The sequence below is a fragment of the Myotis nattereri genome, assembly GCF_964212035.1.
Source record: "Myotis nattereri genome assembly, chromosome: 6".
In the NCBI taxonomy this organism is placed as follows: Eukaryota; Metazoa; Chordata; class Mammalia; order Chiroptera; family Vespertilionidae; genus Myotis; species Myotis nattereri.
In genome coordinates, this window is record NC_138081.1 from 91,004,652 (window position 1) to 91,242,395 (window position 237,744).

Here is a 237,744-nt window from a genome sequence, read left to right on the forward strand (position 1 = left end):
CCTTTATAAAAATAGTCTGTCTTCCTGAAGACTCCGGTCGGTGCACAGCAGCGTTTCTCAGCAGCAGCCTGTGCGTTCTCCTCTTAAGCAGTTTTACATCCCGTGGTCCCGCCCCCACCCTGTTTTCATTTTAATAAAAGACAGTATGTGTAGGGCACGGGCTGCTGGCTTTTCATTTGAAGGTGAACAATGATATTGATTTGAATCAGTGACATCTTATCCTAATTCTTTTCCCCTTTTTAAGTCCTATGCCTCTTTTTCTGAACTGGAAAACGTAAAATGTGACCATCATTATTGTATAAACAGGTACCTAAGGCATTCATTTTTCTTTTTAAATAACAAAAGGTAACCCAAGTTTTTTGCTTCTCTATACTGTTCTTGCTGCTTATAGCTTATAACACAAAGTCCATACTAAATGGCATGGTTCTGGAAACATTTCTTCTTTCCATTCCTTTCTTTAAACGTGATACAAGTTTCCGAGATTAGCATGATCAGAAAAGACAAGCACTGTAAGAAGGCAGGTTCTTAGACCTGCTCGAGGTATTTGTAAGAGCAAAACAAAGTTACCTGACTCTGCTGGTCCCAAGAATGCAGCCTCGCAGGTTTGCCTTTTCATGCCTATGACCCTGATTCTGTCGTGTCGGTGTTACTGGGGTGTCTTACTCTCGGAACTGATTGATTTTAACACCAGTGTCTCGTTGACAGCTTTGGTGTCACCTAGAGGAACACACCCCACTGCAAGATGAACATGTCTTACTGTAGAACATGCCTCTGTGGGCATCTTTAGGTTCTAGGGCGTCTCTAGCTTTAGAGATCACTTCTGTCGGCCAGGATGCGGATTTTGAGAGCTGTGTGTGTGTATATATATAAAAAAAATCATGTTCATATTGTTCCTCAGTTGTCAATTAAGTGCTTTTGCTTAAAATAGTTTCCTTTGGAGATGGGGTGAGGATGTACATAATTGAGGGAGAAGAGGTTTGCGTACGTTTTTATGCGGTCTCTGTACTGAAGGTTCCATTTTTTTATCAGTTGACTTTTCCCCTACTCTATTATTTGTGCAAAAAAAATGTATCTAGGAAAACATCGTTTAAATATTGTATATAGGTTAATAAAAGTTAGTAATGCTCATTATTTAATAAAGTTTATAAAGTACAAAGTGAATTATAGTGTGAATCAATGTGTTTATTCTAGAAAGGTCATGCTTTTTCCAAATTACATTTAATTAAAACACTTTGTCTTACCTTATGATCTGTGCAGAAAATGGTTCAGGGTAATGATGGTGTACCCTATTTCTTTATTTTTTGATGTTTGTTTTTTATGCCCTATTTCAACAACAGACCATTTTCTGTGTCTTAGGTTTACTTTTGAAATATTGAATTTGCTATCTTGTATGGTATTTGTTTTCTTCACAGGTGGCTAAGTTAGATCTATTACTAGATTATCTTTTTTTTTTTTTTGTAGTTTGTAGTAACAAGACACCCTTTTAACTATTTCATTATGGAATCAAAATATTAATGTATACATTTTTGCACAATAATTAAGGCTTATTTCATATAATTTCATGTTCTGAATTTTTTTGGTACACAAAAATTTAGAGAAGAAAAGCATGTTGATATAAATTGATAATTATGGATACTTTCTAAAGCAGTTCTATTTCCAAATGTAAGCAACACCCTACTCCAGTATAATTAAAATATATGTTGAACTTTCCTCATACAAAGGAAAATGGCTTTAAAATTGTTTTTTAGAATGTTTTCGAGTGAAAAGTTCTGAACTCCACACTAAGGATACATCAGACTTACCATATCTTCCTCTTCCACCTTGAAGTTGAAAATAGATAGGGACTTTCTAAAAATACATCATAAGAATTCAATTTAGAGAAGCAAATGACAGTAGGAAAAAACATACCCTGTGTAAATTCTATACATAAATTGTAATTCTAGGGCAAAGAAAAAAATTTTTGAAAAACAACAGGAGGGAGATGAGCTATAACTATAGCTGTTCAGCATGATTATTTAATAATATTTGTCAAAGTTTTCTTTGTAAAATCATTTCTTAAATTTCTATTTGGAAAGCAAATACTAATAAGACTTCACGAGCTCTTGCAGCCTTTATTGCATCACTTCCTCTATCTGGACAGTGGTAATAACCACACTCAATTCTATCTGCCAAAAGGCATTACAATAAAAGAAACTGCTTCAACTTTTTTGCTAATACATATATCTATGTTTTTCACTTAAACCTTGTCCTTTGGACAAGACCTGGACTTTCTAATGCATGCTTTTGCAGTGTTTTTTGTTTTTTTTAAAAATATATTTGAAAGCATAAACGTTCTCTCACATTTTATCTCACATTTTTCTTTCTTTGCAAGTAGTTTAGAGCATGGAACACCAAGATAAGGTTGAGTTATGCTGCAATTAAAATGCCAAATAATATTGAAACCAGACAACCAATAAGTCCAGGCTGCTTGACACTACTTGAACCAATTAAGCAGAAACAGGGTTGAATCATATATGAGCATTTATTTCAACACTGCTGGCAGTATGGGAGAGCAGCAGGTCATCCACAAAAATCTGCTCACTAGCCCCCCACCCCATTCCGGGTAAGCCAGCTGCTTATATTGGGTAGGACAAAGATTACATGGGGAAGTAGGCAAGGTGGGCTGGGAGAAGCTGGGGCACGACTCCATTGTTTGGCAACAAGGTAGTAAATCTTTCTATATAGGCAGCTCTTGAATGGGTGTGGACTGCATTCCAAGGTTGATTCCCAGGGGCAAGGTTGACTCCCAGGTCCCGGGGGCATGCAACTCCCAGCCAGGTTAGAAAGTGCTTTCTTTAATCAGAACAAAGCAATCACAGTTAACAGAGCATGATTGATATTTCTTATTGTATTCTAGTGACTCGGTGCACAGATTCGTGCACATTAAAAGGAAATTAATTAGAAGGTGGCCAGCGGGGCGGGACTGTGAGAGATGGGCTGGACAGGCCCTGGAGGCAACCTCCCGTGGTCCCTCCCAGGTGTTTGTGGAGTGAGTGAGCAGGGTCCCTGGGGCTGGCCTGTGGGCTGGCCTGTGGGGATCAGGCCAAACTGGCTCTCCAACATCCCCTGAGGGATCCTGGAGTGCGAGAGGGCACTCTGCAAAGTTGCTGTCATACAGGGTGTGGAACACAAACGCAAGTGTGCAGTAAACCAGATTCTGCCCGACAGTGCCCCAGCAACAACATAACCCACGGCCAAAGGTGGAATCCCAGGGCCCCACAAGGAGTCTGGCTCCCTCCTCTCTGGTTTTGAGGTGCATCACCTGAGAACTGTCGCTGCCAAGTCACTGCAGCTCAGCAGCTCCTGCGTTGAGCATCTGCCCCCGTGGTGGTCAGTGCACATCATAGCGACCAGTCTGACGGTGGGACACTTAGCATATTAGCCCTTTATATATATAGATAACGAATAGCTAGTCCCTATTGTTCTATTTCTGCCCCTAACATTATTGCACAATCAATGCATATCACTGTAAATTAATAAAGGTTGGGATATTTGGTTTATAGCATATTTGAAAACTCTTAGGAGGCCAAATGTTTCTTTTCTAAGAATGTCCTAAAATTTAGCATGTGTCTCATTTGACCCCCTGAGGTGGAAATGTTTGCACCATCTCTGCACAGCATTTGACAATTCGTAGGTGTTCATTCAATACAATGAATACTTAATAATTGGCTAGATAGAGTGAAAAACTTGTTTGAGCCCAAAGCAGGAGGACAACACACTCAAATCAGAGACACAAAGGAGGGATATAAGAACAACAGCCATTAAGTTGCTTTTCAAAATTCACAGCACCCACCCTCCGAAGTCCAATGTCATTGACTATTGAACTATTTTAGAATTCCTTTGTGGCAGGTCAGGGAGAAGGCACTATGCCCCTTTGGTTGACAGAATTCCAAAGAAATTTACTGAGTGAAGTTTCAGTAAATTTTGAAGCTAAGAATTCACATGGTCATATGAGAACTTTTCTGAAAGCTTGTTTAAACCAAATGCCTTTTCCAATCATTGGGTTTGATGATATGAGGAGGACATAGAGCAACCCCGTGTGCGGCTGTGGAGTTGAAGTCAAGTGAGGTGGGGGCAAGGGCCCAGAATGCCGAGATTTTTGGGGGCCAAAAGACAAACTTGCCTACATTACCATGGTGGTCCATGTCCGTGGGCAAAGCCCACCTATGTCTACATGGACAACAACAAAGCTTGGTTTTCCTGACAGCGGTGTATTCACAATAGGCGAGTCAGATTCTACAGACCAGTTAAATCAGATGCTGAAGATGTGTGGCCCGGAAGCTGAATCTGGCTTGCCCCATTTTAAAAAGGTCAACAATAAAAATCCAAATTTCCGACTTCTTTAAAAGAAAAATTAGACCGGGACTGTTTGGGCCTGGGGCCCTGGGGAGGCGACTGTGAGATCCGAGGAGAGAATCTAAAGGTGAAGATCGCCCTGAAAGGTGATGACTTGCCTTAACCTTTGAGGAGACTGTTCCTTAGTTCTCCATCATAGACTTTGTCAGCGAATTAAAAGCTACTATGAAGCACGTGAATGGAAACATTTTAGATAGCAAGTAAAGGCTCTCCTCTTAACATAAAAGCAGCATATGTCATAGAAAGTCTGCAGGAACTACGATTGCTTCTTGGGGGAAATTTGACACTGGGTCCACTTCACCAGTTTATGTTATCTGCCTGGCCTCCATAAGCTTCAGGTTTGTGAGATCAAATGTCCTCCACTCTGTTCCCTAATATGAACTCACCAAGGCTCAAACTAACATGTTTATCGGCTAAGACACTGTCTCTCGCTTAGACTTCCCACCTGAGTGCGAAGATAATTTTTCCTAAAGGACATCTCCACCTGAGTTGTCACGTTCCCCAATCTGTACAAGAAGCTTCTTCTCTAGCATGTACTCCTTTTTTTGGCCGATAACCACAGCTTCCTAGTAGCTTGTCTTGCCACTGTCTTCCCCACTTCCTGCCTTGCTCACCTCTGCCCTCCTAATCTTAGCCAACAAAGCATTCGTCAACACAAGGAAAATCAAACTCTCTACAAAGCCCTCCCAAATCTGTCTCTGCCTTTATAGGAGCTGTTCCCTTTGCCTGCACGGTCTTTCCATTGCCATCCCGGAGAAAACCTGCGTGGACCTCAACATTCAGCTCAAAAATTACTGTCGAGAACTGGGAAGGGTCTGGGATTGCACTCAGCTTGTGCCGGGAGCCGGTCCATCCTTGCTGTTTCAAGGGACCTGGCATATATGGCATACTGTTCTTAATATGTTTGCTCACCTTCTTGGCACTATGTGTTTTAACCAAGGTCACCTCTCTGAGAAAGGTTGTTTCCCTGGGTAGGGATTTTCCCCTGAAGTTAGGGAGGGAATAAAACCTCTTAACTAAGTGCCAGGCGGGTGATTAATCACTTTAACTACGAACAATCATGCTTAAGCTACATAATCTTTACTCCCTGGAATGGAAATAAGAAACGCCCTAACCTTTGGAATAGAGATCGATAGGATTGGAATCAACTGGTATAAATACAGATGTAACAAGACAACAGGACACAGAACCTAGACACAGAACCTACACAGAACCTAGATACAGAAGAACTTCGCTGGAGAGAACATGGCAAAAGATCCTGGACAGAAACTGGAGACAGAACCTAGAGACAGAACCTGGCTGAAGAACCTAGAGACAGAACCTGGCTACAGAACCTGGATAGAACATGGCAAGAGAACCTGACTACAACCTGGTGACTGAACCTGGCTGGAGAACCTAGCGAGAGAACATGGCAGGAGAACCTGGGTAGAACCTGGCTAGAGAACCTAGACACAGAACTTGGCTGGAGGTCCTAACCAGAACTTCGCTGGAGATCCAGACCAGAACTTGGCTGGAGATCCTGGCTAGAGATCCTGGCTAGGCTGCTGATCAACTGAACGCTGTCTCCGTGTCATTCCTTCTCCGCCGACTCCGTCCACACCTTTGGGGACCCCTGGACCTGCTGGGGTTGGACCCCAGCAAGCTTGCAAGCTAACATGTTAGCCTGCTTCAGTGTCACGGATGCTGGCAGAAGACATGAGATTCCCAGGTCAGAGATAAAGGACCTAAATCAACCAAAGGACTTCTATGCATGCATATAAGCCTAACCAATGGACACAGACACCAGGGAGGTGAGGGCATGAGGGGGGGGTGGTGGTAATGGTGAGATAAGGACACATATGTAATACCTTAATCAATAAAAAAAGGGGGGGGGGGAATAAAGGACCTTATTACTCCCAGCACAGCTTGAGCTTCACATCTGTGTTGGTTCTCCTTGCTCCTCGAGGCCCACCGGGTGGGGGAGGGTCATACAGAGCACCCCAGGTACCTACTGCACACACAGGAGGTTTGAATCCCAGCTGAGGAATCCTGATCTTAGGGATCCCCAGTCTTACAGGGCTGCTAGCAAACCTGCCTGCTCTTTGTTAAATGAATGGTCCCCAATTTATAATGAGACAAATCAGCCTCCACGGGTTTTATGACTTGTCCAAGGTTATCACCGCAGTAGATGAAGGAGCCATTTCGACTCCTTTCCCATATTTATATGCCTGTGCAAGCACTACTTCCTGTCACTGTTTCCTCCTGTGCAGAACGGGGTTAACCCTCCTTCACAGGGTTTTGGAAATTCCTAAACCCAAAAGAGCCACTGCGTGTCAGATGTGGCAATCATCCGACAGTGAAAAATGCAGACAATAGTGTAAGATTAAGCACATGATCGCTGAGGTCAGGCAAGCTCTCAGCTCTGCCAAAAAACCAATGACCTCTCTGGACCGGTTTCCCAAGGTTGAAAACCAGGACAGTACTCAACTCATCACATTTTTTTTAGGACTAAATGAAGGTTTCTCTCTAGCACCTAGTACAGTACCCATGTTCATCCTTTCAACTAGTTTTATTACCCCTTTACTTGGGAATTATAATCCTGGTAAGATTATGAACAAAGCATCATTTTTAAAAATTTTTCCTTTATTTTTATTTTTAATCCTCATCCGGGGTATTTTCCCATTGATTTTTAGAGAGAGTGGAAGAGAGAGGGAAGACAGAGAGAAATATCGATGTGAGAGAAACACATCAATTGGTTGCCTCCTCCACGAGCCCGGACCAGGAGGAGCTGCTGCAACTCAGGTACATGCGTGCCCTTGACCCTAATCGAACCCAGGACCCTGCCACCGCTCTATCCACTGAGCCAAACCGGCTAGGGGCCAAAGCCTCATTTTTTCTTTTTTTAATATATATATTTTATTGATTTTTTACAGAGAGGGAGAGGAATAGAGAGTTAGAAACATCGATGAGAGAGAAACATCGACCAGCTGCCTCCTGCACACCCCCTACTGGGGATGTGCCCGCAACCAAGGTACATGCCCTTGACCGGAATCGAACCTGGAACCTTTCAGTCCGCAGGCCGACGCTCTATCCGCTGAGCCAAACCGGCTAGGGCCAAAGCATCATTTTCATCGAGGCGGCTGATATCCACAGAGGGTAAGTCACTTGCCTAAGGCTAAGCTGGCATTTGAACCGCGGGGCTCTGCGTTCGCGCTCTTTACGGTTAGGGCGCCTCAGGCCTAATCCAAGCCCTGGTGCCCAAGCCCGATCCGAGGAGCCCCACTGCGGCGGGAGGCCGGGTGGCATCGCGATGCATCCCGGGCGGGCAGGGCAGGAGGAGCCCCGCCCTGGTGGTGACTGCCAGCCAAATCGGGAGCCGCTATGAAAGCGCCAGAAGCCTTGCCCTTGGCAGCCGGGCGCCTCCATCCCGCAGCCCGGCGTCCCCCCGGCCCCCGCCCGCCCCACCTGGCCGCCGCGAGGTGCAGTGCCCCCTAGGGGCCCCGGCGCCCGCGGAGCAAGAGAGGTCCTTCCGGCCGCTGGCGGGCCCCGGTGCTCCCGCCTGGCGCCCGCCCCGGGGAGGAACTTGCCGCCACGCCTCCGTGCTCTGCGGCCGCATCTCCGAGTGGCGGGAGGACCGGCCGCCCTCGGCTCCCGCCGCCCCGCCGCCTCCCTCCGCGCCGCGCCGCCCGCGCCATGAGCGCGCGCCTGCCGCTCCTCCTGCGCCAGCTCCGCCGCCCGCCGCCGCCCGCCGGCCCCCCGAGCCGCCTCCGGGTGCCCCGGCGCGCCAGCAGCGGCGGCGGCGGCGGGTGTGGCGGCGGCGAGGGCCTGCTGGGGCAGCGGCGGCGGCGGAGCACCCAGGCGGGCTGCAGCCACGGCCCGGGCAGCCGCGCGCCCCCGGCGTGGAACTTGATCGTCCGGTGAGTGGCGCGCGCTCGGCGGCGGCGGGGGACCCAGAAGGTGCGGCGGCGGGCGCGCTCAGGCCTCCGCACTGCCCCGGGGGGGTGGGGGACCTTCGAGGGGGGTGTAGGAGTCGCAGGACGCGGGGCAGCGAGTGCTTAGTGCCAATGTGTTCGGGCGCCGGCGGGGGAGGGGCGCGGGCGCCAGGAGGGCGTGCCAGGCGCGCGGGAGCCGACGGGGCCCCCCTGCGCCAGCGATCGGGCGGGCGCGGGCATCCCCGGCGGCCGGGCGGGAGCTGCGCAGTTCGGTCCGCACGCCGCTCGGCACGTGCGCCGGGGCCGCCGGCTCTGATGCAACCGCGCGGGGCGCGGCCGGGCCAGGAAAGGGCGGTGCGGCCGGGGAGGGGGAGGAGCGGGCAGGGGGAGGGGGTGGGGCCTGCCGGCGGGTCGGGATCGGGATCGGGATCGGGATCGGGATCGGGGCCGGGACGTGGACTCCGGAGGGGCGGCCCGGCCCAGCCCCGTGGCCTGTCCGCGCAGGGCTCCGCGTCCGGGCCGGCGGCCCGCGGCTGTCCCCTCCCGCCAGGGAGCCAGCGTGTTCGGGGTTACATCATCTTTCCTGGGCAGGTGAAGGTGGAGCCGGCCCACCCGGTAGTCAGCGGGACTCGGCTGGAGAAGGGGAGGCTGACCCGTTCCGGGCATCGCTGCCTGGTGGGCAGGGAATCCCCTGCGTGGCTGTCACTCAGAAGCTCTCTCCCGCCCCAGAGGCGAACTGGGAGCCCGGGGCCCCCGCCAGGGATGCCACGTGCGCCAGCCCCCCCCCCCGCCCCCCTCCCCCGCTCCCACACACCCCCTTCCGCTCCCACGCCAGTCATCTGCCCTGCAGTCACCTCGGAGCGGGGGCGGGGGGGAAGGGGAAGGGGAGGAGCCTTGTCTGGCCTTGGAGAAGTGTGTGAACTGGTTGCCTTCCTCCCCACCTCACTACGATTCCAGCTCCATCCATTCACATCTTTCTTTTCCCTTCTATCCTTCATTCTAAAAGTAATTGTCAATCGCCCCTCCCCCTTCCCCGGTCTCCAAGGCTCTTTACAACGTGAAAGACGACTCTCAGGGGCCCTTTGTTTAACTTACCGGGTCATCTTTCTGAATGTCGCTGTTACTTCAGGCCTCCTCGGGTCATTAGATGGTAACCACCGGACAGCTCAGCTCACCTTCATGGTGAGGGTCTGAAGACAGTATGGGAGGCAAAACCACCACTCCGCCTTCCTGTTTTATTCTCTGGGCAGCTCTGACCACTGTTCGAAACTTTCTTGTTCATCTGCCTCTGCCTGGAATGAAAGCTCTGAGGAGTCAGGGGCCCGTCTCTCGTGGTAACTTGCTAGATCCTTCCTCCTGGAGAGTGCCTGGTAGAAGGTAGGCACTTACGCACACTTGGCGAATGAACGGCTCAATAGTTGGGACCCTTTGTGGGTTTTATTCCTGCATTCTTTCCTTGGAAGCCTTGACTGACTTAGAGGCGAGTAGAGTGCCTGGGTAGGATCCTGCTGCACTGGACTGGCCAGCCTCCAATCCCTCACTACAATGGAAGAAATGATAGTGTCTACCGCAGAGGGTTATGAAAAGGGTTACAAAAGAGAATGTAAACCAAATACACAGTTCAGGCCTCAACAGAGGTTGGCTTTTATTTTTATTTTGACAGCAATAAGCCAAGGTTTGGCAAACTAGATAGATAGCAAATACGGTAGGTTCTGCAGGCCAGGAGGCAAAATAGAAGGTATTATGTAGGTACTTTTTTATGAGAGAGAAAAAACACACATCTTCACAATTTTTATTGGTGAAATTCGAAATTTTAATTACGGACACTGACATTTGAATTTCCCGTAATATTCACATGCCAAAAATACTATTATTTCGATATTTTTTAAAAAACCACTTAAAATGGAAAAGCCGTTCTTAGCTGGTGGATTGTAGGTTGCCAGCCCTCCTTCTAAACTTAGAGAAGGTGTGCAATGAATTACTGCTTCACAGGATTATGGTTAAGAGACAGGTACCTTGCTTTGCAGTATGATTTAAACACCCAATAGCTGTGAGAGTTTGGGCAAGCTGTTTGGTCTCAGTTCTTTGTGTACAAAATTGAAACCCAAATATCACTTGCTTTATTTTTAAAAATATATCTTATTGATTTTTTACAGAGAGGAAAGGAGAAGGATAGAGAGTTAGAAACATCAATGAGGATCAGCTGCCTTCTGCACACCTCCTACTGGAGATGTGCCTGCAACCAAGGCACATGCCCTTGACCAGAATTGAACCTGGGACCTTTCAGTCTGCAGGGTGGCGCTCTATCCACTGAGCCAAACCGGTTAGGTCTCACCTGCTTTATAAGGTTGTTGTGGATATTACTATACTCTAGTGATTCTATGAAGCACGTTTTTAAAATCTCCAAAACTGGTATTTATCTTTTCATTGATTGTGGTTTTTACTCATTGTTGGCCAGGTGTCAGTCATTGCCTGTACCTGTGGGAACTTGGCCAGAGCTATGCACACTGTTGTGCCTTTTTGACTTATATGCATCATCTAACAAAACTTTTCTCGAAGAGCTTTCCCCAGGACTTGGAGGAAAAGGGGAGGTGAGCCTATCTTAGAAGTCACCTATTGGAATATACGTCCAGGAACCTATGTATCAGAAAATTCAAAAGAATAAACTCCCTCAAAAGCATAGTGATCTGTCATTGGTCCAGCAGCTGTCACATAATCCCCACTGTTTGCATCAACAAGTCATGGAAGGACCATTTTAGGAAATAATGGGATTTCTGGTTCTTGTCTGACAACTTTCCACTGACATCTGATAGAATCAAGAAAGCGCCAGCATCAGAACATGCAGACTGGTGTCAGGAACTTAACGGAAGCCCTGGGGACAAAAATGATGTTATCTTTCAAGAAATGTCTCACCAACACCCTTGCTAGCACTGAGGGTGATATGTGTGTTTGGGGGCGGGGAGGGGGGATGGAAGTGGCCGCGCTGATATCAAGGATTCTGAGTCCCAAAAGTCCCTCAGGAAAGTCCGATCCTGAATGTGAAGAAGTTTTAGAAATACCTCAGTCAGTTTTCTGGGTAACTTTTCTTCTCTGTGTAGTGTAGGAGTAGTTTATGACAAAAGAAAATCTGTCTAAATTTAAGTCTAAAAAATGCTTTTAATACTTTCAACATAAACACAATGTTAAGCTCAGTGGTTGAGCATCAACCTATGAACCCGAAGGTCACTGTTTGATTTCTGGTCAGAACACATGCCCGGGTTTCAGGCTCAATACCCAGTAAGGGGAGTGCAGGAGGCAGCGATCAGTGATTCTCATCTTTGATGTTTCTCTCTCCCCTTCCCTTCTTCTCTGAAATCAATAACAATATATTTAAAAAGAAAAAAAGATTGCAACAGGTTAACTGGCAATATTTTTTTCTTTCTTAGTGGTTTATAAAACAGTGGTATCTTTCGTTCTGTATTTTCAATTGGATGTAAATAAGATTAAAGCTCCTAGATCAGACCTGTGCATTAAGTAGGATGTAGGCTAGACTGCTTTAACAAAATACCCCAATATAACTGTAGACTTGACCATCCAGAGGGAAGCAGTCCAGGAAAGGTAGGATGACCCCATGATACCTCCTCACTGCGCCCATCCAGCAAGTGGGAAACGAGGCCAGGTTGCTGGTATACCTTTCTGCCAGCTGCACAGTCCTCCTTTCCTGGCCAATGTTCACCTCCTGGCCAGAGGTTAGTCACATAACCCTATCAAAGTGTGAGCAAGACTGGGGAAAGTGCTCTTTGGCTAGGTAGCCATGTGGAGCCTAAACTCAGAAATCTGTTATTAAAAATGGAAGAAAATGCATGGAAGTAGTCATAGGACCCAGTAATGTCAGCCATCATTAGCAGCTTATCGTTACTGTTGTTGCTGTTACGTATGCTAGTATAGAATGTATCCACTCATTGCCAGTGCAGTGGTTTATCAAATATTCTTTCCTCCCAACCTACACTATTTCTTGAAATACTGATGGCTGTTTTTAGAAGAGACTGTTTGGGAAATCTTTATTATATTTATTCACAGGTACCTCTTTCACCTTTGAAAAAGTTGAAATATAGAATGCTATTAGTAGGCTCAGCATTCAGGGATGCACTTAAATTGGAAGTATTTTTTTAAAAATATATTTTATTGATTTTTTTACAGAGAGGAAGGGAGAGGGATAGAGAGTTAGAAACATCGATGAGAGAGAAACATCGACCAGCTGCTTCCTGCACACCCCCCACTGGGGATGTGCCCGCAACCAAGGTACACGCCCTTGACTGGAATCGAACCCTGGACCCTTCAGTCCGCAGGCCAACACTATCCACTGAGCCAAATCAATCAAGGCTGGAAGTATTTTTTTAAATATTTTTTAAATTGATTTCAGAGAGGAAGAGGGGGAGAGAGATCGAAACATCAATGATGAGAGAGAATCATTGATCAAGCCGCCTTCTGGGGATCAAGCCCAAAACCTGGGCATGTGCCCTGACCAGGAATCAAACCACGACCTCCTCATTCGTAGGTCAACCACTAAGCCACACTGGCCGGGCTAAATCGATAGTTTAATTTTATTATGATTTTTTTTAAAAATTCTTTATTGTTGGAAGTATTACATATTACAGTTTTAGAACATTATCAGCGACGGCCTCCCAGACTCTTTGGCATGGCCACAGCTAGCTGCAAGGGAGGCTGAGGATTGTGGTCATTATTCTGGCAGCTTTGTGCCCAGCGAACACACATTACAGATGACTCCCTACTTAACAGTGCCGGTCAGAACTAGACAGAAATGAGGGCTCAAATTGGCAGTCCTGGAGGGAGGGACACAGAGCAGCACATGGCCCCCAGGCACAAATGATTGGACAGGAGATTTTGGTGCTCATTTATAAGGTGATTTGTAAATTTTTACAGATAGTCTGGTTTACTCAACACAATAATATAGTTATTTCACTGGGAATTACATTGCTTTATCCCAAGTGTCTAAAAACAAGTCTTCGCAGGTCACATAGAGTTGCATGCTCACCTATTCTGTTGCTTCTAGCCAAGTTGATGCAGAAAGGCTCATCTTGGTTAAGGTTTGAAGCTCTTAAAACTTTTCTGAGCCCCCTCTCTCCTAGGCCACCTTCTGGAGGGCAGTACCTTCCGGTTAAATTCATCACCTTCCTCTCTGAAAACCCAGAGGAGCTGACTCAAGTCTCTTTGCCCTTGGCGATTTAGTGCTCATGCTATCTGACTGAAACTTCACCTTGCTTTCTTTTAAAGCTTTTATATGAGTGCAAGAACATGCCAAACAAAAACAAACAAACCAAATTTAAAGAAACACCGGAAGTGTGAGCACTTCCTTGGCTGGGCCAGCGGGGAAGCCAACCTCATATGCAAGTGAGGAATATTTCCTAGGGATGGTGGTTAAGGTGGTCTCTGAAATTGCTCATTCCAGAAAGTTGCAGAAAGAGACTTGCACCACCTTATCTAGGCCTGCCAGGCTCAGGCACCCCAGTGCTAAGTTGCAGGTGGCCCCTGCTGGGACTTTTAGGAGGTCCAAATGCATGGGGGGTGGGGGGGGGGGGGACCAGGGGACTGAGTTCTCTCTCCCTAAGAGGCCTCAGGAGAGTGTCAGATTCTGATGTATCTCCAGTGTGTTTCTGCAGTATTCCTTCCCCTCCCTTCCCTCTGCTCCCTTCCCATTCCTTCTTTAAACTCTGGGACCTGGAATTTGTCCTGGACACCCCCCCCCCCCACACACACACACACACACCTCCAACAGCAAGCCCCTTCCCAATCCCCTGTCCTCACTACCCTCCCTCCACCACCATTTGCTTTCCCTCTGGTTCCCAGTCTCCTTTTCTGGATGGTGAAGGGGCTATGGTGCAGGAAGGGGATTTTTTTTCACAAAGAAACACAAACGTTTCATTACAGTGATCTTGGCAAATACAAGGGGAAAATTCACCCCTAGAAAATTACTGTTAACATCTCGTGTGTTTATCTCTGCTTATTTTCAAAATTAGCCTGTCACGCTTCGCCTTGGGTTAGCATTTCGTGAATTCATTGTTCTCCTGCCCTTCCCCTCCATACTTCCACACGTGAAGCACATCCTTACGTGGCCGAGTTGTTTTCACTTACAGTAAAAAACACGCTAAGGGGAATGTGCTGTGTCTGTCCTGCTTAGTCACTAACAAAGACACGGTATGTTGTGGTTTTTCTCACTGTAGGGAAGTCATTCAGAATTCAAAGGAAGTTCTTCGTTTATTGCAAGAAAAAAACCCTGCCTTTAAGCCGGTTCTTGCCATTATCCAGGTAAGCTGAGAACGTGGCTTTGTCCTCCTATTTTAGGGTGCCTCTCAATTTTGAAAATAACTGGACACAAAAGGCCAGCTGTATTCGTTGTCACAGAAGTGTCATTCGAGCTTAATGGAGGGAAGAGAGGGCTCCGCTGAAACTGCTCTCATTTTCCCTTTCTCTGGTCATTTTGCTTCCAGGGGGCTCCAGGTTAGGGACTGCTCTGCTTGAGCGAGTCTTCTGTGGGTCTTTCTCCTTTGGTGTGGGTAGCTTCCGGAGGCCAGGAGGTAGGCGCTCACCTAGGTGCCATCACACAGGGTGTGGTGGTCCACTCATAAATGCTCATCACATGTGACTCCAAGGTGGTCGGGGGAAAAGTTCTCCTTTGATTCTGTGGAAGACAGATGGCTTGCCGAGTCATGGTCCTGGGGAATCTTACTTCTAAGGGCCAACAGTCACTGCATGTCACAGGCCCTTCCTCATCCCATGTGTATTCCATGTGCCGCGCACGGCCCCTTCATGCCCAACTGCAGTTGGCACTGTTTGCCATCCTTTTTGGCACACCCGGGCTGACAGGTGCAGGGAAAGAATGAGGTGAGCCAAGCCTGTAAACTAACACAGCACAGCAGTTGGACGGCTACTGTCGTTTTTGGCATGCACTTAATATGTCAAAATAACAGTGTCTCGTTCCATCAGCACTGTCAATGTCAAGGCTGTAGCGTATGCTCAGGTCACTGCTATTCCCGGGGGTCTGTCTCCACATCCCCCGCAAAGATAGACCAGCGAGGAGCGTAGAAAGGAAAGTGGGTCGGGAGCCTGGGCCTCCTGGGACGGCTGCTTTCCACTTACAGGCACGTCATCTAAGCCCTGTCTCTGGTGTCCTAGAAAGAGATGCTGGCTGTGTGGCTATAAATGCCTCCCGAGGACGATCATTTAGAAGAAAGTGACACAATTGGAAGCTGATGTGTGAATGCCGGCCATTAGTTCCCTTTTAGAAGCAAGGAGTCTCTCTGCATTTTCCTTATTTTCTTTGTAATTAGGTCACTTGTCATCACAAAATCAGTCCGTTTTGTTTGATGCCTTTTCAAGATGTTACATTCTCCTTCTTCCTCCCCTCTCCTAAGGCAAGTGATGATAACTTGATGCAAGAAGTGAACCAGAATTTGGCGGAGGAGGTGAGGATTGTTGCTTTTCAAAATAATGTTTTTTGATGATGCACTCTCTCACAGTGACAGAGTAACCTCGCGTTCTCTTTCCAGGCTGGCCTGAACATCACTCACATCTGTCTTCCTCCAGAGAGCGGTGAGGACGAGGTAATTCCCGCAGCGAACTTGAACCCTCGTGTTGCTTTCCACTTTAGACCTAATACACCTGTCAGCATCTCTCAGTTGTGGTTGGAACATCTGGAACCTTTTCTTGTGGCTGGACTTTTAGAGGGAAGAGTTTATTTTCCCCTCTAGCGTAAACGCTCCTTGATCCATTTGTCCGTTATTGCACGTTTCTATTGAAGATATAGACTAGGACAGGGTGACTTTTTGGTTGTTTCTCTTCAGGATAGCAGCATGGTCATCTAGTCGAAACTGTCTGAGCACTAATTCTGGTTTTGCTCTGTCCTGACAAATTGTTTGCCCTAGAGCCATTCCTTTGGCTTCTCTGGGTCGCAGTTGCCTTATCTATATATATATAAAAGCCTAAGCAACCGGCTGGCCCAATGGCCAGTAGCTATGACACGCACTGACCACCAGGGGGCAGATGCTCAACACAAGCTGCCAAGCTGCCGTGACTTGGCAGCTGCGGTTCTTGGGTGACGCACCCGGAACCAGAGGAGAAGGGAGCCCAATTCTGGGGTGTGTCACCCAAGAACTGCCCTCTCACAATCAGGAACTCCTCGGGGGATGTCGGAGAGCCGGTTTCGGCCCAATCCCCGCAGGCCAGGCCAAGGGACCCCACCAGTGCACGAGTCTGTGCACTGGGCCTCTAGTTAATAATAAAGGACCAGCACGAGGTCATCTTCAGGGTCCTTTTCTGGCTAACAATCCATAAATTCTTCAGTGGCAGCGAAGAAACCCCTCCCTAGGATCCTTCGGCTACTGTTGCGTGTGATTTAGTGGTTCCTGCCAGCAGGGAGGGACAGCCTTCACGAGTGTCCTCTCAAGTGTGGGAGGAGCAGCCACCCCCCTAAGTCGCAGTGAGGGAGCTGTATCTCGGGCAGCTTTCCTTCATGCTGTGGCAGTCATGGCGGTCAGGATTTGGTTTGACTTCTGGTGCTGCAAAGCCTCAAACAGCTGAGTCTGAGAAAATGCAGAAGTTCATTTTTCTTGTACGTGAATGAAGTTGAGAAGCAGGTAGGCCCTGGCTGGTGTGCTGGCAGTGCGACGTCGTTAGACACTCGCTCCTTCCATCTCGCTGCTCAGCCACCTTTGTTGAGATATGTCATATCCAAGATGGCAGACTTGGCGCTGCACATCACATCCCAGGTCACGGCCACGTCACGCCCCACGTCCACCTGCGCCAAATCAAAAAATGAAATCCGGACTTAGGGCGGAGTGACCTAATCTGAACGCACCATTGTAATGTGGGGGAAAGGCTATTGGCAATAGGCAGAGCTCTCCGACTGTAAGATCTGCATGCCTCTGAGAAAGGGTTTTCTTTCTTTCTGTATTTTTTTTCAACCACAGTTTACATTTAATACTATTCTGCACACGTTTCGGATGTATGGCCACGTAGACAGACAGACAGAAGACGTGCACTCTACAGAGTGGTGGTGTGTCCCCCCTCCTCATGCTCCCCCATCTGCCCCAAACACCCAGTTGGCCCCATACCCCATGATTTTGAGATTACTGACTATATTTTTCATGCTTCAATCCGCATCTCTGGCTATTCTGCAACTACGAAGTATCCAAAATTTTGTAAAGAGCTCAGACAACTTAACACCAGAAAAACAGCCCAGTGAAAAGGTGGCCAGAGACCTGAATAGACACTTTTCCAAGGAAGACATTCGGATGGCCAACAGACATACGAAAAGTTGGTCAACATCACTAATCATTAGAGAAATTAAAAGGGTTTCTTGTATAGGGAAGGGTAGAGAAGTCTAGAATGAACCCCATGGGAGAAGGTGGGGTGAAAGGGCGGCTTAATGAGATAACAGATCAGAGAATGTTTTACCCTGAGTTCCAGCCTGTTTTCAGGAGGGGCTGTCTGCTAGCCTAGGGTCGGCCAAAGTTTAGGAACCTGGGGGAGGGAGGGAGAGACGCTTGCCCAGAGTTCGGCCAGCAAGCATTTTGTTCTGATTGATCAGTGGGGACCACATAGTTCTGCTAACTTTTTATGAGTCAAAAATGGGAATTTGTAGAGTCTCTGTCTGCCTTGTCCTAGAAAGATAAGTATCAGTGAGACTTACTCTTTGCAGTGCACAGGGGGTGGAGTGATTCCTTAACTGTCCCTGTTTTCCAGGATCATGGGACTCAGCTCAACAATATCTTATCACCAGCAAGTAAAAGGAAGGCCACAGGTCAAAGACAGGCCCCTCCATCTCTTCCCTTCAGGGACCTTTCCTGAAAGTCACAATTCTGCTTTCATTCCATTGGCCTGAACCTAATTGCTCGGCCATGATGCAGGGAGACTGGGAAATGTAGCCTTCACACCGGGTGGCCTTAGGTCATTTATTATCACGGCTGAAAATCAAGAGTTTATTCTAAGTAAGAAAGGAAACCGGATATTGGGCAGGCAGGTTTTGCCACACTTGCCAATGTGATATTACAACTGTTGACACCTATCAAGAGAGTATTAACAAAAGGCAGACAATTGTGTTGTCTGTTTGTTGAGGGACACCCAGTGTCTGTAGTAGAATCTGCATTTCTTTAGGTTGTTTTGCACTGATATTGATAGCCCTTGACTTTTATTTTTTTCCCTTGACTTATTTTTTTTTTACAAGGAGTCGTTTATGCCCTATTTTTCTTTGAAATTCTGATAAATACGATTTTGTGTGGTGGTGTTAGGATGTTGGGAAAGAGTAAAGATCTTAATTTATTAAGATTTTGTCGTTGCTTCTATCACATCCTAGTTACAGGAGATTATCGTGCCCTCACTTCATTCTGGACTGTATTTAGATGTTACCCCCTCTGACCAACCCCACCTGATATCACTGTATTAGCCCTTTACCCTGCTTAACCTGCTCTATTTTTCTTTACATCATTTACCACTTCCAGATATTATAGTGTTGTTGTTATTATTGGTCTCATCTTCCCCACTAGAATATAAGCTCCATGAGGACAGGAATTTTGATTACAAATCGATTTCCTTTACTTAGGACTGGTCAAAGTAGGTGCTGAAAACACTCAACAGTTATTGAATAAATGAAAGAATGATGAATGAAGGAGAAAATTTTCTTTCTGACTTTTGTATATCAAATAGCTTTTTCTTTTCTTACCATCAGTGATTTCTGCTAGATAGGGAAACAAAAATGGTAAACCAACACTTCGTAGTAAGATCCAAATCCATGGGCTAGTATTTCTCTTACTTACGAACAAATAGTGTATTAAGTGAAATGAATCATTTCTGGCATACAATAAAAAACAATAGAGAGGATAGACTATTGCTTACAGTCATACCTAGCCATTCATTAGCTATTACATCAGCTTCCCAAACTGTACTTTTTCATAAATAGTGAATTATTTTAGTGTTTCCACAAAAAAGGGAGATATCTCAGTTTATCTATCATAAGCCTTTGGAAATGCTTTCTGTGTGCCGTTCAGGTCCAGAGAACATGAGAACCAGAGTGATGACTTCTTGGATGTCATGAATAGTAAGCGTTTGTTGAACACACTGTGTTTTGAAACAGGCTTGGCTGGGCCAGGTGGAATGCTTGATTCATGCTTTCTGGCTTCCCTGGAAGTTGGCCGTCTGCTGGCGTACCTATGATTGTTGACAGCAGCTTGTCTTTTGCCTATCTAAACTGTACTAACTGTTGAGCTTTGGTTTTGTTCTGTTCTGTCCTCTTCCGTTCTGGCTGAGAGCAGAGTGATAACAAAGGCTGAGAAGTCACTAAAATATTCAGCCAGCTTTTTCTGAGCATTGATAAACATGCTGGAAAGAGGAAATGGACTTCATTGTGCTTTACACCAAGTCGTCAACAGGGAATACAAAATAAACTACAAGAGATGTATTTTTATGAATATGTGTCTTATACAGAGTTTCTTTTGGTGGGTCTTATTTTTGCAAAAACAGATTTTAGTTGTTTTCTCTCTTTAGATTATAGATGAAATCTTGAAGATTAACGAAGACACCAGAGTACATGGCCTTGCCCTTCAGATCTCTGAGAACTCGTTTAGCAACAAAGTCCTCAATGCCCTGAAGCCAGAAAAAGATGTGGATGGGTGAGGAAATAGAAAACAACTCATTGCTAAATGGGTTTTTCTACTATGAATTTTTTATTCCACTGTTTCAGCTATGTCCATAATTAAGAGAGAAAAAGAAATCCTTTTAATATTTAACATCATTTAAACATTAGTATCATTTAAATATTATAGTATTTTGAGAGTTTGAGGGCTTCTTAAATTCTGTGTAAGAAAGTTACATACAGTGGGGCCTTGACTTACGAGTTTAATTTGTTCCATGACCGAGCTCGTAACTCAAAATTACTCGTATGTCAAATCATTAAAGTGAACGAGTGAGACAAGTGATGCTGGGCTGATGTTGTGGCGTTCACTGTGACGTTCGCTGCGCCAACTAGCGGTGGGGTATCTGAAGCTGGCTCATAACCTGAATTTTAGCTCGCAACTCAAAGCAAAAAATCGGCCGAGAGACGGCTCCTATCTCGAAAAACTCGTTAGTAGGGACACTCGTAAGTCAAGGCCCCACTGTACTTTAGAAAACATACTTGTCCTTTTGTAGGGCAGAATCAGAACACCCAAGGTCATCCCGACTCATAGGGACCAATAGCCTGAGGGGCTACTCTAAGAAGCTGGTGGCTTTTATTCCTCCCATTCTTTAATTTACATTTAACTACTTAATATATCTACTTATTCATTACTGACTTGGGTGTTATTGTGGATTCATCCCTGCAAGTTACAGATGAGTGAGTTTTGACTGCTGGTTGCCTTATTTTTGGTTTCAGAGTAACAGACGTAAACCTGGGGAAGTTGGTACGTGGGGATGCCCATGAATGTTTTATTTCACCTGTGGCCAGAGCTGTAATTGAACTTCTTGAAAAATCAGGTATGATGCGCCTGAAGAAATGCTGCTGTTTTCTATTTATTGGTATTTATAAGCCTTATTTTTTAGTAAGGATTTGTTTCTAGAATGTCAAGATCCTAATCGAAAAATGGAAGTGTGATAATTCACTGCCAGCTTATTTATATCATCTTTTGAGAGATATGAGTGACTACAGAAGATTTTTCTGATACGATTGTGTTGCAATTTAAAAGAGAAATCAGTAAAAATAACCAGTTTTAAACAAATTCTCAACTTCTCTCATGAAAACAATCAAAATAACCATAATGAAAAATGTCTCAAGTTTTATCTTCTTAAGTCTGTCAGTATGAATTTCTATATAAGACTTATATATAAAACTTAAATGAGAAAGCTGTTAGATATAGTTTAGGATATAAAACCTAGATTGGGACTTATCAGTGAGCAATATCTCTGAGTAATCAGTATTTAATTTCCATGATTCTCCCCTTGGTCTGGCACTTTTATGTCAGTGACATAGAAATGAATAATTTCTTTTTCTCGGTTATTAAATTTAATGAGTAAATTATTGCTGGTGTTTCGTATATTTAAGGACTTGCTAACTGAGTACATAAAAATTCAACTAAAATTTTCTCTAATACAACTTGAGTGAAAAAAAGAGGCACATGTCCCTCCCTCTCACCTGAACAATCAACAATCAAACAAAAATTCCAAAGTAAATAACAAAGTTCAATTAGAAGAATAACTTTCAAGATACACCCCAGACACAGCTGATTCTCACAGCCAGTTGGCCTGGAGGTCAAATCCCCCCCAGTATCACCTACAACAATCAAGGCCTAACTACAACAAGACTGCAAACAAAGACCACAAGGGGGAGCACCAAGAAAGCATAAAAAATGTGGAGACAAAGAAACAGGACAAAAATGACAGAAATGGAGGATATAGAGTTCAAAACCACACTTTTAAGGTCTCTCAAGAACTGTCTAGAAGCCGCCGATAAACTTAGTAAGGCCTTCGAAAAGACTGGTAAGACTGCTGATAAATATAGTGAGATCCTCAAGAAGTCTAATGAGACCCTCGATGTTGTGATAAAGAACCAACTAGAAATTAGCATACACTGACTGAAATAAAGAATATTATACAGACTCCCAACAGCAGACCAGAGGAGCACAAGAATCAAGTCAAAGATTTGAAATGCGAAGAAGCAAAAAACACCCAACCGGAAAAGCAAAATGAAAAAAGAACCCGAAAATATGAAGATAGTGTAAGGAGCCTCTGGGACAGCTTCAAGCATACCAACATCCGAATTATAGGGGTGCCAGAAGATGAGAGAGAGCAAGATATTGAAAACCTATTTGAAGAAATAATGACAGAAAACTTCCCCTACCTGCTGAAAGAAATATACTTACAGGTCCAGGATGCGCAGAGAACCCCAAACAAAAGGAATCCAAAGAGGACCACACCGAGACACATCATAATTAAAATGCCAAGAGCAAAAGACAAAGAGAGAATCTTAAAAGCAGCAAGAGAAAGAAACTCAGTTACCTACAAGGGAATACCCATACGACTGTCAGCTGATTTCTCAACAGAAACTTTGCAGGCCAGAAGGGAGTGGCAAGAAATATTCAAAGTGATGAATGCCAAGAACCTACAACCAAGATTACTTTATCCAGCAAAGCTATCGTTCAGAATTGAAGGTCAGATAAAGTGCTTCACAGATAAGGAAAAGCTAAAGGAGTTCATCACCACCAAACCAGTATTATATGAAATGCTGAAAGGTATCCTTTAAGAAGAGGAAGAAGAAGAAAAGGATAAAGATACAAATTATGAACAACAAATATGCATCTATCAACAAGTGAATCTAAGAAGCAAATGAATAAATAATCTGATGAACAGAATGAACTGGTGATTATAATAGAATAAGGGACATAGAAAGGGAATGGACTGACTATTCTTGGGGGGGAAAGGGGTGAGGGAGATGCGGGAAGAGACTGGACAAAAATCGTGCACCTATGGATGAGGACAGTGGGTGGGGAGTGAGGGCGGAGGGTGGGGTGGGAACTGGGAGGAGGGGAGTTATGGGGGGAAAAAAGAGGAACAAATGTAATGATCTGAACAATAAAGATTTAATTTAAAAATAAAAATAAAAAAAGATACACCTCTAGCAGCAGTTGCCAACCAGTGGTCCATGAGGTACAAAAGGTTGGCGACCGCTGGTTTAAGGAAACCTTTGGAGCAGCGATCGCCAACTGGTGGTCCGTGGACCACTGGTGGTCCGTGAGGTCTGAAAGGTTGGTGACCTTTGACCTGTAGGACATTAGTCATTAAGCTCAAATCTCTGAGATAATTCATACAGACAGTGGTTTTTCAACCTTTGGATTATCAGGGTGATGATTCATGGCCACTCTACCATCGAATTTGCAAAGAAAGAGTAAATTACGGCTTTGTCATTGTAGGCTGGTGCTCAGAGGAGCTAGTTAAAACTAACATGTTGTGCCTCATGTTAAAGCTGTATGGTGGGAAGGCTCTGATGTTTGGGTTGTAAGACTGATTTCCATTTCTTGGGCAGGTGTCAGCTTAGATGGAAAGAAGATCTTGGTAGTAGGAGCCCATGGGTCTCTGGAAGCCACCCTACAATGCCTGTTCCAGAGAAAAGGGTCCATGACGATGAGCTCCCAGTGGAAAACACCTCAGCTTCAAAGCAAGGTAAGCATCAGACCTGTTAGAAACATAACTTTAAATGCTTGTATTGGAAAAGCAGAGGGGCCGAGAATGTACAGGCTACGTATTTAAGAAGTTGGAGAAGGAACAGCAGAAAATCTCAAAGAATGAAAACAGTAAAGAGCATAGATTAATGAAACAGAAAACAAATATATATGAGAGATTATCAACAGAGCCAAAAGTTGGTTCTTGGAAAAGTCTAGAAAAAATAGATTCACCATTAGCCAAAATAACCAAAACAAAAAGAGAGAGAGAACTGGAGCAATGTTAGGAACGAACAAAGGGTCATTTAACATTAGAAAATCTATTACTGTAATTCACTACATCATCAGATTAAAAACTAATCTCACCATAGTAAGTGAAGAAAAGTCATTTGATAAAATCTAGTATCCTTTATGAAATTTTTCTAGAGAACCTTTTAGGCTAGGAATGTAAAGGAATTCCTTAATTCATTAAAACATCTATAAAAAGTTAGAGCAAGTACCTCATTTCATAGTGAAATATTAGAGACTATTTCTTTTAAAAGTAGGAAAGACAAAGGGTACCTGTTATCAGTATTCCTAATTAACAGTATATAGGAATTCCTAGACAAGTTGTAATATAAAGAAAGGAAGAAAATTTTTAATGATTGGAAAGGAAGATACTCAGCTGTCTTTAGTCCTAGATGATATGGTTATCTACTGTTAAAAACTATGAGAATTAATAAGTTCAGCTGGGTTCTTGGATTTAAAATGAACTTGCAAAACGCAATTGCATTTCTAAATAGTACACCCAGTTAGAAAATTATAAAAAAATACAATTTCTAATAGTAATGAGAATATAAGGTACTTGGGAATATATTTAACAAAACTTATTTCTGACCTTTTGAAATAAATCATATAATTTTGATGAGATTCATTAAGAAGACCCAAATAAAAGCATGGATAAGAAGATTCACTATCTTCAAAATACTAATTCTCCCCAAATTAATTTATAAAGTTGAATCAAAATCCTGACATAATATTGTTTTGTGGAATTTGACAAGCTGATTCTAAAATGTATATGGAAGCACAAGGACCAAAATGACGATTTTGAAAGAATATCAAAATGGAAGAACTTTTAAAAACAGCATTCACTAAAAAATAAGCAAGAAAGATCTATTCATTTCATGAACGCCACTTATGTAAGGTCTGAAAGCAATGTTACCTAGTATATATTTTTAGGACCACATACTTAGAGAGTAAAAGTGTGAAGAAATGGATGGGAAGTATGAACCCAATTAGGAAAACCATTTTTAAGGGACAAAAATGTGGCTGTGGATGGAAAGGAGACCTGGGAACCTTCGCTTGTATTGGTCGCGTCTTTTTTCTTAAACTGGGCAATGGGTGGGGTGTCCAGGTGTGTAATATTATTATTATCATTTCAGTTTCATGTCTCAAATAGTTAACACATTTTTTAATTTTAAAAAATGACAGTGCATTTCACAGATATCAAGCAAATTCAAGTTAAAAGCTCATTAAGTACAATAAATTAGCACAGAACAAAGTCTAAAAGTACAGGGTCCTCATGTTGCTCTATGAGAATGAAAACAAGCAAGTCGTAGTCCCGCCCAGGGACTGCTGGTGTCTCGTCTGAGACTGACCATATTTGAGTAGCAAGTGGATCAAATCCGTTGAATTCTTGTTTTAAGACGGCTCAGGAATTGGATCTTGTAATGAAACTCAAACCAAGGTGTCTTTCTAGTGGTCACCACATGATGGCGGCCTATTCAAGAAAATTCAAAGGCAGTGTTTTGTAACTGAGAGCCCCGAATTTTTGATTTGGAAGCTCAGTGGAAGAGGAAAGTAAACCTTGCCCTGAACTGAACAGCTGCGGCGAGAGGGAGAAAAATGCCTTCATTGGCAATTGAATGTTTTCACAGCTGTCACAGATACTTTTGCTAGTTGTATCTGTATTGTTGAAAAACAAAGACATCTTTTAAAGTACTTTTTTTATTATGGAAATAAATCACCCGACTTCTGTGGGATAAATCTCATTCTAACTTTGAGAACGATTAAGTAGCTTTACTCTCTAGAGAATCTAGAAATTGGGTTACATTTCTGTTTTCATAAATCTAAGAAGGTTCTCTCTGTTAGCTCATGTCGCACACACATGTTGTTTTGTAAGTCCTTGGTACTTATAACAGCACCACCGTAATCTGAGAGCCTGTCAACTGTCACTCTTTTTATTGCTTCATCTTTGTAGTGAAAAAGATGTAAAGAAAGGTTCATGGCTCCCCAGCTTGTCTTTGAAGGGTATTTGGTGTCGGGTGTTTGGCCCCCTCTACCTGGCTACTTACTTGTGACAGGCTCCCATTCTGCTGCAAGATAAAGCCTGTGTCTTCCCATTTTTCATGCTGGTGCTTAGCACGTCACCAGCCACTTACCTGCCCACCGCTGTGTCTCCGTGCTTCTGCCTGACCTTTGACTTTTCACCGCTCCTATACATTGCTGGGCCTTGTTTCAGAGGGTCAGTGGGCCCTGTACCGACCATAGTCAAAGGGTGGCAGTTACTGTGGTACAAAGAACAGTGAGGCACGGGTTAGCGTCCTGGTGGGACAGGTTGTGTCCAGTCTTGCCACATCCTTGGAAAAACATCACGGTGAAAAAAATCGAAGTCGTAAATGTAACAACAGGTTGGGAGTTTTGTCTTCTAAGTTCATCAACAATGAATAATGGTGCATTTTAAGATTCTTGTCCATTTAGCTTCTCAGTATCAGCCGTGATGTGTTAGGGAAAGAAAAGGCTTATGGCGGTTAGATCGAAGGAGATTATCTTTGAAAAGCATTTCTTACCTGCTTACCTGGCATGGAACAAGAATCCCTATCGGCTGTCTGGTTGGGGATTTCCAATGCCAAGGGCATGGGGGGGTTCTGGCTCGGGGTGGTGGTGTAACACTGCAGTCCTATCTACCACCTCCTAAGCGCCATATAGCCTTTCCAGTGTGGGATGACCTTCGAGTAATCAGCCCGCTCTAACCATGTCATGTAGATGTAATTGCTCCTCAAAACTGTAGGACCTTCGAAGGTTTGGAGTCCGGCACAGCATGCGTGTCCTCGGTAAGCAGTAGAACACGGGCATTGGAAGCAGACAGTTCTGGGTTCACGCCTTAGCTGTTGCTAGACTTCGGTGAACTCGTCTCCCCGTGTGTAGAACGGGGACCTTGACACTCCCTACCTCATAGGGCTGCTGGGATAACTCAGGAATTGTGTAAGCTTGCTCAGCACAGCCCTTGGCACCGACTCACACTCACATCAGCAGCTTGGCTGCTGTGACGGTGAGTCAGGAAAGCCACTGGCAAGTTTCACCATGCAGATGTGTAATTGATCCGCGACGTAGAAAGGCAGGTGGGTCCATCAAATCCTACGGAGATAAACCCCAGCGGGATCCAGGACCCCTCCCTCCTTGGAAGGGATACCCGTGCTTCCACTGTGTGGCTGGGGGAAGGAGAGAGGTGCTCTGTCTGTGAGGTTTCCCACAGTCTGTGGAAGCCAAGGGAACGAAACCAAAGCAAAACTAAGAGAGAGAGAGAGAGAGAGAGAGAGAGAGAGAGAGAGAGAGAGAGAGCTCAGCTTCGGCCAGGCCCAGCTTCCCCTCTGGTCCCTCTGCCTTCCCAAGATTCCTCTGCTCCTCGCAAACCACTTATTTCAGATCATGTCTGCTGGGGGTTTCTGTTTCCTTCCAGGTCCTACCGTTTTGAGGGACAATTACATCGCGTTAGTTATATAGAAGCGGATCCTTTGTCTACCAGCCTGCCTAAATCTGAGGCTATTCTTTGGATACCAATTACACGTAAAATCTTCATGGAGCATGAGTGTGAGGAATCGAAAATTGTCTTTAAGAGTTCTACAGAAAACAGTAGATTTCTGTATTTGGTAGCTTTAGAGCTTATGCCTATCTGAGTGTATCCTTGAAAATTAAGACTGTTTCCTGATTTGCGACTGAGCTGTGAGGTGCGTTGTGCGTTTATGGTCGGGGAGGGGAAGAACGTCGAGGCTTTGGTCCACATGAGCCCCACGCTGTGGATTATCAGGTGTCAGTGAGCAGAGCAGCGGGCGTGGTGCCTTTGCAGAGGCCTAAGGAGTAACCTCTGTCCTCCAGCCCCACACCCAGCTTCCCAGGCCCTGCAGTGGAGTGCCCCCAGTGTGAGGGCGGGACAGCGCCACCGCTCAGGGAGAACCGTCCTAGATTTGCAGATATCCTCTTTCTCAGCTGTTCACCCTGATGCCAAAAGCAACCCGAGGTGAGAGACTGTTCCACATTTAGTCCTTCGGAGGCAGAGTGGTCCCCTCTCCAGGGAAGAGGGTGTCAGGGACTCAGGCTCTGTGTGAGCAGGGCCTGCTCGCGCCCCTGACTGAGAGCCGCTTCTGCATCTGTGTTAGACACAGCTGGACCACGATGCGAAGGCCTCCAGCGGTGACGAGTCCCGTCACTTCCAGCTGCGTGTATAAGAAATAATCTAGAAATAAGAGAATAGTCTTGTTTTTCTCTGAGGCTCTCGTTTCTCCTCTTTCTGAGCACAGAGACCCTCAAAACTAGAACTAACAGAAGAAAGAGAAAGTACAGATCTTTCACATTTGAAGAGTCCGAGTGTCTTTTTTTTTTTTTTTGAGCAAAGCTAAATTATCACAAAGTCATTCCCAGTTTAAATTCAGAACATAGCATAGCTTAAAAAAGACTTTAGAATGAATTGGAAAATTCTAAATATATTTGTATTATACATAGGAAATCTTGTAAAAAGAATAACTGCTTTTTCAAGATAGGAAAGAAAGCCCTAGCTGGTTTGGCTCAGTGGATAGAGTGTTAGCCTGGGGACCGAAGGGTGCCGGGTTTGATTCTGGTCAAGGGCACATGCCTGGGTTGTGGGCTCCATCCCCAGTAGGGGGCATGCAGGAGACAGCCCATCAGTCATTCTCTCTTATCATTGATGTTTCTATCTCTCTCCTCCTCCCTTCCTCTCTGAAATCAATAAAAATATATTTAAAAAAAAAAAAAAGATAGGAAAGAAAAAAACCCTAGGTATTAAACTGGACTAGATTAGTGAGTTACATGACAAATCTTTTTTTAAAATATGTTTATAATTGTTAATGCATTTGTCTTTTAAATCCTGTAGGTAATAAAAAGTGTAATTATAAACCAAAAATACTATAATACTGGCTTTCCTGGAGATCTCTTTTTCTTCATATGGCTTGGAGTTACTATCTAGTGTCCTTTCATTTCAAGCTGAAGGAATCCAGTTCACACTTCTTATAGGGCAAGTCTAGTGATAGTGCACTCCCTTCGCTTTTATTAATATGCAAATGGATTAATTTCTTCCTTGTATATTTGAAGTACCGTTTCGCTGGATATAGAATTCTCAGTTGACAGATTTTTTTCCTTCCAGCACTACGTCATTCCACTGTCTTCTGGCCTTTCAGGTTTCTGATGAGCAGGATAACTTTTTTAACAGGAGAGGTTACACCTACTATTAAGCTAGTAACATATTGTAAGGGCAACAGTGGTGGCTAACATTAATCAGGTGAGTGGTTACTGTGAACCACGTACTATCCTTTCCGTAAATTTTCTCACTGATTCTCAACAGTCATCCTGTTAGGCAGGAGTCTCATTCTCCCCGTATCACAGGTTAGAAAACCAAGGCTCCGAGAAGTAAAGAGACTCTAAATATCTACCAATTGAAACTGATGGAGGTGGCACTGTCACCTGTGTTTCTAGTCACTGCCCCATGTCAGCTCTTATTCCAGGTCATTGCATGAGGTCTAATCACTAATGTTTAAAACCCTGAAGTCCCTGACAGCTTGGATAGGGAATATCAGAGAGACCAAGACCCAAGACATTAGACTTGTGTTGAGTTTGCCGTTGTTTTATGCCAACAGTTAATAATCCCACAGACACCCCTTTAAGAGAAGGAAGCTGAACTAGGCTGAGGCCTGGGTTTGTCACCACCCCTCCAGGCTCACTCCTCAGGGAAAGCGGCCACCTTACTGGGGCAGGGTGGGGAAGGGGGTGCCCCCTGGTCAGGACAGCCTCATTGCTGTTGGCCTGGGGGGAATAGCCCCTGACCCCGGGACCCCACGGATCTTGTGCCGAGTCAATACCAAGGTTCCTCCGTGTTGTGTGACCAGGTGACCTGAGTCATGTAGGCCCTGCGCTCTCTTTGATGAGTTTTGAATAGTATTCAAGGCCTTTGGTGCCTTTGGTGTCAGCTCTTGTCCTTTCCACTGCTGCTCCTGCCTGAGCAGTGCCTGACTTATTCACACCACCACTTGTCAGAGAAGCCAACGGAGGCCGCAAGAGCTACAGGACGTGGAATGCAGAAATCTCAATGTGGGATCCAAGGTTCAGAGTCGGAGAGCATAAATGTGTCGGGAAATGCCAAGCTAACTTCCCACAGCCACCTCGGTTTGCATTAACTTCAGGGGTCGTAGACATTGAAGCCCGTAGTTAGTGGCATAAATGTAAATCGCGAGGGCTGTCTGCCTCTGACACGTGGCTTGCTGCTTGTTGCTCTGGGAACTGTCACGTGGGCAGTTCTTCATTGTTGTGCTCCATGGTTCTGAGTCTTTGTCTGATGAGGTTCCCCCTCAAAATACATGCACACATAGGGTCTTTGTCTCTCAGCCTGGCTTTTTTATGCCCTAGGGTGTGAGGAAGGGAATTATTTTTGATGCATGATTCAGAGTATATCCGTTACTAGATGGGAGGTTGCATTTCCCTTTTATCATCTGTTATAACTTAGGTGAGTGTGAAGGTCACTGGAAGAGGGATTAGCTGTCTTTCCTATCATTTTAGACACCAGAGAATATCTCTGATAGTCTCTTCTCAGACACTGAGCAGTAAATATGTTGAATGGTGATGTAAGAGGTGAATTTAGGAACATTTAGAAAAAGGAAGGTCATTTATTAGCCTTGGGGGGGAAATTTGGTAGATAAGTGCTGTAATCATAATCCCTCGCTGTCCGCTTGGCTTGTCGTCCTTCTGATTTATGAAATAACCATAAGGTAGGTCTTAATTTTAGAGGCCAGTAATCTGTTCTACTGATCACGGAGGAGAGTGGAAAAAAGAAACATACCCAATTCCTGAAAGGAAAATTCTCCCAGGGTGAGATCACTTGCTGAGCATGAGTTGGGGGAATTAGCTTTTGCTGAAATTGTCATTCTCGTATCTTGCCAAACTATTGCAACATCTGAATGAAGTGGTTTGACATTCCTATTTTAAAATATTTCCGCAGCTATTTTAACATTTTTTTGATAGTGTGCTTAAATTTCAGGGAATTGTGGCTAAGGGTCCATAGGTACAAAGCAATAATCCTCTAATAGAAGTTCATTTAACTCAAATAAAGAATTAAACATTCTAAGTGAGAATAATTTATGTAGAAACAGAGTCTCTGCTCATGGAAACTCTGCCCGAATGAGTTTGCGGGGAACACAGTCCACTCAAATGGCAACGGTTTCCCCGGCGTGGTTGCCAGTGCCCATTTCTGTCGTGCAGTCACTGACGAATTCCTAATGGTCAGAAATGGGTTTTTGTGCTTTTAGCTTGCTTGGCCATTGGGCATCTCTCAGACCTGTCAACCACACCCTTTCCTCCGAGCCTGGGCCAAACCACAGCCATCATTTGTGCCTCTTCACTTACCATTGAAGGGGAGTCCTCCCCAGGATGTCCTTTAACCCCCTTTCTTCCATCCTTCCTGTGTCCCTCGGAGCTCTTACCCAAGCTGCTGGTTTTCACTGTGTCTGTATGTTGAGGGACCCCAACCTGTGTCCCCCTCCTCCTGACCATCCCCAGCTCCAGTCCGTCTCCTCTTTCATATTTCAGTATCGCGCTTCCCCAACCTCCCCCCCACCTCCCCAAACCCATTCCCCACCCGGCTTCCAGAGCAATCTTCCTAAAACATGTCTGATGGTGTAAGGGCAACCGTCTTAGACTGCTACTTGTCTGTTACCAAGAAAAGGGCAGCAAATTTGGAAATTTGGCACTTACTGCGGAAAAAGTGACATTTCATTAAAAAAGAAAAACACCTAATTTTTTAGGACTCTGCCACAAGATAGGAAGGAACCCTAAAGGGGCTCACGCAAACCACCCTGTGTCGCGGTTCATTGAAAGTGAAAGAACAATTGAGGGGAACCTCCCTCCCGTGGGAGCCCCCCAGCCGTCACGCAGGGCCTGATCCAGAACGCCGGTGTCTGCCCAGACCTTAAATCCCAGCGAGACGGGCTTTCCAGTCTGTGTGGGCAAGAGAAGTGGGAACTGAGCGTTCTTTCGTTTCTTTTCCTGACCAGAGGTTTGCCCTGCCCGCTCCGTCTTAAAGCTGCAGCTCTGACCGCTGAGGCAGGACTTTATTTTTAAGTCCTCGGCGGCCTCAGTGTCTGCCCAAGTGGCCCTCGAGAATGGCAGTGAAGGAGTGTGTCCACTGAAGAAGCCTGAGTCTGCACCTTCCTGAGTGAGTGGTTGTAGAACCCAGTCTTGGCTGGAGAGAGCACCTGCTGTTGATTTTTTTTTAAGTGCTGGCCTTCATTTTGAACTTTATTTACTGAACTCTGCTGATAACTTGGGAAGAGTATAGAGACAGCTTTCCTAGTCCCAGGCACTGTAAACCACAATTCTTCAAAAATATCTCTCATCCCTTTTTTTTTTTTTTAAACCCATCCCAGGTTCTGGTATACAGTATGTGCAATCCTCACACCATAGGTTTTCAAATGCACCCTTTTGAAACACATCGATAGCAGAAGGCTAATTCTGTCTTCTAGCCGAGGAGGGTGAGGCTGTAATTTCTATAGTTTAAATTCTAAAATGCATTTTGTTGGCTAATTGCAAAATTATGATGTTCCTTATAACTGCAAATCACATCTTTCCTCCCTATCCATGTTCTGACACTCACCCCTCCACCCCCTTTCAAAATCAGTGAGTTAAAGAAAAACATATTTCATGTTATCTAAATCCTCCGGCCCGCCCCTAGGCTCCCATATGCTCCGCGTTAAATGTCTGCATAGCTGCGTCTTGCTATTGTTTTAACATTTGGTCTAATGCCTGGGGAGTGGGCGTTCTCTTTAAGCTGCTTCTACTCAATTCTCAGCAGAGAAAGCAATATTTTGTTATGAGGTAAAGTTTCAAGCCAGGCCCTGGCCAGGGTCTTCCCCACGGGGGAGGAGGAAAGTAGGAACTGCCAGCGCGACGATAATTCTCCTTGAATTTTAGCTCATTAAAATCTCCCCTGGTCCTTGGGGGGGTTATTTATTGATGTAAGCATCTAGCACTTGTCCCTTCCAGAAAGAATTAGCAGCTATGATGTGATCATTGCTAAGGGAGGGGGTTTTGTCCTGTCTCTGTGGGACCGGGTGTCCCCAGCTGCTGCTTAGCACAGCCCATGGCAGCGCTGAGTTTGGGTCCGGAGTCCAGGGGTCGGATGAGATTGCCGAGATTTATAGGTAATGAAAAGAACAGGTTGTATCGAAGACACCACGTGTAGGAAACGAAGTGTTCTTAGGGGACTTGTGTGAACCTGTGATCCTTGGCCTTTTCCAAAACGAACATTTCAGTCTTGTACATGTTAACTGTTTAGAGATGTTTTAACGTGTTCTGTTTTTGCTGCTATTGTGCATGAAAATAGAGCAAAAATGGTGTTTCTTATCTGCGGGTCCTTTTCAACAGCGTGGAACCTTTGTGTTTCTCTTGAGACTCACTGTAGTTAAAGGTCTGCCCTGGTGCAGGTAAAGGAAGAGGCGCATTTTCTTACTCAGATGTGACATCCTCCTTCTGTAAGAACACCTTTTCCCCGAAATATAACATCGCCCGAAAGTCTGGCTGTTTTTCAGATCTATCTGTAGAGAGCGCGTGTGGCATTAACACACCAGATTGTTGGTAGTGTTGGCTTTAAACATCTTGATTTCGTCTTGCAGCGTTGTGGCCACGGAGCATGAGGAGAGAATGGTTGTTTCAGCAGGGACTTGTCTTTTTAATGTGATTCATGCACTCAATTCGCCGAGAACCATTTCAGTGAATTCATTCTTCTTCCTGTGCCTTAATGAAGTACGAGACTGGAAAGCACAAGCACTGTTTGCCTCATTAGTGTTGCTCAGTGAATGTTAATTCACTTGGTCCTATTTGCATGATCAAACTGATCTGGGCTTTATTGGCTCTTTGAAAAGACATGCGTTTACGTTGTTACTGTGCTTCTCCTGTGTCGGGAGCTGGGAGCTGCCCTGGATCTTGGCCATTTTGTTCATAAGCCAAGTAGGACTGTCATGGTTTGCTTCCCCTCGCTGCCGCCTCTGGTCCCAAGAGGCCAAAGAGACTTCAGCTGACAAGGTCTCTTGCCCAGAAGGTGTTACAGACTCTCAGGTTGAGGAGCTGGCTTAGTTCTCCGTCGAGATTGTCAGGGATCAGCCTGTCCAAGCTGAGAGTGGAGGAGGGTGAGTGGAGCACGGTTGTTGACCGGGTGGTTGGGGGATGGTGGTGGCAGGGCATTGAGTCTGGAAAGCAGAGGGCAGGCAGCTGCCCTCTCTTTCTACCTCACAGAGGACTCTAAACAAGACGTATAGTAGGGATACCTACACTTGCTGAGCCTCCGTTAGCTTATCTACTAAATGGGTATAGGCACGCCGCCTTCACATATTTGGGGTATTCAGTGAGATATTGGCAGCACCGAGGGGACATGTGCAGGCGCAGCCATTTCCCCCCAAGAATCTAAGATTCCTTCTTCTCTGTCCCTCCACATACAGATCCAGTTTCAGATCCTCGGTTGCTTCCTTGGTGCGGGGGCAGGTGGTCACTCTTTGGTTGAGCTCAGAGCTGCCCGCTTACCCTACCTCTAGACATGACCTTCCTACCAGACACATTCCCCCAGCACTGTGTTGGCAGAATTCAAACAGAACCGACATCCTAAATGTGTTTTGTAGTAGTGGTTTCATTCTTTCCTTTTTCTTTAAAAAAAAAACAACAAAAGTTTTTCACGAGACTAACCAAGGCCTCAAGGAAAAGGAGATCCTTTCTCGAGCTTTTGAACACCCTTCCATACATCTAGTACAAGCTCCACGTGGCTCTCGTTTTGATGGTTCAATTGTACAGGCCGGAGGCCCCCTGCTCTGGTCGCATCTTCAAGTGGCCTCAGTACAGCAACCCCAATGATCCTCCTAAGCCGCTGTGTGACTCAGGGTGCCACCCACCCCGGCGCCCCTTCCGTCTCCGCCTTCCATCGTAGTTTTCTTTGGCCTCGCCCTTTCTTGATGTTGCAGTGAGCTGTGAAAACACGTAAATGACAATAAAATGCTACATACACTGGAGTGACGACCCTGGAGAAAGTGCTGGCCTCCCTTTCCTTCAGGGTATGATAAACACATTCTCAGTACTAACCAGCATGAGCTGCGTTAGTCAGTCAGTCCATGATTCTGTCCGGGTCGTCATTGTGGAGCAAAACTCGGGAACTGCGGTGGCCTGTTACGTTCAAAGCATTTGACATTGATCGCTCGGCATGTCTTTATTCAACAGATTGAACCCTGTGTGGTGTTTTTCTTTTTCCAGCTTCAAGAGGCTAACATTGTGGTCTTAGGCTCGCCCAAGCCAGAAGAGGTTCCCCTTTCTTGGATACAACCAGAAACGATTGTTCTCAACTGTTCCCATGACTTGCTATCAGGTAAGTGTGTTAAAATAGGCGCCGGGCTGCTGATAAAAAATAGGTGTGATTGTTACAAAGCAGGTTAACCTTATTCAAAAGAGTATGTTCCCGAGATGTTTGCTGGTCATTGTCAGTCTGCGTGCACAGGGGAGGAAACTGAGTGTTGACGTGCCCACCTTTTGGGTTACTGACACGGGAACCACATTGTCCGCCAAAGAGAAGCCAGGAGGCCAAGTGCAGTGGCTGCCTCCGCCTCCTCCCCTGCCGGCCTCCAGCATCAAGCAGCCAAGTCAGCTGTGGCCTAACGCAGATCATTTGTACGTGTGTGAGGTCAGCTAGAGAGCGTGGTTTCCGCGGTCTCTTAAAAAGCACCAGAATCCTTCCTTCCAAACAAATCTCAGCCAAACCTCAACATGCAAACAGTGGCCAGGAGGGATGGAAAATGGAGACCAGCCCTCGTGTCTCCCAGGTTTCCCTGCAATGAACCCCCTAGAGGCGCCTCAGAGCAGTGTGAAAGTCCCCATTACAGACGGGTGGTGTCAGGATTGATATTTGATGGTGTTTCACCAAGGCATCTGGGAATGCCGGGTCACCCCAGGCCCACGGTTAGGGCAGCTCAAGCTGTGCCAGCACCAGGGCACCCAGCCAGGCGGCGGTAGGTGCAGGCCCACAGGAGGGACCCTTCTCTCACTCAGAGAAATAAAAGCTCTGGGCCACGCTCAGCCCGCCTCAAGTCCCTGAGTGGCATGTAGATGCAGAGATACTGGCAAAGGGAGGCGAAGGAACCCTCCTTCCTTGCTACCTGTGGCCTCCAAATCTCAGCATGAAGCGAGGGAGTCTCCTGAGGGCCTGGAGGACAGCGCTGTTTTTCCCCAGAGCTGGTCGGAACTTGGGCCAAAGTCTCCTCTCCCATCTTGCCAGTACCACACTGGGGTTGAAGCCTTAGAGAATGGTATCCAGGAGAAAATAAAAATAACTTCTGACCCAGTCACCTCGACAACCATTTTACATATTGTCATTCAAAAAGCATTCAACATAATTTTATGGGACATATAGAATGAAAAGAAAATATATGATATGAAAAGCATTATTGACATTCATATAACTCTTTCTTCAAAGAGAAATATTGGATCTTCCCCTCCAGGAAATGTGGCTCCTCTCAGAATTAAGCACTCAGATTAAAAACCCCTTAGGCCCGTGCGGCTCTTTGGCCCCTTGAGTGTGGCTCTTCCTAAGCCTTAGGAGGACCCTAATTAAGTAAATAACAATGTACCTACCTATATAGTTTAAGTTTAAAAAATTTGGCTCTCAAAAGAAATTTCAATCGTTGTACTGTTGATAGTTGGCTCTGTTGACTAATGAGTTTGCTGACCACTGCCTTAGGCTGAAGGGGGTGAGGTGGATTGGGGAGGGCAAGGGAAATCGATGCTCAGGAATTTCCCAGAATGCTTGTGTACTCAGCTCTTGGGTGAAGAGCACATAGATGAAGGCAGCTATTAGGTGCACTACAATGTGAATTGGGATTTACGGCTTTTTTTTTTTTTTTTAGCAAACAGAAGGCATCTTCTAAATAACTTCTTTGAAATAACTGTAGTCTCTGGATATAACTTTTTTCCCCTGAAAAAATAAATACCTAGCCCATAAAATGGTAGATGGAGCAGATCTGCCCCTCTCCTCAGAATCCTTGTTGGAAAGTCAGTTATGACATTACTTGTTAGAATGAATGTTACTTTGTATAATATTTACTTGAAGTTTTTTATTAGAGCTTATATATTTAGGGCAATATTTTCATAATTCTGGCTGAATTATGGGATATACCGAATGAAAAGAAAATAATATGATTTGAAAAGCATTGAAGGAGAGTCTACTTCCATATTCTCTCTCCCTTTTTTAAAAATATACTTTTATTGATTTCAGAAAGGAAGGGAGAGGGAGCGAGAGATAGAAACATCAAGGATGAGAAAGAATCATTGATTGGCTGCCTCTTGCATGCCCCACACTGGGGATCTAGCCTACAACCCAATTCCCAGTCATGTACGCTGACTGGGAATCGAACCATGATCTCTTGGTTCATAGGTCGATGCTCAACCACTGAGCAACACTGGCCAGGCTCCCTCCATGTTCTTTTGTAATCCCTTTGAGACCCATGATTTTATGCAGGTGACATATTTTATTAGTGAAACTTTGTCTTATTAATAAATTTCTTTTTACGACCTTCACTTATCTGGTTCAGTAGTAGTTTTCTTGTTGTTTTTGCATGCCCAGAGTCCAGAATAGTGCCTGACACATTGTAAGTGCTCAGTTAATACTGAGTGCTGGATGAGTGAATAAATGTGGGCTCAGCTCAGAATTGCACTTCGATTGCAGTTTTAAGTTAGCTGTAGATGTAGAGACATTTCCTTGAATTTGTCTCCCACCTAGAAGCAGGACTGGCAGGGCCGAGTCAAAGATGAAAAACACTGTGCAGATGAAATGGATGAGCATTTTCCAGTCTGTACTGTTTACAATTATCATGCATTCCTCGGTAGTCAAAGTTTTCATTTTAACAACTTTGAGTAGTATGAAAATTTAATCTATGAGTAGTAAATTGGTGGAAGACCCCCTTTTATATAATCTTTCCCCTTTGAAAAAATGAATAGACTTTTTCAATTATTATTAAAAGGAGAAATGCTTTTATTTAAACTCAAGAACAAAAGAATTTTTAATAAACTTGTGATTGACTGAAGTCAGGGTTTTTTAATGAAGTTTTTATGCTTATCTTAATGGTACAGGGTTTCCCTACTCTCTCCCTCCCTGTAAAATTAGTTGGGGTATGGTGATTTACGATGAGGTGATTCAGTAGAGGCATTTTATTGAATATGTGATCTCTGGAGATGTTTTCCTGATGGTTGATATCCTAGAAGCAGTGTTCAGAAAACAATTGCACCTACTTTGTTGGATCTGTTCGCTCTTCTATGGCTTGACTCTGTTTAGATTTAAAACAGGGTCCAGCCGGCATGGCTCAATGGTTGAGCATCGACCTATGAACCAGGAGGTCACAGTTCCTGGTCAGGGCACATGCCCAGGTTGCAGGCTCGGCTCCTGGTGGGGGTGTGCAGGAGGCAGTTGATCAATGATTCTCTTTCATCCTTGATGTTTCTGTCTCTCTCTCTCCCTCTCCCTTCCTCTCTGAAATCGATCAAAATTTATTTTTATAAAGAAAAAAAACAACAACAGGGACATGGCAATGTTCAGTTTCCTAGTTATAAGGTATATTTTTATTAAAGAAAATTATTTCAGATTATGAAAGAAGTGGGCTGTGATTTTGTAGTGCTATGCTTGCTAAAGCAAGACCATTTGTACCCCAATATTAGGGCTTGTTTCCTGATGTACCAAACGAGACAAAGAAGAAACGGGTGTATGTCTTGGGCCCAGAGAACAGTATGAAAACCGCAACTTTGTGTTTTCATAAAGTTGGGTCAGAATAGTTTATGGCATCATGTTAAGCAAACATAACTGTTAGTGTGGAGTAGGGGAGGAATGAATGAGATGCCTCCTCATGTGCCAGGCTCTTTCATGGGAGCTGCCAATAGACGGCCCACTTTCTCACTCCATTTCATTGTTGTCACACCAGCACACAAAATAACTCATATCAGCGGAATGAAAGTTTACATGTGAGAAATCAAGCACAAGGAAGGAAGAGTTCCAATGAGGTTCTGAGGATGTAAGAACCCAGCTTTAGAGAAATAGGGCATGTGTGTATTTTAATCATTATCCTATTAGAGTTGGAATGTGTGCTTATGACTTTTGAACTTTAATTCTAAAATCCATTGTATCTATTACCATTTTCCTTAATTTTTTTTTCTTTCTTTTTTTTTTTTTTAGGAAATTCTAGATGTTTTGGATCTATCCCTGAGATATATTTTTGCCAGTTGTTTTTTTATTTCAAAATTTAATTAGTTCTCAATACAATATATTATTTAATGCTTTCCTTTTATTCTTTTTTTAAAGTCTCAGCCATTTAGAATAAACAAGTCTGTATCAATTTTTTCTTAATTTGGTTTCAGTGATTTCAAAAGGGCTGATATATAATTAATACTAATTTTTTAACCCTTTCTTTGAAGATTCTTACATTGTATTCTTTTTAAAAATAGTAACACAAGTTATTTGATAGAGTAGTTCAGGTGTTTTAAGTGAGAAATTCTTGAGCATAGTCACAAAAATTGTACTGAAATTTTATTTATTGCCTTTTACTGTTAATGTATTTAACTTAATACATTAACTTAAGTTGATATCTTTCACTTAAAAGCTAATCATTTTTTTGAACAGTTCATCTTTACTAATTTGTAATTTTTAGCTCTTTCTATTGTAAAACTTTCACATAATTTTTTGGTGACTTGTTCTCCTGGGAGGAGGAGAAAATATTTAGAATTCAGTCTGTGGGTTTATGCAGCGCATGTTTTATAAGAAGGGTGCCCTCGGCCAGATTGCAAAATAAGCTGAAGCGTTTCCATGTGACCGAGATGGCAGGGAGACTGCAGAATGCCCATGCCCCTCCCACTCATTTATTATGGCAACATTCCCAAGTGGCCTCAAAATAGCTCCTGTCAGAAAAGGCCTGTTCTGATTTCCAGGGAAAGTACTGTAACACTTTAGCCTTAAATTTTCTTATCGTGGAAAGTTTGGTTATTATAATACAAACTAGAGGCCGGTGCATGAAATTCATGCAATGGGGGGGGGGGGGTCCCGGGGGTCCCCTCAGCCCGGCCAGCACCCTCTCACAATACGGGAAATCCCTCTTGCAATCCGGGACCTCTGGCTCCCAACCGCTCGCCTGCCTGCCTGCCTGATTGCCCCTAACCACTCTGCCTGCCTGCCTGATTGCCCCTAACCACTCTGCCTGCCTGCCTGGTCACCCCTAACTGCTCGCCTGCCTGCATGATCACCCCTAACTGCCTCTGTCTGCCTGCCTGATCGCCCCTAACTGCTCGCCTGTCTGCCTGATCGCCCCTAACAGCCTCTGACTCATCCCCCACACTTGGGATCCAGGCTTTCCTCCTCCGGGCGGCCACAGGCAACCGAGACCTGGGCTTCCCTCCCTCTGGCCAGTCTCAGGCAACCAGGACCTGTGCTGGCTTTGCCCGGCCGGCCGCAGGCACCTGGGACCCAGGCGGCTTCGCCCGGGCCCCGGCTTTGTCAGGGAGGACCTCCGGAATGATGTCTGGAAGACATCTGGTCTATCCAGTCTAATTAGCATATTACCCTTTTATTAGTATAGATTATAAATTAAAGGCTGTCTTTTAAAGTGAGTCATTGACTTGTCCCTGGAGGAGCCATGAGTGAATGGGGAGTGTTTAGTGGAAGTGAAAAGACCCATTTGGTTTGGGATGAACACTGGCTGGACTCACAGGCCAGTGTAGACAGCCCTCTGGGTGGGGCCGCCCTCCGTACAGGCAGGAGTTGAGATAATTTTCCTTTCCCCGTTCTTTTCAGATGAAATTTATTAAGGATGTATTCCTAATTTGTCAAGTTACCATCTTAATTGCTTCGAATTCTCTGGATTCAGAATTTTTAAGTTAGTTTTAAGATGCATCGATCGTACTACAAAAGGAAGTTGTTCGTGTTAGAAATTTTGTGAAGTAACAAGTAGCACAGAAGAAAGCGACAGTAACTTTTGATCTTGTCACCTTGAGATAACCATCTTGTATTTTTCCACTAAAAAAGCATTACACTTAATTTTATTGGAATGACTATAGTAGTAGGAGGGAAAGAAAACAGTATGATATAAAAGCATTACTGAAACTCAGATAACTTCCTTCAAAAAGAGAAATACTGGTTCCTATGAGATTCTCCTAAGATTTAAAATACATGTATGTTTTGTGTTGTTTTAACATCCTTTTTATGTTAGCCAGTTCTGTTGCATGGAAGGCAGTGGTTGAGATTACGGGAGGAATTATTCACTTGTAATTCCATAGGCAAAATGTTCTTTATTGACAGGGGTATTTGTGATTCTGTTCCGGGAACATACATTTCTAAATTGATACCAGTTCCTAGAATCTAGCTTTTTCCCTGTGTTTCCATCATTTAAGGATAGAGGTAAGAATGAGGAAAGCATAATTCTTTTCTGTAGTGGTTGGACAAGACCTTCCGATCAGATCTCTAGTGATGCAAACAAAGCAAAACAAATCTCTCTCATTCTCTAGACTCTTGGCTTTTGCCTGAACATGACTTATAAAACTGAAGTGTTGCTAATCCTTAAACCATACCTTAGGGACATGATTTTCCAACACCCTGAACACATCTGACAATAGGACATCACAGAACACTTACCCTGAAGTGTTTGGTGCTCTCTCTTGTGAAGTTCTGTCAGCAAAATGGATAATTTCAAAGTGTAGTGGCCAAAAAAGAGAGGAAGCATTTCTTAGTTCAGAAGAGTTGCTATTAGAAACGCGTCTCTTTAAGGGAGGATGTAGCTAAAGCATTTTTACATGTGTGTTTGCTTTTTATAATCTTTCAAGTGCCAATCACAGGAGGGAAAAGTAGAATTCTTATAAGTGCCTTTCTATTTTGAAAACCAGGTAATCCCCCAAATGAATATTCTAAAATGTCTCAGTTTCGATGGGAAATTGGTCACATCACTGTTAGGACAGGGAATTTTGTAATAATCAGAGAAAGCCTGATCTTTCACATAACCCTCTGGCTGGCTTTATCCTGTGGGAGTTCAGTCCCCCTACTTATACTTTGTATTCAATGTGTGAAATTGCTTTTATTTTATACGTATTGTTTAAACATACACACCATATGCCAAGCACTGTACCTACCATATCACACGCAGTTCTCACAAAATTCTATGAGGTCGATATTACCCACATCAATGAACAGGGTCAAAGTCACAGTTGCTGGTAGGAGGTAGAGGCAAGTTTTAATCCAGTCCAACTCTAGAGTCTGTGGCCCAATCAGGAGCCCCGGGATGGTGCCAGGGACTGGTGACCTACCTAGAGTCGTACCTGCCATGGCGCTCTAACTTGGGTGAAGATGAGAGCGTCACTCACTGTGCCGGCTTTTTACAAGGAGCCCTCGGATATAAATGACCATATGCTGAAAGTCTTTTTCCCCCCCTAACATGTTTTGCAGGGAAGCTTGGCTCTGGCTCTCCGGGTGTACCCTTCAGTGGTCCCATTGCGGAAAATGACGTGAGTCTCCTTGCTGCAGCTCTGCGGATTCAGGTGTGTTTGACACAGCTAAAGCATTTTTCCATGTGTGTTTGCTTTTTATAATCTTTCAAGTGCCAACCACAGGAGGGAAAAGTAGAATTTTGAGTTTGGAGCTTTGATTAATAGTGACTAATATTTTACTATTTTTTTGTGTGTGTGTGTGTGTGTGAAAAGATGAAGTATTAAGCACTTTGTACACCTGCGTCCTTTAATTTTATTTCTCTGTGTGTGTTACTATTTAATAATTTGATAATTTGCTTACTCTTATATCAACTGTAGAAGTGTTATACTTGAAATGTTGCAAATTTTTTTATATATTTTTAGTGATAGTAGAGAGGAAGAGAGAGGGAGAGAAACATCAACGATGAGAGAGAATCATCGATTGGCTGCCTCCTGCACACCCCCTACTGGGGATCTAGCCTGCAACCCAGGCATGTGCCCTTGACTGGAATTGAACCTGGGACTCTTCAGTCCGCAGGCTGATGCTCTATCCACCGGCCAAACCAAGGGTGCTCTTGCAAATTTTGGAAGCTAGGCATCCAGCCTGATGGTGCATATATTCTCTTGTTTTCCTCATTTTTTTCACTTCTAATGGAGATGAAGAAGCCACTCTATAAATTTAATCTGTGCACTTGATGCCTTAGTGAACACTTAAACTATTTTAGTAGTACATATATCTTATATTTTCCTTTTTAAGAAAAACCTACAAATTTAATTGCTTGAGAATGAAAGTATTCCTGATAGTCACTCGAGTCGCTGTGCCACTTGGTAATCATTTCCTGGCATGCCACCCCGGCACAGTGTTTGCACAGTTCACACCCTGCCCCGTCAGCATTTACGTTTCTAACATGCTTTCCTTCCCGTCCCTTCTGAAGAACATGGTTAGCAGTGGAAGGAGATGGCTTCGTGAGCAGCAGTACACGCGCTGGAGACTTCACTGCTTGAAACTTCAGCCGCTCTCCCCAGTACCCAGGTACCCGGTGATTTGTTTTTACTGATGTCAGCTCGTCAGAGTGCCTTAGGTCTCCGCAGTGACCCACTGAGGGGGCCTGCCTGGTGGTGTCATGCCCTCAACGGGAGATCATTTTCTCTAGTCAAATCGCCACGCTATTTTTTCCTATCGTTTAAGTGCTCCCAAATTAAATAATAATGAACATGTTTACCATATCCTATCATTTCTAATATATGGGGGTTTTTTTTCCATTTCTGAAATCAGTATGTACCTTACTGTCACTAATGTATATCCTGAATTAAATGGCAGTGGGGGTTTTTCTTCATTATCTATAAAATAATGGTGCCTTAGATTTGACCATACACAGTGATGTAATAATTGGAATATTCTTTTAATGTTAGAAATACCCAACACACGTCGTCTAGTTTTGAGGGCCGTGTAGGTTTCCACTCGGGGGGTAAATGGTCAGCCCTGCCAAACACCAGTCCGGTGGGAGTGTCCAGCGTATGTGGGAGGATCCACTGTCCCACAGGTCGCTCTCGGCTGGCCCCGGCAGATGTTTCCTTCGGAGTGGGCTTTGACAAAGTGTAAGCTGCATACTCTCTATAAATTTGGAAATACGAGCTGGAGAACAGTCTCAGCATTGTTAGCATAGTTAGATAAGGTGTCTGAGCCAGAGGAGTGCTCTCTCCAGCCTCATAGCGCTTCCTCTGTGGCTGCCCCCCACTCAGTGAGTTGGCCCCGCCCCTTTCATCAGAGGCCGACACAATGCCAGCGCTTGCCCAGGTGATCCCATCGCTTCCCCAGGTGGTCCCATCGTCACTGTTGGGAAACAGTGTCAGTGGTTATTGACTGAGTTTTCACTGGGTAACCAGTTGCGTTGTAGAGTTGACCTGTTTCCCAGGGCCTTTCCTGAACACTGGTTCGTTCGATTACGCCCCTGTTTCAGGCTGGTGAAACCCTCCAGGCCAGGCTTCCACCCCTGAAATAGACTAAACATCTTAGTCATCTTCTGTGTTCATTAATACATAAATCCCAAGGAATGTTGTTTTTCATAATATTATCCCTGTAGTTCTGGAATCTGTTTCATAAAATACTTTTCAAGTTACTTACGTCATTATAGGACCTTACTTTTTAAGAGTAAATGAGTAAATATTTGAGATGGGCTCCACCAAATTCTGTGCCACAATCTTTGCTTACATCAAAATAAATTGTCCTTGAGGGGAAAAGTGCTTTAATTGCTTAACCGAATTTGACTTCTAGCGCCACTGGGGAAAGAAAGGCAGGCTGACTAGTTTATAAATCACTAAGAAAATCAAAATGATGTCACTACCACTCTTTAGCTAGGGAAAAGAGAAAACCTTGGACATTTTCCAAGAGAGGGCTCTTCGATTTAGGATATTGTGGCAGGAAAGAGAGAGAGAGTAAAAGTGGGGAAAGAGAGAGGGGATAGCCTGGGAAGAATAATGAAGCAGGAGCATGGCAGTGAGGGGGAGGAAAACCTAAGGGCGTGGGAGAACCTGCCTGGAGGCACAGAGCTGAACCCTCATCTGCTGAGGTGCCCTGTCCCCTCTCTGAGCTGCCCTTGGGAGAAGTGGGCATTGCAGGTCGCTTTACTGTTAACTCGTGCACCGGAGTCAGCCCCTGTGGGGTCATGGAGAAGAATGGAGTCCTGTGGCAGCTGAGAACAGATGTTAGCAGTAGAAACAGACCAGAGCAGGGAGCGACCCACTGCCAGGGGGGAGGGTGATCTGCCCCCCAACGCAGACTGTCGTGCCCCAAAATAGTGCCCCCGGGCCAGTCCGGGAACTGGCTCCTGTCTTCTGAGTCCCTGATGCCTGCTCTCCCACAGTCTGGCCCAGGCCTGCTGGGTCTCTCAAACTGATGGCCTGCCAGACATTTGGATGGCCTGAACCCCCGTAAAAACATGGCCGAGCTTAGGGGCCCTAGGGGCGCTCTCTGCGGAATTCAGCAGACGCTGGTTTTCACAGCACTCCTGAGAGATGCGCAGCGCTGTTCCCATCTTGCCGGGTGAGAAAACAGAACCAAGTGTTTGCCCCTCGGAAGCTCCCAAGTTTCCTGTCCCTGAGGTTGAGCTTCGGACATGGGTCCATTACAGTTATGTAATTAATGAAATATTTTGAAGTATGATTTTGAACTTGAAATAGGAAAGAGAGAGGGAACGTATGGACGCAGATAAAACGAAGTCACATTTGCACATTTTGAAGAGTGGCTCCCCCAGGGAGAGCAGTGTGCGGTACCTGTCTGTTCCTGGTTAACGGACACAGCGATGGCCCGTAGCACTGTGCTCTGTAATAGATTTACACTGAGACGGGCACAGTGTGATCTGTAGCCTCCTCTCCTACGATGTAGGTGTTTTCCTTGTGCCCGGGCAGAATCCTAGGATCTTTTCCAGTGTTTCTAAAGCGATGCACCATTTTCTCACGTACGTTAATTGTTAGCAGTTGTGCGTACCGCTGCGTGGGGGAAAGGATCACGAAGCCTTCCGCGTTGATTTAATTGTTGGCGTGTGTGCGGCCATTTTCACTCCAGCAGCGACCACCTAAGCTGAGAAGACTCTGGCCTCTCATGTGTTTCCCCCGCAGTGATATCGAGATTTCAAGAGCACAGACGCCAAAAGCTGTGGATGTCCTTGCCAAGGAGATAGGATTGCTTGCAGATGAAATTGAAATCTATGGCAAAAGCAAAGCCAAAGTCTGCTTGTCCCTGCTGGAAAGGCTAAAGGATCAAGCAGATGGAAAATACGTCTTAGTTGCTGGGTAAGACGACTTTCCCACTCTTTTACTAAGACGACCTGTTTACCCAACTCTCTTCCCCATGTACCTCCATCGTCACACCCCTCACATCCATCCAGTTCTCGCCTTTGACATTATCTTGTCCATTTCACTTGGCCTGCCTTCCTTTGACGAGCAGTGAGTTTTTCCTTCCGGTGCAAAAGAAATTAGTCTCCACAAAATATAAAGTGTAACAAGTCGCTAATTCAGTACTTCATTTTTTTGTTTCTCATATTGTGTTTTGATCACCCTTGCTCTCCACTTCGGATTTTTTGCTTTTTTTTTTTTTCAGGATAAAATAACAATTGAAAGTAAGATATTTTGTGCTGAGCAGAGCATTTTTAAAAAATATTTCTTTATTGATTTCAGAGAGGAGGGGAAAGAAATATATCAATGATGAGAGAGAATCATTGACCAGCTGCCTCCTGAGGATTGAGCATGCAGGCCAGGCACGGACGGAATCAAACCGTGACCTTTGGGTTCATAAGCCTGATGCTCAACCACTGAACCACACTGGCCGGGCTGAGCAGGGCATTTTTTGTGTTCAACTTAGATTTTCCTATTCATGTCTTTACTATTTCTTATAGATGTATTTGAATTATAAAAACTCACTATTTGTCTTTCTTTCATGTCAGAATTAATGTTGGGCCATGCACAGTATTTATGAAAAGGAGCTTTTGCTTTTATTTTCCCTCTTAAAAAAAGAAATGCATTCCCTAGCTGAAAAATATGATAGAAAACAAAGGATTTCAAATATTTACTCAGTGTGACCTGAGGGAACATAGAGAGACCATATAAATTCCTCTGTTGTTTTAAATTTTCATTGCACGGGCTTGCTAATGATCTAGAGGCCAAAGCTGGAGGCACAAAAACCTCTTAACACTCAGAGATGTTTCTGATCATTGGACTTGACTCATCGTTAACTTTCTTTTCACATATTTAATTGCGGATGTTAGTGCCTTATTCCTTTTTCTGATTATAAAAATCATGCATACTCATTGTGAAAATATCCCAGAAAGTATAAACAAGAGAGTGAGACATCCCAGCTCCTAGCACCCAGAGGGAACAACTGTTAACATCTGAGACCATCTTGACACCGATAGTCACTCATAAATGAGGTCACTGGCACGGCTCTTCTGGGGGTGGCGGACTGTTCAACAGTGTGCTGTGCCCTGTCAGTCATTGCGGAGCCGCGTTATCGTTGTTCATGACTACATACCATTGCACCCTTAATAGCCCAGATTCTTCAAGTGCTGGGAAGGGGGGTCCCCGGCGGAGCGGGTGGTAGAAATGCCTGGGATGAGGGTGGGCTCCATTTTCCACATCTTCCCGGCACCGAGAAGCACTGCTGTGGCCCAGCCACTGAGGGACCAGCATGTGTCTACTGCTCCGAGTACGGAGGCGGGAAAATGACCGGAGAACATCTTAGGGATGTCGCAACATTCATTTAGTCAATTCTCTATTGCTGGGCACTTAAATTGTTTCCCGTTTTTGGCCATTATAAACTGCAAAAATCACCAACCTTGGGCATGCATATTTGTGCATTGATCCAATATCTTCTTAGGAAAGGTCCCTAGAGGTGAATTCAGTGTTGCAAAACTACAAATAAATATAAAACTACCAAAAAATCAAGATATCATCCATCATGTCACCTCTCCAAGGGTATCCTGATTGCTTCATATCTCCTCCCTCCATCCTCTTCCCCCTTCTCACCCTTCCTTGTCTCCAGCTCCTGTTACTGTTTTTGAAAGAGGAGTGGGCAGCCAGGGTCTGTCAGAGTCACTGTGGTTTTAAGGAATCCATACCTCCTTGCAGCATCTCAGGTGCCTGTGGCTTAAACCTCCTTCAGGCTGCCCGGCTCACTTATAGTTGGACTCCCCACCCTAATGGGGTTCTTTCCAAGCTAGGCCTCCCCCGCCCCTTCCTCCCCAATGTCACCTAGCTGAACTGCAGAAGAGCTCCATGCTGAGGGATGCTGGTCTGTCTGCAGGCCCCTGGGGCCAGGCTGTGAAGGAGCCAGCTGCCTGGGGGGCTCCTGGGTTCCTGAGTTGTCACTGCACATCTAGTTGGTTTTGCTTTACGCTTTTAATGCTTGATGCAAGTTTGTTGATAGTGAATAAGCAAACGGGTGTGGAGAACTTCCAAATTCAGCGTCTTATCCACGGATTTGCTTTCCTTCTCCCAGGCCTTGGGTCATCTTGGTGGTGGGTTTGCTGGCTGTCTCCCCCCGTTTAGGGTAGGAGGACTTAAAGGAAAACGCAGAGGACGTGTTCTCAGTTTTACAAAGGAGGAAAAGTCTGCAGGATTTTCTCATGTGGAGTGGCCGTGGTTTATCTGCTCTGGGCGCCTGAATATTGGAAATGAAAACACAAGCGTAGACATGACCCTTCTTAGCCAGGAACACAGAATCGATATTTCTAAAGCGAAAGCTCTGCCGGTGTTGTTACCGGGTTCCGAACTGGAAGCCCTTCTGCCAAAGCCTGGCCTCCGGCCACGCACCGGAGCATGGCCACCGGCCTGGCCGGCCGGGGTTACAGCCCCGGGGCCGCCCCCAGGAGGACTCTGCCCTGCGCCTCTCTGTGTCTTCCTCGTGTGCAGCTGAGCTGAGGAAGCCAGGCTGCCGTGTTGTGGAGAGGAACGGAAATTATACCTGGATTCTCAAGTACAGCTCTGACCCCAAGAGATGGGTTCTTTTTCTGAAATTGTGGTATAAGTTCCCTGCTGAACAAAGGGCCCCCAGGAAGCAACAAAAATTAAACTGTTCCTTTCAGCCGCGTTGGGAAAGAACAAAAGCTGCCAGGGTGGGGTTTTGAGATGGAAGTGCATCTGTAGAGTGGCATGAAGGTGCTTGGTAACATACACCCGCTGTGTTCTGTAGCAGGAACAGACCTCCCCTGTCGGCACAGCACATGATGCCGAAGTGAGTAAACTGCCTTTGTTGTCTAATCGTTTAATAGCCGGGTGCTTATGATTAGTTTAAAGCATCGACATTTTACTTATAATCTAAAATGAGTTCATTTGAAGTAAAAATCACCTCTATATTTTTACTTTTGATCAAGTTAGTGATGGGAAAGTGACATTATCAAACCATTGTACACGTCTTTAGAAATATAATTTTTCCATTAAATGGAAACTTTTTCTGAAAGGCTTTTTTATTCTGAAAATAATTTTGGCTCATTGTATAAGAATCTAATGTAAAGAAAGAAGAAAAAGAAGGAGAAAACAAAATTTCTCATTACCCAGAAGTGTTAAAATTGGTTAGATTTCCTCCCAGGGTTTTGTCCATGCATTCGTCCTTTTTGCACATTGAGATCATGCCGTAAATACCACTTCATGTCCTGCCTCTTTGTCTGAATACTGTAACATAAAGCTTTTCCCATGCTTTAGAGTTCAAACGCCCACGTAATGTTTAAGTAAACTTAAAAAATAACAATATATTTGTTATTGTACATTTCAGTTTATGTGTAAATGCGATTTCAATATATCAACAGCAGGATAACTATAAAACAGTGGATTAACATTTTTTTCTACTAGTAATAACCCAAATGCAGAACAGATTAATTCGCTTTAAAAAGCTATTCTTCAAACTTTAGAATTTCTTACTCTGTCAGAATCATCTGTATTTCATCAGCTACACATCGCATGGTATTTACACCTACACATCACTTTATTTGCTTTGCCTGACAAAATGAAAAGTATTGGGAATTGTTCAGGGAAATATGCCAAAAGAATCTTAGGGGCTCTTGAGTTTTACATATTTTCCCAGTTACACTAATGAAAAGGAATTTGTTTGAGAACTTGACTCGGAGTGCAGCTGTAGGGCATTGGATATGTGTGCAGGAGCAGTCTCCATTGGCCCTTTACTGATTTCTGTGCAGAAGTTTCTAGAACTTCTCTGAATTGCTTGGACAGAACAGTTAAAAGAGAAACCCAAATCGGTCTGTGAAGAGACTGAGTTTCACATTAAAGAAAAGTTAAAATCTTTTACATCACTTTTTTTTTTCTGTAGAGTGCCAAATACCTGATTGGATTTTTTTCTTTTTTCTTTTTCCTTTTTTTTTTTTTTTTTTCTATTTCAACTCCTTATTTTAGTCTGTGTAAAAATAACCTTTATTGGCTTTTCTGAGATGATGCTTTTCTGCCTTGGATAAGGATTTAAATATCTGTGAGTTTTCCTTTTATTTGCGTTATTTGCGCAATAAAACAAAGGTATTTAGAAGAAACCACGACAGGACCTTTGAACTCTTTACCTCAGTCACAGGCAATGAAACAGCCCAATGGTCCGTGGAGTGTATCGTTAGGTAGTAAAAGGCTTGTAGAAACCCTTCCCCGTCGGGAGGATGCCTGGGATGAGTGATATATATTCGCATGCTGTTTGAGCATATAGTTGGCAATTTGTGGGTAGATCCATGGCAAATGGCAATAATGCTGTTTAACAAGATTCTAGAGTTTGTGACCAGTTCAAAGTTTTACCACTGCATAAGCCATGTCTTTGATCTTTGAGTAAGTGGTAAACTTCTTTCAGATCATGTCCAAGTTGCCACCGAGCACTTCAATAAATTTTTACTCTTGTTAACAGTAAACATTTATCTCAGAAAAAGCGTTGAAATTCCTTCGTCTACCATTTTGTGCTCATCTGCACCTTAGGTGACTGGAATGCGATGAGAATGGGCATAATCCCTCCCCTGAGCAAGCTCATGGCCTGGCAAGAGAGACAGACATGTCAGGAAGCTTATAAAAATGCCCTCTGGAAAGTTCTAGAATAAACACATACTAAATGGTGTGGGGTATTAGAGGGAGCGGACCAGTCAGCTGGGGGAATTGAGGAAAATACTGAACGAAAAATCACAGTTCTGTCTCCATAAACCCTTAGCTCCTATAGGAAAAGAAAGTAGGTTGACATGGTGCTTCTTTTCTATGTCAGCCTGATAACTTGGAATCTGAGCTAAGGACATGGGACAATAGTTAAACCACATTTTGATGCCATATGCAGCAATGAGGTGACATAGTTTTATTGTAGCTCTCCTTTTATTGCCCCCAATAAATACTTCCTACTTTCCTATTCTCCTGACTTGTAATCGTTGGCAGAAAGCTAAGCAGTCCTGTGTTTCTAATTAAGAGTTGGATGGGGAGCTGGAGTTTGGAGGAGGTCATCTCTGGGCGGGTCTGCTCTTGGCTGTCTCCAGCAGCTCTGTTAGCATATCCTTGGAACGGAAAATGTAATCCTTCGTGTGAAGTTTAAGTAAACCACCGATCCCTTTGCAAACAGTAAGTGCTCAGTTAAACAGAAAGTTCACTCAGAGCATAAACACCTTCCTGACTTTGAGTCTCCGTGTCGACCAGGTCTCATGTGGCAGGGAGAGTCTGAGGGGGACTTCACCAGGCTCCTCTCAGGTTGGCTCACCCGCTCGCTGCCAGCGACCTCCTTGATGCTAAATCCAGTGACCTACTTCTCGGTCCTCACTGGGCTTCAGACCTCTTCAAACTCGACACTGCCTTGGTTTCTTTCCAAGACTCCCTGTTGCTCCCCTGCTGCTCCTCAAGGTTTCTTCCACTGCTCCTCCTTAGCTTCCTTTCGCTCTCTCTTCTGACTATTCCTTAGGAGAAAAAACCTTCTTAACAATTTTGTTCTTATCTTTTTTCTTACTCTGTTCACACTCGCTGACTGATCTTACCCATTCCTATCCATAAAAATAACCATGTGATAAACAGCCTGTGTAGCTTGGTGGTTGAGGGTTGACCTCTGAACCAGGAGGTCATGGTTCGATTCCCGGTCAGGGCACATGCCCGAGTTGTGGGCTCGATCCCCAGTGTGGGGCATGAAGGAGGCAGCCCATCAATGATCCTCTCTCATCCTTGGTGTTTCTGTCTCTCCCTCTCCCTTCTTTTCTGAAATCAATAAAATACATTTAAAAAATAATAATAATAACCTTGTGAGGTAAGAATATTTGACTGGGTTTGATTTCCAGTTCTAATTGTGTGACCTTGGGCAAGTTCCTTAAATGCCTTGTGCCTCCATTTCCTCATTTTTCAAATGGGACTAAAAATGATGAACCCAATGACTATAACACAGAGCCTAGCATATTAACCACCCCAAACCCACCCTCCATTGTGTCTGGCTGTACTTAGTCATTTGTCAGGTCTCAGTTTAGATATTACTTCCTCCAGGAAACCTTCCCTGATGTTCCAAATCTAGTTAGATCCTCCTTCCGTGGGCTCTCATAATGCAATGTAACTGCCCTATTTCCCATTCATTGTAATTGCTGATTTATCTGTCCATGTGTCTCATTCATCATGAGCTCTGTGAGGGCAGTGATGGAATCCAGCTTGGACATCAGTGTATCCCCAGGGACTAGGAGCCTGGCACATAGTAATACTTAATACATACTTGCTGAATGAATGGTTGATTGCATGGCTCTGGTGGTCTGAGATAGTTGGGGATGATGTCTCTAAGGGTATTACTTCTTCGTGGTCACATGACTGGATTTTGCAAGTCAGAAAACCCGATCATCAGTTTTGTTGTGGTCGAGTATCCTAGGCAGCCTGACTCACGCCATCTGACTCATAGAAGACAATATTGCAAGCCCAAATGATGGTTTTAAAAACTTGTCACAATGGTTAGAATAGGCTAAAGAACAGGTTTATGGAGCCTCACATGGGAATATAATGCACGCCTGTCCTATCACTTAATACTGTGATGTGATGTATGAACGTGTGATGTGCTGTTTGGTGTCGGGTGTTGTAGCCAACAATCCGCTCCCCAGTGCACAGGTGGTCTTAGCGCACCGGGGAGCTTTGGACTTACTCTTTTTAACTATTTGAGGGGCTGTTGTAGGGGAGGGATGGGGCTCCGTGTGTCTGACTCCAGGAGAGAGGAGGCTACACGAAGCAGACATCTCTTCCCGAGGGCACAGAACTTCCTCACTGTGAAAGCTGTCAGTCCAGAAGTGATGAGCCGCCTTAGGGCAATGAGCGCCCATTGCTGCTTGTTTTCAGACTCGATGGGGACAACCCTGGTCACTGATTTCTAAAAAGGGAGGATGAGTGGGGACATAGGATCCCTTCTAATCTAGGGGGTTAAGCCATGCCCCACTCACTCACAGACCACTGAGGTAGCCCCTGTGCCCACATCATGTCCCCAGTCAATGGCCCTGGAAGAACAAATGCCAAGTTACCCATCAGCAAGAAGTGACATGAGCTTAATTTTTGAAACCATTTGACGTAGGTTCTATGTGGCTTCTTGAAGTTGATGTTATTAGCACCACTGCCAAATAGCTTCTCTCTCTCTCTTTTTTTTTTTTTTTTTTTGGTCTCTTGGTAAAGTTGTGTCTGTATCTTGACTAACTTAAGCATGGCCTGTGTGGCGTGGGTATACCATAATGGTTCAAGAAAACTGATTAAGTGACTTTAGAATGGTATGTTCTCTCCTCTGATTTGGCTTTGGTACCTTAAGTTTATTTTATAGGATGTCTAGGAAATATTATTAAATTTCACTATTATTTTTCCCCCTCCCAAATCAGGATCACGCCCACCCCTCTTGGAGAAGGGAAAAGTACAGTTACCATCGGGCTTGTGCAGGCCCTGACCGCACACTTGAACATCAACTCCTTTGCCTGTCTAAGGCAGCCTTCGCAAGGGCCAACTTTCGGCGTTAAAGGTACTTGATTTAAACAACTAGCGTATTTTTCAGAGCAAAATTGGGGGTAGGAATTTTCTTAAAGAAAAGTCTATGAAGAACATCATCAACGGATGTGGAGTTAAAACTTGTCGGAGGAACTAGTGCGTTTTATCCCTACATGCACCCCCTCCTCCATGCTCTGTAGGTGGAGGTCGCCCCGAGTTGGTCCTGCAGAGGGCGCTGTGAGGGGGGGGGTTTAGTGGCGCCCCCAGCCCAAGAAGCTGACCCCCTTGGTTTCCGTGGACAGTGGTCAGGCTCTTGCTCAGGAGTCCAACGTTCAGTGGAAGTCTTCTGTTTCACCAGAAACTTCTTTGCCAAGCGACTTTGAAATTCTGCTATTTATATTGGTGTTTTATCATCCGACCATGGTGAAAGGTCTTTCCATTCATGCGGCTAGAGACCCTTCCCATGGGAGCCCAAGCCTCACCCTTTTCGGAGTTGCTGTGTGGGGCCTGAGCAGCTCTGGAGCTGGCTGTGGACGGAGATGTGATGGAATTCCTCTTTGGACGTGGTTGGGCTGATATTTGGCACCATCCCATTCACTACTCTTTCTTCACTGATTTATCATGAAATTGTTCTCCAGCTCACTTTACGATAGCATCTATTGCTTTAATTACCGTTTGTTCTTGGCGCTTTGTCGTTTTTAGCAGTATTATATTTATATTACTCTTGTAAATATTAATAACTAGTAATTCATTAAGTACTGATAACTCATAGAATGTCATGCAGTGGAATGAACACTAGACTTGGAGCAAGAAGGCCGAGATTTTATTCATGGCTGCCTCTTACCACTGTGTGACCTTCAGCCAGTTATATCCTCTCTGAGCTGTGGCTGTAGAAGTGTAAAAAGTCATAAGCTAGGCTTACCAGGTTATTGTGAGGACCAAATGAGACAGTATAGAAAAAACAGGATAAACTATAAAATGGTATGGACGTGGAAGGTATCATTATCATTTTAGGAAAAATTAGTCTTTAATGTAATGGCTTTACAATTTTGAGGGATAAAGAGGATGGCAGATCTTATATATTATCATCTAAGATAAATTAAGTTTATAATGTGTTAGTCTGAGTTTATCAGACGGATCTTTTTTAGCCAAATTTTTTGATACTTCAGTGCATGTGCAGCTTAAATGAAGCATAACCCCAAAGATATAATAAATTAAGAAAACCGCATGTTTGCTGCAATAACATTCGCAATATTATTTTTACCCTTTTTTAAAATGAGGAAAATGAAAGTCTTAAATTGCAGAGTTGGACATGGTGTGAGCTTTCCCCCCTCCTGTCCTACTTTGATAAATGGTTCATGTTTCCCACTGGCTGTTATTTCATCTTGGGGGTACGTGACTCCCCGTTGGGTGTGAGGAGCCGTGTCCCTGGGGCTCTGTTCATCTGTGTAGCTGCCCTTGGTGACTCCTTTTAAACGGTGCCCGCTCTGTTGTTTAGGAGGCGCTGCAGGTGGCGGGTATGCCCAGGTCATCCCCATGGAGGAGGTAAGATCTCAAAGGAACACGTGTCGTGTGCCACTTTTTTTTCTGTGCTCCCATAAACACAGGCCCACAGTCCTCAACTCCAGCATCCTGAAGGCCCTGGAAACCAAAACCCAGCCTTGATTGTTATGGTCTGTTTATGGATTTTGTCTGTGCAGTTGGTATAAACCTTCTTATATTTTGCTGTAGAAATATTGTTTTTGATGAACCGATGTTGACCAACACCCTGCTTGGGGTGTTTTTTAAGTAAGCTATACATACATCACATCACTTCTCTAAATTCCAAAAAGTTCTGAATCCCCAAACCCTCCTGGCCTCAGGTTCTGGATGAGAGGAAGCAGACCTGTGTTGCCTACAAGCTAAGGTATAAACTATTATGGCATGTTCTCAATACTTCACATTATAAATATTATAAAATATTTGCACATATTTAATTTTTCATATTTTTAGTGATCATATATTTTGTTACAAAATCAGACTTTAAATACAAAATATAAATAGTTAACCTTCCAAGAAATGAAAGAAATGTAACTTAAAGCAGAACACCACTTTTTCAAATAAATTAACTTATTTTTTTAGCCCAAAGTTGCTTTGTTTCTGAAGTAACTGGTAGTGTTTTTCGGGTGGCACTTCCACCCTTTCAAGCAGCAATGTGGTGAGACCACCAAGTCCTTTAACCCCATAACCGCACTGCTGGAAACATTGGTTATTAGCAATTGATTATTTAAAAAAACAAACAAAAACTATTTGCATGTATTTTTGGAAGCCAGAGACTGCATAGTTTTGGTACTTTTCTCAATTATACAGCCCCTATAAATTGTAACTGTACGTAAACAACGTTATTACATAATAATGAGGTGTTTTTTTAAAGCAGGTAGCAAATTATAAGTATGCCAATTGTATACATATGACTGTGTATGCACATAAGACTAGAAGGAAATAGCAGAATTAATAGAGTTGTGAGAATGATATATTTTTTTGTTCTCGGACTTTGTGTCATATTTCCTGTTATTCTGTTGTTGCTGTTTATTTCATGCCCTGCCTCCTTCCAAAGTATATTTGTTAGGATTATCATTTTCTAACACACAAAACAATGCCTAAAAATGAAAATAAGGAAAACAGAATAAGGAAACCAATCACTAAGCTATCAGAACCCTTCACTTTTATCATGAGAAAGAAAGAATTTTGGGCAGAAAATCTGTTCAGGAGTTCTTTATTGTCAAGTGGCAAATGCTGACATTGATTTTCAGATTTAGGCTGTTTTATGGGCTCAGGATATGTAATTAGCATAATGTTTTATTTATTCAGAAAGTCCTTGAATACTGCCACGGTTGTTTAAAACAAGTAGAAAGATGTTTTCATTTCATGTGTAGTTCAACCTTCACTTGACCGGGGATATCCACGCCATCACTGCCGCCAATAACTTGCTGGCTGCTGCCATCGACGCAAGGATTTTTCATGAAAACACTCAAACTGACAAGGTGAGAAAGGTTTCTTGTTGGCTGTTTGGGGCATCTTGTCCTAGGACTCCTGGATTCTTAAGAAGTTATAAGCTCTCTGAAATTGTCCAAATTTTGTGAATTTATACATATTCTTATTTCTGGGGGATAGGTTCTATACTTTGGTCAGATTCTCAAGTGAGTTTATAACCACTGCTAAGTTGTTGGGAGGGTTATGTCGGTTGTACTTTTTAAGCCAAATATTCTTTGAGACGAGCCTGTAGTTTTTAAGGTGGTTGGTGTGCCACTTCCCTTCATTCTGTCCATAGGTCTAATCCAGGGGTGGGCAAACTTTTTGACTCGAGGGCCACAGTGGGTTCTTAAACTGGACCGGAGGGCTGGAACAAAAGCATGGATGGAGTGTTTGTGTGAACTAATATAAATTCAAAGTAAACATCATTACATAAAAGGGTACGGTCTTTTTTTTCAATAGTTTTATTCATTTCAAACGAGCCGGATCCAGCCTGCGGGCCGTAATTTGCCCACGGCTGGTCTAATCTCTACTCTATACTAAGGGGGTTGGAGTGATAGCTTTTTAAGACTAATGTTACATGCAGCTGTCCTAGGTGTGCTGTTAAAAGGGTCAGACCCCCTTCTCTAGCCTGTATGGCTCAGTGATTGAGCTTTGTCCGATGAACCAAAAGGTCACAGGTTCAGTTCCTGATCAGGGCACATGCCAGGGTTGTGGGCTCTATCCCCAGTAGAAGACATGCAGGAGACAGCCAATCAATGTTTCTCTCATCGATGTTTCTATCTCTCCCTCTCCCTTCCTCTCACTCTAAAATGAATTAAAAAAGGAAAATAATTTTTAAAAAGGTCACACCCTCTTGATGGGCTTCAGGTGCATGCACTCTGAGAGGTAAACCATACATCTGGAAGCGACAGAGCACCAGGTGCTAATTCCTCATAGACACGGAAATGGGCAAAAGTAGGCGTTTCTGGCACTTTTATAGGGGTCCCGACTACCTCCAGTTAAAGTAACTTTCTAATGAGTTATTGAAACCAAGCTCAGATAAATATTAATTTGATAGTTATAAGGCTGTAGATGAAGAAACATCTATTTATGCAAACTCTTTGCAGTGTGCATTATGTCAGATCGAGGCAGATTTATGAAAATGACAGAGCTTAAGGCTACATCGCTTATCATAGCCAAGAATTTTAATAGGGCCTGTAATCTAAACAGTTTGGTTATGAATGTAATGAACTTTGTTGTATCCTGTGACTTGTCCAAGTTCATGGTTGGCCCTTAAACTCCTGTGGCGTTTTATTTTTGTTTTGTGTTCTTAGTCTCTGTACAATCGCCTGGTTCCTTCAGTGAATGGTGTTCGAGAGTTTTCCAACATTCAGCTTGCTCGGCTGAAGGTAAGTTTCCAGTGAGTGGTTCTTTAAAAGGAAAATATCCTAGAGGAAGCAGAAGAACGCTCAGAGCCAGAAAGTTTGAACCTGGTTTGGATTTGGTTTTGAGCCACTCTTTGGGGCATTAAACGCTACGGAGAGCACAGAACTGGAAGCCTGGGACCTGCATCCCACACCAAACAGCAGGGCGGACAAATCAGGCCTCAGGTTCTGCCTCGATGAATGAGAGGCCTGCTCTGCCGGCCTGGAGTGCCCGGGTCAGCAAGCACGAGAATCTGCAAGAGCCCTTCTCTTTTGTGAAATGTCTTTAATTTCTAGGGAACGAGACACAGCCTTTTAAAATTCATCTATTTCAGTTTCTGTTGTAGCGAAATACTAAGCAGTCTTTTTTTTCCTGTATTTATTTTGTTGTTTTTTTACTTGTCAATTACAGTTGACATGATACTAAGCAATCTTAATTCTTTTTTTTTTTAAATATATTTTATTGATTTTTTACAGAGAGGAAGGGAGAGAGATAGAGAGTTAGAAACATCGATGAGAGAGAAACATCGATCAGCTGTCTCCTGCACATCTCCTACTGGGGATATGCCCGCAACCCAGGTACATGCCCTTGACCGGAATCGAACCTGGGACCCTTCAGTCCACAGGCCGACGCTCTATCCACTGAGCCAAACCGGTTTCGGCGCAATCTTAATTCTTATTACTATTTTGTAGGGTTCTTTGCTGCTTGTCCTACTAATCACATTCATTTCCCCTTGCTCTTTTTCAGACCCTAGACCAGTGAATGCGAACCTTTTGAGCTTGGCGTGTCAGCATTTTGAAAAACCCTAACTTAACTCTGGTGCTGTGTCACATATAGAAATTTTTTGATATTTGCAACCATAGTAAAACAAAGACTTATATTTTTGATATTTATTTTATATATTTAAATGCCATTTAACAAAGAAAAATCAAGCAAAACAATGAGTTCACATGTCACCTCTGACACCCGTGTCATAGGTTCGCCATCACTGCCCTAGACACTACCTTTAATGGTATAATTTTTAGCCACTGCCTGATAATAATTGGTTTTTAAAGTTCACTCCTTTGCTTCTTACCACATTGTGTTTGCTGAGAATAACACACAACACCCCTCCCCCCTGCAGCTACAACATAGATGGTGTGTTGTCCAGATGCCTTCTTTATCCGTCTTCGTTAAAAGCCACTGTCTCAGAATGCTTCCTTTGTAGGGACAGATGCATCAACAATTTCAATGGGTTCTTTCTCAGTGAATTAGAAATAACTAGTTTTGAAAGCACAGACATTGAGTTTACTTGAATCATTGGTATTTGATTTGGAAAAGAAGAACAGATGAACTGGAGCATCAGCCATACAGCCAGCGGTTTATGTCCCTTCCCGGCACAGCAAGGTGACCAGGGAGAGGGGCCCAGAACCTCGTCCAAAACAGCGCGTGCCCTCTGGGTACTGCCAACTGCCTTACATTTTCAGATCTGCCATGTTAAAGGGTATATTACACATATCATTGCCTTCTGCTTACAGGAGATATTGGATCTCAGGCACTGATTTCTGTGAGTTGGCCTCGCCTACAGTTGACTCAGAGTTCCAGTTCAGATTTTACAAAGGCTTTCCTAGTCATGGAGAAAATAAAGGAAGAGGGACCATTTGGTTACACCTTGCTTTCTGTTCCTTCTAATACATAGCGCACTTTTTGTTCTTGGTCATTAGAAACTGGGAATAAATAAGACGGATCCCAGCGCACTGACAGAAGAGGAAATGAGCAGATTCGTCCGTCTCAATATCGACCCCCCCACCATCACATGGCAGAGAGGTGGGTGCCGATCGCCAGGTCAGGAGGCGGCCATATCCCAGCTGACACTCCCCAAGTCGGCTTTGCAAAGGCCCGGTCTTCCTTCTTCCCATTGTCCGCCCAGCTTGTGTTCCATAATTCCTCCATTTATTTAGAATCCCATCCCCATCTCTCATCTCTGCCTCCTGTTGAGGAGGAGAGGCTGTGCCCCTTCAGCCAACTGCTCATCAGGGCTCAGTCACCTCCACTCCCACGCCTTCCACGTGTCCAAGCAAAATTACTTCACTTTCTTCTTTATCTCTTACAGCCTGTTGTCCTATATTTTTTTAAAGTCTGTGTCTTACTCGCCCTCTCTATCCACAACATTAAGTTCTTCCTTTCATGTTCTTATCACCACTCTAAGTAGCTCTTAAATCTGTATTTTCAGTTCTGAATTTTCTCTCTGAGTTTAGCGCATGCTTCCAGCCATTTATGGAAACACTCTCTAACACTTCAAATGCAACACAGGGGCCTCCCCATGACCTCCGTCCTGGTCCCGCCCTTCCTGTTCCCCTCTTAGCTGGGACACCTCCCCCTATCCCCGCCCTGCCCTCTATGAGGGTGGGACAGAGGGAAAGAGCATGACACGCGGGGTCTGGAGCCCCCAGTGTATGTCTCCCCCCGGCCACTAACTCACTGCATGACCCTGAGCAGGCCACATGCGTGTTCTGGGCCTCAGGCCTCTGGAGATGGCAGTGGAGATGATCACATACGCTTACGGGAACGCGGTGGTAGCACTGATGGCCGAGGCGATGCCGAGGGTTAGAAGATGGGCCTTGCAGTCCTTCCTGCATGGTTCACCTGAGACCTGCCCACCACGCTCCCCGTTCCGCCCACCTCCATTTTTATCACGCGCCTGCTCTATTGCGGTTCCTTCAGTTGATAGTCTTGCTTTCTCTCCCATCCCCCAGTTCAGTGAGTCGGGGAGCAAGAGGTGGGCACGGTGGGCAGGTCAGCTAGTGCCGTGTGCCTGAAAGGCAAGGTCAGCGTTTCATCCCCCGGGACCTCCCCATCCCCCCGTCAGTGTCAGGTTGTACATTTGGTCAACGATCTACATTGTCAGTGTGGACAGCTCGTTATTTGAAGCCTCATGCATTATTAGTGAAATCTCAGCCCTTCTGGCATTATAGATTTGGTTTTCACTAAACCTAGTTTAGTTTTCACAATGAAAATGCAAATCGGTGCAATTCAAACAAGCCAATAAAAAATGAGATTTGGTGCCTGCGCAACTCAGATTGACCTCACCCCCACACACACCCCTGACTCCTTTATTTTTTTATTGTGGTTAAATATGCCTGCCTCATTTTAACCATTCATTAGTGTGCAATTAGTGCCATTGGATACATCCGCAAGGCTTACAGTGATTACACCATCACCACTGTCTATACCCAAAACATTTTTATCTTCCCCAACAAACACTCTGCACCCATTAAACAATAACTCCCCTTCTGCCAGCCCCAGGTAACCACAATAATTAGATAGAATCATAATCATATAGTAATTGTCCTTCTAGCGTATTTTATCATGCCTGGTTTCAACGTCCATCCATGTTGTAGCATATATCAAAAGCCCATTCCTTTTTATGTCTGTATAATGTTCCATGTATGTGCATGTAACATTTTGCTTTTTCATTCATCTCTCAGACATTTGGTTGTTTCCACCTTTTGGCTATTGTGAATGATGCTGTGTGTACATGGGTGTGCACCTATCTGTTCAAGTTCCCGCCTTCTTTGCGGTTGGATATGTGTGTAGAGGTGGACTTGATGGGTCATAGAGTGGCTCAGTGATTAACGTTGTGCAAAATTTAATTGCCTTCTTCTTGTGACTCAGGTTTCAGCATAATAGGTCACCCCTTCAGAAATGCTTTTCCTAACTGCCTCGTCAAAAAATGAGGCCTCGCTCAGCCCGTGTTGCTCAGTGGTTGAGCATCGACCTATGAGCCAGGAGATCACAGTTTGATTCTCAGTCAGGGCACATGCCCAGGTTGCAGACTCAGTCCCCAGTGTGGGGCGTGCAGGAGGCAGCCGATCGAAGATTATCTCTCATCATTGATGTTTCTCTCTCCCTCTCCTTTCCTCTCTGAAATCAATAAAAATATCTATTTTTTTTAAAATGATACCTCGCCCCACGGGTCCCCTGACCAGCACCGTCACCTCACCTTTATCTTCCCAGGGCGCTTAGCACTGGCTGGTACTTTCTTGTGTGTTAGATCCCTCCCTGTGTCTGCCCACTGGAGGGCCAGCTCCCGGGAAGCTGGGCCTCGTCTCCTGCCTCTACTGCTTCCCCAGCCCTCAGAACACGGCCAGGCGCACACCCGGCAGCCAGTCCGTCCTTCACTGAATAATCTGTTCTCTTCTCTTTCAGTGTTGGATACCAATGACCGGTTCCTACGGAAAATAACGATCGGGCAGGCCAGCACAGAGAAGGGGTACTCCCGGCAGGTGCGTGGCCTGTTCTGCACAGGAGTGGCTCCGTTCTTAGTAGCCTTGGTTTACAGCGGCGTAGATGCCAATTCTCTGCTGTTCTCTTCTCCTTCCTCTCCCTGCAGTGGCCGGGGGTCTCCCACCTTCTCCAGTGTCATTTCCAATCCTCAGCAGGACTCGGGGGGGTCGGGGGGCGGGAAGACTCCTGTGTTTTCTTCCCATCCTTTTCCTGTGTGGGTTTAGTTGTGTTTCTGGGATGTGCCGCTCGGGGTGTCCCTGGAATGTCAATCCTAACATATTTTATTGCAGACCCAACCCAGTTATTACTACAGCTGCATGACAGCTAACATCTGAAAACCTCAGGCACGTTACTCAAATGTAAAAACCAAAGAAAAAAAGCACCTTGGCATTTGGCTGAATTGCCTGAGGAATTTGTAAGGATAATGTTCTATTACTCAAATCCAGAGAATGTGGAAGATAAATTATGATGTCCACCTTCATTTTAATAGGCCTCCAGTGTGGGGCCGTGGTGCTTGGGGAATATAAATTCATTCCATGAGTTTTTATCCAGGCACAATAGGCCTCTAAGGAATTTTTTTTTTTTTGGTAATAAACCTTATATTTTAGGACAGTTTTAGATTTATGACCTTTACATTGTTAATTATTCTTAGTGAAAAAAAATCACTTTTACTCTAAAGAAGAGATGATTTTGACATTAAAAAAATTAAAATCTTTAGTATGAAAAAATAATGTACAAAAGCATTACAAGACCAGTGACAAACTGGAAGAGAGTATTTGCAGTATATATAAAACAGAGGGCTGATGTGCCAAGCACAGAAAGAACTTCCTCAAGGTAGGACTCAGGTAAGCTCTCATGAAGGCCTTCCCTGTCACCTTCTTCAACACTGTGACAGCCGCCTGTCCCCACGCTCCCTCTGTCCCTTTCTTGCTGTCCTGACTTAGCGTGTTTATCTTCGGTCCCCGTATTAAAATGTGAGTTTCCTCAGGGCGGGGGTTTCTGTCGCTTGCTACTGCTGTATTCTCAGCGTATAGAACCTGGTTACGTGGTAGGAGTAGCTATTCGGTAAATATTTGCTAAGTAAGATATTAGAATAAATACAAGACAGTTTATAAAGACAGAAATAAAATGCCAATCAGCAGTCATGAAACTGCAAATTAAAAAACAGTGCAGTATTATTTCCCTATGAGCTTATCAAAGCATAACCCATTGGAGACTTTTATACAGGGTTAGTGGGTATATAAATTGGTGAAGCCTCTTCAAAGATAGTTTGTTAGTATTAAGTTTTGAAATTAGCCAACAGTTTCAACTCCAGGACTATAAATGTTAAAGAAAAAGGAGGGTGTAGGGAATATTTTCATATGTGCACAAAACATCTTTGTATAAGGATATTAATTGCAGCATTTTTGTAATGGAGGCAATTTTAAACAATCCAAACGTTTATGAGTAGGAGTGGTTACATATCTTTGGTGCCTGCTTCTATACAGATAATGTGGCAGTTGAAAATGATAAAGTGTATGTAGAGGGAGAGACAAGGGACTCTCATATCATTGTGAAATGGAAAGGTTAAAAAAAAACTAAAAAATATTTTGAAGTGAAATACACAATGTAATCACCTTTATGTTCAGAAGAGGCCAGCATACATGATCGTATATGTATATAAGCACATAAAATGGAAGCTGGTAAGATGTATACCAGCTTCTGACCTAGTTATATCGGGAAAGAGGCATGGGAAAAAAAGCGGGTAGTAAGGAAGGCCTTTCACATTTTCTCTGCATGTTTCTGTGCTGTGACTGGGCATTGTCACAGTATAAAATAGGAGAGATTAATAATGGCTATGATTTGAATGCCTTGTATTGATAGGCTCATTATATTCAGGCGCACATTCAGTTTGTACATCTGGTTTACAAATGAGATTTGTTATATCTTGTAGTGTTTTATGTATTCGTGTTTTTAAGTAAAAAGGGATTATATTTAAAACTTCAACTGCTTCTTTTAGACCCTAAGACCCTGTTAAGGACATCTTTTTATGTCATAAAGGGAGATCTATGTGATCACTTTTTAATGGCTGTAGAATATCTCGACTTGTAGATGTGTCATCCTGGATTAAGCAGTTCCCTGTAATGGACACCTAGGGTGTTTGCAGTGCTGAGCTAGCATCAATAAGCTGATATCCTCAAAGGTAACATACACACAGATTTATGTGAATTCTTAGAGATGGTATCCTTAGGACAGGTTCCCGGGCCCCTAATTGCAGAGTCAAAGAGGGCACAGATTTCAAATGTGGATGTGTAATGATTTCCATGTTACCTTCCAGAAAGGCCATGTGGATTCGCATCCTTGCCAACATTGCTTAATGTCCTTTGTTTAACTGCTACGATATTTTCAATTTAATTTAAAAAGGTCCGCCACTGTGGCTCTAGAGGCTTATGGCATACAAATGGTTAAATTTGTGATAACCAATAACAATTACACTTACACCTTTATATGATTTAAAATGTTTTATTTGCAAAACAAAAATGCGTAGTCCTCTGCATCATTCAGTCAATAAAATAAAAAAACGATGAAATATATATCAATCCAATTCATTTCATTTTTTTTTAAATATATTTTATTGTTTTTTTACAGAGAGGAAGAGTTTTTTTTAAAATATATTTTATTGATTTTTTACAGAGAGGAAGAGAGAGAGATAGAGAGTTAGAAATATCGATGAGAGAGAAACATCGATCAGCTGCCTCCTGCACATCCCCCACTGGGGAAGTGCCCACAACCCAGGTAGATGCCCTTCACCGGAATCGAATCCGGGACCTTTCAGTCCGCAGGCCGATGCTCTATCCACTGAGCCAAACCGGTTTCGGCTCATTTCATTTTTTATATTGCTCAAGATATAAAAATTTGAAATTGTAATAATTACAAATGAAGAACTTGTACATGTGTTATAAATTCCACTTACTATGCAGGTAATATCTTAAGAGTATTTCTAGTCTCATGTTTTGATTAGTAAGTTTTAATATTTTTAGTCACTTTTTTATATGCACTCTTTATAATGGGATGGTGGCATAGAGAATCCTAACTATCATGCTATGAAAAATCACTTACGTTCAGAATGGGTTATGGGGAGAATGTAATAATTGAATGTAGTTGCACTTGACTTTCACCTAATATTTTTTTCACTAAATCAGTAGCTAATGAAATCTCACTCAGGAAGTAGCCAGAAAGCTCCTTGGTTCCTTCATTTCCTTTCTTGTCAGTGACGGAAATGGACAATAAAACTTTTCCTAAGGGCATCCGCGAGGGCATAGCCACTTTCTCTCTCTGTAAGCTGGAACATGTCTGGTTCTCATGCCCCTTGGGAAGAGGGGAATTCAGCCAGAGCTTAATGAAATGGGTTGTCCAGGGGCTGCCTGAGGAAGAGGTGGAAGTGGAGGAAGTGCATGTTCCCGCGCCTCCTCCGGCTCCTGCTGGGCTGTGCAGGCGGGAAGCGGAGCCTGGAGAGGCCGCAGGAAGTGCACTCTCCAGCACTCAGTGCCGGGCACTTCCAGGGCTGATGTGGCCGCGCCCTGTGGACAGCTGGAAAGTGCTCCTGTGTCCTCTTTTGACATGGTGATCACACAGTCAGGCTGTCCTCGCTGCGGGGCTGAGCCCAGACTCCGGGCAACTGGCCTCAGGACTATCTCCTTTCACTGTCCGCTCCTCATCTCTTTCAAATGCCGCCCCCTCGGCCCCACGATGAGTAACAGCTCAGAGTCCGCAGGCTGTTCATTCATTCACCATCGTGTGCTTATTGGGTCTCACACAGCTCTCCACGCTGGGGATTCAGGAGTGAACCCTCCCCAGAGGGTCCCTGCCTTGCTGGCACTTAGAGTCCAGTGGTGGAGACATGCATCAAACAGGTAATCACATGTGTAGTCATTAATTACACATCTGAAACATGCTATAGGAGCAAATAGTGCATGAGCTGTTGTAATAGGGGCCCAGCCAGGCCGAGCCCTGCTCAGCAGAGCAGATGCAAGAAGCCTGCGGCCACCCTAGGAGTGCACCAAGCCCAGGACTGTGCGTGCTCTAGACGCTCAGAAAGCGTGTGCACTTGAGAATGGCCCTTCGAGGGTGATCCCCGGCCTGCGAGAACTTAATTGCTGAGCTACGGCTCCTGCAGACACGGCCCCGCAGCCGACCCGCACCTTTGCTCTTGTCATCTCAGGCACAGTTTGACATCGCGGTGGCCAGCGAGATCATGGCGGTGCTGGCCCTGACGGACAGCCTCAAGGACATGAAGGAGCGGCTGGGGAGGATGGTGGTGGCCAGTGACAGAAATGGGCAGCCCATCACAGCAGAAGATTTGGTGAGTGTGTCCATAGAGAGCTCGCTCTACCCGTTCTTTCCTGATTAGGAGGATGAAGGGTTCCTTTCTCTTATCCACATGCAGAATGGGAATTCAGAGAATTTCAGCACACGCATATTCCCCCTCACACGCCCGTTTGCTTCACAGCTTTGTAATGTTCTCACGGGCTTTTAGAACGTGCTTGTAATTGGTTGCAACCAAAGCACATGACATTTATTTCATAAGCTTTTCCCAATTCTTGCCAGTCCTGGCCTCTGCTCTGCCTGGGGTGGGAGTCATCCTGCAGCCCAGCCCGTGACTTTTTTAAAAAGTGTGACCTCTGCCCGCTTTAAATTGGGGGCAAATCCCCTTTCAGAGGTATGAGACGGAAGTGGCTCCAGTGCACCCCGGCTTGTGTGATTCTGTGCCGTAGGTTTGGGTTTCACATCATAAGCGCAGGGCTCCCCCTTGCTCAGTGTTGCCCATCCAGCTCCTCTTCCAGTGGAATGATGCTGATTACAAAGCTTTGGGGGAATCCTGGCACCCCACTGCCTGCCTTAGTTCCTGTTCGCATTTGGCACGCTGATCGTTTTGTTTTTCTTTTTAATAACCGTCTGTGTTGTTAACTTAAACCCCATCTGTGGTACAGTGATTTCATTTGCTCATACGTGTTTATAAGGACGGAGGTAGGACATATGCCTGTGGCACCGCGATTGTGCTAAGTTTGAGCTTACTTCCCCCATCTTGAATCACATACAATAATGGAATCTAAAACATACACTCCCAATTGGAAAACAGTTGTGGAAGGGGAAAGGAAAATTAATATTTTATTAATTCCAAAAGCTTAGGACATAACAGGAACCCTTTGCCAACATGTCTTGATTACTTTTTGGCTGCTTTAGATGAAATGGATCTGACTGACTTATCGCATAGTTCTTTGTCAAGTAAATTAAATGGAGATGTTTACATCAGCAGCTCTATGGAATGCTTAGTACAAAGCTTGAAGCGAAAACCCATAGTCAGCCTGCTGTAAAAGTTACTGCTTTTCAAAAATTGTCAAGACCTCTACATTTCTATCTAAACTGACATATTACAGTTTCTGTATAAATATATTTCTCTGTATCCTATTAACTTTAAGTACCAACAAATATGTGGCAGGAGTGATTTGAAATTTAATCCTCAAATACTGTTTCCCTAAGCTTATTTTTTTACGTGTGATAAAAATCTTGGATCTGGAACAGATTCAGAGTTTGCTCTCTTTAGTTATCTTTTGTGTCTCTTTGCGCACGTACCTAATCTCTGCAGATCGTGTTTCATTGAGTTGGAACTCTCAGTAGTTGGTCCAACACAGAAAATTAAGGGAGAACTTCCAGAGCTTCTATACTATCATCTCACTACCTATGGCTTATTTTTTATTTGGTCAAAAGACTGTATGTATTGCAGTGAACATTGGAATAGATGGCATGTAAAAGTTCCTGATAAGAAGATTGATTCTGGCCGAAACCGGTTTGGCTCAGTGGATAGAGCGTTGGCCTGCGGACTGAAAGGTCCCAGGTTCGATTCCGGTCAAGGGCATGTACCTTGGTTGCGGGCACATCCCCAGTGGGGAGTGTGCAGGAGGCAGCTGGTCGATGTTTCTCTCTCGTCGATGTTTCTGACTCTCTATCTCTCTCCTTTCCTCACTGTAAAAGCTCAATAAAATATATTTAAAAAAAAAAAAAAGATTGATTCTGATAGTTTCTGGAAGAATATGCCCAAGCTCTCCCCTCCATGAACTTGGGATGTGGAACAGGTGACATAGCTTACAGTGGGCGTGGCAGCCCCAGAGCTGCTGCTCTTGGTGGTGATGGAGTTTTTTTGCATGGGTTTGACAACAGTCAGTGTGTAGGGAGCAACAAAAGATGAGCTGTGACGTGGAAAACCAAGCAGGTGGGAACCCACCTGAGACAATCCAACAGAAACGTCCAGTGTCCTTCCTCCTGTAGTTTGTTGAGCTAGGTGTGTTTGGCCCGGGATTAGAAGCAAGGGTAGTGCGCAGAAAAGCAAACTACTATTCTTCTCCCACAGGCTTTGTGTTATGAAAAGAGAACTGATTTCTTCGCGCCATTCCTGGCCAGCAGCTTTCACCGTCAAACATCTTAATGTATTTATAACAGGCAGGTTACATTTCTTGCGATATATATTTTGTACAATCAAGTTGGATTTGTACAATAAATTGGGTTTCCTCATAAATCTTAAGTGATGAAATATTATGAAAATAGAAAAAGATCACATGAGAGAAAAGTCATATCATTGGTGATAGAAGAGGGAGAAAGTAATAAACTAATGAACTTTGGAGAGATAAAGAATCTCTAGATTCTACCCGCTGATCTGTTAAAAGCTGTTGCACACTATTTAATTTTTTCACAGCTACATTCACATGCATTTGCTCCTAGTATAGCCACCTAATAACTGACTAGTTTGTTGAAAGACACCCTCAGCCCCATAGAATGTACCACACCCCAAGTAAACGCTCACGTGAACTATGGAAAAAGGAAAAACGAAAGACACTTGCCCAGTGTCTTGAGAAAAGGTGGGAGGGATTTTTTTTAAAGCTTACCATGTGACCTTATTTGCCACATTTTTTCCATAGTGCTTAGACTTCCTCCCTGTTATTTCTTCCTTCTCCCTTCGTTTCCAGAAAAGGGGCCTTAGAGGAAGCCCGGCCCAGAGCTTCCTGGGACTGGAAGAGGGCAGCCTCGTTCTAGGCAGAGAGCATGAGACACAGAGAAGGAGAAGGCTTTTCGATGCTTCTGTTTTTGGAGTGCCTTCTCCGTCTGAATGAGAGGTTGAGAGATGGTGGGAAACCAGAATGGGTGCTTTTAAGACAGTTCCCTCTCCCTCTCTTCATGCGCGCTCTGGAAATAGCGTTGTTTCAGTTCTTGGTCTCATTTCTTCAGGCAATAGTAAAATCTCTGGTCATGAAAAAATAATGAGCATCATTGCCAGAAAACACTTGGAGATGGCCTAAAAGATCTACTTCCTGCCAGGCCCCTTAAACACCCTCAGGAGGGCTTTGAAAAAATGCGACTATTACTTCCCCGTCACTCTTCATGTCTTACGCGGTTGACATTCGTTCAGGTGGGGAGAGATGGACGGAGAGCGCTGTGCTGTGTCACAGGTGGCCCGCAGGCAAGAGCAGCCTGTGGGGATGCCCACCTAGGGGACAGGCTGGAGAGAAATGGATTATCTTTTGTCAATCATCTGTTGCTTTTTTCTTTATGGGAGAACATTTTTTTAAATTTATTTTCAGTTATAGTTGACATATAATATTACATTCGTTTCAGGTGTACAACATAGTGATTCAACATTTATATACCTTGTGATCACTACAATAAGCCTAGTATCTGTCACTGTACATAATTATTTATTATTGACTCTGTTCCTTAGGCTGCATATTACATCATCGCCATGACTTACTTTTCTAACTGGAAGTTTGTACTTTTTAAACTTCTTTTCCACCCAGCCATCTCTTGTCTGGCAACCATCAGTTTGTTCTCTGTATCCAAGACTTTGTTTCTGTTTTGTTTTGTTTATTTATTTGTTTTGGTTTTTGGACTCCACGTATAACTGAAATCGTATGGTATTTTTCTTTCTCTATCTGACTTACTTTATTTACACGATAGATCTATCCATCTTGTTGCAAATGTCGAGTTCATTCTTTTCAATGGCTGAATAATATTTCATTGTGTACATGTACCCTATCTTCTCTATCTATTCATCTATCAGTAGACACCTAGGTTGCTTCCATATCTTGGCTGTTACAAGTAATGCTGTAGTGAACGTATGGGGTGCATATATCTTTTTGAATTCTTGTTTTCCTTTTCTTTCGGATCAGTACCCAGGAGTGGAATTGCTGGATCATATGGTAGTTCTATCTTTAATGTCTTGAGTAATCTCCATAATGCTCATTGGCTGCATTCATTTACACTCCCACCAACAGCGCAGTAGGGTTCTCTTTTCTCCATATCCTCACCAGCACTTGTTACTTGTTTCTTCTTTACAATAGCCGTTCTGACAGGTGAGAGGTGCTATCTTGTTTTTTTGATTTGCATTTCCCTGGTGTTTAGTGATGTTGATTATTTCTCATGTGTCTCTTGGCTAGCTGTATGCCTCCCTTTGAGAAATGTCTATTTGGGTCCTTTGTTTTTCTTATGTTGAGCTGTGTTTTGGATATCCCTTATCTGATATATCATTTGTAAATATCTTCTCCCATTCAGCCGGTCGCCTTTTCATCTTGTTGATGGCTTCTTCCACTGTGCACAAGCTTTATTTTATGTAGTCCCATTTCTTTCTTTATTCTTTTATTACCCCTGCCTTTTAAAAGCGATGTCAGAGTTTACTGCCTATATTTTCTTCTGGGAAATTTATGGTTTAGATCTTACATTTAAGTTTTTAAACCATTTTGAGTTAAATTTGTATATGGTATAAGAAAGTAATCTAGTTTCATCTTTTTGCATGTGTCTGCCCAATTTTCCCAACACCATTTATTGAATAGACTGCCTTTACCCTCTTGTATGTTCTTGCTTCCTTTGTCCTAGATTAATTGACCATATGAGCTTGGGTTTATGTCTGGGCTCTCTGTTCTCTTCCCTTGACGTATGTGTCTGTTTGTGTGCCAGTTCCATGCCAATTACGATAGCTTTGTAGAATAGTTTGAAATCAGGAACGTGATACCTCTGTGGCTATTCAGGTCTTTTGTGATTCCATATAAATTTTAGAATTATTTGTTATAGTTTTTTGGGTTTTTTTGAATTCTGTTGATATTTTGTCAGATTAAATAATTGGTGTGGGTTTTTTTTTCTCTCCTTTAGGGGGTGACAGGTGCTTTGACAGTTTTGATGAAAGATGCAATAAAACCAAATCTGATGCAGACCCTAGAAGTAAGTGATTTTCTTTGTATAGAAATTGTTGAAAGTTTGCATTAATTGGATTGCTTGTGCGTCCCCTACAACATGAGTACTTCCAGCCAATATGAGCCCACAGGGAACATCAGAAGAATTTGGTCATCCAAAAAAATTAAAAGTGTACTTACAAATTCTTTAATATAATTCATATCTTGCCTAATGTAGTACTAATTGGCCAGAGTAAAAATTTAGAGATTCGATATCTTGTCTAATATTTCAGTAAGTTGTGTAGTTATGTTTACATGTTTTCTCTTTTGCTTTTTTTTTTTTTTTTTTTTTTTTTTTTTTTTTTTTTGCTTAATCTCTCATAACAATTAGGTTTTGAGATTTTTTTGTTTTTGTTTTCCCCAAACAAAACACACAGTAAATGGTGAAAAGGGTTTTCCAGGAAAGTATGCTGTACCCTGCTTTTATAAGAATGCTATTTTTGTATATGACTTTCCTGCTCTCGTCTTTATTGAACTTAAATTTCCTCATCAAAATACCTGTTTCATCCAGGGGTTTAGTCACTCGTCTTGCTCATATGCTGTAGTAATTGTCTAATTTCCTCCTCTTAGCTAAAGAGAGCCCAGGGTTTGGGTGCAGACAAGGAGGCAGTATTTGGGCCGGGTTGACAAAGCAGATGGTGGGGGTAGGGGTCTGGGAGATAGTGGTGTACTGGTAAGTGTTTTAACAGCCAGCTCTCTGGGTGAAAATGCCTAATTTGTAGCATTTGCCAATTTGGACAATTGTCTCACAATGGCCAATTTCTGGCTCCCTTCCAGAGGTCCCTGAACAATGGAGATGGGAGGCAATGCATGCCAGGAGTGGTGTGAACGTCTATTTGTCCTCAATCTGTAGTGGGACAAAGGGAGGTGAAGGTGGCCAGAGGGCAAGCGCATTGGGAAGACATATAACAGAAACACAAGCAAAATAACCATCCATTTATTCAGCTATTCAGCTGATACAAAGCTGAGTTTCAGTGTTCACTCTGCCATTCACTAACTGTGACCTGTGTTTTCATAATCTCATTCTCCCTTTTCTCTCATATAAAATGCTGAGAGTCCCAATGGCTCACATACTCCACCGATGCTTGCTGCTATATGATACCGTACACAGTTAAATACTGTTGTCTGAAAATTCCAGGGCTAATCCAAAGACATAAAACTATCTATCATGAGTGTGGCATTTCACTTTATCTACAGAAACACTTAGGAAAGCAACTCAGTAACTTCACCCCGACGTTCCTTCCTTCCTTCAAGAGCCCTTGCTTCTTCTGGCCTCTGACCCCACCCTCCTGGACCTGCTTTTTTTTTTTTTTTTTTTTTTTTTTTAATATACTTTATTGGTTTTTTACAGAGAGGAAGGGAGAGGAATAGAGAGTTAGAAACATTGATGAAAGAGAAACATCGATCAGCTGCCTCCTGCACACCCCCTACTGGGGATGTGCTCGCAACCAAGGTATATGCCCTTGACCGGAATTGAACCTAGGACCCTTCAGTCCGCAGGCCGATGCTCTATCCACTGAGCCAAACCAGTTAGGGCCTCCTGGACCTTCTTGATGGCCTCTCCTCCCTCTCCCCCGTTCTCTTTTGGCTCAGCCCCTGAATGTCAGGAGGCCAGAGCCCTCACTTCTCCAGCTGTGCTCTCCCGGGTTACCAGCCATACGATGACCCCACGCTCTGGTTCTCAACCTCCTGACCTCAGAATTCCAGATTTGGAGGTACAGTTACCAAGAGCCACTTGAGTGGGTGAAAGGCATTTCAAACTTAACAAATAAGATCTTTGATTCCCAACCACCTCCTACATCCTCCCAACCTGCTCCTCCCCCCAAACCTGGTCTGTTAGCGGTTCAAGCCAAAAACCTAGAGATCATCTGGAGATCCCCCTCCCTCCCTCACCTTGCCTCCCTGCCTCCTCCCTGCCTCAGCTACCAGCGTGCCCACCTGTCACACCGCCAACTGGTCTCACTTTATTTTTATTTTTTATTTTACTAGCTACATTTTAAGAAGCCTCATATATCGGATGATGCAGATATAGAATATGTTCATCTTTGTAGAAAGTCCATTTGGACAAAGCTGTTATAGGGCTCTGGCAAGCAAATGGGTAATTGACTTGAAATGTCTGAAAAGTCCATTATGGAGAATATCTATAGCTTTGTCATCATGAGGAACCAAGACAGTCCCTGCATGACTTTCCAAAGTGTTCTGTATATAAAGTGAAATGCCACGCTCATGATGGGTAGTCTGATATCTTCGGGTTTTCAGACACCGTTTTTAACCGTGTAGGTATCCCATGGCGGCCAGCATCGGTGGAGTGTGTGAGCACATGTGTCTGTCTGAAGGTCTAACAAAGAAAATGTACACATTTTCCCACTCAAACTCCATCCTGGGGGTTCCAAAACCAGGGCTCCAGTACTGATTAACATACTGTGTGGCCTTCAACTGTAAATGAGAAGTAAAATGCTGCTGATCCAGTTCTTAGGGTGGCTATATCAGGACTGTTAGGTGTTTATGCTGATCCAGCCACACCCTGTCTGTCACCTGTGCCCCTTGGAGACCAGTGCCCGTGCTTCTCAGACAGATGGCCCCATCAGGGTTGCAGCGCGGAAAGGAGTGAGGGCGGCTGCCCACCCAGGGAGGCAGCCTGCGACCTTGTCCTTGCGAAACGTCCCCACGCCACTCTCTTACTCAGCGAGCCACGTGCGGGGACTGGCGAGGTCAGGAGGTGACGGAGACTCTGTCTTTTAAACAGCGTTTTCTTCAGAGCACTTGAAAGGTTTTTCTAGACAGGAGTGAGAAATCAGACATAGACAGAGGTACACGGGTAGATGGAGACACTGAACCCACGTCTGTACACATATCTACCAACGTGTGTGTTTGGGTTTCATCATCCCGACTTTATGTCCACACACATGTGTATGACCTTCTCAGGACCCGGTTAGTGTCCCTCCTGAGGACTTTGGGGGGGAAAGTACACAGAGAGCTCACAGACTGGCTTTGAGAAACTGCCTTCTTCGTTCTGAGAGACGGCTTTTCTCTCGCTTCCCCTCTTCCTGCTTCGGTGCGGCTTTCTCAGCTTGGAAGATGGTCAGCCAGCAGCCCGTCGCGGTGCGTGGGAACTTTCCGGGGCTGGCAGCCCCCGTGCCCGCGCTCCACGCCCTGTCTCCCCACGCCCGTGAGCGGGCAGCCTGTTTTCACAGGTGGAGCTCCGGCTGCGCGTGCACAGGCCCCGGTGGCCCCTGGGCCCTGAATAAAACCCGAGCACCTGACTGCGTGTGGATAAACACGCTCTTCTAGGTGCGGCTACGGTCTGTTCTCATCAGCAACGGAAGCTATAGGACAGGCATTAAAAATAAATGCACAGACAGATTCTCGTTCAAAGAATTAACATGTAATGGTTGCGCGATTTTTTTTTTTTTTAATATATTTTATTGATTTTTCACAGAGAGGAAGGGAGAGAGATAGAGAGTTAGAAACATCGATGAGAGAGGAACATCGATCAGCTGCCTCCTGCACATCTCCCACTGGGGGATGTGCCCGCAACCCAGGTACATGCCCTTGACCGGAATCGAACCTGGGACCTTTCAGTCCGCACGCCGACGCTCTATCCACTGAGCCAAACCGGTTTCGGCGGTTGCGCGATTTTTAACATGGAAGACAAACAATGAAAGTCTTAAAACAGGATTTTTAAAAATCAGAATAACAAGCTTATAATTGTGAACGTAAAAATGTTATAGTTCCTTATCATTGCAAATATAATATCCTTATGTAGTTGGCCTGACATGAATCAAATGGATTTTTTTATGCTTGTTTTGGGTTTTTCTTGAACTGATTAATTTCTTAAATAAGCCTCTTAGACCATCAGAGTCTAATCCCATTTTTTTTTAAAGAAAACACAATGTAAAGTAATGTTAAATAATGTAAGGCATTTACTTCACAGTCACTGAGGCAGCTAACACAGTGGCTTATCAAAATTACCGTAGGAAATAACTGGCCCTCGGCGCCTTTTCTCCTTGGTTCAGCATTAAATGTAGAATTAACACCGTTCCAGGATACGTAAGGAACTTGGACCTTTGAAAGACTCGGGGCTTTTTAAGCTTTCTTTGTGAGAATTTGTGCATTAGTCTTGTAGTTTGAATAAAAGCAGGATGGCTGAAGTGAGCCTTCTCAGTACCCAGCAGTCTGGCCCACCTCGTGTGGCCTTCCATTTGTCTCTGGGGATTTTCATTTGTTCTTCTGCTTCCACAGGGGACGCCCGTCTTTGTGCACGCTGGTCCCTTTGCTAACATCGCCCATGGCAACTCTTCCGTGCTGGCTGATAAAATTGCCCTGAAACTAGTGGGTAAAGAAGGATTTGTAGGTAAGTCGTTTCTTTTTAATGTAGTTGTTGTAGGACATTTGAAATCTAAAAGGTGATGACTGGAGTGGAGTGGAACTCACACGGACTTGAGATGTGTTCTTTAGACCTACCTGCCTTTCAAAGAGGGTCCCAGTACTGGAAAAGCCCTGTGGGCTGGGCTGCACTGGTGAAGTGATCTCGTGGTTGAACCATGGGTTCTGACGTCAGATGCATGTGGGTTTGAGTGTCAGCTCTGATACTTTCTGGCTCAGAGACCTCAGGCACATTTTAGGGACCTCAGAGCCTCGATTTTCTCATCTGTAAAATGGTGACCACAATATTGTATCAAGCCTTATAGAGTTATTGTGAAAACTAAAGGAGGTTATTCATTCAGCAGATACGGAGCACCTACCACTTACAAGGCATGCGACTTAGACCTGAGGCCACGGTGCCGAGGACACAAGCTCAGCCCTGCCCTCTTGGGGTGTCCTGTCTGGTGGCGTATATCATCTAGCAGGAGGGGGTGTTCATTCCATCTCAGCTACTATTAGCAGTAATAGTACATTAACAACTTAAAATTAAATTGAATCTGAATGTGTCTTTGGTGGCCTGATGGAGGAAAGAGTTCCCAGCCAATACACTTGGGAGTTTTAACTGGTAGAACTTCACATCTTCGCTGTTGTCAAACTCTCCTTTGTGGTACCTGTTTCTCTTGGGCTTTTGTTGGATATTCCAGCCAGAAAGAGGGGGCAATGGCCATCGAGATGGCACAGTGCGTGCCAGATCCCATCCATGACATTCAGGCTGTGACAAAACAAAAGACAAAACAGCAGGGCTTCATGGAATGACACCTTAATTTGACATGGAGGGATTACAATGGCAGGTTGCACAGGCCCACGGGTAATTTCCATTCACCACCTGAGTGCCTCCCATCACCGAGTCCAGCAGTTGCTTCTTTCACACCAGTCCTCAGCCTGGTGTCCAACTCAGAAGTGGGTTATTGTACTAGAAAGGATTCCACAGGACAAAAGGACTTAGCTGTGCACCTTTACACTCAGCCATGCGGAAGGCCATTCAGGGCTGTTGAGCCTGCTGCAGGCATTCCTTGTAGGCCATCAGGAGCAGAGGAGGGTGTGTATAGCTCATTCCTCAAAGGTCTGTGCTGGACGGCCCTCGTGCACTTTGCTTCTTCGGTACCGCGTCCACAAGGAGAGTGGCTAGACATGCTGTCTCAATGGACTTGCTCGATCGATCACGGCGTAATTGGAGAGCTAATGGACAAGGAGGCCGGGCAGAGGCGGGCACCGCAAGGCTGGTGCTTTTGTGAAGTGGTGTTCTAATGCTTTCGCTCCACCAATAAAAGAACTTCTAGAAGAAAGCACTCCGTCTCATGCTGACAGAGCTCTGCCTCTGTTCCCATCCAATGCATATTTATGGAATATGTGTTACCGTGGCAAAGCATCTGTCAGGGTGTGTGCAGAACATAGCAGCTCTCCGCATGACCTTGGACAAGCCACCCTCTTCCAGCCAAGGTCCCTCACTCTCGGCAGAAGCCCTCTGGGCAGTATCTCTTTTATACATGCCTGCTGCTTCCACAGCTGGTCTCCAGGTACCACAGACCTTTGACCTCTGACCTACCTTTGGTGGGAGTGCAGCTGTGCCGCTCACACGACCCTGACCCTCTGTTGTGCCGTGGGCTGTAAACTTCCCTTTATCTCCCTCCCTCTCCCCATTCCTCACCCTTCACCACGGAGGCCCCTAAGGCAGAGACGCACTGTGCCTCCCAGGTCTCTCCTCTAAAGCCCCCCTCCCCTCACCAGCTGGAGGCCAGAGTGGGGCTGGTGATGGGGACAGTGGCCTTTGAAGACGTCCTTTCCTGGCTTCTGACCTTGTCAACCCCTTTGAAACCTCAAGGTGGCTGTTGGGCTAACGGATGCAAAATTTATTTTCAAACGATTTCTTTGCCAATAAGCAAGTGGCACCATTTTGAAGCCTAAAATAAAGTGGAACCCAAAGAGCCCCGTTTTAAGGTCCTTCTGCAGGATTTGAGTGCAGGGGCACGCGTGTATCTGAAGCGTGAGGAGAAATGTCTGTCCTTAGGAAAGTCATTGTTTATAGGCGCAGACCCAAAAGATTGATAATTTGGGTTACATTAAGGAAATACATTATGTATGATAAAGGATGTTAGGTTAAAAAGCAAGTGACAGGTTGGAAGAAATCATTTACAAAGGCAATAGACACATGAACAGCATCCAGAATATACAGGGGTGGGCAAACGCAGGTTTACGGTTGTGAATATGTGAAAGAGTTTATTCTCGTGTTATTTATTTGTTAATCATTGTGTTGCTGATTTGTATGACAGCTGTAAGCCTACTTTCCCCCACCCCTGTATAACTCACAAAGGGCTACAGACTGATAAGAAACAAAACAAATACTCCCAGAAAATGGGCAAAAGATTGGAAAAGGTAGTTCACAGAACAAGAGCAATCTGACAGAATTTCCGGGTAGAACTTCAAAAGAGAAAATGATGTAGCCCTTTCACTTCTCTGTAATACCCGGAAAATAAATAATTGAAAATATGTTTAGGTCATTGAAATAACTTACCTCAGGACATATTTATTGAGCTGCTGCTGTATGTCAGGTAATACATGGCCGGAGCCAGGAATTGAAGATGATTGAGACACGTTTCCCAGCCCACAGTCATTTACAATGGGGAGGGAGACAGGCCTGCAAGCAGACCTTCAAAATGGCGAGTCCGATGCACTTAGGAGATGAAGGACCACATTGATTAACTAAGAACCTTAGGAGATGGGGCGCGTCTCGTAGATAGAATTTTCCCCACACTCCGGGTTTAATCTAGTGTTCTGTTCCATCCCAACACACATAAGGAATTAGTTTGTCTACTCTACAGTAATTACTCCAAGATAATGGCGTCAGTATTCCATTTAGAAACAGAGTAAAGTTTATTTCATTAATTGCAGAAACTTGTCAGACAAGAGCAGAAGGCGCCATGAGAATCTGGGCGAGTGCTGTGGTCACTGATTTCTGTTTCTCCTTCTTCCGTCAACAGTCCTCGGGGATCCACTCGCTTCATTTACTGCTGTCAAGGCAAAACATTGCTTTGGCATCAAACCCCAACCATGTGTTATTTTTAAGGAAATAAAGAAAGAAAAGAAAAGAATAACAACATTGAGTTCCTAGGTTTTTAAAACTTATCTCATATTTAAACTATTTGCAGGGATTTCAAGCTTACCCATGAACATTAGTTTTTAAAATTTATTTTCTGTTCCATAAATTTGGTTTTGCTTCCAGTTTTGAAAGAATACCTTGCCCTCCTTCTGGAATGCAGCCTACATTATTTTTTTTTTAATATATTTTATTGACTTTTCACAGAGAGGAAGGGAGAGGGATAGAGAGTTAGAAACATCAATGAGAGAGAAACATCGATCAGCTGCCTCCTGCACATCTCCCCCTGGGGATGTGCCCGCAACCCAGGCACATGCCCCTGACCGGAATCGAACCTGGGACCCTTCAGTCCGCAGGCTGACGCTCTGTCCACTGAGCCAAACCGGTTTTGGCGCAGCCTACATTTTTAAAAAAGTATATTTTTATTGGTTTCAGAGAAGAAAGAAGAGGGGGAGAGAGAGAGAAAGAGAGAAACATCAATGATGAGAGAGAATCATTGATATGCTGCCTCCTGCATGCCCCACAATGGGGATTGAGCCCGCAACCTGGGCATATGCCCTGACTGAAAATCAAACCGTGACCTCCTGGTTCATAGGTCAATGTTCAACCACTGAGCCACTCCGGTCAGGCCAGTCTACATTTTTATAGCCAGGGGTTTCTTAACCGATGATCACCAGTCACCCCCTCCCATAATTAAATGCATAATTATATGAGTGTATGTACTTTTTTAAAAAAAACAGAGTTAAGCTCCACAATTCTCATTAGATTCTCAAAAGAAGACATTCATGCCTCAAAAAGATAAAAGGCCAGGGCCTACATCTCAGGCCCTAATGGGCGCGGCATGCTGCTTCACCTTACCTTCTATGGGGATCCATGCGAAGATCGGGTGCCTTTCAGCTTCCCGTCCACATTTGACCTTGAGCACTCCCATCCAAAGTGCATGTCAAGAAGTTACCTCCTGGATTGCGTCTTCTTGCTAACTAGACAATCACATGGTCCTAGGCTGGGTTCCCCTGGTGCTGCCTGGGTACATGAGTGTAAACAGATGAGGTGGCAGAAGAGAAAGATTAGGCCCGTCCCCAGTCACGCACCAGGCTTGGCCCTGAACATTCAGGATTAGGATTTAGTGATCAGAAGGAGTAGCCATAGCAGTTCTCAGGCAAACTGAATAGGCTTAGGAAGTACAACCTTGTTAATATCTCCATTATAACAGCTCCTCTGAGCTTCAGACCTGTGCTAAAGCCATCCCAGACTTGCTCACTTAATCCTTAAACAGTTCTGTTGTTCTCCCCGTTTTCCAGATGATGCAACCGAAGCCTGAGTCATGGTACCCGTCGTCTGCCATGGCTCAGCCTGAGTGCGGGGATGCGCCACGGCCTCCCCGGTGCAGAGAGAGGATCTGTTGGCTCTTCCGCCTGCAGTAACTTTCCCATCTCTCTCTCTCTAGTTCCCAGCCACTCCCAGAAAAAATAATTCGTTTCAGATGACCTGTCTACAGCAGATGGTCACATTTAGAAATTGTACCAATATAATTATATTGTGCCAATATATAGTAACATGTGCCAACAGTCGTGGGATACGTTGAGGTGTTTTTTGTTTTTTTTCTTCTGACTACTTTAAAAGATCCTTTTCCCTGATATATTGCTAATAAAGGCTGTCTTACTGAGTCACAGGCTGACTGCTCTCCCTGCTGCTCCCCCACCCCACCCCCTTTTGCAAACAGCTTTAAATCTTTCCACTTGGACTTCGGGACTCTGTGCTGGTGGTTACACCCTGTCCTCTGTTCCCATTTTTATTGTTAGGCAGATTTACATATGCCTTTGTTTCGGTAGGAGAGAACCAAACTAAGCATTCCTGTAATTTCATCCACCCTTTAAAAAAACCCAGTGTCCAGTGACGGTCCAGCTTTCGAAGCTCTCATTCTCCCAGACTTCACCCTGGTTACGTTACTTGGAAGCACTGATCTCAGCCCACACTCCATCATGGTTATACTCTCCGCTGATCACACTGGTAATATCAAGGATGAGAAGTGCAGAATTATTGGAGGTCCTGGCTGAAGGTCACATGCTAAAGTCCAGGAGACCACTGAGCACCAGTAGTGGCTTGTACCCGCCCTGTTGAGGAAAGCCTAGTAAGAGGGGTTGTCTGTTACTGCCCCGGGGGTTCTGATTTCCCATCTTGCCAGTGCCCAGTCTCATTCTCCCCTCAGTGTCCCTGCTGGCCTGTATTCTGCCTCACCTTTCTCCTCCCTTTTGTAGGAGAATGGAGCCCTCCTTTCTTTCATCAGCTAGTCTTCTGCCTCCCTCACCCCTAACAAAAGGTGAAATATTCTGAGTATACAGTATTCCAGAAAGTACACAGATTAATATAGTGAACACCCAGGTTTCCACCACTCAGCTTTGTTAAAATCATAACATATTTCTGTGTGCTTTAGTTGTTTTTTTTTTTTTAAATTGTTTATTGTTGAAAGTATTACATATGTCCCCCCTTTTCCCCATTGACCCCCTCCTGCCTGCCCCCACACAACCTCCCCAGGCCTCTAGCACCCTATTGTCTGTGTCCATGGGTTATGATATATGTGTACAAGGTCTTTGGTTGATTACCTCTCACCCATGCACCCTCCTCCACCTTCCCTCTGAGTTTCCTCACGCTGTTCCATGCTTCCATGTCTCTGGATCCACTCCATTCATCAGTTTATTTTGTTACTTAGATTCCACATATGAATGCGATCATGTGACACTTGTCTTTCTCTGATTGGCTTATTTCACTTAGCATGGTACTCTCTAGGTTCCTCCATGCTGTCTCAAAGGGTGAAAGAGTTTTCTTTTTTACTGCTGCATAGTATTCCATGGTACAAATGTACCACGGCTTTTTTATCCATTCACCTGCTGATGGGCACTTGGGCTGTTTCCAGATCTTAGCTATTATAAATTGTGCTGCTATGAATATAGGGGTGCATACGTTCTTTCTGATTGGTGCTTAGGGTCTCTTAGGATATATTTCTAAAAGTGGAATCACTGGGTCAAACGGCAGTTCCATATTTAGTTTTTTGAGGAAACTCCATACTGTTTTCCATAATGGCTGCACCAGTTTGCATTCCCACCAGCAATGTGCTAGGCTTCCCTTTTCGCCACATCCTTGCCAACACTTGTCATTTGTTGATTTGTTGATGGTAGCCATTCTGACAGATGTAAGGTGATACCTCATTGTCATTTTAATTTGCATGTCTCTGATGATCAGCGACTTTGAGTGATATTTTCATGTCTCTTGGCCATATGTATGTCCTCTTCGAAGAAGTGACTGTTTAGGTCCTTTGCCCATTTTTTAATTGGATTGTTTGTCTTCCTTTTGTTGTATGAGTTGCTTACATATTTTGGATATTAATAACCCTTTATCAAATGTGTCATTGCCAAATATATTCTCCCATACAGTGGGCTCTCTTTTTGTTTTGTTGATGGTTTCTTTTGCTGTGCAGAAGCTTTTTATTTTGATTTAGTCCCTTTTGTTTATTTTCTCCTTAGTTTCCTTTGCCTCAGGAGATGTATCTGTAAACATATTGCTATGAGAGATGTCTCAGATTTTGCTGCCTATGGTTTCTTCTAGGATCCTTATGGTTTCATGACTTACATTTAAGTCTTTTATCCATTTTGAATTTATTCTTGTGTATGGTGTAAGTGGGTGGTATAGTTTTTTTTTTTTTGCATGTATCTGCCCAATTTTCCCAACACTGTTTATTGAAGAGACTCTCTTGACTCCATTGTATGCTCTTGTCTCCTTTGTCAAATATTAATAGAGCATAATGGCTTGGATCAATTTCTGGGTTCTCTGTTCTTTTCCATTGATCTATATGCCTGTTCTTGTGCCAGTACCAGGCTGTTTTGATTATAGTGGCTTTGTATATAACTTGAAATCTGGTATTGTGATTCCTCCAACTTTGTTTCTCTTTCTCAAAATTGCTGCAGCTATTCGGGGTCTTTTTTTATTCCATATAAATTTTTAGAGTACTTGTTCTAGCTCAGTGAAATATGCCATTGGTATTTTAATCGGGATTGCATTGAATCTGTAGATTGCCTTGGGTAGTATGGACATTTTAATGATGTTGATTCTACCAATCCATGAACACGGTATATTCTTCCACTTGTTTTTATCTTCTTCTGTCTCTTGTTTCAATGTCTTAGAGTTTTCCAAGTACAGGTCTTTTGCCCCCTTGGTTAAGTTTACTCCTAAATATCTTAAATTTTTTGTTGCAATGGTAGATGGTATTGTTTGTTTTGTTTCTCTTTCTGAGAATTCATTATTGATGTATTAAAAAGCCATCGATTTTGGGGTGTTGATTTTGTATCCTGCTACATTACCAAATTCATTTATTAAATCTAGTAGTTTTTGGTGGAGTCTTTAGGGTTTTCTATGTACAATATCATGTCATCTGCGAATAATGAGAGTTTTACTTCCTCCTTTCCAATTTGGATACTTTTCATTCTTCTTGTCTGATTGCTGTGGCTAGGACTTCCATTACTCTCTATATGTATAAGGCTAATATGCTAAGTGTCCGACTGTCCGACCGGTCACTATGACGTGCACTGATCACCAGGGGGCAGATGCTCAACACAGGAGCTGCCAAGCTGCAGTGACTTGTCAGCGGCAGGTCTCAGGTGATGCACCCGGAAACCAGAGAGGAGGGAGCCTGATTCCTCGTGGGGCCACGCGATTCCACCTTCAGCCGTGGGATTCCACCTTCGGCTGGGTTATGTAGTTGCTGGGGCACTGTTGCCCCGAAGCTGGTTTACTGCACACTTGCATTTGCGTTCCATGCCCTGTACGGCAACTTTACAGAGTGCCCTCTCGCACTCTGGGACCCCTCGGCGGGGATGTCAGAGAGCCGGTTTCGGCCCTATCCCCGCAGGCCAGGTCGAGGGATTCCACCTGCTGGAGGGGCCCCGCTCACTCTGCAGATGCTGGGGAGGGACTGTGGGAGGTTGGTTCCAGGGCATGTCCAGCCCATCTGGCCCAGTCCCACCCCGCCGGCCACCTTCTAATTAATTTCCTTTCAATGTGCATGAATCTGTGCACCAGGTCACTAATGGTGAATAAGATTGGTGAAAGCGGGCATCCCTGTCTTGTTCCTGTTCTTAGGCGAAATGCTTTTAGCTTTTTGTGCTTTAGTTTTTTATAGAACATTAGAGACAGAGTTGAGGTCCCCGTGAACTCCTCCCTGATCTTTTTCCCTTTTGTGCGTCTCTAGTCACCAGCATCCTGATTTGGGGGAAAGGCGTATCACTTCCGAGCATTCTTTTAGACTTTTATCACATACATATGCCTCCTCAAAAGACCTGCAGCCCTCTGACCACAGCACCAGCATCTTGGCAATTTTCACAGCACCCCAGGCCCAAAGAAATACCTAAGATGTCCCTTTACTAAGGGATTATGTCCAAACCACTTAATGGGTATCTATGTCCCAACACCTTAGTAGCTGTCTGAACAAAGGATGCATATAAACTGAAAGAAAATAAATTTCATTCTTAAATAGCCACCAGGACTTATTAATGAGATGTGTATCCTTTTTGGGTACTGCACAACTTCTCAGTCCTGGGATCGGCCACCACTTTGAACCTCGTTTCCTCTTCCGCGATGGCTTGGCACAGTTCTCGCTTCATCCTGCCGCAGCCACCAGAAACGTAGCTTCACAGATACATGATGTCACCGAAGGGCATGCAGAGCGGTGATGCTGAAACAGTGAACCGCCTCACACGAGTGGGACTCGCATTGTCACCAGATGTCAAGTGGTGCCGAGTTTCCCCCCAAAATTTAACACGTCCCATGGCTCCTTTGAGCTCAGAGCGCCCCGGGGTGCCTCTGCACATAAATTTGGGAACCACAGATATGCGGCATGTTTTTGTAATATTTTTAATACGTTTGAACATTTTATATGTTAATAAATGTGACTCTCGGCATTGTGCCGTAGCAGGGTCAGCAAACTTCTGCTGTCAAGGGCGAGCTAGTAAATTTCTTCGGCTCTGTGAGCCATAGTGTCTCTGTGCAGAAATTCCATTGCAAAGGCATAGATAAAGCATAGATCAAGCCTGCAGGAATGAGAGAGGCCGAGTTCCAGAAATTTTATTTATGGGCTCTGACATTTGAATTTCATACAGTGTTCACATGTGATGAAATGTTCTTCTGATTTGTTTTTAAACATTAAAAAAATGTTTTTTTGAAAGTTTAAATCCGCAGGCCATCATTTGCCAACCCTTGCTCTGGACCTTTGTATTTTGGTTCAGTGTTACATTTTTGCATGTATCCAAGTAGCTGTGACCAGAGAAACCTCAATTTTACCTGCCGTGTCGGCTTCCTTGGCATGTATGTAGCATGCGTGTTAGTGCATTCTTCATCGAAGGGCATTTGGATTCCTTCCAGAACTCTGGTCTTATAGGGAACATTCTTATTTTTGTCTCTGAGAATATGTGCAAAACGTTTTCTAGGGTCTATATTGAGGAGTAAAATTTGGGGAGTCATAAGTATGCTCCGAATCAACTTAATAGATAAAGCCAAATTGTTCTTCAAGATACCAGTTTCTGTCACCACCAGTTAGAATGAGATTTCTCATTTCTCCCCATTCTTTCCCCCATTTGTATTAGATTTTCAAAGTCGTGCCAATCTGATTGTAGTGAAATGGTATTTCATTGTAGTTGTAAGTGTAAGTATAGGTTTAGACATTTCAGGGCATTTATGAATTTCCTGGTTTGGGGGGGGGGGTGTCATTTATCTTTTTTCTTAACGAATTTATCTCCATTTTGTAATATATTCTGAATAGGAATACTTTGCCACTATGTGTTAAAAATATCTTCTTCCATGTGTGGTTTATCTTTCAAATGTGTTCATCATAGCTTTTCTCTTTCCAACCTTTTTTTTTTTTTTTTTTTTTTATGGTTTCTGCTTTTGGATTCATAAAATGTTGGCTCTTATATTTAGGTCTTTAATCATCTCAGAACTTAACGTTTGGTTTTGGTGACTCTTTTCCTTAATTCACACATTTTGTGAAATTTTTCTTCCCTAGTGATTCTTCCAGAGGTGGTTGTCAGCCCCAGCCATAAAAGGGGGGCCAAGAAGCCTCGGGGAATCTAAATCACTCAGGAACTCTGCTCCCCTCCTCCTGTGCCCCGGAGAGTTCAAGGCCAGTGCAGGTGGTGGTCAGCTGTTTACTGCTGGGACCTGCCTCTGGGATTGCTTTTAAAGCCATTCACCTTGGCAGTGTCAGGGACACCCTCTGTTCTGCCTCCCTAAGAAAGAGGAGCTTACAGGATGGTTTCTCTAGCTCTGCTTATCAGCTACAAAGATCAGGGCCCTTCTTCTAGAAGGGGTTCCACATGTTGCCTCTCCCTCCCTGACTCTTCATCTGTTATGCTCAGCATCACCCAGCAGTGGTGCCTGGTCTTTCTGGAGAAGTGAATACCTCTACTCTTCCTGCCCAGTTCTGAACATCTGCCAGAAGAGGTCCCTTGGCATTTTGCAAAGAATGGGTTGACCCTAGCTAGTTTTGCTCGGTGGTTAGAGGTCAGGGCACATGCCCGGGTTATGGGCTTGATCCCCAGTAGGCGGCGTGCAGGAGGCAACCAATCGATGATTCGCTCTCTCATCATTGATGTTTCTATCTCTGCCTCTCCCTTCCTCTCTGAAATCAATAAAACTGTATTTTAGAAATAATAATAATAAATAAAATGCTTTGCAGAGTTATCAGAAAGGAAGCAGGATACACTGGAACCCAGCAAATTCACAGGTACATATCTCCAGGGTATTTATCTCTCTCCCTGAGCCTTGCTCTACCCTGGAACACAAAAGCGTGGAAGAAATTTAAACATGACAATTGTTGAGAAACAATGCAGAGAATCTTTGCATTAAACAGTAAAATAAAAAACATATGGTCTTACATACAACTGGCATATTCCACATCTCAGATGTACTCTTGATGCCAAAAGGGTTGCTACCCAAACGTTAGGGAATTTGGCTCCTTATTTGGGAAATCCCATCTCTGCCAAAGGGAGAAAGACAGGAGGCAAGTCTTTTTGTGATTTTTTTTAAAAAGTCATTTATTTAGTATGCGCCACTTTTAGCCAAAAATACATAGAGTCCATATAATAGGTCCATTTAATGGAGCATCTGATTATACTTTAAATTTATTTGCTTTCATGAACGTGTTAGTAAATAACGCAGAACTTAACTGGGCAGCTTTTGTAAATGGATTTGCTTTGGTTGAATTTACAACCTGTCTTAAGTCAGAGAATATCATCAGGAGCCCAAGTCAAGAACTTTCATTAAAAAAAAACAAAACACTAAAGTAATTTGCATTATAATGTAACCCTTAAATTCCAACCAGTTCTCTTAAGGCAGTGGTTCTCAAACTTCCTAATGCGACAACCCTTTAATACAGTTCCTCATGTTGTGGTGACCACCAACCATAAAATTATTTTCATTGCTACTTCATAACTGTAATTTTGCTACTGTTATGAATCATAATGTAAATATCTGATATGCAGGATGTATTTTCATTGTTACAAATTGAACATAATTAAAGCATAGTGATTAATCATAAAAACAATATGTAATTCTATATGTGTTTTCCAATGGTCTTAGGCGACCCCTGTGAAAGGGTCGTTCGACCCCCAAAGGGGTCGCGACCCACCGGTTGAGAACCACTGTCTTAAGGGATCCTGAGACCTAAAGCTGACCTGTCTGTGATGTCTTCTGATATATTTTCTGTACATTGTGCAGAAAAACAAAAAGAAACAGCTTTTAACGTAAAAGTCTTTATTTTCTCACTGATGAAATACCAGGAAAAGCGTTTAGAATTTATAAAAATGATGTGGTATTGTGTCTTCTCTAACTTGCCCTTTTTGTTTAATATTAGGTTCCTAAGATTCATCCCAGGAGTTGCATCTCGCAGCTATGATGAGGCCACCATATATTTACCCATTCTCATGTCCACAGATATTTAGTAGGTTGTTTCCAGTTGCTGTGTGATAAACAATACATGCTCTAAAGAGTGACCATTCTCTTACCTTCTGGTGTGCTTGTGCCAGAGTTTCAAAAATTTCAAATATGTTGGTAACTCCCTACATGCACATAACGTAAAAACGGTTTCAAAAGGGGGAGAAGCATTTGCCTCTATTCTCCTTAGGGGCGTCTGTGAGCCCCCAGTCAGTGTCTCCGCTCCCCTCTGGTGCTCACTGGTGGCCAGGCTCACTTTTCTGCACTTGTGTCCATGGAGCAGACGGAGAATGGCAGGGAACAAGATGCTAAATGCAAATAACAACAATAACAACAACAACAACAACAACTTCCCCTCGGTAAAGCTGTCCTTTCATCCTTATAGAAGAATCAGAAAATCTTCAAAAGTAAAGAAAAAATGTCAGATCATTTCTAACGTCTCCATACAAAGATCATTCAGTCTTTGTTCGGATGGTTCCATACGTATGTGTGGCTTTCTTTTCATAGGACAGTTATAATCCTGTTGAGATGAGTTACTCAGCTTGATCTTGGGCACTTTGGTATAGAAAACAATGTACTGGCTGAACCTCAGTTTTTTGCAGACTCAATCTTAAAACATCCTCTGCCCTCCACCACCCCTCACCCACCAAGGTCCCCTTGTGATCTTCACTGTAGCTTCTAGAAGGTTCCACCGTCTTCATCTGTATCCCTGTCAACAACACTTCCTGCTGGCCTGCTTCAATCTGTTGTGTGGATGGATGTTCTCTTCAGTGCTCTCATGGTCAGTTCTTTTTCATTGGACAGGGCTTCTTCCCTCCCTTCCTTAAAGCACTTTCCCCACCTCAGCCTGTCCTCAACTCATCCCAGCACTGCTTCCTGCACAGCCTCTTTGGCTGGAGGGCCTTCTTCTCTAAACCCTGGTCTGCCCCAGGGCTCACCCTCGGACCCTTTCTCTTACCTCTGCTCCACAACGCGCCTGGCCATCTCTGCACTCTCTGCCTCTAGCCACGACCTTTCCTTGACCGCAGGGCTCGGATGTCCAGATGTCTCCCTGGACTTAAAAAATCCCTAGCCCATAATTTTGATCCCCTTTTGCTACCCAGCCTGCTTTCCCACCTCTCACAGAGACCAGCTACACCCTCTCCACTGGGAGCTGACAACCCATCCTCTCCGCGGCCCTCCTTTCTGTAAAGCTAGGGAACATGGCATGACTAACACCTAAGGCAACCTGACAGAAACGATGCATAGACACCACACAGGGCATTTCCTGGCACGGACCAGTCTTTGCTAGTAGTGACAGGCCTTGACTTTCTGTGAGGACCTGCTGGCTGCTTTATATGTGCGTGTACGTGTGCGGGCGTGTGTGTGTGTGTGCGTGTGTGTGGTAATGACCCTGGGACAGGGTCGCCCCATTTTACAGGTGAGGAGCGCAAGCATCAGTGTGAGTCAGTAGTTGCCCAGAGGTAACAACTAGTGTAGCAGCGAGCAGGAATTTGAACCTAAGCCCCTGACCCCAGGGCCTTGGCTCCTTGGCCACTTTCTAAATGTTTGCTTTCATTCCATATCATCATTCCTTAGCCCTCCCTGCTAGAGCTCGTAACAGGCACTAAATAACTGCCACTGCACAGCAGCTTACTGAATGACTCACCTACTGGTAAACGTGTGAATTCCCACTGGGCTTTTTATGGTGAATTTAGGCATATTTGCCCAATGGTTTGTTGAATCTATAGTTAAATAAATTTATTAAAAGAGTAATTAAATGAAAAGAGCAAAACATTTTGAAAAAAGTTATGAAAGGTATTTTGAACTTTGGGAATGTCTAACCTGACCTTGATTGTTTGCATTTACAAAATGCAAACTTATTTTCAATGAAGTATCTAGCCCATCTCTACTTAAGATTTATATATATTATTCTAGATAATAATGTGCTCATCATGTAGTTCTGGTTACCATCATAAAATGTGGAGTTAAAATAGGACCCTTGTCAAAACATTGTCTTGCAGAGATGAGTGCTATGAGAGTTAACATAAAACGATTTTAAAATGGGATCCAGAGGTTAAACTGGAGTCTTAACATTCATAAACTGCATAGCTTTCTGAAAAGTTTCTTTGAAAATACCCATTGCACAATGACTTTTAAATTCACATTGTATGACTGCCATCTTACCCCAGCGCAGCCAGAACTGTCAGCCTGAAAAGGGTCGAATGACCCTCACCAAACATAAACCATAGTTTAGAAAGTTGGAATGCGATGAGGTTGTCCTTAAGCTTTTAGCAATGTTTTCCTAATTACAAAATTACAATACTGTATTGCTGTTCTCAGACAAGGAAAACATGGTAGAATTTTGAGTGAGGACTATTGGGAAGCTGGTTGTTGCTAAGGAATGGAGGATCCTTTTGTGGACCTTTCCCATCTTCTCAGGGCCCGGGAAGAACACTGATTATTAGTGCTCTCTAAAAGTCTCAGGCCGGAGTGGCTCAGTTGATTAGAGTGTCCTATACACTGAAAGGTCATGGGTTCAATCCCCAGGTGGGGGATGTGTGGGAGAAAACCAATCAATGTTTCACTCTCACATCAATGTTTCTCTCTCTCTCCCTCTCCCTTCCTATTTCTCTCAAATCTAAAAGCATGTCCTTGGGTGAGGATTTAAAAAATGAATGAAAGTTTTGGTTGGCTAGTTGGATACAGTGCAAATATGTAAAACTCAATAGTTTTATATCAGCGTCAACCATAAATGTTGTTTTGACCATTAATGCTTTGATACAAATAATAACAAGAAAAAATTACCTATGATTTAAAAGTACTTGGGTATCCAGTTCAAAATGAAGCAGAGTAAAGTAACTTTCAGGATGAAAGGTTTATCTCAATGGGATGATAAAGAAATACCTCTCGCAGTAGAAGAATCTATAATAATAAAAGCATAATATGCTAATTAGGCTGGACATCCTTCCAGATGAAGCCAGGGCTGCGAGGGAAGCCTGGGTCCCAGGTGCCTACAGGCAGCCGGAGGGAAGCCGGTGCCGGCAACCAGGGGAAGGAAGGCCTACTCTTGCACGAATTTCATGCATTGGGCCTCTAGTTTAAACAGAATTGTGAAACAGAAACTGACAATCAGCCTCACACTAACTGGCAAAGCCCTTAAAGGCACAGTAATGTATTCAGGAACACAAGAATGCTTACAATCACCACTATATCCGTCATTATTCTGGAAGTCCAGGCCAATGTTGTAAAACAAGAACAATTACAGAATATAAATACTGGAAGGGAAGAGACAGATTTTTCATTTTTATGTGTAGTGATTGTATAACTAGAAAATGCAAGACATTTTAAGTAATAAAAGTTTTGGTTGGCTAGTTGGATACAATGTAAATATGTAAAAATCAATAGTTTTATATCAGCAATAAAGTCTGATGCTGTCATATGGAAAATATCCTATTTTTATGTGTCCCCAAGACTATAAATACCTAGGAATAAATGTAACAACAAATGAGCATATAGAAAGAAAGCTATATAAGTTTATTGGAAGACACAAAGCAAGACCAAATCAGTGGTGAAACACATACCATGTCTTTGGATGGGAATAATCAGTGTAAAACAATCATTATTCCTCTGTCTAACATGTAAATAACTATAAAATTACTATACCGGACCATGCCATACTATACTATGCTGTGCTACTCAGTACTATACTGTTATATAGTTGCCATAGAAGGTATGGAGGGAGATAAGTTTCCTGGTTAATATTTGCCTAGATTATAGAAGAATAAATTTATGAGGATAAACAAGGGAAAATTTTTTAAAATAAATAATAATAGATAATTTATCTAACTCTAGATATCAAAAGATCATACTGCCATAGTAGTAAAGAGGAACACACACAAAAACTGATGCCAGAAGAACACCCCAGCCCGGCTGGTGTAGCTCAGTAGTTGAGCGTCGACTCGTGCACCAAGAGGTCACAAGTTCTATTCCCAGGCAGAGCATATGCCTGAGTTGCTGGCTCATTCCGCAGTAGGGGCCATGCAGGAAGCAGTCAATCAATGTTGTTTCTTTCTGATTTATGTTTCTATCACTCTCCCTCTCCTTTCCTCTATCTCTAAAATCAATAAAAACATATTAAAAACAAAAAACACCCTAGAGTGTATAGACTATTTCATTATATGTAGAAATTAATAATTTGATACAGATGACATTTCAGATCAGTGGCGATGGATGGACTAATGATTAAATGATGCTCAGACATTTGGCTATTAATTTTAAAACAAACTGAAGAGTCATGTATCACAATATATTCAGAATAGAGAGAGATTAAATTTTTAATGTGAAATTAAAACTTGGAGCTTCCAGAAAAAAGTAAAAAAAAAGTTTAGTATTTATAACGGATTTATGTGATATATGGATAGGTGTTCATGAAATATAAAGTAAAAGAAATTAAGTTGCAAAACAAGGTTTATAATACATTTCTCATTTTAAAAATATGTAGTAAATATCTACTAGACTCAATGAAAAAGCATGAAAGAAGTATATCAAATGATTACTTATATTTATCTGTGGGAAATCGTGACTTTCTACTTTACTTATTTGGTATTCTATAAATTTTCAGTTAGTGTGTGTTACTTTTGTTTAAAAAAAAAAAAGGAAAAATTGATGTGAACAGTCTGAACTAGTGTGACACGCAGCGCGGGAGGAGCACTGGAGGTGGAGTGCGCAGGCCGAGCACACGAGTGTGGATGGAACCATGTTGGTGGGTTCGGGGGACGGTTTTACTGGAATGGGAGACGTGGGGAGATGGGTTTCACGGTTCCATGAGGTCATTTTGAAGGGGAATAAATGATAACCTGAGATGTTAGGCTTTCAATTGCTGGTGGAGATAAACTGACAGCTTTTAAAGAATGGTTCCAGGAAGGCTCTCTTGAGATGTCATTTGAGGCCAGCCTTGAAGAACACTAGCAGCAGCCGGTGAGGCAGGGCCGAGGTGGGAGAGAGGTCGTCAGCACGGGTCTGGCAGAGAAGACAGATGGGAGTTACTCTCCACGCCCTTCAGGGTCATGGTGGGGAGTCAGAATGGTTTCTAATCTGTGAGGCCGTCTAGAATGATTATGTAAAGAGTTGTTACCGGGACTCCACTTATAAATGGTGTTTCTTCCGGAAACACCCCCCCTCCCCCGCCATCAGATGGGTCCTTCCCTGAAGAGAGTGAGTGAGGGGGAGGAGAGGAGTGGGACCCCCTCCCCAGGATAGGGACCCATCAGCAGTTAGAGATGCGGCCGCTGCACCCCCTCTGGGCATGTCCAGCGGCGAGATCTCACTGGCGAGTGGAAAAGCAGGTTGTTGAATTCTGAGTACAGTCTAACACATTTCAAACACATGAAGCAACACTCTACTTCATTTATGTCTTTTACGCATGTGGAAGCGTGACCCAGGTCAGCACCAGGTTAATCCGAGCTGCTGGCTGTGGGAAGGCGGGAGGAAGCTGGGCTGGGGCCGTGCCTGGGAGACTGTGGCTCTGCGCCGTTTTACTTCTTTGGTGGCAAAATATTAGTGTTTGCTAGTTATGCATGGGGGTGGGGCGGCGGGGAGAAGGGACTCTGCGTCTGTAATTTAGGAGATGGCGGAGGCAGAGCCGTCGATGGGCAGTGGTCATTGGTATATGGCCAGGTCTTCACTTGGTGTAGGGCTAAGTCTGGAGGTCAGTAGCTCCGTTTGGTGGGTCAGGGGCATTCGGTTACTTCCTAGCAGGAGGGATGGTTTGCATATAGCTACCCACACCCTCCCATTTCCCTTGGGATGAGCAGCGGGGATGTGCACAGCAGCTGGCCTGGGTGATCAGGCCGACGGAGCCAGGACGAGGCTTGCTCTCTGCAAGCCGAGTTGAGAGAAATGAGCGAGGCCGTGAGATTTCTCGGGGTGCCCCTGGGAGCCGGCTTTCAGGGAACGTGAGGATGGCTTCTTCACCCTCTGAGTGCTCCTGTGCCACACTGAGATGTTCAGTTACATTCTAAAACCTGAGTTTTGTTTTGAATGTTCAAGCGTTGAGCACACAAACCTCCCGAATTTCAAATCCCAGGGATCTGAGTCCCTTGTTTTGATTCCCAGCCCCTTCTTTGTTTACCACACATTCACAAAGGAGGTAGAGGTTAGAGTGAGGACAGATCTGGAGCCCGGTGAGCAGGACACCTGCAGCCCTGCGCATGCGTCCTGTGCTGCTGCAATCTGGCACACGTGCTGGTCCTGCCGTCTTGGTTCAGTTCTGTCTGGAGCTTGTGGTCAGACACTCAGTCCCTTCCTGGCGCAGCTTTGAGGCACCAATTAGCGTTATGGCCACATCTCAGCCTTCAAAAGTGCAGCGTCTTCCTCAGCCAAACTGAGCAAGCCTCACATCTTTTCTAAATAAAAAACGTAACCTTGCCTCCAGCCCCAGAGTGACTGTTGTGCAGAGAAGGAAAGCACTGGGTCATGTTCAGATAATGAAAGGATAGAAATGGAAAATGCTATCATGTTTCTAAGTCGGCTCTAGTTTTACGAATGAGTCAGTTAGGATGATGTTCACTGACAAGTCAGAGCATCGGTGAAAAAAAGGTGACCCAAAGCAAATAGAAGTTTATTTCTCTGTCAGATCAAAGAAACCCACAGTAGGCAGCCTGGGCTGGGACAGCACCACCTCGATTATCAGGAGCTCTATGCTGCCTAGTCGTCCAGGATGGTTGCACAAGCCCCAGCCATCACATGTGAATCCCAGCCAGCAGAAAGGGGGAAGAAATACATTCTCCCTTTTCAGGAACCTTCCTCGAACTCCCATACAAAACTTCTGCTTATATCTTATTAATAACACTAGGGGCCCAGTGCATGAATTCGTGCACCTTTAAAGGAACTGTGGGCTGTGAGGCTGCGGTAGGCATAGGGGTGGGTCTCGGCCCATCTTCTGCGCCCTGCCCGGCCCCTCCCGCCGAGACCCCTGGTCACCTGTCTGCTGGCAGCCCCACTCCCACCGCCATCCGCTCTCGCACACTGACGGCGCCAGCCCAGCTCGCACCCGCTGATGGTGTGGAGTGATTAGGGCCGGCGCCAGCAGTGGGTGCGAGCCACGGCTGCTGCCTCGGTCGCCCCTCAGGAGCAGGGGGAGGTGGAGAAGCCCTGAAGGGCGATCGGGACTGGCAGCCAACGCTTGCACCTGCTAACGGCACCAAGCGATCAGGGCCAGCACCGGCAGCAGATGTGAGCTCTGGGCAGAACCACGGCACACAGGAGCAAATAATTTTCAGCAACCACCAGAGGCTCGCCCCGATGACAGCGACCAGCGCCCCGCCTTGGTCTGGCGCCCCCACTCACCTGCTCCACCTTCCCGCGGTGGCCAATGCCTGCCATGTTCCGCACTCTGCCGCCTGCTGCCGACGCCCATCATGTTCCACATGCGCCCCCTGGTGGTCAGCACACATCATAGTAACTGGTTGTTCGGTTGTTCAGTTCCGCCGTTTGGTCTATTGGCATATTAGCTTTTTATTATATAGGATTTTTCACATGGCCATACCTGGCTGCAGGAGAAGTTAAGACATTTTCGGATTCTACTAGGTCTCCTTCAAATAGAAAAGCAAATTGCTAATCCACCGTCAGCATGACATAGTCTGGTGGGTTTTCCAGACACAGACTTGAGTTAATGCCAAGTGATCCATGCCACTGTCTCTATTTCCTTTTGACATTATCTGCCAGGTGGCCAGGCAGGGATTAGGAGAGAAGACCTAAAATAATATTTTTAAAATGGTAAATGTCCTGGGGCTGTGCTCCACATTGGGTGAATTGAAAGGATCAGGATACAAGAGTGTCTAGACTAAGGCATGCCACGCATTCTGTTGCAGATAGAAGCGTGGAGGTAGAGATGCTGTCTTTGTGGGAACAGCCCATGACTCCTTCAGGAATCCATCTCAAAACTTCAGGCCACGTGGACATCATGTTTCTTGTTTTTGTTTTTTGGTGTGGGTTTTTTTGGTTGATTTCCGAGAGGAAGGGAGAGGGGGAGAGAGATAGCAACATCCATGATGAGAGAGAATCATTGATCGGCTGCCTCCTGCACGCCCCACCCTGGAGATCGAGCCCGCAACCTGGGCATGTGCCCTGACCAGGAATCGAACCATGATCTCCTGGTTCATAGGTGAACACTCAACCACTGAGCCATGCCAGCCGGGCTGGACATCATGTTTTAATGCTTACCTTTTGCCAGTATGAAGAACATAATAATAAAATATTTGTATGTATTTAGCATATATAATACAAATACTCATATTTTTATCTGCTGCTTTACCCAAGTTGCACCCCTTCTAGATTAAGACCAGACCAGGGAAGTGCCAAGAGGAGGGGAGAGAAAGATGGCAAATTGAGGGTTTGTTCTTTGTTCAAAGAAAATGAGAATGACATCAAACTTTGGTTTCAGCGCCTTCTGGGCTAAGGATGGGGTAGAGGTGAGGATGTGACAATTATTCCTGTCTCCGTGTTGCCTTTTCCTTATGAAATGTTTAACGGGACATTTCCAGGGCATCACCCCTCTGTCAACTAGTAGAGAGCTAGCCAGGGACACAGATTCCACTGGAAATGGTGAAAAGGGCCTGATTTGTTTTCTTCTCATCATATTTCCCAGTAATGTGTCTGCGGTCCTTGGAGCGTATCCCCACGAATTAGGAGGAACTGCACATTGATTTGGTGACACACAAATGGGTCTCTACCTTCAATTCGAAAATCCCTGCTTTGCCTGCTGTATTTAGTCAGTATATCCTAGAATCTGCCTACTTTCGTGTTTAAAAGTTTTCCTTTAGTCTGGCCTAATTTCTTCTATAATCGAAGTTGCCATACTAGATATGTTGGTATTTTTCATTTGTTTTCAGACTCATAACCAGACTTTCACTTGCTATGTTTTTTACATTTCCAGAAACAGCTATTATAGAGTCTTTGATGTTTTTCTTTTCCTGGGAACCTTTCAGATAATATATTTGCATATGACGTTTACACTTTCTTCCTGCCTGGTTTTATTTTCATAAACTATTCAATAATAAATAAATAAAAAAAACTTTCTATTTCATCTTGTTTCAAGTTAAGGCGTGTTCGTAGCAGAGCTTTTCAGAATTTGTTTGTTTCACGGTATCTCTGAGTGTCCAGTTCTCAGGGGCTACACGAGAACAGCTCTGTCCCGTGCAGTCATCCAGAATTCCAGGCCTCGAGCCAGAACGATGGGACGACCATGTGTTTTCTCAAAACGGAAGGGTTAAAGCCCGGGCCATGGCAATCCCATTGGACAGATGCTCGTGAGCCCTACACGAAGATGGGAACTATTTGGATCAAGGATTCGGGAATTTAATTCGGTTGGATTTCTTAAGGGAGGTAAAAATAACATGTATAATTCAATTTTCATGTAAACATTTTTTTCCAAAATTAAATTTCGCCTTGGCCAAAATTATTTTACAAAACAAGATGATTAATGATGGTTCCAAATAATGTGAACCAGTGTCTGTAACTAATTAACTCTGTGGAGGAAGAAAATTCTGGGTCCTGACACCAAAACACATCTATATGGCATTGCTGGCATTTTCAAGGGTTTTATTACTGCCAAGAACATATGGTTCCAGTGGAGCTGTGTCCTTTTTATACTCTGCTTATCTTTTCTTTCTCTTTGCGCAAACAAATCCCCAAAAACTTTCTCATGTGTCCTCTATGACTACCAAACTTCCCCTAGTAGCTACAAACATCGCCATCCACAAAAAAATAAGAGGAAGGGACACATGCTACTGCTAATATTGGGGTTGTTTTTTAATGGTTTCTTCTTTATGTCTTCCAATATGTGCCCACTTGATCTGTGTACTCTAAGACAGTCAATAAATTTGACCCTAAGACATTTAATAAAATCAGAGATCATAGATTAAGTAGACAAATCCAAAACAGCAAGGGGGATTTAATTTTTAAAAAAAAATTTTATAGACTTACGATGAATTGGAGCCTCAAAATTAATGTTCTAAATCAATTTCACTGTGTGTTTTTTTCCAGCTGGAGTAATAAGGCTTAGTTTCCCTTGTAATTATTTTAATGATTCATCCTGGTTTACTTAGTCTCCTGCCAGTAAATGGAAAAAAAAATAATTAAACTCCTCAAAGGCTGGCCCACCTTGAGCTCAAGTTCAGAATTCCTGTGCTTCTGTGACTTTGAAGTCCACTTTCCCTGAGCTTATCTGCAGACAGCTGCTGCTGGATAGACGTGTTTACACGGGGCCGACAAGGGGCAGTATGAAGAATCTAGTTAACATTTCCTTCAGCATTGTTCAGTTAGCGCCCACAGTGCTCTGCATGCAGTCCAGTCCCGCATAGACCTTGCTTCTTCCTGGATGAAAGTTTTCTTTTTATTTCTGATTTGTTTTGAGAAATTAAAGCGCTGACCGAATGAAAACTGGTCTTATTCCTCCCTTTATTTACAAGAAATCCTTTTGAGGATTAAGTTAGCCAGATCTGCCCGGAGCAGATGTATTTCTTATCTCCACCCATTTGAAGCCAAGCTGATTGTGAGGACCAGCTCTTCTGTGAGATCTCTCACAGTCTGTAAATTCAAGTTCGTGTCCAAAAGTAATGGGAAACGCAATGTGTTTTATATTTGCTATGTATGTGTGCTCTGTGTATCCTGGGAAGAAAAATTATTACTGCTACAGCATGGCTATGAAACCTGAAAGTTCTAATCTTCTGAGTACACGTGGAGTAGAGGGCCCCTCGGTGACCTAGCAAGCTGGAAATTCAATTTGCAATTGAATGGTGACAATATTCAGGTACGTCAAGTGGCCAGAAACTCCCGGAAAAATTATCTTGGTGCATCAGTTTAACTTGCAGAGTCCAAAGAGCATTGTCCCCAGTGCAAAAGCAAAAGTGAGAATTTCAGATCGAAAGTATGCTCCCTTCTTCCCCACTGTGTGCTCACAGTGGTAACAGGACCCTGCAGCTTGGAAGAGAAAGCCAGCGAGGGAGCTGGCATTGTCACTCCCAGCCAGCGATGGGAGGGTGGCCGCCTGGCTGCAGGGGCGGGGAAGCCCCGTCTAGGGGGCTGGCTCACCCCATTGTTAGGTGCTGTCGTCACTCCTGGCCCCCAGGGGCCCAGTTGGTTCTCAGGAGCCCAGGCTGCAGAGCAAGGGTTCTCCACCTTCAACCTGTTTCTGCTGGTGCTGGGGCACTGCTCTTTGGTGCTTCATCTCCCAGAGGTCTTTCTTCTTCACCACTTTACTCTGCTGCTGCCCAGGAAGGAGCACGGTGCGTCATCCCTAAATGCATTGCTCCCAGAGGGAAAACACATTTCTGGCTTCAGTCAAAAAGAGAAAGAAAGAGGGTGTCTCATAGTGGAGAAGACTCCAGATTCCCTACTTTTTGTCATCACAGCAGTCAGAAAATAAGTGTGGCCACACCTGTGAGAGTGCAGGGAAAGAATTTAGAGCTACTGCTTGTATATCAAAATATTGAAGCCCAAGGTGTGAAGGTTTTCATTGGCAGCAAAACTTACCAAGCAGTTGAGCTGAGAAATGCCACACGATGCGATGCGTTGATATACTGGGAAGGCAGTGGGCGGGGCCTGGCATAGCCTGCACTTGGATGGGCCTTGCTGGCAGTCCAGCTCTGTCCCCTTAGAGCTGTGGGCTTACTGAAGTGTCTAGTCCTGAGCTTCGCACGCTGTGGCAGAGGACGAAGGTGCCTCCCGGGTGTTGGAGAGGGAATGAGATAGGAGATCTCGTACATGCCAGGCCCAGCCAGTGTTGTGGTTTGTGATTCCATAGAAATGGGTTCGGTAAATGTACTAAAATGAAACAGTGACACCGTTCAGGAGTAAATGTGGAACAGAATTCAGATTTACCAGCATAATGGTAAATAAGCACCAATTTTAAAACACCAAGGGGGATTCAAGCAAGAAAAAGTGCAAAAGGAAAGGTTAGAAGGATGTTCCTTTTTCATTAGGTAATTAATTAATCTTTCTCATCTTTGTCATGTTAAAAATGTACTGTTTCCTCACTAAAGACATGAGTACATAGATGATTACTTAAATGCCAAGCAAAATAATAGAAGTTCAGTAAATTGGTGAATGAGAAGAAAGGAAGTTTTTCCTCTAAATTCTGGGATGCATGTGTTTCATCAGAAGTGCTTTTGAGTAGCGCCAAGTGCACAGAGGCTGTAACACAGAGAGTAGAGCTGTGAGCCCTGGGACACCCCGATCGGCGCTTCTCTCAAGGCGCGAACGTGCCCGACACATAAGCACACAGAGGAAGTTAACTTCTCTCATGGCTGAGAATTTTATGAACCCATAATCTGTAGGGCCTGCCTGTATGAGGTGATGATGTTAATGCTTTTTTAAAAAATTAGCAGATCGTTGAAAACGTATGTGAGTCCTAATTGCCATGGAAAGCTTCTATGTGTACTGCAAGTGGGGGACTTGATAAAATAACTCAGTATAAAAATCACCCCTCTGCCTCATCGAGGAGTTTCATTGACATCATATGTGCCTCCCAGTCGCGTGTGGTTGTTGTGTGTTGTTGTTCCTGTTCAGTGTGTACAGTAGGATTCAGGGTGCCCTGGGATCAGCATGGAAGCCCGCTGCCTGGCTAGCCAGTCGTGCTTTTTGCTCCCCGGCAGAACCCCGAGCTGTTTCTGTGCTCTTACGAACAGTGCTCGTCCACAGTGTCATCCCTCCCCATCCAGACCCACTGACCCTTCCTTTCTGAGCAGATGATGAATTTTGAAGTTTGAATCAAGCCATGCTACTATCTAATAGCTTCTGTGCTTACACAGTAAATCAGTGTTTCCCGTTCTCGTTCATGTTGTAAGTTGACCAGCGGTAGCCTCCGCCCCTTCCCCCTGCATAACAGAGATTGCCAAGACAAATAACTGTTGAGGCATGGGCAAACATTTTCTCGCAAGCCTTTCTAAAGGTCTACATTACATGCTTTCCAGGAATGCTAAGTCATAGTTGGTGTGCTTGCTTCAGGACTCAAGAGCAAGTCCATAATTAAAGTCAACATTAAATAATTCTTCAGCCTGTATCTCTTTTTAAAAGTATTGAGAGCGGCGACTACGGTAAGGAAATGCCTGCTTGTTTCAGGTCCCTAGGAAAACTTGCAGGTTTTCTGTGTTGACAATTCCTAGGAAGTGCCTAGGAAACAGAACCTGCCAGTAAGAGTGGCTTGTCCCCTGCTCATATCAAGACCCCCTGAGGTTCTAAGACAGATACAGGGCCCTCCACAGTGTCACTTCCAAGCTAATACTTGTCGATGACGCCTTATTAAGTGTTCCTGACTTTTGTAATTACCGATGGCACATCCGCTTACCTTTTCCACACTCTCTGTTGTCCTTAGCAGCAGCCTGATTATTTGAAAGCAAATAGTGTGATGATTACAGAATTGCACAGCAGTTTCCAAAGTGTAAGAATTGGCACTTACTTCTGTTCTCACATTATTTGCCTCCACATTTCCTTTGCATTTGGAAGCCACAGTTCCTGGATCTTAAATACTGCATCCTGTTTTCTTCCCTGAGTTTCTCTCTCTCTCTTTTTAAAAAATATATTTGTATTGATTTCAAAGAGGAAGGGAAAGAGGGGAGTGGGATAGAAACATCAGTGGTGAGAGAATCATTGATTGCTGCCTCCTGCACGCGCCCCCCCCCCCCCAAAGTGGGGACCAACCCGGGCATGTGCGGCCAGGCTGAAGTTCTCTTTGTTACTCCTTCCTCCACCCCCAATTTGTCTCTTAAAATATGAACCTTAACTAGCTAGCTAGCTAGCTAGACATTTCAAATGGCCATTCTTTACCAAATATGACATTTATACCTTTTATTAAAACTTTTGTTTTTATGAGAAAAAAGAGATGTCTGCTAGGGAAGTATCAGAACACTTTTACTTCTGTGTTAAATGTCTATCTACCTATCTTGCCCTAGCTGGTGTGGCTCAGTGGATAGAGTGTCTGCCTGAGGACCAAAGGGTCCTGGGTTCAATTCCGGTCAAGGCCCCATACCTTGGTTGCAGGCTCCTCCCCGGCCCATCGATCTCTCACGTTGATGTTTCTCTTTGGCTTTCCCTCTCTCTTCTACTTTCTCTAGAAATCAATGGAAACATATCCTCAGGTGAGGATTAACAAATGTCTGTCTATCTATCTCCATTGAGTGATAGCCTTTACTTTAGAGCAGCGGTTCTCAAACCTGTGGGTCGCAACCCCTTTGGCGGTCGAACGACCCTTTCACAGGGGTCGCTTAAGACCATCCTGCATATCAGGTATTTACATTACAATTCATAACAGTAGCAACATTACAGTTATGACGAAGCAACGAAAATAATTTTATGGTTGGGGGTCACCACAGCATGAGGAGCTGTATTTAAAGGGCCAGAAGGTTGAGAACCACTGCTTTAGATCATTATTGGCTCCGAGTCCCACTCCAATGTTTCTTCATATCTTTGTTAGTTCATTTATTTATACGTGCCAGGTGCAGTGTTGGGGACTGGAGATACAACGATTAATAAGTTATGGTCCTTGCCCTCCAACCTACGTCTAATTAGAATGCTGCAGCTAGAAGGGATTCTGGATCCTGCCTGTCTGTCTGTCGGTCTGTGGTCCGTCTTTGATACTGACCAGCAGGACAATCAACAGTAATCCAGTACTGATGGCCTCGCCGTCTGTCTTTTCCTCTAATGGGAGCCCACTCTATACTGACCTTTGACAGAGCGAACTGAGTGCTCCTCTTGTGGGTCCACTGCCCACCACCATGCTGGTTTTCCCAGAGGCACCCTGGTGTGGGGATCGCTACTGTCAGCTCTTCTAATGACATCACTAGAATTGCCCCAAATACCGTATAAAAATATCTCCTCCTACTTCTTTAAATTTTTCTACTACATTGCTTGTTCAAAGAAAACATAATAAAGGAAAAAGTGACTTGTAGCTCTATTCGCTCCAAATTGAATATTTTTAAGGGAATATTTTTCAGTTTGTCAAAAGCATATCAAGAGTCATAAAATTTTTTTACGTACTCTGGCCCTGTACTCTCACCCCTGGGAATCGATTCCAAGAATGTAATTTGAAAGAGGTTAAAGCTCATACGCACAGATATTTTGCAGCATTATTTATGTTGGAAACAACCCAAACGTCCAATAACAAGGGAACAATTTGTAAATCTTGGTACATCCAACGTAACAAAATTATAAGCTGCCACTTACAGTCATAAATTGTGAAAGTATGTAATACAGCAAGAAAACTCTGATAACTTTGTTTTTTTTTTTAATTTATCTTTATTGTAGAAAGTATTACAAATGTCCTGTTTGTTTATTTGTGGGGGTTTTCCCCCATTGGCCCCCTCCATCTCATACCCCCGTCTCCCAAGCCTTCACCACTCTATTGTCTGTGTCTAAGGGCTATGCATATACGTTCCTCAGTTAATCACTCCCCTCCCAGCCACCCCTAGCCCTGCCTTTCCTCTGAAATATGTCAGTCTGGAAAACTCTGATAATTTTAAAGCGAAGGAGCAGAATTATGAAATTATACCTGCTGTATAAAAATTATGTGGCCATATGAAATACTAAAAGGAAACCATAAAGAAGTACATCATCTGGTTGATGTATTTATCTTGGTAAAGTTTTGTTTACCACCGGTTCATGTCTCTGCTAAAAATGATGGCCTTGGTGGTACTGTCATTATATAGAGTGTTTTTCATAAACGTTCGTTTCCGTTACATTCATAGTATTGCTTTCCTGGAGCACGGTGCTTCTCGGATTTCAGCAGGCATTCCTCTCACCCGGGGATCTGATTCTCATTCGGTGGGTCTGCAGGGGGCCCGAGAGTCTGCATTTCTCACAAAGCCCCTGTGCTGCTGGGCCTGGAGCTTCCCTCTGTGGAGGAGGACTGGCTGCCGACCCGGTGACAACAGTGTCGTCTTGGGAGGCGACAGTAGACATGCTCTCCGCTACCTCCATGCTTGCCGCAGCGACCGTTCTAGCAGTTTAAGAGGAGGGAGGGGATGGCTAATGATGAGTGTTGTCGGGAAGGAAAAATGTCTCCTTTAGCCTTCTAAGGTCTTCTGGCTGGTTTAAGAATTGGCATGAGACAGTTTAATAGGAGAAAATCAAGGTTAATTTCATATGTATGGGAGCGCCGTAAGAATATGGGGCTCACAGGCAATCAGGTACCTGGCGCTCATAGGCCATTCTGAATTAAAGAGGAGAAGTGGAAGTCTGGGGCTTAGAAGAGGAAGAATTCACCTGGGGGTGGAAAAGCAAGTGTTTGCGGGGCCATGCAGAGACTCTGGGAACAGAGAGGACTCTGGTCCCCAACGCTTTGAAGTCCCCCTTCCACACCCAGCTCATACTCTTCGTAGATGTCTCCAGTGATGGTGCTCCTCCTGGTTGGGCATCGACCTATGAACCAGGAGGTCACGGTTTGATTCCCGGTCAGGGCACATGCCTGGGTTGTGGGCTCCATCCCCAGTAAGGGGCATGCAGAGGCGGTCAGTCAGTGATTCTCTCTCATCATTGGTGTTTCTATCTCCCTCTCCCTTCCTCTCTGATATCAATTTAAAAAAATTAAATATTCTGTACTGTATCAAGCTTGATACTCAGCCTCCTTAAGCCACTCAACTAACTGGAATTTTTTCAGTCAACAGAAATGCCGGGTGGCACTGAAATATGATTGATTCTGTGTATGATATAAAGAGTGAGAAAGGATCTGCTATGGTAATTATGCTGGCGGTGGACTTTGATACAATTTGGAACCTGATTAAAAAGTTGAAAATCCCATCTGTGTTAAGGAAAGCTGTGCTCAGAGTTACTACCCTGGGAAGAAAAATCTAGGCCTTGGCAAAGAAGCGTTAAGGCACAGTGGTGTGAAGCAGAGAGAGCCAACTTGTAGGGAATGTGAGGAAGTGGGACATTTTCTGACAGGTGGGCGCAGCAGTCTACCTTTGCATATGAACACGAGGCAGTGCCGGGCAGGAACCTGGAGGCGGTGGGAATTTCGGCCGTCCTTTGAATTGGGGCCACACCAATGGCTGCCAAACCCTATCCTGTTGTTTTCAGACGATAATAGCAAGTTTCCAACTTGATTCTCCACAGTAACTGAGGCCGGCTTTGGTGCTGACATTGGCATGGAGAAGTTCTTCAACATCAAGTGTCGAGCGTCTGGTCTGGTGCCCAACGTCGTGGTGCTGGTGGCAACAGTGCGCGCCCTGAAGATGCACGGGGGCGGGCCCAGTGTAAGTCGCGTCCTCCCTGCCCTGGGAGACCGGTTGTAACATGAAGATAAAGCAGAATTTAGCCCTTGAAAAACTCTAACCTGCTAATAACGCCAGATTTCTAGAATGTCTCCTTTTTCACAAATCACCATGATAGGGCACTGAGAGTTTAGTAAGTTCCAGGAAACAGTAGCACCCGCAAGGTTATTGCTAAGCCGTGTTTCGGAAAGGAGCAGAGCGTAACCACTTTTTAGTCCTAAGATTCATATCTGAAGCTCATGTCAGCATTTTGTAACCCCACGGTGATGGGAGGCTCTGGCTCCCGAACGGAGCCCATACGGATGGACCGGTGGCTCCTGTGGGTGAGTCTGGTCCATGTCTGTACAGACAGATTTTTGTGGGGGTTTTTTTGGTTCACTGATTTAATCTAGAACTCTGTTCCTTCTGTTTCTGCTTATTATCAGTTCACTTTGTAACTCTCATTTCTAAGAGAGCTTTGCTTGGAAAACAGAAATTCTGTTTTCACATTTTTAAAGACTTTTGATATTATATACAAAATTTACACACATCTGAAAGGAATTTTTTTTCCATTTCCACAGACAAGGTATAAGTGTTTTTTCTAGGTATTTTCAAAGGGAGAATATGAAATCTTATACTGATTAATCATTTTTGAAATAAAATAACTTGGAGTAGCTTTATCATTTATAGTGTTGATCTGTCCAGCCGTGGGCAAACTATGGCCCGCGGGCCGGATCCGGCTCGTTTGAAATGAATAAAACTATTGAAAAAAAAGACCGTACCCTTTTATGTAATGATGTTTACTTTGAATTTATATTAGTTCACACAAACACTCCATCCATGCTCTTGTTCCGGCCCTCCGGTCCAGTTTAAGAACCCATTGTAGCCCTCGAGTCAAAAAGTTTGCCCACCCCTGTGTTAGACACACTGCCAACTCTGATTTCTTAGGTATACTGTGTACACACGTGATTATTAACGTGGCAAGACTAATGCTGTACACTGTTTAGTCGTCCTCGCTGTTTTTGTCCTAGGAGAGGCCAACGTTATTTTATCCCAGTTTTCAGGTGAGAAAGTGGAGGTTTGAAGGGCTTAGGGAATGTTGGCAGTGACAGGGACCAGCAGAGAGCCAAATCGGAAGCCTGGGGCTTGGATCCAAACATCCACTGTGCAGAGCTGTATGCTAACAAAGGATAAACGTTTTCTGAACCCCAACCCCACTCTAAGCATTTCATTTTAGCCTAAGGCATCATCATTATTTCAAATGGAAGGTTGACATAACACATATTATAAGGTCATAAATCCTAAAGAATTCTGATTTTGCTCAAAACGCCATTTGTAGCTACCATCACTCCTTGTCTTTAGACTTTAAATCTATATATCAACTTCCGTTTTCAACATCAAGTGAACTGTTTTTGCCAATATAAGATGCATTTGAAATTCCCCCTCCCTGTTTTGCACCCTGAAAATCATAGAATCAAAAGGGCGGTAATACTGGAAAGGGCTTGGAGACTGTCTTGCCTGGTTCAGTCATTGTAAAGGTGAAATTGCCGAGGCACAGAGGACTCAGTGGCCTGCTTAGTATCACATCTATTTAGGGGACTAATCAGACGTAAAAATCAAGGTCTCTCTGCTCCTGGTCCAGTGCTTTTCCACACTCTAGTCTCTGTCCTATAAACATTCTCTACATGATTTATAATCCTGTTTCAGTTCGTCTTAATGCACGTGCTCATTGTTTTACAATGGTTGCATTTTCTGCTCGCCTTACTCTTCCCCTTCACTTACAGTCATGGTTTCATGCCAGTGATGATGATAACAGAGCTAAAGTCGCCGATAACGGTGGAGGGCAATAAAAGGGAAGGACCAGGAAGCCGGCGAAGCTTCGCATCACTCTCTGGAGCTTCAGGGGCGCCTTCTGCGTCACTGGTTTATGAATGTCTATATGTATGTCTCCCTACTCAACTTTTAACTGTTCGAGATAAAGGACTATGTCTTCTTAATTTGAGTATCCCTAGTGCCTGGCATAGTCTGCATCCAGGAAATGTTTTCAGTAATTGGATAATAAATGAGCCTTCATCTTCTTAATCCTATAGTTCCTATTACTCATCTCAGTGTCACTCCTTCTTACTTGAATCAGCTCCATGGTCATTTTTTTCTTTATCCACTATAATTTCTACTTCCTTTAGATATCATTACACAAATAACCATGGCTGCCTCTTATGTTTATTCAGCTTGGTTGTTTTCCATAGTTTGTGCAGTGGAAAATCCTGTGACCCTTGAACTTGCCCATTTTAGCCGCAATCATTTTGAATTCATATCCTGTCTTCCTAAGTGCTGAGCGTTCTTGGTGCAACATCAGAACTAGCATTCTCTTCCAGTTTCATTTGACAATTCACTCTCTAAACCCATTGTATTAAGGAGGGCTCTTTAGAACCAATAGGGTATGTATTTATATAAAAAGAGAGGTATTGTAAGGAATTGGCTTCTGCCATTATAGAGGCTGACAAGTTCAAAATCTGCAGAGTGGGCCAATAGGCTGGAGATGCAGGAGAGCCAGTAGCCCAGTCCTAGTCCCAGGCTGAGGAATTCTGCTGGAGAATTCCCTCTTGCCCATTCTCCGTGTTCTAATCAGACATTTCAACTGATGGGATGCGGCCCATCCACATTGTGGGGGGCAATCTGCTTTCCTCCGAGTCCACTAATGTAAATGTTATGCTTATTCAAAAAACGCCCTTGCCAAAACCGGTTTGGCTGAGTGGATAGAACGTCGGCCTGCGGACTGAAGGGTCGCAGGTTCGATTCCGGTCAAGGGCATGTACCTGGGTTGCGGGCACATCCCCAGTAGGAGATGTGCAGGAGGCAGCTGATCGATGTTTCTCTCTCATCGATGTTTCTAACTCTCTATCTCTCTCCCTTCCTCTCTGTAAAAAATCAATAAAATATATTTAAAAAACAAACAAACAAACAAACAAACAAAAAAAACGCCCTCACGGAAATACCCAAAATAATGTCTGACCAAATATCTGGGCACCCTGTGCTCCAAGTTGCCACATAAAATTAACCATCACACCCAATATTGCTGATTTTTGGTATATGGTGCAATGCCTAGATCTGATTTTATGTTTTCTATTAATAACCAGGTGGCCTGGTCCTTTTTACTGAAATAGTTCCTCCTTTCTGATCTTTAAGCCTCCCTTCCTCATCAATCAGTTCTCCATGCAGGTGTAGGTCTTTTTCTGGGACCTGCCTTCACTTGCACTGGTCTCGTTACATGTAATTGTGTCTGGGCTGCACTGGTAGCCTGTCGGCCAAACTTCCGGTTCCTTCTCTTCCTCCACGCATGCCTGGCCTATAATTGGCCCTTTTCCTCCCATATGTATTGTAGGATTCGTTCAGAAAGTTCCTTGAAGAATTTGTTATGATTTTTGTTGAAATGGCATTAAATCAATAGATCAATTTGGGGAGATTTGACAGCTTTCCATCTAAGAACATGGGACATCTCTTCATTGATTTAGGTCTTTTTAAATGTTTTTTAATAAAGATTTATAGTGTATTTCACAAGGGTTTCTACATCCTTTTACAGATGTGTTCTTGTGCACTTTATATTTTTAAGTAGTGTAACAGGTTACTTCTGGATTCTTACATATTGCTTTTATATACAGTGACCTCTCTGATTTTTTTTTTTTTTTTTAGATGTAGAAGTGACATACCATTATACTAGTTTCAGGTGTGCAACATAATGATTTAATATTTGTGCACATTGCAAAGTGATCACCACAGTGAGTCTAGTTAACATTTGTTACCATATAAAGCTGCAAAAATTTTTTTCTTATGATGAGGGTTTTTAAGAATTACTCTCTCAGCAACTTTCAAGTTTGCAACACAGTATTATTAGTCATAGTCACCATGCTGTACATTACATCCTTATGACTTAAAAAAGTATCTTATTAATTATACTATTTTAGCTATAGATACTTTGAAGAGTTCTATATGGGCAATCGTATCTGAAAATAATGACAGTTCTGTTTCTTCCTTTTCAATCTTTATACTTTTTTTCTTGTCACTAACCAGGTCTTCCTAGATACAGTGCAGTATTAAATGGGAGTGGTAATATTGGCATTCTTTTCTTATTCTTGATCTGAAAGAAAATGCTTTTAATAGTTCATCACTGTGATATTTTCTGTAGATTTTTAGTATATGTTCTTTATCAGGTTGAAGAAATTACCTTTAATCCGCAGTTTGCCAAGTTTTTACACTAACTAGGTATTGAACAATTTTCTTCATCTATTGAGATGATATGTTTTTCCCTTTTAATCTATCAGTGCTGCAAATTATATTAGTTAACTTTCAAATATTACATGAACCTTTGGAGGATATGTTTAGAGAGAAGAAGAGGGGGGAGAGAGAGAGAGAGAGAGAGAGAGAGAGAGAGAGAGAGACAGAGACAGACATCCATGTGTGAGGGAAACATAGATCGGTTGCCTCCCATATGTGCCCTGACTAGGGATCAAAACTGCATCATAGGTATGTGACCTGACCAGGAATTGAACCTGAAACCTTTTTGGTGTATGGGACAATGCTTAACAACGGAGCCACCTGGCCAGGGTGCCTTTGTTAGTCTTTCTAGAACCAACTTTTGGTTTAGTTGACCCTCTTGCTGGTACTTGTGTACAGCCCATTCTTCCTGCTTTTGCTCAGTGTTGGATTCTGCAGAACTGTGCGTGTGTGCAAGCTCAGCAGTACTTTCCGTCCTTTTTTCAATCTAGCATTCACTCAGGGCTGGGAAAACCCATCTGAAAATACTTCGTTTTCACACACGATCCAAAAAGAATCTGATCTGTTATAGAGGTAACTTCTTTCCCAAGGATTTCAATATTCTCAAGACCTCTTCCACTGAGAGTAAGTCACCATGCCCTCAGTAAATCAAAATGTTTTCTAGGGTTTCATTGAAACCGGTAGCAGACCATTGATAAAAACCATGTGGGATTGTGGAAAAGTACAAAATTGGGTTTCAGAACCCTACTGCATTCAAGCTCCTGTTCTGCTCTGGTTTGCTCTTTAACCTTTGGCAAGACACCTGCATTCTCTCAACTTTACTTTCTTCGTCTTTACGCTGTCCTGCCAACCTAGGCCAAAATAAATAAATAAATCGTGATGGCATTGCTTTAAAATGACTTAGAAAGATGGTGTGCTTTGTAGAATTCAGGAATTGATCACATTATAGATTCCATTTTATGCTAGGATAATGGGCAACATTATGAAAGTTCTCAATATTGGCTCAAATTGGAATTGCCTGGGGGAATTTTTAAATATTACTGATCCTGGGTCCCAGCCCCAGAAATCATGCTTTAATTTGTCTGGGTGGGACCCAGGAACCATTGTTTTTAAAAAGCTTCCCACGAGAATTTAGGTTCAGCCAGAACTGCCAGTTACTGGTTTAAAATGACAACATGTACTTTTAAAGGCACCTTCCCTAAAAGTGTCTGATTTGTGTTTCTTTCAGCTCTTGATGAATTAAAGGAAGCATTATTTTTTAATGTTTTTAATTATTTGAGAAAGAAGCATCAATTGGCTGCCTCCTGCATCCCCATTACTGGGGATCAAGCCGGCAACCCCCGGCATGTGCCCTGACGGGGAATCAAACCGGTGACCTCTCGGTGCACTGGACAACGCCCAACCAACCGAGCCACAGCAGCGAGGGCTAGAGTAAGCCTTTTAATGAGATTATTCATTTTGTCTCATCTCAGGTAACTGCTGGTGTCCCTCTGAAGAAAGAATACACAGAGGAGGTAAGAGTGACTGCTTTAAAAGGCCACAGTGGAGAATCATTCACACCCAGTTAACCACTGGCTTGCAGTTCAATGCAATTAGTGGATGAGTCCTCCACCCACGGTGACTTAGAAAAGTGCTTTTCTAATAATCCTAGAGGAAAGGATTGGGGGTAGGGATACAATCCATTCAGTTAAGTCTTTAATCTTACGAAATAATAGATATGGGCTTTATCTCCTGATCCTTACCCCCAGGTCACGGTCTCCAGCACAGAAACAAATACACAACTTATATCCATGTATTTAGGTGTGGGAAAAACTGACTCCTGGCTTTATGACTTGCCTGAGTTACTTGACTCTGTAGACTTTGGTTTACTGTCAACAGCACCTCTCCTTTCCTACAGGTGGCGCCAGGGGTTCGAGCAGAGGCTAGCTAGACAGCTCTCCTCACCCTCCGGGAGCCTTCTTGTCCACCAACCTGCAGGGGTGTGGGCACGTTGCTTATGCCCTGGCCACTGGTCAGCTGCAGAAATAGCTGCCTGACTCAAGACTCAAATATGCCATTGGACTCCAAATAATTTTAGAAATGATTTTGAAAAGGAGCCACCTCCTCCTTCTTCATTCATCTCTCTTGGGGGAAAATGGGACCTGTGTATAGCTCCTGCATAGCTTCTCGGTCCACAGAGTGAGCAAATATGGCAGCAAGCCCTGCCACAGTGGCCCTCCCAGCTGAGTGTGGCAGGTGTGGTGGGATGCGATGCATGGGGGTCTGGTTTTCTTGCAGAACATCCAGCTGGTGGCAGATGGCTGCTGTAACCTCCAGAAGCAAATTCAGATCGCTCAGCTCTTTGGGGTTCCCGTTGTCGTGGCTCTGAATGTCTTCAAGTAAGTCAGGCGTCCTCCTTTCAATGTGGTCGTAGCGCTTGGGCCACCCTGTGAACTGGGTTTGTGTCTTAGGATGTTGGTCTTTCTCTGCTTCATCTGAAAGAATCCAGGAATACTCTCCTCTTTCTGTTTGTTTGGTTTGGTTTGATTGGTTTCATTACAGCAGAAGTGTTCTCAGATGTTACTAGGGGAATGAAATCTGTATAGTGACTTAACATTTCTTTGGCCTTTTTTTTTTTTTTTTTTTTTTTCATTCCACCCAGCATTTCTGTTTGAAAAACTGTGGATGATCAAAGGGATATGTTATGGAATTTTCTCAATAAAACCCTTAACAACTTGAAATATTTGAATCATGTTACAAGGGATTTTTTTTCCCCCATGTCTTTCTTTAAGTCTGATTTATTTAAACATGATGTAACCACTTTTGATGTTTAAAATATATTCAGTGTTAGGGAACAAAGTTCTGTATAAATGGTTAGTCTTTCTTTAAAAACATTGCTAAATGAATGCAGATGCAAAACCACAGACATTTTCATCACTAGGACTGACACCCGGGCCGAGATTGACTTGGTGTGTGAGCTGGCGAAGCGGGCTGGCGCCTTTGATGCGGTCCCCTGCTACCACTGGTCGATGGGTGGAAAGGGGTCGGTGGACCTGGCGTGGGCTGTGAGAGAAGCTGCAAGTAAAAGAAGTCGTTTCCAGTTCCTGTATGATGTCCAGGTAAGACCCCACAGCAGTCCTGATGGCTAATGTTTCTTATACTTGAACTGGTGCTGACAGCTTTGCACGGCTCGTCCCATTTGGTCCTCACAACAGCTGAAGCAGAGAAGGAAGAGAAGGGGAAAGAGGTTAAGCCATCTCACAGGGCCACATTGCCAAGGGCAGGCCCGAGCTCCCTGCCCCAAAGCCTGCGCTCTTGGCGGTTCTCTGCTTCCAAATAGTAGGCCTCGGTGAGGAGGAGCTTTGGAGAATTGGGTCCCACAGCTAACACTCTCAGGTGTGCACAGGAACAAGGCTTCGGAGCATCTTCATAAGGCTTGCTAATCATGGGTCGGATTTCCTTTGTTCATTTCTACTATAGCTCTTCTCTCTCGTTTTAGTTTTCTTGAGCTATGTTTAGTATATTTAAAAAAAAATTTTAATTATGGTAAAATACATATAACATAAAATGTGCCATCTTTATTATTTTTAGGTACAGTTCATTGGTATTAAGTATATTTACATTAAACAATAGCTCCCCATTCCTTCCCTCCCCTCTGCCCCTTGGCAACCACCATTTTACTTTCTGTCTATGAGTTTGACTCGTCAAAACTCTAAGTAGATCATGTAAGTGAGACTATGCAGTACTGTATTTGTCTTTTTGTGACTGGCTTATTCAGTTTTCAGTTCCTTTGTGCCGGGAGCCGGTCCATCCTTGCTGTTTCAAAGGACCTGGCATATATGGCATACTGTTCTTAAAATGTTCGCTCACCTTCTTGGCACTATGTGTTTTAACCAAGGTCTCCTCTCTGAGGAAGGTTGTTTCCCCAGGTAGGAACTTTTCCCTGAAGTCAGGGAGGGGATGCCTCTCCTAGAAAGGTTGTTTCCCCAGGTAGGGATTTTCCCCTGAAGTTAGGGAGGGAATAAAACCCCTCAACTAAGTGCCAGGCGGGTAATTAATCACTTTAACTATGAATAATCATGCTTAAGCTACATAATCTTTACTCCCTGGAATGGAGATAAGAAACGCCCTAACCTTTGTAATAGAGATTGATAGGATTAAATCAACTGGTATAAATACAGATGTAATAAGACAGCAAGACACAGAACTTGGAACACAGGACTTAGAAGACAGAGAGAGAGAGAGAGAGAGAGAGAGAGAGAGAGAGAGAGAGAGAGAAGGAGACAGAGAGAGAGATAGAACCAAGGCACAGAACCTACACAGAATGTTCTCTAGAGACAGAAGAACTTCGCTGGAGAAAACATGGCAAAAGATCCTGGACTGAACCTGACTACAGAAATTGGCAAGAGAACCTGACTAGAACCTGGTGACTGAACCTGGCTGGAGAACCTAGCGAGGGAACATGGCTACAGAACCTGGCTGGAGAACCTGGAGAACCTGGCTGGAGAACCTAGCAAGAGACCATGGACACAGAACCTAGCTGGAGATCCTAGCCAGAACTTCGCTGGAGATCCAGACCAGAACTTGGCTGGAGATCCTGGCTAAGCTGCTGATCAACTGAACACTGCCTCCTTGTCATTCCTTCTTCGCTGACTCCGTCTACACCTTTGGGGACCCCTGGACCCGCTGGGGTTGGACCCCGGCACCTTTGGGCTGAATACCATAGACTGGGTAGCTTATAAACAACAGAAATGAATTTCCCACAGTTTTGGAGACTGGGGAGTCCAAGATTGAGGCAGATTCAGTGTCAGGTGAGGGTCTTCTCACTGCATCCTCACAGGGTAGAAGGGGTGAGGGAGCTCTGTAGGGTCTCTTTTATAAGGGCACTAATTCCATTCATGAGGGCTCCACCCTCATGACCTAATCACCCCCCCCCCCAAAGCCCCCACCTCCCGATACCATCACCTTAGGGATTAAACTTCAACACCTTCAGGGGACATAAATGTTCAGTCTATAGCAGTAACTTAACATAATGTCAAGATGCATCCATGTTATTGCATATGTCAGAATTTTCTTCCTTTTTAAAACTGAAGGGTCATCTATTGTATGCACATATCACATTTTGTTTATCCATTCATCTTTGGGCGATGTAGGTTGCTTCTACTACTTGGCTATTGTAAATTATGCTGCTATGCACATGTGTGTAAAAATCCTTCTTCAAGACTCTGCTTGGAATTCTTTTGGATATATACCCAAAAGTGGAGTTGCTGGATCATCTGGTATATTTTTAGACATAGCTGGATAATGAGCTTTCACTAAGAAAATCTGACTTCCAGGACCTCACTTTTCCTCAGTTTACCCCGGCACCCACCTAAACATCTCCATTCTGCCTTCTATGGCTCCAGCCCTGGCTCCTAGCTTTGTCCTCAGAGGTAGCCCGTGATTGCCAGAGTGGGTAGCCTGCGGCTGACTGCTTCTCCATCCCTCACAGATCCTGTCGGTCTGTCTCTCAGATGTCACAGCAATAGCGTCACCCCTCCTTCCTGTTCAGATGGCAGTGGCCAAAAGCTGAATAAGAAAAGGTGAATAGTAGCATTGCCTGGAAGTCTAGCGCTGCATCACCATGAGCGTGATGCTGACCTGAGGCGCAGGCTCCCTCTGAGGAAAGCTTGGGTGCCGGGCGTAATGAGTCCTTTGTACATTAACTTCGTTGCACCTGATGTTCCTGTTGGGGAGGAATTGCTGACATGCCCCCCCCCCCCACCAGCACCCCTCATTTTACAGATAAAGAAACTAAAGCACAAACAGGCCAGGGAACCTGCCCAGTGTCCCACAGCCAGAAAGAGGCGGAGCTGGGAGAGTATTCAGAATGATGGAGGCCATTGTCCTGCTCTGTTCTTCAGGATTCAGCACTGCGTTCACAGCTGGGGGTGGGGAGATACTGCCGAAAGGGGCAGTAACTGAGTGACCCGCCAGAGAGGAGCATGACAGATGGGCCCAGAGTCCGTGCCAAGTGAGGGAGACAGTACAGGCTCAGGAGATGGTTGTGGAAAGAAGGATTTCAGGAATGTACTGGGATGGTTAGCCCAGAAGAGGTTTGTCATGTTGCAAAGCCATTGTATGAATGAGACTAAAATGTTCTGCGTTGCAGAGGTGGTAGAGGGTAAATAGGGGGAGGAGACTGGGGTTTTACATGAAGGAAAGTATTCTAATTGGAAGCTGTGGGTTCTCTGACCCTGGAGATGATAAGCAAAGATAGAGTCAGCCCTGCAGTGGGCACATCAGGCATGCAGCCAGTCAGATGGCGGCTGGCCCTGGCGATCTGTATTCCTCCCTGCACCCTGCTGCTCAGGTAAACCTTGCCGGGGTGTCAGCTCCGGGCACAGCCCTCAGCCCTTTACACAAACTGTAGGAAACTCACTTGCAGACCATCACCATCCAGTCTGAAGCACCCACCCCACTCTGAGCGGCAACGACAGTTTTGGTTTTTAAATGAATGATTTCATAAGTGTGTCTCTTTTCAAGAAGACCATCCCAGGTCAAAAGGTCAGGGAGTAGAAGCCTGTTCCTGAGTTATGCTGGCTCAGACATGCGCACTAACCCTAAGATGAACCCTTTTCCTTCCCACTGAATTTATTTTTCCTGAATTCCCATTCTTCATGGAGATAATGCTGTTAAAATGTCTGCTCTCCTGTGGAAAGGGAAAATTTATAATAATGTGGTCTGAAGTCCTGCATTTGATAGGTGGCCTCAAGGCCAGGATTCTTACCTCCTTTGCCAACATATGCTGCTCCCTTTTCTTATAACAGAAATTAGATTTGAGCTGCATAATTGTTTATTTGATAATCAGCCTCCCGGCCTCTTGTTACATGACTGTTTGTGAAAAGAGTTAGTACTGCTCTGGTTCACTTCATACTGCCTCCCTCAGAGCTGTGTTCCTGTCACTGGTCAGTGAGCCCATTTACAACCTTGTCTTGTAACAGCATAGAAATCTGAATTTGTTGGTGCAGACAATAACCGAGGTCATACTCTTCTTCCCCTGATTTCTTGCATATTTAGTCCTGGGGAACCATTATAGACTAAGTAATGGTTTTCTTGAAACCCTTTCTGTTCCCTTTTGTCTCCCCACCCCCACCCCCCCAACCCCCATGACTAATCATTGGGTGCTTGGCAGCTTGGTAGGTGTGGGATTGCTCTGCAGGAAGAAAGGCGATAAAATGCTTTTGGATGAATCAGCCTGCTGCCCCTGCTTCTCAGTTCAGACTGGGCTTGTGTTGTGTGCCTTTTGGGACCTCCTCCAGCTCCATCACACTAGGAATGTATTCAGTACAGGATCCATGGCGTCTGATTTCGGATGGCTCCACCCCTGCCCCAGGCCTGTGTTACAGAAGAAACACCTGAGATTACTTGGAGGAAGTTGAAATAGTGTGGGAGCACAGGGCATGATTGCTTGTGTGTGGGGAGTAGAAATGGCTTGAAACCCCCCGTGGAAAGAGGAACAGTTAGAGAGAAAGAGAGACACCTGACCTCATAGACACTGTGGGGCTGGACAACAGCAGGGAGCCTGTAGTTAAAGCAAGAAACAAGCTACACTGCTGACTTGGGGGCCTATGCTAAACTTTACAGAAAATTGAGTTAAGCAGCCACTCCTCGAGAACAATTCTGCACATTTTTAACCAAAGTATCTCCTAATTCAAGAGTAGGCAACTTTTGATTAGAGTACTGGAGGCAGCTGTTGATTCATAATAATTTTAAAAATTTGGAATAAAATGCAGTGGCCTAATTGCTCATAGGAAACTTATCATGTATGAATTAACATATTTAAATTTAAATAGAGTGCATCACATTCTCTCAATCATATTGTCACCAGAAAGGGATTGGGCCCGCGGCAGGTCTGCGTAGGGCCTGCCAGTAGTGTATGGATTCTTGACTTCATGCAGGAAAAGATTTTACAAAACGAGTCCAGGTGATTTTGAGAGCATATTTATTAAAGCTGGGAACAGTGAAACAAAGGAAGGGCTTAGGATAGAAAAGGCAACAGGAGAGAGTCTAGATCAGTGATGGTGAACCTTTTGAGCTCGGCGTGTCAGCATTTTGAAAAACCCTAACTTAACTCTGGTGCCGTGTCACATATAGAAATTTTTTGATATTTGCAACCATAGTAAAACAAAGACTTATATTTTTGACATTTATTTTATATATTTAAATGCCATTTAACAAAGAAAAATCAACCAAAAAAATGATTTCGCGTGTCTCCTCTGACAAGCGTGTCATACGTTCTCCATCACTGGCCTAGGCGGTGCTCTGCTTTAGCTCCCTAGAAACAGTTAGAACAAAGAAGTGAGCCACGCAGGGCTGCGGGGACTCACTGAAAGTAAGTCACAGTGACAGAAGTGAGCCATGGTGAGGCTGTTTTTAGCTCACTGAAAAGTCATAGAAAAGGGGCCTTTGAGACAGGTTTAGGGACTTAATGCAGCATAAGCTGCAGCTGCCACTGCCTGTTGCTCCCCTGGTTGCAAGTCTCACGGGGAGAATTTAGGAGAAAGAGCAAAATTACATGTGTTCCTAAGATGATGTAATGCGGGTCAGAACTTCATTGTCCTGAGGGCCCAACCCTTAAGGGAGTGGTCGTGCAAGGGCTTGTTATGGGTGTCATATGAGGCTATTCTCTGTGGCCCCTGTTCCTCCTCTAAAGGGGGTCTGAAACCATATGACTAGAAATATGCCAGGGGAAGAAAGGTCGGGGGAGGGTTTGAACCACAAGACCAGCCATATGAAAGGTCAGGAGCGGGTCCAAACCACACAACCAGCAATATGAAAGGTTGGGGGTGTGAACTGCATGACCAGCAGTATGCTAGGGGAGGAAAGGTCACCCCCAGCGTGAGGTCCTTGTGTTCCCCGTTTTGCCCGTTGCTAGGCACCCAGGGCTTTCCGCCCCGGTAACCTTCTGTACCTGGCCTATCATCCTTGCTCTGCTCATGTCTGTCTAACTGCCTGCCACAATATTGTATCAATCATATTAGACAACCACAGTCCCCTTTAACAAGTTAAGAGTTCCCTCCAAGTTCATCTTCTATATGACATTTTCTTTTGTATTATTACTTTTTACAATATCTTTATAGTTGACTTGTGTAACATCTTCAAGCACACAGGAAAATAGGATAGCAGAAAGACAAATCCATGTTTGCACTTTACTAGCTAACATTCCTCTTTCATACCTTTTTTCAAGCATAAGTCGGTGGGTCATGCATTATAGATGCAGAAACAGAAGTTCAGAGGAGATGGGGGACTTACCCCCATAGCGAAGGGACACGTAGAGTAAGAAGAATAAAGCCGTGGGGTCATGCAGAATTGTGTTCAAGTCTTGACAAGGTTTAATTCCCACTACAGATACAAATTTGGGCAAGTTGACTCATATCTCTGAGCCTCGGCTTTCTTATCGATAGTGTCTGAAAGTAACACCAATTTCAAATTCACCTCGTTGCTGTGAGGACCAACTGAAATGTCTCGGAGGAAAATGCAGAAACGTAGGAAGCTGGCAAGCAGTGCATGATCTTCCTCCTGCCACGATCACTCAGAAAGAGAGAGGGCCTCCTGAATTGACTGCAAGAATTATCTTGCAACGCAGGTACCTTTGGAGACTCTAGGATTGATTTCCTGTCAAAGCGGCTTAAAACCAGGAATTAGAATCCAAGGCTTCTAGTGCACAGAGGAAGAGATGTTGGGCGTGGCAAGAGCAGCATCTGGTGTTAGAATGGTGGGATTGGACGAACCTGGGTTCAGCAACCTGGGTACTTGGGTTCTGGCTAGGAAAGAATTCAGAGCCAAGACTCAAACTATAAGCAGACATTTATTTGGAAAATCACAGAGGTCAAAGAAGTAATTCATAGAAGAATTCGGCTTGGGAAACAAGTTATAGAGCAGCGGTTCTCAACCTGTGGGTCGCGGCCCCTTTGGCGGTCGAATGACCCTTGCACAGGGGTCGCCTAAGACCATCCTGCATATCAGATATTTACATTTTGATTCATAACAGTAGCAACATTACAGTTATGAAATAGCAACAAAAATAATTTTATGGTTGGGTCACAACATGAAGAACTGTATTTAAAGGGCCAGAAGGTTGAGAACCACTGTTATAGAGGCACAGGAAGGGCCCTTGGAGCTTAAAAGTAAGGAAGATAACGGTGATGCACGGGGGGGGGGGGGGGGGGGGGGGGGGGGTAGGATAAAGGCCCCAGGAGGGAGATTGCATTGGGTGTTATGTCCCAGGGGGGTTTTAAAGTGGAGATTTTAGGGGCGGTCTCAATAGACTATTCATTAGCTTTCCAGGTGTGTTCTTTCAGGATCAGGGTCTCCACTGATTGATTGGTCAGCTCTAGGGCAGGGGGTCACTAGTCAGTGCAGCTGGTCCTGACGTCAGCCTTGGCTAAGGTGTTGCGTGTCTGGTTTTGGGGCTTTTCTGGGCCTCGAGCTGGAATAGAGCTGAGGCCTAAATGTCATCTCTAGGGAGGAGAGGTCAGGGGGTCCGAGCCCAAACCACACGGCCAGCGATGTGCTAGGGGGGAAAGCCACCTGGGGATAAGGTCCCTCTCTTACAATTGCCCTCTGCTAGGCACCCACGGCTTTTCACCCTGATGACCTCTGCACCTGGCCCATCGTCCTTGCTCTGCTCCTGTCGGTCTGTCCACCACAGAAAGGCACCACCAAACCAAAGCAAGACATTTAGCGTTGTTCCTCCATTAGAATGGAAAACCATTGGTGACATAGCAGAAATTCAGTTGCTTTTGCAAAGGATGGGTTGGCGCTGAAAGTCAGCTTGCAAATCAGTCTGAATATTGTTTGTTAAATCAGGAATTGAGGTTGAAAATCGTCTCTGTAGCCTTCTTCTGACCTTGCAAACATCTTGAGGTGTAACCTTGACAGCAAGAGGGGCTAGTGTTTGTTTTTATTAAAAGGTCTTTCCTGTTCTTTGTGTGAAGCCATTCTCTTGATCACAGCGAGGGGGCTGGGTACAGGGAAATCAAAACAGACCTGGGACTCAGCCCAGGGCCCCAGCCAGCATCCCTCCTTCCTGGACTATTGTGCTTTCACTGCCTGGACGTTTAGGCGTCTTCTCCCCTGCTGGTCTTTTTAACCAGTTAATTGCCACCGTCCAAAACGGAAACCATCCCCATGCGCCACGGTATTTTGAATTTAATTTAAAAAATCAATTTGCAATGAATATTATAAAAATAAATATATTACTCACAATTCGGGTGTTCTTGAATATTTTCAGCTGAAAATTCTCACGAAAAATAATTTTAAAGTTGATCAGGGCTGCCACTTAGGGAAAACTTTTTTTTTATAGACGCGCGTGGCGTGTGGGGAAGGGCCGGCTTGCGTCTGCGGACCCTTGTGGCGTACAGTGGGTTAAGGCAGGGGTTTTGTTTTGGTTTGGTTTGCTTTGGGTTGGTTATTGAGGAATTATTTTCTATTTCTTAATGATTGAAACTTGAGCATATGCCAGTTGTCGGTGGGGTTATCCTTTAATGGGATTCCAGGCATTTGCAACCAGAGCCTCAATTTTTTTTTTTAAATATATATTTTATTGATTTTTTTACAGAGAGGAAGGGAGAGAGATAGAGAGTTAGAAACATCGATGAGAGAGAAACATCGATCAGCTGCCTCCTGCACATCTTCCACTGCGGATGTGCCTGCAACCCAGGTACATGCCCTTGACCGGAATTGAACCTGGGCCCCTTCAGTCCGCAGGCTGATGCTCTATCCACTGAGCCAAACCGGTCTCGGCCAGAGCCTCAATTTTTAAATAAATAAAAATGCCTTCGTATGACTACTTATATGTATGTATATGTAGTGTATATATAGTGTTTTTAAATTGTGGTAAAAATATACATAAGTGAAATTTCCCATTTTAACCATTTTTAAGTGCACATTTCTTTGGCGTTAAGTACATTCACACTATATATATATATATATATATAGAGAGAGAGAGAGAGAGAGAGAGAGAGAGAGAGAGAGTTTTAGTTAATAGAATTTAAAAACCGACAGTGATATTTTTGTACATCTCTGTATGTCTCCTATATTTCAGAATCATTGCAAAGAAACACTCCAAGGAGAAGGGACGTTCTTTCTTCTTGTTGCCCTTGTCCCTGTACTGTTTCTCCCCCTCGGGGCCTTAGACCTCCTCTGGCTCCCTATCCTCAGCACTGTCCTTGGTCTGTGTGGTTCCCCCCCCCAACCGCACCTCCCTGCCTTCCCCCTCCCTGTGCATGGAATGTGTGGCGTGTTCTATAGGAAGCTGCCCCTTACATCTGCCATTCATTAAGTATCCCATTCAAGAACCCATTTCTCTTTCCTATGTACTCCCTTATATTCTCCTTTCCTACTGATGACCAGGCTCCGGTCATCCAGCCTGAACTGCTTCTGTCCCTCACCACCCTCTTCTGCCCTGGCCTCCTCCCCATGGTTCAGCCCTGAATTCCCATATCATCTCCCCTCGACCACACCACACCCACCTGCAAACTCTCCTGACATCTCTGTCAAAACTGGATTCTTCTCCAGCGCCGGCTTCCGGGGTCTCTGTCAAGTCTCCTTGGGCCTGCAGTCTATCACCCACCTCCTCGGCCGCCACCTGCTCGCTCACCTGTGCCTGATGGGTCTCGGGAGATCCGACACTATTGCTAGCACCAGCCCAGCTTTCTCACGCAGCCTGCTGGGCCCCGTGTGATTCTGGCAGAGCTCCCCCGGCTTTGTGTCCGATGCTGGAAATAGCACCTGTGAGAAAAACAGTGATCTGGATCGGCTTCCTTTGTGCATGTCACAGGGATTCCTGTGACTTCATTAAAGTGCCTTCCTCTACCCTGAAAAAGGGGCTGTCGCTATGACAGAAGTTTCTAGAAATGCATTTATTTCATCTCAAATGATGGACCAATCAGGACAGACTGAAGGATGTGAAATGAACTGTCAGTGTCCCAGCACATGTTAGCTGGTCCATCCCTGCCCTTCTGACTTAAATTCAGACATCACAGCATTGTATGGGGACAGTATTCATTTTCTCAGCTTAAAAAGCAAGCACGAAGGAGCATTTTTAAATATCATCGCAGGTGTTATCATTAAAGGCACCACGTTTAACAGACCACTTCAGCACAGAAAACGACACCCTTATGACGAGACAGCATTGGATGAGAGGATGTGATGGGAGGACCTGCTGTGTTCCTTCCCTTTGGCGTTGCTATAATCTCCCGTTTGAGAGTGTAGAAGCTCACCATGTGAATTCCTTATTGTCCCTTCTCAGGCACAAACGCAGATTTTCTGGCCAGGAGCCTTTTTCCTTCCCCAGACCCAGCGATCTCCACACCCCGGTGGCCTTAGAATGAGCACCTCTGGGTGAATTTGTTGCTCGGGGCCTGCAAGCCGACAGGGATGGCCGCTCAGAGGCGGCTCATGGACGTCAGCATGTACATCATGGCAGCTCACATGTGCTGCTCACGTGTGCTGGTTTCCAGCTAAGAACATGCTTTGTGTCGAGGATATGGGCCTGTTGTTCTCAGTTACAACGAGAGCTGCTGTCCTGACCCTGAGGGTACGTTGTAAGGAACCCCTTGCACCTTGGGTGTACGCTCCGTGTAAGTTACCAGCCGATGGTGTCATGTTTTAAATATATTTTTATTGACTTCAGAGAGGGAGAGAGAGAGAAAAACATCCATGATGAGAGAGAATCATTGATCGGCTGCCTCCTGCATGCCCCCTACTGGGATCGAGCCTGCAATCTGGGCATGTGCCCTTGACCAGAACCGAATGCAGGACCCTTCAGTCTGCAGGCTGATGTTCTGTCCACTGAGCCAAACCAGCTAGAGCATGTTATACTTTTTTTTTTTTTAAATACAGGAAAGGTTATTTACCAAACTGCACTTGCAGGTCATTTAAAATTCATGCTTCGTTTAAAATACAAAATGAAATAATTACTCTGTCCAGAGATTTCTATTCAACTTGCAAGTTTATTCATCGGTCCTTCCCTTTAAATATTTTAGGGGCATTGGCAAACATTTCGCCCACATCACAGCATAGGACCGTCTCGTTCGTATTACTTCCCCTCTGTGGCCTTGGTGAAACAGAAGAACAATGTAGTTTTCATTCTGTGTGGCCGGCGGAGACACGGCAAAGTGGCCAGCACTTCAGCCGCCGCGGGCTTGCTCAGAGCGAGCGGAGTGTGGGTGGTGGAGCGCTGTGTCCAGCTCTCCGGGGTCTTCCTGGAGGTCTGAGGGCTGCGGCCGGCGATGCCCTGTCATAAAGCTTCTCGCGTCCTCTTCCTCCAGTTCCAGCAGTTTCGTTTCTAACTCTCTTCTGTGTCACTTAATATTCTATTCACTTTATTTTCGCCCATTTTCTTCTCACCAAAAAAAAAAAAAAAAAAAAAAAAAATTGTTTTATTTCGATAGCTGCTTTCTGGAACTTGTAGATCCGTTTTATTCCACGAAAAAGCAGGTCTTAAGTAACTTCAGTGAATAATTCCGGCAGCTCCCACAGGCCTTTTCAAGGAGGCTGTGCTGTCTAACGTGGAGCCTGGATTGCCACGTCCACGAAGTGAGCGTTGAGGAGCCTGAAGGCCCACCCTCCAGCTTACCTCTGTGCTGCCACCACTTTCTGGTGTGCCTGCTCTCTGCAAGGGACGGCGCCACAGCGTGGCCGCTGGTCATAGTTACTTCCTGTGCTGTGCCACCGCTCAAGTTCAGAATTCATTTCCTCGGTTGCACTAGTCACATTTCACCTGCTTAACAGCCACAGGAGGCTGGTGGCCACTGGGTGCGACGTGCGGGGAGAACATGTCCATCATCACAGGAAGTGCCCAGTGGACGGCTCGGTGCTAGACTATTTCGGTTTCCTGAATGTACATTGAAGAGGTTTGGGACCTAACCAGTGCAGAATATGTTCAGGGTTACACTCTGGGTGAAGATGAAGAGTTAATGTACACGGTTAGGTCAAAATGATCGGACATACAGGACTAGTTGAGACACCAGGCTTTGTGAAGTAGCTTATTAATATGCCAAGCATCATACAAGAGAATAGGCACTGTTTCCAGAATAAACCTCGTGTTTGCTGCCATTCACACCTTGACGTGTGCCTTCCTCTGTGTGTAGAATCATCTTTCCTTTCAGATCCTTGCTCAGATCTCTCACGTCCTTCAGGCGTGATTCAAGTCCTTTTTTACGTCTTGCCTGCTTTTGCCGATTGCCTGCCTTCCCTGCAGTCCGGGACCTCCCACCTTTAATAGAAGGGTTCCCGGAGCCCTTGTCACACACACTGTCCTGTCCCATTTGTTGACTCACCATTGTCCTCACGCCACGAGTGCTTTGTACAGAAAGTCCCTGAAGTTCTTTGCACTGCGTGACATCTTGCAAGGACCTGCCGTATATGGTTATTTATTCCCTCACCAGACAATTATGAAATGCCTACTGTGTGCAGGCCACAATCCTAGGTAGGGATATGAGGGTGAAAGATGTGGTGAATAAGTAAATTAGTAAATATTTATGGAGCCAGGGGAAAGCCAGGCATGATTAGTGCATAAACACTCATAATTTAGTTTATCGTTTTACTTGTTTCAGAAAAACTACCATTTACTACAGAGAATATCAAGTTCAGATCAGGATCATTGGGCTGAGCTTGGCTTTCTTTTTCTTTAAGGATTACACTTCTGCCCAGAATCAAGCAGAGAAACAGCAGGCACTTCCTTGCCCGCTGACACAATATAAATAGCCCGTATGCAATGGGAACTGCCTTACCGGGGCCTTTTTTAGTTTTTATATTAAACCCAAAAGATCTGTTAACTGAGATGTTCTTCTTATTTATTTACTTGCACATGTAAGTGAAAAGGGAAGATTGTGGTAGGGGGCCCAAGAGAACTTTGGTGGTGGGATTTCTGGCTGCACTTTGTTTATTCAGCATGCGGACCAGGGCGTTGGCGGTGCAGTCTCCCATCCTCTCGCTGCGGGGGGACCAGGGGGCATCCTCACCTCTGAGGGTTGGTGAGGCTGGGTCTGTACATTGAGGTCAAGTTGGAAACCAAGGGTGAGGAGAACAGGCTTCCCGCCTGGGGCTCGGCCACTGGCCCCTCCTGCTCTCTGCACGGCCTTCTGCTCCAGCCATGTGTCGTGTGGGGGAGGTTGCAGTTATCCTGCAGGAAATAAAACAACTGCACAGCCCTCAGAGTCAGCCTGGCACCTGCTTGAAATTCCCACAGCACTTTCAAATGCACATCAGAAAGGAAGACAGGTTAGTTGTTGACCAAAAAACCTCTATTTCCTTATGCCCGAAGGATTGGAAGCTGGGTCTCCAGGAGGGATTTGTCCAGCCCGGGCCCACATGCTGAGCTCACAGCAGCATTCCACACAATAGCCAAAAGGCGGGACCAGGGCCCACTGACAGATGAGTAGGTTTGAAAATATAGTAAGTGCACACAATGAAAAACTACTCAGCCGTAAAAAGGAAGGAAATTTGGGCACGCTACAACGTGGATGAACTTTGAGGACATTGCGCTAAATGAAAAGCCAGGCACAAAAGGACATGCGTTGTCCATGCGTCATTCCACAGATCTGAGGTCCTGGGGTAGTCAGATTCCCAGAGACGGCGTGGAAAGGTTTGCCAGGAGCAGGGGAGTTGGTATTTAATACGGACAGAGTTTCAGTTTTTCAAGATGAAAAGAGCTCTGGAGGTTGGTTTTACAACAAGGAGAAGGTACTAAATATGAAACAGCCCTTGCTGGTTTAGCTCAGTGGATAGAGCATCGGCCTGCAGACTGAAGAGTCCCAGGTTCAATTCCAGTCAAGGGCACATGCCCGGGTTGTGTTGCGGGCTCAATCCCCAGTAGGGGGGCGTGCAGGAGGCAGCCCATCAATGATTGTCTCATCATTGATGTTTCTATCTCTCACTCTCCCTCTCTGAAATAAATAAAAAATATATATTTTTAAAAAGAATATGAAACAATACAGTTAAAAATGGTTAAGATGGTAAATTGTGTTCTGTCTCTTTTACCACAATTAAAATTTAAATATTTATATTTCTTGAAGTATTTTCGTTTTTAAAACCTAATAATAAACCAACTAAATACCTACCCACACTAACACCTTCACTAGTCACCATTTGTTCCCACGTGAGTTCTTTAATGATTACCTGATAGAAAAGTTACACTCACCGACTTTATTTCCAGATCACAGAGTACATACAGCAAATAGTGCTACTCTTCTCATTAAATATGTTATGAGTAGTAATATCTGTCCTGTTGTCATTTTGTTTTGCTCCCAGAGGAAACATAACTCTTTTAGTCGCTATTGCCCCCACTCCATAATAATATTACCTGAGGTTTGTATAGTGAGACACTTACAACACGTTCTCTCATTGCTTCTGCGCTGCAGTAAAACGATGTAGGTAACAGCCACCCAGCTGTGCTGCGGCACCCACAGAAGGCTGGAGCGGCCCGGGAGGGGGTGCAAGCAGAGACAGGACGCCGCGGGGACACTGCCTGGGACACAGTATCCTGCGAACTGACTTCCCTGGCAAAGCAGGGTCATTGTGCTTGCTGTGTGGGTGCTAGAAATATCTTTCAGCTTCCTATTAACTTTTATTCCTTAAAAAGGGCTGCTCTTTGCAAGGCATTTATTGGCGTGAGAGGAGATCATATTAGTTTAAGTGCATCATCAACAGCAGGCCTTCCAGTGCCCATCACTCACTGTGCTGATGAGTGAGATGGAAGGTTCAAGTGAAAAGTCCTCTCAGTGTTGCCTTGAGCACATCGCTTCCTGGTCTTTCTTTTTTCCTTTCTTTCTTTGAAATCTTTGCTGTTGAAAGTATTACATAGGTTTTTTTTCTCCCCTAAGCCTCTTCCAGCCGCCTGGACTTTCTTATCAATTCTTGTAACGATGGAACCACATGGAATCCATGTTTAGGCAGCAGGAAATTTAGAAACATTCACACTCCTTTGTCCAGCTGTACAGGGCTTGAGGATATACTGGTGGGCCATTCTTCATTCTTCAGTTAATACGAACATTGAATCCTTTACATTCGAAGTCACCCTGGAGGTTCTCTCTCTAGCCCAGCCGCAGCTGTACCGTCATGCAGTCATTCTCGCACAACATTCCTGGCACCATACCTGCCTGAGACTGAATTCTCCCCGAATGGACAGTCACTACTCAGTGAGGCGGCTCTGGTGGATACAGCTTTTCCTTAAATATTGGACTAAAAAGTACTTCTAATTTCTGACCTTGTTTCGTATTCTGCCTTCCTGGAAGATGATGATCATTCCTTCCCAGAGTTGTCCCTTGTAGAGGTGGAGATTTTTCTCTGAGCTCCTGTGACATGGTTTACAAAAGGCCTCTTGCCATGGATAGATTTAGTGTCAGACTCTGATCCAGGGGCTGTTTCCATTTGAGGGGCATCAGTGCATCTGAGATGGCATGAGCTTTCCTGGCAGCCACTCCCTGTCAGGCCTGAAGAGCCTCCGGTCCTGGGTAACACCCAGGTGAGAGCATGACGAGGGCACCTGGACATCAGAGAAGAGAATGCCTCTGTGTGTGTGTGTGTGTTTGGGGGGAGGAGGGGCAGTAAAGGCTTACTGGAGAAGCTGGCCTTTGAGAGAGACCATGGAGAGCTCAGGGGGTTTTGGCAGAAGTTGGTCTCCAAAGATTATAGGGGCAGAGGCTTCCTGTGCAGGGCTCAGAAGCAAGAAGAAGGTGTCTTACCGAGTGATGCTTCAGAGCACAGCATACAGGTGCGTGAATGTCAGAACCAGGTTTTGCCCACTAGTAGGCCATGGGAAGCTGAAGATGTTTGAGTTTTTCCTACGTGCGTACATTTTGGGAAGGTTAGACTTGGTGGAGTAGAGAGTGTACTAGATATGAAGTGACCGTTAGAAAGCTTTCATGGTAGGTGAGACCATCAGCGTCTCAACCAAGAGCACTTAGAAGGATCATTTTCCCACATCCTCACTTACACTTACTTGATCAGTGTTACTAATTTAATGGGTGTGCATTGGTTTTTCATTAATTTGTATTCTTTGATTACTAATGAGATTGAGCATTTTTTCATATAATTATTAGTCACACTCCATTTGCCCAGAATTAAATAATTGTCTTTCACTTGATCTGTGGGAGGTTTTGGTGGTGGTGGTTGTTTTTTGTCCTTTCTAGTAACTACTCTTTTGAGTATTTCAAAAAAGGTTTTTTAATGTATTTTTATTGGTTTCAGCGAGGAAGTTAGAGGGAGAGAGATAGAAACATCTATGATGAGAGAGAATCATCTATCGGCTATGTCCTGCACGCCTCCTACTGGGGATCGAAGCCATAACCCAGGCACATGCACTGACCCGGAATTGAACAGTGACCTGATTCATAGGCTGATGCTCAACCACTGAGCACATGGACCGGGCTAATCTTTTGACTTTTAAATATTTGCTTTTATCTTCTCCCAGATTTTTCCCAATCCTTTAACCTTATTTACAGTATCTTTTTTTTATACAAAAATTTTTAAATTTTTGATGTAGTCAGGTCTGTAAATCATTTCCTTTGGGATGTATTCTATTGTTACCTTATTAAGAAATTTTTCCCTACCTTCGGAGCGTAGAGTTCCCAATGTTTTCCTCTGTTATTTAGAGTTCTAATTTTGAAGTTTATGCCTTTATTCCATATTGAATTTATTTGGGGACCTGTTATGTGGCAGGAATCTAATTTTCTTTCCAGCCAGAATTCAGTTGGAAAGGCAGCCCTTTCCCTATTTCTGCTGTATACTATCCCACACCTGCTGAGGTGTCTTTCTGGGTTCCTTCTTATCTCCCATTGATGAATGCGTCTGGTCCTGTGTCAGTACCACGTGGAATTATCTAGCATAGTTTTGGTACCTGGTATGGTGGTGAGGCAGATCCTGTTGTCTTTGTTTTTTTTAGTTTTATTTATTTTTGAAGTGATCTTACCTCTTTATGCCACTACTCTTTATGATGAATTTTAGAATTAGTTGGCCATGTAGCCAAGAGTGCTCTTGGGGTTTCCATTGGAATTACATTGAACTAATAGGTTGTTTGTGGGAACTGGCATCTGTACAGCATCGAGTTCCCTCATCCATGAACAAAGTATTTCCCTCCAATGATTCAGATCCTCTTTTAATGTCCTTCATTGAAAGATTATAATGGTCTGTATCCTCATTTCTTTTTTTTATTTGTTGAAACGTCCAATATTTAAGTTCCAGACCACAGAACAACTATACCATAATAAAAACTATAATAATGAAAATCTCATTTTAAAGCAGTTTTGGGGTCTATCAGATTGGGAGGGTGAAGTTAGCTTCTATTTTGCCCTGTTGGATAATTCTCTTTAGTATGGATAGCAACAATAATTTATGCAGATGTGCCACTTGCCATAGCCAACCAACATCCTTGACTCAGGCCACGAGAGGCTTCTGCTCCTTGGGTGACGTCCATTCCATCAGCAGTTGGTCCAGCAACTGTTCACCCAAGAGTAGACCTAACTGCATTATGCCTGCATTTCCTACCCACAGCAAATTCTGAACAATTTCGTCAAATGCTTTGCTTACCTCGAGAATTACTTTACCTGTGGCATATTCCTTTCCTAATGAACCATTCTTGTTTCTTAAGAATGGCTTTTAGCATTTTACCAGCAATTTGCATCCATATTTTCCATTTAGCATCCTGGAAGATTTTTCATCTCCCCACACATTTATTTGCCCATATTTTGTCTTCTCGGATTTTCCCCTTTCTTCAAGATTTCTCATAATTGAGTAAAGTGACACTAGATCCAACCTTCGATTTCCCAACAAAGTGTTTGATCACAACAACATTTATATTAAAATCTCAACCTATTCTGCTCATAAGAAAATGAGCCGTTCTTTAGTAATGCGACACTCTCTGTCATGTCACCGGAGTTGAGACTCACTTAGACATCAGCACTCGGTGTTTGGTGAGGAGACTCTTGTTCTGAGTTTAAAAAGCATAGGAGACACCACATTTTTTAAATGCTGCACTGGATAAAAATGCTGAACTAAGCAGCCTCTAACTTGGCTGAACATCTAAGGCTTCTTATTTGCTTGTTGACCTCTGATCTGAAACTGGGGAATTGTAAACAATTGCAGAAAATGTCACTGATTTTCCCTTAACTCTGTGATGAAATGAAAGTTAATGATTTTGCTGTCATGTTTGTTTCTCCAGCTTCCAATTGTGGAAAAGATAAGGACCATTGCACAGGCTGTCTACGGAGCCAGAGATATAGAACTCTCCCCTGAGGCACAATCCAAAATTGATCTTTACACACAACAGGTAAAAGTTATACCTCTGGGGCTGGGGGAGGGGAGGAATCCACCTTAGGCTCTTTAAATATTCACCTTGACTTGAGAACTCATATATGTCTTACCAGCAGAACTTGATTTAATCTACTTGGTGCCCCACAGAGATTGAAATGCTATCCTTGGGTGTCGGGTGTTGACTGTAATTAGAACATTATTTTTTTGAGATATGCAACGTTGACTTTTGTGGCTGTCAATGTGTCTAATATGGGATGTGATCTTTAGTCCCTCAAACTCAGCCGGAAACATCGAACTGTCCTTAGACGTGTGGCTGTGGTCAGATTTAGGTGATCTGTAGTACTTCCTCTTCATTTCAGGTCTCGAACTACCTTAAAAAATATTAGCGTGGCGCCAGGTTAGGCAAATACGAGTGCAGCACATAGAGGTGGGGGGCGGGGTGTTCTTTCTTACACGAGTGGTTCGTTGGCTTGGTGCTGAGAGGGTTGACCAAGGTTAAAGGCCCATCCTCTTCTACCTCCAGAGAGTGACAAAGGCAGTCCCCAAGCAGCTGTGAAGGTGGCCATGACTCAGCAGCCTGAGTCACTGTCTGGTCCTTGAATGGTCGTGGGTAATGGACTTCCCTGTAGCACATTTAGCCGGTTAACCCTAACAGGAGGACCATACGCCTTGAATGCCCATTCACTTTGCTAGATAGAAGTCAGAGCCCTTCACAAGCTGATGGCAAAGCCTCATTGGGAGCATCATCTGAGGTGTTTTTATTCCCCAGCTCAGAAGTCTGCTTTGTAAATCATACTTAACGTTTTGTTAAATACTTCATGCCTACCAGTTGTTGGTAAGACCACCAACAACTCATGTTTTCTTAGACTTTTCCATGCATATACTTGACTGGTGCTTTAGAAATAAAAAAAAGATTCCCAAACATTGTTGTATATTCAAACATTGTTCTGTGGTGAAATTTCCAATCATGTGCAATGAAATGTGTAATATAGGTCATTGTCCTAGGTCAGTGGTCGGCAAACTCATTAGTCAACAGAGCCAAATATCAACAGTACAACGATTAACATTTCTTTTGAGAGCCAAATTTTTTAAGCTTAAACTATATAGGTAGGTACATTGTTATTAACTTAACTAGGGTACTCCTCAGGCTTAGAAGAGCCACACTCAAGGGGCCAATGAGCCGCGTGTAGCTCGCGAGCCGCAGTTTGCCGACCACGGTCCTAGGTGGGGTTTTTATAAAGTAATGTGGTATATTGGGTTTTGGTGGTGTGTGTGTGTGCGTGTTTGTTAGTCCTTACCCGAGGATATTTTCCATTGATCTTTTAGAGAGAGCACAGGGAGAGGGAAAGACAGAGAGAAATACCGATGTGAGAGAAACTCATCAATTGGTTGCCTCTTGCACATGCCCCGACCAGGGTCTGGGCCGGGGAGGAGCCTGCAACCAAGGTACGTGCTCTTGACCAGAATCGAACTTGGGGCCCTCTGGTCTGCAAGCTGATGCTCTATCCACTGAGCCGAACTGACTAGGGCAGTGTGTTTTTTTAATATCCCCACTGGCAAACCTACGTTAGCTGATTAAAATCACTTCCAGTGTCTACCCGCTGTGCTGTAGACCTGAAACTAATACAAAATAGTACTGAATACAAACTGTAATCAGAAAATAAAATTAAAATTAAAAAGTTATCTCAATATTTGAGTGATCTCTGAAACCCAAAATTCTGGGCTCCATTTCTGCAGAGCAAATGGGCTTGTTCCCAGCAGAATTCTGATCAGTATATAAAAGTATTACATCCTTTCAAAGAGAAAAAAGCACCACCCCACCCCCAGCCCCCATCGATAAACTCAAACGTTTTTCAGATAGTTTTCAGTTGAATCATAAGGAATTCTGTGTGGGTCACCTCTGAAGATTGCATTCCTTTTATCTCTACCAAGGGGATATTCCTTAAAAGCGATGTGTCAAGTATGTGCTTGCCCTTAATTAGACAAGTCTCTGAAGGGCCAGTCTGTGCCCTTTAATCGGAACAGGCTGCGAGGACACTGTCCTTTTTGTGAGACCCCACATGTGACTTCCTGCTCTTTCACCTTTGGAACGCTGGGTCAGGCGCAGCCTTTGGTCCTTAAAAATAAGCGGCTTAAGTGGTGACCTCATCTTAGTTCCTATAATGTAATCGCAGATCAAATAGCCATGATTCATAAGCCAACACAAAGGGGCCCTTTGCTTCCTGACAGCTTCCAAGAACGAGTGGCTAAAAGCCTCATTACCAAGCCTTTCTCCAGATTACCTTTCTGAGTCCCGGATATTAATATCCTTGGAAAGTGATTTCTACAGCTGCTGCTGCTGCTTTGCTGAAAATAACCACACTTTCCCCCCAAACACACATATAATGCTGCCTTCCCGTAAGGAGACTTCTCCGAAATAAATAACAGACATCCTCAACCTGCCAGGAGATGAGCCCATGGAGATGAGTGTCTGCCCTACCTTCTGGCTCAGTGACCAGGTAGTAAAGGTCCCTACTGTGTGCCTGGATCTGAGCTGTGGGGGTTGTACAGAGTCACATTAAGCAAGTACAGGGGACTCCCATTTATGCTCAATGAACACATTGCCTCTCCTTTCTCACAGGGTTTTGGAAATTTGCCCATCTGCATGGCAAAGACCCACCTTTCTCTTTCTCATCAACCCGACAAGAAAGGGGTACCCAGGGACTTCATCTTACCCATTAGTGACGTCCGGGCCAGCATCGGCGCTGGGTTCATTTACCCGTTGGTCGGAACGGTGAGTAATACCCTCCAGAAATCCTTCCGTCTGATGTCATGATGCCTGAAGTGCTTATGCTCGGCCAGCGCTCTGCACAGCAGGTATTAGAAGCACTTAGTGGCATTTGCTGCTTTTCTAAGCATTCTCTTCCACCACAAAACACTTCGCCATTGTGGCTTGGATTTTTGGGGGGTGGCAATGGTGTATTCAGGATCCCTTGAGTCATAAGACTGATTCTGCTTATAGAACACAGAAGGGAATGACTCTGCAGAATTCAGTCTGCCGTTTAGATGGTTCAATGGTTTAGTTTAGTGCTTCTCGGTCTTTTTCACGTCATTGCACTCAAAATGGTAAGTTTTCACTGAACTGTGGGGTAAACTGAGGCAACTGCTCATGCCAGACAGGACCAGCTCAGCCTCTGCAAGGGCTGGGGAAATCGGTGTTTCACCCTCTACCCTGTTTCTCAATCCATCACGTGGGAAGCTCTGCGGGTCACGTGCGTTCTCATTTTTTGGCATTATTGTAATGGGGCTACCTTGCTGTAGGGTGATTATTGTGTTATTTCAGATTCTCTGTGGGTGGAGGGGAGACAGCAGAGAAATGAAAACTTACCAAAGCACTTAAAATCCATGGTGATAGGCTTCAAACAGAAAATGCTTCATTGTAGCCACACAAGGAATGATCCAATGGTCCTCCCTCAGGAACTATCAGTGGTTAAAATTTGACTTCTCATCACAGGAGTGCTCCTGGATTAGATTTAGAACAGAAATTCTAAATCATCATCATCATTATCATTATTATTATTGGTGTTACAAACTGATCCAAGCCCAAATAAGAAACATAACAATGTTCCTAATAAACCTTGTGGCTGTTGTTATGCAAACAAGCAGTGGGTAGGCCAAAAGTGCGTTAAACATACAGAATTCTTACCTTACTACGCATACATGTTTCATGTAGTGTTAGGCAAAATGTTTTCAATAAGTGTTTTCTCATTTCTACTGCCTGTGAGGCCCAGGGATAGTAAGAGGGGAGGAGTGTGGGTTTGAGCAGCACAGAGGAATGTAGAGCAGGAGATGTTGGCACAGTGAATGCCCTCAGAGCACAGGGAAGGCAGCAGTTAGTTCTGCCTGGATTGGGGAGGAGCAGGGTGTGTGAGAGAAAAGGAGAGTCCAGGATGCCTCATAAAGGCCTCAACCTCTTGCTGGGGAAACAGTGAGCTTTGACTCAAAGGCATAGAAGACGTGACGTACCCTTCCCAAGGTGGCCCAGCGTGGCTGGAGTGGGACAGGTTGGGGAGGCTGGGAGATGGGACTGGGATGGCAAGACAGGGCCAAGCTGTTTACGAAGCTCAACTGCATCTGAAGGAACTTGGATTTTTTCTCAAGCGTGCTGTGGAGTCAGGATGCATGGGTTCTGTGTTTGGTTGGTTTTATTTGTATAAGGAGGAAAAGAATGTGGTCCAACTAGTAGGTTAGAAAAGTAGCTCGGGCAGCGATGTGGGAAGTGTGCAGAGGGCAGAGACCCACACCCAGGAGCCGCATGAAATCGGCACCGTGGCTGCAGGGGAGTGAGTGTGGAGAGAGGGGCAGGCTGGAGCCACTTACTTGTGGAGTCCAGGGTGATGGACATGTCTGACTTGATTGAGAATGGTGGTGAGGACCGACTGCAAAGGGAACTTTTGGGGTAATGGGAACACTCTATATTTTGATTGTGGTAGTGGTTCCATGGCTACATACATTTGTCAAAACTCATGCACCTACACCCTTGATTTAATTAACCTCAGTTAACAAAAACGTGTGCTGAGAAGAGCTTGCTTTACTGCCCCTTAGAGGATCCCCAGTGATGGCAGCCCCTCCATGCTGAAGCTCTGGGCCTCAGTGGAAGGCGTGTGCTTAGGAGGAAGAGCTCATCTGTAGTCCAGGCCAGAGAGAGCAGGTCCGAGAGACGGGACCACGCGGGTGCCCACGGGGAGCATGAAGCAGTGGGCACACCAGAGGGGCAATCCGCGTGGTATATAGTTTGTCCTGTGCAGATCTGAAATCCCAGAGTCGTTCACCCAGCAGACTCATTCGTTCAGCCAGTGTGCACAGGCATGGTGCTCTGGGGAACCCCAAAATGAAGACACTTTTTCACTCTAGGCAGCTACGGGGAACACCAAAATAAAGAAGCTTTTCCACTCCAGGCAGCTTACAGCTCACCGAGGTAAATGGAAGTCAGTTAACAAAGAAAATGGTGTGGTGTAAAAATTGTGGCTCGTAAATGATAACCAGTTGCTTAGCATTCAGCAGTCATTAAGGAATCAGGATATAATTTAAAATCTTTGCATACAGCTATACTGTTCCTCTCCTCCCCTCCCGTGAACAGCACCACATGCACACCACGGAAGACCAGTTCTGGGAAACCAGACCCGTCAGCACAGCTCGTGTGAACAGCCCATCCATCCCTCTGCTCCTCCCCGACGTGTGGCTGGTTGGAAAGTAACTGTGTGGAATGCTTGGGGGGGGGGGGGGGCTGGGTTTCCGGAAGAGCGCCCTCTGCCCCTGTCGCCCCGGCTCTGGACGGAGCTCCCCCGCGGCCGCCGCGGAGTAGGGCGGTATGTGGCGGTGCACCGGGCGAGGGGGACTAAGGCTGTTCCTGGATGGAGGTCAGGAAACTCGTGGAAGCCGTGGCCTGAGAGGTCTGGTCTCTATGACGGAGCCTAATAAGGCCGGTATTTACTTTTACTTGACCCACTCTGGGCCCTGCTAAAATGCCTCTAACATTCCTCAGCGGATGGGAGACACGGTGCAGCGATTTCCTGCCGAGATGACAGGAGGAAAGGGGCGTGGGGACCCCGGAGAGACCCCGTGGGTGGGGAAGTCCCTGCCTAATGAATCACTCTGACTCCTACTCACTCAGCGTGTGTTCCTGTGAGTGTCTTTGAAATACATGTTCATGTATCTGCTCCAGAAGGAAAGCCCACGCTGAGCCCTCAGAATCAGAAAGCTGCTCAATTTTCATGCAGTATTCATTCATTCATTCATTCATTCATTCACCTACAGCATGCACAAGGTAAACAAGATCCACTCCTTCCCTCACGGGCCCTAGGACGGACTCCAGTAACTGAAACCACGCAAATGCCCTGGGCTTTATAACAAAGGGAGAAATCCCTTCTCTGTGTCCTCAGGGAGGCACACCTCTCTGGCTGGCTAGGAGGTCCGAAAGTGGAGAATCACAGCGCAAGCAAGTCCCTCCGCAAACCAGAAACATCTTGCTGATTGGGGAGGTCCTATGGTGAAATGCTGAAGCATTCAGGTGTTTCTCCAGATTTAGCTTTTTTTTTTTTTTTTAAATTTTATTTTATTGCTTACAGTCTTACAAAGGGTATTACATATGTGTCCCTTTTTTTCCCCCCGCCCTTGACAATCCCCGGGCCTCCCCTACCCCCCAGTGTCTTATGTCCATTGGTTATGCTTATATGCATGCATACAAGTCCTTTGGTTGATCTCTTACCCCCCTACCTCCTGCCCCCCACCCCTCCCCGGCCTTCCTGCTGCAGTTTGACAATCTGTTTGAGGCAGCTCTGCCTCTGTATCTATTATTGTTCAAAAGTTTATAATGGTCTCTATTATCCATGAATGAGTGAGATCATGTGGTATTTTTCCTTCATTGACTGGCTTATTTCACTTAGCATAATGCTCTCCAGTTCCATCCATGCCGTTGCAAATGGTAAGAGTTCCTTCTTTTTTACAGCAGCATAGTATTCCATCGTGTAGATGTACCACAGTTTTCTAATCCATTCATCTATATTTCTTTACTGGTTTCAGAGAGGAAGGGAGAAGGAGAGAGAGATAGAAACATCAATGATGAGAGAGAATCACCGATCGGCTGCCTCCTGCACGCCCCCCACTGGGGATTGAGCCCACAACCCTGCATGTGCCCCTGGCCGGAATCGAACCCGGTACCCTTCAGTCTGCAGGCTGACGCTTTATCCACTGAGCCAAGCCGGCTAGGACCAGATTTAGCTTTTTAAATATTTATTTTTACCCTCCATCTTTACTTATAGGCCAGATTTTTCTACCATTTAGTTAATTCATCATTTTCTAGTTAGTGACTCCTTTCATTGCCATTGGTCGGCACAATAAAATAATAGTAATAATAAATACCATTAACTGGGTAGACACTTCACTGGAACATTGACTTCGCTGCTGTTTGTAGAAGCGCCCAGTCGTGGATTCCTCAGCTAATGCACCTCTGAGACCTACTCTTAGTGCATTGGGGGTGTTTTCCACCTTCCTGCAGGTAGTCTCCCTCCCTTAAAGAACTGTCTTTGCTCCCAGTAAGCCTCTCTGCATTCTTGCTTCTCTTCAATGGCATTATACTTACATGTTCTTTCCAGCGCATTGGTGAAAGCTGCAAAATGGTACAGGATTCTTGGCCAGCCCATCTCCACTTAGCACATCTCCTTCTAAGAAATCGTTTGGCCAGTGCAGATCTTTGTGGGGAGAAAGGAGCAAATTATTTTTATGATTTTCCAACTCTAATCTACAGATTATCCCATTATGTTTCCAAAATTCTTTCAAAGCTTATGATTTATAGTGTTCAATAAACCTAATAGTTTACAAAACTCCAAAAATCTCGTGCCAAAAAAAAAAAAATTCAGTAGGTGGTCTTTGTCTTGGGGTCTCATTGTTTTGGTATTGTCTTTAAGTTTCTATAATTTATAAGGGCTGTTTAATTACTTGGCATAAATTTCATGACATAAAAATATTATTATGTAAGCAAAGTATATGAAATGATGTTGAGAAGTAAATTACATTCCATATGGGGAAGACCAGAAGGACAGACACCCAAATCTTAACCTCTGGCCAGGATATTGTGAAAAGCTTCTCTTTTTCTCTTTACTTTTCTGTTTACGTTAAGTCACTGCGTTGAGGAGATGTCACATTTATGACATGAAGATACAGTGAGTAGGATAATGATGATCTATAAAGAACCTTAACTAGGGTCACTGGGTTGCAAGAGACTCAGCTGCATACAGTGGGTACAGTCCCCCTGCCCATCCTGGTATCTCATGGTGTTTTAGTGCCTGAAAAGTGGGGACACCAAAGGAAGGACAGAAGAGCTAGAATGTTCCTGTGAGAAATGCACTCTATTTTTTGTTGTAGTTGTTATTAATCCTCACCTGAGGATATTTTTCCATTGATCTTTAGGGAGGGTGGAAGGGAAAGGGAAAGACAGAGAAACATCGATGTGAGAGAAACACATTGATTGGTTGCCTCCTGCATGAACCGTGACCAGGGCCTGAGCCGGGAAGGAGCCTGCAACCAAGGTACGTGCCCTTGACCGTTTGGTCCACAGGCCGTGCTCTATCCACTGAGCCAAACTGGCTAGGCCTGCACTCCTTTTTTTTTTTTAAAGAAATGTGCTCCAGAGTGTGTGTGGTTCTTTAGTTCCGTCTAACATTTGCTAGCCCCAAAGTCAGCTAAGGAAATGCAAGGTAGTTTTTCCCACGCTGACTTGTCCTGGGGCCCTTCTTGCCTGCTGTCCTGGGTGGAGAGGACCCATTGTCCGAGCAGCCGGCATGGAGGGGTGTCTGACCATGTGGGCATCCCTAGCAGACATCCTTTCAACATCAGTTCTGGCATCTTGACCTGCTTTCCCTGGACGTCACCTTGAGACGGTGAGAGTGGCTCCTGGAGAACCAAGAGGTCTTCTTTGGGACATGAAGTCGTCTGCAATATGACGTCTTCTTCATCGGCAAACATAGGGCAGGAAATTAGGGCATGAGGGCACTTTAGGCCAAGGACCTGGGCCAGCATCTCGGAGTTACGCCGTCTGGCCAGTCACCCAGAAGGGCTAACGACGTCTTAGGGCGTCATGTGGTGGTCGGTGCCAGACAGAGCAGTTCTGGGGTCCGGGTGGCTACTTGAAACTGTTGGAAAACAGACGGTTGGCTTTTGTGTTGGCTGGGGAACTGGGATGCTCGGGTCAGAGCTCCAGGTCTGCCCATGGTCCTCCAAGGGCTGTTTGCCCCCCCCTCCCTGCACCCTGCACTCCGGTCCCTGTTTGCTTTCTGGGGCAGAGGATGCGATCGTGGGCACTGCCTGTGCAGACAAGTGACAGGTGCAGGCTGGACCCATCTGGGTGTGGAATTCTCTGCAGGAAAGAGGGATGGAAAGTCCAGTGGTGAAACAGGTGGTTTATTTAACAAACGGACACCGATGTGGCCTTCGTTCCCACTCTGTGTGACCTGACCCGGTCACAGCTCACATCTCCACCCAGGTGCCCCACTGACGCATCGCTTGGCCTGGCTCGGGAAAGCAGGAAGCTGCTGGAGCGTATCTGGGAAATCAGTGATGTCATCGCCAACGAATGCTGGGTGGGGAGTTACGGGGGGCCGGTGGGGAGTGGTGTGTGAGAGAGGAAGCTGCAGCCCCTCTCGGCAGTCCCTGCCGTTTTGTTCTTTGTCACGTTTCAGTTCAGCTCCTCCGCCGGGAAAGTATGTACTGAATGTCCCCTTTCTGCAGGCTCCGTGGGGTGCTTCCTCCTGCGTGGGGCCCCGCTCAGGGTGGCGGCTACAAACCCGCTCCACTGGGTCAGGCATGAAGGTGAAGGAACTCAGACCTTGTAGGTCAGAGCAAATGCATGACTCCTGAGATGCATGGCCAGTTACGTAGAGGAAAAGATTAAACATTTACTCCCCGAGCTGTAAACGAGGTGGACAGGCAGCCGGGGAGCACAGCGCCCAGCAGCGTGTGCGGTCACACGGGGCTCCGTGCGCCCAGAATGTCACTCAGACGCCTGCCACGGGACAGATGTCCTGCAGGCACCCGGCCTCCTTGCTCCCGCCCCCCACTCCTCACTTTCCTACCTTCCCACCCCTCTCCGCACAAATAAACAAGGATCCTCTCCGCTTATTTTAAAAAGTCTCTGCACACGGCCTTCCTCTCTCCCATGTGCCTCCGACCGGCCCGCCAGCCGCCCTCTCGGTCCGGCCTCGCTCTCTTGGTACCCCGTGTCCTTTCACTCCATTCCTGGGGAGCGCGCTGGTTTCCTCTTCCGCAGCCAGCTTGACTCCCCTTGCCTCTATCTTATCTCCCATCGGAATTTCCTGCTTTCCCCCAAACAGGCCATTTCCTGGCCCAGGCCTCCATCGCTTCCTCTTAGCCTGACGTCCCGCACCGGGTTGCCCAATGGCTCTGTGAGCAGGAGTTCCTTCCTGGTGTCCAGGGGAAGCCACATGTGTGTCTGTTCGGTCGGACAGAAGTCACTCCCGACTGCTCAGGGTGGCGTGCTGCGGGGAAAGGCAGGTGACCAGCAGCATTCTCGACTTCCAGAAACCATTTATCAGCTGGAGGAGACAGGAAGCTTGTGACTCATGACAGTGATGTTTGCCTGAGGTTATCGAGGTCCGTCCTTAGAGGATCTTCTCTCCCCTCCTTTGATGCTAATTTATTTTTGGCATAAATGTAAGATGAAATCAGGTTCAGACGTATGCGGAGCGCTCATGTTACCAGATATTTCTGTGATTGAGTTAAGCTTTAACCCACTGCTGTTAATACCCCGTGTGGGCTCTTTCTTTCTAGGAGCCTAGAAAGAAAAGTGTTTGTAATGCCTCAGTGTCCAGCCCTACAGTCAGGATATTGTCTTTCGTTTTCTCCAGGGGTTGGTGAAACATTGGCCCGTTCCTCTTCCATATCCTCGTTTTGGTGTGGATTCAGAATAAACTTGGCAATCCAGGTACACCCCAGTTTAGAACTTCTGAAGGACACCCATAAAGTTATCAGGCACTCATGGAGTTTCTCTCTTCTCTGCCTTTTCGTTGAATTGATTATACTTTGCTGTCCCAGTTTTCCTAAGAGGCAGATAGAAGCAGCTAAGCAATTTACACAAGGAAAATAAAAGTAATATAGACCAAAATACCAGTTTTCCAACCTAAATGTCCCAGAGGCCTTCAGGTTCAGCTTGAAGGTGTGGTAGGGATGGATGAATAGAAAGAGAAGCTAAACTTACCAGGAAAATGTCACACTTTAAAGCTGGGCTTGTACTTTGTAAAGGAGGTATAATCGATGGTACCTAGAACTCATGGCCGTTGTTTGCACGCCGAACTGTATACGTGTGTTCATTAAATTATCCACCTATGGACGGCAGAGTAAATGTTAAATGACATGGGACATCTCTGAAATATCTGCAATTTCCTGCTTTTGAAGAATTGGTGTCTCTTAGTTTCTCCTGGGCGTCCTTGAAAATTCAAAACATTTTACGCCAGTGAGGATAGCCAGGTGCAGTTAAATCAGGGATCAGGTGTAAAGTTTTTACAGGTGCTATGAGGGATGTAATTTGTGTTGGATTAAATGATCTAATGGAGACGTTTGGAAAGTCCCTGGAAGGGCCATAATGAGAATCCAGGTGCCTGCACACAGTATGCGCCCCAGGCCATTTGTAGTAAAGGCAGCCTGACCGCTAAGGAGGAGAGCTAGGGCTAGGAACAAGTAGCTGCCTCTACCATGGGCATCAGTCTCCTGTCTGAGGTTTCACCCCGACCCCAAGCATCAACTCGAGAGAGCGTAGGGCCCATGACAGTTACCTGCCATGCTGCCCTGCACCTTCCAGACTTCATCGTCCAGTTCCCACATGTACCTGCGTTCCTCCTCTCAGTACAGACTTAAGCTCCAAACACCCTTCCCACCCAGGACTGGCCTTGGGGGGGGTGGCGCCCCGTGACACCTGCTCACCTCCGGTCGCTCCGTTTCACGCTCGGGCACACCTCTGTGTTTGCGCTGCCAGCTCCGCCCACCACCATTTGCTGCACTTACTTCCTTTGGGTGCCCTCGTCCTTCCCCGTGTTGCCTTGTCTGGCATCGCCCATTAATCCAGGCCTCCCCCAGGTAGGGGCCACGCCTTCTGTCAGTCTGTCCCATGTAGCCATGCGTCTGCTTGGTTTCCGAATGGGCCATTTGCTACCGGTCAAAGGCTTTTAAAGTGTTTCAAACTACATTACACAAATAAAGGAAGCAATCTCGTCTCTGTTTGAGGCACCATGTGTTCCTTGTGTGGCTTGCACACATATTTTCAATCCATTAGAATCCTTTGTTTTCAACTTATTTGCTGCTCTATCACAATTACAAGTCCATTAGGATCAGTAACCTCCGTTTCCATTATCTTTGCTCTGCCCTTTTTTTCTTTTAATCTTCACCCAAGGATATGTTTTCACTGATATAGAAAGAGCGAGAGAGAGAGAGAGAGAGAGAGAGAGAGAGAGAGAGAGACATCCATTGCTTGCCTCCTGTATGCGTCCTGACTGGAAATCGAACCAGCAACTTTCTGGTTTAGGGATGATGCTCCAACCAACTGAGCCACCCAGCCAGAGCTGCTCTGCTTTCTTTTATGGCCTGGTTGAGGCTACTCCCAAGTGGCAAAGAATTATCTTGTCATCAAAGCTATAAAATCACAACGATGTGTGAAAAGTTCTCCTTTGGCAGTGTGAATCCCATCTGCTGCTCATAGTAAGAGACAGTTTTAGCTTTGGCCCAAAAGCACTTCTAACAAGGGCTCATCTGCAAAGATTGGTTCTCCGTGTCGAGGGTGGTCAGCCTAGCTCCCAGGTCCATAATGGTGCTGGCGTTCCCTCCCAGCTTTATCCAGAATCCGGTAGTAGCCCTCGGCGCCATTCAGGAATACTTTGCATGTGGATAAAAATCACTGCCGAGGTAGCAGGAAGGCCTTCATTGTTTTTTCCTAACCGTAACTGCCTTTTTTTCTTGAAGCCATTTTGACAGCTGGAGGTTATTTTAATTTTGATAAATTTGTCATAAAGAATGGAATGTGCTCCTTTTGGGAGATGGAAAGCTTTGGCGTGGGGAGAGGGAGGGACGCCACCTAACAATGGGATTCCGCTGGGACATCCCGTCGGCGTCTTTGAAGTGCTTTTCATTTTCATTCGAGGCAAAAATTGGTACCGTATATCTGTCTGGGGGGTAGGGAGTATTTCAGACGGGAAAAAATAAATGATTGTTGCAACCACATCACTGGAAAGAGAACAGAAGGTTTTAGGAAGAATAACACTACTTTGACGAATTAGGACTTCAGACGGATTCTTCTTTTATTTGGACAGTGAACAGTTAATGATTCGTGGGAAGCATGATGGGAGTCTCTGCAGCACTAAAAAACATGTGCCCGTAAATCCTCCTCGGGCACGTCTCTGTGATCACAGGCTCACGCCGGGGACAGTGATGGAGAGTCCCGTTCCGTCCAAGTGCGCAGGTCGCCCTGCATCTTACCTGACATCTCGCCCCTCCTGGCACTGCACTCTATGTATTATTGTTTTAAAAACAAAAGCGCTGCCTACAGTAGGTCAGTCCATTGTCGGGGATCTTCTGTTGTCATTTCTATTGTCTTTCTTTTTTTCTATATCTTCTCTATGGCGCACAATGGGTGACATCTCTCTCGCCCCCAGAATAACCCATTCCTTTCTGCTGTAATATAACGTGTAATCCAAAAAAGGATTCATTGAAAAGAGAGGGAAAGGTAATATCTGGATAGCTTCACGACCACAATGCTTATCTCTAAATATGCACAGTGATTTTATGTTTATAGTGTTGGGTGACTTAAAGAAATGGGTTGTTTGGTGGGACAGTAAGTGAGATGCATAGAACATAATGTCAGCAATGTTAAAATGCATAGAAAAGCAAGTGGAAGTGAAGGGATGTTTACATAATTTATAGCCATAATAAAAATTAAAATCGGAGACAGAGCTAACACTTACTGGGCACTTGCTACATGCCAGGTGGTATTCGGAGCCATTTGTGTGTATTAACTCATTCCGTGCTCACTACGCCCCCTCCAGGTAGGTAAGGTCACTACTCCTGTTTTATACTCAGAGAACGCAAGGCACAGAGAAGTTAAGTAACTTGCCTTAATTGTAGAGCTATAGTAAGTGGCAGCACCAGAAATATTCTGCCATCTGTGTGCTGATTATATGGTCTTGTTTTCACATCCCTTGTGTAACCAGAAGTGACCCTTGATTCTGGTAACAATCCGGTTAGAAAGAGTTACCAGATTATCTTCGCTAAAACTAATACCCATAGGGGAGCAGAACCTTCTCCCTTGGTGACCATTAGTTCTGTATGGCCTTCAGGATTTTAGAACGTAGAACAAACGTTCTAATTTTTTAGTTAGTTAGCAGAACGCTATGTTGCTCAAAAGGCAAGAATTTTCGTCGTGACATGTTGAGATTTTTCTGTGGCTTGGGTATCTCCTAAGCCAAAATAATGTCTTCTTATGGTGAGGATCCTGGAGTTTCTGTCCCTGTTAATGAACTTCAAGAAGGCCTGGGACTGTTTTATGGTCTCTCTCTTTCCCTCTCTCTCTCTCTCTCTCTCTCTCTCTCTCTCTCTCTCTGGGATGGGTTGCTAATCTCTTTAGGTGAGACATTTGATTTGGTTCCTTGATGTCACAAACATCAGTGATGTGGTTGCAACAATCATTTAATTTTTTCCGTCTGAAATACTCCCTACTCCCCAGACAGATACACTGTTCCAATTTTTGCCTCGAATGAACACGAAAAAGCACTTCAAAGTATTGTCAACCCTACCCGCCAAATGATTGTTCTGCTAGGCATGGGAACTCAGCATGATGGAATAGATTCACTTCACGCCCTCTCTAGAGAGGACAGCCTTGAACCGTCAGCCTCCTGACCGTTCATCAAAGGCCTGCTTGGGAAATGCTGGATCGGGAGGGTTCTCTGAAGACTCTGCCGGCTTGCCCTCGGGCTCAGTGTCCAGCTGCCAGCGTGCTGCTAACGGACACTGTCCATTCCCCTGGGGTAGCGTTTACAGCTCCCAGTGATGAGGCCTGTGTGCTTGTTTGCTTCTCCACGTAGTGATCAGGCCTGGGCGGGCGGGGCCTCATCCTGTTTGTCTCTGAGTGCCAAACACAGGCCCAGCACATGGCACACAAATAAACAGCTCAGCTGTAATAACCGTAGGATGCTTCAACCACATGCCAACCTTCCTACTGGATCTTGAGATTTACTCAGAATGAATTTTCCATGTTCCCGATTTCTATCGATCTGATTCTTCAATTTTATATCGGTAAGCCACCTCAAGTTCTTTGCTGAAAACTTCCACCTCTGGAACAGACATCCAGTAGAGTAGGGGGCAAGATAAGGTAATAATTCCACCCCAGAATCCTCCAAGACTGGAGGGATCTAGACTTTACACGGGAAAAACAACAACATACGCGCACAGTAAGATGGTGTTCCTGCCTTACCTTCCTCGCTTGAAACACTCCGGAATGTCTTACCTTTGAGGAAAGTAGCACCTGGAATCCTTATGTCCATTGTCATTCAGGGACAACCCATATCTTACTTATTGAGGGTGTGGTTTTCACTGCTTTTCTGGTTCATTTCCGTACCTAGTAAGAGCTGAAGCTGATTTCCACAGTGATGTTTCCATGAGCTATAAATAGCCTCCCAGAGAGACCAGAAGGACGTGTGTCTAGTGCAGCTTGACCCTCGGGGGGGTCAGGGCCACGTTGGGTTGGAGAAGAGCAGGAAGTGTGGGAGCACTGATTGCCAGGGTCTGTCACATCCGTTTGGGCCTTTGTTCTGGGGGTGGGGGCTACATTTCTGACCTTACGGACAGCTTGTCGAATGCTGTGCAGAGATGTGTGTTTTGTTTGCTTGCTTTTAAGGGTGACCTACAGGCTGACAGCCAGCCAGAATTATGACTTCCATGACACATTTGCAAGTGTTTCAGTATGATAGACGGTAATCAGCTCACAGAGGTGCATTTAACCCTGAATCGTGGAAGTTATGATAGAGATGGGTCATGAAAGTGGTGGTTCATGGGGGTCTGTGTCATTTGCCCCCATAAGCAGGGGAGCTGTGGCCCAGGCGTGGCCTGGCCATGGAGTTAATGGAGGGGCACCTGGAGGTTGGACCACAGGTCGTTGTGTACTGTTCTGGCTTACTTGATGGCACCTCACCAGTATTTCGCACTTCACAAAGCTTCTAATGGAACTTTTTTTTTTTCTTTAATCAAATGTGAGTCAGCATCTCAGTGCAGTGTGGGTGGTGCAGTCCTGAGCACACTGAACAGGGAACCAAGACGTCTGGGCTCCATGTCCTGCCTCCGCCACTGAGCAGGTCCCTCACCTCCTGGGTGGATGCTGTCCTCTCAGCTCCAAGCATCTAATAGCACTAATAGTTCTGTTAGATGTTGGTTGGTATTTTTATAAAATCAGAACATAAAACTTGAGGATGCTGTTCTTTTTTATGAGGAACGACAACTCCCAGAGATGAAAATGCTGTCAGAACTATCAGTTACCTCCCAAAGTAATTCTGCTCTGCTCTTACCACTTTGTTAGAGAATCTTTATTCCTGAAAACGGTCAGTGATATTAAGTATTCTTGCTAATCAGACTACGTGGGGATTGGCGTTTCCCAGGGCATTACCTCAGGCAGACCTGCCACTGCGTTTAAAGCACCCATCCTGGGGGTTGGCTGTGCTCTCTGCCCCGTGGGCTTGTCCAGATCGGCCATGAGACGGTAACGAAGGGCTCCTGCCCAATATATTACATAATACACCGAGGAGTCATCAGTTTTATTTACAAGGAAGTCTATGCTTCCAATGGATTTGGCTTTGCTTGGTTCCAAGCTCCAATTCTTCACGTCATGGAGGGAGGGAACAGTAGGGACTTGGAGAAGGACATTGGGATTTAAGTGAAGGGCAAAGCAGGCCAAGGTCACCCAGCGGACATCTCTAAGATAAACAGCCTTGCATTTGTGGAAACATTTTCAGAAAACCTCCTGAGAACAAGTCAGTATTTCCATAGTACAGAGTCAGAAGCGTTGCTTTGGTGGGCTGTGGGCAGCAGGAGGTGTGGGACCACATGGGATTCCGGGCAAGGGGGCCTGGAGAGTAAGGCTTACCTGTCGTCACCGCGAGGCCAGGTGAGAGTGCCCACGGGAAGTGGCTCGGCCTGTTCCCTTAGATAGACTTCTGAGGCTTGGGCCCACAGTGATGAGTCACTAGGTCATTCCAGCTCAACGAATGCATCCCTGTGGGACCACACAGATGCCTTGCTTTTGATTCACTCGTTCAATATTTATTGAGGAGTGCTGTGCACTCGGCCATGAGGAACAGCAAACAAACAAAACAGCAGCAAAGACCTAGGCCTCCCCCTCGAGTTGTTCAGGCTCCAGTTATGTGTGGTCAGCCCTTTGTAGCCACAGATGTGGAACATGTGGGTACAGAGGGCCAACTCAGGGACCGGAGCAGCCGTCTTGGAACCAGTCCCCCGTGGATACTGGGGACAGCTGTCCATAGAAACCTAAAGGAGCGCTCTCCCTCTGAGGGACTGGGGCAGCGGGTGCTGAGTCCCCGGGGAGCAGCCGCACTGCTGGGGAGGTCAGCTGGGCATGGGGCTGCTGCAGGCCAGGTGTGATGGGTGAGGACAGGTTAGCCAGGCGATGCGGGACAGGACAGCTGGAGGGCATGAGAGCATTGCTCCGGGTCTGTAATGACCACGTGCACAGACAACTGCAGCTTCAGAATGAGTCTGAGCTGCGACACTGGCCCGCAGGGCTAGGCCCAAGACCACCCCCAGGTTCAGGAACTCACACATTCAGCACACAGTCACACTCAGGGCTATGACTTACTACAGCACAAGGACACAGAGCGAAATTAGCAAAGAAAAGCCCAGGGAAGCCAGACACATGCTTGCAAGAGTCCTCTCCCAGGGGAGTCTCCTGGGTGGCATTTGTAATTCCTCCGGCACCAAGTTGTGACCACACGTGTGAGATGTTCTCTTCCCAGGGAAGCTCGTTAGGGAACGTCTAACGGGCCGGTCGGATGGACACCCTCTGCCTGGCACCTACCAAATCCCAGAGTCGCGAAGGAAAGCGGATGTTCAGTGTAACCGTGTTGCTAGCCACTTGTATGAGAAGGGTGGGAACATTCCCAGAAGCCAAGTTCCAGGCACCAACCTTGCAAGCAGGTCCCAGGATGGCGTCCTCAGCCCTGCTCTGTTAACTGTTCTGTGCACAGAAATGAATTCAGCTTTGAACATGTTGGGTGAAGCATTTGTTTTAAGTTCAGGTGAAGGTGTCCACTGGACAGCGGGGTTCGATGAAGAGATTGTGCTATAAATGAAAGATCCTGGAGTCATTTGCACCTCAAGTGGTTAGCAACACCGAGAGAGAGAGAGAGAGAGAGAGAGAGAGAGAGAGAGAGAGAGAGACCAACCCAGTATTTCTCCAACGCACCATGCTAGCGGCCATCTCATTCACCATTCCCAATATGTAAACGAAAAAGCAGAGGCCCCCACGACGTGGTGTGGCTGCACATTTTCCTGTTTCAAACCTTTTCCCATCATTCGGCACCACCTCAAAACTCCAGGGTCATACATGGCCCATGAATGAATAAAACGATGTTTAGATTATAAAGCAGGCCTCTTGTAAGCTTGCTTCATGCGACGTAGCTCACAAGGGGCCTGATCCTTGGACCCTGAAAGATCGAGTTGACTATAGCGAGGCCTCCACCTGAAGGGATTTCTAAGCAGCCTGTGAGTCTCCCATTCAAGTTCAGTCAGCCTTGATTATTAAAGAGATGAATGGGGCAGAGTCTTTGCCCTCAAGTTCCTTATATTCTGGGGCCAGGAAAGAGATAAAGACCAAGTCGTATATTAGGAGTGTGTGTTGGGATCAAGATTGGGCAGCGTGCTTGGATGTGGGAAATGAAAATAAGTCAAACTCAAAACAAGTTAATTATTTGCCTGAAGCTCTGATAAAGGATAAAGTGGAACTTGATGACTGTAAAATGAGGTTGCTGCGTATTTATTTAGTTATGGATTTCATCCTTCGGTGCCCTTCAGCTTGGAGAGGAGAATACTAGAAAGCAGTATGTTGTTCTGTAAGATAATCCAGTTAGCTCAACACATAGAATCTGGCTGTGGTCTCAGGAGTTAACTTGGATACCTAAAAAGGCAACCTTGTCTGGTGCCCGCTCTAGCCTCTCTATGCATTTACATGTGTTTGCTACTTCTTGTGCGGCTGCTGGGCAGTTTTCCACTCTAAGCTGTCTTGGGGTATCATGGAATATGTGCAAAGTCCAACTTAATGGTGGAATGTAGATTTTAAAGTAAGTTGCAGTCATTTGTACAGTCTCAAGATACATATTTTAAAAGAATCAAAATAGTTCCCCCCTGAATCTTGACTCCCATCTCGGTTTCATTTACTGCCTCATTTGTCATCTAAACAGTCTCTGTTCTTTCATTTTCCCAACATGATTAATTGGTGTTGCGCAGCACAGCATAGGAGAGAGGCTGAATAGTTTGTAAGATGAGTAATCTAGTTAAACGCCCATCTTCCTTTTTTCTTTTATACTTTACCAACAAACATGTCTTATGCAGATGGAAGGGCAGTTTGCTGATTTCCCTGTTCAAATGTTGTGCTAGTTTAGCATAGCACGTTTCCTTTCCAGCTAGCCAAAAATAATATTGACACATCCATGAAGCCTTCCATCTGATCCTGCTGCAAACTTATGCAAATAGATTTAGACAGTTAGGTGAATAGAATAATTAAATATCCAAATGTAGAGAAGGGGACGGGGGAAGCAGCACCAGCTGTCCTCTTACACTACCTGGCCGCAAGTGGGAAGTTAATGAGGTGTTTGAAATACACCTTTAAAACCAAAGATCTGAAATGTGTTCCAGTTTTTTAAGAGGGCAGGGATTTGAATAAAGCACAGTGTGGTATGATAGTTGCTGCAGGAAGCTAAGAGAGCCTTTCTGGGAGTGTTCATTTTCGGCACTTGCTACTTAGAATATGAAAAGATAGTCAGCGTATCTTTGTCATGAATCTTTCCACTGGGACCAGGCCACTCCTGGATGAACTCACAGAGTCAGAGTGTCTCAAAATACATAATTAAATTGTTTGTCTTTAAAATGCACTGTTTGAAAGTCTTGAAAAACCAAAGAATGAAAATAAGGTTAATATTTGGCAAAAAATAGTTTGAGGAGTTATCTCTTAAAAAAAACTCTGATTTCACTTACAGAATTTACTTCCAAATAAATTCACTTTGTAGATCATAAATCTAATCTAAAAAAAAAAAATTCTCTTTATGCCAGCTCTTAAATTCCTGATAAATTTTTTTGAAGTGTTAACATGTTTTTAACTTTTGGGAAATAGTTCTCTTTTTTCCAATTTGGTAAAGATTGATCTAATACTCACCATTGTTAAAAAAAAAAAAAAATATTAAACCAAGTCATAGCTGATAAGTTTTTAAGGTAGCAAATGTTTGCTAATTTTGAAAAATGTGTTAACATCCCTTTTTTATGGAGGTAACATTGGCTTATAGCATTATATACATTCAAAGTATGCAGCATTATAATTCAGTAGATGTGTATACTTCATGGTAAAGATGTGGCATTATGCACGCACACACACACACACACACACACACACACACGGTGGAATACTGCTTGGCCTTAAAAAGGGTGCAGTCCTGCCATTTGCAACATGGATGGACGTTGAGAATATCATGCCAAGTGAACTCAGCTGGATGAAAAAAGGCAACTACCAAATGATTTCACTTATACATAGAATATAAAACAAAACAAAACGGAAAGAAAGGGAACCTGTAGAGGCCAACACAGATCGGGGTCAGGAGCTCCTGCCCGTTTCTCTCCAGTTCTGTGCCTCGGGTGTGGTTGAATTTAGGACGCTCTGCATGCCACTCAAATCTCACATGTTAGCCAAAGGAAGAGCTTTCAGCCAAATGAATGGCCATGGACAGGCTGAGGCCCTGGGCGGGGCTGCGCAGTCATCCCGCCCGTGAGGCCTGGCGCTCGCTGTGTTTGTCAGAGCTCTTTTGGTTACAATTAAGAGAAACTCAACTCACACTTACACAGAAAGAGGAGATGAATTGACCCAGAGAACAAAAAAAATTTTGCTGTCTGGTTTTAGCCCCAGCTGAGCTCGGGATTCTGGCTTTTGCTCCCCAATTCTCAGCCCTGCCTCCCTCAGAGTGATCTCCCCCGCCCCCCACCCGCCCCCACCCCAGTATCACCAGCTTCAAACCTCAAGCTCACTATCCCAGAAGAAGAGGAATCCTCTCTCCCCGCGCACCCCCCCCCCCCACCTCCCCAATCTGCATGTCAGTATTCAGGAATTCCCCACTGGCCCTGTTTGCCTCCTGACCCATCACAGGGTCCAGCCAGGGGGTGACTGTCATGCCCATCTTGCCGCCCGTCTTGCCGGGAGGCAAGGGCAGACCGCTCTGCACCATGTGGAGTGGCCTCCGCTGCTCCGGGAAGTTAGACTGGGCCTGGTCAGTAGTGGGACGAAAGCAGGTGTCTCCCCTAGGCAAGCCCTGCCCTTTGTTTAATTATAGGTAGATGTTGGCATGTCATTTCAAAGCGTAACATTCCATTTCTAGGAGCTCTTTCTCGTTAGGCATTTTCATGGTGAATAGATTCTGTCCCATGGGAATTAGTTTTCTACCTCAAAAAGAGGGCTCTTTGCTCACCGTGGTTGATAGCATTGGGCTTTTAAACAGAATGTTTTGACTTCAAAAGAAACATGGGAAAAGTGGGCTGGTTCTTGGTGTATTGCTGGCCCTTCCCAAGAGTCAGCCGTTAGGAGTGCCTTCTTCTTTGGTTTGGAGTTTCTCCCAACCCCAACCCCAGACCTGTGACCTCTCCGATTTAGGGTTTCTTATCTTGTTCCCACAAAATCCCCACAGTTACTCATCTTCTTCCTTTCATATTCAGCTCATTACAGCACTTGTATATAGGTCTTTGTAGTCAATTTTAGTGTTAAAAACATCAATTTGATTGTTAAAAAATCAAATTGTATTAGTTTAAGTTCAAAATTATTTAATCATTTTTAACCACAATTGTTGTAAGGTTCATAACTAGCAGATACTGGCTTACTGCCTGATAATGCTAAGAATAGAGTGTGTTAAACCTATACAGTGAGGTAACTACATATGTAAGCCTGTATCTCTATGCATCCCTGGAGTGAACTCTCTCAAACCCAGTCATCCACGCCCACCCTGCGGTCGGTTCTTCCCCGGAAACGGACACGGTGGCAGTTTGCCAGCTTGGCACCACCGCTGATTCCTGTTCTTTCTGCTGATATCACCTAGACACCAGCCACACGAGCTCCGCGCTGTCCGGGCGTTGCATGTGGACTTCGGTGCCTGTAAACAGTGGGTGGTTATTCTTGGTTGTGCATTTGTGACTTTCAGTGCGGCTGCAAGGGAGATCCGAGAGGACTTGGAAGTGGCATTTGAATAACACGCATATTCTCAGGCAGGGCCGAATGAAAGAGATGACTACACAGATAGCACAATCCTGGTTTGCTCCATTGGCGACAGAGCAGACTTCTGGGTAAACAAACCAAAATAACAGTAGAACGCAGGCCTGATCGCAGCCCTGTTGTGATTAAACAGGAGATGGCCAAGCAAGGTCCATGCCTGTCCTCCGGGCTGGGGCGGCAGAGGCGTGCCCGCCGACAGCGCCGAAGCAGAACGGCCACGTGGAGATTCCTCGGGGCACTGATGCCTTCTGTCCGGTGACCCATTAAGGGGAACTTGAGCCAAGATCTTATCAGCGATGGAGATGGAGACACCTCAGGGTTTTCCGGCGTCACTTTGCACCTTTTGTTCTTGGACATGGTTACTCACGCTACCAGGGCTTTCAGATCCTGCGGCATTTCCTCGCGGCCCCAAGTAGTTGCCGCGGGTCAGGTTCTCTGGAACTGAGGGTTCGGTTACAACACCCATCTGCTTTTCAGCCCACTCTCTGACCTTCCTTCTTTCAGTGTTCTCATCCGGCATTCCCAGGAGACTCTCAGGATTCTGAGTAGACAGCCCAGTTATTTTCCCAAAACTTAAAAAGCGATGTTTTAGCTGGATATGAATTGCATAAATGTTTTTAACTTAAAAATCATTTACCAAAGCGTCATTTACGTACAAACCGAAGACAGTGGAACTTCACAGGATAGAAAAGCTAAACACTTGGGAACGTGCTTACGTCCTTCAGAACGTTGCCCTTTGCCCCGAGTGGCGCTGTCGGCAGGGATGCATCGGTGTAAGGGGTCGTCGGTGTCGCAAGAAGAGCATCCATACGTGTCCACGCCTTGGCGCTTTTGAACCCGGCTCAGTTTCTTTGAAGCATTGATCATGGTGTCCAGCTTTGGTTCCTTTCCTGTGGACCGGTGCCAGTGTGCCTGATCTCATTAAATTCTTGGAAAGGACTGAAACTATGGTATGGTTTTATTGCAGTCCTTACATCAATCATAATTTGAGACTGTCTTGGTGAAAGATGAGGAATTCAGCCTGGGAGGGGGCGGGGGGGGGGGTCCGGTGGCGAGGGGGATGGGAGGTGGTGAGTACTGACGGCTTATTTAAGTTCATCCACTTCTAGACTTTTTAGAGCTGGCTTCATTCCAGGGGGCCCAAACCCAGGTCCATGGAGACCACACAATTTTAATCAGGTGTGCTTTTTTTTAAATGGGCGCCCCCTGGCCCTCCAGGTTGTGCAGGTAGATAACGAACTACATGCTCATGGTTAAGAACGTGAAAGGTACTCCCTTGTTGGCTCCCTGGGCCAGGGGCCTTTCGGATGCTGGCTGTTCATGGCAGATGCTGAATTCAGAATCCATGGTGTAGATTGTGGCTTACCCTGTGCCTTTCCCTTTACTACCCCTCACCCTGGGCCGAGCCCCCCATTATCATGTTTTCCTGTGGAAGCCCTCTCTCCTGCGTTCAGAACTTCGGTTTTTTCATCTTAGGGAAATGCCCTCCTCCCATTACAAGCTAGCCTGCTTTGCCATAGCAGCTTTCCCTCTCCCACTGGCCTGGGTGTTTCTTCAGTCCTGCGTGCCCTTGCCGCGGGTCAGTTTCTGTTTGACTTCCTATCTAGGGATCACTTCCCTGGTAAGGCCCCTCTGTGCCCCTCTCATCTCAGAGCCAACCGGGGCCTTTGGAGCCACTTGCTACACAATCCCACACGACAAGGGGGCCGCATCTAAGAGGACACAAGAAAGTGCTAGGTCACCCCAACTGCCTCGTCGGCGTCCTCAGATCGTAGAGCCTCAGCGAGCCCCCCGGTGCACGGCGCACACTGCAGACCGTGTTTTCCGTTTCGGTCCAGAGGGAAACACTTCCTCCTGGAGTGTGGACTCTTAGTGAGAAGTGCCGTTTTCAGCCTTCAGATGACACACAGCAGGCTTCCCACCTCTGGCCCCAGTGGAACGGAAGGTTATGCCCCTTGGTGCAAGGTGTCACCTCTCTAAGATCTCAGGTGGTTTCCCAACCAGAGAAAAGCTAGACGCTACACATCAGGTTTTATGAATTAGAATCTGTGAATTATATTCTGCAAATCTGAACTCTGTAAGTGAGATCCGTGAAGTAGAGCCTATGTAAATCAACTGCCACTTATATTCAAATACCTTTTAAACCGAGAATGCAGCAGTATCCCAGGCGAATGCCAGGACCTTTCACTTCTGTAAAATCCATGTATAGCTGAACAATGATCCAACGTCTCACACCATCACCAGCCTCTCTTTCAGTTGGCATCTGCACTGCCCCAGTTATAAAACCAGCGTCTTTAGGGACAGTTGTAGAGTGCCCACATTCTTCTCAAGTTCATCTTTCTTGATGTGCATTAAACCCTTTAGTCTGTAGCATTTTAGAACAGAGGCCAGCAGACATTTTCTGTAAAGGGGCAGGTGGTGAATACTGTAGGCTTTGCGGAGCACACAGTCCCTGTCCTCAACTCTGCCGCCACAGCGCAGAAGCAGCGTGGACAGTATGCATCCGAGTGAGTGTTGCTGTGTTCCAGTAAAACTTCATTTACAAAAATGGGTGGCTGGCCCAGTTTGGCATGTGGGCCGTCATCGTTTTCCAACCTTCGGTTCAGAAGAAAAGAGAGGTCTGTGCAATTTTATGTTTGGGTGATAAGCATATAAAATTGTCTCAGGGCCCCCTAACATCTTCCCATTGGGAACGGTTTTTACTTTGCCAGTGTCCCCATGTACTGGTGGGAATGAAATGAAACGGACCAAGGATGCTGTTCCCTTCAGCAAATAGCCAGCCTTCCTCCTTCCTCCATGGTAACCCCATGGACTGCAGGGAGGGGAAGCAGCTGCTAGGGAAGCCCCCAGGCAGCCCATTTTTGTGGGGAATTTGAAGCCCTGTTCTAAGTCCTTTGCCTCCATTCTGACAGCACATGAGATACATGTTCTTCGTCGTCTTGCCATGCCTGTGCTTGAATTACATTTTCATGCACGTACCAGATTTACTTCTGGCTTATTAAAAATTCCATTGCAATAGGTACAGTGGTTGTGGGGAGGTGGGGATAGAAGAATGGAGACGTAAAAGTGAGATTTTAGCCCAAATAGGGCACCATACAAGCTGGAAGACAGGTGATGCTGCTGGAATTGCTGGCTGTCGTAAAGTGCATCTGTATTGATTCCTTGTGTTGTTTATATATAAGTATATGAAAAATTCAGGCTTTGTTGGCTTGAGTTCTGTGGGAAAATAGCTAATGGGCTGATGGTATCTGTCTACTGCAACATGCTAGAGAATTACTCAGACGCTTGTCAGATGCCTGAGCCTCGGACTTCTTTGAGAATGTGCCATCATGGGAAGCTCTCACTCACCAAGGTCACTGAGAGGGCAGCCGAGGGAGGCACGCTGGACTTCAGACGGTTCTTGCTGCTTGTGTCAGTAGCAAAGCAGTGAAGTAAGGAGCTGACTTGCCAAGAAAAGAAAAGTTCAGAGAAAACGGACTTGTTTTGATTGAGAAAAGTAGATAACTGAGCAATCACTAAAGAATCCTGTTTTCTACTATTATTTTTCATTTTATGAATTTAAACACAAAATGTGTTACCTTACTCCTATTCTTTTGTAAAATTAGATATTATATTAATCTACATTATAAGTGCAGCGTTTCTCATGTCCCCTTTTAAAAATTGCAAACCTTTTTATTTAAAAAAAAATCCTGTATTTATTCACATGTTTTTATAATCAGTGAATGGAATCTTGGCTCTGGGTTTAAGAAAGTGTTTAGATTTTAGCTCATTGTATTGTGTATTAACATAATTTTATTCTTGGGCCACTTATCTCAAAATCAAATTCTGTCATTATATGTAATAACACAGTGTTTCCAATAACCTTATCCTTTTTTTTAATACATTTTTATTGATTTTAAAAGAGGAAGGGAGAGAGAGATAGAAACATCAGTGATGAGAGAATCATTGACTGGCTGCCTCCCGCATGCCCCCTACTAGGGGTCCAGCCCACAACCTGGGCATGTGCCTGACTGGGAATTGAACTGTGATCTCCTGGTTCATAGGTCAGTGCTCAACTACTGAGCCACACCGGTTGGGCTCCAATAACCTTATTCTTTAGGTACAATGAGTGGCATAACAATAACCTTTTTAAAAAAAAAATAATAACCTTTAAAACCTCCATCAGCCTATAAATTCGTATTCCTATCTCTAAAGCAGCAGTATCTGACCCAATGATATAGAACAAGTAAGTTACAGGTTATAATTACATTCTACTAAAGGTGGAATAACAGTAACCAGATTTACCCTTTTATTTGAAACAACTAAAAAACTGGACAAAATAATAGAAAAAAATCACTCAAGACATTGGGCATCAAGCAGCAAAGGACACTGATCCCTGAAAATCAAGTATTCGAGTGAGTACTGATCAGTGCACGCATGTGAGGTGACCAGAAGCCAGGGAAAGGGTCACCCATAAGGATTAGGGGAACAGTACGTGGTTCCCACACGGGGCCCATAAGAGGTGCCGGCTTCCAAAACTAGAGTGAAAACCTCAACATCAGGGGCACTGGTTAGAATACTGAGAAGGGTCTTACCTCAGTAGTAAGGACAAAATTCATCCTGGACTAAACACAGCTCTGGTCCTACCCAACAAAGCTTTAAAGGCAAAACCCGCCCTAGCCGGTTTGGCTCAGTGGATAGAGCGTCAGCCTGCAGACTGAAGGGTCCCAGGTTCGATTCTGGTCAAGGGCACATGCCAGAGTGATCTTCAGTAGGGGGTGTGCAGGAGGCAGCCGATCAATGATTCTGTCTCGGCATTGATGTTTCTATCTCTCTCTCCCTCTCCCATCCTGAAATCAATAAAAATATATTTTAAAAAATAAAGGCAAAACCCCCCCAAAAATCAAGTTGTTTCCAAGTAACTAAACAGTGTGCCAGAACAATGTATAAAAATACTTTTAACAGTGCAAAGATGCCCAGTACCCAACAAGTTGATAGCATGTCCAAAATTACCAGTCATGCAAACAAGTAGGAAAATACAACCAAAAATCAGAAAAGTCAATCAAAATTTACCCTTAAATGATAGAAATGATAGAATTAGTAGACAGGGACATGAAAAACAGTTATGATTGTAGTCCATATGTTTGAGAAATTAGAGGAAAGATTCAAAATGTTTAATAGAGATAAAGATGGAAAAAAGGCAAATTAAAATTCTAAAGATGAAAACCAGAGTGTCCAAGATAAAAAATACTCTGACGAATGGCACATGAGCTGTTGCAGAAGAGGTTAACTTGGAGACATAACAATAGAAACCATCCTAAATGAAACAGAAAAGGGCAGAAAGAAGTGGAAGAGCATCATGGGTTTGGGGACAATATCAAGGGGTGAAAAAATGCATAGAGCCCCACAGAAGAGAAAGGAAAGGACTGAAAATATTTTAAGAAATAATGGCCAAAATGTTTCCTAATTGGACAGAAATTATAAGTCCACACATTCAAGAAACTCAGTGAGCCCCAAGTACAAGAAACATGAAGAAAATTACAGCAAGGCACAACCTAATGAACCTTCTTAAAACCGGTCCTGATCACTCACTGGGGTCTGATCTGAACCACCTTTAAGAAAAGTTGTAGGACAGTGTATGTAAAATGGTTCAGTTAGATGAGAGGTGGTCATGAGGTCTTCCCGAATTCAGTTTCCTCCTCTGGTCCGGGGAACGTTAGCTGAGGCAGCTCTCACCCCTCCCTGCCTCCCCCAGGTTCCCCCAGACCACTCCTTTTGCCACTGTCCCAAGAGAAGCCTAAAGGGAACATTAAAATAATGGATACAGCTTCTCTGTGTGTCGTGTTTTCCTCCTGCAGTGGCATATTATCTCTGGGCAGGAGCTTTGTGGGGAGGGCGGGGGGGGGGGGGGGGCTGAAAATCGAAAGGAAATTCTGAATTACATGGGCAGCTGTGTACTTTTCCATGTCTCGTTTTCCTGATCTGCAAACTGGGGATAGTGGGATGGAGTAACACGGGGCTTATGGGGTGTAGGAATTAAATGAGGAGGTACAGTGCAAACAGTGCTTAGCGTAGTACCAATGGTGTCTCTATTGCAGTTGCTCGGGCACCGGATTATTATTTTGAAAATTGGTAAGTAAAAGTAAGGAATGAAAAAAAAAAAAAACACAAGGAGCTGCTAGAAATGAAGGTTTTTTCCAGGTGAAAAAGTAGTAGACTTAAGGAGCAGTCAGCCACTGTGACTCAGTGGTTGAGCATTGACCCATGAACCAAGAGGTTGCGATTCGATTCCTGGTCAGGGCACATGCCCAGGTTGTAGGCTCGATCCCCAGTGTGGGGGGTGTGCCGGAGGCAGTTGATCAATGTTTCTCTTTCATCGAATATTGTGGTTAAGGACAAGTTACGATTCTATCACTATAAAGCAATTTTCGGTAATTTTTCTACTCATGCCAAAGAATATTCTACGTTTACTTCTAATGAATATTTTCTTTTTAGTATTTTTTAATATTTTCTCTTTAGTCTTTTTTTAATTTTTTTTATTTTTCAATTACAGTTGGCATGCAATATTATATTAGTCTCAGGTGTACAACCTGAATGTCTAATAGTGATTAGATATTTATTCCTTTTAATGTATGTTTATAAAGGCTATTCATAGAACTCATTTCTCCAAAATAAGCTTAACCCAAAATCAGTAAGGATTTGGAAGATTCGCCGTCGTTAAAATGAGGGCCACGAAGGGCACAAGCCCGTGTCTCTCAGCCTTTGTAAAGGAATCCATCGATGCGCTGTGACTAGTAAGAGCAATTTAGTGGCTCCCTCGTTATTGTAAGCAGAAGGCCTCCTTGGAGGGCACACAAATAAAGTCAACAGATCACCACTGACTGCAGGCTCGGGGCCAGAGGTCAACTGCCAAGGGCTGTCCGAACCCTTCCTTCTTGTCCTGCTGTCCTGACTCTTGTCTGGGGGCTACTACCCGTTGATACCAGTTTTTTACTGGGAGACAATTGGAGCGAGTGTGTTAGGTCTTGTTAACAGCATTCCACATTGTGTCTGCTCTGTGGGAGGGGTTTTATTTTCAGCGTGGCTCTGTGGGAGATGGCTCCTCGTCCACGGGTCAGGGAGTCCCCCAGCTCCGCAGACTGTGTGCTTTCTCGTCTGTGGCTGCGTATCCCAGATACGTCATCGTGGATTCTGGGTAGTGATGATTGCATCCTTGGAAAGAAACATGGGCATCTTCTGATTAAGCTCATCTCTCCCCGTAAACCGAAAATAGAGTAAAGGCATTTCACCTTGCCGGCATTGACTGTCTCGGCTACTTTTAACTCCCAGTTCTGTGGCAGAATCCGGATGACCCGATGACGCGCCCTCGGGCTCACTGCAGCCGTAGGTCCGCTTCAGGAACCCCACGCGCCATGCCCCACCTCTGTCTGTCTTGGTCTTGCATGAGCTCAGCCTTGATTTTCATGTCTGCAGAAGTAGTGTGTGAACCAGCAGACGGGGTGATCATTATCCACAGCAGAAGCGTCCGTTGTAGCTTTGTTCAGATGAGCCCACAATGCACTGCCTTTGCGTTCTTCCTGGGTTTTCTCACCTCGCGGAGATCGAGACCTAACCCGCCTCCTGCGGGATGCCGCCGGGGCACTGCAGCCTCAGGAACTGCAGCCGCAAAGTCTGGGCACCGTCCTGCCGAGTTAATTTACAGGCGGGGGCAGCGTCACTGTGGCTGTGTGTGATCATTCCTTTCTCTCTCTTCAACGATAAAATGCGGGTTCCTGTTCCCAAATCCATAGCCCCGCGCCGACTACAGAGGCATCTTAAAATGCCCGCGTCAGAATGCGGTCGGACAGGAAACCTGCCGTCTCGTACCTGGCAGGTGGGTTGTACTCAGGAAAAGAATCTGAGCGGTTCCCACTCGGTGTCCCTTGTGTTTGCTGTCCATGTGCCAACACAGTGAGCCCCGGTTTCTTCCCGTGATCTCCTGGGGTACGTGCACCCACTGTGGTAACCAGAGAAAGGCGTCACCCCTGCCAGGACCACAGGCTTCCGGAGGAGAAATAGCCATCGACATACCTGCAGTTTTAAAATACAGGAAGTTCCCACCTAAAAGCCGTTGAGCACTGAAACCGTATTCGTAGGTAATTGCTTGAAACCCTAAGCACATTTTCCCAAGGATGTGTTTGTTATAAATGGTACCCATATTCCAAGCAGGTCCCAGGAGCCCTTTTAGCCCATCATATATCTAAAGTACAGTCCCGTGCAGTGAGCAAGACAGGAGCTGGCCACCGTATGTCCCAGGGGTTTATGCACGTCCCGTCCGGCTCCTGGTCCAGGTGGTTAACGAGGCCTGCAGGTGCACAGACCCCTCCACCACCCAGCATCCTCTCCGGCTGCGCACGGGGATGGGGAGTGGGCTGGATGGGGTCAGGCATCTGGGCCACATTGACTGAGCCTCGCTCCTCATGCTATAACGTGCACACGTTACCTGCAGACTTGCTGAAACTGCAGGTTTTGGTTCAGCAGGCCTGCGCGGCTCTGAGATTTGAATGTCCAGCAACTCCCAGAGACACCAGTGCTACTGATCCACAGACCGCGGTCTCTGTAGCAAGAGTCTGTCGGCATCACAAGGCAGAAGAGGGTGGCGGACCGAGAAATCCGGGGTCATTGCAGAAAGGAAGCGGAGAGTGAGACAGTTCTATCAGAGAGGCCTCATCTGGCTCCTGTCTGGCTGAGCACTGTGCCTGGTGGGGAGGAGCAGACACACCCTGGAGGCATGGAGCGGTGCAGTGCAGCCTCCTTTCCCAGCGTTCTCTGGCCAGGCAGACATACATTTGCCTGACACAGCACTCAGCCCTCGGAAGAACCAGGCCAGCAGAATCCGGGCGCCCCTCCTCAGACGAGTGGGACGCAGCATTGCTTTTCAGGCCTCCTTTGTGTGGAGAGTGCATGTGAAAGCACAAGCGGAAACACTGAAGTCGATAAGAGTGGGTCATGCAGGAGCCTCACCATCTAGATCAGCGGTCGCCAGTCAGTGGTCCGTGAGGGCTGAAAGGTTGGTGACCACTGATCTAGATCCCAGACCAGTGTTCGGTGTGAGGACCACCAGGGGGAGTTGGGGGCCATGCCCAGCACACCCAGGGTTTCCGATGCAGGTGGGCGGAGAGCGCCCTGTGGACTCTGATCTGGACACGGTGCCGCAAAGCAGTGAGGAGCGTGGCCTGGGTTAATCCCGTTTCCACCACTCCTGGCTGTGTCCCTGAGTCCATGCCTTTGTGCCTAAAACCCACTGTCCTCTTCAGTAACGTGGGGGAAGACTGACTTACGTTACCCCCGTAAAGCACATGGGGATGACGGAGGCTATCACTGTAACCTCCAGCGGCGGTCGCTAAAGGAGCCATTGGAGATCACAGGCATGGAGTCAAATTTCCAGTTTTGCTTCTGACCACCTGGGTGGCCTCCGGCAAGTGATTTAACCTCTGCTGCCTCCCATGTCACACGGACATAATAAAAGCACCTTCTCATAGTGTTGTCGGGAAGATAAAATATGTAAGGAACTCCGCGCAGTGCCCAGCACATAGTTCTCACTAAGCATCCGTTCTTGTTCCTGAGGCAGGCACAGTGATGGCTTTCTGGAGAGCAGGAGTTTGTACATTGTGCTCCCGGGGTTGGAGGCTTTACAAACATGGGTCGTGGGCGCCGTAATTGGAGGGGAAGAGGAGGCCATTGTCCCCTCCACCCACACCCACTGTCCCCTTCAACCAGAGGGGCTCACCTTTGTTGGGGCTCAACATTACCAGTAAGATTTGATTTAGGAAAGACAAAGGTTTAAAAATCACTGTTTGGGAGCCACAGTCTATGATGGGGCCGGCCATCGGGGAGAGCAAATGGTCTCAATTTTCAAAATTTCGACATTTGCCTTTTCTGTTTCATTTCCTTAAAGGTTGAAATAGCAGACGGCCAATATAAAGAGATAATGGGTGGATATATGACTTGAGTTAGATAAAGCGGAATTGGATTGTCCAATTCATTTACATCGCTAGCTGCCCGGTGATCGCGTGGCGGCGTTTGCTGATGTGTCTGCCTGTGTTTTCCCCTCCAGATGAGCACCATGCCGGGACTGCCCACACGGCCCTGCTTCTACGACATCGATCTCGATACAGAAACAGAGCAAGTTCAAGGCTTGTTCTAAGTGGACAAGACGCTATTCTCACAGGACCCAATTCAGGTAGGCTGTTCTGCTTTCTACTTTTTCTTTTTCCAAATCTTTTTTAGTTTTAGTTTTGTGTTGTTCTTTTAATATTCCCGACAAAAATGGTCTGATAAGTAATTCCCTGAGTTGGTTACTGCGAATTCCTGCCTAATAACAGCCCAGGACTTGAGAGTTGCTGTGGGGTGTGGCTATGCAGTGAGATGCTCGGGACCTAGGTCCTTGGTGAAAGTCAGATCATATCCTCTGTGAATACGGATTTGGGGAAGGCAGCTCTTTCCATAGCAATGGTAATCTGTACACTCATTCTTTTTCCAGAATAAAAACTAATATCTGCTGTCATTTTCAAGGGCCACATATCTCTTGGTTACAGAGTTAGAATCCCGTGATAGAAGAATCATGGTGTCTTCGTTGGCTAGGGCTGCCATAAGAGAGCATGACAGCGGGGTGGCTTAAGCAACAGAAATTTAACCCTTCCTAGTTATGGAGGCCAGAAGTCCAGGGCCAGGTGTCGGCTGGGCCGTGCACCCTCTGACACTGGGCCGTGGACCCTCTGACACTGGGCCGTGGACCCTCTGACACTGGGCCGTGGACCCTCTGACACTGGGCCATGCACCCTCTGACACTGAGCCGTGGACCCTCTGACACTGGGCCGTGCACCCTCTGTCACTGGGCCGTGCACCCTCTGACACTGGGCCGTGGACCCTCTGACACTGGGCCGTGCACCCTCTGACACTGGGCCGTGCACCCTCTGACACTGAGCCGTGGACCCTCTGACACTGGGCCGTGGACCCTCTTACCCTGGGCCGTGGACCCTCTGACACTGGGCCGTGCACCCTCTGACACTGGACCGTGGACCCTCTGACACTGGGCCGTGCACCCTCTGACACTGGGCCGTGCACCCTCTGACACTGAGCCGTGGACCCTCTTACCCTGGGCCGTGCACCCTCTGACACTGGGCCGTGGACCCTCTGACACTGGGCCGTGCACCCTCTGACACTGGGCCGTGGACCCTCTGACACTGGGCCGTGGACCCTCTGACACTGGGCCGTGCACCCTCTGACACTGGGCCGTGCACTCTCTGACACTGGGCCGTGGACCCTCTTACCCTGGGCCGTGGACCCTCTGACACTGGGCCGTGGACCCTCTGACACTGGGCCGTGCACCCTCTGACACTGGGCCGTGCACCCTCTGACACTGGGCCGTGCACCCTCTGACACTGGGCCGTGGACCCTCTGACCCTGGACCATGGATCCTCTGACACTGGGCCGTGGATCCTCTGACACTGAGCCGTGGACCCTCTGACACTGAGCCGTGCACCCTCTGACACTGGGCCGTGGACCCTCTGACACTGGGCCGTGCACCCTCTGACACTGGGCCGTGCACTCTCTGACACTGGGCCGTGGACCCTCTTACCCTGGGCCGTGGACCCTCTGACACTGGGCCGTGGACCCTCTGACACTGGGCCGTGCACCCTCTGACACTGGACCGTGGACCCTCTGACACTGGGCCGTGCACCCTCTGACACTGGGCCGTGCACCCTCTGACACTGAGCCGTGGACCCTCTTACCCTGGGCCGTGCACCCTCTGACACTGGGCCGTGGACCCTCTGACACTGGGCCGTGCACCCTCTGACACTGGGCCGTGGACCCTCTGACACTGGGCCGTGGACCCTCTGACACTGGGCCGTGCACCCTCTGACACTGGGCCGTGCACTCTCTGACACTGGGCCGTGGACCCTCTTACCCTGGGCCGTGGACCCTCTGACACTGGGCCGTGGACCCTCTGACACTGGGCCGTGCACCCTCTGACACTGGGCCGTGCACCCTCTGACACTGGGCCGTGCACCCTCTGACACTGGGCCGTGGACCCTCTGACCCTGGACCATGGATCCTCTGACACTGGGCCGTGGATCCTCTGACACTGAGCCGTGGACCCTCTGACACTGAGCCGTGCACCCTCTGACACTGGGCCGTGGACCCTCTGACACTGGGCCGTGCACCCTCTGACACTGGGCCGTGCACTCTCTGACACTGGGCCGTGGACCCTCTTACCCTGGGCCGTGGACCCTCTGACACTGGGCCGTGGACCCTCTGACACTGGGCCGTGCACCCTCTGACACTGGGCCGTGGACCCTCTGACCCTGGACCATGGATCCTCTGACACTGGGCCGTGGATCCTCTGACACTGAGCCGTGGACCCTCTGACACTGAGCCGTGCACCCTCTGACACTGGGCCGTGGACCCTCTGACACTGGGCCGTGGACCCTCTGACCCTGGGCCGTGGACCCTCTGACCCTGGACCGTGGATCCTCTGACACTGGGCCGTGGACCCTCTGACACTGGGCCGTGGACCCTCTGACACTGGGCCGTGGACCCTCTGACACTGGGCCGTGCTCCCTCTGACACTGGGCCGTGGACCCTCTGACACTGAGCCGTGCACCCTCTGACACTGGGCTATGGACAATCTGACCCTGGACCATGGATCCTCTGACACTGGGCCGTGGACCCTCTGACACTGGGTCGTGCACCCTCTGACACTGGGCCGTGGACCCTCTGACACTGGGCCGTGGACCCTCTGACACTGGGCCGTGCACCCTCTGACACTGGGCTATGGACAATCTGACCCTGGACCATGGATCCTCTGACACTGGGCCGTGGACCCTCTGACACTGGGTCGTGCACCCTCTGACACTGGGCCGTGGACCCTCTGACACTGGGCCGTGCACCCTCTGACACTGGGCCGTGCACCCTCTGACACTGGGCCGTGGACCCTCTGACACTGAGCCGTGCACCCTCTGACACTGGGTCGTGCACCCTCTGACACTGGGCCGTGGACCCTCTGACCCTGGACCGTGGATCCTCTGACACTGGGCCGTGGACCCTCTGACACTGAGCCGTGGACCCTCTGACACTGGGCCGTGGACCCTCTGACACTGGGCCGTGGACCCTCTGACACTGGACCATGGATCCTCTGACACTGGGCTATGGACAATCTGACCCTGGACCATGGATCCTCTGTCACTGGGCCGTGGACCCTCTGACACTGGGTCGTGCACCCTCTGACACTGGACCGTGCACCCTCTGACACTGGGCCGTGGACCCTCTGACACTGGGCCGTGGACCCTCTGACACTGGACCATGGATCCTCTGACACTGGGCTATGGACAATCTGACACTGGTGGGGTCCTTCCTGGCCTCTGCCCATTCTCTGCGTCCATGGCCACATGGCTTTCTCCCTGCGTGCCTGTCTCCACGTGGCTTTCTCTTCTGATCAGGACACTAGTCATGCTGAATTAGGCCCCCCGGTTACTGACCTCATTTTAATTACATCTGCAAAGACCGTGTTTCCAGATAAGGTCACAGTCACAGGTACTGGGGTCAGGGCTCCTTTTAGGGGACATCATTCGACCTGTAATACTCAACTGTGGCTCAACAGGGCGATTGCACGCTTGCCCTGGAAAGACGCGTGGAGACGGGACAGCGCATTCAGAGTGGCCTGAGTCCGGGCAGGACAGGGCAGCAGAAATCAGACACTGTGACGGCTCGCTGGCCACAGTCCAGGGGGTTGAGCTTAACTTGGAGCCACGTGGGCAGCCACAGCTGGGGCCCCTTTATCTGCCCCTCAGTCCTGCAGCCACACCTGCAGGCTTCTCTCCTCGCTTCCCATCAGGGAGAAAAATGACCACCCTCCCCACCCTCCTCCCTGGAAAACTCCCAGTCAGGGGTTTTAAAGGCCCAGAGCTGCTTTTCCTCATCCCATATATCAAATGTGTCCTCACCATATTCTCAAGGCGCATGCATCCCTTCCCCCAACACACCCTCAGTTCATCCTCCCCGCTCACACCGTTCCTGCTCCTCAACCCCGCGCCCCTCCCAGTGCCAGCGGGTCCTGGGCCGGCCAGGTGAGCGGGCTTGGCCTGCAGACCCTTCCTGCCGACTGTCGCGGAGACAGGGCCCCCGCCAGGCACGCAGGGGCCTCACTTTCCCTCGTTTCACTGCCAGTAGGCAACATGGGGAGTTAAGTCCTTGTCACTAACACACCAAAGCCTGGGCCATGAAGAGGAAGGTGATGGGCCACTTATATGAAGTTACATTAACACAGGGTGTGGAGCTGCTTGGCCTGGGTTGTGTGTGGTGTTTCGTGGTGTCTGTGTGTTTCTTGCTGAGGAGTAGGAGCTATATTTAGGTTTTTTGTTTTGTTGTTTTTTTAAAATATATTTTATTGATTTTTTTACAGAGAGGAAGGGAGAGGGATAGAGAGTTAGAAACATCGATGAGAGAGAAACATCGACCAGCTGCCTCCTGCACACCCCCTGCTGGGGATGTGCCTGCAACCAAGGTACATGCCTTTGACCGGAATCGAACCTGGGCCCCTTCAGTCCGCAGGTTGACGCCTATCCACTGAGCCAAACTGGTTAGCACTGTATTTAGTTTTAACCACAACCACATTCCATATCTTTGTCATTTTTGAAAAAAGTGAACTAAGGGACTTTTTTTTTTTTAAGCAAAAAGGCCTATAACCTTGAGTTTTGATAACAGTGTTATTTTGGTCGTTTGGTTTGAGTGTGTGTGTGTGTGTGTGTGTGTGTGTGTGTGTGTGTGTGAATGTCTCGGCTTTCCCAGCCGGGCCTTGGGAAACTAACATGATCATTTCTCTTAAACTGAAAATTGACCCCTGTCCTGCCTAATCTCCCTTTCCATGTCAAGAGCCCGTTATGCTACGTCTCTGCCCTTTGTCATTTTTCTCCAGAACAAGTGTGTACACTCTTTGCATCTCTCTTGGATAGTAGTTTTTCAGCCTGTTGGTCCATTTTCATTTTTCTCCCCAAGTAGGTCGTATAAACCCAATTATACCTTAATTATTGCATATTTAAGACCCGTGTAATGCCAAGGGACGGGGCCGTAGTTTTGCTGTCACCTACACTTAAATGTATGTGCCTGTTTCCTGACACGGACTCTTCTGGATTTTAATCTGGAGATTGAGCAGGGCTGGAGTCAGGGCTCTGGCCTGTGGTGATTGCCTCCACATGCCAGGCGCTGTGTGCAGCACTCGCACAGGTGGTCACAGCACTCCTCGGAGGCAGGTGCTGCCCCAAGAGATCAGATCCTTCCTCTGGTCACTGCGGGAGGCGGGGGGATGGGAGGGGGTATAAATGAGACATGTGCCGATCCACAGGGCTGCAGCACTGTCTTTCCAGAGCTCAAGTGCTTAGTCTGCCCTCATCACTTTGCCATCCCTGTCCCGTGTGATGCTGCCACCAACCCAGTGAGATGGTAGCATCTTCATTCCAGAGCTGTGAAAACTCTGGCCCAGAGAGGTCAGCCACTTGCTCAAGTTGCACAGCTAATAAGTACGAAAGCAAAGACTCAACCCAGATCGGCTTACTCTCGGTCCCACCCCATTCTTTATGCCCCAAACCAAAGCACGTCCTTTTCGTTTCGGTCTCGGGGTCAAAGAACTTCAGCCCTTCCTGGAAGATGATAGCCAGCTATTGGAACACACCTGTAATTTTGGGATAACCAAGTGACCTTTCTTAATAACAAAAGATAATTATTTGGGTTTGAAAAGCTATGGCTTTGTTGAAATTCTTTGTAGTCCAAATAGAATAGAGCTATCTCTTGCTTAACTCTCTCATGAATGGCACTTTCCCACTCTCTTAGCCAAGGCTCTCTCTTCTTTGTGAACTGCCAAAACCTGGTCTAGGCCTGGTGGGCAGCGGTTCAAAACCCATCACTTGACCTCGCTGGAACAATTGAAAGTGAATCCGGTGTCGTAAGATAAAACCACCGTACAAAGCAAACATTCCTTCCCAGGGACTCCTCCGCTCACTGGTCCCGCAAACGTTCTTTCTGTTTCCTGTGGCCTCTCACATACGGCCCTCGGGGACCACTTCTGACGGTCAGAGGTCTGTGGCTGTTAAAAATGCACAAAATCAAAATGTTCCAGCTTGGATGACGGTCAACTTGGACAGATTAGGGCATCGGAAGAGGAAATGGCCTGTCGGTGGCTTGACTCACACGGTGGTCAGACTCTCCATAGTTCTCCACACTCGGCGGGACGTGAGGCAGGCGCGTCCCCCCTGGAAGAAGACTACGCTGGGCCGGTGACAACTTCCTTCCCTTCCGCTTCCGCGTCCTCTCCGTCCTGCTTACCTCACCTCTAGGAAACTGTGTGACTTAGTGGGAATGGGACTTGCCAGGAAATGCCCGGAACCTGAGCCCTTGCTCCTGCTCCCAAGGCCTCCCTGTGGTGCAGTCACTGTGGTGGCCGTCGGGGCATGAGTCACTCTTCTGGATGTCACCAGATAGCACTAATTAAAATCAGTTGCTTGTCCCAGTGAAACCGATCCTGCGACTCCACTGCTCAGCCTTTTGTTTGAAGACGGTTGGATTTAGGGAGGGTGGTTCTTGCCCCCGCTGTGGGTTGCTCGTTCTGAACCTTCATCGTATTTCTGAGCCTTGGCAGGACTCAGAGGAACACAGAACACCCTGGCAGGTTTCCTGAAGAAGCCGAGGCTCTGCTTTGTTCGGATATGCAAAGTTGTGTTTAGTGCGGGATCAGATGGACTCTGTAATGGTGGGTACTTACCCGAGAATTGTTTTTCTTGAATTGCACATGCGAAAACGAGTATAACACCAGCTCGTTTTTTCCCCCTAACCTGCCTTTGGAGCAGAAATTTTCAATGAAATTTAATAGTCATCAGTTCATCTTGAATATGGTTGTTGCCTGTAGACCTTCTGGGAACATGGTCTTCTATCCCCAAGTTGCAAACCTCAGGGTTTCGGGGTTCCTTGGGGGACACCTAGACTCTGTGGTTTTGGTCTTGAAACTCTTATCTTTTCGTGGAGCAGCTCAAGAATGATGCCCACCATTGTGCTTCAAGGCCAAGGTCCTCGTTCACCACCCACCCGTCCTTGCAGTAGACCCTGCCCCTCTTTCTCCATTTCCAGACAAGGGCCAGCATAGGCAGGGAGTCCAAGTGGCTTAAACAAAAGATGGTGATAATTAAATCTACAGATGACATCGTTCGAACGTCGTTGACATCTAAAAGATAGTGATGACTAAATCCTTCCTAACTGAGGTGGAATGTTTTGAAGCTTAGCCGTTGTGAAATGATTAATTCCCTTTTAAAGAAAGTTTTTCTGGACACTTTTTTAGGGGTTGGGGGAGAAACAAATCATCTTATATTTTCTTTAAAAACATAAGGAAAGGAAAATAATAAATATTTCAGCAAACTCGGGAAACAGAATTTTTCTAGTAACTAAATCTATACATGGTTAGCTCATCAAAAATAGAAGAAATTATTTGTCAACAAAAAAATCAGAGCCCTGGCTGGTGTCGCTCAGTGGTTAGAGTGTTAGCCCAAGCATTAAAGGGTCGAGGGTTCAATTTCCAGTCAAGGGCACATACCTGGGCCGCAGGTTCCATCCCTGGCGCAGGTTGGGACATGAAAGGGAATCAATTGATGTGTCTCACATCAATGTTTCTTCTCTCTCTCTCTCTCTCTCTCTCTCTCTCTTTGTCTGTATCTCTTCCTTCCTTTCCCTCCTTCCCTCTCTCCCTTCCATTCTCTCTAAAAATCAATGGAAAAATATCCTCAGGTGAGGAATCCGAAAGACTTTCATTATGGCTTTAGTAATAATCTGCTTGGTTAAGAAAAATTAGGACTTGTAAGGTAGGGGGAAAGTTTTAACAAATGCTATGAACTTGAAATTCTTTCCACTGCAAAAGACATTTTTACCAGAATTCAACGTAGTTAATCAGCACCCTGTGCTGCCATGCAGCTTCACTAATAAGAGAAATAAGTAGACTAAACCCTCCTCGTTCAAAGGCAAATCTCAAAAGAACCTCATGATGTAAATGATTCTAAATTGTTCACTATTCAGGCTTAAAAAAATAGTCAAAATATGTCATCATCAACTTTACCAATGTTATTGAGGTTAAGTTATAGTCACGTTGGTAGTGTACTTAACTTTAACCTCTGTTATTCAACAATGGGAACTGATAAATTATTGGCAAAGAGGAGCCAGGAGCCAAGTGTTATTAATAATAATATAAAGGTAAATAAAATTTTAAAAAAAATTTTTTTTTTAATTAAATCTTTATTGTTCAGATTATTACATTTGTTCCTCTTTCCCCCCCCCCCCCGCCATAACTCCCCTCCTCCCAGTTCCCGCCCCACCCTCCGCCCTCACTCCCCACCCACTGTCCTCATCCATAGGTGCACGATTTTTGTCCAGTCTCTTCCCGCATCTCCCACACCCCTTTCCCCCCCAAGAATGGTCAGTCCATTCCCTTTCTATGTCCCTGATTCTATTATAATCACCAGTTCATTCTGTTCATCAGATTATTTATTCACTGGATTCTTAGATTCACTTGTTGATAGATGCATATTTGTTGTTCATAATTTGTATCTTTACCTTTTTCTTCCTCTTCCTCTTCTTAAAGGATACCTTTCAGCATTTCATATAATCCTGGTTTGGTGGTGATGAACTCCTTTAGCTTTTCCTTATCTGTGAAGCTCTTTATCTGACCTTCAATTCTGAATGATAGCTTTGCTGGATAAAGTAATCTTGGTTGTAGATTCTTGGTATTCATCACTTTGAATATTTCTTGCCACTCCCTTCTCGCCTGCAAGGTTTCTGTTGAGAAATCAGCTGACAGTCGTATGGGTATTCCCTTGTAGGTAACTGAGTTTCTTTCTCTTGCTGTTTTTAAGATTCTCTCTTTATCTTTTGCTCTTGGCATTTTAATTATGATGTGTCTTGGTGTGGTCCTCTTTGGATTCCTTTTGTTTGGGGTTCTCCGCGCTTCTTGGACCTGTAAGTCCATTTCTTTCACCAGGTGGGGGAAGTTTTCTGTCATTATTTCTTCAAATAGGTTTTCAATATCTTGCTCTCTCTCATCTTCTGGCACCCCTATAATTCTGATGTTGCTACGCTTGAAGCTGTCCCAGAGGCTCCTTACACTATCCTCGCATTTTTGGATTCTTTTTTCATTTTGCTTTTCTGGTTGGGTGTTTTCTGCTTCCTCGCATTTCAAATCATTGACTTGATTCTTGCGCTCCTCTGGTCTGCTGTTGGGAGTCTGTATAAGATTCGTTATTTCAGTCCGTGTATGCTTAATTTCTAGTTGGTTCCCCAATATAACATCGAGGGTCTCATTAGTTTTCTTGTAGATCTCATTAAATTTATCGGCGGCTTCTAAACAGTTCTTGAGAGACCTTAAGAGTGTGGTTCTGAACTCTATATCTTCCATTGACAATTTTGTCCTGTTTCTTTGTCTCCGCATTTTGTTATGCTTCCTTGGTGCACCCCCTAGTGGTCTTTGTGCGCAGTCTTATAGTTAAACCTTGATTGTTGTAGCTAATACCAGGGAGGGTTTGACCTCCAGGCCAAGTGGCTATGAGAATCAACTGTGTCTGCAGTGAGAGAACTTCTGTCCTCTAGGGAGGTGCTAATCTAGCCTTTGCCTGAGGCTATCCGGCAAATGCCTCTGTGCAGGGCTTGGGCGGGGCGGGTCGCACAGGATCAGGGTGGGCCGGAGAGAGCAGTTATGGCGGCTCTCAGTCCTGTCCCCAGGGGCTCTGCCTCTCTGAGTCCCAGCACCCGTTGCAAACCTCGGAGAGAAAGCTGCACTCGCTCTGACCGAAGCCAGACAGTCCCGCTTCTCCCGTTTGAGTCTGGGTCCCTAAAGACTCGCCTGTATCTGGAGCTCAGAGTCTGCAACTCCCTCCCGATTGACAACGCCAACCGCGCCCTCCACCGCCAGCCTGCTCCGCACACTCCAAACCTCAGAATTTGACTTCAGCACTGCGCCTCCTCTGAGTGTCCGTATGCGTTTCTCTTTCCTCCTAGTTGTAGGACTTCCACTCAGCCAGCGTTCCTGTGGTTCTGGGTGATGTCCGTTCCGTTTTTTAGTTTCACTTTTGAAGTAGTTGTTCAAGGCAGCAAACTCCGGCATTAACCTATGCCGCCATCTTGGTTCTCCGGTTAAAATAAAAAAATTTAAATATCTTTTATTGATTTCAGAGAGGAAGGGAGAGGGAGGGAGGGAGGGAGAGAGAGAGGAAAAAAAAATCAATGATGAAAGAGAATCATTGATCAGCTGCCTCCTACACTCGCCCTACCGGGGACCAAGCCCACAACCCAGGCATGTGCCCTTGACCGCAGGCTGACGCTCTAGCCACTGAGCCAAACTGGCTAGGGCAAAATTTTCTTAATAAAGAGGAGAAAGAGCTAATCCTCCCATCCCCTAATGGTATATATCCTATGGTTGCTCTAACAAATTACTGGGTGGCTTAAATTAGACCACCAGAAATTTATTCTTTCACACTTCTAGAGGCTAAAAGTCCAAAGTCAGAATTAGGAGGCCCAAATCAAGGTGGCCACACTGCCTCGACTCTCTGGAATCCATCCTTTGCCTCTTCCTCTTCTCTGCGTCTGGGCACTGTTAAATTTATTATTCCCGTACCACGACAAAATGTCTGATATATTCCATCTTCCAAAATATTTACCCACTAAATAAACTCCTAAAATTGTTGTTCTCCCGCTGAATAAACAATATACTGATTCGTTTTCACATTCTCACCTTGACTATTACATCTAATTTTTAAAAATCTACAATCAGACTCTATATACTTCTGCCAACCCTCCGAGTTTTCTTAAAATGTGAAACCATAGACTCTGAGCCACTTTAAACACAAATCCATGGGGCACAGAGGTTACATGCTGATCAGCTGCTCTTACATACACACACACACACACACACACACACACCCTGCCCCCAGAGGTGGAAGGCCTTGTTCCAGCCTGGCCTGCCTCAGGGCATCTCCATCCCCCCCCCCCCCACCCTCCTGCCTTAGGCCCCTCCTTCCCTCTTTCCTCCCCAAGAGTCTCTGAGCCTTAGCAAAGGGAGGCCAGCCTCGTCTGAGCAGAGGATGAGGTCTGCACCCGACAGACCTCCCTCCCAAACATCCCCAGTATTCCCTTCTTCGTGGTTCTTATGCTGGCAGTGTTTCTGCTTTATTCACTCCCTGACCGGAATCAGACATTAGGGGAGTATTTGCAGTTCATCGTCGTCTGTCTTCATCTCCATCTTGTGTTCTCTCTGGCTCCAGCCCCCTCCCTCACGTGTGGGAGGCCCACTTGCTATATTCCAGCCGCGTCTGAACTCCTGGCCGGGTAGATAAATGCATTTACATTTCTTCTGGAGTAGTGAACACATTTTTTTTTTTTTTCTGGAACTTAGGTGTTTTCTTTGTTTGTTTTTAAATATAGTTTAATCGCTTCTCTTTCTAAAAGACTGCAGGGTTAAACAGTGGCAGAGAGTCTTCATACCCTTTGAGGGAATGCCGCAGAGCCCTAACAACAATAGTTCTGGTCTGCTCACTTCCTTCTCATCCTGAGTGCGGTTTTCGGAGCTTGCTTCCCGTGCCTGCTGTAAAAGGGAGGCTGACATCAAAGGGGACAGGCGTCTCGGTCTCACAGCCTGAACGTTCTCACTGGACAGGACCCTGGGACTGCAGACCCCAAGTGTAGGAGTCATGGGGCTCCCACCACGGCCCCCAAGTGAATCTGTTAGGACGTTTAGAAACTGCCTGCAGTGTCCCCCGGACGCGGTCACAGGGGTGCAGAACCGACTCGCTGCTCATCACCAAAAATGTCGCCACAGTGGTCTCAGCCTCCTCCTGTGAATAGACTCGCCCACCTGCCCTTGAACTCTCTTCTGTCTCCAGCTTTAGAGCTCCAGCTTTAGATATTAACAGTGTCCCACCAGGGGAAGCCTGTTCTTAAACCACTGAGACTTTCCCCCCCCCCCCTTTTTTCTGTTTTTCAGGTTCCTGAAACTCAAACTACTCCTTGCCTTTTGGCCGCGGTTGGAGGAGAGGATGAATTTGAAATAGGCTTGTTACGCAACGCGGGAGAAGTGGTAGAATAGGCCAAAGATTTCTCCTTCCCGGGGCGTCTGTCTGCGGCCGAGCGCAGTGATCAGTGAGAGGACCTCCACCACGTTGAAAAGAAACTAATTTATTTTCTGTTTCGGCAGCGTTTACATTATCTCCCACTGCTTACACTTGAGAGTGTTTATTGTATGGGGACGGAGCGATTCGGAGAGTGTGAAATAAAAGGTAACGTTTTCTCACTCTGGAGTTTGCTGTCTTGTCTTTGAACTGGAAGGAAATGCGTTTTGTCTTGAGAAAACCGGCCGGCCAGTTTTCAGCGCCAGATTAAGCTCTGCTCTCTAGAGGTGGCTATTCCTGGGGGGCTGTTACCTGACACCAGTTTCCTGGAAAATTGTGAATGCCACCAGCGCTTCACAAACATAACAAGAAAAAAAAACAACAGGGAGAAATATCTGGTCCGTTGTGAAATCTCCCTGCTGTCCGAGCGTGCTAATGTCCTTGGGAACGAAGTGCGCTTCACAGCCAGCACTGGTTTCCGGTGCCACTGAGGCTGCATCACTTACCTCCAAACTAACGGGTTTACGCTCGTCTCCTCCACCAGTAAGTGAGTCTCAATGGCCGTTAAGCTTCCGAAGGCCCACAGGGCAAAGAAAGTTCCTCCTAAAAGTTAGGTGTTGGCCGATGTTTTTCCATGTGTCCAACTCTTCACCCGCAGTAAAGAATGTTCTATGGCCTTTTCCCCTCCCGGAGTTCCTGGCCCTCCTTTGTTCCCATTTTTTCCTACAATAATACGAAATTATATAAAAGCTTAGACAAAACCAAGGATTCAGGCGCAAACAAGACGCGATTGTGCTCTCGCAGTGTGAGTAACAGTCCCCATGAATGTCTCCGCGGTCCCCAGGCACGTCCTGCAGGAGACCTCGCCACCGGCTCTTTCCTGGGAGTTCGTGCTGCGCCCTTCGCCGACCCTGCTCGTTAATTGCTCTGCCCAGAATGTGTCTTTATGCACAATTTAATTTGTTCCAAAACACTGGATACTAACTTAAAAGCCTCCCTGCACAAAGACTCCCACAAATGATTTCACTGGGTGTTTCTGAAGTGTCCCCCCAACCCATCCCCACCTTATCTTTGGGAATATACCTCTCCAAAGAGACAGGAAACTAGTATTTTTTTATGTCACCATTTGAGGATTGTAAGCGTTCTCGGTAAATGTGTGCACTCTACGCTGCACTCAGTAAGCATTCTTTCTCGTGAGTTGATTTTTTTTAAGCAGTTGCTTACTGCTATCGAGTTTTTGTTATTTTCCTCTGCCATTTAAAGTTTCCTTTACTATTTTTGAAATGCTTCAAGGGGGAGAAAAGGATTTCAGAAATCTATACTCCGAGGGACTATAGATTTAGACCAGGGACTTCTTTCTTTAGGCAGCTTTCACCAGGCAGCTCACCGAGTCACCAAAAAGGGAAAAATCAAAAGCATCCTGAACACAGATGCGGAAGTTTTCAACACTCACATTGAAGGACCTCTAACCCAGGTGTTGCTGGGAACGCTTTCCCATCAGGGGGCTCGTCTCACTTCTCGAGGTGTCAGAGCTGGTGTGTGATTGGCGTGTCTTCCTCATTCGCTCACCTACGCGCATACACCTGCTGAGCGAGAAGCAATCCCCACTGGCAGGGAAGGTCTTGGGCAGGTTGGTTAACGGGCTTAGCAACTCGTGAAGACTTGAGGCATCCACAGGCCGGCAGTGTTACTTTAAGGAAGAGTTAGTTATCTACTCCCGAGGCCAAGGCAGGAGAAAGAAAAGTTCACGTGGCCTTTGGCAGGGTGGGTTCGGGTTAGAAACCTCAGGATGGGCGTGTCCTGGTTCCTCTCAGGCTCTAGAACTGACATGTAAGAAACCACTCACAGAGCAGAAGTGACCGGCCAGGGCTCACAGACCTGTGGTCTCGCTGCCTCTCTGCTCCAACGCCTGCAAGTAGGAACACCTACAGAGGTCAAGGCCAGCCCAGGACCCTCTGAGCCTCCCAGAGGAACACCCTGTCCCGACTCCCTGACAAGGAGACTCAGGTAAGACGCAGCAAGGCAATCAGTCGATCCGTTCGTTAAAGTTCTGCTCATTCCTCTATTGCCAGGGATATTTTGTTCGTTTTAACTAGAATGTACTGACTCGATTAAAGCAATCTATGAGTAGTCTTCACAATGGATGTTTGAAGAGCCTCTGGTCTGACATTGAACCAGGGTTTGGTTCTTTTTTTATTATTATTGATTTCAAAGAAGAAGAGAGAGGGAGAGAGAGAGAGACAGAAACATCAATCATGAGTCATTGATAGGCTGCCTCCTGCACACCCCCTACTGGGGATCGAACCTGCCACTCAAGCATGCGCCCTGACCAGGAATCGAACCATGAGCTCCTGGTTCATAGGTTGATGCTCAACCACTGAGCCACGCTAGCTGGGCTGCCATCCCAGCATCTTGTCAGATAATGCAGGATGGGTTGAGTGCCTGCCCAGGCAAGGCTCACACTAGGCCCAGTGCCTGAAGGATGAGGATTGAGGCTGGGGGAGGGGTGCCGGTGAAATGATCCCAGAAGCCATTGCGAGGATCCTGGAGGGTGGGGCTGGGCTGGCAAGATCTGCCGGAGACAATGCAAGGCTGGCCCTGGGGGCGTGGCTTTCCACCCATCTGCCAGGGAAGTGTACATTCGTGTTTTGAGTTCGTTTTTGTAAAATCACACTCCGTGGTAAGGCTACCCTTCCCTTTATCACTCTAGGTTTATATGTTAGTTTCCTGAAATGCTTTAAAAGTACCAACGTTCAGATACTTTCTCAATCATTTTATCCCACGATTAGAATGAGACTAAAGGCAGGTTTGTTCTGAAAACAGCCCTTGCCCCTCCGTGTTGGCGAGACAGAGCTCGGAGGAGAGGGACGCAATTGCCCAGACTGAGTTTGAGGTTAGAGTGTTTATGTAACAAATCAGCTCAACTTAAACATTTCTCATGGTGTGGTCAGGGCCGCAAGCTTTGCCTGGCCCTCCACCCGGGATGTCATCGGTTCACCAGCCCTGTGTGGGCAGCTCTGTGGATGTGCAAGGACCCTGCTAGCTCCCAGCCAGTTAACGCGTTCAATCATACATCATGTCCCTTACGTGTTTTACAATGAGGACGGCTAAGGCCATTTTTCAAAACAATCAGACCGGTTACATTTGTGTGTGTGCTGATGAGCAGCCCCCGATAATGAATGCTCATTTGGCAAAGTCTTACAATTAGGGAATTTTTCTTTCCCGGATAATTACATGAGCCCTGATCATTTGCCTCCAAGTCGGCCTCCTGATTACCACCCCCGCTTGATAGAGACGCTGTGCACCAGACAGACAGACGGCTGAGGCGGACACCCTGAAGGATGGGGAAGGCTCTCCTGGGTCCAGAACAAGCCAACTATAGAAGGGATGCTTTCCAACTCCATCATGGAATCGGGAGCCAAAGGACATTGCAGGGCCGGAGGGGAAAATGCTGAATAACTCCCCCCTCCTCCCCAGGCATCTCACACCGCAGCCTCATTACTGAGTCTGAAATGTGAATTTCCAGAATGTCAGACACCCCCAAACTCAAATGTGAGCACAGAGGCATCCCAAAGCCAAATGTAAATTAGGGTTAAATTATTCATGCCACCTCGCTCGCCATTAGAGCAGATAATTGATCTAACTGTAAATACATCTAAACAGAAGTGCCAGAATCAGAAACATCCACAACAAACTACAGATGAGCAAAAAAATCCACTTAAGTGCTAAGTAATGAGGGAGGCGGGGAGCAAGGAAGGCGGGAGGCCCTGCTTCTGCTGTGATGAGCCCGCTGGGACTGGACTGGGACCAGCCAGCGAGATGGGAGCTGGCCAGAGCGGCGGGTGGGGCTTGGCCGAGAGAACGGGGAGAGGGCAGGGGCCTAAGCTTGTGCCAGAAAAGGGGAAAAGACAGATCTGGGGTGGTTTCTGGTTGCTGACAACTCTGAAGTCAACCAGGCAAAAGTGACTGATGGCGCCCTGGCCAGCATGAAAAGGAGAAAGTAGCACACAGTCTGTGAGATGTTTGGGGTCCTCCTGCACCCCGAGACAGTGCATGAAAACACCATTCCACCTGCAGCGTGTCACCACAGGGCGCCCTGCGTGGGGAGCTGGGGGTAAAAATGTTTTTAGAATCAACACTCTCCTCTGGCAAGTGGCCTTTGGGAGCAAGAATATGCTAACTGGTAAATGGTCTGGGATTCTCCTATTTCAATAAAAATCAGAGAGTTCAAAGCAGCTGGTTAGAACGCAACAGGTTTTCAGGGTAAAAGCATGTGATGCTGCCCCTCCCAGGTGACCTCCATTCCCCACCAGGTGTTCCAATTCAAATACAGGAAGATAACTGACAAAGAGAAGTTCACTTCAAGCCCTCATGAAGCCAGCAGGCAACCCGAGGATGAAAGTCCCACGTTAGCGGGCGATATTGATTGCTCCTAAAGGGCAAATCAAGCACGAAAAGCTCAGGTCTTGGCAGAGTTTGAACTGGGAGCAGGATTTGAACATCTGTTCTCACCCGTGCAGACAGAGCCAAGGCTGCTACCTGGTGAGGACAGAGTGAAGGAGACCTGCTCGTCAGAGGATGAGGAGCAGCCTGGATGAAGGCTCCAGCGTCCGAGATAAAAACAGGAACAGGAAAGAAGCGCGTAAAGGTGAGATCTAGTTACTTAACTCCAGACAGACATCTCTAATGGGCAGAAGGAGAGAGTGACTGACACGGAGGTTGTGTCCTACCTTAGGTGGCCACCAGCCTGTATCCAGGCTAAAACGCTAATTCTTAGAATATAAGCATGGATTCGTTCTACTCAGGCTGGGTTTTTAATGTGGTATTCTAAGCAATCCATTTATTTCTTATGTTTGTATTTGTTTTTTTTAAAAAAGAATACATTGTCAAGAATATTGCTGCCATTCTAATCCACAAAAGGGATTGTTTTGTTTGGTTTTTCAATCATAGCAATGAAATTGACCCTGTGCAATTAAAGTGTATCTCATTTTTTAAACCTGTTTATTTAGGTGCCTCGTTAGCACAGGAGGCAGTGCCTCAGTCTCATAAACCTGTTTATTTCCATAGCAAAAGAGAGAATTCCTTAAGAAGTCAAATACAGAATTACCATATGATCCAAGGATTCCACTCCTGGGTATAAACTGAAGGAGTTGAAAACGGGGACTCAGACAGATACTTGTACACCCGTGTCCATAGCAGTGTTATTTACAATAGCCAAAAGGTGGAAACAACCCAAGTGTCCAATGCGGTGTGTACATACAATAGATTAAATTCTGACATATGATACAGCATGGATTGACCTTGAAAACATGAGGATGAGCGAATAAGCCAGACATAATAGGACAGATATTGTATTATCAAGTACAATATGAAGTGAATAGGAAAATTCACAGACAAAAAGTGGATTGGCCTGTCCAGCGTGGCCCAGTGGTTGAGCATCGACCTATGAACCAGGAGGTCTCAGTTTGAATTCCGGTCAGGGCACATGCCGGGTTGTGGGCTCGATCCCCAGTGTGGAATGTGCAGGAGGCAGCCAATCAATTGTTCTATTTCATTATTGGTTTTTCTATCCCTCTCTCCCTCTCCCTTCCTCTCTAAAATCAATAAAATATATATTTTCTAAAGTGGATTGGAGGTTAATAGGGGCTAGAGGTTGTTGCTTAATGGATATAGAGTTTCTGTTTGAGTGATGAAAGAGCTTGGGATTAGATAGTGGTGATGGTTACACAATATTGCGAATGTAATTAATACCATGGAATTGTTTAAAGTGGTTAAAATAGCAAATTGTATGTTATGTGTACTTCAGCACACAAAAATGACAAAAAGAATAGGTTTTTTATTAGTATGACAATTTATGGCCACTAGAGCAATTATAATGGGCTTGTATTTAAAGTCGTTGTAATGACATTTATTTCCAACATACAACTCCAGTTATAAACATCTTTAGAACGTAGCTGACATGCCCAGGGTAGCAGCAGATTCTCTGGAATGACTTCTCGGGCAGAGGGGTCCAGATGCGTGGCAGGGCCAGCGGGCCCGGCCTGGTCTCCAGCTCCCTGCAGCCTGCTTGCTGTGTGAGCTGGGCAAGGCGCTGTTCTTCCCAATGCCTGTTCCCACCTCGTATGAGAATGACGGTAACTGTTTTATAGGATTGTCGTGAAGATAAAATGTGTTATAAGTATAATGTGCATAATACCGTGCTTATAATTAAGCAATTATTCTTATTCATTTCATCTGGCAAAACTGATATTTAAAGAGGAAAGTGATTAAGAATTCTGAGGAGAGGCACCTAGAGGATGGCTCCAAGGGTTGTGACGGAACCCTGCCCGGGGCTCCTTGGGGAAGCAGGACAAGCCCAGGCTGAGTCTTCCCAGGGGTCCCTGGGCCTGACCGGCACAGCCTCTGGTCCCCAGCAGCTTCCAATCACAGCTGTGGGCAAGTGGACCTGGTGTCTCTCTGGTTATTCTCATTGTGTTTGCTCTGACCATTGGCACCTTGCGGGTCTCCGCTGGGGATGCATCACCAGTCTGAGCATTTCAACCTCTGTTTCTCTTAGCTCTCCAGCTCTTAGCAACATGCCACTCCAGGCCCCAGTGACATACAGGAACATGTCTGAAGTGGCCACTGGGCTGGTCTGATTAGCATCCTGCTTTGGTCCTAGCTGGTTTGACTCAGTGGATAGAGCATCGGCCTGGGGACTGAAGGGTCCTGGGTTCAGTTTCGGTCAAGGGCATGTACCTTGGTTGCAGGTTCCTACTGGGCCGTGGTCAGGGCTCATGCAGGAGGCAACCAATCGATGTGTTTCTCTCACATCAATAATTCTCTCTGTCTTTCCCTCTCTCTTCCACTCTCTCTAAAAATCAAAGGAAAAATATCCTCCGGTGAGGATTGAAAAAACAAACAAACATCCTGCTTTGAAGGTGTCAGGCCCGATGTGAAACCATCCCAGGGAGAGGGAGAGCGCTGGGCAGGGGAACGGGGCCCCGCGCCTGAGCAGACCTCTCGGGCTTGGTGGCTCTGGTGCCACAGGAGCTCAGGCCGCGGCAGGAGTTTGGGGGTTTCAGCCGTAAAGGTTTAGCTGTGAGTGGTTTGCTGTCATTGTGTCCTGATTGCTTCCTCCGGTGTGAGTTGCGGTTACTGGTTTCAGGCTGTTCTTTTTCTCGATGTGTTATTAGGATTCGGCCCCTTCCTGTGAAGAGAGAACATTCCTTGCTTCCCTTACTCACTACTTGGCATCGGGGGGAAGCGCTGTGTATGAGAGACCACAGTGACAGGAGTCGGGGGACTGGGAGGGCGTGGCCGCGAATGAGAGCCAGGCTGTGAAAACTTGAGTCCTGGAGTGGGGGGCTCCTCTCCGGCCAGCGAGGCAGAATGAGCACACACCCATGGCAAGAGAGCGAACACAGAAAGATCCCGGAGCCCCCAAAGGAATGAAGCTTTCCTAAGTAAAAGTGGCCAGAAATAGTGCGATGCTGAAGGGAAAGAGAACGGTCAGGTTTTAAGCCATCACTGTACGCTAGGAAACCCCGGGAATTTCTTTTCCCGGCTCACAATAGTTTTCTGACTCAAAGGTCCCTTCATGGTTATTGAATGGTACAGAGATTCAGTTTGGAAGACGGAGAACGTTCTGGAGATGGATGGTTGCACAGCAGAGCGAATGTACTTAATGCCACAGACCTGTATTAAACAGGCTTCAATGGTAGCTTTTATGTTATGTGCATTTATCACATTAAAAACAATCTTTAAGTTTGTTCACTGTCAGACGCCTACAGACCTTTGATTCATGTGACACAAATTTTGTCTCCTCCTCCTTATTCATTCTGTGTCTGGGGTTTAGGTCAGCTCAGGCTCTGATTCCGAGATTCTACTCTAACTAGTTATGTGACCTTGACCAAGTCACCTCCCGTTCCCAGTCTTCAGTTGCCTCACTTGTAAAAGGAGAAATTTGAAAAGCAATGTCTGCTACAGTCTCTCACAGCTCGGCTAGTCGAGGATTAATAACCACCACCATTTATTGAAAGCTTGATCTCTGCTGCACATTTTATCAGCATGACCTCATTTCATCCTCCCAAGAATCCCAGGAGGTTGGTCTGATTATCCGTGTGAGAGGAAGCTGAGGCTTCGAAAGTTCAGGGACTGTCACGTACAGGGAGCGAGGGGGCTGAGCGGGACTTGGACTTGGGTCTGTGGGACCCCAAGCCCAGGCTGTCAGTGCTGCTCGCTCAGGAAGAATGTCAGAGCCAAGCCACCAGGAGCTTTCTCCCTGGAAAAACTATTAGCCTGGAAAATAAGACCCACGTCCAGCCAGAGTGGTGTCTACTGTGCGTTCTCACTCCCCTCAGTGACCATGCTGCAGCCTCACGGGCAGGAAGCGGGACAGGCCAGCTGGTCAACCTGCCAGCTCTCACAAAGTCAGATCTTTACAATAGGTTTCAGAATTTCACCCTGAACTTTTTGAAATCCCCTTCCAACAAACCAGAAACATCCTCATTTCCATGTGATTAAAATATGTATGAGGAAACATGCATTATTGTTAAATTGTGTTTATTCCTGTTTCCCACCAATTACTAATACAATCAAGAGTCCATCTCCTGAGTGTCCAGTCTCTGAAGCAGACATATGGTAACTTCCAGCGATGCAGTGAAGATTCACTGGCCTTCAGGTATTCTCCAAGTCTGTTTAACCATGACCTTTTCTGTCACCCTTAACCACAGCAATCATTAAGGCTCTTAGCAGGCAGCACAGTGGGCAGTCCGTGTCTGCCCAGTGGCCCTCAGCCAGGGAAGCAGGAAAAAAAGAAAGGCAGCAATAATACAACTGAGTATTGGCTGTCTGTGGGACATGGCAAAGCCAAGAAGTACTTACATTTGTTGACTGGAAGCATTGAAATCAACCTAGGAGTTAGATAGCAAAAGAAAATCAGCGGAACATCCGTGCAATGATGCTACGTAGACATTAACAATGAGTCAGATCTCTAATGAAGTAAGTCATCATCCGAAACAGCAGATGAAGCTGTGGAACTTGAAGTTGCGTTGAGCAATCATCCTTGCAGACATGGACACAGATCTGAAAACAGTGCTAAAACCCTTAAACAAGCAGCAAGGCCACAACAAACAACCTGGGGAAAGAATCGCAAAGGACGCAATAGCGGCTCAGTTCAAGTGTAAATACAAGAATCTGAACCCCCATGGGCCTTTTTTCTCAGTACCACACTGGCTACAGCTCCTACCATGATTCAGTGAAGAGGAACTGAAGGCTGGATCAGAACTCCACTGACTAGCATCTGTGCTCTGTTATATTTATTCATGCATAAAATGCTAACCACACACACACAGACATGCACCTCATCTTGTACTCGAAATTCAAATAGTCCCTTTAAAAATTGTTACTGTTTTTTTTTTTTGTGGTGGTGGTGGTGGTGGTTTTTTTAACAGAGAAAGGGGAAGGGGATAGACAGAGAGAAACATCATACTGCTGTTCCACTTATCTATGCATTCACTGGTTGATTCTGGTTTGGGTTGACCAGGGATCAAACCCACAACTTCGGTGTATCAGGATGACACTCTAACCAACTGAGTACCCGGCCAGGGCTCAAATATTCTCTTTTATTTCCCTATAAAGTCTATAACTCAAAAGGCCTTTGGTGATACCTTTATAGAAAGCTTTCTGCATTGGATACTAACTACTGAGAACCAAGATCTGTACCTAGTATGGGTAAAACCAAGTAAGGGACACTGTATTAGTTAATGATGGCCACATAACAAATTACCCCAAGCCTTAGTTACTTAACGCAATAATTCTCTCTCATGGTTTCAGTGGGTCAGAACTGTGGATCACAGCGGGAGCATCGTTTCATCTCCACCCACAGGGCTGGGCCTCGGCCGGAAGGCTTGCAGGGTAGGAGCTAGAATCATCTGAGGGCTTGTTCTTGTGTGACCATTGATGCTGCCTGTCAGCTAAGGGCCTAACTGGACTGTCGTCTGGAACCCCCCACATGACCTCTCCACAATCTGTCCTTACAGAATTCCACTTTAAAGCTGATTTATGTAGGAATGTGCTCCATGGTACAAAGTCTTCATGACCTAGAAAATCTTAGGCGGGTCCTAACAGATAAATGGGGACTATTTGGTGTCTGGAGACATGATGAGAGATAGGGTTAGAATTGCATGTGGGCGCCAGATTTGAGAGAATCCTAAATGACATGTTAAAAGTGTGATCTTTATTCCAAGGACACTGAGGAGCCACGGGAGTATTTTCAGCAAAGATGCATTAGGGAAAGAGAGGCAAGAGGCAGGGAGATTAATTGGGAGCTAATGAAAGTGGTCCAGGTGAGATACATCAGGAGTCTGGACAATGACATCTATCTACGTGTCTGAGCCAACAGCCCATACCATCTGTACCTTTTTGCTCCTAATTATAAATTCAGTGAGGATTCCAAATAGTTCCAGCATCTAATATGAATAGGTTATGAGTCTTAACTATGTACATTTGATATACATAGTTTTTATTTGTAATTACACACCTATGCAGAAAGCATTTAAGTTTGCCTTAAAATACATTTACTTAACACACAGCTGTGAAGTTTTATTAAGTATTGATTTTGCTTATAAACCCCACAAATTTCCTCCTATACCTTCTCCTTGGACTTATTTTTAGTGCACTACTTGAGTATATTACATTGGTCCCTCTGTCCCCCTTTTCTGACTTCGTTTAACCCTTAGCATAAACTAAAATCACCGAGCAAATTATGTCCCTTGATTGATGATTCGGGAGTTCTAGGTATTCATGGGCTCGGGGTAGAGCAGGAGACATGTCACAGACATCTTTAAGAATCTGATGAAAACTCACACCTCATATGGGCACCCCCAGGTGAGCTTGCTGTCTGTCTCAGGGGATGGGAAATCCCTTTCGGGTACTGGCCTGAGTCATACGAATCAGCTGTAAATTGTTGCCTGGATTATGTCAGAGCGATCACGGGTACTCCTGACCCCTCAAACCAGGGCTTCGTCTGACTAGAGACAGTCATTCATCTCTTTGAACTTCAGTTTCTCAAGATGAGGATGGTAATGATGAAATATTACCCCCTGGGAGCAATGTCCTGATGTGCTGGCCATCTGCTTGGAAATCTGTACTTGCTTGTGTGCGCGATCCAGGCAAGTGTGACCTGTCATTTCAAGTGACCCTGCTGAGGTTGCTTCCACTGCTGTGACTTGTAGTTTGGTTTACTCTTAGATTACTTTATTTAAACGCTAATGTAGTAATATAAACACACTTCAGCACAATTTATAGGCTCGCGATTCTTTCTATCATAAATGGCTTTTTTCCCCTCCTTGAAACAAACTCTTGAGTCTAGACTTTGTCAGGTTGATGCATGAGTTTGGGGACTGTTTATACCAAAACCATGTACGCATTCCAGAAACATGCCTTGTTACTGATCTGAAAGATGATGAGACTTCGACTCATAAGGAGACACCCCAAATCATCTGAAGCTCGAACTTTGATCTATTACAAAAATAGGCACAAAGAACTCCTCAAAAGTTGCTTTCTGCTCTAAGAAGAGGCTGATCTTTAAAGAGAGATCAATATGAGAGAGAACTTTTTCATGATACAAACTGTTCCACAAATAAAAGGGGCTGAGGGTTCTGGCCGGAAGGGTCTTGGGTTCAATTCCTATTCAAGAGCACATACCTGGGTTGCAGGTTTAATCCCGCCCCAGTTGGGGCATGTGCAGGAGGCAACCAATCGATGTGTCTCTCTCATATCGATGTTTCTCTCTCTCCCTCTCTCCCTCCCTTCCACCTTTCCACTCTCTCTAAAAAGCAATGGAAAAAATATCCTCGAGTGAGTGAGGATTAATAACAAAAAGGGAATGGGGCTGGGGCATGTCTAAATAGTGACTTTCAGGGGAAATGCTTACACAGAACTAATTGTCCATCTTCAAAAATGATAGGTAAGGACTCAGCCAACCAATGGGAAAGAAGATGGATTTGGAGGTTCCTTTCCATTCAAATATTTTATCCTAGATTTCTCTACTCTATATATATAAAAGCCTAAGTGACAGGTCACTATGACATGTGCTGACCACAAGGGGGAAGATGCTCAATGCAGGAGCTGCCCCCAACCTGCAGGTGCCCCGATCACCCATGGGGCCTGACAGCCAACCTCCTGGTCCCTCCCCGCGGCCAGCAGGCCCCAATCACCTGATCAGGGCCTGACGGCCAACCTTCCGGTCCCTCCCCCTGGCTGGCAAGTCCCAATCGCCCAATTGGGGCCGGGCCCCAGGCTGGGACGGGAACCTGGAGTGGGTGAAGGCGGATGCGGGCGGCAAGGGAAGGAGAGGGGGAGATGGGGAACTGTGCAGTGGCGGCTCACAGGCAGCGAGGGAAGGAGAAAGCCGGGAGGCGGGGAACCTGATTGGCCCTGATCACCAGCCAGGCCTAGGAACCCCACCTGTGCATGAATTTCATGCACCAGGCCTCTAGTAAGCCTATAAAGATGAAAGCAGGATTATGTGACTGACTCCGTCCTAAAGAGCAGGTCTCTGCAAACAGTGGTTATGGTGATCCTACCATGAGTAACGTGTTGGGGTGAGGGTGGTTGCCTGTGTGGTGGTACGCTGGGTATATTAGGCCAAGTGTGTAGTCCAAAGAACACATTTCAAAGCTTTCAAAACAAACTGTAATCAATGAATCAGCCTTCAGCAACTTCTCCTTTCTCGGCTGAGAAAACAAACCTAGAAGTTGTAAAATTGACCTAGCCAGCCTGTCATAGACTGCCGGCCACTGGGAGGAGGATTCCAGGCAAGGCCAGGCCTGGAGCAGTGAGGATGGTGGGGGAGTTCGGATCCTTCCGAAGGGACTGACCTTCACGGCATGCTGACAATCAGGCCAGTGCTAATGTCCATGAAGAGAATCAGCCCCCAAAGCTCGATGGTCTGTATTCATCACAAATAAGCCTGAATGCCGTTACCTGGTTTCCTCAGAACCTCACCTGGATGGAGAAAGTTCAGAAGCTGTGTTTTCTCATTGAAAGGGCGACCCATATATATATACACACAGATGGATTTCTTCTCTGTGTGCTAAACGTACTGTCTTCTATGTGCTGCCAACTCATATCCTGGACTATGGTGGACAGATTTTGCTTTTGTCTTCCTGGTATCCAATCTCCTATTGGTAGAAACAACACCCTTTCTTTTGCAGAACCACATCTCTCTACTCTTGGGTGGTTCTGGCTCCGGGTCTGAGCTAGTGACCCACGTCTGCCAGTCACTAGGATGGGTTTAGGGATGGATATGTGACCTAAATTAGTCCCAGCCCGTGTGGCTCAGTGGTTGAGTGTCAGCCTGTGCACCAAGAGGTCGCTGGTTCAAATCCCTGTCAGGGCACAGGTCCGGGTTGTGGGCTTGATCCCGAGAAGGGGGCGTACAGGAGGCAGCCAATAGATGTTGATGTTTCTCATGAATGTTTCTATCTCCCTCTCCCTTCCTCTCTCTCTTAAGAAAAAGAAAACACAACAAGATTAAAGAAAGAAATGTGACCTACATTGGGCCGGTGGAAGCCAATCCTAGGACTTGGAGGGAAGGGAGGTTTTGGAGAAACAAAGGACTCGTTTTCCCACTGCGGTTGCTGACTTTGCTGAGTTGGTAGGAGTGAGTTTAAAGATGCCAGGGTACCACCTGGACATGGGCATCTTGAGAATGAAGCCAACAGAAAAGAAAGAAGACTGAACGACTGAGAAAGGACATATCCTGACGACATTTAAGTCCCTGGATTCCATCATGATGAAAGCTGAGCCATTTCTTACACTTTTCAGTTACCCAGCCAATAAAAACACTTTTTTTTTGTTTTGTTTTTACATTGTGCCTGTTTGAGTTAAATTTCTATCACTTGCTATCTCAAGAGACTTAATAAACTAGAGCAAACGCCGAGGTATAATATGCACTAAGAAGGGCTCAGTCCCACCTCCAGGGCCACATGCCAGGGCCTGGGCGGAGCTGCCTTGAGCAGGCCCAGTGAGAAAGGTTCCGATTGGAGACTTTCTGATTCTTGCCTTAAAATTTTATTGTCTGGACTTTGGAAATAGAATTGTGTTTTTTAAAATATTATTTGCTTTCCAGGAGGGAAGACTCATAAATCACTGGAAGTTTGGTCTTTGTAGTGATTTTGAAAAAAACAAGTGGTCCATCAGGTGACTCCCAGTGCATCCTTGAGGATTAGGATGTCATAAGAGCACCGAGATACAGTTATCTTTTTAAAATATCACTCATGTTAACCTGATTTCTTGCATTTGCTGGAGTAAAGCAGGTATGCATGGTCTCAAGTGAGTTGAGTTGGGGCCTGGGCTGTCCATTTCTTCACCCCTGGCAGCTCATGCATAGGGGCAGTTCACTGTTCTCAGTGTATGATCAAGTATGGAAAACTCAAGACAATTATCTCATGCTAGGATCTAAGGGAACCGGTTGGCCACATTGAACATTTAGAAGTTGGTCTCCTCTGAGAGATTGTAGAAGTTCCAATTCCCTTTACTAAGTACACAGATTTCATTTGCATCCAATTAAATTAAGCAGCCGGGTAGAACCTGGAGCGTGTGATATTAACTCATTAATTCAGGCATCAAGTGGGAGGTTATGCACAGCCGTCAGCCAGATGAGTGAATTTAAATTGCTCTAATCTGCAAATTGGAGCAAACTCTCTGTAGTCTGAAAGCTTAGAAACATTTCCTTTGCAACTCTCAGACTTCATGCTGGTGCCCCACGTTTTAGAAGAATGCTTTTCAAGGAGGGAGTGACGTGATCAGTTTTACATTTTAGGAAGACCATTTGGAGGCTGCCCAAGGGATGGGCAATTAGAGCAGATGGGGCAAGAAGGCAAGTTTTGATCGTCCAATCAAAAAATGACAAGAAGGTGACTCGGAATAATGGAGAGGGTAGCGGAGAGACATCTGTTTAGCAGGGCACTAAGTAGGGAGTAGTAGCTCCCCCCTCCCCGCCCCCTGGCCCCCCATGTAAAAAGAAATGTCGACCCACACCTGTGAATGTGGTCTTATTTGGAAAAGGGGGCTTGCCAGATGTAATTAAGTTAAGGATCTTGACATGAGATTAACCAGGTGTATTTGTCCATTTGGCACCCATTCATCACAGGACCAATTATATTCACTATATTTTCTTACTTTCTGTACTCTTGATGCTCTGGCCTTTGGGATCCTTACAGACCCAGGGAGAGAATCCTCAGGCAAAATAATAACAACTTGCCCAGCAGCATACCTTTCATAGACAAATTAACCAATCCGGAGCCTATAGCCCCAGCCACCCCCTTATCTAACTCTCTCACACCAAGCCAATGTTCCCTTGCCCTAAATCACCCCATGGCAGTGGAGAGAAGAGACATTGGCAGAAGACTGGGTGAGTGATCAACTGGCATAGATCGTGAGATGTGGGATGACGTGTGGGTAGAAATGTGTCCCCCCAGCATTCCTAAGTTAAAGTGCCAACCCCATCCAAAACCTAAGAAGATGACCTTATTTGGAAATATGGCCTTTACAGAGGTAATCAAGTTCAAATGGGGTCAAGAGGATGGGTCCTAATCCAATAGGACTGATCATTATAAAAGAGGAAATGTGGACACAGACATGCATAGAGGGAAGACAATGTGAAGAGACTCAGGGAGAAGACATCCATCTACAAGCCCAGGAGAGCGCCTGGCACAGATCCTTCCCTCACAGTCCTCGGAAGGAAGCAAGCTGACACCTTGATCTCGGACTTGTAGCCTCCAGAGCTGTGAGACTATCAATTTCTGTTGGTTCAGCTGCCCAGTGGTTGATAATTTGTTAAGTTGGCCCCAGCAAACGAATACAGGGGATCCAGAATCTAGAGCAGCCTTCTACCCATCCCTGGAGTTTGCAGAAACATGGACTGCTCATTAACATAGTTAAAAGAACTAGCTTGAGGCAAGGAATTGATCTGGTTCTCTCACACTTTGACCTTTTCCTTTTTTCCCCTCCTGGCAAATAAAGACTTGTTTACAGCTAGCCTACAGTCCAATGATGAAGAGGGTGGGGAGGGGAGACATCCAAGGCGAAGCACACATTGTTTTGTTGCTTGAGCAATATGCTGTGTGAGGCACTCCTACCCTCCAAGGGCCAGAAGTCAAGGCCTACCTCGTCTTTAGGGAGGGTTGAGTATGTAAGCTGGGGAGGGCTTAGCCATTTGACTAAAGACCGTCCTGGATGTCCAGGCAAACGCCTCTGGTGTTTTCATTCCTGTAACTCTGGCTACTTCACCACATTTCACTTGGGTCCAGTATCCAAAAGTAGACCATTCCTGTGAACCCCGAATGGTGTAACGCAGAGATGCAATTACCATTCATTTGCATGGGAAATTTTTTGAGTATTGCCAGGATGCAAAAATAACCTACCAAAATCCTATCAAACAAAACATAAAACCTAAAATATGCTAACATATAGTAAAAGCAGGAATGATATGATGGATACCCGCCTATATAAAGTAGAAATAATGTATTTCCATGTAGTCCCACTTATCGTGTGTGCAGCCTCTAGCCATCCACTGCAAACAAACGCTGAATGCTGTTTTTAATTTTTTCACAAAAGCAAAAATCCTCTTTGAATTTTTTTACTTTAAATATTTTTTTATTTTTCAATTACAGTTGACATACAATATTATATTATTTTCAGGTATGCAACCCAATGATTAGACATTATAGAACTCACTAAGTGATCCCCTCAATAAATCTAGTACCTAGCCGACTGCATATATAGTTATTACATTGAATGTGGTCAGTTTCTCACCATCATAAGTCAGGACGGTCTGTACAGCAGAGAACAAAACCTAGATCTGCCCTAAACTAGCTTCCAGCTTCTCAGAAGAGATGGACTGGTAAGCAGCCGACCACAGGAAAACACAGCCACAGTGCTGTGGGTCGAAGGCCACACTTTGGGAGTGCACACCGGAATGGCCTGACCTAATCGGGGGCCCGTGGGGTCAGGGAAGTAACATCTAAGATGGGGGGACGTAGCTGTGTGAAGGTGGCGGAGAGAACAGCGTGATCATGGCTCTGGAGTTAAGAGAAAGAGAGAGCAAGGCACATGACGGACTTCCGAGTAGGACAGGAAGCCTGGGGTTTCTGGTAGTAGGGGTGCTGGGGGTACCAGGAGGGGAGTCTTCAGAGGAGGCTGGAGAGGTAAGGAGGGGCCAGATCATGGGGCCTTATACGCAGAGAGGGCCCAGCTTGGCCCGGCCACCCCTGTTTCCAGTATAATTATGAATAAGGTCACTCACTGAAGCATCCTGATTTGGACAATCAGTTACACAGACATATCAGCTGTACACTATTGACTAAGAATTTGGGCCTATCCACCTACTGCATTGGAAATGAATACCACATACCTGAGAAATATTAAGATGATGAAATAGTTAGGATTTAGATTAGACCTGGGGCGGGGGGTGTCCAGGTGTGTCCATATGGAACTGACAAGATGCTGTCTATGGTTCTACATCACTAATCAGTTGGGTGTTTTGTTTTGTTTTATTTTGTTTTAATTTCTAATGAAGATTCACCCTAATCCCCTGGCTGGTGTGTGTGGTTCAGTGGTTGAACACTGACCTATGGTCACTGTTCGATTCCCGGTCAGGGCACATGCCCAGGTTGTTGGCTTTATCCCCAGTGGGGGGCACAGGAGGCAGCTCATCAATGATTCTCTCTCATCATTGATGCTTCTCTCTCTCTCTCTCCCTCTCCCTTCCTCTCTGAAATCAATAATGTATATATGTATATATTATTATTATTTTTAAAGATTCCCTCTATCCTAACCCCCTCAGAGGAGCTGGGAACCGGCAGGATTAACAAGCCTCCCAGGTAAATGTCCTTGCACACGCGGTATGGAAACCAGGGGCTGAGGCTGAGCTGAGTGTGGCCGGGGAGTGGGGAGGGCAGCAGCTTTGCTCTGGGCCCGATGGGGGCTGCTCTGGGCCTCCAGAGGCAGAGTGGATGTCAGCCCTGGGGGTGGGAGAGAACACACAGTAAGAGCCATAAAAAAATAAATAGCCCCTCACCCTCAGTGTGTTGTGCTAAGAGAAAGGGGAGAGAGCGGAGGAAAGAACAACAGGAAGAAGGAAAGACAGGCCACCGCGGGGCGGGCGCCGAGGGTGTTTGGTCCTGGGCAGGAAGTGAGAAGCCAGGAGTGTCCCAGCAATGCAGGATGTCCCCGCACATTCCTCTGACTCAAGGGCCTCCTGCATCCTGTACAGGCTCCGAGGGGACACCAGCCCTCCCTGCGCCTCCCCACCAAGCCACCCTCCCCAGAGCCCGAGACAGACCTGCCTGCCGATGGCAGCCATGCCTCTGGGTCCGAGAGACTCGTTCTGGGGGGAGAAAAGAATTAAGGGGTTGGGGAGAGGAAAAAAAAGAAAAGTCAAATTTAGTACTGTCATCGATTTGCCAGGAAAGGGAAAGCCAGATAAGGCCCCAGGGATGGAGGCGCCATGCGCAGGGCTCTCGGCCACACCAACTCCATGCTGACTAAACCCTGGCCTCCGTGTCAGCAAGGGGCTGGTGGTCTCCCCGCCCATCAGCACAAGGAAGATACTTGCTGGCCGGTTTCTTTTTCTTTTCTTTTATTTAATATGTTTTTATTGATTTCAGAGAGGAAGGGAGAGGGAGAGAGAGATTGAAACACCGATGATGAGAGAGAATCATTGATCGGCTGCCTCCTGCATGCCCTGCACTGGGGATCCAGCCCGCAACCCGGGCCTGTGCCCAGACCAGGAATCAAACTGTGACCTTTTGGTTCATAGGTCGGTGCTCAACCACCGAGCCATGCCAGCTGGGCGCTGGCGGGTTTCCTTATGTGCACTAGCACTTGGGCACTGACTGTGTTCGGCTAAAGCAGTGGTTCTCAACCTTGGCTGCACATTGGAATCACCTGGGAATCTTTTTAAAATCCTGATTTCTGGGCCTCATCCTCCGGAAATTCTGTTTCTTTGTTATGGGGTGGGGCCACAACATTAGTAACAAAGAAACAGAATTTCCGGAGGATGAGGCCCAGAAATCAGGATTTTAAAAAGATTCCCAGGCGATTCTAATGTGCAGCCAAGGTTGAGAACCCACTGGGCTAAAGGCTGTCGATATTTTCATTCATTTTGGCTCTCATATAACATAATCACCTCCTATAATTGTTGATTGCTCTATCTCAGGACCATTTCAAAAGTCTCTGCATTCTTTCTCAAACGCAGACCCCATGTAGCCACAGGACCTCATCTACTCCTCGCCCCGTTCTTAGTTGCTGGACTTTGATGTTGTTTTAGGACACTGCTGCTTGTGTTCAGCGGGGTATTGTAAACTGAAGACGTTCTTCCTCCTTTTGTGTCTGGGCAGCTTTGCTCTTCACTTACCTGAGCTGGGTTTTGTCAAATAGTATGGATTTCAACATTTCCCCACTGTGTTTCTCAGAGCTGAAGTACTATCATAGGTTTCGAGTTCATGATCCAATGAGGTGGGAGGGAAATTGTAACCCCATTCGCCCAATGGAGATTTGCAATAATACGCAGCATGGAAAAGGCTCTGACAAGTCCTGCAGTTGTCTAATTCAGGTTCCCCTGCTTTCTAGCTTACGCCTGGCACTCCAACCCCCAGCATCATGCTAACCCCTTCCCAGACCCATTCCCTAAATCCTCCGTGTGGCAAAATAACACTCCCCACCATGTGGTTGATGACAAGTTTCAGATTTTATTTTCCCCCTCAAACGAAATGTCTTCATTGCTTTTTCTAATTATTATTACTAATACACTCACTGCTATTATAAATTACATGCTAGTTATAGACAACATAGAGAAGCAAATGAATTAAAAATACCCACTCTCTCAAGGAAAACCACTGTTGACATTCCCTTCTAGATTTTTCTATGTACTTATATATAATACATGGACTTATTTCTTGGGGGGGGGGGGATTCAGTTTTCACATTTTATGTACTTACATTTAAATTTCACCATTAAATACTGAGCCTAAGTATATGCTGACTTTGTGTCCAGATTTTTGAAATGCAAAGATAAATGGACATATGGCTTTAAGGATATGATATATTAGACATTGTAGAATCTATAAAACAATTAGAGAATGTAGAGGGTGGAAAAATTCTGTCTATATACATGTATACATTTAGTGGTGCAGGTAACCTCTACAGGGACAGGAAGGCATATGTAAAACATTGGGTTGCAATTGGAAGAAAAACCCTGTTCAGAACTAAACTAAGAGGCCCCGGGTTGCTGACGGAATCTCCCCTTAACTTCAGATTTTAGACAAAGGAAGGGACTTTTTGTCACTATACAGAAACCGCCGAATTGTACAAAATCCCTGTTAGGAGAAACAGTAGCAAGAGGATAGATTAGGAGATTGGCTCATGCCCACTTGGGTTGCGGGGGGCTGGCCGTTCTGAAGGGAGCTGGGATGGCTACAGGCTGGAAATCTGGTGGGATGTTTCGGGTCAAGTCCAGGACCTGGGGGTGCGCACGGCAGGCTGGAAACTCAGGTCTACAGGCAGAGGGTTGGTGCATTCCTCCAAAGTCCTTGTTTTCCCAACGAGTTCCTAAAATGCTTTCCTCAAACAGGGTACTCAGGTATTTTTTTAATGAGCTCATCCCATAATGTATTTTTATACAAGTAAATTGGTAACATCTTTTCACATCAATAGTGACGCTTCTGCAATGTTATTTTAATAGCTACGCGGGACACTTTTGTGTGGCTCACCCTCCTTGATTTAACTGATCCCCTATGGTGAGACAGTCAGATTGTTTCCAACTTTCCTTTATTCCAAACAGCACCGTGGTGGTGAACGTATTTAGGGTTCAGTCCTTGCATGTTTTCTTAGTTCTTCCCTCAGGATAGACTCCGGAAGTGGGAGTGTGTTTCTTTTAGCACAGTGCTGAGGTCTTCAGTGTCCACAGAGAGGGCACGTCCAGGCCGTGGGAGTGGACAGGATTCGGCAGACACTAGTACAGCTAGTGTCCCCCCTCTCAGGTGAACTCAAAAGCCTCGTGATGGTTCTGCTAGTTTCCCAAGCTTGGTGGCTTAAAACAGCAGACATTTATTCTCTCAGGTTGAGATTTTTAATTTAGTTACATCAGTCAAGACCTTTTTTCTAAATAATTGCAGGTTCCAGGTGTTAAGGCAAGGGCATATCCTTTGGGAGGGACACCATTTAACCCTTTGATTCTTCCAGACCTCGAGGAGTGTGTTTCAGATTGGTGCACACATACTTACGTGTGTTAGCAGTGGACTCTCTTTGAAAATGCAATCTGGCCCAGCCAAGTGGCTCAGTGGTTGAGTGTCAGCATATGAACCAGGAGGTCATGGTTTGATTCCCAGTCAGGGCACATGCCTGGGTTGCGGGCTCGGTCCCCAGTGTGGGGTGTGCAGGAGGCAGCCGATCCATGATTCTCTCATCATTGGTGTTTCTTTTTTTCTTTTTAAAAAATTCTTTATTGTTTAACATATTACCTAAGTCTCCTTTTTCCCCCCCGTTGACCTCTCCCTGGCCATCCCCACCCCCCATCATCATTGATGTTTCTATCTCTCTCTCCCTTTCCCTTCCTCTCTGAAATCAATAAAAATATGTAAAAAGCCCTAGCTGCTTTGGCTCAGTGGATAGAATGTCAGCCTGTGGATTGAAGGGTCCAGGGTTGGATTCCGGTGAAGGGCACATGCCCAGGTTGCAGGCTCAGTCCCCAGTGTGGGGTGTGCAGGAGGCAGCCAATCAATGATTCTCTCATCATTGATGTTTCTATCTCTCTCTCTCTCTCTCCCTTCCTCTCTGAAATCAAGAAATGTATATTTTAAAAATATATACATATATATAGAATAAAATGTAATCTTAGGTGGAACCCCAATATGTGAGCAATAAATTCGAGCTGTGTGGGGTGCAGGGGAACAGCGTGCAAGAGCACACCCTAGGTCAAGGACAGTGGGCTGGAGGGACTCAAGGACTCAAGCCCTTGCTGTCCCTGTAAGGAGGTCAGAGGGAGGACCGAGATGTACTTGCTGTCCTGGGGGAGATCTTCGTCCCCTCCCTTTCTTATCTGGGTCTCAGCCTGCACAGCCCCGTCAGCCTCAGCCCAGAAGGACCAGGCCCCCTGCATGTGATCAGCTGGACAGGAGCGAGACCACATGGAGGTCTTGATCTACAGTTTTCTGAAAGCAAATCACTCGCATATCTCAGCCACAGACCTCAGAGGACATTCCTGAGTTTCAGTGGGAGGAAAAATGAGTTGCTTTCTGAGCTCTTTCAGCGTGTTTCTGGACTGGTGAACGTTACAATATGCTGCAGTGTTACAGCCTTATCTATAAGCGGGGCCTGAGTGTCAAACACAGGCTGTCCCTGAACTCTCCAATGACCGTGCTCCAAAAGTTCATTTGTAGGTGAGTTATTTGCAACTTGGCGAGACTTTCTCTCTATAGTCCAGGCTAGAGCTCCCAAAGCCTGCTGATTTCTATGGTAAGCAGGATAGAGCGTATGGTGGTTCCCTGACCTTGACTCTGGGCCTCACAGAACTCCCAAGCTCTGAGCCTTGGGCTCTACCGGGCCTGAACGCAGGGCTGGACGGAGTGGAGGAATGAGGCCTCGAGCCCCAGGGGCCAGCAGCCATGGGCACTGCTGGGGAAGGCACCAAGGACGACAGGGTCGGGAGATGAGACTGTCACCGCAGGGGTGATTGCGAAGGGCCACAGCTATCCATGTGTCCAGACGTAAGGCCTGGAAGGCAAGCCTCCCTGCGTGTTGCTGTCTGACTAGTAAGGATTCGGAGGCTGTGCGGGGATGGATTCTGGAAGGTGTATAAGCTATCTCGGGCTGCTGTCACAACGCTGCCCTTTATTCTCTTATGTTCTGAAGACAAATTTGAGATGAGGCAGAGCTCTGCTCTCTCTCCTACTCTGGTTGTCCCTGCAGTCGCTGGGCCAGGCCCATCTGAAGAAGAGACTTCATGGCGTGGCTCAGTGGTTGAGCCTCGACCTATGAACCAGGAGGTCATGGGTCAATTCCCGGTCAGGACACATGCCTGGGTTACGGACTTGATCCTGGGCGGGGGGGGGGGGGGGGGGGGGGGGGCGGTGCAGAAGGCAGCCAATCGGTGGTTCTCTCTCATCATTGATGTTTCTATCTCTCCCTCTACCTTCCTCTCTGAAATCAGTAAAAATATACTTTTTTTAAAAGTGGCTTCCACGACCAAATGCTCGCAATGCAGGTATGATGTGGACAAATACAGGAATCGGTGGGTTCATTTACCACCTGGGATTTGACTATTAGACCTTTATTGAAACCTAACATTGTATTAAGAGTCTGTTTTGTTCTGGTTGGTTTTGTTTACTTATTTGCTTTGCAGAGGGCCATAGAACTTAGTGGTCAAGCTAGACTGCTGACTTAGATCAAATTTGCAATCAGCTGAAATCTCTGAGCTTTTTCATAACAATTTCTCTTAAAGAACATCTCCTGCCCTAGCCAGTCTGGCTCAGTGGATAGAGCGCCAGCCTGTGGACTGAAGGGTTCCAAGTTCAATTCCGGTCAAGGGCATCTACCTCAGTTGCAGGCTCAATTCCCAGCCCTGGTTGGGGTGTATGCAGGAGGCAATCAATCTATGTGACTCTCTCACTTTGGTGTTTCTCTCTCTGTCTCTCCTTCTCCCTTCCACTCCCTCTTTAAAAATAAAAAAAAAAAATAAAAAAAAAATCAATGGGAAAAAATCCTCTGGTGAGGATTAAAAAAAAATTTTTAATAAATAAATAAATAAATAATAGGACATTTCCCACTCGTTACTACATTTTTTTCCCTTTTGAGCTCCTGCATATTGATTCCTATTAAATTTCATCTAATTGCTCTCAGTCCTTCGATACAGCTCACTCAGGCTCTTGTGAATCTTGATCAGCCACTCCTGCATTAGCCATCCAACCCAACTCTGGGTCTGCCTTCCATCAGAAAAAAGAAGGAAGAAAGACAACCAATATTTGTAATATTTATTAAGACTCTACTAAGGTAGACTAGACAGTTGTTTCATTGACGTCAACACACAGAGAAAAGTGCAGAAACATAAATGTACAGTTCAATGAATTATCACAAAGCAAATGCCTGAGTAACCACCCATGTCAAGAAAGAGAACATTAAGCCAGGAATGTTTTAATAAGCATTTTTTCTCTTTAAATCCTCAGACCTACTTGGTAATTATTATTAAACCTGGTTTACAGATGATGAAACAGACTCAGAAAGGTGGATTGGAAGTCTTGGAAAATTGAGACCTGGGACCTCAGGGAATTAGATGATTTAGGGTTAGAAGGAATAAGAGGAAATGACAGGATAAACCCTGAGGAGGCAGCTTACGGGGCTGAAGACTGCCGATGGCCGGTCTTTGCCTCCGGCCAAGAAGAGCATGGCTGTTACAAGTTGAAAAGGTGGCATTGTCTCAGCCTTTCAAGTAAATGACTAAAGTGGTGCTAGTAAAGTAACATGTCAACCTCGAGCTAAGTCACTTCACCTTGACAGCAACCAGTGAACAGGCAAGATTTATTATAGTCATGTGTGTCTAACACTCAGTAACATGGGCTGGGGGACTCCCATAGGGACCATTCCTCTTTAGGCTAGTGTGGAGATTAGTCACTTTCCATGCAGGTTAGGGGACTGATCTAGCAAAGGAAAGAAAGAAAGGGGCGTGTCTTTGACTACACAAAAAACAGGGACCAGGCACCTAATAGTTCTGGTGTGTTTAGCAGTTTACAAATGGTGGGAGTACGTGGAGACCAGCCAAGCGAGAAGAGTGAAGGTTATCGATTCAGAGCTTGCTACAGCAGGAGAGTCGGCCACTGTCGCTTGCATTTGGCAGAGACTCAAAGGCAGGCCAAGGAGGGGGAAGGCTTTAGGTGTGCACTGATGGAGGCTTAGGTATAGAAGCTGGAGGCAGCTACCTAGAAGTAGGACGTCCTATGTGATTGGCTAGGGATGCCTATGTGGCTTTCTCTGGCCGGTCCTAAGTTGGAAACTGGATAAAAGTTAAAGAAGCTCTCAGTTGTTAAGCAAGTCCTAGCCATTTGGGGCCAATTGTTACAGAAGTTATTGCTTCCTGGATTGTTACTAGAAATAAAAGTTTTGGGTTCTTATAAGTCTGACCAAGCGGCTGGCTTCCTGGGCTGTTTATTGTATATAACAGGTTGATTTCCTGGGCAAGTTGCTATAGGTTGTGTGTTCTAGTGTTAGATGTAGTCTGGCCATCATCTATTTATATATTCAATCTCTCATAATGAACTAGATGAAGAAATGATTTTTTAAAAAAATGTGAGTGGGCAAAACAATACAGGCAGATGAGTGGAACAGGGAGAAAACTGCATGATGATGGATGGGAACCACCTTTGAGAATAATACAACCTTTTTAAAAAATATATATGTTTTTATTGATTTTTAGAGAAAGGAAGGGAGAAGGAGAGAGAGAGACAACAATGTAAGAGAGAAACATTGATCAGTTGCTTCCGGTATGCATCCAGACTGGAGACCAAACCCACAACCTGGGCATTGTGCCCTGAACAGGAATCAACCTTTTGGTGCACAGGACGACATTCAACCAACTGAGCCACACTGGTCAGGGTGATAACACACAACTTTTTAAAAGAAGAGGCAAAAATCCTTTGTGACCAGAGCACAGGAGGGGAAGTGATAAGTGATGGTGATGAAGAGATGGGCTGGGTCATGAAGGGCCTTGAACACATGACCGAGGAGTTGGGATTTATGCTGAAGACAGTGGAGAACCACCAAGAGCTTTCTATCAGAGTTAATGGAGGTTTCAAGGTGTGATTTTAAAAAGATATACCTGGAGATAAATATAAAACACCAACCTAAGCATATTATTCCCCTGCTTAACTGTCTGGAATGATCTCTCCCTCCCTCCCTTCTCTGTCCAATAAACTGACCTTCATCCTAAATTCAGCATCATTTTCTCTGTGAAGTTCTCTGAGACCTTCTAGGGTTGAGTTCAGCAGTCCCTTTTGAAGCTTAGGGTACTTTCTGTTCTCCTAGTCACAGCACCTAGCTCACTGATAGAATTCGGATTCCTGGATGACCTCCCTCATTAAAGAGTTGTCCTGAGCGGAGGACTGTGCTTTGTTCATCTTTGTACTTCCACTGGTCAGCAAAGTGCCTGGGAGGCGGGGGCATTCCAGTGCAGGTGCTGCTGCAGTCGTTGGCTGGCCTAGCGGATGACTGACGAACGGAGACACTGGATGCAGAGGTGGCGCTGGAGGCAGTGGGGGCTGAACTGGGGTGGTAGTGATAGGAATGGAGCTATTTAGGACAGCGGCTCCTAAATCCAGGTAGTCATCAGATCACAGGTTGGAGGATGGGAGGGACTTTATATGAAGCTCCTCCTGTCATTTCTAGATCCACTGGCTCAGAATCTCCAGGAATGGGACCTCAAATCTGAATTCACTTTGTTTGCTCAGATGATTCTGATATTCGGCCAAGTTAGGGAACCACTGACCTAGGTAATACAATAGCTAAAATTCAGATGACTCACAGAAGGCCAGGATAGAGGGAAAAAGAAAGAGTTGTCTAGGCCTACACTTGGTCATCAAGGAAGATGATAATGCCATTAACTGAGGGAAGGAGTGTTGGAGAAGACAGGGGGCAGGTGTTAAGTTGCTTTTGCTCAAGTTGGGTGAGGTTCCCACTTGTATCCAGATGAAGATGTCTGTCTAACACCTGGGAATTAGGCCTGGTGCTCAGTAGAGCCATCCGTCACTTACAACCTTGAGAATTTGACATTTTGGTAAGAAAAAAATTATACTCCCACAATCACTCTGTTCTCTGTCGTTTGGCAGAGGGTGATAAAAGTTGCTTTTACTTTCTTTAACTGATTTAGCCAAACAATCAGTACCAACAAATAGAAATAGATAAGTACGTTTAACGTGCTCACTATCGTCCTGGAGTGAATTAGCACTTGTGAAGTTGCTTATTTCTCATAGTTAAATAAATGCTTTAAAAGAAAGGAAAGGAAAGATATCTTTGCTAAAATATGGTCTTTAAAAATGGTTGCTTTTAAACTTGAGTTAATGTTACTAATTGACTTTAAAGTCTGTTTTTAGACATAAATCCTGGGTGCATAATGAAATATTAGATGCCAACTCCCATCCCAAAAGGACAAAAATCATGTATGCAAAAACGTCTGACCTAATCGATTTTCAGATGAATTTAAAATTACTATTAAATTCAGTTTTAGTAAATGTCATGAGTCGGTGCTCAGAACACTTATAGTAGCCTACAATTAGGAAATTATCTTTGGGTTTCATCCACCAGTGAGAGATAACCATCACTTACACCATATGTAAGGCATTCTATGCATATTTGCACTTGCAGATTTCTGTATGTAATTTTACATGCATATGGAATCATACCATATATGCTTTCCTATAATCCTGCTCTTGGCTGTTTGTATTTTTCTTGACTGCCAATTTCACTGCCTACCCAGGTCGTACTTCCACACAATCTCATTTACTTACTATTCCCGGCGGGGACACCAGTACATGGGCTACATATGCAAATGATTAACTAGTAGTTTGTTGTTTTTATGGCAAACCGCATAGCGTGGGCTGACAGAGGGGCCTCGCTGGGGAGGGCACGTCCAGAGCCTGTTATCTCAGCCCTGAAGGAGTCTTGAAAAAGACACACAATTTTGTGAGAAATACATTCATGTTGATTGTATTTACTTCGTTCCTCTCACTTTACTCATTTTGTTTCAGAAACTTTCTAAATAGGAAAACATGAGACGATGAAGAGGGATATTTGGGAGAGATGCTGATCACCCGGTGCCATCCTAACAGCGGAGATCAGTATTCACTGAGCAGCTACTATGATCCAGGCACAGGGGTAGGCACACAAAGATGATGAAGGCCAAAACATGTGCCCTTGCCCTAGAGGGAAGCTTAAACTTACCCTGCATAAAATGAGCTAGACATTCATCCATGATTCTACCACTCAGAAATGCTACTATACACATTTTAGTGCAGGTCATTCCAGATACAATAGTTATGAAAGTTAATACTTAGGGATCACTTTTTTAAAAAATAGGTTTTTACTAGAGGCCCAATGCACAAAATTCATGCAAGAGTAGACCTTCCTTCCCCCGGCTGCCGGCACCAGCTTCCCTCTGGCACCTGGGACCCAGGCTTCCCTCCAGCCACTGGCAGGCACTCAGGACCCCAGCTTCCCTCATAGCCCCAGCTTCGTCTGTAAGGTCGTCCAGTCTAATTAGCATATTACGCTTTTATTATTATAGATTGATTTTTTTTTTCTTTAGAGAGAGTGGAAAGGAGAAGGAGAGAGCAATAGAAACATCAACAATGAGAAAGAATAATCAATTGGCTGCCTCCTGCACACCCCCTACCGGGGATCGACCCAGTGACCCTCTTGGTTCATGGGTCGATGTTCAACCACTGAGCCACATCAGCTAAGGAGCTCTATGGTGTGCTGACTTTGTTCTGAGAGTTTTGTTATTTGCTCATGTAATCCTCAAAATAGTATTACAAGGTATTGTTCTTGTTTCTATTGTACAGAGGAAGAACTGAGGCAAACAAAGATTCTTTAACTTGCCTCTGATTATATGGCTAAAGTGGCAGGGCCAGGATTCAAATCCAATGTTTCTCAATGGATGATAGATAGATCATAGATAGATAGATAGATAGATAGATAGATAATATCGCATTGCTTTGGAAACCAGGTGTGTTTTTTTTTCTAATATTTTATTGATTTTTTACAGAGAGGAAGGGAGAAGGATAGAGAGTTAGAAACATTGATCAGCTGCCTCCTGCAGACCCCCTACTGGGGTTGTGCTCTCAGCCAAGGTACATGCCCTTGACTGGAATCAAACCTGGGATCCTTCAGTCCACAGGCCGATGCTCTATCCAGTGAGCCAAACCGGTTAGGGCTGGAAACCAGATTTTTTGAAACAAATAATATATATATATATATATATATATATATATATATATATATATATAGTGTTTATTATGTGCTGATCACTATTCTAAGTGTTTTACGTCTATTGGTTTATTTTATCCACAAAGCCAGCATGCACCACTTGTTTCATCCAGACACTTTTGGTAACTGTGAGTGACTGCAAGGGGTTTAAAGGGTGGCAGATGCCAAGGAGACCTGGGATTGCCCTGCATTTCATCAGAGCTTCCCTCAGGAAGTTCAAGGAGCTCTCCTCACCGAAAGCAAGATTGCTGAACTGCAGCTTTTCAAGCCTCCTTTCTCTACCTCAGGTTGCATGGTCATGCCTGAATGCGTTTAGCTCTGGCCCATCTCCAGGATGGCTCAGGCACGACTGATAAATGCCCACACACAGGTGAATAAGGGCCAGACTTTTAGATGTACAGTTTCATCCATAGATCAGAAAAAATGTGAACAGTTTCAATCCAAGGCATGGGGTGGTCTCATGTTAGCAGAGTCTCAGCTGGTGAGAGGGAACCTTGTACACCGTGATGGTCAGCCTCAGGAGAAATGAGCATGCGCTCAGAGAAAGGTGTCCGAGAGGGGCGTGTCCGGGCCACGGGAGGCCAAACTCCTCCTGAGCGGCCACTGACGCTCCATCACAGGGAACGTGTAGAGGCACCATTTTAATCTGCTCTCATCTTCTTCCTTTTGGACAAAATGAGTCATGAAGTTTATATTCATGCTAGTGTATACACTTTAAGTATACCTAGAAAGCCATAGGCATAATGAATCCGAGATGCCCATGTCAGTCGTTCTGCACATGAGCTGTGTCTTATGGTTTGGTTCCAGCCTTCATAGGATTTCCAATAGGAACAGGCTTCAGACTTCCAGGGAAATAAAAATGATAATAATGAGAAGTCTCTGCCAGGCCTGTGTGGCTCAGTGGTTGAGCGTCGACCTATGAACCAGGAGGTCATGGTTCGATTCTGGGCCAGGGCACATGCCTGGGTGGTGGGCTCAATCCCCAGTAGGGGGTGTGCAGGAGGCAGCCAATCAATGATTCTCTCTCATCGTTGATGTTTCTCTCTCTCTCTCCCTCTCCCTTTCTCTCTGAAATCAATAAAAATATTTAAAAATAATCATAATAATGGGAAGTTTCAAATGACTGCTCTGTTTCCAACACCGTTGTCCTGTAGTAGAATGCCAGAACGTAAGGAACAAAGCGAGTGTGTGTCTGAGGTGGCAGATGGTCCCAGGGGAGCCGCCTCGGCAGGAGGGACTCAACCTTGCTGCGCTCCTCCCCGGGCCTCGGCGTGCCCTGTGCACTGGGACTGGGCACGGAGCACATGGGCCTGGGCACAGCTCTGCATTGCTGGGGACGGCCCCGCCTTGCAGGTGCCTGAGAAACATTCTTCAGAGGCCATCTGTGCTCATTATTGGGGAAAGAGCAGCGGCCTTCCCAGGAATCCCAGCTTGCAGAGGCGCTTTACAAGCCTGGTGAGCTCAGGTTCCCGGAGCTGTTCTAGAAACTTTCGGTCTTGATCTCCCCTCCTCCATGCCACTCTGGGAGAAGCTCCCACCGGGTGGGCAGGGTCTGTTTACGGGAGACCCAGCCCCAGTCGCCAGCCATCAGAGCCTATGTACTTGCTCCAAAGTGGGGTTCATTTCTATTCCTAGCGACAGGGCAGTCTCGCCAATCTGGGGGGAGGGGGGGCCTTTAAGGAGTGAGGCCGGGGAGGGGTCACCTTTTCAACCTGGCTCTGGCTCCACGGCTTTCTCACAAGTGCAGACCAACGGCGCACAAGTGTGGGCAGGACACATGCTTTGCACGCAGAATGTTCACATGAACTGTAAGGATCTCTTGTTCCCTGTAACATTAGACGGGGTTTCAAAAAACAGAATCCATGCTGAAACCGCCGGCCAGCAGCGGGAGGCGGGCCGTCCCCGGAGCAGATGGAACAAAAGCTCGGTTTCCCAAGTTCCTAGGGTGAGACGAAAGGGCAAGATGTCAACCCAGGACCACCCAGGGAAAATTAAAGACAGATCGACTTGGATGGCTTATGTTAACAGAGGGGAGATAGAGTTTTGATCTTGGGGAAAACAAACATCATAAACTTTACCATAATCACTGTTTATCACATGCCCGCCCTAGAGGAGCGAGAATGGCGAAGTAGCCGCAAACACACACGTGGAGGCGTCTGTCACTCAGCCTGCCCTCCGTGGGCTGGGGAGCTGGGTGGACCACCAAAAGGAGCCTCGGGCTTCCCAGCCCTGGAACAAAGGGGATTCCTGGGCCCGACAGGGGTCAACTCTCCTTTCTCAAATCCTGGCTGAGACCAGAGGCCACCCCGGCTTGGCCTTGAAATGAGGGGCAGCCCACCCACCGCCTGCCACCCACCACCTGCCACAGGGTTGCCTGTCGCCCTGGACTCTTCCTTATCTGGGGTTGCAGGTGGACTGAACCTTTCTAACTCCATTTTTTTTTTCTCCCTTTAAATATATTTTTATTGATTCCAGAGAGGAAGGGAGAAGGAGAGAGAGAGATAGAAACATCAATGATGAGAGAGAATTAGAATCATTGATTGGCTGCCTCCTGCATGCCCCCAACCGGGGATTGAGCCTGCAACCCTGGGCATGTGCCCTTGACCGGAATTGAACCTGGGACCCTTTGGTCCACAAGCTGATGCTCTATCCACTGAGCCAAACCAGCTAGGGCTCTAACTCCATTTTCAACCTGAATCTCTTTTAGTTGTTATTTCAAAAAGGGTATTATGAAAGTTTTCACAAATGCAAGTAGAGAGCATGGTACAACAAACCACAGATTCAACAGTTATCAAGATTTGCCACATTTCTTCATCCATCCTATTTTCCCTCTTTACAGCAAGTCCCAGACACTTCATTTCATTCCAGCCCCTCATGCTTCAAGAAGCATCTCTAAAAATATAGACTCTTTTAACATCACTGTAATATATATATTCCATCTACAACAAATCTGCCCCTCCAAGACCCTGAGACACCCTGCTTGCCTACGCAGCTGAATCCAGCAGCGACGTGGGGTTCCTAGAAACCTAGGACAAGGAGCTTTTCTTAAGTTAGAGAATTAATGACTCAGTCAACCACTTACAGATTTTGTTAAGCACCTACCAAGTCCCAGGCATGTTCTGTTCAAGAGTATAGCAGTAAACAAGGCAGGTGAATCCTTGGTCTCATGGAATTTATATTCTACTTGGAGGAGACAGAACATTAAAATAATAAAATAATGTCCTGGTTTGGCTCAGTAGATAGAGCATCAGCCTGCAGACTGAAGGGTCCCGGGTTCGATTCTGGTCAAGGGCACGTGCCCAGGTTGTGGGCTCAATCCCCAGTAGGAGGCATGCAGGAGGCCATACATCAATGGTTCTCTCTCATCATTGAAGTTTCTATCTCTCTCTCCCTCTGTGAAATCAATAAAAAAATATATTAAAAGGTAAAATAATAATACACAAGATAACTGCAGATACTGATGAATTCTAAGGAAGGAAAGAGGGTGACACTATATGAAAAGGTTGGGGAAGCATTACTCTAGATTAGAAGGCAAAGCAAGTCTTCTCTGAGGAGGAGTCATGTCAGCAGTGACCTAAAAGACAAGAAGGAATCAGCTGGATGAACATCTGGGAAAAGGGCCTTCCAGGCAGAAGAAGCAGATGGCATGAACATGGGACCTAACTCACTGTGTCACGGGAACAAGAGAAAGAAGACCCACCGTATAGCACATCAAGAGAAGGTGAGAGTGTGCCAGATGACATCCTAGGTAGGCAGGGACCATGCCACTTAGCTCTAATAGCCTTGATTGGAGTGTGTCATTTATTTTGACTGCAACAGGAAGCCACGGGAGGGTTTTAAGCAAGTTTCCGATTTGCAGGACTTTGGTCTGTACACCTGAGTAGATGGTGCTAACATTTATTAAGATAAGAGAAGCCTGGCCAGTATAGCTCAGTGGTTGAGCTCCAACCTATGAACCAGGAGGTCACGGTTCAATTCCTGGTCAGGACACATGCCTGGGTTTTGAGCTCGATCCCCAGTGTGGGGTGAGCAGGAGGCAGCCAATCAATCATGACCTCTCATTATTGTTGTTGCTATTTCTCTCTCCCTCTCCCTTCCTCTCTGAAATCAATAAAAATATATATTTAAAAAAATAAAAACAGATGAGACAGGTGAAGGAGGAATATGTTTGTGAGGGGCACGGTTAGGATGAATTAAACTTTCTATTTTAGACCTCTTAAATGTGAGATGTCTATCAGTCTTGGAGCAGTCCAGTAGGCTATTGAATTTATGAGTCTAATGTTCAAGAGGAAGGTCACAACTAGAGATAGAATTTTGAAAGTCGTCAGCATATAAATAAAATTTATAGCCATGAGGCAGGATGAGATCACCGAGGGCAGAAATACAGAGGAGAAAAAGGGCTTCAAACTTGAGAACACAGGAGAAAGAGCCAGCGGAGGAATGGTCCATGAAGGAGGAGTGAAGCTGGCAGGGAACGGTGCCAGGAAAAGGCAGTGTTTCCAGAGGAAGTGGTCCCCCACTAAGCGCCACAGTGAGACCAAGGACTGGTCCCTGGTTCGGGCAAACAGGGACCGCTGGTCATTTTGACACCATCTTTCCCGTTGCGTGCTGGAGATGGGTTCCAGAGGTGGCGGTTAAGGACAGAGTGGAGTAGAGACATTACAGGCAATTCTGAAGAACTCACTGTGCACAAGGGTGAGGCAAAGAATTGGGGCAGTTGCTGGAGGGGAAGGTTTTTGTTTGGGTGCTTGTTTTGTCAGTTTCTTTTGTTTTTGTTGTTTTTTTGTTAATCCTCACCTAAGGATATTTTTTCTATTACTTTTAAAGGAGAGTGGAAGGAGGGGGGGCTGAGGGAGGAGGATGAGGAGAGAGAGGTTAGTGAGGGAGGAAGAGAGAGAGAGGAAGAGAGAGAGATCAATTGCTTGCCTCCCACGCACACCCCAACCAGGGCTGGGAAATAAATATGCAACCCTTACGTGCACGGGCTGGCGTTCTAACCAGGCTGTTTTGTTGTTTTTTTGTTTTGTTTTGTTTTTTAAGAATCATCTTTTTTTAAAATATACTTTATTGATTTTTTTTTTACAGAGAGGGAGGGAGAGGGATAGAAAGTTAGAAACATCGATCAGCTGCTCCTGCACACCTCCTACAGGGGATGTGCTTGCAACCCAGGTACATGCCCTTGACCGGAATCGAACCTGGGACCTTTCAGTCTGCAGACCGACGCTCTATCCACTGAGCCAAACCGGTTAGGGCTGTTTTGTTGGTTTTAATGGTTGGGTAGTCATTGGTCTATTGATGGGAATGACCAAGTAGAGAGGGAGAAACTGATGAGACCAGAGACAGAAAGGAAGCTACTGGAATGGACTCTTGCAGCTACTTTGCAGCCTCTTTCAGGGATGTTTGAGAACCGTGTTCTCTGAAATCAGATTAAGTAGAGTGTCTGGAGTGTCAAGTATTAAATGGGCACTGAGAGCTATGTGTGGAAAATGTGGGTGGGTGGGGTCAGAAGAAGCAAGAGAGAAAACAGGGAAATTAGATTTACTGGGCAGTTGACCCTGTGATGGGCAGACATGGGAATTTTGTGATAGTTTTTTGTTGTTGAAGTTTTCAGTATTTATTACCTTTATTAATTTTTACTGTGGTAAAATATATAGCATAAAATGTATCATTTAACCATTTTTGAATGTGTGATTCAATGGCATTAAGTATATTTATAATGCTGTACAACCATCACCACTATCTACCCCAGAACTTTTTGTTGTTATTAATCCTCACCCAAGGATATTCTTTCCATTGATTTTTAGAGAGAGTGGACGGGAGGGGGAGAGAGGAAAAAACATCTATGAGAGAGAGAGAGAGAGAGAGAGAGAGAGAGAGAGAGAGATTGGTTGCCTCCCACATGCACTCCAACCTGGGCCAGGGATTGAACCTGCAACCCAGGTATGTGCCCTTGACCTGGAATTGAACCTGCAACCCTTTGGTGCATGGGTCAACACTCTAACCAGTTAGCAACATCGGCCAGGGCCATCCTAGCACTTTTCCAGACTAACTCTGCACCCATTAAACAGTAACTCCTCATTTCCCCCCTCTCTTAGTCCCTAGTCATCCCTGTTCTACTTTCTACCACGATGAATTTGCCTCTTCTACATACCTCATATGAGTAGAATCAGACGATATTGATCCTTTTAGCTAAACTTATCCATTGGATTATAGTCAAGCTCATAAGGTTACAGCTGCATCTGCAAAATACTGCGCTCCATTTTAACATTTACCAAGAATATCATTTAGTAAGAGCTGCCAGACCTCGAGACCCTTGTCCTTAGCCGTCAGCCTCTAAGCCTTCCTTACAGCCCCTGTTTCTGCAGAAGGGAATTGTTGGGGGTTCTGGTGGACAGGGGGGGAGGTGGGAGGCAGGCCATTCCTCCTCCTCTTCCTGTGACTGACCACAGGGGCGAGGGGTGCTGACCTACTGCCGTGGGATGGTTGGGTGTAAATGCTGAACACATATGCCTGTAAGTGAACCCCCACCTCCTTCTTCGGATCCTTCTGAATGGGGGACAGAGCTTTCTCCCCTAAAATTGTGCTGCTCTGCAAAGAGCTAAAACCTGACTTTTCCAGGCAAAAACAAGCCACCTGGTCACAAGTCACAATACCACGGGTCGTGTGCTATTTTGGACACGCTAAAGCTTGACTCTTTAAACTCTGGGAGAGACCTTATCATGATACTAGGCTGGGCTAGGAAAGTTATTTGGAGAAAAGGGGCGAAACAATGGAAGGACAGCAGCTTTTTAACAGCTACAATTTCCTGCAAACGGCTCTGCGGGAAACAGGATAGGTTCCCCTTTAAGGTATGAGAGTATCTTGTGACCCAAAAATAACCCGTCTCAGCACTGTTTCCGCAGTTTCCCTTAAAATAGAACTTTGCTTTCCTTTTGCTGTGTTATGATCTGCATGATTCTGTAGAACTTAGTTCAGCTTATACAAATCATCCTGGAATAAAAGGCAATTCAGTGGCCCAAGAGAAAAATGCAAGCTCTTTGTGAATATTTCTGACTCTCTTCTGATTGCAACCAAGTATAAGGACCCCAGGATAAATCCTATGGTGGATGAGAGTGTGGGGTGTGGGGAGCAGGAGTTGGGACTTAAGTCTCAGAAACAACATCCTCATCCCACAGCTCTCTCTCTGCTGTGTGTTGGTAAATGTGGAACCCACGGAACTGGAGGGAGGAGTGGGGAGAAAGAAAAAGCTACATACACAAGACTGCTCAGCTCACAATTTCCTGAAGTGCTTAAGGAACAGCCAGTGTAGAACAATGTCTGAAATTGTGTACCACAAACTTGAAGTTCTCTGAGAACTCAGGAAAGAGAAAGTCTGTGTGCTGGCGTGAATGATTAAAGGTTTGAATGAATCCCAATTAGTTTGTAAGTTGTGACTGGTTTAGCTACAAGTTACAGAAACATAGAAACTCAAGCTCACCCTGCTTTTAACAAAGTGGGCTAGGAGGGGGTGGTGGCTGGATCATGTAATTAAAGAGGCAAGAAGTAAGCTTAGGGAGGCTGGATCAAGACCAAGCGCTGTCGCTGGGACGCGTCTCGGCTCTGCTCTCCTGAGCTCGCAGCGCGTTCAGAAGGCTGTGGTGGCATCTAGAAGCCGTGGATAGACAGCCTCTCGCCTCAGCAGGTAGAGAGCAGCCCCTTCCTCAGGGCGGCAGGGGAGCCCTCAGCCTACCTGCTCCCTGTGATTCTGCCAATGCAGACCTGGTCGTGTGCCCACCTCTGCATGAGTGGTCAGAAGAGCTGGATGGAATCAGTCCCACCCAATGTGCATGGATTGGAGATGTCAGAGAGGTTGTTGTTTAAAAGAAAAGTGAGGTGCTATTGGCAGCGGAAGGGAAATGGATGTTGGGAAGAATATTGATCAAATTTGGGGGCAGAGAAGAGGAAAAGCAAAGATGCCACGTCGGGAGTGAACGGGACAGGGTGGGCTGAATGGAAAAGAAAACTGGTGGAGGCAAGACGTGAGGGGGCAGGGAGCCCGCCTGCCTCGCTGTGCTCCTCTGCTGGGGCCGCGGTAGCAAAGCAGATGGCGTGGCGCCTGGGACGGCTCTCTCTCAGTTCTGGGGCCAGAGGAACACGCTGTATTTTCAGTGGCAGTCATCTGACCTGCTGACCTTACTATCTCTCAAGTTTTCTATGAATATAGTATATTTTAAATATATTTTTTTATTTATTTCAGAGAGGAAGGGAGAGGTAGAGAGAGAGAAATATCAATGAGAGAGAATCATCGATCGGCTGCCTCCTGCACACAAAGTGAGCATGTGCCCGGACCGGAACCGAACCAGGATCTCCTGGTTCATAGGTCGACGCTCAATCACTGAGCGAGGCCAGCCAGGCTACACTATATTTTAAATATCATATACCTTTTAAGAGACGCTCGGTTGAAAGGGACAGAAAACTTGATTCAAACTGCCTCCCGCCATAAAGGAGATGTGCTGTGAGTTGAGTCGGGACAGCTGGTTTATTTCAGTCTCCAGCGACGTCCTCAAGGGCCCACTGTCTTCCAAGCCTTCACTTGCACTCTGCGATATCAGTTTCCCCTCCCTCCCAGCCCTGCAGGCTTCCTGATTCTAGCGGAAAGGGACCAGGTCTCTTCTGGGAGCTGTCTCAGGAGAATGGAGCAGCTTGGTTCCTGAGAGCACAGCCTACCTCTTTGCAAAATCAGGACATGTGTCCATCCCGGGCCAAGAATGGGATTATGTTGATGAGTTTGGGCCTGAGTCGCATGTTTTTCCTAGAATCCGGAGGATGGTCAGCTCGCAGGAAGCGTGTGAGCTGCGTGGGAAAGGAGTGGGCCCCTGATGGACCCTGAGATATGATAGCAATGGAGGTATGAGACAGGAAGAAGTGGCCTGACCGGCGTAGCTCAGTGGTTGAGCATCAACCTATGAACCAGGAGGTCACGGTTCGATTCCCGGTCAGGGCACGTGCCCAGGTTGTGGGCTTGATCCCCCGTGTGGAGCATGCAGGAGGCAGCTAATCAATGATTCTCTCTCGTCATTGATGTTTCTATCTCTTCCTCTCTGAAATCAATAAAAATATATTAAATTTTTAAAAAGTGGTCCGTTTTGAGATAGGTGGTGGTAGAAGAAGAGGGAAATACCTCACACAGCTGATGCAGGAGCCACATTTGTGGGCGAAACCTAGCTTTGGTGGCTTTTCCTACAAGTAGAAGGAGACGATTCACTGGTGGCGAGATAGGATTCTGATGCTGAGATGGCCATATAAAGAACAAAAGTCGCTAAATTTATACTTTTCATTTCTAGCTTTCATTTGCCTGTGTTATCTTTGAAGGCTGTACACTCCATGGGGAAAGAGGTCGTAAATTTTTATAGCATAGTGGTATTTAAAATGTCAAGAAGCAAAAAATAATTAGGGTACCATTGTAGCCTGTGAATTTTAATGCATGGCCATTGCTTTTCTTCCACAGTTTCTCTCATTTCGCACATACACATAAATATTAGTGACTCCCCCTACCCACCCTCTGCCCCCGCCGCAGACACACACATTTAGTCCAGGAAAGATGTGGTATCAAACAAGCACAATTCTTTACTGAAGCATCAGAGAAAAAAAAGGCTAATGTAATTACTGTCTAGTCTGGAAAGGATGAAAAAAAGCATTCATGATGTAGAAAGGTTGTTTGTGATGTGCTTCTTGATAAAACGTCAGCTTGATTTGTATCTCTCTGCTGTTCAACAGTAGAGGTTTGCTCGCCTCTCCACAGACACATTTCCAACCCTCAGGCTTCTGTGGATTTATGCTCTTTTCCTGACTTAAACTGTGGCTCCCAGGAGCCAGTGCCTCCCAGTGTCATGCGAAGGAGGGTTTATTAGACATTCTACATATATCATATTTATTGCCAAATTAGCGATCATTGTAAGCAAAGAAGAAAAATGATCAAATTCACAAATTATGTTACTGATTAGCCCAACTATAATTAGCATTTGGCCTTGATTTTTGCCTTTGGTGGAAGTTAAATAGGGTATGAAAACAGGACTAGCAAGCAACATTTCATTTGTTTCTTCTAACAAAAGCAGAATGAGAAAATGGGTCTGAAAGCCCTTTGTCAATCCTAGGGCATTATATGGATACTAGAGGCCCAGTGCACGGATTCGTGCACAGGTGGGGTCCCTCAGCCTGGCTGGCGATTGGGGCCGATTGGGGCTAGCTAGCCTAGGGGAGGGACTGCGGGAGGTTGGCCAGCCATGGGAGGTTGGCTGTGGGAGCACACTGATCACCAGGGGGCAGCTCCTGCATTGAGCGTCTGCCCCCTGGTGGTCAGTGCACATCATAGCTACTGGTGGGCCGGTCGTCCGGTCATCCAGTCATAACAGTTGCGCATATATATATATATATATATATATATATATATATATCTCACATATATATTACTATTATTGATTTCATTATTTGTTTAGCTTTACTTAAAGAAGGTTTTTTAAAAAACTACATAAGTTAGCTTGTTTTCCTCCTTGACTGGCATTCTAAATGCATTCGATTGATCTACTTTATTTTCTAGGGATTTTAAACATGTTCAAGTGGATGAATGCTTTCACAGTTAAAAATGTGGTCTTCTATCAACCCAATTTTTTTTTTTAATGGGCCAAAGGCTTGAACAGGCATTTCACAAAAGAGGTCATACAATGGCCCATAAACATATGAAAAGTGTCCATGATTGATCACCAAGGAAATGCAAAGAAACCCCACAGTTATCTACCAGTACCTACCCAACAGACTGGCTAACGTTGATAGAAGCTGCCAATACTGAGCATGGGCAAGGATGTGGACCCGCTGAATTGTCACAGACACCCAATGGGAATGGAAACTGGTACATTTTGAAAAGCTACTGGCGATATCTACTGGAGTGGAATGTGTGCACATCTTATGACCCCACACACCCAGGTATGTACCTATGGGAGGCAGACTAAAGACCGTTCCCCTCCCTCAAAGATATCCATGTCCTCACCGTGTCCCGTTACCTTCCATGGCGAAAAGATACACTGCAGATGTGATTAATGTTATAGACGGGAGACTATCCTGAAATATGTGGGTGAGCACAATCTACTCACATCAGCCCTTAAAAGCCAAGAACCTCGCCCCCGGGAGTCAGAGAGAGCTGCTACATGAGGTAATAGTCAGACATGTGACGGCAGCAGGATTCCAAGCTGCTGCTGCCGACGGTGATGACGGAGAGAGTCCTGAGCCAAGAATGCGGAGGCCTCTGGGCGCTGGGAACAGCCCTCTGCTGAAAGCCAGCAAGAAAATGGGACCTCAGGCCCAGAGCAGCCAGAAGCTGAACTCGGCAACAGCCCAAATGAGCCAGGAAGTGGATCCTCCCCGAGAGCCCCCAGAAAGGAACACAGCCCTGCTGACGCCCTGATTTTAGTCTGGTGAGATTCATGCCACACTTCTGACCTGCAGAGCCGGCAGATAATATGTGTGTGTTGGGTGTTTTTTTTGTTTGTTTTTTAAAAATATGTTTTTATTGATGTGAGCGAGAGAGAGCAAGGGAGAGAAAGAGAGAAACATAGTTGAGAGTGAAACATCGATTGGCTGCCTCCTGCACACCCCACACTGGGGATCAAATCTGCAATCCAGGCCTGCGGGAATTAAACCAGTGACCTCCTAGTGCATAGGGCCATGCTCAACCCACTGAGCCACACCGCCTGGGCAAGTGTGTGTTGTTTTTAGCTGAGAACTTTGTGGTCATTTGTTGTAGCAGCAATAGAAAACTAATACAATTCCCAACAAAAGTGTGTACAGTGATGCTCCTGGCAGTATTCTTTATGACATGATGCTCATAGCAGCACTATTTGTGAGAGCCCCACGTGGAAATACCCAGATGGCCATTGACAGGCTACGTAAGTAAACTGGCCTGGCTGACAGTGGGAGAGTGTAGAGCGGTGAGAACAGGATGGCCGCAGCCCTTGATGAGTCTCACAGCGTGGGGGGAGGGGGATGGGTGGGGACAGACTGCGTGGTTCCATGTATATAAAGTTCAAAACCAAGGTCAGACAGTGGTTGTCTTTGTGGGGAAAGGCAGAAGGGAGACTTTTGGGGGTGCTGAAAATGTCCTATGCCTCGATCTGGGCAGTGTTTATAGGGTGTGTTTACTTAGATGACTGGTGCGTTTTTCTGCAGACATGCTATACTTCAATTAAAAAGTTCACATAATCAGGAGTCATCTCTCTATCTCTCTTTCCCCAGCCCTTCTTTCCCCAGGCATATATCCTTTCTTTCTTTCCCCTGAATTCCATGGGCCCTTCTTTTGCATCCTGTGGATGCTTCTGAGTTAATCAGAAGTAGTCTGTCTGGATTCTTAAACTTTTAAAAAATTTAAACTAAAGATCACTTTATAATGGTGATCTGGTGATTTTTTTCTCTCTCTCTTATATACTTTTTGGCTACCCTGTGGTTTTTCATAACAGAATGTTCCCCTGTGACCAGGAGAATAGAAAAACCCAGAGAAGTAGCATCAAACATTGTGGTGCGCTTGAATACAGTAGATGTAAATGTGTACACTGTCACACACTCTGCTGTTAAATTTTGTTTATTCATTTATTTGAAGACCATCGGTTTCTCCCAGAAGAAACTGGTGCGTTGTTACCATTTTCTTGCATTTCCTTTCACACCATGTGTGTGTGTGTGTGTGTGTGTGTGTGTATTTTCTCCTCCTCCTCCTCCTCCTTCTCCTTCTTCTTCTTCTTCTTCTTCTTCTTCTTCTTCTTCTTCTTCCTCATCTTCTTCTTTTTTTTACATAAGTGACAACAAACTATACATATGGGTCTGTACTTGCATTTGTCACCATAACTTTAATAGCTCAGTAGACATAGAACCAGATAGAGTCATTTGACTAACTCCCCTATTGGCGGGCTTTCAGGTTGTTTACCAGTCTTATGCTATTGTAACAATGCAGCAATAAATACGCTTAAATATCTATCATTTTGCACAATCACAAGTTACTTTTCAGTAATTTACTTCAGATCAATGAGCATTTATTTGAAGATATGGTGGATATTAACTCTTTTCTTTCATTTTAGAAATGGACTATCTGATGAGAGAAATACTCTTATTAATGAACTCATTTATCCAAAAATACTTCAGTGCCTCTTAGATTAGACAAAGCCCAAACAATAGAATTTATCCTATATCTATAAAGGGTGCATTTTTTAAATGATGTAATTCGTTTCCTAGGGCTGCTATAGCAAAGTACCACAAACTGGATGGCTTAAAACAACAGACATGTCTTCTCTTATCATTCTGAAGGCTGGAAGTCCAAAATCAGAGCATGGACAGAGTCTTACCCTTCCAAAGCCTCCAGGGAAGAATCCATCCTTGCTGCTTCCAGCTTCTCATGGTTCCCCACAGTCCTGGGCATTTCTTGGCTTGTAGATGCATCACTACAGGGGAGGAAAAAATTCAAGAAGGAGAAAAGTATATTGACTCAGAAAGGTAATTGGGGCCCTGGCCGGTGTAGCTCAGGTGGTTGGGCGTCGTCCCTTACACCTAAAGGTTGCTGGTTCAATTCAGCAGACTTTGCTCTCACATCAATATCTCTCTCTCTCTCTCTCTCTCTCTCTCTCTCTCTCTCTCTCCCCCCCCTTCCTCTCCCTCTCCCTCTCCCTCTCTCTCTCTCCCCCTTTCTCTCTCTCTCTCAAAATCAATTTTTAAAACATTTTTTAAAAAAGAAAGTTAAGTGGGATGCAAACCAATTAGTGACCACTGGATTTGGTAAGTACTAGTAGGAGGTTTTCGCTGACATCAGAAGTCAAATTCCAGAGAATAGAAGAATGAATGGGAAGTGAGTAATTAGGGTAATATTATCTAAGAGGAAAACAAACTTCATCTTCTGCCTCTTATAAGACATTTCAGGTTGATAAATCACGGTGCTGACCTCTTTTCCCTTTACTGTTCGGGAATGACTGGGCCCTCATTTAGCGGTTCCAGAGGATGCTGGCCGTCCAGGCCTGTCTGACAAGCACAGCACTATGATCTCTGCTCCTCAAATGCTACCCATGGCTCAGTCCCCGTTCAAACACTATCTCCTCCTGAAAGTCTTCCCTAGTCTTCCCAACTGCAAGTTCTCTTTCTTCTTCCGATTTTCTACAATTTTTACCTGTACACCTTCTCAGCTACTCTTTGTTCTACACCTCTATTTCTTTTATTATAATCATTGTTTTATTATTATCATTGTTTTTCATCTTTTCTTCTCTATTACTAAAAACCTTCCTACAGGATCCATGGCTGATTGTCCTTGCTATTCCCAAGGACATCATATTTCTTCACACTTATACTAGATATTAATACTTAGCACACTCTGGCTGTTCAATGAATATTTGTTCACTAAATTAATAACGGGAGACTAACTGGACCAATAGAATAACATAAAATAGAGTCTAACAATCTGGTATAATGGACATCTCTTTAGATTAAATGCTCTTTGCTGATAACAGGAATTTTTGAAGTCAGCAGAAACAAAGAGTTAAATGCCAAGGATCTAACCCAGACCAAAGCATCCGAAACCCAGGAGGTAATATAAACGTCAGCCAGGAATGGGGTTGCTATCGTAAATCAAAATTCATCCATTGGAACCTTAACCCCCAAATACCTCAGAATGCAACTGTAGTTGGAGACAGGGCCTTACAGAAGCGACCGAGTTAAGACAAGGCCATCAGGTTGAGCCCTAACCCACTGTGGTGTCCTCATAAGGGGAGGAGACTGCGCACAGAGTGACGGGAGGAATGGCCAGAGAGAGGCAGCGTTTGCAAGCCAGAGGCCTCAGGAGAAATCCAACCTACTGACACCTTGATCTTGGACAATTGGCCTACAGGTCTGTGGGAAAATAAATATCTGTTGTTGCAGCCGCCGAGTCTGTGGTATTCTGTTATGGCAGCCAGAACAGACTAGCAATGAGCCATGTTGCACAGTGAAGAAGGGATGGCTTTGCAGTGGGACAGACCAAGACTTTATCTTATTTTCTATGTGATTTTGAGTAAGTAACATTGCCTCTCCAAGCCACTAATTCATCAGTGATTGTTATGGGAAATACTATATATATATATTCTGAAACAGAAGGAGCACTTAATAAAAAGATAAGTCTTAGCTATTATGGCAATGAGATGGAATATTATACGAGCATTAAAAGGGTTACTCTGATGTCTTGTTATATATTTCTATATTGAATATGACATTTTTACTGATTAGTTATGGTTAATTTGTAATTTAAGATATTTAATGTGTTAAATATAAAATTTGTAATATATTGAAATTAAAAATATACTATTAAATGAGGGAAAACAGAATAAAAATTATATAAAACTCTTCCACTTGCAACTCTACAAGAAATTATGCATACATGTTGACAAAGTTGAAGGGCAATGAGTAAGGAACAATATCGTTTTTAATGTTGGGTCAGTTAGGACTCTGTTATGGGGAAAAACTGAACTCCAAGTATTTAGTCCAGAACTGGAGTTCGTTTGCCTCCAGATCCCAAGGAAGGGCTGAGCAGTGGAGCCGTGGAAGGTCGGGAATACAGCTGGCCCATTGGAACATTTGCTGTGGGAATTCCAGCATCGTCAGGAGTCTCTTTTGATCGCTAGGTCCTGCCGTTGGTCTCATTCCTATTCGTTATAATTGGCTTTGTCTACATGCAGAAAACATGGCCTCCCCAAGCCACACGGAACAGTGTCTGCCTCCAAACAGGGACTCCCTCTACTCCCTGGTCTCAGTCAAGGCTGCTGTTCAGCCGGCAGGCACTGGTTTTGGATATTGACAATCACCCCAGGAATCAGGTTCAAATCCCAGAGAAGGGAATCATCGGTGTTACCTTTCATTCAGTCAACCACAGGCAGGAAGCCAGGGCACGTAGAGCAGGGCCACGCTCACAAGAGTCGTAGATTTGCAGAGATGGAAACAGCAGTTCCCAAGAATGAGGTTTGGTGCTAGGAGAAAAAAACTTAAAAAAAAGCCTGCTCTATGTATAGTTATACCTTTTATTTTCCTGTTAAAATATAGTAACTTTTAAATAGAAAAAAAAGATTGTTAGTATTAAAAGTTAGCTTTCAGTCTCAGTTTTACTTCTACTCGATCTTTTTGTGGTTGTTAAGTCTCACCCAAGGATATTTTTTCCATTGGTTCTTAGAGAAAGTGGAAGGGAGGGGAAGAGACAGAAGGAGAAGCATCGATGTGAGAGAGACACAGCGATTGGTTGCCTCCCGCATGCACCCGGGAGATCGAGCCTGCAATCGAGGTCCATGCCCTTGACTAGAATCGAACCCGGGGCCCTTCAGTCCACAGGCCGACCCTCTATCCATTAAGCCAGATGAGCTAGGACCTACTCTATCTTAATTAGAATGCGATTCAGCATCTCTGTTCAATTTATTGGAAGTCCTTGCAGAAATGGGTGACTGATGTCCAGCTCAGTGTTGTCTTCACCTCTTTCCTGGTTGAGCACCAAACTAGTTCACTTGTTTGATGTTAGAGCAGGTTTATATTTGATATATCCAATGTGCTTCAAGATTTTCAGCATTTGGGTTAAGTTTTATTCACAGTTATAGCCACGCTTTAATCTCCCCAAGGTACACACCAGAAAAAAGCACTCCCCCACACTGTGCCGCACAGACACACCTAGACACCCTCATCTTTTGCCTCAATATATGGAGATTAAATTTTTACAAGATAAATTTGCATATAAATCTAAATAATCTATCGCAGGGTCTTGTGTAGAGTCTTTAAGAAAGAGCTTCCAAACTCTTATTCCTGGGTATCTCCTAGTAACCAGAGCTCATTTGACTGCTGAAGTATCACTCGCTGAACAGATGAGAAAAAAATTATTAATTTCCAGGCATATTTAATTGTGTAGAATCTTAGACGCATAATTGAGTGGTTGATTCCCAGTTCTCCCAGGTGCAACCATGCCATGGAGAAACGGTTTTAACAGATGGTTTAGTGAGGACTTAATAAAAAAGTTCAGGCCAGCTCTCAAGATACTCTCAATTTCCTACATACCATTAAAGAGCAGCACGGGCCCAGTGGTTGGAATGCTCCGGTGGTGCACCTGGGGACACAAATGGTTGTAGAACACAATAGGATCTGCCTAGAGCAGTGGTCGGCAAACTGCGGCTCGAGAGCCACATGCGGCTCTTTGGCCCCTTGAGTATGGCTCTTCCTAAGCCTTAAGAGTACCCTAATTAAGTTAATAACAATGTACCTACCTATATAGTTTAAGTTTAAAAAATTTGGCTCTCAAAAGAAATTTCAACCATTGTACTGTTGCTATTTGGCTCTGTTGACTAATGAGTTTGCCAACCACTGGCCTAGAGTGTCCACATAGCACGCAAACAAATATGGAAATGACCAACAGCCTAAGGGATGCATGAGCCAGAGTAAACCCCTGCCATGGGGATAAAAATCAAAGACACTTGCAAAGGGTGCTCAAGGCACATGTTCCAGGAGATACTCTTGGGTTCTCTGTGGTTCGCTTCTTTCCTTGGCCCCTGGTCTCTGCATTCCCAGGCTCAAGGGCCTTTCCAAAAATGCACTGGCAAAGCTCTGTGCCAGCCTCTAGTGTGAAGCATGGCAGCCAGAAGACCCTATTGCCCTTTGCTAGTTTTAAATGAAGGTTGTCCTCATAAACAAACTAATAAGCAAAAGCTAAAATCTGCCCGGTCCAACCTGCCAGAGAAGTGGGACCATAAATATAATTTAAAAACTCTGTATTGGGGTCATTTTTATAAACACAGGTTCAAAATTTCATTCATAGCGAACTAATTCTAGAGTTCATTATGGTTTCTTCCATACTTTTTTTTTTTTTTTTACATTGTAGTGGCACCTGTCTAATTCTTCATGGGCAAAGGTGTCTTGATCTTTTATGAGATGAAAAGTGGAGCCAGCAGAAATTTCCTGTCAATGCACCAGAACACTGCACCCACACTTTAATTCCCTACGTGTTTGGAAATTAAAGTCATTAATCTTGTTCTTCCTTTTTGTTTTTTAATCACAAGGGCCCTACTGGAATAGTGATTAGCAATTTTGCCCTTAAAAAGGAAAGAAAGAAAGAAAGAAAGAAAGAAAGAAAGAAAGAAAGAAAGAAAGAAAGGAAGGAAGGAAGGAAGGAAGGAAGGAAGGAAGGAAGGAAGGAAGGAAGGGAGGAAGGAAGGAAGGAAGAAAGAAAGAAGAAGAAAGAATGTAGCACAGAGGCAAGAAAACAAGCAAACAGAACAGCTGGGAAGACCTGGTCTGTCTTTGCTTTCCATTTAGAAGGCAAAACAAAATTCCCTTTTGGAAAGAATTTGCCTCCCGCCCACTCCACTTGAGTCACTCTCTCTTTTCTATATCTTTTTATTCATGTTTTCTTTCCTTAAGGCTGCTGGTTTTTCATGCCCTGGGCAATTCCTCATTGTTTCATTGGTACGGGTGAGGCACTCTGCTAGGCACAGACCAATTCCTCACCAGGGCTGACATCAAAAGGTTTATTATCCCGGGAGAGGATGTGGCCGGTACATAAATAAGTATAATAGAGAGGAAAAGGTGGTAAGTGACAAAATAAATATAAAGTGACACAGAAACGCAGAAAGAGAGAGAGTCATTCCAGCTTGAGGGTTCAGTGAAAGTTCGCAGAGGAGGTATGTAGATGAAGGGCGTTCTACGGAGAGGAATTGGCGTGAGCAGAGCAGGGAGGCATGACAATCATTTCTAAAAAGCATGGAGGGACTGGGTTTGACTGGAGAGGCAGTTCTCAGGGTGTGGTCCTCAGATAAGAGAGGGTTGGGGCCCATCTGAGTTGATTTGGTCATCCCCTAGTCTGAATCAATTCAAGACCATGTTTGGTGGCAAGAGCATCAATTTTAGGGTCAAAGATAACTTGGTCTAAATCCAGCAATACCACTCCCTACATTGTCCCCAGAGTGTCCCTTAATATCATTGAGCCTCAGTTTACTTATCTCTAAAATAGGGGTAATAATATTGACCTTGAGAGTTCCTAAAAATCTGAAGTAATAAATGTATTTGAAGTGTCCAGTATACTGCCATGCATTGGTTCTTGACAATAATTATCCTATATAATAAAAGGGTAATATTCAAATCAACCAAACTGTGGGATGACCAGTTGCTATGATGCACACTGACCACCAGGGGGCAGATGCTCAATGTAGGAGCTGCCCCCTGGTGGTCAGTGTGCTCCCACAGGGGGAGTGCCGCTCAGCCACAAGCCGGCTGACAGCTGGCAAGCACAGCAACGTGGGGAGCCAGCCTAAGCCATCAGTTGGATATCTCCTGAGGGCTCCCAGACTGCTAAAGGGCACAGGCCAGACTGAGGGAACCACCCCCCCCCCCCCCCCGCTGCCCCGGCAGTGCACAAATGTTGTGCACCAGGCCTCTAGTGAGTATTATAACTGTATGCCAGGCATATAATGGGCACTTGAGAATAATAATTATGTCTCAACATTATCCAGGGAAGGGGATTATATAGCCTTGTCCATAATCTTTTTCTTTATTAAACTCACTCCCTGAAAGTTCTTTATATCTAACCTAAATTCCAGACTATATTTAACTCCTTTGTTTTGGCCTTAGATTGGGGATGGGGGAGAATGTCTCTGGTCTTGCTACACCCTGATCCTTTGCAGCCTGTTTTAAAGCCATCTATTGGCCGTGTACTCATCAATCCAGATTTCTCTGTTCAGCCCGCTCAGCTCTCAGTCCCTTTATTCCTCCTTTGATGAGTCTTTGACCTCTTTTGTGCTTCTCTTTCTTTCATCTCTTCCATGTGCATCAATAGATGTATTTTGTAGGTCAATGTGCTATGAAGGTCAAGGTCTGTGTCTCTGGGCTTGGATTCAGCTGTCAGCCCTCAGCCTGTAAGACAATTCCAGACGTAGCTGAAGGCGCTTGCAGGCAGAGAGCCTCCATGAGAAACAAAGGCTGCATTTGATGGGCACCTGAGGCAGTTGGAAACCACTGAAGCTACCTCTTTAAAAACTCAGGAAGAAGGGTAGGTAGAGTGTTCAGGGATCAGTATAAACACCAGCCTCACACACACATAAGACACGGGTCAGGAAGTACTGGGCCTATTTCATTGTTTTTCCCAAATGGTTCCCTCAGCGTCTTCAGTTTCCTTGATAACAGATGCTTGTCCTAAATTCTCTTCATTTGCTCTTCCTTCGCTTGTTTATTTTTCATTATCTCCTTTACTCGATTTATTATGCACTTAATTGTCATATTTTCTTGCTGGTTCCCTTGGCATTTTTCTGACTGGTCACTCCCGTCCTCATTACAGATCTTGCAAGGTCATTTATTTGATATAAAGGAAGGAATGAAATTTGGAATCTGACGACTCAGCCGCTGGGGGATGAACAACCTTGAACAAGTAACAGTGGGCCTATTTCCAACGACTTCCCCCAGTTGTTAGAAAGATGACAAATGTTTATGCATATGCATATGCAATGAATTCTGTGGGACACAGAATTCAAAAGGTATAACTATTATTACTGTTTTTGAAACGCATGCTTTCAAATGTGCCTGTGTTTCTGTATTAGGTGCAGTGGGGTTATTTGGCCATAAATAAGGACAAATCGCCCCTGGTCAGAGGGGCCTGTTCTTGGAGTTGGTTTTTTAAGAGTAAGGGTGAGCTAGACTGGGTCATTCACACTCTATTTCCCCAATGACCAATGGCCAGCATTTGTGAGGATGAGGATTTAGACTATGTCTACCGCAAACATTGAAGTAGGTAACTCTCAATTTCCCCAGGTTCTGCTGTGTGTGTGTGTGTGTGTGTGTGTGTTTAAAATACCTCATTCCAAAAGAGTCCATGATTTTCGTCTGTGGTGGGGCTCAGTTATCCGGATTTTCAAAAGGTTCCTGAGTGATCCTAGTTGCTTAGTCAGCTTTCCCAAGTTAGATAGATAACTCAGCAACCAGATGGTAGGTTTCAGCCCACCCTCCCTTCAAACGTTTCCAGTAATCCTAGGATTAGATAAACTGGTTATCTAATGCAGAACGCACGCTACTAATGCCAGAGAGGTAAACAGTTGTTGCTTCCAGTTAATATTTGCATGAACTTGCATTAGTATTTGTACAAACAGTGATTTTTCCTCAAGAGAAAGATCTTGCGTTAGGTCTGAAGCCACTTCTTCCTTCAGAAAGCCAGCCCTGACAGCCCAGGTTCAGTTAAGGGTCCCTCCTGGGCACTTTGGAAGTTCCCAGGGCCCTCCCCCAGTTGAGTGCTTCTCACAGCGATAGTAAAACGACCTGCTTACAGACATGACTCTTCAGGGCAGGTGACTGTATCTTTTTCATCTTCGTGCCGGTAGCACCAGCCCAGGGCCTGGGACACACCAGGTTCCCAACAAGCTGTCCTTGAGTGAGCCTTTGTTGTGGGGCAGGAGCTGTACACATTTTATCCTTCCATGAAGAACTCTCATAGCGAGGTCAACTCTGGGCCTCGGTGATGCCACTCACCTTCCAAACCGGAAACCTGAGCTTTCCCAGACTTCCCTTTCTCCCTCTGTGGGGGGCGGCAAGAATGGTTTCAGGTGTTAGACCAGTGGGACCCAAGCTGGGTTCAACATCCTGGGTGCTTGCGTTCTGGCTAGGAAAGAATTCAGAGCCAAGACTCAGACTATAAGAGAACTTTTATTTGGAAAATCATAACGTAATTACTAAGAAGTAATTCGTAGAAGAAATAGGCTTGGGAAACAAGTTACAGAGGCCAAGGAAGGGCCCTTGGAGCTCAGCAGTGAGGAAGGTAAAGGTGGGGTTGGGGGGAGAAGAGGGGAAAGGCTCTGGCATGCTCCCGGGAGGGAGGGTCACTGGGTCCTCTGTCCTAAGGGTCTTAAAGGTGGAGATTTTACGGGAGGTCCCAGGGAGCGATCTCCATAGAATATTCAGCCGCTTTCCTGGTGTTGGAACAATGGTGATTCCCAATGTTTATTTACCAGTCCCGCTGTCTTCCATCTTTCATCTCATGGAATCCTTTTAACAGTCTTGTGTAAATTGAGTTTCTCACACAGGAGAAAACCGAAAAGGAAGATTTAGAGACATTTAGCAATTCCTCACTTGAGGGTAGGGAAGAGAAGGGAAAAGAAGGAGGGGCAGAACTGAAAAGGCTTGTGTGCCAGGCTAGGAGTTGGGATTTCACTCTGCAAGTGTGTGTGGGGCGGGGAGGGTAGGGGGGCAGATACAGGGAAGGGACCTTAAGTCCCTCCAGGTTGCACAATACAGTAAAAGCAGCCTGGGCCAAAGCTCTACAACAGGCAGGAAAACAGTCGTGTGTGTGTGTGTGTGTGTGTGTGTGTGTGTGTGTGTGTGTGTGGCTGAGCACCTCGCAGGACCAGTCTTTCCTCATGGACAGTGTTCTAAGGGCAGGAAGGCAGCAGTCCCAATGGAATGTGATGGGGAGGTGCATCACTAGATCCTGGGATTTCTGGACCTAAGGAGCCATTCTGAAGGTGCAAGGCTGATCTTTACACCCCCACCCCCCACCCCCGCCCCCTCATACAAGAGGAGAAGTGCCTGAGTAATTCTTCTTAGTAGCCCCATGTCCTGATCACCTTATTTATCAATTAAAAGTGATCTTTAGCCCTGGCTGGGGTGGCTCTGTTGGTCGGCTGTCATCCTGTGCAGCAGGAGGTGGCCAGTTTGATTCCTGGTCAAGGTCACATGCCCAGGTTGTGGGTTTGATCCCCAGTAGGGGGCGTGCAGGAGGCAGCTGATCAATGTTGCGCTCTCACATTGGTGTTTCTCTCTCTCCCTCTCCCTTGCGCTCTCTCTAGATATCAATGGACTATTCTTTTAAATAAAGAAAATGATTTTTAACATCCCTTATTCTAATCAATAAATCCTCTAATGCAGATTAAATGAAAAATTTAAAGTGCCTTTGGGGAGCTGACTTCTGATTAGGGTCTTTTTTTATTCACCTTTTAAAATTGTGTTTAAATATACAAACACAATTGACCATTTAGCCATTCATAACCATTCATTGGCATTCAGTATTTCACAATGTTGTGCAACCATCACCACTGTCCATTTTCTGAACTTTTCATCACCCCAAATAGAAGCTCTATACCCACTTAAACAATAACTTTCCATCCCCTCACACTCTCACACCCCAGTCCCTGGCAACCACCACTTTATTTTCTGTCTCTATGAATTTGACTATAATAGGTACTTCATATAAGTGGAATGATGCAATATGTGTTCATGTCTGGCTTATTTCACTCAGCATAATGTTTTCAAGGTTCTTCACGTTGTAGCATATATCAGAATTTCATTCCTTTTTGAAGCTAAATAATATTATGACCAGGGTCTTTTCAAGGTCAACAAACCACTCCTCACATGTAGATTAAAGTCAACTTGCACAACACCCACATGTCAAACAGTCTGTGCTGAAGATGTAAGATAAGATGGGATGCCCTAGCTCAGGGGTGGGCAAACTTTTTGACTCGAGGGCCACAATGGGTTCTTAAACTGGACCGGAGGGCCGGAACAAAAGCATGGATGGATTGTTTGTGTGAACTAATATAAATTCAAAGTAAACATCATTACATAAAAGGGTATGGTCTTTTTTTTCAATAGTTTTATTCATTTCAAAGGGGCCGGATCCGGCCCGCGGGCCGTAGTTTGCCCACGGCTGCCCTAGCTGGTTTGGCTCAGTGGAGAGAGGGTTCAGTTCTGGTCAAGGGCACATGCCTGGGTTGCGGGCTCAATGCCCAATATGCAGGCCGATCAATGATTCTCTCTCATCATTGATGTTTCTCTCTTCCTCTCTCCTTCTCTCTCTCTCTCCCTTCCTCTCTGAAATCAATAAAAATATATTTAAAAAATAAAATAGGACAGGGTAACAAGGGAAAATAATAAGACCCAGACGATGAGGTCTGTAGCAGTGAACATGGGTGGAGGGGAGCAAGTACCCAGGCCTTTCAGGAGAAGGCATTAAGACCGAATTTGGCCACTGGCTAAGGAGATGAGGGACAGGTGGAATTTTGCATGACTCAAAGCGTTCTGGTCTGATGAACCAGCAAGATAGGAAAGATAAGAGAGGGAGAGAGTTTTTAGGAAAGGGAGGTGAGTTCATGTTGACGTTCTAAAAGGGCAATTGGACAGCCTGTTCTGGGTCACAGATAAAGGCTGGGCTAAGGGACACAATTAGACATCCTGGGCAAATCCGTGGCTAGGAAAGCCGTGGGTGGGCTGGGCTCAGGAAGGAAGGAGAGCGAGCATGAGACAGGCAGCAAAGGACAGGAGAGGGCCTGGGATTGGGCCTGGAGGAGCAGCTGCAATGAAGGAACGAAGTATGTCTGCCAGAGAGCAAAGGGCAGTGGCCTGAGACCGAGGGAGAGCTGGGAGCCTCAGAAGGTTATGCAAGGCCAGTGGCCCACCGTGTGGCACCGCAGGGTGGGAAGGAGCGGCGGCGGCCTTCTCTGCCGGTGGTCACCAGGACACGCAGGGAGCGGCCTGCGAGTGAGTGGTGGGGACAGACGCCAGATGGCAGAGACTTGAGGAATGGCTGAGCGTAAGGTGCTGTGTAGGCTGTTCTTCCAAGAAATTTGATTGTGAAAGAAAGGCCGCCTCTAGGGGCGTTGAGCAAAGTTTTGTGGTTGTTTATTTTTAAATCCAAAAGAGATCTAAACATTTGTATGAAAGGAAAAGTCAGCAGAGGAGGAGAATTAAGACATGCCACCCAGAGTGAGGGGAGGGATGCCATCCGGGGGGCCCACGCGTGGCATCGGGCCAGTGTGTCTCTGTCATCTCCGTCTGCTGGCTACGCTGCCGGAGGAAAGGCGAGGGGGTCACCCAAGCCGAGAGCTGGAGAATGAGTGAGAGCTCAGCGGCAAGGAGGGGCAGGAGACGTGCTCTGTGGGGCCACACAACGTGGAAACCGCAGGTGACTGTTCCCAGCAGAGTAATGGTCTCCCGTGGGGAGATGCTACCTGGACACGCACAGAGGCAGGAGCTTCCTTAGGGGGATGGTGGCCGGGACATGCAGGGCACAGAGGACATGGGACAATGGCTCGTCCTCACCGCTCTCTGTGGTGGAGGACACACCGGTGACACATGAGATAAAAACACAGGGCTCGACGTTCGCAAACTAGAGTAGCAGTTCCACATAAAAGAGCTGCTGTTCCATCTTGCTATGAGAATTTTTTTCAGTGGGGCCAGCTCTTCTTCAGGATCACAGTGCCCAGCCCTAACCGGTTTGGCTCAGTGGATAGAGCGTCGGCCTGCGGACTGAAGGGTCCCCGGTCCGAGTCCGGTCAAGGGCATGTGCCTTGGTTGCGGGCACATCCCCAGTGGGGGGTGTGCAGGAAGAAGCTGATTGATGTTTCCCTCTCATCGATGTTTCTGACTCTCTATCCCTCTCCCTCTCTGTAAAAAATAAAAATATATATATTTAAAAAGAAAAGATCACAGTGCCCAAATGGGCACGTCCTAAAGCCACCGTCTTTGCTAAATGAGAGCGGGAGAAGCCTGCAGCCGCACATGGAAAAGCAGAAACGGTGTAAAGCACTCCTTGCGATGGAAAGATGGGGCCTCTCGAGTTTCAAACCAGGCTCCTCCAACCCTTAGCGTGGTGCAAAGGTCCATGTAGCTGAGAGACCGCGCTTATCGCTAAGCCAGCTGACTGTGTCTTTGACAAATAGTCATTTTAGCCCCTGCCTGGCGGTTCTGTTTGCAGGGAACGAATTGTCGACTTCTGCTGGGCCTCCCTCGGGGCCGCCCTCTTTCCACCGTGGGCTGGTCACCTTTCCGTTTCTGTTCCGATTGTCTTCTGCGCCTCCCCAAACCCTTCCGGATCCGAAGACCGTTTCACTTTAAAATTCGGTGCTTAAGTTTACATATATTTGCACTCCACCACTCGGTCTGGAAACAGGTATCGTTTTAGCATCATCTTATAAATGCCGGAGCCTCTCCAGCAGCCCCGAGCGTAAGGAAAAGGCCATTGGACCCACCGGCCTGTGACACGGCTTTGCACGGGGCGCGTCCTGGGCCCCACGCTGCTCCTGCCTCTGTGGTCCCCGTGGGCCTCGTGGCGGCACCGCCGGATGGTGCCGCTTCTGGGGCTCTGCCTGCCATTTCATGACTCGATTCCTAGCCAGGCACCTGCGCCTGGCGGCTTTGCCCAGCTCTGGTTTGGACACTGAACGGTGGGGCAGCTCTGCAGCGTGTGGCTGTCACCAAACCGGGACGCGACAAACACCAAGGCCTCCGCTCGGATAGGTCTAGTGGCCACTGGGAATACGCATGGCCTAAAGCCTAGAAGAACCTACCACCCTCTTCTTTTAGAAACATCTGGAAATCCTGGGGCTTGCAAATTCCCATGTAGTTTATTTGTCCTTGAAACAACCACGTGGTGTTTCCAAACACCTTCAAGCAGCCGCCGCTTGTTTGTGCAAAGTCTGAGGACCAGGGCCCGGGAATGGCGCGGCTGAGTGGCGCTGGCCGAGGGCTCTCCTGGGGTGGCGTTCAGGCTGTGGGACGGGGTTGTGGTCACCTCGAGGCTCGGGTGGCTGGGGAGCCGCTGCCAGCTCCCGCTCCCGTGTGTGGTGGTCCCGGTTCTGCGCCGGCTCTGGGCAGAAAGCTTTCGTCCCGCACCACAGGGGCCTCCCCATCGGCTGCGCACAAGATGGCAGCCTGTTTTTCTCAGAGAGATAGAGAGGTAGAGATAGAGAGAGAGAGAGAGAGAGAGAGAGAGAGAGAGAGAGAGAGAGGGAGAGAGAGAGAGAGAGAGAGAGAGAGAGAGAGAGAGAGAGAGAATGAGAATGAATATGAGTGAGAAAGTGTTCATCCAAGCTAGGAGTCCAGGCCTTTTTATGACCCACTCTCAGAAGGGATACATCACTTCTCCCGGGTTCTATCAGGCATGCAGTCCGATCCTGGTGAAATAACACTTTGCTTTGTGGTGCTAATGCTCAGAGGTGTGGGTTAGTAGGAAGAGTGTATTAAATAAGAATGTATGCAAATGTTAAACCGAAATGCTCTTTTTTTTTTTAATTGGTGGAGTCTATAGTTAAAAAGGCTGGAGACCACTGCCCTGGAGAAGGAGAAACCCTGCTTCAGGAGTATTTCCTAAGTGCCAGGCACTGTTCTCAGCCCTTCAAATGTCTTCTCATAATTACTCCTCACTATCTCTGAGGAAGGTATGACTGTTATGTTAATCTTGTACAGCTGAGCAAACCAAAGCAAAGGGCGGTTAAGTAACTTGCCCGAAGCCACACAGCTGCCACGAGGCTGACCAAGACTCAAATCCAGACAAACTAACTGAGTAACAGCGCCTGGCCAGTCCTCTCCACTCCTTCTCACAGTCCGGTGTGCCCTCCATGAACAGTTCTCTGACACGCTCCAGGACTACGCTAGGCCACGGGCAAACAAACATGTGCGAAAAGTGGTCCCAGGCCTGAGGAGCTGTGTGATTTGTGAGAGTTTAATGCCAGTCCCGAGTTTCTGGTTAGGAAGCGCCCGTCAGTTCCTATGGTCTTGATTGAAGAATGATTTTCTGTGCCTTCAGCAAAGTGGTCTCCAGGCTTTTGGATTGCATACCGTCAATTATTTTAAATTGAGCATTCAGATCCAAGGTGCATATTTAAATTTATAAATACTATGCTGGCATTCCTGTAGCACCTCTAGGTTAGGTATGCAGGTAATACACCCAGATTAGTAATTTAGATAGAGTGAGATTACGTGCATATACACAGCAGTTTCCCTGTTTTCTTCCTGCACCTCAGAGACCTCTGAGAACCTGCTCCTTAGGGGCAGCCCTGTAAAAGCACCTCTGTGGCCACTCCGAATGGTGGCTTACGGGAAATTCCTGGAGAGGCTCAGCCTCAGAAGTCTGGGGTAGAGGGAAGCTGTAATAGGCCTGGCGTGCAACTGGAAGAGAGAATTCAAAATAAAGGTGCTTTCATGATCATACCCAAATGATTATTTTGAAAGCAAAGAGTTCTCATGTTCTTGGTTTTAAGGACAGATTAAATGATTGTAAGGCCAATCGCTTCCACCAAGACCTCCTCTAGAGAAGAAGTTCCCCGAGTGGCTAAGTCTGTAGTTTGAAACGATCTCTCCTCTTATTTGTCAGCTACTGCTCCACAGACAAAATTCTCACCTACAAGTGGTAAAGACATCATTAAAATATATATATATATATATATATATATATATATATATATATTGATTTTATAGAGGAAGGGAGAGGGAGAGAGAGATAGAGACATCAATGATGAGAGAGAATCATTGATCAGCTGCCTCCTGCACACCCCACACTGGGGATCAAGCCACAACCCAGGCAGGTGCCCTGACCGGGAACTAAACCGTGACTTCCTAGTTCATAGGTGAGCCACACCTCTGGGGCAAGACATCATTTTTTGACCCCACAATGGCTGGTGAAATAAATCACATTTTAAAATTTCCTAATTCATAATCTTCAAGAAAAAAACACACAAAAAACCACACACACAAAAGAAAACAGGAAAAAAAAAAATGAGCCCGTCTAAAATGTGTGAGACTTAATGAGAGTAATTTCCCTGTCCTCAGGACCTGCCCAGGCCAGACCTACCTCCTCTCTCACACCCTGCTGACCCCCCCTCCCCAAAGAGAACCATCACTGTGCTCCCTTCTCCAAGAGTGTGTGTGTGTGGGGGGGGGGGGGGGGGGGAGGTTCAGCACACTTGCCTCAGGCTGCCAGAAGTGCCAGGAAGAGCAAGGGGGCCCTAGGTGAGTTCCCCACTGCAGACTCCCTCCTTCATCACGGGATGCCAGGGCTGGGAGGTGAATGCAGGAAAATGGAACAGAGGGGAGTGGGTGGGTGGGGACAGAGAAGGGACTTCTACCTGAACAGCAGTTTCCACGATGAAGGTATGAACCACAACAAAATAAAGAGGCAGTAACAGAAGGCAAACTGGAACTGTGCAGCTTTAGAAAGAACTCAAATGAGGCCAAAGCCACGGCCAACCAACCCTTCTTACCAGCTCCAAACACTGCCCTGAATTTTAAATGTGGTTTGGGTGGGAGGGGAGGGACTTTCATTTAATCATCTATATGGGTTTGAATTTTGGGGTGATCATGCATTTAAAGGAAGTTGCTTTTGCAACTTGTGCTGAGAAGGACTAAAAACAAAAAAACACAATCATTCTTCAGTTAAGTTGCTAGTTGGTTCAGACCAAGGATATCAAAGAAACTTTGTTCTACTCAAGTCTTTGAAAATCCTTGGCCTCTTCTCTGGGCACCAAGTGAGGCCCGCCACCATATTGAAGAGGCTAAGATGGAGTTTTCTCTGCGTCTCTGCAACGTGTCGAGAACCCATTTTACTTGAATACAATGAAATGTGGGGAATGAAAATCTCCCAGGTGGACATTTTGGGGGTAAGTGTCGCTCCCCTGCTAGAACCTGTCTTGCTCTGCTCAGAAATCAGCTTCAGGTATTGGTGGCCAGCGTGTGCTGGCCAAGGGCATCATCATTGTCACATGTTTTAAAAAATATGATTATAGAGGCCCTGGCTAGGTGGCTCAGTTGGTTGGAGCATCATCCTGCTACACCAAGGTTGCAGGTTACATCTCTGATCAGGGCGCAAATAAGTAGTAACCAACAGATGCATAAGTAAGTGGAACAACAAATCAATGTTCCCCTCCTCTCTTCCCCCCCTCCTTTTAGAAAAATAAATAATTGTTAAAAATTTAAAAATACATGATTATAGAAATTTATTAATCTTGGGGAATGCCTTGCTGCATTGCCTTGAATATTGCAAATGTTTATAGACAAGCAACTATATAATAGTTATTAAATATAGGCCAAAGCAGGATATGGATTTTAAAAAAATCCAGAACATATAAACCGTGTTCAATTTTGTTCAAGTTAAATTTGCCCTAGGAAATCAGCATTTTAAAACACCAAAGTACCCCTCCCATTCTCTGTCTGATATTTCTTCTTTCTTTATCTATCTGATATGATATTTGTATGTTGCTAACTAAAGCCATGCTAAACATTGGTGATCAGAGAAGCAGAAAAGGGAGGGGCCTTTATGGAAACTGTCCCTGAGTGTAAGCTGCTCCTCGTAGCTGATCCCACGGTGACTGTCCCTGGCTTCATTTCTTGTTTGACCTGGCGGTGCCTTTGGGACCCTCCACAAGCAGGATAACTGGGTACTGATGTTGGCCGGGATTGCAGTGGAGCCCACTCCTTCACTAGCAGACCAGGTATTTTAAAAAATATGATGATAGAGCCAAGAGTTAAGAGTGGATTTACCCAGCAGGGCAGAGTCAGGAAACCCATTGTTTCTGTATTTTATCAAGTCTGATAGTTTCAGTGTCAACAAGCTTAAAAGCAAAACAAAATACCAACCTATTAACACTGTGTTGACATCCAATTTGGCTTAATTTCCATTTTAAAGGATAACTTCAAGGACTCTGGAAAATGGAGGAGCCTGTAATTGAATAAAAACTTAAATCTTGGATCTTTATTTTAGCCCACCTGAGATTATACCTTGTTTTTTTTTTCTTTTCTTTTTAATCCTCATTCGAGAATATTATTACATTGATGTTTAGAGAGTGGAAGGAAGGGGAGAGACAGAGAGAGAGAAACATCAATGTGCGAGAGACCCATCAATTGGCTGCCTCCCACATGCACCTGACCAGGACGAGGAATGGAGCTTGCAACCGATGTGCATGCTCTCGACAGGAATTGAACCTGGAGCCCTTCACTCCGAGGGCCAAATGCTCCAGCCACTGAGCTGAGCCAGCCAGGGCAATACCCTGTTCTTTTTTTAAAAAATTAAACTTTTTTCCCAGTTAATTGTAGACTCACATGCAGTTGTAAGAAATAATATAGAGGGAGCCCTCCTACCCTCCCCCAGTTTCGCTCTTGGTAACATCTTGCAAAGTTACAGTGTACATATCACAGTCAGGATATTCACATCGATACAGTCAAGGTACAGAACGTCCCCATCACACAATGATCCCTCTTGTTGCTTTTTTTTTTTCTTACCTTCACCCTTCTCCCCCACCCTTCCTTAACCCTTGGCTACCACCAATCTCTCCTCCATCTCTAGAATCCTGTCATTTCAAGAATGCTATATAAATGGAATCATACAGGATGTAATCTTTGGGGATTGGTGGTTTCCTTTCAGAAGCTGAGATTCATCCAGGGTGTTGCACGGATCTGTAGTTGTTTCGTTTTATTGTTGGGTAGCATGTCAGGTACAGACGTGCCATAGTTTGTTTAACCAATTCAACATGTTGAGGGGCATCTGGGTTGCTCCTCCTTTGGGGCTATTACCAACAAAGCTGCTATCAACACTGGGCTACAGGTTTTTGTGTTAACAGAAGCCTGTAAAGGTCCAAGGATGTGATTGCTCAGTCATATGGTGATTGCATGTTTAGTTGTGTGTGTGTGTGTGTGTGTGTGTTTAATATATCTTTATTGATTTCAGAGAGGAAGGAAGAGGAAAAGAGAAATAGAAACATTAATGATGAGAATCATTGATTGGCTGCCTCCTGCACATCCCCTACTGGGGATCAAGCCTGCAACCCAGGCATGTGCCCTTGACTGAAATAGAACCTGGGACCCTTGAGTCCACAGGCTGATGCTCTATCCACTGAGCCAAACCAGCTAGGGCACATGTTTAGTTTTTTAAGAAGCTGCCAGACTGCTTTCCAGAGTGGCTACGCCAGCTCACGTTCTTACCAGCGATGTATGAGTGCGCCAGCTTTTCAGCATCCTTGCCAGCATTTGGTGTTGTCACTGTTTTTATTTTAGTTATCCTGGCTGTTGTGTAGTGGCAGCTCATTGCAGTTTTAATTTGCCATCTGTTTATCCTCTTTGGTGAAGTGTCTCTTCAAGTCTTTTGACCATTACCTACTTGGATTGCTGTTTTTCACTGCGGAGTTTTGAGCATCCCCTATATATCTAGATACCTGTCCTATCTTGGTTGTGTGGTTTGCAAACATTTTCTCCCAATCTGTAGCTTACCTTTTCATTCTTTTAACTGGGTCTTTTACAGAACGAAAGTTTTAAATTTTGATGAAGCACAATTTATCAGTTTTTCTCCTTATGGAACATGCTTTTCATATCAAGCTTGACCTGTTTGCCTAGGCCTAGGTACCTAAGATTCTCTCTTGTGTTTTTTATCTAAAAGTTTTATATTTATAATTAAGTGCTTGCTCCATTTTGAGTTAATGTTTTTATAAGGGTGAGATTTAGGTCACAGTTAATCTTTTGGCCTTTGGGGGAATCCAGTTGTTCCAGTGCCATTTGTTGCGAAGGCTGTCTTCCCTGTGAAAAATCAGTTGTGTACATTGTATTGAAATTGTTATAAAATCATTTTACATTTATGTTGAAAGACTTTAGCAAGTCAATTTAAAGCAATGGAAAAAAAATGTTAGATCAACCTCTCTGCCTTTCCTCAATGTATTCCTAGCTAAGATGTTTATCAGTTCACACCAACTCTTTGCATGACTGAAGGCATGTGGCTTTTGGGCGACCAAATATTTTCTATCAGGATTAAATTTGATACTTAGGAGCAAATACTCAGTATTTCACAACCTAATAGCTTTCTGTCAGTGAATATGATAAGCAGTATCTAATTGGATATAGATAATTTTTTATATTTATCTGTAACTATAGGCTGGAATAACCATCTTCTTTGGCATGATTTTAAAAAATAGTCTCATGATAAGGTACTCCCGTTGTAAAACAAAATTCATTATGCCGGTAGGCCTTATGCTGGACCCCTTCCGGGTGGATTGGTTGCCTCAGAAGGACCAGGTTGGATATACGTAATGATGATTCCAGAACAACAGAATTCCCCCTCCCCTCATATCATGTAAAACCTGCGCTAAGAGGAAATTGCTTTTCTTCCATATCCTTGCTTCGCTGACTGTTAATTCCCATCAGGAAGCCAGGCGTCATCAGGAAGGTCAGTTCAGTCTCCAGGCCCTAGAACTGTGGTTCTCAGCCCGGGCCACACATTTAGTGTCACCGAGGGAGCTTTTTACAACCCAATACCCAGGCTTCCTCCTAGACCCATTAGGCCCGGATCTCTGGGCTCGGGACGCAGGCATTAGATTTTGTTAAAAGTCTGGGTTATTCTGGTACGCAGCCAAGTTTGAGACCTGCTGTTCAAGGTGGAGGTCTCCTGTCTTGTTTACTTTCTTAGGAAACTTACGAATGTTCCTGTAATTTATCACTTCATATTGTGAATACAAGGCCCTGGGCTGTCATAACATCTATACTAATCTACACTAATAAAAGAGTCATATGCTAATTAGACCAGACAGACCAGATGTCTTCTGGACGTCCTTCCGGATGTCCTTCTGGACAAAGCTGCAGTGACTGCGAGGGCTGAGGGCTGGTGGTGTGGGAGAGGCAGCGGCAGTATGGGCCGGTCCAGCGCCACGGCCCCTTCCGCAGAGGCAGCCACAGAGGCAGTGGCACGGACCAGTCCTGGCACCACGCCTCCACTGAGGCTGGACGGGGTGCGACCTGCTGTGCCTCAACCTCCCACAGCCCCTCTCACAGCCGGCCTGGCCCCAGATCGCCCCCACCCACCAGTGGGCAGGGCCAGTACTAAGAAGCGAGG

General features: G+C 45.5%; 1 protein-coding gene across 1 annotated transcript; it reads left to right on the plus strand.

The window, feature by feature from the left end:
- Positions 1 to 8,067: 8,067 nt before the first annotated feature.
- Positions 8,068 to 175,295, plus strand: MTHFD1L (methylenetetrahydrofolate dehydrogenase (NADP+ dependent) 1 like; the record flags this gene model as incomplete). Its single annotated transcript, XM_081093670.1, has 28 exons — positions 8,068 to 8,291; positions 14,528 to 14,612; positions 15,719 to 15,769; positions 15,854 to 15,907; positions 19,845 to 19,969; positions 20,710 to 20,810; positions 23,353 to 23,489; positions 35,039 to 35,150; positions 42,246 to 42,337; positions 43,201 to 43,298; positions 45,884 to 46,057; positions 53,593 to 53,729; positions 55,194 to 55,240; positions 56,611 to 56,718; positions 58,024 to 58,098; positions 59,818 to 59,920; positions 62,303 to 62,379; positions 66,582 to 66,722; positions 71,555 to 71,623; positions 75,877 to 75,988; positions 105,221 to 105,360; positions 111,102 to 111,143; positions 111,907 to 112,007; positions 112,550 to 112,727; positions 130,814 to 130,921; positions 133,526 to 133,678; positions 163,041 to 163,166; positions 174,990 to 175,295. 27 exons carry the CDS (start codon positions 8,068 to 8,070, stop codon positions 163,128 to 163,130), a joined length of 2,934 nt encoding a protein of 977 aa, XP_080949796.1. The 3' UTR covers positions 163,131 to 163,166; positions 174,990 to 175,295.
- Positions 175,296 to 237,744: the final 62,449 nt, after the last annotated feature.